The 288358-nt window shown below is 43.9% G+C and overlaps 1 protein-coding gene and 1 pseudogene across 2 annotated transcripts; both read left to right on the top strand.

The window, feature by feature from the left end:
* The first annotated feature begins 79743 nt into the window (after positions 1-79743).
* On the top strand, positions 79744-80024 carry LOC309825592 (HIG1 domain family member 1A, mitochondrial-like; annotated as a pseudogene). The gene has a single exon. The product of its transcript is annotated as an HIG1 domain family member 1A, mitochondrial-like (transcript).
* A 17117-nt stretch (positions 80025-97141) lies between these two features.
* Positions 97142-222445, top strand: NR5A2 (nuclear receptor subfamily 5 group A member 2; the record flags this gene model as incomplete). Its single annotated transcript, XM_082672035.1, is given in 9 exon segments — positions 97142-97205; positions 107993-108019; positions 108022-108129; positions 112174-112292; positions 113819-113960; positions 116443-117089; positions 170512-170631; positions 176357-176504; positions 222170-222445. Coding segments are annotated over 9 exon segments (1623 nt in total). The 3' UTR covers positions 222418-222445.
* Between the last annotated feature and the right edge of the window lie 65913 nt (positions 222446-288358).

Genomic DNA, 288358 nt, shown 5'->3' with positions numbered 1-288358 from the left:
TACACTGGATTTGACCATATGAAGTTCAATGGATACCAAAATGACGTCAGTTCAGGGCAGCAGTTAAAGCCGAAGTCAAGTTCACGTGCGTGAGAAATGAATTGAAGTTTATTTTACTTCAGAGATATTCATAGAAGGGAAAGGGAAAACTGAGTTGCAGCTGGACGAAGAGAGAGGGATTTTAGGAAGGAAAAACAAAACGAAACACTGCTAGGTTGAAAAAGGAATCAGAGAAGGAAGGAACAGCTCAAAACAGGATGGAAAAGAGATAAAGGAGGTCCTATAAGAAGTAAAAAGGAAAGGGGTGAAAAGCACATGTGGAAAGTTTATGCCTGAAAGAGAGCAGAAATGTTTCAGCTTCGGAGCAAGAGGAAAGGACGTGAGGGTCGATGTCACTACGGGTAATTTTGTACAGCAAGTGTCAGGAAATGTGAACCCTTTCGTGCCACCCCCAGGAGCAGCATCTGTTGGACTGATACACCCTGAAGACCTGCAGTCTTTCGCAATTCAGCTGGCCTTGACTGAGTGACGTACTGGACATTCTTCTGCCATGACCACCGGTGTCTGTGTGAGGCAGCTGGGGAAGGTCTCTTCTGCAGAACTTTTCTGTAAGTATAGAATTTCAGGTTCTGATCACAGTTTGACTCAACCAGGTTTTAGAGCATCTTAGTCAGGTATGGACATGGCATAGGGAATGGGGTACAGAGACCTCTTTTTAAAACATTATTCACACTAGAGCTTGTTAAGCGAGGTGTCCAAACATCCTGGTGCCCAGCAAATGGATTGCAGATGATACTGATCCCCGGCACACTCAGAGCAGCTAAACTGGCTTGGCTCCGAGCCAGTCATTTCCATCCGTAAACAGCCCCCTCTGAGGATGCTGCAGAGGGTTGAGGGACTGGGAGTAGAGTCTGTCACATCTCAGCAGTGGCTGCAGGGGACAAGCAAAATGAAGGCTATCCGGCGCTTTTGCTCCTCCACCCACTCTGCATGGCCAAAACAGCTCTACTGCCTGGATCTTGATTTTAGGAGCCAGCTCTCTCTATTATTTCAAAATAATAATAAAGCTATTTTACAGAATGTGCTTGCCTTCTTAGAACGGTCGCTTAGAACACATCAACACCAATGGACAGATGCATCCAACACACACGGTGATAAAGATTCAAGCTGCTCCCTTCCCGGCGCCTGCCGGAAACTACATCAGTCTCACCACCATCCTCCACCCTAAACCAATGGCTAGAACGTGCCTTAGGAATCCTTTACGTAAATGCTTCCAGTACCTCCAGGAGCCCCTTATTTCAGGGGTTGGATGGGGCTCGTGGCAGTCACTGGGCTTGCTAGCTTAAGTCTCTTGTCATCACGTATGTCACTTAGGTGACAAAAATCTGCCCATTTGTTACCAACCACTCTAACAATGCAAGTGCATTCTACAAAATGTCACTTTATTTTTATGGTGAAATATCTGATAGGAAAACATTTTACAGAAATCATATTATCATAAGAAGTCTCAGCATTAAATACATTTATAAGTGGAAGAGAAGGAAAATGTGTTGTTTCCAACAGAATTCAAGCGTCATAATTTTTTTTAATAATTGTAAAGAGTGGCTTAGAAATTTCATCATAGGGACCTCCCTGGTGGCGCAGTGGTTAAGACTCCACGCTCCCAATGCAGGGAGCCCAGGTTCGATTCCTGGTCAGGGAATTAGATCCCACATGCACGCCACAACTAAGAGTTTGCATGCCACAACTAAGGAGCCAGTGAGCCGCAACTGACCCAGTGCAACCAAATAAATAAATAAATTTTTTAAAAAATTGTTTATCATATAGTTGTGGGAAGAGAGTCTACTATCAAGGTTGACTAAATATCTTGAAGAGACTATTATTAAAAAGTCAGAAATTGCATAGAGCCATTTTAACTATAAATATTAACCTGATATTAAAAATTTATGATCAAGGGTACAAATGAACTTATTTACAAAACAGAAGTAGAGTCATGGATTTAGAAAACAAACTATGGTTACCAGGGGATAAGCAGGGGGAGGGATAAATTGGGAGATTGGGATTGACATATACACACTACTATATATAAAATAGATAACTAATAAGAACCTGCTGTATAGCACAGGGAACTCTACTCAATAGTCTATAACAGCCTATACAGGAAAAGAATCTAAAAGAAAGATACATGTATATGTATAACTTATTCACTTTGCTGTACACCTGAAAGTAACATAACAATGTAAATCAACTATACTACAATAAATTTTTTTTAATTTATGATCATGAATGTAAGTTTCTCATCGACATTTTTGAAAATATTTTATTTGGTGGCTTTATATGTAATAGTTCCCCTAATGCTTTGTAATTTCTTTTCTTCTCGTAATCATTTAACACAAAATATAATGAACCCCCCTCCCCCCCCATTTATTCCAGTGTGCAGTACAACAGTCACTTCTCTGTGTGTGCCGTGACAGCGAAAAAGGTTGACAGGCACCTGATTTACACTGATACCGACTGAACATAAGATTTGCAGAAAATGCACAAAGGAGGAGCTGTTGATAGAGCATGGTGTCTCCATCAGAGCATTCCAGAAAAAAGACACACTCCTCTCTCACAGCTACAGGGAAATGGAAGAGAATTCCTGAGGAGTTACAGAAGAAACTCGATTCTTAAATTCTTCCTCCACGGGCTTCCCTGGTGGCGCAGTGGTTGAGAGTTCGCCTGCCGATGCAGGGGACACGGGTTCGTACCCCGGTCCGGGAGGATCCCACATGCCGCGGAGCGGCTGGGCCCGTGAGCCATGGTCGCTGAGCCTGCGCGTCCGGAGCCTGTGCTCCGCAACGGGAGAGGCCACAACAGTGAGAGGCCCGCGTACGCAGGAAAAAAAAAAAAATTTCTTCCTCCTCCTAATTCCTTAATGGTGCATTCTCATGTAATTCTCTGTGGCCTTTCAAGTACTACCAGGAAACTGAATTAATGTAGTATCTGCTCATCTAAAACAGCATCAAATACGTGTCTCGGGAAGAATGAAAAAGAAACTGCACTACAGATACATGGGCTCTGAACCACCGCAAGGGTTACGATTTCCCAGAGGAGGTTCAGAATGGTCCAAAATGGAAAAGGTCCACAGAAAGAGGTTGGGCCATCTTGGAAGCAGCTTTACACAAAGGATGAGGGCGAGGCGGGCCAGAGCACACAGAGAAGAGCCTCCGATCTTGACCTGTATAATCTTTTGTGACTCCAAGATCAAGTAAATAAACAACAGGCAATAACAGGTTCGTTTGGGTCCATTTAAGCTGATCGCCTCAGTCCTCAGCCCCGTAGATGCCCCGACGCAGATGGGACCTGACCACAGGCGTCTGCCAGCCAGGCTGTGGGTAGGAGGGCACGTACAGGAAGCCGTCGCCTGATCGCCAAAGCTTTCTCCATGGATGCCTGTTTTAAAACTCCCAGAGCCTTTCTGTGAACGATTAAGGGCGAGCAGAGTTACCCAAGGCGGCTGTTAAATCCATTAGCATGTGCTTGGTCTAGCTCAGCTTCACGCGGGGCAGGGAGCTGAGGTTGCTGTCAGAGGTCATAGTCCATAGCAACACGGTCGCTCCATCCCAAGCCACAGGGAGAGGCGGAAGGCTCCTCCTACACCATCTCTTTGAAAATAAAGATTCATTACTGTCGTTTGTATCTGCAGCTCCGCCAGCTGATCAGGATGTGCTGTAATGAACCCGCCTCAGGCTATGAGCTGATGACCTGAGGGGGCTGAGGAATGATGGTCTCCATCCAAGTCTGGGGATTTCACACATCCTGAAGTGTGCTAGGAAGTTGGGAAATTGTTCATGATTTAGGCCAAGTTCCTCACTGTAGGCAAGCTAAGCTGGATCTCATGCTCGGAACTGTACCAGAGTTTGCTAATCTACATACTGCCAAACGCAGCATTTACTTGGGGAAAATACTGCTTAATCACGACTGGATCCCAACTGATTTCTAAGGCTCTACCAAAATGTATGCATCTTGGGCACCTCCATTCAAGTCTATTTTTCCTATTATCAGAAAAAAAGACAGTGATGGATAATAAGTAGTCTTACGGTAGTGGTCACTGTGTTGTGTATACAATTATTATGTTTTACACCTGAAACTTATATGTTATATACCAATTGTACCTCAATTTTTTGAAAAAAAGGAAAAAAAAGATAAAAAGCACTTCTGCTCTCTCTATAAAGACAATGATATCCTAAATATTCTTTAAGTAGGATTCTTCCAGTTTTCTCAAATCTTGGGGTCTCAAGTTGTATGCTAATCACTTCACAGGAATGGAACTCGCTTTGTACTAATGCTTTCTTTAATTTCAATTGTATGTTGTATAAAGTAAATGGCCTAAAAGATAGTAACCTATATCTATGTGGAAATTTTAAAAGTAAAAAAAAAAAAAAATCGATCAGTCATTTAGAAAACTGGCAAAGGAATGTTACTACTCATCCAGAGATTTCTAAATATTAATTTTTTACTTCTCATCTGGAATTTGGGTTTGGATAGACTTCTCTTAGTTGTTTTGAGTATTTCCTTTCATCAGGTAAATTATTATCATTGTTTAACCAGTTGCAACTTTGTTGCATGGGTCCCAGCAAGACTTGGGGGAAAGAATTTGAACACACTGGGATTTTTGTTATCCTTGGGAGGTGGGGACGGTTGTTTGCATTTCATTTTATTCCTTGAGAGTTTTTTTTTTAAAAACTCCTAAATTCCATCCTCTGATCTCTCTCTCTCCTGCGTCCTTTCCTTCTCCTTCTTTGTTTTCTCATCTTCGCTGTTCTTTTATACCCTAGCCAATAATTATAATAGCTGTCATATAGTAAATGCGTAATATGATACAACCACTTATGCAGAAAAGCCATTTATCTGAAGTGTTAACGTAAATGACGCCAACCAGAAAAGTTACATAATGGGATCAATGTCGTTAGTTTCTGAGTTTTCTGCATATAGAATTTGAACCCAGGGCACTTTTATTGCACTGCCTAAGCCATCTCTGCTTCTGCTTTTTTTCTATTTCTTGACCTCAACTCAGATCCAATACAACTCACTTCATATATATGTTCCTCTAAAAGAGTTTGCACAACTCACTGGAAGTTGGGAGGCTTGAAACTATGCTGTAGAAAGAGAAGAAAATCACTCCCGTCCTCCGCACCAGCCTTTACGTGGTGCCCTGTTAGACTCTTCAGTTTTTTTCAGGTTTTTGAATCATGCTGTGTTGCTAGTGCATCTAAACAGAATTTCTGTGCCCATATTTTCGGTTCACAAGGAACTTTTGCATATATCATCTAACAGGGGTCACTTTTGATGCCAAGAAAGAGAAATGTTGCTTACAAACTGAAATTTTGTAGTAAGATGTTTAATAAATACCTTAAGATTTTCTTCTATCTGGTAAGTCGCCAGATTTAGCAAATAAAAATACAAGACATTCACTTAAACTTGAACTTCCGACAAATAACCAATACTTAGTTTAGTACAAATATGTTCATGTAACATTTGGGACACACTAGACTAAAAATTATCTGTTTTTTACCTGAAATTCTAATGTAATTGGGCATTCTGTATTTTACCTGGCAACCTCATTGGTAAAGAATAACTTAAAAATTCTCTTCTAGCCATGCTTTTTTATTTAATTTTATTTTATATTTTTTATACAGCAGGTTCTTATTAGTCATCAATTTTATACACATCAGTGTATACATGTCAACCCCAATCTCCCAATTCATCCCACCACTACCACCCCCCACCCGCTTTCCCCCCTTGGTGTCCATACATTTGTTCTCTACATCTGTGTCTCTATTTCTGCCCTGCAAATCGGTTCATCTGTATCATTTTTCTAGGTTCCACATATATGCATTAATATACAGTATTTGCTTTTCTCTTTCTGACTTACTTCACTCTGTATGACAGTCTCTAGGTCCATCCACGTCTCTACAAATGACCCAATTTTGTTCCTTTTTACACTAGCCATGCTTTCTAACAAGTCATTTTTTGAGTAGAGAACAGTAGGAAGCCTCCCTTTTTAAAGGAAGTCTGGGTAAGTATGTATGGAGCAAGGACTCCCTCTGTATAATAATCCTGCCCCAAAGTGTCATTTTTGCACAGTTGAATTTTTGTTTAGTGTTTTTCTCAAAGCATCTTACACCTTTGAAAGTGTAATTTTAAAATAGGGAGAAAGAGGGCTTCCCTGGTGGCGCAGTGGTTGAGAGTCCGCCTGCCGATGCAGGGGACGCGGGTTCGTGCCCCAGTCCGGGAAGATCCCACATGCCGCGGAGCGGCTGGGCCCGTGAGCCATGGCCGCTGAGCCTGCGCGTCCGGAGCCTGTGCTCCGCAACGGGAGAGGCCACAACAGTGAGAGGCCCGCGTACCGCCAAAAAAAAAAAATAGGGAGAAAGACTCTTCTTGTCAGTTTCAGACTCAAACAACACAGAAATGCATATTCATAAAAGGATTAAGGCGGCAAAGAAAGTGATGGGCTTCAAGTATCATAAAGACAAAGACATCAGAACAAATGCGGAAGAAAAACTGCCTTTGCCAGACATCATTTTAATCAACCAGAATATGACGGACTCCACGGTATTCTGCTCTTTAAATACGATATACTAAGGTTTACTCTGTTCTTGGCAGCAGGGATAATATGTATGTGAGATAAGCTTAAAGACTGTAGAAGCTAGGTGATTCAGAATTTGCAACACTGTGTTTCAGGGCAGATAACTAGACAGGTCTTAAGAGGAAATCCAAAATGATATGGAGGTTGGAATACTCAACATAAAGGGTTGAGGGACTGGGCTGCACTGGAGGTGCAGCAGTTAAGAATCTGAATCTGCCTACCAACGCAGTGGACACAGGTTCGATCCCTGTCTGGGAAGATCCCACATGCCACGGAGCAACTAAGCCCGTGCACCACATCTACTGAGCCTGCGCTCTAGAGCCCGTGAGTCACAACTACTGAGCCCGTGTGCCACAACTCCTGAAGCCTGCGCACCTAGAGCCCGTGCTCCGCAACAGGAGAAGCCACCAGGCCCACGCACCGCAACGAAGAGTAGCCCCCACTCGCCACAACTAGAGAAAGCCTACATGCAGCAACAAAGACCCAATGCAGCCATAAATAAATAAATAAGTAATAAATTAATTTAGGAAAAGAAAAAGAGTTGAGGGACCACTAGCAGAGGCCGTGTTATTCATCCTGCAGAGCATCCCTGACATCTGTCTCCATGGAATCCTTCATCACTGATGTCAGAAAAACAGCTTTCACTGTGACGTAGTGCTGAGTTCACCCAGCTTGACACACCAGGGTTGGTCAGGGTCTCGTATTCAGATTAAAAGTTACTTTTGCTGAAATTATTATTCTAGAATTCTATAAGCAGAACTGACTTGGAGAAGGAAAAACTGAGGTCACATTCACCTCAGACCTAAACAGTGTTTAGAAAAGATAAGAGCAATGGCGTTCTCCCAAGGCATCCTTGGGAGAGCTCAGCCACCTCCAGGGTATAAACAGGGCAGCTTTCCTCCCCAGGGGACTTATAGAATGAGTGTCCTCATCAATCATGGCTGCAAGAGGCTGCAATTGCATTGTTTTGAAGCTGAAGGTCATCAGTATTCTTACCAAATTATCACAGTTGTGATTTGATTTTCCTAGAACGTGGTTATTTAGAAAGGTTATGCCATAATTGTTTCCATCTGTTTAGGACATGAAGCTCATGTCTGACCAACAGAAACCACCAAAGGTCAGGTCATTTATGAGAGATAAACCCAGAATAGGGGCAAAACTCACAATATTTAGGATTCAGATATCTTCTCTATGTAACCGTATGAGACAGAAGGGGCTCTTGTTATACCACGGTGGCTCCCAGAAATCTAAAATCTGTGGCTATTTCTGACGGACTTAATTATTTAAGTAACAGAGTGTAAAAAAATAAAAGCTCATCTTCTCCTTCCTCAACCGTCTCTCTTTTTTAATTCTTTGAGTTCCAATATGCCTGCTTCTGACCCACTAGGAGTAGATAAAGATCATCAAACCAACCAAAAAGTACTTAGCACTTACCTTGAACTTGACCACAGGATGGATGCAGTGAGGGAATAAAAAGGTAAACAAGGTATCATTCTTGACCTCTCAGAGCGTAAGTTTACATTCTCGTAAAGGGTTGGCCTACAAAACAGAAATAGTTATGGTATAAATGAGAATGTGGTAAGTGCCAAGGAGAGAAGGAAAGTGCTGTGAGAACACACAGAAGGAAAGTTTCATTTAGGTTTTCCAGAGAGATGGGTTCTGAGTCTTAGGAAGTGGGTAAGATCTCATTTGGCAGGTTTGGGGAAGAAACAAAAATTCTAAATGTTGGGTGTAGAATGGGTGAGGAACAGGAAGGATAATTCTGAGGACAGATTGTAAATAACAGATAGATTGCCCATCAGGAGGGAATTGTAGTCTGTGTTTTGTTTTGTGTTGCCATTCCCTTACCCAGTATCTGTTTCCAGTATCCATTTTCCTTTTTCTGGCAACAGCATCTGAGTTTTCCTTTAAGGAACCTCTCCTCCCCGTAATCAGTCACAGCCCTAGTCAGGCTAAGAGAGAATAGACTGGGAAGAGGGGTGTTCCAGGAGAGAGCCTCTAATGTCCTCCAGCATCTAATGACTGCATGGAAGAAGGCAACCCACAGCGGGGAGGGAGCAGACATGGCAGAAGATGGGGCAGCAGGATCAGGAGGGTTGGTACCATGGAGGCAAAAGCTAGGAAGTGTTTCTAGGCATGGAAGGTCAACAAGTCACCGTAGGTGAGAGCCCAAGTACATGGTAACTGAAAAATATTCGTTGGATTCGCTGACAGGATAATGTCATCGATAATGTAAGAGAAAAGAGGGAGAGGTGTTTCTACCCAGTGCTAAGGCTGGAAGCAGGGTCGAAGTGGGCTGGCAAGTAAGTAGGAGGTGAGGAAATGGAGACTGCAGGATGGACAATTCTTTCCAATCTTTAAGGGAATTAAGCTGTGAAAGAAAGATGACTGATCGGGCAGGGACCCGGAGGGACGTGGGGATTGGTTTGTTTTTACTTGGATGTACGTAGGCATGATTAAAAATGGATGGGAAGAATCTGATTGAGACAAAGGGTGAAGATGCCTGAGAAAGAAGAAATAATCAAAATCATCAACAGTGTGAGGTTTCTGAAGGTGGGAGGGGATGTGACGCCGAGCAGAGGTTGGCAAGTCCTTTGACAGGATAGGGACAAGAAACAGGTGCAGATGTAGAGAGAGCAATATGTTTGGTATCCAGAAAAAGAGGGCATTCTCCAGCGACGACACCTATTTGCTCTCTTCAGCAGGAGGGGCGAGAGGGGTGTGGGATCAGGGCCATGGTGGACAAGAGAGAAGAGGGGAAAATAAAGTTGGAGGAGAGGAATAAGCCGTGACAAGAGCCTCCAGAGGTTGATGTTTTAGTTTTTTTTAAGTCTTCATTGAATTTGTTACAATATTGCTTCTGTTCCATGTTTTAGCTTTTTGGCCTCGAGGCATGTGGGATCCCAGCTCCCTGACCAGGGATCAAATCCATGCCCCCCACATTGGAAGGCAAAGTCTCAACCACCGGACCGCCAGGGAAGTCCCCAGAGGTTGATTTTTTTGATACAAGTTTTTATCTGCACATTGACTTGGAATACCCGTCAAAGCAGCTGAATGGAAGAAACATATCTGGGGATACTTCAAAGTGTTTCTCTCACTCTTAAAAATAATAGCACGTGTGCTGCCAAAGCCAGCTGGACCCACCCTAGAACACAGGTAAAATGTAAAGTAAAGTGAAATGATGTTCTTAACCCTCTAGCTTTAGACAATGTTCAGAGATCTGGGTAAATACACTTTGAAATGACAAACTGAAAACGAGTTTCGAAGACAACTAGAGTCAAAATTGCCCATTGGTTCATATTCTCATGGTGTGAGATGGCTTCATTTTGATAAGTTATATGGACTGCAGCTACCAGCAACCACACCAAACATTCCAATTTAATCAGTATGGGTTAAGCAGATTGTTTAAATAAATAAAAGAATGGCTTTGTCTTTGGTGTTTGTTTATAAAAGACTTATTCCATCACAAATATTTTAAAGGTATCATAAACAACCGTCCACTAACAGAAATCCTAGCATGTACCTTGCAAAGCAATATCACTGATGTCTATTACCTGGCTGTGATTATCTGTTTACCCCAAACTCATCTAAGTGCCAAACCAGACTGCACACTTATAGCAGGTTTGGTTCTAAAAATAGGGGGAAACATTTTTTTAAAGCCAATGCATTCATGGTTTATAATTTTTAATTTCTCATTGTAAGCAGATTCACCACTGGGAATAAAGGTAATTGTTAGGTTATAGCATCATGGTATCCAGAGTAACATGGGAGATGGCCAAGATGTCTGCATGATGCTCTGGAAGGAGGTTCCTGGGATACAATTTTAAAGGAAGCTTTGTTGGGGACTTCCCTGGTGGTCCAGCGGCTAAGACTCCGCAGTCCCAATGCAGGGAGCCAGGGTTCGATCCCTGCTCAGGGAACTAGATCCTGCGTGCCACAACGAAGACCCAGAGCAGTCAAATAAATAAATAAATGTTTAAAAAACAAATAAATAAAGGAAGCTTTGTTAAATTGACATTCAGTAAAGACCAAGAAACGGCTCTATTCAAAGTGCCAGGCGCATACTAAACTTGCTACGTATCAATTTTTCACCAAATCAATCATTTTATCACTAGTTTTAAAAAAATCTGTCAGTGATTATGTGCTATATTTAAATGTTCTGACTTTTACTCCTCTCTCTTGTTGAGATTTTTTTTTTTTCCTTTGGCTGAGCCACACAACCTATGGGATCTTAGTTCCCCAACCAGGGGTGGAACTCGTGCCCCTTGCAGTGGAAGTGTGGAGTCTTTAACCACTGGACCACCAGGGAAGTCCCTTGTTTAGATTCTTTCATCTGTCTTCTCATTCGTGATTATCTTTTCATCATCTGTCAAAACCCAGTTTAAAATGCCATCTCCTTGGTGAAGCCTTCCCCAACTCCAATTAGAAAGTTAACCTCACCTGCTCCTCCAATGTTGTTATGTATATAGTTATGTACCTCCCTCTGCCACTAGACCTTTTTGTATCCCTAGCACTGCAATTGTAATCTCAATAAATGGAGGATTTTGAAAGTCACAAGGATATATGTAGGCACTAAAATAACTGTTACATCTCAAGCAGTTACTTTAACTCCACCCGAGTTACCCATCATGTCTCCTCAGTCACACCCAAAATGCAAGCCCTTCCAGACACACTTCCTCTTGTGGCCTCAAACAATTCTTTTTTTTTACGATTTAATTTTTTTTATTTATTTATTTTGGCTGCGTTGGGTCTTTGTTTCTGCACGTAGGCTTTCTCTAGTTGTGGCGAGCGGGGGCTACTCTTTGTTGCGGTGCGTGGGCTTCTCATTGTGGTGGCTTCTCTTGCTGTGGAGCACGGGCTCTAGGCACGCAGGCTTCAGTAGTTGTGGCACACGGGCTCAGTAGTTGTGGCACTGAGGCTCTAGAGCACAGGCTCAGTAGTTGTGGTGCACAGGCTTAGCTGCTGCGCGGCACATGGGATCTTCTGGGACCAGGGCTCAAACCCGTGTCCCCTGCATTGGCAGGCAGATTCTTAACCACTGTCCCACCAGGGAAGTCTCGGACTCAAACAATTCTGTATGTACAACTGTGTCCTCTCATATTTGTACCCGTGTTCCTCATGTTTCTCTCTCTCCCTCTCTCTCTTTCTCTCTCCAGAATTTATATCTCTACATCTGCAGGGAAGAGGTCAGTATTCTCTTAGCTGCTTCTTTCCACTCTCAGACTATCCTCTTGCCCTTTTATCCACAAAACCCTCTTCCCCTGAAGCTCGTGCTTCTCCCTCTCCTTACCAATTTCAATTACCCGTGTGGAGCCACCCCCCAAAAGTCATGGATGCCTTTGGCACCCAGTTCACGCTTTTCCTTTCATCTCTTACATGATTGCAGGTGACTTCAACAATTGTGCGGAAGCGTTAAAGAAACAGCAAAAATACTAGCTAACACTTCTGAGCACCTTCTACGAGCCAAGTACTGTGTAAGTGTGTTCCCGAATTATCTTGTAGAATCCTCCCACCAATCCCATAAGGTGTGCTACAATTAAGCCCACTTTACAGATGAAAGGATGGAGGCTTACACACTCCATCTGACGCTTGGCCAAGGTCACACAGCTAGTAGGTAGCAGAGCTGGGAGTGAAGCCCAGGCAGCCTGAGCACCAAGCTGCACGTTGAACTACCTCCTACACTGTCTCAAAATTAACCGAACAGCGTGGCCACACAGCTCCTGGGCTTCCCAACCATAGCGCTCTCTACATCCACGACAAGCTACTGCTCCAGACCCAGGAGTCTGTGGACACTGGGAACCGCTCCACACACGAAACCTTCATCTTCCAAATTGCAGGGCACGTTATCCTTCCACCACCCCCTCCCACTTGTTCCCCTCTCCCACGAGGGGCTCCAGTCCTTTTAACAACTCCCTCCTGGTGTTGAAAGTTTGGCTTCTGTGCACTGGTGCCAAATAGGATCTCAGAGACAGAGTTCTGGGTGAAGCAGAAAGGAATAGCTTTAGAGCTGTGCCGGGCAAAGCGAGACACAGCGGGCTCCTGCACCGAAAAACGATGTGTCCCAACCCAGGAGGATCTGATGAAGAGTTTTATAGCAGCGGTTCAAGGGTGGGGTTGCTCCGGACGCACAGGCTCAGCGGCCATGGCTCACGGGCCCAGCCACTCCGCGGCATGTGGGATCTTCCCGGACCGGGGCATGAACCCGTGTTCCCTGCATCGGCAGGCGGACTCTCAAGCACTGCGCCGCCAGGGAAGCCCTCAGATAATCTTCTTGATGAGCTTTTCTGGTTCCTGGCCTCAGGTGGTCTTTCTCTGGTAATCTTCCATTTATTGGGCTTTAATTCTATAAAGAGCTTGAAGACATTGTTATGTGTATCCCTTGAGGTGGAACCAGGGCCCAGCCCCAAGGCTGCACTATTGTTTTTTGGCTGCCCCTCCCTTGTTTTTGCATCCCCTCTCTTCCTTGATTAGTAATTGTCTGAATCTGCCCTTTGGAACTCAGGGAAGGTCATGGAGGCTGGAGTCTGTTCCCTACAAGAATTGGGGACAGAAAGGCTTACATCCCCAGAAGCCCCACAGCGTCGTGCTTGGTTTCACTACTGAATCTCCCTTACTTTTACTTTCTGAACCATTAGTAACCATGTAACCAGCACCTTCAACAAGCTAAGCCCCTGTCCTCCAGCCTTACCTGCTCCCGGAACTGCTAACCATTCATTTTAACCACTTGCCTTTCCCATCCCGCATCCAGGTCTCACTCCACCCCACCTCTCAGCAGCATCTGACTGGGATGCGGTCCCAGCACCGTACACTGCTTGGGCTCTCCTGGGTTTTCTTCTACTTCCTGCCCTCTCTTTCTAATAATCCTCATTTGGTTCTGCTGCCCGATCTTTTGATGTTGGTTTCTCAGGCTTTCTTCACTGGTTCTTTTACAAATTACAAACACAATAGAATTCTTCTGGGTGCCCCTCACTTACACTATTCTCTTGCTTCACTTCCCAGAGGTAGCCACCATTTTCACACTGGCGTTCACCACCCTCACGCTTATGTTTAGAATTCATGGCATTATTAACTATTTATGTACACATTTGGTAATTTTGCAGGTTTTTCAATTTTATGGTACCAGTGCTAAAAAGAAGTGAGCTGTCAAGTCTTGAAAACACATGGAGGAACTTGAAATGCATATGACTAAGTGAAAGAAGCCAGTCTGAAAAAGCTACACACTGCATGATTTCAGCTATATGACATCTGGAAAAGGCAAAATTACAGAGACAGTAAAAATATCAGTGGTTGCCAGGGATTGGGAGTGGGGAGGAGGTGAATAGGTGAAACACAGAGGAGTTTTAGGGCAGTGAAAACACTTTGTATGTTACTACAATGGTGGATCCCTGTCCTTGTACATTTGCCCAAACCCATGGAGTGTACAACACCAAGAGTGAGCACGAACGTCAGCTATGGACTTGGGGTGATGAGCATGTATCAGTGCACATGCATCACTTGTAACAAATGTACCCTCTGTGAGGGATGATGGTAATGGGGGAGGCTGTGCATGTGTGGGGAAGGGGGTATTAAAGACTTAAAAAATCTTTATAGTACAAATTATGCATGTCTCTCCACAACTTGTCCTTTTCATTCAGATTTTCAACATTATTTTTTAGAAGTCTAAAACAATTGATCTTTTCTCCTACTAGTGGATTTGGGCTGTTCCGCGCCTTTTGCAACTGCAAATAATGCTACAGTGAGCATGCCTTTCTTTTTGTGCACGTGAGAATTTCCCAAGGATTTTCAAACTGCTTGGACTCAGGACACCTTTATACTCTTAAAAAAATTACTGAGGAGGGGCTTCCCTGGTGGCGCAGTGGTTGAGAGTCCGCCTGCCGATGCAGGGGACACGGGTTCGTGCCCCGGTCCGGGAAGATCCCACATGCCGCGGAACGGCTGGGCCCGTGAGCCATGGCCGCTCAGCCTGCGCGTCCGGAGCCTGTGCTCTGCGACGGGAGAGGCCACAACAGTGAGAGGCCCGCGTACCACAAAAAAAGCTTACTGAGGACCCCAAAGAACTATTTTCTTAATGTGGATTATATTTATCAATATTTATCATATTAGAAATTGAGAGAGAAATGTTTTCAACACAAGAACTCACAAGCACACCAGCCATTAACCATCACAGCAATGACGATCGTACACACTATGTAGTCTCTGAACAACTCCACCATACTGGTGAGGGAATGAGAGTGAAAATAAATAACTCATAATAGTATTATGAAAAGCTTTGATCTTCCAGACTCTCCAAAGGGTCTCAGGGGCCACCAAGGGTCCCAGGCCATTTTGAGAGGTGCTGTTCTCCGGTACACAGGAGGTGAGGAGCTCTGTGTTTACATGATGCTGTCAAATTTCTCTCCAAAGAGGCTGTATCAGGTACACTCCCAGCATCTGGCAGTTCTGCTTTTTAATTTTGCCTAACTGATGGGTATGAGTGACCTCTCATCTTAATTTGCATTCCTCTGATTTTCAAGGAGATGGTTTATATATGTCTGTGTATAATATATTAGCTTATATATGTGTGTGTAATATATATACACACACACACATATATATATATATCCTTGCTGCCTTGCTAGAACTTGAAGGCCTCCAAACAGATTTTTTAATATTTAGTCGAGTTTTTCCAATGTGCTCAGCAGATTTTTTTTCTACAAGAATGTCTACTGTGGGAATCCCCAGTGGTCCACTGGTTAGGACTCCACACTTTCACTGCCAAGGGCCTGGGTTCCATCCCTGGTCAGGGAACTAAGATCCTGCAAGCCACCTAACACAGGCAAAAAAAAAGAAAAAAAAAGAATGTCTACTGTTACCACAAGCAGAAATTAGGTTGCATGTACCTTTTAATATTCATAATACTATTTAATATTCATATTTGAGTTTACAAAATATAAAATTAATCAACAGTTCTATCGTCCTGAACAATACAATGACTTAAAAACACTTTAATTTTAATCTCTCTTTTATTTTACCAGCTGTGTTTGTCCAGAATTTTAGTACTAACTTATTTTTATATTTCCCATATTAGTCATTGTTGTGTGTATATATCCATATATACAATATATGAATATATATTATATATACATATATTTATATGTGAATTATATATATAAAATTTCCCTAGTTTAAGGAAATTATATACATAATATAGTACATATAATATGATTATATTTTCACATTTTATATTTATGTTTATGTTTTATATATTATATAATTTTATAATATTATTTATTATATTATTGTTCATGTTTTATATATTATATATGTTACATACATAATATGTATAATTTCTCTAAACTGTTTTCTGGGTTATTTTCACAAAAATACCTTCCAGGTCACTAATCTTCTCTTCAGCTGTAGATTATTTGTCATTTCATCCATTCACTGAGTTTTCTATTCTGCAGACCATATTTTTTATTCCTAGAAGTTACTTTTTTCTTTTTCAATCTATCTGCTCTTTTCTCAGACTGTCTTATTTTTTTATATTTTCAGTAATTTATTTTGTGAGTTTAGTCATTTCAAAAATTCTTGTTTTGGCTTCTACCAGATTATTTCATTACTTAAAGTTCTGGGGAGTATAATCCTGACTTTTTGTGTCCACTGTCTTTTTCTTTTGATGACTCTTTTTTTGGAATTCCTATGAACTTTTTGAGGTGATGTAAATGTTCTATATCTTTATTGATTATTGACTATGGGGCTGTTATACATTTGTCAAAACTCATCAAAATGTTCACTTTCAAAGAATGAAATTTACAGTCTGTAAATCATACCTCAAAAGTAACTTAAGAATGTTTTAACCCCAAACCCATATTGGTAGAAACTATTATGTAAAAATTCCCACATGAGACTTTCTTTTTTAATCTCAAAACCAGAATGAGACCATTTAATTGTCTTCTTTCTATGCCAGAGGGTATCTTTTTCCTAATCCACCCTTTGAAGTGCATAAATCCATTCACGGGTCCCAGATGGGTTTGAGTCTTAATTCCTCACTTCGGTGGGGACAAAAGCTTCATCCCCTGATCCCACATGTATGTTACGACCCAATCTTCTAGGTTATTGGGAACCACAAAACCTCCACTTCACCCCAGCAGGCAGGCACCATCTCAGCTTATCCATTTACCATGCCAGTCATTTTCAGGGAGGTAACTTGGAGGGAGTGGGGCGGTTTTCCACCCCCTCCTCATGTCTGGCCCCTGGAAATGCCCATTACTTTCTTTTTTTTTAATTTATTTATTTTTATTGAAGTATAGTTGATTTACAATGTTGTATTAATTTCTTCTGTACAGCAAAGTGACTCAGTTATACACATATATACATTCTTTTTTTTTAATATTCTTTTCCATTAGGGTTTATCCCAGGAGATTGGATATAGCTCCCTGTACCACACACTAGGACCTTGTTGTTTATCCATTCTAAATGTAATAGTTTGTGTCTACTAAACCCAAACTCCCCATGCATCCATTACTTTCTGAGTGCAGCTCTGCTCTAATAAGCTTTGCTGCCTTGTATCTTACGTGTTTGTGTGTTTGCAGTGGGTGGGTTCTCGAGCTCCCGATCTGCCGTATTTCAGAACCATAAATGCTCTCCTTCCCTTTTCTATAAACCGTCAGGGGGTGGCATTTATTCCCATGGCTTCAGCTGCTGTCCCATGGCTGATTAACTCCCAAATCTCTATCTCTGGCATGGACATCTCATTTCGGTCCCAGAAATATGCTTCTAATGGACAAGCAGACATTCCCACCTGAATATCCCATAAAAATCTCAAACTCTGTATGTTCAGATTTATACCCACTCAACACTGCATTTATTTGTTCAATTGATGGTATCACCATCCCATCAGTTTTCCATGCCACACATCTGCCAGTCTTCCTTTACTTTTCCACTCCCTTATCCCCTGTCAACTCCACAATTCCATTCCTTAACGTTCCCCAAATGTCTCATCCTCTCCATTCCCACTGCCTTAATTCATGCCTTCCTGTATAGTCTCCCCCATACTATTTTTTACAGTTAACAATCCACCTTTTGGGGGAACTTCCTCGTAGTCCAGTGGTTAGGACTCTCACTGCCAAGGGCCTGGGTTCGATCCCTGGTCAGGGAACTGACCCCACATGCTGTATAGTGCAGCCAAAAAAACAAAACAAAAAAATCCACCTTTTTTCACTTTTACCAGAAAATGACAAATCTGAATGGCTCCCCCAAATCCCAAGTCATTCCCCAATGGCATCTATGTGGAAGTCCACACATGCTTCCTAATGTTTAATGTCGCCTCTTCTCGTGACCTAGAGATTCTAGGTCACGAGAGGAGAAATTCTTATTTTTTTCAGCCTCCACGCCTGTTAACTCCCTCACAATCTCTAGCCTTATCGAACTTCTTACTTCCCTAAACGCAAAGTGCTCTTTGCCGCTACCAAACCTTTGCACTTGAGACTCAAGCTGCCTACAATACCGTCCCCACCAGAGGTTTCCCGGCATCCTTCAAATATCCGTTCAAGAGGCATTTCCTCTCTGACACCTTTCCCAGCTCTACAGAACCCTGCGCCAGGCAGTCCGAGGGCCCCTCTGAACTCCCAGGGTACCATGATGCCACATGACACATCCCATGCTTTTGAAAAACTATTTAAATTTCTGTCTCCTCTACTATATATTGTGAACTCCTTGAGGGAAGGGGTACTGTGTAGCATTCATCTTATCCTAATGCCTAGTGTCGTTCCTGTCCCATCATAAACATTCTGCTGACTCATTGATAAAAACTGTCATACTTGCCATTTAATAAAGACTACATGGACCTCCCTGGTGGCGCAGTGGTTAAGAATCCGGCTGCCAATGCAGGGGACACGGGTTTGAGCCCTGCTCCGGGAGGATCCCACATGCCACGGAGCAACTAAGCCCGTGTGCCACAACTACCGAGCCTGAGCTCTAGAGGCCGTGCGCCACAACTACTGAGCCCACGTGCCACAACTACTGAGCCCACGTACCACAACTACTGAGCCCATGTGCCTAGAGCCCGAGCTCCGCAACAAGAGAAGCCACCACAATGAGAAGCCCGAGCACCGTAAGGATGAGTAGCCCCTGCTCGCCACAACTAGAGAAAGCCCACGTGCAGCAACGAAGACCCAACGCAGCCAAAATAAATAAATAAAATAAATTTATAAAAAAAAAAAGAAAGACTACATGATTTATCATCTTACATCATCCATCAAGCGTCAGAATAATTTTCCCTAGAACCCCACAGGCAAAATATGCATATTCTTTTCCTCTTAGTAAGCCCCAGATTATAGGCATCCTCAAATGTAGCTGTGACTACAGAGGCTGCCGCCTCCAGCTTCAGTCTGTTCTTCAGAATTCACAGGGATACGTGGACATTATCCTCTCTTGGAGCAAATGGTACTGCAGCTTGACCAGATTTAATGTCCATATAAAAATCAGAAATGCTACACATCGAGGCATGTAGAAACATTCGCCATCTCTCCTTCAAGCTCTGCCTGCCATCTGCATCCCACATCACCCCTGCTACCCCGCGTCTGACCACTTTCCGTCTAGAAACCTCATTCTCTGTGGAATACTTGAATCAGAACAAATTACAGCAATAATGAAAATGGTCCTCTGAATGCACGCACTGCACAACAAGCATACTTTGACCGGATTACTTAGCCGTGGCAGGCGGGGTCTGTTAATGTACTCTGCCTGGCTTCCCTGCAGACAGGCTTCAGAAAATGTAAGCCTGCAGTTAAAGCCATAGAAGGCCAAAGAAACCTGGACACATAAAGAGTCAAAGTCATCTCCTTGGGAATATGTTTTAAAACAATCCGCTAGCGGGAAGGAGAGATTTCAGAGGTTCATTTCAGAGCAGATGTCAAGCCGAACGCAGGGTCACTTTTGTAGTTTTTGTTCACTCGCTGGCTGTCTGCTGTCTCCATTTTCCACTGTAGTTTAGAAAAGCAGCCTGAGACGGCGTTCAGAGCGGAAAGTTGAGCTGGGTCTCGCGATGGTCAAGCTCGTCTTCTGTATAGCACGTCACTGAGATGGAAGGGATGGACCAGGGCTTTCCCTGGCTGTCTCTCCCTCAGTTATAAACTGTCTGAAGAGAAAATGGCATAAGAAATCTTAATTCATTATGGCGCTGCCAAAGCATAAAAGTAATCCCACGTGGTCTTTATCTAATCCTACCAAGACAGAAGGAAATATGGTAATAAACAGAACAATGTCTCAAGCCAGAAGGCATATTTCATGGTAGTTAATACGCTGGACATGACTCAAGACAGAGCTGGGCTTAAACATAGCTCTTCCATTCACAGCTGTAAGAACTGACCCTCTCAGAGCCTTGGGCCTCTGTCTATAAGAATGGACTGCAGTACACCTGAAACTAACACAACATTGTAAATTAACTATAACTCCAATATAAAATAAAAATTAAAAAAACAAAGAATGGAGCTTTTAAGTAAGCTCCAAAGAGACATATTCATCAGTGAATTAAAATTATCTTAGCATCTGTTCATTGGTAGTACAAGGTAACAGGTAGTATAGGAACAAGAGGATGGGTCTATTATTTCCTTCTTTGGTGAATAATGCAAAAAACTTTAAACATCTAAAGAGGTCTCCCAGGCACCATGCAACTTTTTCTCTGACTCATGACCTCACCTTCAGTGAACCCTGAGTGAATCTAGTCTATGACAGGATTTTTCAACCTATATGATAAGGATAATATATTTGAAATGCTGTTTGTAAACTTTGGCAACATTCCTCTGATCTTCGGACACAAGGTTCTACCAAATTATCATCAATGCTAAGCATGAAGAACATGAAAGAAAGCATTTCAGCTATCAAAGTAGAAGTCAGGAGCTCAAACCAAATTTAATTTAGGTCTGATTTGAAAACATTTTGGTGTTATGGTTCTGTGGGTTTAGGAAAAAAATACTCACAACCAGTTCTGGTTTAAACAGGTTGAGTAGGTTAAAACTGAAACATTTGTCCGTTGGTTTGTGGTTAACCGATTCATTTATTGTTTCAGAAATTGAAGTCGGTTAACCAGCCTCTGGTTTGGGCTCCTGGCTCGACTCAGTCCAAGGTTCTGGCAAATGTATACTCAGAAAAATGTACGATTCCTAAATTACCATGTGCTAAATATCCCGGCCTCCTCAAAAGCCACAAGTCTTCCACAAACCTCCCTTCCACTGGTAGGATAACAGAGAAATGTCCTAGCCAGAGGCTGCCCAGTATAACCCAGAGTAGCACAGAGGGCAGGCATCACGTAGTCTGAGAGCCGAGAGGACCCTATGGGTCCACTTTCAACAGAGGGTGATAACTGAACTAAAACATGCACCTTTCTTGAGCATCAGAAATCTCTACGTTGGCAGCTCTCAACAGTGATGTCTGTTGACATCGGTGTTGAGGACACAACAGTGAAGAGGACACAAAGGTGGCTTCTTTTAGTGATGCAACATGTGTCAATTAGTCATTTATAAATGACTGATTTTGTTTCAAGTGGATATGTTCATACACACACACATTCATACAGATACTGATTGTAGATAAGGACGCATTAACAAATTATTCTCAGTCATCTGCGTTCTGATGGGCGTTCTTGTCTAGGAGCAAAATGCATAGGCTACAGGGTCCATGTTTGGGAACGTGTCCTACATATGGGCATAAAGTGCTGTGTGTGACAGCAGGAAAATGTGACATGTGACGGCAGATACTTTGCTGGACACTCCCTTCTTCCTGTTCATGCCATAAGTTAAACTTGGAAATCAAGACAAGAAATGTGGACAAGGCTAAGGACTGAGGCGTGCCCCAGGCATCCCAGGTCTTGGAATCCCTGAAGCATGGGCGTGGCTATGAGAGCAGCTCAGCCCATTAAGCCAATCTGCCCTGAGAACAACCAGCTCTGACAAGAGCACGGTGCCTTGAAGTGACCGCTCACGAGTCTAGATTCTTAGCTTGATTCTGGCTTAAGAGAAAGACGGGACTGTTTTGTTTCCTCAGTCAGGTCCCTGTCTCTGTTCTCAGTTAGATTTCAAGTCCTCCCACGTCGAGAGCGGGCACAATACCAGGTGACCTCGGTTCATGCAAATTTGCAAGGAGCTCGAGCAGAAAATACTGAGAAAGGAACCTTCCCAGTATTCCAAATGGTGCAGCTGAGAGGGAATTTAGATATCTCCTCCTCTAGTGGTTTCTAAACTTAGCCGGCCACCAGAACGAGTTGCAGAGCTTTATTAAAAAGTAAAATAAAATAAATCTATTGAATAAGAATCACCAGTGCTGCAACCTGGAAATCTAGGATTTTAGGACGCGCCTCCTGAAATTCTGATGACCAGTAGGCTGTGGGCCCCACTGATCTAGCTCCACCCCCTTCCTCCATTCAGAAGGACGCAAATGCAGACAACCCCTCGGTTGTGGGAATCACAGCTAATACGTGTGGGGTGCCCACTGTGCACCAGACACCTTAACCTGCGTTATCTCCAGTCCTTACAACTCCTCCGAAATTCCCGCTGGGAGCAGACAACTTCCTACAGTCTCCTCTCTCTAGATGTTCGGCGCTGTTCTCCGGTAGTTAATCCTCCATGGACATTATGAAGTTTCCACATGTTGCCCCGGCAAGTCCTGCCATATAAGCCAAGAAGATAAAGCGATTAAGCTGCATTTCTCAGCAGCAGCAGGTTCTCAGGGACCTTAAGGGATACACGATACTGTCCTCAGGCTGGTGGCACGGCAGAGATGAACGAACTCGTAGGAAATGAATGTACTCATGATTCTCAAGCCAGTACGAATGACCCCATGCAAAGCCGCGTGCTCGGCCACCAGGGTTCCCAGAATTCAACGACCCTGTCTGACTCTCAGCCATTTCCACGAGGGGTCAACTCACAATCTGAATTGACGGGACCACCCAAAGCATTAAGACGCCTGGCTATAAGACTGGCTTTCATACACAAAATGGTTTGGCTCTTATAAAGAAAATGCACAACAAAACAAGTTTAGCTTCAAGCAATTTTGTTGCTGCTTTTTCCACCGCTGCTTGCTTCCAGAATTGTCAGCAAAAAAAACACTTTCACTTTAATCAGAATGCAGGTATGCAATACACATTTCACTTTTCAAATGGCTGTATGGCCTCCTCCAGAGAATTTACCTATTGAGCACAGTTTCCCAGAATGATAAAATGAAGTAAGTCAGCGTGCGAGCCCACCCCTGGCATCACTGCCACCGGCACGTGCCACTCGCCCTCCGCTCCTTTACATCATTTCTGAGCCCCAATCCAAGCCTCCCAAGGGAAACTTCTGGCAGCCTGGGGACATAGCTAATCCCCTTATACATGGTTGTCTTCTACATTGCCAGAAATTTGAATGGATTACAACAGAGCTATAAAAGTTAGCGCCTCCATAATAAGTGGCAACTACGCTTCTCTTGTGATTATTTAATCGCCTTCAGTCGATTTTATAAACCTCGTTACCCAGTGGACGAAACAGGAAGGAGATACAAAAGATTCTGTTGGAAACATGGCGCCAGTAGCCCTACTCAACATAGGGTTGCCACCAACCTTCAATGTGTAGAAAGCACAGCAAAGCAAAGCACAGTTAAAATGAGACATGCCTGTATTTACAGAAACATGGATACTTAGAGGACTTCAAAATCACTGGGTCTTAGCTCACTTTGATTCTCCAGGCCCATTCATGGACACCGTCGTGCTTGAGTTTCACGGCAATTATCAAAGGAAGCAGCCCTGGACGAGTGGAAGATGCCGACTTGAAGCAGAATGCTTAAGTTTGAGCCCAGGTTCTCACCGTACTTGCTACCTGATAAAAAGTTACAGTCGGCCCTCGGTATCCATGGGTTCCACATCCGCGGATTCAACCCACCTCACATGGAAGATATTCAGAAAAAAAATTCTGGAAAGTTCCCCAAAGCAAAACTTGAATTTGCCACCTGCAGGCAGCCATTTACATCTATTTACATAACAGTTACATTGTATTAGGTATTATAACTAATTGAGAGATGATGTAACGTATACAGGAGGATGTGTGTAGGTTACATGCAAAACTGTACCATCTTCACTGAGGGAGTTGATCGTCCACGGATTTGGGTATTCGCAGGAGTCCCAGAACCAATCTCCCCACAGATACCAAAAGATGACTGTATTTAATCTATCTGAACCTCAGCGTCATTACCTGTGAAATGGGGGTGGTGATAGCTACTTTCATTTACTGAAAAGACCAAATGACATGAATACCTAAAAACATCTAGCTCAGTATTCAATTTATACTTTCTGTCCATGCAAATCCCAGTGGGCTTTTTTTTTTTTTTTTTTTTTTTTGCGGTACACGGGCCTCTCACTGTTGTGGCCCCTCCCGTTGCGGAGCACAGGCTCCGGATGCGCAGGCTCAGCGGCCATGGCTCACGGGCCCAGCCGCTCCGCGGCATGTGGGATCTTCCCAGACCGGGGCACAGAACCTGCGTCCCCTACATCGGCAGGCGGACTCTCAATCACTGCGCCACCACGGAAGCGCCCAGTGGCCATTTTTTATCTTGACAAAATGATTCCAAAACATAACACATTTCCAGGAAGAGCCAGTAAAAAAGCTTTAAAGGTTAATAATAGGAGACTATCACGGTGGTACATTAATTACCTTAATGGTCTCAATTTCTCTATCCCTCCCTGCATGCAACTTCTTTGCAAGGTGCCTCTGCAGTTTCTTCCATCAAAAGGTAAAGTATACTTCCCTGCCCCTCAGGGCTGAGTTCAGTCATGTGACTTGTTTTGGCCAATGAGATGTTAGCAAACTTGCCGCAAACAGAGGTTTGAAAATGCTCTGTGTTCGCTTCCTGTCCCGCCCTCTGTCCCTCATGGTACAAATGCCTGGGCTGGCACGTGGAGGATAAAAGACGTGCAACCTGGTTGACTGCATCTCCCCAGGCCACGGCCAGCAAACCACCAGACGAAGAATGAGCCCAGCTAAAACCAGTTTAGCCTAGCCTAAATCAAGCTGCAGACTCATGAGCTAAATAAATGTTTACTGTTTTAAGCCGTACCTTCTCAAAGGGGTTTCCATGAGAAAATTACGTCCTATAGAAAAAATATTTGAGTGAAAATTTTCTCAATTCTCCCCCATGGAGCACAGTTAATTTGTTACATGTAATAAACGCCTTAGGGCATTAAGGCTTAACTGCTTGCTGACACCCTGTTAAAAAGGGCTATTTTAAGCCATTGGATTTTGGATTGTTGTTATACAGCATAATTGCAGCAATAGATAACCGTCACAACCATATATTAAATAAATCTATATATAAATATGTCAATATATATTTAAATGCTTTAGAAAGTCACCATTACTAAAATACAGTGGATCCTTGAACAACATGGGTTTGAACTGCACAGGTCCACTTATATCCAGATTTGCTTTCAATAGTAAACACTACAGGATATGCAAATTGCGGCTGGTTGAATCTGCAGAGGGGGTAGGCGCCCTAACTTCCTCATTGTTCAAAGGTCAACTCTAATGTGTCACCAAAATGACAGAGCAATAGGTCACCGAAATGACAGAGCAGCAGGGCAAAATTAAATCTCAAAAAAGTCTGAAATATACATAAAATAAAAAGTAAAAGTGGCATGATAAGTCTTTGGGGAAGAGGTGGTGCGTTCAATAAGGTCTGTCGGGAAAATTAGGTATTATACGGAGAACAGAAACTTCACTACCTGACATCTCGCCATCAAATACACTCCGTATGGTTAAAAATCTGATATTTTGGGGACTTCCCTGGTGGCACAGTGGTTAAGAATCCACCTGCCAATGCAGCGGACACGGGTTCGATCCCTGGTCCAGGAAGATCCCACATGCCACGGAGCAACTAAGCCCGTGTGCCACAACTACTGAGCCTGCGCTATAGAGCCCGTGAGCCACAAGTACTGAGCCCCCGTGCCACAACTACTGAAGCCTGTGCGCCTAGAGCCTGTGTTCCGCAACAAGAGAAACCACCACAACGAGAAGCCTGCGCACCGCAACGAAGAGTAGCCCCAGCTCTCCACAACTAGAGAAAGCCTGCGCGCAGCAGCGAAGACCCAACGCAGCCAACAATAAATAAATAAATAAAAGATTCTTAAAAAAAAAATTAATAATTTGTTAAAGAAAGAGCTATATCATAAAAAATAGATGAAAATTTATATCATCCTCTACTGAGAGAGTCCTATTTAAGCATGGTGCCAATAAAACCAAAGCAGAGAGACCGACAGAGCTAACGATATAAAATTGGTAAACATCAGTACATATTTAAAGTATTAACTTTAGCACAAAATGCTTATATTTTGATATGATGTTAAAAGGCAAACAGAAAATGGAATTTGGTCATAGGTATTACCTATATATGCTTTCAAGGCAAGTATTTATTGAGCTTCTTCTGTATGTCAGAACTGCATCTGGAGATAAAATAATAAGCAGAAACAGGCATAGCTCTTATCTTCATGGTACCTAAGGTCTAGCAATGGAGCCAGACTACAAGGAAGTAAAAAACGGGCAGCGGAGCATTCCAGTAAGAAGAAACCACAAGTGCAAAGGTCCTGTGGTGGGAGGGGCTTTGGTGTGTTTGAGAGACTGAAATAAGGTCACAGGGTCAGAAGCACAGGAAACTGGCTTCAAATGAACTAAAGAGAAAACCAGGGGCCACAAGTTGCAAAGTTTTACAAGCCGTGAGAAAGACTGGATCTTTCTCCTAAAAATAAAGTCACTGGAAGGGTTTTAATTAAGCAGGCGACATGATCAGATTTGCGTTTTGTGAAAACCTTCTGACTGTGGAAGAGATAAATGATTCAAGCGTTTCAAGTTAGTGAGTTACGAAGGAAAGACACATTAGGAGTCTGGTCTGGAGTGGGTGGTAGTGAGGACAGGTGGCTGGATTCAAAGATGCTTTAATGACTGAAACAAACAAACAAACAAACATAACACTGGAGTTAGGGAGGGAAGGAAAGATAATTGTTCCTTGTGCCAGAATATGGGGTAGGGGCACCCCTGTAGGGAAACCAGGTGGGGGAAGATTGTATCTTAAACATAGTAAGGCTGAATTGTCTGTGAGGCCTTCACTTAGAGGATTGCAGGCAGCCCTTCAGTTTGGAGCAGCGACATGAGGCAGCTAGAAAAGCAAACCTGGGTCTCGCCAGCATCTGACAGATGGCTGAACTGGAAGTGTGTGTTTGAAGCTGTGAAAAGGGCCCTCAGAAGAGAGCCCTTGAGTAAGATGAGTGGTCCCCAGGCAGAGCCTTTAAGAACCCAGGGACTGATGGCTGGGTAGAGTCTAGACTTGAGAAGGGATGGGCCAGGGTGGGAGGGACCAGCCTGGAGAGACCGAAGTCACCACAGCCAACAGCAGAGAGAACATTGGGAAGGAGTGGCAACCATGTCCAGCCCCATGGAGAAGCCAGCGGAAGGAGGGCCTTGAGTCGGTGACAAGGCAGGATCCCGGGCAAGAGCGACGAAGGAGCTCAGGGGTGAGGCTGCAAGAGCGGCTGGGAGGACGAGGCGAGATTATCGAGGATGTGTATAACCTGCCCCGGCTGCTCTGACCGCACTGCTCTGCCCGGAGTCTGCCATAGGTGCTATTTTTATAAATAAAATCCCCAAGGCTATGAATACTGTCAAATTCAGTACTCCAAGATGTCTTGTCAACAAGGAAAAATACGTATTAGTTTAAAATCTATGGGAGTACGTGTCACTCTCCTCATGAGAGTTTGTAAGAAATAAAAATTAAAAGTAAATTTTGTTATTGAGATATAGTTCATTTACAATGCTGTGTTAGTTTCAAGTGTACAGCAAAGTGATTCAGATATATGTATATATATTTATTCTTTTTCAGATTCTTTTCCATTATAAGTTATGATAAAATACTGAGTATAGTTCCCTGTGCTATACAGTAGGTCCTTGTTGTTTACCTCTTTTATATATAGTAGTGTGTTTATGTTAATCCCAAACTCCTAATTTATCTTTCCCTTCCCCCCGCCACCCTGCTTTCCCCTTTGGTAACCATAAGTTTGTTCTCTATGTCTGTGAGTCTATTTTTGTTTTGTAAATAAGTTCATTTGTACCATTTTTTTTAATTCCACAAATAAGTGATATCATATGATATTTGTCTTTCTCTGTCTGACCTACTTCACTTAGTATGACAATCTCTAGGTCCATCCATGTTGCTGTAAATGGCATTATTTCATTCTTTTTAATGGCTGAGTAGTATTCCATTGTATGTATGTACCATATCTTCTTTATTCATTCCTGTGTCGATGGACATCTAGGTTGCTTCCATGTCTTGGCTATTTTATTTAAAAGGACGTTTTATTTATTTATTTGTTTATTTATTTTTGGCTACTTTGGGTCTTTGTTGCTTTGTGCACGGGCTTTCTCTAGTTACATCAAGCGGGGGCTACTTTTTGTTGTGATGCGCGGGCTTCTCATTGCGGTGGCTTCTCTTGTTGCAGAGCATGACTCCAGTCATGTGGGCTTCAGTCGTTTTGGCTCACAGGCTCTAAAGTGCAGGCTCAGTAGTTGTGGCACACGGGCTCAGTAGTTGTGGCTCGCAGGCTCTAGAGCACATGCTCAGTAGCTGTGGTGCACGGGCTTAGTTGCTCCGCGGCGTGTGGGATCTTCCCGGACCAGGGCTCGAACCCGAGTGCCCTGCATTGGCAGGCGGATTCTTAACCACTGTGCCACCAGGGAAGTCCCCATGTCTTGGCTATTGAGGTAAATTTAAATAGCCAAATGAGATAAGCTACGTAAAGTTCTTAGTTCAGTGCCTGACACAAATATCCATCTTCTCTTTTCTCTTTTATATGAATGATACTAAAGTCTAAGACAATTGAAAATGTTTGTGTGATGTTGAGTGTTCTGCTCTATCAATATTAAAATCAATTAGATAAATTCTACTTATTTCACCTCTTTCATATCCCTTTAGTACTTATACTCTTCTATTATAATTAATTATAATTAAGTTAATAGAGATTTAATAATCAAATATTTTATGATATTATTTAATAGTTTTGGTTGTGGTGTTTTTTTTAAAAAGGCATTCAGGCCACAGTTTATGCAGATACACATATGATGACTGGGGAAATGGATGCAGAAAAATATTTAACCTGTTTAAGGTCAATAATAAAATCGAAAGAAGCAGCCAATAAGTTCTTTTCTTCCTGAAAATCTGCCTTAGCCTGAAAAGCAAGAGGCATCCACGTGCCACTTGGCATTAAGAATGCATTTCATCAGGGGCCTCTGGCACAAGAAGATTAAATGTTCCTGGTTTGCTCATTTACTGGACATAAACCAACACCACACTGCAGCAAAGGCTCCCTACGGAAGGAATCTATTGAATCCCTTCCAAAATGTCCTAAATAAGAAAGTACGATAGGTAGAATTAAAGCTGTCCTGAGCTAGGGCACATTTCTATTTCTGACAAGTATAGATTATTCAGTAATACCTCTCAGCGCACCAGTTAGGAGGGAAGTACGGAGAGCTCATAAAAGTAATGAAGCCTTTGTCGTATGTGAACTCCCTGCTGTTAAATCTCTTCTGCGAAGTAGGATGAGCCCACCAAGTCCGTGGGAGCACGGCTGGATCGTGGGCCACTGAAGTGAAAATACGTAAAGGCTTGTGGTCACCGTGGCTAAGATCACGGGTGTTCAAGCTCAGAAGTGGAGAGCTTTATCTAGCCTTCAACTTTAAGGAAAAGCGATGATGACATAAAGTCGGGCTCATTGTAGTTGTACATTTCAGCAGAATCTAGAGATAAAGACCATAGTTTGATAATATCCAAAGCTTGGATGTACCATGCGGTTTCCAACACTGAGCCACATCGTGTAAACTTTGCATTCTTCATCCAGCAACTGATAGCATCCCCCCCCACCCCCGTTTAAGGCCTGTTGGAGTTCACCCAGGGTCCCTGAAAAGCCATGATGAGGTTGAGGTCTATGGAAGGTGGTCTGTGGAGTGATGGGTCAGGGACCAAGCAGAAACCGGCACACAGCAACTGAGGACGGCTTAATCCACACAGGTGTGGGCGGAGTGCAGGGAAACTTCAGGACTATGCAGGACCCCAGGGGGTGGTGACACCCGGCACATCCCTCACCCCTGTGACAGAAGTGTCAAGGCAAGGGAGAGGTCACTGGAAACTTGGGATAGAAAAGGCTCTGCAGAAAAGAGCTTCCTCCAGGAGCTGGGACTTCAGAAGAGGGACATGGCCAACCTACAGCCACCTGCAGGAGGAGGAGGGAGGGGTCCCCAGCCTCCCTTCCCTCTGCTCTCCAGCAGATGGCATTGACTGAACCCCACCAACATCCGGGGGACATGGGGGCCCTTTGAAGTCGCCTTCAGGGGCACAGAGCAGGATGGAGTAGCAGGGAGAGCAGATAGAAAGGGGCCAATGAAAGATGCCCAGTATAAGTGGAAAGACAGAATTATTGTTTTAAATCATCTCTGGTGTCGCCTAAATCTTTATATCAGTAATTCCCAAGGTGACATATTTGCTCGGTTCCCCCTCCAGGAGGACGAGTATTTTTTTGGTTTGTTTTTGTTTTTGCTTTCTCATGTATCTATCTATCTATCTATCTTTATTTATTTATGGCCACGCCTCACAGCATGTGGGATCTTACTTCCCTGCGGTGGAAGCGTGGAGTCCTAACCACTGGACCACCAGGGAAGCCCCAAGGAGGACCAGTTTTAACACAAGAGTGAGTGAAGGACATCACTTTCCACTAGTCAATTTCCTTAAGCATTTCCAGGTCACATTATCTCCCACTTCCCCTCCGCCCAAAATCAAGCATTCTCACTTCAGTCCCCAGAAGAATATTTATTTTCATCCCACAAGGAACACCTATTGTCGATCGGTGACGTTTTTTTTTTTTAAAGAGAATAATCAGAGCTCTCAGTTTTTCCTTTTACACGTCAGGTGAGCAATGTACTTATTCTGAACGACGGCAGTTTTTTGGCTGCTTGAGAACCCTGGAAATATCGATCCGTTAAAAATATTCGGACGCTTGCATCTCCTGAATCTGCTTACCGCAGCCCTTCTTCCTGGTCTGTCAGGAGAGCTCCAGCAATTTTGTTATCATGATAAATTAGCCTCCCTGGTAGGTCACTGTTTTTTACCTAAAGTCACAATTTGCTCCTTCCTCTAGGTCACAACCTGATTTTTCAGGGTGACAGATTTATTGCTTGCTTTGTGCTCCAAAAAATAAATAGGCAACATTGCTCAAAATACCGTCCTGTCACAATAACTTTGGCTATTTCCCAACGGGAATGAGACCCAGAATTCATGCTCCCGTTTGCATGCGGTGGAGAGAAAGAGGCTGTTTCCACATTTCTGTGGCTCTGGGTTGAAAGGACAGTAGTTAGGTTTAAGCCAAGCTGCCAGTTTCAGCAACAGATAAGCAAGTATTTGTTGGCATGGTCTTGGGGGAGCTTTTCTTCTCTGGAAGAAGCTCAAAAAGCAAAGCAAACAGCTACTTGTGACCTCCAAAGCAAGCCTTTTTAGGAATGGCACATTTTCCTCAGCTCTTGTCCCCCATAAAATGTCCCTAAAACCTGAGAATGAAACTGTGATGTTTCCACGGTCAGGTCAGGTCACGAAGCAGAGCTCACACAATGGAATGTGGACCAAAGTGATGAGCAACGCTCCCAGGCCCGTACATCACTCACTCACGCTCCATCGTCCAGGCTTCCTCCCCCACCTGCCTTCTGGGTGTGCTGTCACTGCAGCCCCCCACCCAGCCCAGCTCTGGCACCCAGCACTGCTAAAGGCACTGCTTCTGCAGGAAGTCCCAGCCCCCTGCATACGGGGCTCTAATCTGGCTGGTGTCTGACCCAGCCTAGCACCCTTGGTTCTGATCTCCATCCACTAGCCCAAGTTCATCCTCTTCCCCCAGAGAACCCATCCTTTTCTTACAGTTCGGATCCCAGTTCAATGGCATCACAGGCAACTAGAAAAACCTTCCAGAGCCTTCTCTCTTCCTTGACTCATCCATCTGAAAAATTATCAAATGTCCCAAATGTGCCTCAGATGCATAAGGGGGTGGCACCTTCGTACAACGAAATACCGCACCGTGGTTAAAAAAAAACGTCAGGGAGTTCCCTGGTGGCGCAGTGGTTACGAATCCGCCTGCCAATGCAGGGGACATGGGTTCGAGCCCTGGTCCGGGAAGATCCCACATACCGCGGAGCAACTAAGCCCGTGCACCACGACTACTGAACCTGCGCTCTAGAGCCCGCGAGCCACAACCACTGAGCGCCTGTGCCACAACTACTGAAGCCCATGCGCCTAGAGCCCGTGCTCCCCAGCAAGAGAAGCCACCGCAATGAGAAGCCCACGCACCGCAATGAAGAGTATCCCCGACTCGCCACAGCTAGAGAAAGCCTGCGCACAGCAACAAAGACCCAATGCAGCCAAAAATAAATTAATTAATTAATTAATTAATTTTAAAAAAATAAGTCAATGATAAAATTTTAAAAATAAAGTCTAATATTAAATGAGTGAAATCTAGTTGCATGCTTCATTGTGGAGGACCCTCAACAACATGATATTGAAAGGGGAGAAGGCACAATGCATACATACTGTAGGATTCTGTTTATATAGAGCATGAAACAGGAAAGAGGAAGCCATACTTTGCTCTGTGGTGAATGGTATGCATAGAAGGCTGTGTGACAAAGCCAAATAGAGATGGCCATTACCCATATCTTTTCTCTTCCATGTTATTACTGGATTCTTAAAACTGGAACATCCCTCAATGGTTGACACCAGTGTCTACACAGGTGGGACCCTGAAAATTCTGTGGGTAGAATGCTGAAAATCCAGTCGAACTCTCTATGTGATGCCATAAAAACCAAAAACATCTGGAACAAAAATTAAAATCATTACTCTAGGGCTTCCCTGGTGGCGCAGTGGTTGAGAGTCCGCCTGCCAATGCAGGGGACGCGGGTTCGTGCCCCGGTCCGGGAGGATCCCACATGCCGCAGAGCGGCTGGGCCCGTGAGCCATGGCCGCTGAGCCTGCGCGTCCGGAGCCTGTGCTCCGCAACGGGAGAGGCCACACCAGTGAGAGGCTCACGTACCGCAAAAAAAAAAAAAAAAAAATCATGACTCTGAAAATGAATTAAATTAATGATAATAGACTAATTCACAGGATTCGCACTCCCCACCCTATTCTACAGCATGTTTTCTGTATCATCTTTCTAAGTATTTATTAAACTCCAACTCTGTGCCAGCCACTGCGCTAGCTCTGGGGACTTCCCTGGTGGTGCAGTGGTTAAGACTCCAAGCTCCCAGTGCAGGGGGCCCAGCTTTGACCCCTGGTCAGGGAACTAGATCCCACGTGCCACAACTAAGGAGCCCGCCAGGTGCAACTAAGACCCGGCACAACCAAATAAATAAATAAATAAAATTCAAATATGATTGAGACAAATTTACATTCACAGGGGATTTACTGCCTACTGGGAAGGGATGAGAAAGGGGCAAAAATATTTAAGAATCAGGAAATCAGGTAGCAAGTGCTGTAATAGAAATGTGGAAGCGTTCTATGGGAAAACAAGGAAAAACACCCAATCCTTCCTGGAAGCAGAGCTGGGAAGGCTTCACAGGTGAGGCTTTGTTTTGCTTTGTACTATTTCTTGTTTGGGGTTTCTTTTGGTGTTTTTTGTTTTGTTTTGGCTGTTGGAAGAAGTTCATCTGTAGGGAAAAGTGGAGAAAGACTCTTAGGAAGAAGAACTTGTGCAGAAGTGAGGAAGGAAAGCTTCACAGTGTATCAGGGAAGTAAAAATATGGGAGAATGAGATCAGAAGATGAAGGGGCTTGTACAACATGCCTTTTGATACTGCAGACCACAGATCACCTAAGTAGAGCGTGTCATATAAATAAAGCTTTAATGGTACCCAGCCCTGCCCGTTTGTTCCTTGTATTGTCTATGGCTATGATGCAGAGTTACATCAGAGTTACAACAGAGACCCTATGACCATCTAGAAAAAGTGGGCCAAGCTTTGCACCAGTGAGGAACAATATAATGGTTGTAGGAGGGGGTACAAAAGTGTGAGTTATATCCCACACAGGACACGTACACGCAGTGCTCAGGGCCAGGTATCAAAGCAGTGGGGCTGGAGGCTGAGTTACAATAGGATGGAGTTAGAATACTTCTCATAAGGGAGGAGAGACGAGAACAATCATTTAGTCCATTCATAAATGCTGCAGAGTAAGTAGCCCATAGTGTGAATAGACTCCAATTTACTTACCTTTTCTACTATTAATGGACATTTGGATTGTTTCCAAGCTTTTTCCTCTCTTTTACGACCACTGCTACTCTGAATCTTTCACTTTGAATCTCTTGGTCCACACGTAGAAGGATTAGTGACTCTGCAGTGAAGACTGGGAAGAATTGCCAGGTCACATGGTCTACACATGTTCAACTTCACGAGGTCACGCCAAACTGCCTCAAAACCAGGTAAGCATGGACGATGTGCACTTTTCCAGCCTCCGTACTGTCAGGGGGAAGAGTAGTGCAGAGGTTAAGATCATGGACTCTGGAACCAGTGCATATGGACCTTCAATCTGGCTCTGCCACTTCTCTGCTGTGTGACCTTTTGCAAAACTTACTGACTAACCACTCTGTGCCTTCATTTCCTCATTTGTTAAATGGAGATAATTATAGAACATACCTTATAGGGTTGTTGAGAGAATCAAAGAAGCTACTGTTTATAAAGCCTGTAAAACATTGCCTTCCTACACAAGTATTAGATAATTTTTTAGAAATTTCATTTAGTGGGACTAGAGCAGTATCTTCCTTGTGGCTCTCATTTCCCAAAATAACTATTCACGTCTTTTGCCGTTTTTCTACTCCATTTGTTAGTCTCTCTCCCGTCGATTCATTGAAATTCCCTGTATAGTATTCTAGCCTAATCATTTGTCATTTATCTGTGTTGTAAATATCTTTTCCTGGCTGTGGCCTGTCTTGTTCACTCTCTTTATGACATATAGAGTATAGATGTTAATCTATAAAGGAATTTTCAAAAAAGATCCCCCAGATACTGGAACGTCAAGGCCCTAATTACCGGAGTGAAGTTTTCCAAACAGACTGACCGCCAGCCTTCATAAGACAATTGCCAAACCTTCCCCTTTGGCTTTTGACTAAATCAAACTGGCCTAAACATCACACCAAACTCTTAAATCAAAGTAAATTTATGATTAATAATCACCCATAATAACACACTCAGGGATACACAGGAAAATAAAGCACGATTCTCACCTTCATCAGGTTTCACATCTAGTTCTGATGAAAGAGTAATAAGCACATAAAAAGATATGTCAGGGCTTCCCTGGTGGCGCAGTCGTTGAGAGTCCGCCTGCCGATGCAGGGGACACGGGTTCGTGCCCCGGTCCGGGAAGATCCCACGTGCCGCGGAGCGGCTGGGCCCGTGAGCCATGGCCGCTGAGCCTGCGCGTCCGGAGCCTGTGCTCCGCAACGGGAGAGGCCACAGCGGTGAGAGGCCCGCGTACAGGAAAAAAAAAAAAAGATATCTCAAGTTAGAAGGTAATAATATCATTTTCAGGTGGTACATGCACCACTGTACGGATCATCATAATTCATTCCTATGTTCAGGAAAGTCATTTCGTACGTCACACCAACAAAGAAACAAAAGGATGAAAAACTCATTTCCTGCCCTGTTGATGGGGACCCTTGAAACGTCATAGTTTACAATGTCCAAACCACAAAAGAACAGACTTGTTGAATTAGTGGTCCACGGCTGGGGACGTTGCTATAGGTTCCGTGTCTGAGAGGTCAGCCTGCAGCTAAACCCCTGCTGTCTCATCCTTCCCATTCATTTATGGTTCCAAACTTATCGTGCCTATTGGGCAACTCTTGGCCTTTACAAAACCTCATTATCTCATTTCTTGTGAACATGATGATTTCTTCATGAGAGTTACTTGGGCTGTTCAAGGATCTTCCCATACAAGTCTTCAGTGACAAATGAAGTATTTTTATTCTTCATTATTTTGTGATTCAAATATGGCCTCTGTGGACCCGAAATATTTAAAGTCTACAGTGTTCATTTCAATCATTCCAACCTTGGTCCTGAGTTCAAAATCAGTAATCAGAGCACAAGAAAAATGTTAAAACACAGTTTTCTCAGGACATTAAAAATATCATGTTTTAGTAGTGTGTATATGTCAATCCCAATCTCCCAACTTATCCCTTCCCCTCTCCTTACCTGCCCTGGTAATCATAAGTTTGTTTTCTATATCTGTGGCTCTATTTCTGTTTTGTAGAACTCTGCTCAATACTCTGTAATGACCTATACGGGAAAAGAATCTGAAAAAGAGTCTATATATGTATACCTATAACTGTGCTGTATGCTGCTGCACACCTGAAACTAACACAACATTGTAAATCAGCTATACTCCAATAAAAATTTTTTTAAATATCATACTTGAATCATCAAAACTTACTCCAGAGTTCTTATAGTAATTGATAGAAGCGCCAAAAGACCAGTTGGAAGAACAAGCATTTAAGTTCTGATTTATTGTTTCAATTAATATTTACATTAATAACAATAATAGCTAATATTAAACGAGGGTCTTTGTGCCCAGCCCTGAGCAAAACACTTTACAGCAATTATTTTCATTTATTTTAGCAGTCACCCTATATGCTAGATATTATTAGCATCCCTGTTTTACGGTATCTATATCTCAATCAGGACTTATCTATTCAAGTCAATAAACATTTCTCATGCACCTGTTATACATGAAGCAGTCCTAGACAGTTTGGAGGCTATAAAGATTGCAACACAAGCGATTATGCTACAAGATAGCACACAGCCGTGAGGAGTCGTAGGGGAAACACAACTGCTCTGATAACTCAGAGACAAGAGTGACCATATCTCCAGAGGAATCAGGAAAGATTTCATTGAGCAGATGTTAGCACATTATGGCTTTAAAACCAAGGAAGCCCCTCTCCTTCCTTCCCTCCCCACACAGACCACAAGGGCTCTGCCTTGGGCCTTTAGCAAAGACAACCTGGCAGTGGAATACGGTCCACAGCACTCCATGTGTACCCTGGCACAGGATTTCTAACCTCTATACGCCTGACCGTATGCTCTTGGTGACTCTGATTTTGTGTCTCTATTCTGCTTGTTGGTGGTGTCACCTGCCCGTGAATTGGTTCTTGGTCATGGCCCATTCTGACCTCAGCCTGTCCCACATTCACAGAAAGATCTGTTAGGCCCAACAGATCATGTCCATATAGATCTTTATGTAAGGAAATATACAAGGATTTAAAGGTATATCAGGAATTCCCTGGCGGTCCAGTGGTTAGGACTTGGCACTTCCACTGCCGAGGACGCAGGTTCAATCCCTGGTCAGGAAACTAAGATCCCTCAAGGTGTGAGGCATGCCAAAAAAAAATTAAAAATTACTAAATAAATTTTAAAAGTTATATCATTATACCCTTGAAACTAGGTAGAAAAAACTACAGATAGCAAAATACATTGGACTGTAGTAGTGACATGCAAGACATTCGGGGGAAATTTCTTGCACACATAATGACACCCATGACTCCAACCCACTCATATTTTTTCCATTTCCATTTTGTAGATGATCTGTAATAACATGCCATCAGAAAAATAAGTACTTCCACAGGAATCAGCAGAATTTTCCAAGGTCCCATCCAAACCACTCTGTACACATTCATAATCTGAATCACAGAATTCCTTTTCTTCTGTCAATCACTGCGTTTGTTTTCTTTTTGTGGCCATCAGAAGCTACCAGTGAGATAACCCAGAAAACATCAGGCACAGAGAGCTAATTGGAATGGACTTTCCCTGGCTTGCTTGAAGAAGCCTGCCTCGGGCAAGGAGTTTCAGAGGATGGAGTATGACTCAACCAGCCAGATATCGCCTCCTCTGGGTGTGATCGACTCACAGGGAAGTAATAAAACTACTGCTGATTCTCAGTGGCGGGTACCGGGGGTCTGTAATCATCCTCACTTGGGGAGACGTGTGGTCCAGTGGACAGATGGGTAAACTCAAAGCAGAAAGGGCTGAGACCCAGTCTGCCGTTATATCACCATAATCCTCAACAAAGTCAATCCTTTGCTTTCTTCTGCTGCAAAGGGGTGGGGAGGTCATGAAATCATCTTTGAGATTCTCCACAGTTTTAACATTGTCTGACTAGATTACTTTCCATTCTCCCACGATACGCATCAGGGGTAGAGGAAAGTGCTCTTAGAAGTGGCAGAAGTTAAATTTCAGGTCAAAATCATTATTAAAAATTAGAGTTTTTCTCTGTGCACCAAGATAAAGCACCACTTCCCAGTCTGACAGGGACAAATTGACTCTCTCCGTGATAAATACAAATCAAACTCATAAACATTTTCATAGTCACATGGAAAAGCCTTTGGGCCAACCCTGTTACTGTATCATTGAGCCATTCAGATACTTAGGAATAAAACGCACTTAGAAGGGACCAGATAAAGATGCCTCCTGCAAAGGCTGAGGAAGTGTTCCAGATTTAAGAGACATGACAACTAAAAAAAAAAAAGATGCCTCTTGCAAGACTGCTCACACCCCCCTTTCCTAAGGACTCCAGGCCGGGAGTCCGGGCGGCGCCTTCCCTGGCCGCCCTTCCCAACACCCCTCCCCCCAGGCCCCATCCTCTCTCTGCGCCATTTTCCTTTTTAGTACTTATCAACACCTAACGTAGGATGTATTCCATTCATTTAACTTATTCTCTGTCTCCTCTCCATGAAAGCAGAGTTTTGTCTGTTTCATTCACTGCTGAATTTGTAGCACCCAGAAGAGTACCCGCCCCATAATAGGCATTCAGCAAATACTGGTTGAATGCACAAATGAATATCATTTACTGTTACGATATGACAACTGTCATTTAAAAAAGGGATATGTCTCAGGCATATAACGAAAGTAAAGACAGCCCCTGGCTTCCGGATGCTTTCCATCTTCAGATTACAGCAAAGACCCACTGACCTCCCACTGAAAAAATGAAAGAAATGAACACATGGCCAACTATGACATAGAAGTCTATGACATAAATCAAGGGATGTGGCCTCAAGATGATAAGAGAATCAGATAAACGCATTATTCTAGAGTGTTTTCAGTCCAGGCTCAGATGACACACACAGTAAACACAGGTATCTTAAAGCCTTTTCTGCTGGAGAAGCGTCCATCTGCTTGCAGCCTGGGCTCTCCTTAAGTCCAAATCGTAATGAATCACCCCACAGCAAAGTATTACTTGGGTTCTGTCCTACAGTCCAGGAGAGAAGAAAACGAGAATCTCTTCTAAATTAGCCCCAAACAACAGCGCCGGATGCAAGCTGAAGGGGCCAGGCAGTGAGAGGCCCCCTCCAGAGCAGGATGGCCGCTCTGATGTCATGTACACCCCCCATGGCGCCACTGCCACCCCCAGCTCTCAGCTCCCAGGCAGCCTTCCTGGATCAAAATCACCGTCTTCTTTTTCCTCCCAAAGATCCAAACTACCTTGTCAGCTACTGATACACAGAGGTGTGTTGTTTGTTTGTTTGTTTGTTTGTTTTTCCCCTCTCCCCTTGCTCAGAAAATATTGGTTGATCACTTCTGGGAAGCTCAGACCTGGAAGCTCAACGACATTATTTACTATCCTGCAGCCCCCGTCCTCCCCACTACACACTCATTCATTTAACAAGTCTCCTTCACCCCTCTATCCCCAAACTAAGTTTTTGTTGCTTCCCTGGCAACAGCAACTCAGATGGCTCTCAAGTGGCCCCATTTTCCTGTTTACTGTCTGGAAGTCAGGCTTTCTGTCTCGTTGCCAATTTCCCGCCTCCATCCTCATCCTTTTGGTTGGCAGAATTCAGAGCCTTGCAGTTGTGGGACTGGGGATCCCACTTCCAGGCTGGTTGCCAGATGGGGGGCCCTCTCAGCTGCTAGACACTGACCACCTGTGTGCCATGTGGTCCTCTCCACGTCCAAGCCAGCAAGAGGGCCTCCAGTCCTTCTCAGGTGGCCTAGACGGACACGGCAACCCACCACAGTTACCCAAGCCAAGAATTTGGCCATCTTCCTTAATTCCGCCTTCCCCCTCAAGTCTATTCAAGTCTATCTCCATATATGTATCGAAGGTACCCACTTAGCCCCACCCCACTGTCACCATTCTGGTCCAAGCAGCCATCATCTGTCCCTTGATATTTCAACAGCATAACGACTCTCCTTGCCTCCCTACAATCCAGTCACCTTAGTGCATCCCGATGTTTCTTGCTACCATAGATCGGATCTGATATTTTTGGGGGGGGCCTCACCGCGCAGCATGTGGGATCTTAGTTCCCTGACCAGGGACTGAATTCGCGCCCCCTTCATTAGAAGCACAGAGTCTTAACCACTGGACAAGGAGGCAAGTCCCCTGATCTGATCTTTTTAATTGCCTTCCTAATTCTATCCTCAAGATAAAGACCAAATTCCCTAGCCTAGTTTACAAATGGCATTCTTAATCTAAGCCCCGTTGATCTCTCTGATTTCATCTCTTACTCTCAATGCAAAGTAGAAGAAAACCCAGAATCTCCCTCCTGAGGTTTCTTCTAATTACTCACAAAGTTTCTCGCTGCCTCTCGGCCTTTCAGAACTCCTTTTTGTTCACCCGACACGCTGTACACTCTGCCACCACCACCGAGCCGTTGCACACACAGTTTCATTTTCCTAGAACATTCTGTCCTGCCCATCAGCTTTCTTGGATATCACCTTAGAAACCATGTCTTTCAGAAATCTTCCCTGACTTCCCCAAATCTTCAGTTCCGCCATCCTGCTGTACTTACCTCCCCACGCCACTCACCACACTCTGGCATCATTGCCTATCTGTCTGTACCCCCATCCGATGATAATATGCCCTTTTAGGTGGGAACTGTACCTTGCTCTTTAGTGTATCTCTTGTAATAAGAAAGTGACTAGCAAATACGAGGCACAACGTTTTTTTTTAAATGAATGCATGACTGTTACCAATTGTCACAGGTTGGTTTCTGTGGAAAGTAAACAATAAAAGGTTAGAAGCCCAAGATATGTACTGGGGAGTAACACCTATGAAGCAAAGGAGGAAAAGCCAGGTGGGCAGAGGGAGATGTCAGGCTGAGATGCACACCTGACCATGTCTCTGCCAGCTCAGCAGGGAGTGTGGAGTAGTGATTGCTCATCCAAGGAGACTCACACTGGGCAGAGCAGCTGGACTTGAGGCCTTGCTTAGACATTGGTAGGGACCTCTCTAAGAAGAGGCTGACTTCAATTTGAAAGCTGAAGCCAATTCTGAAAAGCCACCAAGTGGAGCTGTCAGCTAACCACACCCACAGCAGCTGGGTAACAAACAAGTCCTTTCCTGAAGGGGGGTCCTTGTTCCCACACTAATAAAAGAATCCAAGGGTTGTGCCTCGGACTTTGGAAAAATATCAAAAGATGGGTTTCAAAAATAGCTTGTACGTTGATAACATCATTATACTAAGTAAATTTCTTCCAAAGTAACTATTTTTGAGGAAAGAGCATTATTTGAACGCATCAGTTCTGGCATATTTGGTTTTCAAAAATTTAGTGCTATTACTTTAGACTCACAACTCCTACACATACAGGATGTTGGTATTTGTTTTGTTTTTTTCCATTTCGTTAACATAGATTGGTGGAATATCTTGAATGGACTTTTTTGACCCAATATTTCTTTTTTAACAACTTGTATAGGAATAGTAAAATGGTAAAATTGTCATACTGTCATAGCATAGTACCATGCTAATAAAATCTAATTTGAACTCATGCAACCCAGACCCTGCAAAACATTGATTGTTTAGTGGTAGTTTGATAAACTGAGTAGAATATACAAATTCCGCTAGATATAATGAGAAGAAAATACTTGAATTCTTGCTTTTAGCATTTCATGTGTATATTCAACTTTCTAACTATAAATTATTAAATGAGGTTTAATAGAATCTAAAAACAAATTTTGCTAAATTTTCAGAAGCCACAGGTAATGGAAACCACCAGAGACTTTTCAGGAAAATATTCTATGTGAGCCAGGTTTTTTCATGAGACCTAGATTAGAAAATGCCATTTTAAACATCTTGTGTAGAAATACTATGACCATACATATGCAGTTTCACTAAACTTAATAAGATATGGAGAAAATAGTTCAAAGATTCCCAGAAGGTTTTTTCCCAAACATTAAACATTTTGTGCTCCCCTTCCCAAATCACCTTTGTAATTTGTTCAGCCATTTTTAGAAATTTTAAAATCTTGGTTTTTCTATGCACTGTACACCTACTCAAACCTTGCTTCTAAAAGGATAGCGTCCACATCTTCCCTCATAAGGGAAGGATTCTGTTGGTCACCTACAATGTTTGGAAGATAAAATTATCGGTGGGGGGATGGGCAAAGTTGATTCCACCCTACCAGCAGGTACTGAGCAGTAAGTGACACCAGGACATGAAGCTAGAATCTGGCCTCTAGTGTCTGCACCTTAGTGAAGAAGAAAAAGACACTTAACTAGTGAAGAGTGAGTCTGTTGTTACCAAAAGCATATCTGAAGTAAGAAGAGGTGATTTTAACAAAATGTTTATGTGTGAGGTAAGGACACATAACATGAGGTCGGCCCTCTTAATAGATGTTTATGGGTACAATCCAGTGCGTTGCCTACAGACACAGTGTTGTACTGGCCTTAAAACACAAAGGATATAAAACAGCTGCCTTCCCTGACAGGCAGGGTCAACACCCCTACTCAGCCTTGAAGCAGTTACAGAAGACGGCCCATCGCCCTTCTGCTTCCCATAAGAATATGGGAATAAAATCTCTGAGGGGAGAATGAAACAGGAGGGAAGGGGGCAGGACACAACCTTTGAAAGAATGACATAGCCCGAGGACATGACATAAACTGATTAGAGCCAAGTGGGTCCAAGATGGCGGACGAGTGGACTTCCACTAGGCCGTGAGCCTCAGGATACGCTCACTGTAACACATCAGCAAGTTGAATGACACGCCCACAGGTGCCATGACAGTTCCAAGGCGAACCAGAAGGATCAAAAAGTGGGCGGTGGCCCAATTCCTGGAAATCCCCGCCCCTTCCTGAAATAGCTGGAATGCTCCTCCCCCTCATTAGCCTATGAAATTACCCACCCCTATAAAAGCTGACAGCCCCAGACCCTGGTGCCTTTCTCACCTTCTAAGATGGCCCACTCTGTCTGTGGAGTGTGTTTCTCTCTAAGTAAATCCGCTTCTTACCTAGCAAAAAAATAAAATAAAAAAAAAACAGCTGCCTTTTGAAGGTGTGGTTGAAAAATGGCTACTATTATCATCACCATCCAAAAATGTCCCCCCCACCAAATGTCTGCTATGTTGCTATCAGCCCGTGATTATCTTGTGAGATTCTCTGGGTTGTTCACACCTTTAGGAGTCATATCACCTCTTTCAGAACCCTAAACTCTTACTGTGGATTAACACACTTCAAATAGTTCTTCACTTAATGGTTAACTTCTCAGAGCAGTGGGTCATGGATCAAGAGAATGCTCTTCACCCAATGACCATTTATTGAGAACCTACTGGGTGTCGGGCTCTCAAGAAAAACAATTATGTCAACTCTCTAGGAGTTCATCTTTTCCTCCAGTTTGCAGTTAAATACGTGTTTGTGTCATTACTTATTTGAAGTCTGGCTCCCACGTTACACTGTAAATTCTTGAGGAAATATAACACAGTGGCTAAGTTGCAAGACTACGAAATTACACTGTCTGCATCTAAATCCTGGCTCTACCGCTTCCTTGCTGTGTGAACTTGGGCAAGTCTCTCAACCTCTCTGCACCTTAGTTTCACTATCTGAAAAATATCTACCTCTTAGGGTTGTTGTGAGAATTAAATAAAATCTTTAAAACCCTTAGTATTTCTATGTGCCTGCCACACAGAAATGCTCAATAACTGTGAGATATTTTTAGGGCGGCAGCCATTTCTCCTTAGCTTACCAGTTTATCCCTTGTGCCTGACACCCGTAGGTGCTAATGAAACAAACTAGTTCATTTTGGTCACATAATGGGACATAGAGCAGGTGCTGAAAGCACAGCTGACTTCCTTAATTCATTCGTGAACATTTGAGTGCCTAATACGTGTCAGGCACTGGAAATACACCAACCAATAAAACAGTCAAATATCCCTGTTCTTGTGGATCCATTAATATAATGGAAGAAAGAGCAAAAACAGTGCACATGGAAATGCTATACTATGTTTGAAAGTGACAAGTGCTGGGGGACAAGACAGAAGAGGCTAAGGGGGATTGGGGAGTGCAGAGGATGGGGTTGCAGATTTCAATAGGGTGGTCGGGGTAAGCCTCCTTGAAAAGGTACCATCTGAGCAAAGACTTAAAGGAGGTGAAAGAGCCAGCCATGCAATTATTAGGCAGGGGCAAAGGGCCTGTGGGAGCAGCATATCCAACCAGAAGCAGCATATCCAACCAGAAAAGCACCAGGAGATGGGCAGCAGGTAAGGGTGGAATGGGAAGGGGCAGAGACCTTGTGGGGGCCTGGAGACCATCGTGAGGCTCTGGCTTTTACTGAGTCAAACAGGAGCCACTGTCAGACAGAAGGACATGATCCATCTGACACAGACACAGATGTAGATACTTACCTGGATATTTTAAGAATCAATCTGGACTTCCCTGGTGGCACAGTGGTTAAGAATCTGCTTGCCAGTGCAGGGGACACAGGTTCAAGCCCTGGTCCAGGAAGATCCCACATGCAGCGGAGCAACTAAGCCCCGTGTGCCACAACTACCGAGCCTGCGTTCTAGATCCCGTGAGCCACAGCTACTGAGCCCGCATGCTGCAACTACTGGAGCCCGCGCTCCACAACAAGAGAAGCCACCACGATAAGAAGCCCTCGCACCGCAAGAATAGTTCCCACTAGCTGCAACTAGGGAAAGCCCATGCACAGCAAGGAAGACCCAACACAGTCAAAACTTTAAAACTAAAATTAATTAATTAATTTTTAAAAAATCAATCTGGTTGTTTTCTTGAGAATAAATCGGATGAGGAAAAGAGACCAGTTAGGCAGCGGTCATAATAAACCAGATGAGAGAGGATGGCGGCTTGGACGAGAGACGGTAGTGAGTGATCGAATTCTGGATGAAGGCACGGTTATCAGGATCCCCTGACAGATTGATGTGTGTTATGAGAGAAAGTGGGAGTCAAGGACGTCACCAAAGTTTTCAACGTGAGCAAGAAAAGAGATGAGGTTGTCATGACCCAGCGGAAGCTGTGAGCTGTCAGAACGGGGGAGGGGGTAAGGGAGGGGGTAAGGGAGACCCAGAGCTCAGCTTGGGATCCGTGAAGTTGGAGCAATTAGACTTCCAAGTAGAGAAGCTGAGAAGGCATTTCGGAGTTCAGGGGAGAGTTCACCTGGGATTTATAAATGGGAAGGAAAGATGTATGATAAAAAAATAAAGGCACGAAAACGTTACAGGATAGGAGCCAAATGCCACCAGACTTCAGAATAAGCAGCTCTGTCCAGGAGAGGAGAGGCAAACGGTAGAATCTTGGAGAATGAGCAAGTTCCCTGTGAGGGAGGGAGACAGGAGATTCCCTGAGGAGAGCACAGCCAGGAGTCATGGGGAGGTTGGAGAGGGGTAGGGGGCAGGGGACAGCCAGAGGCTTCAGGGTCTGGAAGGTCAGACAAGGCGATGGGCAGGGGGCAGGGGAGAAGACAGGCAGGACTGTAGCCAGGTTAAAAGGGAAATGGAGAAACTAATAGCAATTTAAGACTCATGTTTCTGACTGTCTACTCTTTGCTTTATACATCCTTTCATTCTGGTTGTTTTATGATTATTGAAAATAATGCTAAGGGCTTCTGGTTTCTGGTTCTACCTGTAAGGGGCTTGGAAGTCAGCAGTCTACTGGGGGAAAAAAAGGTAAAAACCTGAACAGACTGAGAAATCAATGACTCTTCTTGGATCCGTAAGAGAGGGGAAGACAAAGGACAAACCCCAGAACTTAAGATCAGAGAGACAGGCAATTGGCTACAGGGAGTCAGAGCTTGGGGCGGTGGAGAGGGAGGAATGGCCATGGGAACCAGTGCTGGAGCAACCCCTGAGCTGAGATTGACAAATTGCTGATGGCTCAGTGCAGACGTCTCTGAGAGGTAAAAACTCCAGGGGACACAATATTGTAAGACTTTCCTCCAGGACTCAACCTGATTCCTACAGTAAATGTTGGAGAAAAATCCCCTCTGCTCCGGCAGGGGGAGGGGCACAGGAGCCATTTGAAATAGACCAGAGCTCTGCTCTTCTTAACCAGGCTGCCCTCAAGAGAAACTAGTTAACCAGAGGCTAACCTGCTGGGGGTTATCGGAGCCTAACTGACCCAGGGAAAGGAAATAACGAAATCCAGCCCGCTCTAACCAACTTGTTGCACCTAAAAGGGCCCGGGGGGGGGGGGGGGCGAGGAGAAGATACAGGAATTCTTTAAAATCAAAAAGAAAATAGACAATCTAAAAGAAAGATGTACAAATGAACAAGGCATCTCCTAGAAGAAGGAACCAATGGCAACTAGACATGGAAGAAGATATACAAGACTCATTAGTTTTCAGGAAAATGTAAATTAAGACCACACTGAAATTCCGTTTCACACCTTCCAGCTTGCAAAAAATTAAGAAGTCTGAAAATGTGTGATCTCTGATGTTACTATGTAATTGTTTGGGGACACCACAAACCATGTCCATATAAGACGATGAACTTAAATGATAAAAAGACTGAGCTCAGATAACAGGGCTGTGGAACACTTCCCCTCACCCACACCTCTCCCCACATTCCTAAAGGCTCATTTACAGCCGTTCCTTTAACCTCGTATATCAGACCAGTTATCAAGAAAAAATTACAAGGCATACCAAAAGGCACAAAACACAATTTGAAACTACACAGCAAGCATCATAACCAGATATTGCAGGGATGTTGGAATTATCAGACCAGGAATTTGAAACACTGTGATTGATATGCTAAGGGCGCTAATGGATAAAGTAGCCAGGCCGCAGGAGCAGATGGTCAGTGTTAGCAGAGAAATGGAAATCCTAAGAATCAAAAAAGAAACACTACTGATCCAAAACACTGCAACAGAATTGCAGAACGCCTTTGATGGACTTCTTAAAGGAGGCAGAACACAGCTGAGGGAAGAATCTCTGAGGTACAGGATACATCAATAGAAATATTTCAAAATCCAAAAAGCAAGGGAAACAGAGACTGAGGAAAAAAACGGAACAGAATATCCAACATCTATGGGACAGCTACAGAAAGTATAACATATGTGTATTGCGAATACCAGAAGGAGAGGAAAAAGAGAAAGGAACAGAAGAAATATTTGAAACAACAATAACTGAGAATCTCCCCCAGATCAGACACCAATGTCAGACACCAAACCACAGATTCAGGAAGCTCAGAAAACACCATGCGGGATAAATGCCCCAAAAAAACTACACTTCAACCTATCATTTTCAAATTACAGAATGATTAAAAAAAAAAAAAAAAAAGCCTGAAAGAAGCCAGAGGAAAAAACTTAACTACAGAGGAATTAACATAAAAATTACACCCAACTTCTCCTTAGAAACCCTGGAAGCAAGAGTGGAATGAAATATTTAAAGTGGTGAGAGAAAAACCCATCAACCTAGAATTCTGCGTCCTGTGAAGTTATCCTTCAAAAGGGAAGAATAAATAATGACTTTCTCAAACAAAAATTGAGAGAATTTGTTGCAAGTAGACCTGCCTTGCAAGAAATATTAAAAGAAGTTCTCAAGAAAGAAGGAAACTAACACAAGTCAGATCTACATGAAGAAAGGAAGACATTGAAGAAGGAATACGTGAAGGTAAAATGAAAACTTTTATTTTTCTTATTCTTCACTGATCTACCAGGTAACAGTTTGTTCAAAATAATACCAACAATGTGTTTGATTATGTATGCTTATGTATATATCATTATATTTATATATATTTATGCTTATGTAAGCTTATATATGTGAAATGATTGACAGCAATGATGAGAGGGAGGAATTAGGGTTACTTTGTTATTACAAGGTACTTGCACTACTGATACTGCTACAGCGTTATTTGAGAATGAACTTGGATTAGTTGTAAATATATATTGCAAACTCTAGCGCAACCACTAAACAAAGTAAAAAAGTATAACAGGTATGCTAAGAAAGGAGAGATAATGGAATCTTATAAAATGCTCAATTAAAACCACAAAAGGCAGAGACGGGGCAAAATGGTAAAGGGGGTTAAAGGTACAAACTTCCAGTAATAAAAATAAATAAATAAGTCATGAGGATCTAACGTGCAGCATGGTGACTATAGTTAACAATACCGTATTACGTATTTGAAAGTTGCTAAGAGAGCAAATCTTAAAAGTTCTCACAAGAGGGACTTCCCTGGTGGCACAGTGGTTAAGACTCTGCCTTCCAATGCAGGGGATGCGGGTTCGATCCCTGCTCGGGGAACTAAGATCCCACACACCAGGAGCAACTAAGCCCCCACTCCACAACTACTGAGCCTGCGTGCCTCTACTAGAGAGCCCGCATGCTGCAACCTAGACCCAACGCAGTCAAAAAGAAAAAGTTCTTAAAAGAAAAAAAGAAAATGTGTGGGAATTCCCTGGTGGTCCAGAGGTTAGGACTCTGCGCTTTCACTGTCGAGGGCCTGGGTTCAATCCCTGATCTGGGAACTAAGATCCCGGAAGCCACGTGGCATGGTCAAAATAAAATAAAATTAAAAACAAAAAAGTGTAACTATGTATGGTGATGGATATTAAGAAGACTTGAGGTGATCCTTTCACAATATGTACAAATATCAAATCATTATGTTGTATGCCTGAAACGAATATGACAGTGTGTGTCAACTATACCTCAATTTTTAAAAATAAATACTAAAATTAAATTAAAAACCATGAAAGGAAGAAAGAATGGGGAACAAAAGTAGGAACAAAGAACAGCAAATTGAAAACAGTAAGGAATATGGTAGATATTAATCCAACTATATTAATCATCACTTTGAATGTCAATTAAAAGATTGTCTGAGTGGATCAGAAAGCATGACCCAACTGTATACTGTCTACAAGAAACCCACTTTAAATCTAAAAACACATAGAAATTAAAATAATGCTAGAGACTGAGATTTCTCATGAAATCGAATATCCACAAGGACAAAACATTTCATCTGCTCCTGATGTGCTGAATTTTCACCCGTAATTTGAATATGAATAAAAATGAATATATTTCTTACCATCCAGCTCACTTTGGCCTTCAGTAGTAAAAGTAGAACAAAGGGTCCACAGTGGCCCTCCTCTAGGTGACTACATCAGGAACCTCTCCAGATTGTCACCCCTGAAGGAGAAAATCATATGAAGGAGTTGGGAAAAGATATCGTTTAGCTCCTTGTAGCTTTAATTTATTCATCTGACATCTGTTTTATTATTTTTTTAATTTTTAAAAATTTTATTTATTTATTTTTGGTCGCTGTTGGGTCTTCATTGCTGCACGCGGGCTTTCTCTAGTTGTGGCGAGCGGGGGCTACTCTTCGTGGCGGTGCGCGGGCTTCTCATCTTGGTGGCTTCTTTTGTTGCGGAGCACGGGCTCTAGGTGCACGGACTTCAGTAGTTGTGGCACGAGGGCTCAGTAGTTGTGGCCCCGTGGGCTCTAGAGCGCAGGCTCAGTAGTTGTGGCACACAGGCTTAGTTGCTCCGCAGCATGTGGGATTTTCCTGGACCAGGGCTCAAACCCATGTCCCCTGCATTGGCAGGCGGATTCTTAACCACTGTGCCACGAGGGAAGTCCCTGGTATCTATTTCACTGAGGGCCTTTTATGTGTCAGGCACTATTAAAGCTGCTGATACAAACATAAAGAAGAAAACAATACAAACCTCTGCCCTCGTGGGATGAGTTTCTTCTTCTCCGAGTCCGTGATTCTGCAGAACGACCCATCCAAAGGCAGAGCTAAAACCCTGAGCATTCCCAAGGGCGAGTCCTTGAGTTAAAAATAAGTGAGCTGGTAACAAGATTTCTCTGGCTTTTCCTTTGCTTGTTAGGTCTTTTTTTTTTTTTTTTTTTTTTTTTTTAATCCTTCAGTGGAGAATTTGAAACAAGTGGTCAACCTGATCGCCTTCTAGAGCATCAACAGGTGAGAAATCAAGGTGGAACATAATTCTCACAAAACTTCCCTCCCTAGGGAGCTCCCCGGAGGAAAGGGCCAGAGGTGAGTTTTCTAGTTAAAAGGAAAAAATGTTGCAACTACTGGAATCGATAAATGCCGGCCTCCACCATCTCCACTGCCACGTGTGTGGAAGCATCCTGGCAGCACGGGCAGTGTTGGTGCTAGCATGAGCATACTCAAGCAAAATCAAAATGTGCTCTTTAAGGCTGTCGGGCCTTTTCAAAGCGTCCCCCTCCCGCCTTCTCCTCTGTGAGATTGACGTGTATGCAGGGTAATGGAAGAGAGGTTCCAGCCCCTTCCATCTACAAAAACCACGGCTAAAATTATCTATACCGTCTCCTCCCCAGGTAATTGTAGATCACCTCTGCCCAGCTTCACACACAGAAGGTCGAGAAATGGGGGGAGACCCAGTAGATCACACAGCCAGCCTTTTTGGATCACAGACCGTGGGCACCTTGTGTTCCGTTTCCTGAAACCCCATCCCCAAGATGTTTACTTAGCTGGCTGCTTCACCCAGAAGCTTCTGACGCTCTTACTTCACGACAGAAGAGCCTTCCACAGCCACCCCTTCTAAAGCGGGGTCTACCCTCACCCTGCCATCCCCCCACCCCGGCCCCGCAGTGAGACGACAGTCCTCCTGATGCAGCTGCACTTGTCACTCTGGAATGATCTTGATTATTCGTTTTTTGCAATCTTCCTGGAATATAGGCTCCGTGAGGGCAAGCGGCAGGTCCATCTGGTCCTCCACTGCAGTGCCGGGGCCAGCACGGTGCCCAATGAAGATTTATTATCCAATGAGCAAAGGCTGGACCTGCATTGCCTGAGTGGCGGAAGTCTGAAGGTCATTTTTCCAATTGCTGCATTTCAATGGGTTAAATCCCTCATAAGCAAGTCAAAAGCAAAGACTGTGGCAATTAACCCGAGAGTTCAGGTGCAAAAACCCCACTTCGACTTCAAATCTCCATTTCAAGAGAAAGTGCGGGTTTCCAGTTCCTTCAGTTCTGGACTTGACTTTGTGTAAATCTGCCCACAAACGGCTCCTTTCTTTCTGCCAGTGGGCAAGGAGTTTTCCTCCTTCCTCAACAACAAGTTTCAAATGAGTGAAGCGCTAATGCGTTATGGATTTGTGGGCAGCAGGTTTGGGGTGTTGGTTTTGTTTTTTACTCTTTACTTAGGAAAGAATTGGAACGAAAATGGACTCGGCTGCTTCCCAGTTCTGAGACCCCGTCCCCTCTTCACCCCAATCCCCTCAGTCTTTTGAATAACAAGGGTTAACTAATAATAGGTAAAGTTTCTTCCACCTCTAATAATTACATATTTTTCTATAATTCTAAGATGTTTTTTGAGCAAGTGTCTATCTTTTTATTTCAATATTAGGGGAGAACGCATAGGGTTTTTTTTTAACCATTTCTTAAAAATGTTTCCCCCTCTGCTGAATTTTGTTCACCACAAAGTAAGGAAGATTTTTGTAAACAGGCTTTCCTGAAAGGATTTTATAATTATCATTTACACACTCAAAGGCTTCAATCAGATTAAAGAGGTAAATGTGTGATTAACAATGACCCCCATTTATTTGCCTTGCACTTACCGTGTGTTTCAAAGTATCTTACAGATACTTTCACACAATCCCCACCTCAACTTTAGGAAGCAGGTGATAATATAAATCATTTCTGTTTTACAGATGAAGAAACTGAGGCACAAAGAGGTTAACGATCCGGCTTCAAGTCACAAAGCTTGTACGTGCCCCGTGAGGATGTGAGCTAGGCACAAGGCTCCGGGGCTCACAAACTTATTCACCCTGGTATATCGCCTCCGAGTGCAAGACATTTTCAAACCTTGAAAGCAGAAAGAGGACACAAGCCTTAAAAAACAGGGGGGAAAAAAGATTTTTTTGTTGTTTTTTTTGGTGATTTTTTTTTTTTTTTTTTTTTTTTTGCCAAGCCGAAACGCTTGCGGTATCTTAGTTTCCCATCCAGGGATCGAACCCGGGGCCTCGGCTGTGAGAGCACGGAGTCCGGACCACCAGGGAATTCCCTCAAATGCTTTGATATGTGGAGACATCTACCTAAAAATGAAAACTGCTGTCTTTCAGAAAACAGCATACATATAACTAAAAATGCAAATAAAATCTGGGGGAAATATGTGTAACATTTATGGCAGACAAACTACTATCGTTTTTATATAGCGCTCTTTAAATAAGTAAAGGATCAATACCAGAAAAGAAAAATGGGCAAAGGATATGAATATACAATCCAAAAAGAACAAATACTAACTGCAGACAAAATTTGAAAGTACCTTCAAACTCTTGGCTCTCAATTTAAATGCAAATCAAAGCAACACAATAATTGTTTTGCCTATAAAATTTACTTTTTTACACTCATATTTTTAACAAGGTAGCTCTTGGAAATATAATAAATTGGCACAACCTTTCAAAACCTGAAATTTTTTTAATGAGTATCTGGAACAGTAAAAGTAATCATTCATAAATGTGGAGAAATATTGATAACTGTGAAAATCTTGATAACTTGAAACTCGGTGGCAGATATCCAGGGATTCATTGTATTAGAGTCGACTTCTGTGTTTGAATTTTTTCATATTAAAAACATTTTCAAGGAATATTTTTGTGTGTCTCTTTTTATCCACTGAAGTACAGTGGATATTCAATGTTGTGTTCGTTTCTGGTATACAGCAAAGCGATTCAGATATATATATTTTTTTTCAGATTCTTTTCCATTATAGGTTATTACAAGATATTGAATATAGTTCCCTGTGCTATACAGTAGGTCCTTGTTGTTTATCTATTTTACATATAGTAGTTTGTATCTGCTAATCCCAACAAGAAATTTTTTTAAATTTAAAAACACTTTTTTTTTTTTTTTTTTGCGTTACGCGGGCCTCTCACTGTTGTGGCCTCTCCCGTTGCGGAGCACAGGCTCCGGACGCGCAGGCTCAGCGGCCATGGCTCACGGGCGCAGCCGCTCCGAGGCATGTGGGATCTTCCCGGACCAAGCACTATATTTGGCTTGATTAAAAAAAGAAACAAGGCTTCCCTGGTAGCGCAGTGGTTGAGAGTCCGCCTGCCGATGCAGGGGACACAGGTTCGTGCCCGGTCCGGGAAAATCCCACATGCCTCGGAGCGGCTGCGCCCGTGAGCCATGGCCGCTGAGCCTGCGCGTCCGGAGCCTGTGCTCCGCAACGGGAGAGGCCACAACAGTGAGAGGCCCGCGTAACGCAAAAAAAAAAAAAAAAAAAAAAAAAAGGCTATAAAGGCCACCTCTTTATGCTTTGGGTGAACTAGAACAGAGCCATAAACCTGAACTGGTTTGATTCACAATGACTAATCCAGATTTATCTCCAAGCAAAGCTGCCCACCAAGAACCAAGCACAGTGATTCCACCTTCACTAGATAATTAAATAACCTACAGCTAACCAGGCCGGCGTTCCCCCAAACTCCACACCCAACTGTCTCTCCACGTTGCTGCACAGATATCTGGAATTGTACACGACAGATAAATTATTAGCACTGCGCTATATGTGCTCTAAACCAACTTGCCCTGCCACGCCTTATCAAAAGGCAGCTCCTGGTCCTTCTGGAAAACAAAGTGCTTTAAAAATATTTTTGCAGAAGCAAATGTATTTTCGACATAATCTCTCACGGAGTTCTATAGAGTGGAAACAATTATAGCATAAAAGGACGGAATTGAAAAAGACATGTTTGTGTAATGAGGATAAACTGTCTTGGTTGACATAAGGCTATTTTTTGCTTAAAAGCTGTTTTAGTGCTGTTGTAAGAACCCTGCCCCCCTTTTCTTTTTCAAGCCCATCCCTTAGAAGAAAAGAAAATACAGTCGGTGATCATTAGCCAGTTTTATTTTATTTACTAAGATAAGATTTACAGCTTTTGAGTATGACTAAGCTCTTGTGTACTATCCACAATTACCTTGTGACACACAATTTGGTGACCAAGCTTCTTTGTACATGCTGGACTCTCCCAAGACAGTGAAAATTCCTGGACACCACTTGCCCCAGTGACCTCAAAGAAATAGTCAAATCATAGCTCATTACTGATTAGAACAGTCACATAACAGAAGGTAAGGTGTGGAAAATCAGTTATCACAAGACAATAGAAAAGGGAAGATTATTTTTAAATGGTATTATGATAACTAGATAACTGTGTGGACAGGAAAAAGGAGGCAGACAATGACTTATATTAAGGCACAAAATCAAACTCCAAGATAGAGTACATTAAATCGTTTTTAAATCATTAAAAATTAGCAGAAAACCAGTTAGGTCTTTGGAAGAATGATCATATGTTCCTCATTTTTGACACAATGGAAGAAAATCTGAAAGAAAAGATAACTGGATCAAATAAAATATTTAAATTTCTATACAATAAAAAATTCAAGATCAGAGGAAAATTAGTATAAATGTCAAATAAGGAGTGTCATCAATATCTCATCTTAAGGTTTAAGAATAACAGAACCCCCAAAACAAAAAGACAAAAGATGGAAACAGCTAAGTCACACAAAAGAAAATGAAAATTATAAAGCAGTACATGTTAGTAGTTAAGGAAATAAAAATAAATACTAATAACAACAGTAAAAATAATTAACTTTTGCTATGTGCTGGGCACTGGGCTGTAGATGTTATATTATTTAAGCTTAGCAATAAACCTAAGAGTATACACTTCCCTTCCCATTTTACAGATAATAAAACTGAGGCTTGAAAATGTTATCCAGATCATATAACTAGTATCTGGGGACACAGAAACGTGAACAAGCAATTGCATACATTACAGATCTGCATACATTCAGGATATCTATTTACAACTGATTTTTTTGTATGTAGGCAGATGGTGGTGAAAACAGTCAGCTTATATGTTGATCAGTACAAACCTATGTAACTCTCGTGAGAGAAACGGCGACAGGCATCAAGCCGTAATGGCACTTGTCCCATTTGTACTGATAATCTCATTTCTTAGGAATTCATCCTAATAATTTAAAAGAAGAAAAAAAAAGATGATTTCATAAAGAGGTCTACTGCATATTAATTCAAAATAACAAATTATTGGAAACCACCATTCTCGGGAAGATAGAGATTATCAAGTAAATGTTGGCACAGATGCACGGTGGAGCACAGTGGACCATTAGACAACTTTTAAAAACATCTTTATAAATACAAAGTAGCAACATAGAACAGCATAGGAAAATGTTCCAATATAAGGTAACACCAAGATAAACAAGTGTTATTTTTAATCATTATGATTACAATGTTCTAAAATGTAAATAAAGATTGAAAGGAAATACAGAAAAGAAGGAAACGTCTATAGTATTTGAATGTTTTCTAAGCATCTCAAACTATAGCCAAGCTACACTTAGAATCTTTATCCAAATTTTGCAAAATTTAAAAAAAAAAAACTACATAAAAAATTCTAAAGTTTTCATAGAAACACAGGTAAGCATGATCTTATATCCTAGTCATCCTTCTTTTCTTGTTTCATTTGAGCCAATGCATTTAAAAACTAACTGGGAGGGCTTCCCTGGTGGCGCAGTGGTTGAGAGTCCGCCTGCCGATGCAGGGGACACGGGTTCGTGCCCCGGTCCGGGAAGATCCCACATGCCGCGGAGCGGCTGGGCCCGTGAGCCATGGCCGCTGAGCCTGCGCGTCCGGAGCCTGTGCTCCGCAACGGGAGAGGCCACAGCAGTGAGAGGCCCGCGTACCGCAAAAAAAATAAAAAACTAAGTGGGATAGAGTTAAAAGGTCCTACAAAATGCCTTAGATTTAGTGACAGCCAAGGTATCATCAAAGAGCTGGAACATTTTTCTTCCACTGCCCATTATGGGGCAATCTTGGTTTTCAACTTGCTGCAAGAGATGACAGACTGTGTCAGAGATCACATACTAGGTAGCGGGCCTCTGGAATCCACTGAAAATAAAAACGATAGCAACAGTATAAGCACCCCAATATTTTCAAACAGTCTCCAAAATGACACTGATGAATTTCTAGAACAATGACACTCAACAGTCCAATCACGGCCATCATATGTTAGATCTCCTGATACCGGAAGAACGAGTCTCATCTGATTTGAGCCCAGTTCTGATCTTTAACGTGAACATAATATATATATGTGATCCAATATACTGGTCCATAACATGCACCAGTGTCCACTTCCTGCTAACTTGATTCTGACCCCTTCTTCTGGTATCTTGTTCATCTTTGTCATCAGAATTTATCCATTCCTTTAATATAATATTTTGGCAATAATATTAAATGTGAAAGTGAATGCAGCACATTATTTGACTACTTCAGCTTGGTTCTCCCTCGAGAGTAAAGGCAGTGCAGTCCAGCTGAGCTCCCTGCAAAGGTGGTAGTGTTCCCCTCCCACATTGTCCATTATGGTAGGCATGAGCCACGAAGGGCTATGAAGCCCTTGAAATGTGGCGAGTGCAACTGAGGAAATAAATCTCATTTTAAGTGATTTAAATTTAAATCGCCAGTAACTGCTGTATTGGGCAATACAAGTTTAGAGAATCCTCTGCCATTGCTACACTGATCGCTTGTTATCTTTTCATACTTGAGCTTCTCATCTCTGGAACCAGAAAAGCCATCTTCAATATCAAATAAACACATATTAAAACAATTCCAGTTCCCACTTCAAAGACACAGCCAAAGTCCCAGGTTAAATGAATGGTATTCCACGTATACACTGGCTTCAGTTTCATCACAATTCAGTCGATTTGTTCATTCCAGTAGAAGCCTACTAATTTATAAGGTAGCATCACATTTAAAACTTAGATTAAATGCTTTGGAATGGGCCAGGGCAATATACAGACCTAATTTTAGTGTTAAATTAGTCCGGCCAACTTATGCATCTCTGCCACTCCATTGAAAGCCACCATCCTGCAGTACACTGCTGGCTGCATACCATGCTCAAACTGAGACAGTGGTTTGCACCAGACTGCATGGATTTGGATGTCCTCTGGAGAAACCCAATGCTCTGTAACAGCTATAATTTAGTCCTGCAGCACCATCATATCTTGCCCCAGTGGTAGCAAGAGTCTTCGAGTTGGCCCAGAATGTCGGAAACAGCTATTTGTCTCCAAATATCCCCTCTGTCTTCTCATTGTGAGTAAAATCTTCGTATTTAACTAGAAATTAACCACAGAAAAAGAAATGAGAAAAAAACGAGGACATGGAGACTAAAAAACATGCTACTAAAAAAAAAAAAAAAAGATCAACGATGAAATCAAAGAATTTAAAAATGTCTTGAGACAAATGACAATGAAAACACATCCATACGAAATCTATGGGATGCAGCAAAAGCACTTCTTAGTGCAAAGTTCATAGCAATACAGACATCCCTCAAAAAAGAAAAATCTCAAACAATCTAACCTACCACCTAAAAGAATCAGAAAAAGAAGAACAAACAAAACCTAAAGTCAGCAGAAATAATAAAGATCAGAGAGGAAATAAATAAAATAGAGATTAAAAGCTAGATATATGATCGTTACAATAAATAACTGTTTTGCCCAGCCACCTTTGCTGCCACATGGCTGTATATCTAAGATCTAGCCAGTGGGATACAAGCAGAAGTAGTGTGTACAAACCCCAGGATGCACCATGCTCTAATTCACTCTTAACTTTCTGCTGGGTGGAATGTGTCTGTATCATCAGTATCTTTGACTGTGTGGTGAAAGGCACATATTGAGAGAAACAAGAACCCTGGGTCCCTGATGTTCGTGGTGTGGCCATAGCAGGCGAAGATCACCCACATTTGTATGAGAGAAAAAGGAAGTGCTGCCTGGTTTGGCATAGGTGAGCCAAGTCCTAACTAGTACACTCATTACACTCGACGCAAAAAAATGTTGCATTTCTCAGAGTTTCTTTAGGACTATCGTCAATGTAGAAGCCATCTTTTTTACTATCAGAAGAAACTATATCAATACTTTGGTCCAGGATATCTGTAGTAATCAAAGCTGCATTGATAAAACTGGAAAGGCTGCTTCTGATTCCCTGAAGTTTCTCTGGAAGGCAGCAAAACAGACATCTCAGCAATGGATGTAAAGCGAAGGTATTTTCTGGCCCACAGCGTGGACATTCTCTGGGAACTCCAAGAAAGTTGAAGACTTTGTCCTGAGAGCAGCCTTTGATTTGTAAATATTCTGCAGGGCCAGGGCTCACCCAGGCATTTCCCCCGCCAGCCGGGGATGGTGGGAGGTGGGGGGGAACGGATGGCTGAGGGCTGGAAGCCTCCCTTTCAGGTTGGTACTTCCCCCACAAACTCCTCGGAGCTTCCCTCTTCCTACAGTTGACCCTTGAACAATACGGGTCTGAGCTGCGTCTGTCCACTTATATGTGTTTTTTTTTTCAATAGTAAACATCACAGTACACGATCGGCAGTTGGTTGAATCCGCGGATTTGGAATCGCGAATATGGAGAACACGCAGAAGGGAGGAACTGCGGAGAGCAGGGCCAACTGTCAATTATACATGGATCTTCCACTGCACAGAGGGCAGGCGCCACTGACGGCTGCTTTGTTCAAGGGTCAACTGTACTTCCATCCCTGCCTCCAGGGCAAAGAACCAATGACCCCTGGAGCTTGAGGAGCACGTGGGAGAGAAGAGGCTGAACACACCTGGAATTTCAATCCGAGTTTGTTTGCCATCTCCTCCCCTGGGCTTTAAGCTCCATGACGGAAGGGCTAAGTCTGGGTTCTTTACTGAAGCATCTTCATGTTTACAACAGTGTCTGCCCATGGTAGGAACTCTTAAATGCTTTTTGAAATTTTACTCATTTCCTCATGAATGTTAACTCATTAATGAATGAGGTATGCTCCTGGGATCATGTGTTATAACCTTTTTTCTTTTATGATATTATAATATTCTTCTTACAGGATTAAAATTGGAGGCTTGGGGAGGGATAAAGTGGGAGATTGGGATTAACATATTCTAACTATCAATACCATATATATAACAGGTAACCAACAAGGACCTACTGTATAGTGCAGGGAACTCCACTCAATACTCTGTAATAATCTAAATGGGAATACATTGTTAATCAACTATACTCCAATATGAAATAAAGTTTTTTTTTTTTAAATTGGAGGCTGGGATTCACTTGCATAATATTTTTCCAGATAAAGCCAATATCATGAGGGAGAGATGACATTTTTATCCCACAAGCATTTGAGTGGTTATTACATACTAGGAACTGAACTGCCTACATGGGAGGACACAGGGATAAATAAGACAAAGTCCTTGCCCCCCAACATCTTGTCTTATAGTTCAGAAAAGAAAAAGACATATACACACAGAACCACCACAAGGCAGCAAGTGACAAGTACCGTGAAAGAGGTCAGAGGACTCACTCCTCGCTGGGGGAGCTCAGCGTCTTCTGTGGACATTCCATACCCAGTGACCCCTCGTTTCTGATTAACTGCTTGCTGACTTGCCTCAGTCGCATACCGAACTAGGAAAATGCCTAGAAAATCAGAGTTTACGTTTTCATCTACCACAGTATCTCCAGAACCACTGTACCCATTCAGAATAAGGGACTCAATAAATATTTGTGAAATAACTAAATGAAGGAACTGAAGGGCCACAAGACCCTTTATCGAGGCTCCTTGCTCTCCCTTCTTCAGGTGAAGCCCTGGTTACTCCTCAGGATGAAGACCCAATGGGACCATGAAAACCGGTTCAAATCTGAAAACTCCACAATGGACGCAAACTCCAGTTTGACAAGAACTAATAAAGCAAGATTGTAAGGACTGTTTGTGAAAGGACAGCTCAGAAACAGTTAAATGGCAAGAAAATATGCCCTGAGGTCCCGCTGTGACAGCCAGGAGTTCCATGCAAAGCTGGGGGGCTCTGGCCTGTGGGGGTGACCATTCCTGGCTTTGCAGCCAAAGTGGCCGCATCTCCAGGACAGCAGAGGCCAGCAGAGTCCCTCCACAGAAGGGTGAGATCACCGCACTTGATTTCACTTGACATATATGTCATTATTTGCTGTGTTTAGACTAAAGCAGGAAGAAGAGAGAAGTGAAAACAGCACCTCCACTGGTTCGCTGTTAGGTATGTCGAAAATAGGCATCTTAAGAAACCAATTGTACGTGATATGTGATTAATTAAGATTAATAAGAGTAAAGTGACAATCTTCATATTCCATATGGGTTGGTGCTCTTATTTCAAACTTCTAGATCTCATTCCTTTTCTCAAAATTCACCAAAGGGAGAGAGAATGATTAAGTGAAACAGTAAGAGAAGAGGATTAACATGTCATGGTCCCTTCTTGAGCGGCTCTCTGTGATGTACAAATTCACAGATCACATCTTGACAAGAACTGCTTGACATAATCTTTAAGATCCTTTAGAGGCGAAGGCAAGATGGTGGTGTGGGAAGACGCAGAGTTAGCGTCTCCCAGTAACTAGGGCGGCTGCCGGCCGCTGGTGGGCGACCCTGACGCCCAAGGAGACGGGAGGAACCCCTGCTGAGCTCCCAGGCCGATCCCCTGCCCTCCAAACCCCGCTCCAGGCCACGTAGGTCCTTGGGGGCATAGGAGGGAGGCCGGGAAGATCAGGAGAGGCAGGTGGGAGGGGCCCTCCCAGACCCCAAACCAGAGGAGCAGGAAAGGAGAGGAGGGGTTTGCCCCGCCCATTCGAGCCCAGGAAGCCTGCCGAGCTCCCGGGTGAGGTCCCCTGCCCTCTGAGACCAGGGGTGGAGGACACGCCTGGGCCCCTTCTGTTCCTTGAGCCTAAGCCCCACCCCCCAGGCCCCCAGGGCCTTTTCCAGCCCTGTGGGTTCTGAGCATTGGCCCCGCCCACCACCCAAACCTCGCCCTTGCTTAGGCCCCACCCTCCACAGCTAAGGCCTTTCCCACCCCCCTTTTTATTTTTCTTTTCCCTCCACCTCTTTTTTACTACTGTGGTACTGAGGTACCTTCCGGTTGTGGATTCATCTATAATTTATTTTTATATTCTTCCTCACATATCTGTTGGTTTCCTAGTCTAATTTTATTTTTTACTTTGTTATTGCTCTTATTTATTTATTTAGCCAAGTGGCTTGCAGGATCTTGGTTCACAAGCCCAGGGTTGGGCCGAAGCTCCTGCGGTGGGAGCTCCAAGTCCAAACCACTGGACTAACAGAGAACCTCAGACCCCAGGGAATATTCACGGGAGTGAGGTCTCACCAAGTTCCTCATCTCAGCACCAAGACCCAGCTGTACACAACAGCCTACAAACTCCAGTGTTGGGAGCCTCAGGCCAAACAACCAGTAAGACAGGAACGCAATCCCACTCATAAAAAAAAAAAAAGAGACAGCAAAAATATATGTCACAGTTGAAGGAGCAAGGTAAAAACCTACAAGACAAAATAAATGAAAAGGAAGGAGGCAATCTACCTAAAAAAGAATTCAGAGTCATGACAGTAAAGATGATCCAGAATCCCAGAAACAGAATGGAGGCATGGATTGAGAAAATACAAGGAATGTTTAACAAAGATCTAGAAGAACTAAAGAACAAACAGATGAAAAACACAATAACAGAAACGAAAAATACACTAGAAGGAATCAATAGCAGAATAACTGAGGCAGAAGAACGAATAATTGAGCTGGAAGATGGAATGGTGGAAGTAACTGCCAAGGAGCAGAATAAAGGCAAAAGAATGAAAAGAATTGAAGACAGTCTCAGAGACCTGTGGGACAACACTAAACACACCAACATTCAAATTAAAGGTTCCCAGAAGAAGAAGAGAAAAAGAAAGGGTCTGAGAAAATATTTGAAGAGGTTATAGTTGAAAACTTCCCTAACATGGGAAAGGAAATAGTCACCCAAGTCCAGGAAGCACAGAAGAGTCCCAGGCAGGATAAACCCTAGGAGAAACACGCCAAGACACATATTAATAAAACTAACAAAAATTAAATTCGAAGAAAAAGTATTAAAAGCAGCAAGGGAAAAACAAAAAATAGCATACAGAGGAATCCTCATAAGGTTATCAGCTGATCTTTCAGCGAAAATTCTGCAGGCCAGAAGGGAGTGGCAGGATATGCTTAAAGTGATGAAAGCGAAGAACGTACAGCCAAGAGGACTCTACCCAGCAAGGCTCTCATTCAGATTCAGTGGAGAAGTCAAAAGCTTTTCAGACAAGCAAAAGCTAAGAGAATTCGGCACCAGCAAACCAGCTTTACAACAAATGCTAAAGGAACTTCTCTAAGCGGGAAACACAAGACAAGAAAGAGACCCACAGAAACAAACCCAAAACAATTAAGAAAATGGTAATAGGAACATACATATCGGTAATAACCTTGAATGTAAATGGATTAAATGCCCCAACCAAAAGACACAGACTGGCTGAATGGATACAAAACAAACCCGTGGGGCTCACGCCAAGGAGTACTTCCCAGAACTTCTGCTGCCCGTGTCCTTGTCCCCACGGTGAAACAGAGCCACCTCCCGCCTCTGCAGGAGTCCCTCCAACACCGGCAGCCCCTCACGGGATGAGTGATTTTGAAGAACCAAGAAAGGAGGAGAATTTTCTTTCTTAGAATTCTCCTTCTGAACCTTCATCAGTGGGAACATTTCCTTACGAGGCATATGAATATGGTGGAAAGACAATCGATGTTCCCGGAGGAATTTAAAGTTGGGAACAGAATTCAGTTTCCTTTGCCAGCTTAGCCATTTGTCTATGCCTGAATTTCCAAATATCATGAAAAGTCAGATACTTGCTCAGAGGGATTCGATGATTTTTCAGACTCCTTAAATACAATTATCAGGGGAAAGAAACATACATCTGTGCAAGAAATATGGTGGATGAAAAAAACATGCAGGTGGCTAGGTCTACCTTAGCGTTGTTTAGCTCCAGGAACGTGTAGATTGGGTAAGCCCAAGCAGAAATAAATTATTACATAGGAGGTTTGTGGCTCCCATAATTCTCTTTCTGCCCTTTTCCCTCCGTCTGAAATTATTTAGGACCTCATTCTTCAAAGTATATATACTCCATGCTCCATTCTCTCAACATTGATCAGTTAGAGCTAATCTGATAAATTAAATTTATTGCTCTTTTATTTATTCTTCACTCAAAAAGTTATTGGATTTGTCGAAGAATGTGAGAAAGCTATGTAGTATTCTTCCCACTTAGATATAAATAACAAGCTGCCGTAAATATCAACAGATGTAAACTCGTATTAGGGTTGGTTTGTGGAGGTGTTTTCTGCTCTCCCAGAACTTGAATTTAAGATTAGCTAGAAAAGGTTGTAGTGCCTTGTTTGATGATTAATAATTGATTATCAGCTGCTTCCTTTTATCGAAAAGTACCATGTTTCAGATACTATGCAAAGCATTCTGGAGGCTTTATCCTATCTTTTTCTTTTCACAAATCCCCCAACGAGGAAGCTATTTTATCACAGTTTTACAGGTGTGGAACTGAACCTAAGAAAGTTTTGGTTACCAGATGAGACATTTCCAGCTTGAAGTATACTCAACAATGAGGAAGTTCAGGGATTTTAACCCGTGCTCAGTCATTTCTGTCCATATTACTCGTTCTTCTCATAATACGCAAAAGGAAAGAAACATTTAATGGACATCTTCTGTTTATCGAGTGCCACGAGAATCACGCTCTCTGTGTTATTTTAATTTTCACAACCATCTTTGGAGATAGTGTTAATATTTCTGCTTTACAAATGGAAACGTTGAGATTCGCAGTCATGAAGTCATTTGTCTCATATAAAAGAGCCAGTGAGGTGTGATGCCAATAGTTGAACCAAGAGGTAGGTGGATTCGAGGAAACAAGAGCAGAGAGAGAAATCAGTCACAATCTCGTAGGTGTTGAGGGGGTGCTTGGCCCTTGGTGGAGGTGGTAGGCAGAGCCTGTGCATTTCCCTCTGTTGTAAGAGAGAATTCCTCTCCACTTCTACTCTCCAGTGAGATGAAACATTCAACCATCAAGCAGGTTGGCACGTCCCCTTTCCCGGTGAGCTGTGAAAGCTTGTTTGCCCCCTTTCTCACCCCAATTCTTTATGCATTTGGAGGTACTCTGAGTCAAGGCTGACTCAGGAACCATCTATCCTTACAGACGCTTCACGGGGAGTGGGAGGAATGTGTAAGAAACAGACAGGGACCTGCCATCGTGGAAGGTTGGGTCCATCTCAAGAAAGAGCCCACCTTCGCATGGACTTCAAAAGGTGGTGTGGATGGACTTCCCTGGGGGGCACAGTGGTTAAGAATCTGCCCGCCAATGCAGGGGACACGGGTTCGAGCCCTGGTCCAGGAAGATCCCGTGCGCTGTGGAACAACTAAACCCCATGCACCACAACTACTGAGCCTGCGCTATACAGCCCATGAGCCATAACTACTGAAGCCCATGTACCACAACTACTGAAGCCCGTGTGCCTAGAGCCCATGCTCCGCAACAAGAGAAGCCACCGCAGTGAGAAGCCCACGCACCGCACCGAAGAGTAGTCCCTGCTCGCCACAACTAGAGAAAGCCCTCACGCAGCAATGAAGACCTAACTCAGCCAAAAATAAATAAATTAATTAATTATTTTAAAAAAAGAAAACCCATATATATGCTGTCTACAAGAGACCGACTTAAGGGCACATACAGACTGAAAGTGAGGGGATGGAAAAAGATATTCCATGCAAATGGAAATCAAAAGAAAGCTGGAGTAGTAATACTCATATCAGATAAAATCAACTTTAAAATAAAGACTGTTACAAGAGATAAGGAGGGACACTACATAATGATCAAAGGATCAATCCAAGAAGAAGACATAACAATTATAAATTTATGCACCCAACATAGGAGCACCTCAATACATAAGGCAAATGCTAATAACCATGAAAGGAGAAATCGACAGTAACACAATAATAGTAGGGGACTTTAACACCCCACTTTCACCAATGGACAGATCATCCAAACAGAAAATAAATAAGGAAACACAAGCTTTAAATGACACAATAGACCAGCTAGATCTAATTGATATTTATAGAATATTCCACCCAAAAGTGGCAGAATACACTTCCTTCTCAAGTGCACATGGAACATTCTCCAGGATAGATCACACCTTGGGTCACAAATCGAGCCTTGAAAAATTTAAGAAAATTGAAATCATATCAAACATCTTTTCTGACGACAAAGTTCTGAGATTGAAAATCAATTACAGGAAGAAAAACTGTAAAAAATACAAATACATGGGTGCTATAAACTGTGCACTACTAAATAACCAAGAGATCACTGAAGAAATCAAAGAAGAAATTAAAAAACACATAGAAACAAATGACAATGAAAACAGGATGACCCAAAACCTATGGGACACAACAAAAGCAGTTCTCAGAGGAAAGTTTATAGCAATACAGTCTCACCTCAAGAAACAAGAAGAATCTCAAGTAAACAATCTAACCCTACATTTAAAACAACTACAGAAAGAAGAACAAAGAAAACCCAAAGTCAGTAGAACGAAAGAAACTAACACGGTATTGTGAAGCAATTATAGTCCAATAAAGATCTATTATTAAAAAAAAATCCTTTAGTAATGACAGTAACAGCTACCACTGGCAAGAATTCTGATAAAAATCCCTGTGTTGGGGGCTTTCAAAGCACATTTCTTCATCCATCTTAAATTCTGTGGTATGGGTGTTATCCCCATTTTACAGATGAGGAAACTGGACTTCAAGCGTGTCAAGAAATTTGCCCAAGGTCAGACAGCAAGGGACTGAGGATTTAAACCCGAATCAGTGTGACTCAAACCCCACGCTCTTTTCCTCAGCATGACCTCATAAAGAGAAAGGTACATATACGGGTAGGAACTCACATCCATGCAGCTGCTGGAGTGGATCTGTAAAGACAGCAAGAACAATGTCCACTCTGCTTACCATTTGCATCTGTTCCAGAAGATCTGGGTTCTGTCTCCTAACCCTGGGCCCGGGGAGTCCCAGTCCCCCTGCCCTCTGCCCCTCCTTCCCTCCTTGCCCTCCCATCCTCCACGGGAGCGTTTCTTCCTGAATAAATGCAAGCTCCTCTATGCAAGAGGGATCGTACCTAGTTCATCTTCGTACCCTGGCAGCACTGAACACAGAGATAAGCCTGCCGCATTGGTAGAGACTGCTCCACCCTCTGTGTGTCTCAAAAGAAGAATCAGACATAAACAGAAGCCTTTGAGCCCAAGGATATGATCACGCACATCCTTACTTCCCATTCTAGTTTTCATACCAATGCCGACTGTTTCCAGGGCCTGAAGACAGCTAACGTTTATTGAGCACCCACTGTGTGCACCACTTTGCTAAGTAATATTCATCATCCGAGACCATCATCACCACAACTCCGTGACGTGAGTACTATTACTGACCCCAGTTCACAAATAAAGGCACAGGGGCTAAAGGAAGCTTACGTGGTGGAGCTGCTATTCAAATTCAGGCTCCAGAGCTCACACTGTCCATCACTATGTCAGACAGTGTAGGCTGGTCTCTCCCGTGGTTCCCACCTATTTACCTCCAAACTAACATCCAAGCCGCAACTCGAGGTTTAGAGGCTGTTTAACACCAGACTCACATCTCATCTTGGCCATTATTGCTTCACGTCCTTTCCCACCCTCCGCTCGACTCTGATTTCCTTAAGTACAGGACGCAGCTCTCTCCCTCATTACCCACAGGGATAAACACACAGTAGGCGCCCCGCAGAATGCATGTGGGTCAACAAGTAACGCCACGCTAAGGCAGGCAGTGGACAGAGTGAAAAACAAAATCAGAAACGGAGGCTTAGAGCCAGACATGCCTGGGAGTAACTCTGGTTCTTACTAGTTGAGTAACTTGGGGAATTTAGTGACCTGCCTTAGACTCAATGTCTTCATTTGCAAATGATGTAGATGCATGCCTCCTTCGGGTTATGGTAAGTATTCAATTATCAAATGAGGAAATCGTCTTCAATACTTATCCTAGTGTCTGCCACCCAACAGGGCTCACGGATACAGCTCATACAGATTCCTAAAGCCTATTCGTAATCGTCAGGACAGGACAGGTCAGGCTGCAGTAACAAACATGGCTGTCATCTTGGCGAGTTCTTCCTTTCTCACGTGCTCCAAGTCTCTGCAGGGACCACGGTCTCAGACGCAGCGGGGCGGCCATCCATGCTGGGGAAAGCTCCGTCATCCTTACTGTCGGGGAGACACAGCTCTTGGGCAAAAAGAGCTCTGGAGAGTCTCACACCGACAACTGCATGTTTTGTCCCAGGAGTATCACATAATTGTCTCTTCTGCCCACATTTTATTGGCCAAAGAAATTCACAGATACGGCCACGCCCAACTTCAAGGAGGTGAGTACCACAGTGGACAGGAGGGTAATTCACGGTGAAAGAATTAAGATGGGATGTTCTGTCACCACAGAGGGAGCCCAAACACGCTAAACTGACCACTCTTTGCAACTTTGGGGGAGAAAAGGGCGCTGAGAGGCGGGGAGGGTTTGGGTCTGGTCCCAGCTCAGGTGCGAGCTAGGTGCAGGCACCATGGGTCACTCCATCATCTGTGCTTTGCTCCCTTACACACAAAAATAGATAGAGCCCAGCTTCAGTGTTTTGTGCAGAGTCAATGGGTATGACACTAAGTGAAAATTTAGAGCAGACTGTCTTCAGCACCTCAGGGTGGACTTTTACTTACAGAAGCAGGAAACAAAAATGAAATGAAAAGAAGGGGGAAGATCCAGAAACCTGATTCAGTTGGCAAGTTCTCTGGTTGTGATCTGATGAGGCTGAACAGAAGCTGTCATGAGGAGGAGTGTGCCCTGGCGGCTTTCTCCAACTTCGCTGCAGGCACGGTTCCCAGACCCTGAACTTCCATGCACACGTCAATGGGTGTATGTTTCCTGCTTAATCATGCAGCTTTCTGTCTTCCCTGCCAGCTCTGCTGCGGGTGTGGGATCCAGTCTCCTCCTGTGTGTATTTACTGCCCTCCTCCAAGCAGCAGGAACTTTGCTGCTGATGATAAAATATACCTTCTACAAAGATTGATTTCCTCTCTCCACTGGCTTCATGTGTCTTTAGGCCGACCCTGGGGGGATACGTCATAGACAAAGACTCTACCTTAGAGAAAATTCTAAGGAAATAGAGGGCAGGCCAAGTCTCATCTGCACAGTCAGCCTCCTCTGTCACCCCATCCTCACCCCAGTACTGTTCTTCTCAGCTCAGGTCCTGGAGCCAGGCCACCTGATTGCTAACCATGTCAGTCACTGGCTGTGTGACCTTAGGCAAGTTGCTCAGCATCTCTGAGCTCCAGTTTCTTCATATATAAAATATGGTCATAACGGAACTTACTTCATAAGGATGTTGCGATGTCGTGAGGATTAATTAACACTTTTGAATATCATATGATGATGATCAAGAAACGTCTAGTCTCACAATTATCAATAATGATGATAATAATAACAGTATTATAAAGCGCACATTGACTCAGTTTCCCATCCCAGTGCCTTGTACCCACTGAAAACCTGCCCATAGCATTGCCTATACACTAAAATCATAATGGGTTGGTGTGTTGTACCCTTGACTTTTATATAGGTCCTCGTGGGAATTGTTTGTTCATTTCACAGCAGGCTGGGAACTTCAGACACTGTGGCACTTGTACTTATGAACAAATACATTTTCAGCATCCAATGACTTAAAGGTATTTTTTGGTTACTTTGATACTAACCAGGTAATAAAGAGCTCTACTTCAGTAATACATCAATTAATACCAGCAGAGAAGCGCTTCAAAACCTAAAACGATGTTTTATCTAATGAAAATGAGATCAATTCAAATTCCAGCAATCTGTATGCAAGGCCTTATGCCTTTGAGAGGCTGCAAAGAATTATAGGTGCCAGTTCTTTTCCTTGGGAAATTCACAAATGGCATAGTCTTTCTTAAGGAATACAAATTTAAGTGTACACGAATAAATAACAACGCAATAAAGTTGGAGAGAAAAAAGATTAAATAACAATACAAAATACCGACAGGAAAAACCTGCCACATTATGTAATTAATTGCTAAATGAGAGAATAGACAATAAATTTGTCAAAGCATTGATGAAGCAGATTAAGTAATTTAATCAGAAGCAGCCTGTACGTTTGTGAATCAGAGAATTGACGCTCAAGTAGTTACTCAGGGGACTTCCCTGGTGGCGCAGTGGTTAAGAATTCGCCTGCCAATACAGGGGACACAGGTCCAAGCCCCGGTCCGGGAAGATCCCACATGCCACGGAGCAACAAAGCCCGTGCACCACAACTGCTGAGCCTGTGCTCTAGAGCCTGCGAGCCCGCTCACCACAACTACTGAGGCTGTGTGCCACAACTACTGAAGCCCGCTCGCCTAGAGCCCGTGCACCGCAACGAAGAGTAACCCCTGCTCGCCGCAACTAGGCAAAGCCTGCATGCAGCAACGAAGACCCAACGCAGCCAAAAATAAATAAATAAATGAAAAATAAATAAATAAAGTAGTTACTTGGGAACTGCCTGATGACTCAGGCAGTGAACTCAGGATTGGAACCACGAGGCTGGCTTTTGCTGATTCCTGCACTGTGCTGAACCCATCACCTGGCCTCGCTGTGTTTCTGTTTCTTGATCTGAAAATTGGGGCCAGCGGGTTAAAGCAGCCCAGAGATAGATTCTGAAAAATAATTAATCTACCAGAAGGACAGGAAAAGGCTTTTCTAATGTTATGGGGGAAAAAAAAATCCTACACTATGGCATAAATTCAACAGGTCCAAAGCAGCATGGCCAAATTACACCCCATTTAAAAAGCAAAAATGTAGAAACTATGGAAGACCCCAAATGGGCTCCTATGTAACTGATGGTATTTCATAAGCCATCCAAATAAGGTCAGTTTCCCCACTCCGAAGGGATGGTCTTTTTATTTTACATGAAACATCAGGCACTACTGGATTGTATAGTTTTCTGGAAGCTACCCTTTCTTTGGATTGCTGTTCGATTAAAAATAGAAAATTCATAGAGATAATTATGAACCTAAAGGGACAGGATTTCAGTGTTTCCTATCACTTGAGAAAACAATGTATTCTTTGTAGCCTGTAAGTTTCCCAAGGCTCACCAGGAAAGGCCCTGAAAATAGATAACTAACATCAAATTGTACCTTAATGGACACTAAGTATTGGCATAGACAGCGAGGTTTAACTCAATGAATACAAGATATTGCCACAATTCAATTTTACTCACAGGCAGACCAACTTCACAAAGTCTTATGATTTTCAGGGACACTGAATTGTCAGCTAAACAGTGTTATCTGACATGGTAGGTCAAGGCAAGTTATCTGCCCCATCTAGGGGAATCCTAACCAACTCCCCAGGTCCTTAATAACCTGCTTCAACCTGAGTCCTTTTCTTTTTTCCTCTAAGCAACCAGTGGAAACCCATATAATTCTCATCTTATAAAAGAATTCATTTAAAGGTGGTTTGAAAGTTAATGGTTAAACCCATTGTTTGTGGTTCCCTGAATATAGGTCACAATAGTAACAAGCCTTTAGACAGAAGGTACATAAAGAGGTAGCAAGCAGTTCAGGACCTTATTACAACACGTCTATCAAACCCAGAGGAACAAACAATGTGTCCGATTGATTTAAAAAAAAAAAAGTCTGGCAGACAGCTCTCACTGTGCCTTTAGCCCCAAGGCTTGCCCCCAATTAAAACCAGAAGTTGAAGAAAAAGCCTTCCTGACTCAACTGCCCAGGACCCACACTCCCTTAAGTGCAAAAACTCTCAGTTCCATTCAAGATTCTCATCTTTGCTCTCACAGGCTCAGCTGCTGGTGACCCAGAAATGTCTACCCATCGACAATTGTCCCAAGGATGGAGAGATCTCTGGAGAACAGGACCCACCCACCCTAACCCCAACCACAAACAACAGAAAAGCTCCTTTTCACTTTGATCATTTCTGTTCCAATCAGCCTCTTGTCTTGTTATGGGAAGGGCCAAATACTAACACCGCAAACGAAGAGTGTGCAAGAACGGCCCCTTCAGAATAATTTAGGAAGAGGAATATAATTTCTTTTTTTAAAATATTTATTTATTTGGCTGCGCCAGGTCTTAGTTGCGGCACGTGGGCTCCTTAGTTGTGGCATGCGAACTCTTAGTTGCAGCATGCATGTGGGATCTAGTTCCCTGACCAGGGATTGGACCCGGAGTCTTATCGAGCTCAGAGTCTTATCCACTGCACCACCAGGGAAGTCCCAAGGCATATAATTTCTGAGCAGTAAGTTTTATTTCTCAAACTAAGACCACATCTCAAGTCTCCCAATACCAGTTACTGGGACCCTCTGAAGCCCATAGGTAATATGGTGGCAGCTCTTATCACAATATATTTTTGTCTCCCATGTGACCATGAACTGTCCCCTTGCTCTTCTTATCCCCAGCACTCCAGCCAGCAGGTGTCATTCAAAAGGTGCCCGGTAATGTGTGTTTGGTGAAGAGCTCTGCAGGCTACACTGGTGTAAACTCAGCTGGTCGGGGATTGCCGATTAAAGGTACAAAGCATGTAACTGATTGAAAAAGAATATTTAGATTCAAACAGATAAAGGAAATGCAGTTGGAAATGGTGGAAGATTAATTAAAAGACCATATGGATCTATTCTAACACTCACATTTAAGATTTACAAAACCCAGGCAACTGAATAAGAAAAATTGGATGTGGGCATTGTATAAACTTTTATAAATATTTTCCAATGTCCATACGGTACAAAAGAGGTCTGCATTTATGATTATTTATAAGAAGAATTATCTTACTATACTTTCAAAGCCAAGAGAATCAGAAACCAGAGATCTCAGAGTACTTAAATGCTATACTTAGATATAGTACTTATATTTTATTTTTCTCACTGACCAGGTGAAAAAGGAATTAACTAGTTTAGCAAAATACCAAAGCAAACTCCCTTCCCCCACCCCCAAAACAAAAGCAAACAAGTAGACTCTCTTCAAATGCTGTAAGTTCCTTGAGGGCAAGGTTAACGTCTTAGGCGTCTACTGTATTTTCCATAAAAACGACCAACAGGCTAGAGGATGCTTGACAACACTTTGATAAGAGAAGCTGAGTCATCAGTCTTCTCTATTTGAAAATATAAGTCATATCCACTTCTATAACCACATACCACTGTCTAAGTGTTTGTAGTTCCCTTAAATATGAAAAGTAAGTAAATGAAAGAGGATTTAATCTTTTTTAAAGTGCAGAGACTTTTACTGTGGTGCTTTTTGGAGGTGATAAGCTGTAAGAATGGCTGGTCAGGGCGATGTTGTCATGGTTGCTTCCAGGGCATCTTGGTGTTGGTCTGTTCACCACACTTCACACAATGGCTGGCAAAGAGCAGGTACCCAGTAGACGTCCATTCCTACCAAAGAGGAAACGCCTAAAGAGCGGCAGCTTGGTCATTAGTTCTTATAAATGGAAAACTTTTCTTTTGAAGATTTCAAACTCTCTTTTGCTTACTATTGGCACTAAAGCAAGGCTACCAAACTCTGTCAAAAAAACAAAACAAAAAAAAACACAAAAAACCCTCCTAACTTGAGAAAACAGGGCTAGAAAATGATGAGCAGTGTGAAACCTAGGAGAAAAGAACCCAGAAACATTTGCAAGAGGAGAATGCAGGGTGCTTCCTCTATTATGTCAAAAATATGAGAGAGAATGGTTGAGAGATAGAAGAAATGGAGGAGTTTTTTGTCCTGGATTATTCTTTCAAACTTTCATTTTAAAATAAATCAGAAATAATCATTTATGAGCAAATTTAATTATGCCTAATACATTTGTCCATTTCTAAAAATAACAAAACGTCTTTGACCTTAAGATTCTAAATATATTTACATACTACTATGCCATTTATTGAAAATACTAGGCTTTTTTCTCTATCTATCCCCAAAGTGCTTATTCCCCAGTAGCTTAAACATTCTAGATATTTGATCTCTTTCTCTCCTTTGACTAATCAGGTCCAAATCAAGATACTGTAAAGATTGAAACACAGGCAGCTGGGCTGAGCTTTAACTTCTGGAAGGGCAGCTGTAGCTCGGCCACGTCTCAGGGAGAAAATGGGCCTTGCTGTTGGCTGGTCCCAGATGAAAAAGACTCACTTGCTTCCTGAGGAGAAGCACAGGTACAGTGGTCTTCTCTTGTTCGCGGTCTCTTAGTTCCCCAACCAGGGATCGAACCCCAGCCTTGGGCAGTGAAAACGTGGAGTCCTAACCATGGGCCCCCAGGGAATTCCCTGTGGTTTCTTTCAAAGGTACAAAAAGAAAAAGGGGGAATCTTAAACCCGGCGTCACCGAATGGAATGCCCACCCAGCCTCATGATAAAATGATTTGGGGACTCTGGGATTCTGAAGTTATCCTTAACAAACCAGAGAGGTCTCGCCTGCTATTCAGAAGTACCTTGAGCAAGATTCAAGTCAGGGGTACAAAAATGATGCTTCTATGAAGAGAGAAGTTGAATCGTTTCAATGTATTGCTGGTACAGAGGAATTTGGGGTTAACGTTCTGGCATCACAGGTGTGACGGCAGTTGTTTGCTCTTTGAAAGGAGTTAGGAGAGGACCTACATTTGCTGGCTTTCAGATGTGAAACAAGGGAAGAGAATAATGTTTTTAACGTTAAGCCAGTGTAAAAATGCAGCAGAATCAAGGTCAGGCTTCTCAGGGAGGCCATCCACCTGTGGGTAGTATCATCCAGGACCAGTGGGGGGGCTGAGCGGGGCCAGGCCCTCCCGACCCCCGTGGGTCACCACTTACACAACCGCAGCCCCGCCATTGATTTGTTGCTCTGGTTTTCACAACGCAAGCACTCAGGCCCGAGTTATTCTATCTCATTAAGGGAAGGTAATACTATTGGTGCTTTCCTCGTGGTACAATGGGAGATGAAGTGAATGGAGTAGAAGTGTTAAGATCTTGGCGATCTAAAGATTGGCAATCTTTCAGGCTCTCTAGATCACAATTCAGAAGAAAGTATAATGTATATATATATATATATATACACACACACACATATATGTGTATAAATATATATGTATACATATATGTGTGTAACTGTGTACATGTATATGTGTAGATATGTGAGAGTGTGTGTGTGTGTGTGTGTGTGTGTGTGTGTGTATGCCAAATCAAAAATCATCCCAAGTGACATCAGGTGAGGTTTACGTTCCGTAATTTAAAATAGAAACGCAATGATAAAAATTAAACACCATATCATATGATATCATTTATATGTGGAATCTAAAAAAAATGATACAAAGAAACTTATTTACAAAACAGAAACAGACAGACAGACATAGAAAACAAACTTATGATTACCAAAGGGGATATTGGGGGTCGGGGGAGGGATAGTGGTGGATAGAGGGATAAATTAGGAGTTTGGGATTAACAGATACACACTACTATATACAAAATAGATAAACAACAAAGACCTACTGTACAGCACAGGGAACTCTACTCAATATCTTGTAATAACCTATAATGGAAAAGAATCTGGAAAAGTATATATATATATATATACACACATATATATATAAAACTGAATCACTTTTCTGTACACTTGAAACTAACACTTGTAAACTAAACTTGTAAATTAACTGTACTTCAATTTAAAAAAATAAAATAAAATGGAATTAAACAGTAGCTAGCTTTTAAAGTGATAAGATTTTAAAATTCCAAGATAGTACTTTGTGTTTTTGATACACACACACACACACACACACACACACATACAAGTGTGTGTCTCTAGCTACAGAGTTATATTTTAAGCTAAGCTAAGAAGAATAAAATATTTAATATAGATTGTAGATTATACGAGCTGTTAAGAAAAATTCCCTGAAGTTATAAAGTATAACTTTTATGCTGAACGTAGAAAAGTTCCATAAAGGGCTCTGGAATCATTTCTATCAGCCCTTCCAGGAGTCTGAGACAGATTTATAATTGTAACCCGTTTGTACAGATGAGATAACTAAAGTTGAATAAAAGAAAAAACATCATCACAGAAAATTCAAACTTAAGCTCTTGAAATCCCACTCTCCAGTGTTTGGATATAACAAAAGAGAATTTGTTTTCAGATTCCCAATTTTATGGCAAATTCAATTAAGTGTCTTTAGATGTTTAGATCAGCATTCATAAATGTTTTTGAACACTGTTTTTTTTAAGAAGCTGCATTTAAAGCATGTTTGAAAGTATCTAATAAAATATTTAGAAGGTGTTAACACAATAGCAGTTCACATAGAACTTCAAAAGTTATCAACACAATAGGTCTTTTGTATCTCTTAGTGACTTTAGGACTGAGGCAGATCCTTGCAGTAAATCAGAATTGTCCAGCCACCTTCCAGGGCAATGACAGTCATCAACTGAGGCTTAAGACGACGTACAAGGTACCGTGGATTCCTAAATTGGGCCAACTTTTGCTCATGCTTTTACCGATATCAAATAAGATAAAGCCAGGAATACCTAATTCGTTATCAAATTGTTTGGAAACCCACTCTTCAAAAAAAGAAAAAGAAATTTAATCCCCTAACTCATTTCACACATGCAAGTATTTCTTTATTTTCTGCCTTTTGCCTTTCACTTTTAAATGTGGGCGAACCTCACACACTTTCACTGAACAAATAATGAATGGATGGATACTTTCTATAGAAAATGTGACACCAGCACGTGTAGATGGGAAATAGACATGTAGGCCAGGGTACATGAGGATGCCATCTGTGCTTTGCCAATCTCACCAAGTTCTCACAAGCTGAGGCCAGGTCAGCAAAATCAGTGACACCCCTCTTCCCCCCAGCAACGCAAAAAGAAAAGGAACATCTGAGTACACACTGCCCCACTTCACCAGACTGCTCTCCGTATTCCATTTACGCCATAGCAACTTTGATATCAAAAGAAGGTCTAGAAAGCAGCTTTGACCACAATGACAATTCCCAGAACTTTTCCCAAGCAGACATCAAGGGGGTTTCTTTCATACGTAGGTTTAAGATGAATAAATGATGATTGGAATCAATTCCAATCAATATTTAATAATTTTCTTGGACTTCCCTGGTGGCGCAGTGGTTAAGAATCCACCAGCCAATGAAGGGGTCACGGGTTCGAGCCCTGGTCCGAGAAGATCCCACATGCTGTGGAGCAACTAAGCCCACGAGCCACAACTACTGAAGCCCGCGTGCCTAGAGCCTGTGCTCCGCAACAAGAGAAGCCACTGCGATGAGAAGCCCGCGCACTGCAACAAAGAGTAGCCCCCGCTCCCCGCAACTAGAGAAAGCCCACGTGCAGCAATAAAGACCCAGAGCAGCCAAAAATAAAAACATAAATAAATAAAGTTATTAAAAATATATTTAATAATTTTCTAGCTCTAGTCAAAAATGTTCACCTTGGAAGATCTACGTGGTTTGCAAACAATGGGGAAGAAGTAGTAACCAACATTTGTTGTTACTGTGTGTCAGACTTTTGGTGTAATTAACCCATTTAATCCGCACAACAATCTTAGGACATAGGTACAATGACGATCCTTCTTGTACCGATGAAGAAATTGAGGCACTGAGGGGTTAACTTGCCCAAGGTCATCTGGCACAGCTGAGTGTATATCAATGCCATTGGCCTTGGGAGCCGAGTACCAGCTCCAGCACTTTACTGCCTCTGGACGGGGCACACACACACACACACACACACACACACACACACACACACACTTTGTTAACTCCAAAGGAGCACCCTCTTCCCCATTTGGTACTAGGAATGTACCTTCTTTGTGGACACACAGGGGACATTGTGACCTAAAAACACTCCAAACCCAAGTAAGGAACAAAACTGTGACGATCCTACAGGTCCAAAGTCTGCTGCTCTCTTATTCTGGCTCAGTGTTTCCCCAACAAAGCCCAGGACAGGTCTGGGAGGATCTCGTAAGTTCTCAGTACTGCCTATTAATTTGATTTTAATAATACTGAAGGATGGATGATGGAACTTAAAAAAAAAATCAGCCCAACTGCTGGAACTTTGTGTAGCTGCTTGGAATCCAGCCAGCCAGTCTAGATCATGACCATGGCGTGGACAGAGTAACCTGGGGGCAAGGAAGTAGGATGTGACTGCAGGATCACTTTCATTGTTGCTCAGATTTTTAAAAACTATTGCCCAGTGGTCAGATTTGTGGCTCTCAATCTTAAGGGAGTTTAGAGAGGTACTCTGTGTGACTGAGTGAGGGACTGAGGAAAGAAGAGAGTTGAGACAGATGGAACATGGGAGAAGAGAAGAGGAGAAAGTGTCTACACCGCAGACCTGATGCCCGACACTGCAAACGTCTAAATGCATCAATTGGAAAGCAGATATCAATACTGCAGAAAGAGTTTCCATCTTATGAAAGGAACACAGATTTGCACTGAACAGCAAGTACTCTATTTTTATTTTGCTAAATTTGATTTATGTCTAAATGTTTTAAAAACAAACCTATCATATAAAGCAAGGTAGGTCTATATTCAATGACATTTGCAGAAGTTTGATCTGCATTATTTCCAGAGTTTTTGGACTAGCTGCCACAAGTCCCATGCTCTGGCTCAGTTTTATTGCTAGATCATTTAGATATTAAGATTGACCTTTTCTTTTTCTTTTTTTAAATAAATTTATTTATTTATTTATCTATCTATCTATCTATTTATTTATTTATGGCCGCACTGGGGCTTTGTTGCTGCGTGCAAGCTTCCTCTAGTTGAGGCGAGCCGGGGCTACTCTTCGTTGTGGTGCGTGGGCTTCTCATTGCGTTGGCTTCTCTTGTTGCGGAGCATGGGCTCTAGGCACGCGGGCTTCAGTAGTTGTGGCACACGGGCTAAGTAGTTGTGGCTCGCGGGCTCTAGAGCGCAGGCTAAGTAATTGTGGCGCATGGGCCCAGTTGCTCGGCGCATGTGGGATCTTCCCGAACCAGGGCCCGAACCCGTGTCCCCTGCATTGGCAGGCAGATTCCCAACCACTGCGCCACCAGGGAAGTCCAAGATTGACCTTTTCTAATTAAACATCTTTACAATACAAGAATAAAAACCCTAGGTATGGGTTTTAAAGGTGTTCTAGGAAAATGGTGACTTAAGCATTCAAATATAATCAACATTGCCTCTAAGGCTATTTCTTATCACACACACACACACACACACACACACACACACACACACATATTGGCTTGGCCAAAAAGTTCGTTTGGGTTTTTCCATAAGATGTTACAGAAAACCTCAAACGAACTTTTTGGCCAGCCCAATATAATGTCTGATTTCTAGCTCTATATTTATTAGAGGTGTTAACCAAAGTCTCTCTGGATTTTCAATTTAAACTTAGGAGATGTTGTGAGATGCGAAACAATCATTAAAAAAAGAAAAAAAAGACAGAAAACAAAACAACAAATAAAGCACTAGTGAGGAAACAAATGGTCAAGGCATGTTTTAATATTCTCCTGTATTGAGGTTAAATGAAATCCCTGATACGACAAAAACTTATCCAAGTGGCATCAGTGGCAGGTTCAAGCCTCCTAAAGAGACAGTGGGTGTAGTGGCTCAGTGCAAAAACCACGGGATCACAGTTCCTCTCATTTACAATCTCTTCAACCTTGTGCAAATCACACAAGCTCACCGTGGGTCCGTCTTGGTCTTTAGAATGGGAACGATTGTGGCTCTTACCTCGCAGGGCTGTTGAACAAATAATTGATATAAAGTGTATGTACCGGTGTCTGGACATAGTAATTAGTACTCGAATGTTTGCTATAATTAGTGAGATAGAAGATAGGACAGGAATACTCAAGTGAGATCATTTCTATAAAAGCACCACGTACATTTTGGTCTACTCTCTGCCAGCCTCCCGGTGGATGTTTCAATGAGCCCAATTTTATTTTTGTTCTGCACAGTAGCTGTACATCCTGATAATGACTGCCCAAGTCAGTGAATTGATGGCAAATTCTACAGCTCTGTATCACCAACATAAAAATCCCAGGGGAAACAGGAAACGTCCAAGCTTCTATATGGCCTGAAGCTCATCGTTGGTTCTCAAGGCTCGTACCTCTTGGACATCTGATCTTAATTCAGTGGGGTAGGAAATGGTGGTGTGTCAGTTAGTGTGACCTACTCGGTAACCCGCGTCTCTGCTCCATGGGCACGTCTCCCACCTCCTTTCCGAGTCACAGTGTTAAATCCCCACCCCCCCGCCGCCCCACAGACTGTTCCATTCTCCCTTTGCAAACTGTGTCTTGCCTATGTATGTGAAATTAATGGCGGCTAGGGTGCACAGGTGCTCAAGAAGGTAGGAAGAGAACAAAACTTCAGGGACAGGGCTGACAGTATGCATTGCTTACCCTGTCCATTCTCTCCTGCTTCCTTGTCAACAGAACCTTCATTTCTCCCCACTGGAAAAGTGACCCCATTGTGAGCTCAGCTCAAGGCTAAGTCCTGAATATTCTCATGGCCACGCCACCAGGGATGGATTTAGGGATGGGCTTGTGACCAGGATCTCACCCACAACATGGAGGGGAATCTGCTGGCATGTTACTGGGAGGATTTCTTTCCTGATGGAAAGCTAGAAAACAGGACACCCTCATCTCATGCACTGGATCTTGTTTTTTTGTCCAGTGTGATTCCCGGGATGGCTGCGCCCCCCCTGGCAACAATGAAGCTACCAGAGGAGAGGGCATCATGTTGGCAACGGTGGAGACAGAGAGAACCGGGGCCCTGGTTACATCACCGAGCCATGAGTGACCCAGCCCTGGAGTGGCCCCATCGCTGACTCTCTTATGATGGGAGAGAGACGATATTTTCCTTATTCTTGAAGCAGTTCAGGCTGGGCTTTCTATTACTTGCAGCTTCACTAAACCAAGGGGAAAGCAATGCCTTTTTAAAATAATCTAGAGAGAAGCCGATTGGAGCCTGCGACATCTTGTCATTGTCTGAAGATGCTTCAATCACTATGTCAAGTGACACAGATGATTCTCTTTCTTCATATGATGAAGATCAGGGATCTAAACTTATCCGAAAAGCTAGAGAGGCACCATTTGTCCCCATTGCAATGGCAGGTTTTGCGGCAATCGTTGCATATGGATTATATAAATTGAAGAGCAGGGGCAATACTAAATGTCTGTTCACCTGATCCACATGCGCGTGGCAGCCCAAGGCTTTGCTGTGGGAGCGACGGCTCTTGGTATGGGCTATTCCATGTATTGAGAATTCTGGGCAAAACCTAAACCTTAGAAGAGGAGAGTCTGTCTTGGTCTTGGTGGTGGTGCTTGCTTTAGTTAGACATCTCATATTGAGATGTCTTGGTCTTGGTGGTGGTGCTTGCTTTAGTTAGACATCTCATATTGAGGTTATATGTTTATGTTGAAAACAAATTCTGTGGGTCGGACAATAACATGGTAATTGGAATATTGGCTCCCTTTCTTGCAGGCTTGATTTGCCTGGTGACTAGTTCACTAGCTAGGTCATTCAGGGGAGTCAGATGAACACAAAAACATGTCACTTTTAAATGCACTTGATAGTCTTACAATGTCCACCTTCTTAAACTCTTCTGATAAAATTAGTTGTAAAGATGACAACATGCTCGCAGTTGCTGCAGAATGTCATATGCTTTTGATGTAATGGAGGAGTCCTATCTACCCCACTTAATTTAACTCTTTCTGACTGCCTTGTGGACTGAGTACTGTTTTTAAGGGCTGGCTGGCTCTTGAAGAACGCTTTCAGAGCAGTGCACGGAATACAACATTATAAACCTCCCGGCAACTATGTGTGTGTTTTTAAACCAAACCTAAAGAGCTGGTAACAGCTGCTTTGAAGTAGTATCTGTTTCAGAATCACAGCTGTAAACAGGAGAATAACTTAACTGTGGATCCCCGTTTAGATCTTTTGTAGTTGCAGAATTATAGTTTGCTGCTGTTATATTAGAATAATTTTTAAATGGCATTTTGAAATAGAAGTGTGTGTTTTAAGTGCTAATGCAAAGGTAAATGAAAAATACTTTTTAAAAATAAAAAACTAAACTAAACTAAAATAACCTAGAGATAGACCTGGAGAAAGAGAGTGAGAAGGGGAGGGATTGGGGGAGAGATATGAGTTGCTTAATGATGGATCCAGGATATATTTTCATCTATTGTTTTAATTGTAAGAATGGCCTATTCTTTTACTTACATAAAAGATGATTTTTAACATCCCTTCAATAAACTTTGTATGAAAAATATTTGGTGGGGGAGGGATAAACTGGGAGATTGGGATTGAGATATACACACTACTATATATATATAAATAAAACAGATGACCAACAAGGACCTACTGCATAGTACAGAGAACTCTACTCAATACTCTGTAATGACCTATATGGGAAAAGAATCTAAAAAAGAGTGGATATATGTATATGTATAACTGGTTCACTTTGTTGTACACCTGAAACTAACACAACATTGTAAAGCAACCATACTCCAATAAAAATTATTTTTAAAAAATACTTGGGGCCGTACAGACTACAGAAGTGTGGCCTTTATCCATGGTGCAGGCCAAAATCACTTTAAAATATTTGTCAAATGCCTCAAGTTTATAAGACAGTCAAATTGGAAGTAAAACCTGGCATCCATCCCACATTACGAAGTATGGAACTTAGTCATTATTATGAAAAGAAAATCAACGTTAATTGTTCAAATCATTCGCTCTCGTTGACACCCCAAATCTCAGTGATTAGCGTCAGGCAACCCAAACCAACCATGGTAACCCGTTCCTGAAACTAAATTTGGGAGAATGTAAAAGTGTCTTTATTTCTGATGAACTAAATGAAAAGGGGAACACATTCCTCAAATTTTCCTCCAGTTCAGTAGCCTCTTTGCAAGAATCTAAACGCCAATCATATCAGAAATGGGAGCACTGCAAGCTCTGATAAGCCCCTAAAAATTGTATGTCCAACTCAGAATTCAGAACTAAGAGATGCAGAATCAGGGCCAGGAGGAACGCGTAGTTATTTCTGGTTCTGCTGCAATTACCCTATCAAAACGGACTGAAATGCAGCTAGAAAGCCTGGTGCCCTCAGACTGAAAGCTCTGGTCCTTTTTTATTTTAAGCGATTTTTTCATTTCTGGCATCTTAGCTGTGGCTTTCTTGAAGCTCACATATTTGGGATTTTAAAAAATATATTCTGAAGTGTTTTAGCCCTTAGCTTCTCAAGCGTTGAAGGTTTCCAGGTTCATATCCCTGTTCAAAACTAAAATCGGTTCTGGTTTTGCTATTCATGTCTCCCTGTCTGTTGAACCAACGTTGTGCTACCCCTCCACCACTGAGTACAGAAAAATACTGCCTCCTGTCCTGGGTCTACTCGTTGTACTCAATTTTCTTGTCTTTTCATTGATGACTCATAACCCAGGCAGGGCAAGCGGCACGGCTACGGATGCAGAGGGACATGACCACAGTGTACCTTCCACTTGGTCCTCTGAGACCAGGCTCTTTCTGCCATCTCTCGGGGGACATCCTGACCTTCGTTTGGTTTCCTACTACAAGCCTCTGTCTCTTCACAGATCACCGGGGAGCGCCATAAGAATGTCAACGACCATATGCCAAACTATTAACGGAAAAGAATACTGAGAGCCAGGCTGGCTGTGTAATTTACCATGGTGACTGATGGGACACACTTGACCTTACTGGAGAAGCACTGAAGCCAGGTCTGGTCCGAGCTCCGTCAAGGATTGGGGAAAGCAGAGCGATGAATACCCAGGCTCTGGGGCCAGACAGACCTGCGAATCGCACCTCCATTCCTTAGCTGGTTGACCCTGGGCAAATAATTTAGCTTCACAAATCCCCAGTTTCCTCATTCTTTTTTCTTTCATTGAAGTATTTACAATGTGGTGTTAGCGTCAAGTGCACAGCACAGTGATTCAGATATATCTATATGTTCTTTTTTACATCCTTTTTCCTCATAGATTATTACAAGATACTGAGTATAGTTCCCTGTGCTGTACAGTAGGTCCTTGTTGGTTATCTATTTTATATATAGTAGTGTGTATATGTCAATCCCAAACTCCTAATTTATCCCTCTCTCCCATTTCCCCTTTGGTAACCATAAGTTTGTCTTCTATGTCTGTGAGTCTATTTCTGTTTTGTAAATAAGTTCATTTGTATCTTTTTTTTTAGATTCCACATTTAAGTGATACCACATGATATTTGTCTTTCTCTTTCTGACTCACTTCACTCAGTATGACAACTAGTTGCATCCAGGTTGCTGCAAATGGCATTATTTCATTCTTTGTTATGGTTGAGTAATATTCCATTGTATATCTGTACCACATTCGCTGTATCCGTTCATCTGCTGATGGACATTTGGGCAGTTTTCTCATTCATTTTTAATTTGTTTTTTGCTGTGCCACGCAGCTTATAGATCTTAGCTCCCCGACCAGGGACTGAACCCAGGCCCTCGGCAGTGAAAGCACAGAGTCCTAACCACTGGACCACTAGGGAATTCCCAGTTCCCTCATTCTGAAAATAGTTCTGGGAGATATTTCCCTCGTGGAGGAATTAAAATCATTTACTTAATACAGGGTGCTTTTTAAAAAATTATTTATTTACTTTGGCTGTGCCAGGTTTTAATTGTGGCGGGCAGGATCTTTAGTTGCGGCATGCAGACTTCTTAGTGCAGCGTGCAGGCGGGATCTAGTTCCCTGACCAGGGATCGAACATGGGCCCTCTGCATTGGGAGTGCAGAGTCTTACCCACTGGACCACCAGGGAAGTCCCCAGTGTGCTTGAAATGAGTCAGTGAGACAACCTGTACTACAACTTAGCCCCGTGCCTGCCACACAGCAGGGACCCAAAAGTTAGCAGTTAATTGTGTACTGTAGCCAACCCTGCACCCTGCTAGCCAGAGTTTCCTCACTCTGATTGTTTCCCCAAGTGATCAGCCCCAGTTCACACTACCAAGACCCTCACCATATCTTCACACTATCTTCCCTTTTTTCACCTTCTCCATTTCCCTAACATTTAATCCCACTTCCCATGATCATTTTTTAATTAATTAATTTATTTATTATTTTGGGGGGGCTGCGTTGGGTCTTTGTTGCTGTGTGTGGACTTTCTCTAGTTGCGGCGAGCGGGGGCTACTCTTCATTGAGGTGCGCGGGCTTCTCATTGCAGTGGCTTCTCGTTGTGGAGCACAGGCTCTAGGCGCATTGGCTCAGCAGTTGTGGCATGCAAGCTCAGTAGTTGTGGCTCGCGGGCTCTAGTGCGCAGACTCAGTAGCTGTGGCGCATTGGCTTAGTTGCTCCGCAGCATGTGGGATCTTCCTGGACCAGGGCTTGAACCCATGTCTCCTGCATTGGCAGGCAGATTCTTAACCACTGCACCACCAGGGAAGTCCCCCATGATCATTTTTCTTTAGTTTTTTTCTTTCCTGTTCTCTCAAACAACCTTCATCTTAGATCTTCTTTCTCAATACTCTTCCTTCCCCAGACATTCACTGAGTGCCCACAGCGTATAATCCTTGTGTCGGGAGGTGGGGACAGACAAAAAAAGGACTCACCTCTTCACAAACAAAAGAGAAAATAAGCCATCACAGTACAGAGACATAAGTCCTATATATAAGATATAATATAGATAATAACATAGCATACAATATATAATAGAATATACGCTGGGCACCATCTGAACATTTTATGGAGACTTGAAAACACCCAGGGAAAGTGGACTATGGGTCTGTGGGGTGTCAGGTATCACATTAACCACTTGGAACATTTTGTTTAATATTCACACAGTGGTCTGAGGGAGGCACTGTCATCTTCAGTCTAGAAGAGAAGAAATTTTCATATGCTGCTTCTGACAGCTTCCAAAGAGAGAGCTTTTAAAAAAGAAAAAAGAAAATAAAACAAAAACAAACAAATGAAAAAACAAAGAGTGTTTATCGAGTACTTTCTTTGTGCCAGCCTCACTTACAAGGAAATGCATTTTAAGTCATTTTACTCTTTTTTTTTAAATATTTATTTGGTTGTGCCAGGCTCCTCAGTTGTGGCAGGCAGGCTCCTTAGTTGTGGCATGTGGACTCTTAGTTGTGGCATGCGGACTCTTAGTTGCAGCATGCATGCAGGATCTAGTTCCCTGGCCAGGGATCAAACCTGGGCCACCTGCATTGCAAACGCAGAGTCTTAACCACTGCGCCACCAGGGAAGTCCCCATTTTGCTCTTTATAACAACCCTATACTATTACTATTTCCATTTTACTGAGGCACAAAAAGATTAAGCTGTCCATGGTCACACAGCTAATAAGTGACAAGGTCAATGTTATTTAAATCAGGAAAATTAATGAATGAACACTGAATGTCCAACAAGAGAACAATAAATTACAAAAGAGCAATCTAAAGGAACCACAGCCAGAAATTAAAAATCATGATTTAGAAAAAATATAATGGGATGGAAAAATATTGATCATATAACGCAGATGTTTAAAAGGACAGAATATAGGGACTTCCCTGGTGGTCCAGTGGTTAAGACTCCATGCTCTTAATGCAGGGGGCACGTGTTCGATCCTTGGTTGGGGAACTAAGATCCCACATGCTGGAAAAAATAAATAAATAAAATGAAAGAAACGTTGTAATATCTATTAAGCAAGGGTTGTTATAAATAATTTTTTAAAGGGCAGAACATAAAACAATATATACAATATGATACCAAATTTGTCTGTGTTTAAATCCTTAAATACATAGGAAAAGATTAGAAGAAAATATTTCAGAGCTTTAAGAGCTCAGGATGTCAGGATTACAGGTGATTTGTATATCTTCCCTTTATACTTGACTGCATTTTCTAAGTTGCTTTAATCTCTTTATTTTATTTGTATACATATCTACATGTACACAGATTTTTACCTAAACGCATAAATGTGATCACACGCCTCTATCATCTTTTCTTCTCTTTTGCTTGGTTCTCCCACGCATACAATTACCTTGCTTTGCCCATGCAGCCATAAATACTTCACAGGAATCCCTCCAAGCCATCCAGTGAAGGCTCTGCTTAGCTTTTTTTTTTTTTCAATGGCTGCATTGTAGCCAGTGAAGTGGAGATAGTATCATTTATTCAGCCATCGCCAATGGTTGGCAGTTCTCTCTGTTTGCATGTTTCCAGGCTCCAAGGACATATGTTAAACTCAGGCCAGGCTTTGCTCCTGTGGAATGGGGTTAGGGCCCCGAGCACTCCACATCTCACGCTTCCATGGCTGGTGTGAACTGCTTCCTCTCAGGAGCCCCCTTGTCACTCGGCTCACTCTGGATCCTCAAGGATCCTCCAGCCCCACTTCCTCCCCACTTCCTCCAGGATGCTTGCTGTTCATCTCTCCCAAGATGGATTAGGGACACCTGCGTACCCCCAGCACCCTAAGCTCTGATAATGAACTCTCCTCTTTTCTCTCTTCCACCAAATCGAACCTCGTGAGTTTGACTCTTTATCCCCAGCACCATTATAGCCTCTTGTACATTTTAGCTGATGAAGCAGATGGATGGATAAATGAACAGACGAAGAGATGAGTGAACAGAGAGAGGCATGAAACACTGTGATGTTTTCAGACTTGACAAGTAGTTCTTATAGGTAGAGTACAGAATGAATGAGAAAGTGGGGGAGAAGATAGATCAGAGAAGTTAAAAAAAAAAAAGGTCAGATCCTAAAGGGTCTTGTGTAATAAACTTAAACAGTATGAACTTTTTATCCTAAAGAGTATGGCAGGGCTTCCTTGGTGGTGCAGTGGTTAAGAATCCGCCTGCCAGTGCAGGGGACAAAGGTTCGAGCCCTGGTCCGGGAAGATCCCACATGCCGCGGAGCAACTAAGCCCCTGTGCCATAACTATTGAGCCTGCGCTCTAAAGCTCGCAAGCCACAAATACTGAAGCCCGCACGCTTAGAGCCCGTGCTCTGCAACAAGAGAAGCCACCGCAATGAGAAGCCTGCACACCTCAACGATGAGTAGCCCCCCGCCCCCGGCTGCAACTAGAGAAAGCCCGCACGCAGCAACGAAGACCCAACACAGCCAAAAATAAATACATTTATATAGATAAAAAAAGAGTAAACCACTGAAGTGCAAAAAAAAAAGTGCAAACCACTGAAGAATTTTAAGCAGCAGAATCATTATTCAATTTTTTAAAACTCGTTAAGCAGGAGTGTGTGAAAAGCCTAGAAAAGCCAAAGCAAGACAAGGAACCCTCGGGAGGTGACAGAAAGGATCAAAGGGAGAAATGATGAGGGGCCTGTATGTATCAGTCATCAGGCTACCCCTGCCCCGCCAGTTCTCCTCTAACCTTCCCACCATCTCAGGAGTCGTGGTTCATGCTGCACCCACACTGAGAAAACAGAGTTAAAGGGAACACAGCATTCACCAAGGGTCACCATGTTAATCAAAGATGTGCCCAGACCAGACCTCAAGTCCCTCTGCCTCAAAGCCCGTGAGCTGTCCAGTGTGGATGTCGGAAGCCAAGGCGATGACAGAACCAGAGGACGGGATGCCATGGAGGGATGTTATTGAAACAGAATGAACTAAGCTGGCAACTGAATAGACACAGCAAGTAAATCAGAGGGAGATTTTTAGAATGGTACCCAAATTTCCGATTTAGCAATTTGGTGGTGTCATTCATCCAAAAAAAAAAAATGGCATTTGAAATGAAAGATAATGAGTTCCATTTGGGACACGATGAATTGGATCTGCACTTATGATTTGTTGATATGTATATATATTTACATCATTTAAGGACATCACGCATTACCAGTTCTATGTTTAAAGGTCTTTGCATTTCCCTAGTGTAAATCTTCCCAGCCGTCAATACTAATATGGTCAGCTGACGTTTATTGAACAACTGTGCCAGGCATATATATCATTTAATTCATAATAATTAGTTTTAGGATTAAATGATAGAGCATATGTGAGGCACTTAACAGAGTGCCTGGCATATAGTATGTGCTCAGTAAATGGAGAAATGATACACGAGGCTATAGAGGTAAAGAGAGGTCGAAAAAGTAGTCAAAAATCACATATCTAGTAACAACTGTTCTAAATATCATATCTATTCTAATAGTAATATTATATAATTAATATGAATAAAGCTTTAAGATCATAATAAAGGCCAAAAATGTCACTAAATTTAAAAACAGCACATTTAAATTTGGGTGGTAATGGAAGTTAGTGAAAGAGAGAATAGATAATTGAAATCTCACAACAATTTCAATTTTTGTATTTACCTGTAATATCAACTCTTTTTTCTCTTAATTATTAGCGTAAAATAGAAAACTTGGATGGTTTGTGGCTTTCTGGGACATGTAAAAGAACTGGAAAAATCTAAAATACATTAGTATCCAAATAAATTATGCTTGAGGGTATAACTTGCTATTTTCATGGAAATAAAAATAACAGGTAGAAAGTATGCCTACCTCTTTGAAACTCATTTTTGTTTTTCTCAGTTTCATGTAGTATAAGATGACCTTTCTAAGTATCTTCAGTTTTTTTTCAATTAGTCCTTTCTTTTTTGGTTTTATCTTTCCTTCCCCAAAATGTAATGTGCATTTATGCCATTATTTTATTACAGTCAGTAGATTGATGATTGATGTTTTGACTAATCACAGATTGCTGTGTAGAGAAACTGTTTAAGGAATAGATATTTTTAAATTCTACTTTATCATTTTTGATTAAACATTTTTTTTTCACAAAGGATTGAGAGGGCAAAAAAAACAATAAAACGATGTCTATTAGAATAACTGAAACATAATCAAGATTGAGTTATATGTCCCCATATAAGATTTAACCATATAAAATATTCCATTCTAGAGGAACACTTATTACTTGAAAAAGTGTTTTATTCATGTGGTCTACGAGATAATGTCAGGTAATACATAACCTTCAGTTGCATGAATTAAGCACGTCTGAGATATATTTTGTGGCTCCATGATTTTTAGAAAAGAATTACTATGTAACTCCTAGGGAAATCACTTTGGATGCTCTACAGATCTCTCTTTTAAAAACAGTTTAGATAATTTAGTTATTTGCCTAAATGTTTTAAAAGGCCTTAAATGGAAACAAAATGGCACTGAGTTTATTTCATTTACTCTAAATAAAGATATGAACCGTAAGTCAAATCACAGATTGTGATAAACGTGGGGAACTCAACACAAGCCTACAGAAGAATAAAGTCTTAAATATTTCAATTGCTGAAAGATTGACTAAGGCTCTGTTTAATTATTAGTGCTATAAAAAGTGAGTAATATTTACCTGGCCATAATAGTACTGTGTAAAAGTAACTTATCTTTCCTGCCAGGTGCCACATTTCTCACAGCTATTAAAAAGAATGAAAAGAAATCTTTACATAGTCATTATTTTTCCAGATCTGCCACCCCATCATCTTATATAATTTGGGGCTTGGGGGTTGTTAAAGAAGCTGATTATTTATTTATTCAGTGCCAGTGCTAGCCCAGGTCTTCAATGAAATCAGTAACAAATGGCATTGTTAGTAAAGGGTATCAGCAAAAACGCCCCAGTAAGCCATGGTTTGGCAAAAACTAACTGGTTCTTCTTCTAAGTCCTCTGTAAACTCCCCAATATCTGCTGCAATCAGTCCATTTGAATGATGAGTCATTTCGGGTGCTTTTTCTTAATAAGTCCAAGTATAAACATACCCACAGGGTCTTTCTGGTATATGCTTATGCACGGTGCTGACCAGAAATCCGACTTCACAAGAATATCCATTCCTAAGAGATATGTCATAACGCCTTGGAAGAGTGTATTCAGGAAGTTTAGAGTGACTGTAATTCATTAACTGAACTTCAACATCCTCACGCAGTACGGGCTCAGATGACATTACCGAACGCTTTCTGGATTTTGGCAAAGATGCCTAGGAGTCATTAGTTATCTGTCAATCATTTACAAATCCTTTCTGAAATCAGTTAGCAAATAATGTTTTATCATTATAAACACGTATCCTTGTACATGTGAGTCACTGTAAGTGTGCTCTGTGGTGGTATCTGAGTTCGGTGGGGTAATGAAGGTGATTAAATGCCCACATTCACCAAAAGGAAGTGGTTAGACTGCCTTGATTGGGAAAAATAATTACTAAAAATTGAGGTTGTAATTTCTTTTGTGCTTTTCCCCCAACCCGGTTGGAACCTAAATTGTTCATTAACCATCTGTGGGGCTGAGTTCCGAGCACCTGTTATTCATATCACATGTGAATGTTATTCCAGCCTTTCTTTCACAAAAATATGTTCATTTCTCACAAAGTACTGAGTATCTATTTCTATTCAATTAGCCCCCTAGATAAGCTTCAAAAGACCAAAGTAACTCATTAATGCAACGTTTCCTCCACATGCCAGTAAGTTCTACAGGAACGTGAATAAGAGTGACAAATAGCAAATAGTATGTTTTAAAGGTTCTGGTGGGAGTTATTAGGAACCCAGTAATGCTATCATCCTTTAACATTTTTTGTATATTTTGTAAGTAATTCTGTCTAATCAAACGCATGTAACGAAGAATGAAATCCAATCTTTTTTATTGTTCCACGTTTTATTAGCCATACACAAAAAAGGAAGAGAAAGCAAAGCACTACATAATACTATTAAACTATAAATCATGGGAGGTCTTCTACAGGGTGTCAAGTAGTATGTGACTAAACTAAGAACTGGTGTCAAAAACAAAATACAAACGAAGAAACTTGCATATGTTTTCCAAAATTCCATTATAGAAGATGAGTCTCTCACCCAAGAAACCAAGTCACACGGTCCATACTGGTTTTTAATGACATCAAAATATGTATGTATTGGGCACTTTCTATATATGAGCTCATTTACTTCTCACAACAAACACTATCGGATTCCATAATTTTTGTCATTTTTACTTGAAGACTCTAATGCTCAAAGAGGTCAAGCATTGCTTTGCCCCTGAGTAGGGAACAAAGCGAGTATGGCAATTGTGAATTTTCTGACCCCAAATCCCAGATGCTTAACTACTACCTTCATGGCGACCATGATCTTATAATGTGCTCTCCTGCTCAGATAGGCTGCATTCACCAACCACAACTGCATGGTTTTTCAGGTAAAGACAATTAGGTGAACAGCCAGCGTGTTGGGAGGATCTGATGGGCAAGACTATTTGATGGGTTGAATAATATGTAAAGCCTTAACAAATGTGTGTCCGACACTCAGGCACGTGTGAAAGAAGACCTACATCTTCCAAAGCAGTTACAGGTGTAAAATATGCCTGCAAAAATATATGCTCCTTCTGGGTTTCTATCTGAAAATTAGAGAAGAAATCATTGGTTTCAATAAGAATCATATTTTGAAATCCATGATATATTTAAAAGAAAAAAAAGTAATCTAAGTAAATAATACCTAATGTATTCATGCAAAGTAGAGTGTACACAAGAGCTTAAAGCTCAGAGAAAACAACGGCATGTTTATCAAATGCCACCTCTGGACCACAGGCATGGCCACTGCCAATTCTCACCCTGATTTCCAGGAGTCACCCAGGCCCCACGCCACCCAAACCAGACACAGAGGAGAGTGTACGTCCAGCAGGGCTGGGAGCCAGCAACACAGCTAAAATGCGGCAGAGAGAGAGGAGGTGAGAGGTCTTCCTTTATTCTCATTTCTCTTCTAACTGGTCTTCCCATATAGCACTTTTATCTTTCCGATGCAGTATTCCAACCATATCTTTCTGATGCAGTATTCCAACATTTCAACCAAAATAACATGAAGCAAGAGGAGAAATGAAAACATAACAGTAATCAGAGTAAACAACAAAGAAAAAAAGGGGGGATAATGAATTCTATAATGTCTCTTCAGACAATGACTGCTTAATCTATTACAGTATATGACGTGTGAAATTATGTTACAACCAACGTCCACATATTCAGTTATAAATGATCCGTACACATACATACGCACCCCATTTACTTGGTTTAAAAAAAGCATCCACACTACTATACATAAAATAAATAATCAACAAGAACCTACCGTATAGCACAGGGAACTCTACTCAATATTCTTGTAATAACTTATATGGGGAAAGAACCTGAAAAAGAATAGATGTAGGTATATGTATAACTGAATCACTTTGCTGTACACCTGAAACTAACACAACATTGTAAATCGACTATAATATAAAATAAAAATTAAGTTAAAATAAGAAGCATCAATGTTAATATTGTTTAAAAGCACATAAAGGTTTGAAAATAATTGATACATGGGCTTTAGTCACTGATTGAGAAAGATTCTCTTCCAGAAACCTAAAAGAATAAAATAAAATTTCAATTTTAACATGAAAATTAGCTAGTGTCATAAATTTATATTCCAACTTACCCAGTATCCCTATCCAAGCAAAATTTTCAGAAAAGGTCACTTTGTTTTTATCAACTGCACAGCAGTGTAGTGTACTGATCCCTTCCTAACTAAGGCCCAAGTCTGTGAGTGTTAGCTAGCAGTACTAGGTGTCCATCTGATCCTGCAAAGAATTTTTCCATTTATAAAACTTTAAAACTTGGACTTTAGCCTTATTAACATTTTGATTTAAACAACTGATCTAATTAGGTTATAATGTGTTCAAGTCTGTTCTCTATGTCTGTGAGTCTGTTTCTGTCATAGATAAGTTTGTTTGCATCATGTTTTAGATTCCACATATAAATGATATCATATAGTATTTGTCTTTGTCTGACTTACTTCACTTAGTATGATCAACTCTAGGTCCATCCATGTTGCTGCAAATGGCGTTATTTCATTCTTTTTTATGGCTAAGGACTATTTCATTATATATATGTACCACATCTTTTTTTTTTTTTTTACAAGATGTTGGGGGTAGGAGTTTATTAATTAATTAATTAATTAATTTATGGCTGTGTTGGGTCTTCGTTTCTGTGCGAGGACTTTCTCTAGTTGTGGCAAGCGGAAGCCACTCTTCATCGCGGTGCGCGGGCCTCTTACTATCGCGGCCTCTCTTATTGCGGAGCACAGGCTCCAGACGCGCAGGCTCAGTAGTTGTGGCTCACGGACCTAGTTGCTCCACGGCATGTGGGATCCTCCCAGACCAGGGCTCGAACCCGTGTCCCCTGCATTAGCAGGCAGATTCTCAACCACTGCGCCACCAGGGAAGCCCCACCGCATCTTCTTTATCCATTCATCTGTCGATGAGCATTTAGGTTGCTTCCATGTCCTGGCTATTGTGAAGAGTGCTGCTATGAACTCTGGGGTGCGTGCATCTTTTTGAATTATAGTTTCTTCCGGATACATGCCCAGGAGTGGGATTGCTGGATCACATGGTGTTGAGTTTCCTAACTTTACTCCCCTAAAGGAGCAACCCTGAGGTGTAGAGAATTATATTTTGAAATAATCTTGACATTTATCTCAAAGACAAGAAAAGTCATAAAAACAACCTGAATCTCAGGTCCCTACGGTGAGCATCCAGCTCTTCCAAGTTCCAAAAATCTTTCCACAACCTGTTCGGAACAGGCAGCCCTGGTTAGGATGCGGAGGTTGAGGAGACCAGGAAAAGTTTCTGTTCACAGAAGAAATCCCAATGTGCTTTCTTTTCAAACTTTTGGGGGGGGAATATGGCTCATAATATTTAACAGAAGAAGATATTATCTATTTTAATTCCATTCAGATCTCTTCCATACCCCCAATTTCATGAAAATGCAATTAGGACGCAGCTTGCAGGATCCTAATTCCCCGACCAGGGATTGAACCCTCGTGCTCGGCAGTGAAAGCGCGAAGTCCCAACCACTGGACCACCAAGGAAGTCCCAACAGACCATTTTGTTTTATAAAAAATTCCAAACATTGTATTCTCTGACCAGAACAATCGTATATTCCATATATGAGTTGGCTGGTAAAAAATTATTAACACACTACTCTTATAGAAAGGATGGACAACAAGGTCCTACTGTAGAGCACAGGGAACTATATTCAATGCCCTGGGATAAATCATAATGGAAAAGAATATAAGAAAGAACATATATACATATATATGTACACATGTAACCGAGTCACTTTGCTGTACAGCAGAAATTAACACGACATTGTACATCAACTCTACTTCAATTTTAAAAAACCATGTTACTCTTGAAGAACGTGGCAGCTTTTTTAATGAAATGTTATTTTTACATTTTGAGAATGGCTGACAGACTATGGTTATTTAGACATAGGTATTTTGGAGACATTTCTTGAATACGAAGTAAACCTATTACTTCAAGGAAAAAAGTGATAGTACTTTTTTCACTGATAAAACTCAGACTTTCGGGCTTCCCTGGTGGTGCAGTGGTTGAGAGTCCGCCTGCTGATGCAGGGGACACGCGTTCATGCCCCGGTCCGGGAAGATCCCACGTGCCGCGGAGCGGCTGGGCCCGTGAGCCATGGCCGCTGAGCCTGCGCGTCCGGAGCCTGTGCTCCGCAACGGGAGAGGCCACAACAGTGAGAGGCCCGCGTAACGCAAAAATAACAAAAAACAAACAAACAAAAAGCTCAGACTTTCAAGTGAACATTTGGATTTTAGAAAATCTGTATATTCCACTGAGAGTTGAACAGCTTCCTAGTATTTAAAGACTTCTGATGAGATCAGTGGTGATATTAGTGAGTATAAGTTTTGATATTTGTACACATTTGGAACATTTGCCAAATTTGATGAACATATATTTTTCCAAATCACCAGTGTAAGATGTAATAAAATCATGCACAGGAGAAGGTGCATTTGAAGTGTAAAAAAGGTCAATGAATTTTAGTGCAATAGAGGACAAAATGTTCACAGATTTGGTTAAAGATTCCACATTTCAACTACGAAGAAGATATCACTTGCGGAATTTGGGTGTAGAATCAAAGAAAAAGATCCATAATTATCTGAAAAAGCTTGTAATACTGCTCTTTTCTTCTGCCTTCATATTCTGAAGACCATGTTTTTATTATTATTATTTTATAATTTTATTTATGTTTGGCTTCTCATTGCGGTGGCTTCTCTTGTTGCAGAGCACGGGCTCTAGAGCACAGGCTCGGTAGTTGTGACACACGGGCTCAGTAGTTGTGGCTCACGGGCTCTAGAATGCAGGCTCAGTAGTTGTGGTGCACGGGCTTAGTTTCTTCACGGCATGTGGGATCTTCCCGGACCAGGGCTCAAACCCGTGTCCCCTGCATTGGCAGGTGGATTCTTAACCACTGCGCCACCAGGGAAGTCCCATGTTTTTTATATACTTCAGCCAAAACAACATATCACTAAAGACTGAATGCAGAAGGAGATGTGAGAATCCAGCTTTCTATCAAGCTAGACATTAAAAAGACTTCTGAAAATGTCACTTTTTATGGATTATTTTGTTTTGGAAAACAGCTATTTTCAATTTTCAATGTGTTATTTATATTAATATACTTTAATAACTACAAATTAATATATTTATAAATAATACTTTAGAATGGATATATATATATAAAACTGATTCATTTTGCTGTACACATGAAACTAACACAACATTGTAAATCAACTATACTCCAATAAAAATTTTTAAAATAATAATTTTTTTACTTTCTCAATTTTAATGTCGAATAAAATAAATACTAATAGATATAATTCACATAAGCAAAAAGCTTTTAGAGCCTTATAATTTTTAAGAGAATAGCTGCTTTTCAGGGTCATAGGTCCTCTAATATCTACCTATGTACATTTCTGGTATTATGCCACATTATTGCTTGACTGTTTAAAGAACTAACAACAAAGAACCGACATGGATGATTATAATTACCCAATCCTTGTTAGTTCGAAATATACATTCACTTGCCCAGCTATATACTTCACTCCCCAGCCTCCCTTGCAGCTAAGTGTGGGTATGTGTCAAATTTCTGCCTAGTGAGCTGTAAGCAAAGTGTTTACATGGCACTTTCAGGAAATGTCCTAGAAAAGGAATATGTGTTTTCTCCCTTCCTCTGTACTGCTTCCTGGTAGTGATGGCTGCCCTCTAGCAGTCATTTTGGAACATGAGGACAAGAGACAGAGGAGAGTAAAACGGAAAGAACCAGGTCCTGGACAACCTTGTAGGGCCACTGTACCATCACTACCTGTGAATTTCTTTTACAAGAGATAAGTAAATGTCTTATTTAAACCACTGGCATTCTGCTTTTTCTATTATACACAGTCAAACCTAATCCAAAAAAATTAAAATTTTGATGGGAAAAAATGCTATACATAAACATTCTGGGTTTTCCAAATAGGATCTCAGGCCAATAAAAAATTAAAAAAAAAAAGTTTGCTCCATTAGCAAAATCAAAACATACAAGAAAATAACTAACTGTTGTTCCACAACATAGGAAAAGACATACATTGCTCTAAGAATCCAGACTTTATTACTTTAAAGAACAACAGGGATATTTCACAAGAGCCTAAAACTACCCTTGGTCATTTGAGTAATAGTTCTTTCATGGTCAGGAGTAATCCAGATTTTTTCCATGGATTCAAGGAAAGAATGATAATTTTTAAATTATGGAAAACATATTACACATTCATCATTTTGCCAGCATCAACCTCAAAGTATAAGTTTTACTTTATTGGGGTAAAGAGATAGGCTGCCCTTTTAATCAACTGACCAATGTACAAACAAGCTAAGGTTAACTCCTCAGCTAATGAACAGGCATGATAAAAAAGCTGGTTGACAAAACATGAATAAATAAATGAGCACAAGCTCGGTAATGCTACTAGTGCTTCAAAGTGTCAATCATATCCCTAGTCATCACTTAAAGAATGAATGTCTGCCAACGTTATCATCTAAAATATATTTACAGAGGTCAGAAGAGCTACGTCTGTCCTCCTCTATGCAAAGAGGTGATGACATCAAGGGGGTATGTCACAAGCCTAAGTTTAGTTAGTGGATTTAAGCTGGTTTGGAGTTTTATCCACTAAGTATGATCTTCTGACCCCTCAGTTTTACAACTTTCCACTCTCTGAGCTGCACTGCCCCTCTCCATTTCTGAGTTAATCATTTGTTTGCCATTATCTGCCGAAAGTTCTTATCTCTTTTGCTGTCACTTTATAACAGGGTCCTCTTATCAACCTGCATAGAGTCATGTGATTAGTCCAAGCCTATCGAAAGTTTCCATTCCTCTGATTAGAAACCATCATGAAACTGGATACATTGTTTACAGCAGGTCACTAATGCTGGAAAAAGTACAGAGTCCAGGGAAATACTTGCTTGTAACTTTCTGGATTCTTGGATTTTTTTTGTTTTTTGCTTTTTCTTAACTTTCACTAAGGGTTACTGTAGTCTGATGTGTCCTCCCCAAGGCTACAAAATTTGACAAGCTGCACTTTTTCTTATGCTCAATGATTTCTGCTTTAAGCCAAAGGACTGCCTATAATTTCATTAACAATGTCTTCTAATTCGGATACTGGGGATTTACAAGAATCTCTAAAGCACGGACTTACACCTATTGGTAAGTAGGAGTTGCTCTTTTTATCATCTATTTATTATCCTGCTACTACACTAATACATGTAATTTACTCTCATTGATGGATTTACTATTAGAAGTCACTGCTTTTCCAATTGTGTTTATTAAAAGCACATAAGTCCACATATATATCACACATATATCTTTCTTGAAGTTCAAAAAAGGCAAACGAATACTTCAAGTATTCATTATATCCTCTGTTTTTGCACGTCATCCTATTAGCCTAAAACGGCCAGAAAACAAAATGTACAATATCTCACCTTCATCCCTAATATTTTCTGATAATTTTAAATGAGAAATAATAAACTAAGATTTGAACACCTTGAAACAAGTTAGCCATATGGAGTCACCATTGATCAAACTTCAACAAGTGCTTTCGCGTGTCTGTGGAGTTTCAAGCCACATCACAGTATGTCTCATTCATTGCAGATATCATAGAAAACTTCTGTTTTTTGAGCCAAAAATAAAAACAAGCAAAAAAATACCGTCATTAGTTAAGGATTAGAAGTTAAGGGTGAGTGTTTTGCAAAATAATGAGCATGTCTTCTTTTCATAAACAGAATAAGTAAACAAAGTTTATTTTCATTTTTAAAAAATAATGGCGAGTCACAAACGTTAACGTTACAGCAAGAATACCTTTAATTAATCCTGAAAGTAAAGGACTAAAGGGAAGTAATTCCCAGGGGTCTGTAATTATTAGTCTGTTGGAAATCCTGCCCTTCTTCCTTCCCACTAGTTTTTGAAGGACCTAAGCCCTTTCTTGTAGCCCTTTCTTAGACTTTCGAACCGGAATTTCCCTGTAATTCGCAGAGGCCTGTCATCGGCGCTGACTTCCAGCGCCGCTGGAACAAGAAGGAAAATCAAGGCTTCGGCTTTTCCTCTCTCTCCCTTGATAACCAGCTGACTCCACCGAACGCAGTGATTGCTTTTTTTATGGGCCAACTACACCCTAAAGTATATCAGTTGAGGAAATGGTTACCAAAAAAAAAATGTTCTGTACTTACGAAAAAGAAAACACCGGGAAGGCAGGCAGAGTGCAACAGAGAAGCAATTGCTCTGTTGATAAAAAGAAAATACGGGCACAGAAGGAGCTGGAAGAGAACACAGAGCGATTTCAAATCTTTGCCCGGGGCGCAGCCGCCTGGGCGCATGGGCGAAGGGTCCCTACAGGCAGCGGCCGCGCTGGGCCACCGCGCTGCTGGCGTCGGCGGCGCGCGGCGAGGGCGCGCTCGGGCCGGGGATGCGGGGGCGCGCGGGGAGAGGCGCGCTCGGGCCGTGGAGGCGGGGGCGCGCGGCGAGGGCGCGCTCGGAGACTCACCCGCCGCCGATGCGAATTCAGGGCGAGGGCATTCCCGAGACCACACACGAGGACCCCCACGGCGCGGCGCAGACCCGGGGTGAAGGAGTGCGGGGGAGACGGTGGAGAAGCCACTTTCGCGTTGCCTCGGCTACAGCGGAAGAAGCGCATTTTTCATCCGACGCGCCGGGTCCGTCCCGGGCGTGAAGCTGGACCACCTTTAAGTTTGGGGTCCGCCGGGTCCGGAACGCCGGCAGCCGGCTGGGCGTCCGTCTAGCCCCGGAGGGATCGCTAGAGGCTGAGCCTCAAGAAGGCCCCGAAGGAGAAGCGCAGGGCCTCCGCGAGCCCGCCCCCGACACCCGAAACCTGTGCGGGCACTTCCGGGCGCCAGATCCTAGGGTGACAAAATAACAGTGAATTTTCCGGTTAAAAAACCCCTCTTTCCGGATCTCATTCGCAGCCACCGCCCCCTCCCGGCCCAGGCACACTCTCTCCCCCGTCCCCGGCTATTGCAGCCCCACGGTTGGTTGTGAGGTGTCCCTATTTTGAACATCTTGGTTACCCGGAGGCGGCTGCTGGCACTGAGGGTCCGTCTGTTCCACAACGTAGCCTCCCGGGGGTGCTGGGGGCCATTCCCGGGGTTCTTGGCTATACCATCACCCGGAGGGACAGTGGAGCCATCAGGTCCTCCAGTGGGTCCCTGAAAGCCAGTTGCCTCTTGGATGGGGGTCTGACCGCCCCGGGCAGGCCCAGTGAGGAGAACCCACGGGTGCAGCTCAGAGGGTCTGAGGTCCCGGTGGCTTTGATGGCAAGTTGCATGTTGGGATGGAGTGGGGAGAGGTTCCCAAAACTAAGCCCAGTGTACGTACAGCTCAGTCAGGGTTTGAATTCTACATCAGCTCATTTGTGTTTTTCTGGGAAACGTGCCTCTGTTTATCTAAAAAGCTGTCTCTATGGGTCCTAGAGACATGGCATGACATTTTTCTTTTATGCACACCGGTGGTTCCATGAAAATTGCATATAGACGTCCGTGCTCATATAGAAAAGTGAAAATAAGATGCCATTGTTCCTTCTGCCTACCTGCAAGATAATCTGTGCGGTGTAAGAGCAGGAGACTTGGGTTACAACCAGATCGTTCCCCTAAAGTTAACTAGCTCTGGGATGCTGTCCAGATTCTCGGTTTCTGGCTTAGGCTTTTTTCTTTCTCACAAATGGGGTGATTTTACTGAATGATACGCAGTACTACTTTGAGAGAGACAATAAAGTCCCTGTCTATGTCAGCAAAAGAGCCAAACCTGTGTGGTAGGAAACATGTCATGTCACGAGTATTTATTGACCCTCTTGCAATGTGCTCAACGTTATGTTTGATTTGTATTAAATTTATGTCATTCTTCGAATTAAGTGCATTTTTGAAGAATATTATACAGTCCATATAATGTTGCATCCTGACCACAGGAGGTTCTGTCTGTGTGGTTAGCGGTACGTAATACACAGTGCAAATGCTGTCTTGAGACTGTGATATAAACGTTGCTATCTGGTCCGCTTAGCACTTTCGGAGTCTGATTTGATTCCAGTGATAACCTCCAGGAAGCTCTGTGCCCTTAAGATCTCTGGAAGTCAACGTCACACAGTGGAAAGTGAGAAAGCCTGTTACGTCACCATAACCTCTAGCCAGCTTTATTTGCAGTGCTGTTTAGAACACCAGTTACCCAAGCCCACGGTCTGATTCTTGCTGCTGGGCTTATGCACCCAGTTCCCTCCAGGAAGCTGAGCCTCGGAGCCTTGTCTCCTTCCGGGGTCCTGCCTACTTCCGAAACAATGCATCTCAGATTCTCTTTGCTGGCCTGGATCCTCAATTGTGATGGGACTTAAAGAATTTCTTTAATGCCTCTTTTAATAAACCAAGAGAGGTGTATGGATGAAGCCAGAACAGAGGCTTGGGAATGCTTTTTTTCTTTACTTGACCCCTCCACGCAGACACAATGTCTAGGGTTATCTTGGATTCAGCCTTGAACTTGAGCTGAGCTAGAGAGGGAGGGGCTCTGGGACAGTCTCCCACCAGTTTTCCAACCTCCCCAAACACCTCCAGGGATGCCTTATGCAGGGCAAGAGTCAGATGTCTTACTCCCCAAGTCCAGAACCTACCTCAGGATAAAGCTACTTATTTGAGGGTATGTCTTCATTCTTCACCCTGCTGGAACAACTTCTCTGAGAAACCCACTCGGCTTCAAGGAACTTCAGGAGTTTGGGGGGGCCATTGTGTCTGGGAAGGGCCTGGGGAAGAGCTGAAATGTGACGGGTGTATGAGAGATTGAGCCTGGGGAAACAGGTGGACTGAAATTGACCAGACCGATCAATAAAGGCTGCCTGTGTGCTTTTGTGTGGCTGACAAGTAAGAAAAGATACATTTTACTTTTAAACCTCAAATAAGCTGAATGTCTGCGGGTAATGTGGTTGAGTCCTGAGGACTGTGTCAAACACTGCAAGATGGTGGCGTTGGCAAGAACCTCCCACTGGAAGGATCCATTTTTAATGGTCCTTAGAATGGCAAGCGATTCCCTTCCTAGTTGTTTTCCTTACAGAGGATGGTTTGGGGGAAAATAGGGAGAAAGAGAAAAAGATAAAAGAACTGATATGAATAACAGTGCGGTGGGCTGCTCTTCTGACACGATCACCTGTGTATAAAGTTTATTTTGTTTAAAAAAAAGTTTTCTTTGTTAGCCTTACTTTACTGAAGAAAAAAATGGACTCAGAAAGGTCAAGTGATTTACCCAAGGTCACTCAGTTTGTCAGAGAGTGGGGCTGTAAATGGAAATCATGGATGTGACTCTGAAATCCATGCTTTTTCCTCGAGGTAGTATCTTTTTGCTCTTGTTGATATAAAGCAATTATGATTACAAACAATGTTTGTCTACTCAGACTTTCTTCCGAAAGGCATTTTGGACTTAAGTAAGACATTTGTCAAATGCTCTTTATCTCCCTCTTCAATCCGCAGTGGAAACCCCGAAGAATTTGGAAGGGTGGGCTGGGGCGTGGCGTATGGGTGGGGTGGAACTATCTGGAGCCCTGAGAGCTGAGCAGAGATGGGGGGCGGGGGGTGGTGGGGGCAGGGAGGCACTTCTGGTCTCTGACTCTGGAATTTCCTGAAAGGATCTCTGGAGTTTGACGTTGAGCTTGCAGTTCTGTGGCTTCTGGTAGCAACTCGCGAGGCTCCTGAGTGGATGAAAAGGAAATTGAGAGGAAATTCACAGCATCCACTTGTTATAGAGTCAGTGATATGAGGACGGCAGGGAAATCACCCCAAATGAGTGCGTTTAGAGAGGACTTTTTACTCCTAAGAAACGAGCAAAGGTCTCCTGGGGGGAGGGCATAGGGAAAGAGATAGTTTAAGCACCTCCTCCCCCGCCCTTTTTAAGCACTTTTGACAAAGCCGGGTGTGTCTCCTGCAGGGAGATGCTGGTCCCACGCCCGGCGCTAACGTTTTCCACAGTTAATGCTGCTGAGCCTTGGCTCTGGACGTCCGTAGCCTCAGGGCCCCAAAGCTCCGCCGTCTCCAGCGGTGTCTATAGGATTGGAAAGAAAACTGCTCGGAACCCGCCACCAGGTCCCCGAAGCGAGGCCCCACAGTGTCCAGACGAGAAACCCTGGGGGAAAGCGAAAGAATTCTTCCCCAAGGCTCGGCGCACGCTGGCCACCCTCTCTTAACCACGAAAGTTGTCTGCAAGTCGGAAAAGGAGCCGACACCCTCCGAAAAGCGCGATCCGCGGCATCTCGGGGCCCCTAACACTCTCCCTACGCCCGCGCGGCAAGTCCCAGGGGGACGAGACCACCCCGAGTGCCGCCTTTCCAAACCCACTCTTTCTCTATTGTCCAAGAGGGACCTGAATTGCTCGACGGCCGCAGTTCTGCGGGTCCGGCACTCTTGGATCTTAAGAACCAGAACACCCTGCGCGGGGGCTTCCCTAAGGCCGGAGGCTCCCGATGTCCAACCCCGCGCGGCCACAGCCGGGGCCCCATTCGGAAGCTAAGCGGCACGTCGTTCTTTCCCTCATGAAGCTTCCAGTCTGGCCAGATTCAATGGGATGTCAGCCTAGCATCACCTAGTGCTCAGATCTGAGTTCCCGGTCCAGGTTGAGGCGCGGGAGGGACCATGGGGGGTGGAGTCGCCGTGTGAGAGTTCAGCAGGTTTCACCCAGCGCTTGGGGGCCTGCAGGCGCCAGCGTCGTCCTCGAGGACGTCGCTCAGTGTTCTGGTTTGTCCCGAGAATGGACAGGGATGGTTCCGAGAGTGGACTCTCCAGTGTTGAGCTGGAGCTGACTCACATCTCCATTTCAATTACAGAGAGGAAGAGCTAGATTAGATTGGACCACCTACCCAAGGTTATTTCCCAGCCGGCTCCTTTCTCCAGACCGGATCTCCCCATTCACCTCGAAGGGCACCGGCTCGACCAAGGTGGGACGCGCCTAGACCCCTGGGCAGGGGCAACCCGCCCCAAAGAAAATTAAGTCTAAAAACTTCTACTGGGAAGCCTTATTACCGAGAGCTGTAGATTCCCACAATACAGGCCAAAGTCTCCAAAAACCTCACCTGTCCTTCAGGGAAAGGATGCGAGTTTGTTTGGAGAGGGTGGAGGAGTCTTGATTACCCAGATAAATGCGGCACCTTGCGTTTTCCTCGCTGGTAAAGAGGGGGCCCTGATATACTAAGATACTCCCATAGTGACTGTGAGTCAGTCACCATTGGCTGGCCACCCCCTACCAGGCAGTCTTTCTAGGGGTAGAAGATCTAGCTAGACTGGCCGCAGTTTTTCCTCCTGGACTACAGGCTGTTTACTCGGGCAGCAGAAAGGGATTTTTTTTTTTTTTTAACATGACAAGACTTCTCACCTATTCCAGTTTATTCTCTGAAAGCTTCGGCCAATTCGATGCTCTTTGTTAATTTATATGTCTGCACTAAAATTTAACCTCTCTTTAAAAAAATAAAAAAGTGCTTCGAACGCGGGGGTGGAGCGCCTAGAAGCGGGGGGGTGGGTAGCCCAGCACCACCCCCCTTCCCGGCTCCAGCTCAGCAGCGGAACTCTGGAGTTCTAGCTGAACTTAATTTTCAGAGGAAAGCAAAAGTGGCTTCTGATGGGCTTTTCGAGTGGGAGGGGCGGAGAACTTAGGCAGAACCCGAGCTTCAGTAGACTGATAAACTTGTTTCTCTTTCCCCTCGGGCTATCCCGGCCTGGTTGTGGAGACTTTCGGAGGGGAAAAGAAAAAAAAAAAATCTAGGTTTCTTCTGCGGCTAAAGAGTAGGCACGTGCTACGAGAAAAGTATTCTGGTTTCTCGAAAGCACCAAAAAGTAGGAATGGAGGAGGTGTTAGACATTGTTTCCAAGGATGTAGATTTGCAAGTTTCGTGCGGGGTTGGGCGGGTCGTGCTGGGTCGTGGCAGGCTTCTCCCCCCCAGGCGGGCGGGAGACGTAGGTCTTCCACGCTGTTCTTCCGGGGACACGTGTCTGCCGAGCCCAGGAAACTTGAACCAGTCCTGAAAATCATGACCTCTTACGCCTTTGCAGACTGCACGCGGGAAGCGCGCGGGGCCGCCCGACACTTCTCAGGTCAGGTCAGGGGCAGGCTGTGCCCGACGCGCGCTCGGGAACGCGGCGCGGAGCCACGGGAAGGCGGCGGCGGGAGAGCAAGGCAGTCGCATCCTCGCGGGCGGGGAGCGCGAGACCCCCCTCCGCTCCTGCCCGCGGGTGGACGGGGCGCACGGCCCCGTGGCGCTGAGTCTGGATAAAATATGCCGGGACTGCGCTTCTCGGGCTCATCAAGGCTGCGGGAGCCTCCCCGAGGCATCATCCTTTGTAATTGCAACCGTCAATCAACGCTCGAAGACACAGTCAGAACCGGGAAGGACGAGCCTGGAGACCAGCCCCGTAGGAAAGGAGGTGGAGGCGCGGGGGAAGCGGGGGGAAAGGGGAGCGAAGTTTGCCAGGAGTTGGCAGGGGAGCGGGGGAGCGAGTTCAGAACGCGCGGGGCGGCTAAAGCCGGAGCGGTCTCGCCCGGCCTCGCGTCCCCACCGGTTGGTTAAATGCCTCGCAGCCGGGGTGGATTCCTAAGTGCGCTCCCACTAAGAGGCAGTCGGTGAGACTTCCCCGGAGGAGGGTGGGAGGCGTCGGCCCGCCTGCCGGGGCTTTATCATTCCAAGGCAGTGGGTGTATCTCTCCGAGAACGCAGACCACCGCGAGCCGAGACGTTTAGACCGCACAGGCCCAGTCCCCCATCCTCATCTCAGGTGCCTCCCCTCCTGGCGTCCGCTTCGCCCTCCCGCCTCGCGCGGAGGCCTCTGCCACCTGGAACCATCCCCAGGTAACCGAGCCGGCACCGCGGGCGGGCTCGGGCACCTCCTCCCCCAGCGCTCCTTACGCCAGGGTGCTCTGGGAGAAGCCCAGGCCCATCCCAGGTCACGGGGCAAACGGGTCTTGGGCTCCAGTGGGGACCCCCAGCCCAGCGGAATTGAAGGGGCAAAGGACCAGAGTAAGTGCTAGGGGGGAGGATGGGGGAAGGGTGCACTTGGAGGGCGGGAAGGAGCGCGAGGTCGGAAGCCCCCCCTGCCCCCCTTGCCTCTGCGTCTGCTCCCCTAAACCCCAAGCAGAGCGCCCGGGGTAAAGGTGACTGTACTCTCGGGTCTCTCCCGCGGGAGATTTCCCGCCCTGTCCACCGAAGACGGGGTTTCGACGTCTCCCGAGGGGACCTGGAAAGGTCTGGGGCCCTCGGGAGCTCCTCCGTTTCTGGAGCTGGAGGCCCGGAGCACTGGGGCCTCGGGGTTCCTTTGGTTCTCAGAAAGGGAAGTTTTCTCTCGGCTTGAGACCTCCTGCGCTTTCGGTGCCCGTTGGGCTCGCAGCTGACTAAGCAGAGCCGTCAGCCTGGACTAGAGCTTCAACTGTGGATTCTCTTAAAACCTTGACCCCAGCCCCTATTCTCCCGCCATCGCCGCGTGCTTTTGTGAGGAGACAAATGGATACCAGCTGGCCCTTTGTCACCGTCACTCCAGGTCTCTGGGGGTGTGATGGGAGGGCAGGCTGGCCTAGTCGGAAGAGGTGTCAGGTGTGGCCTAAACAGGCCCCTTCTGGGGCTGAGGCTGGGCCCTGAACACGATCACAAAGTTTGCCTCCAGCCAGGTCAGGCTCAGCCCCAAGTCCCCGGCAAAGATTCAGGCCACACTGCAAGTCCCTGGTGCTGTCAGACCCTCTGTCTACTTCTTTCAGCTCTCCTAACCTCGTCCTCCCGTCCCAGCAACCAGAGGGCCTTCCCTCCCACAGAGCTCCAGCCTGGTGTTGGGAAGGCGTTGCAAAAGTACCCCCATACGCTGTTTGGCTGTTGTGGGATGAGGGTGCTCTTAAATTAAGGCTGTGTAATAAACTGATGCTCGAAGTTCACCTGCATCTATAAGGAAAGTGCAGCGAGCACTGATTTGAGCCCTGAGACTTTATCCCCTTTCTGAATTTAATTCACAGTGATACTTCAAATAACTATAGGAAATCCTGCAAATGGACGGACTGTCACCAAAATCTGAGCATCTTAAGGGTCACTAGTTTTGGCAACTTCAGCCCGCTCCCCTCTACAAACTAATGGGCAGCCCTCCCACCAAGTTTAAACATTTTCATGAAACCTGCAGATGCTACTAAAACTGAGATTTAAATAACTTAAATTCTGCATACTGCATGTTAAACAGCAAAAATGACAAATCAGTTTCGAGAGGCAACTATCTGAATCGCCAGGCGCGGGGAGGCGATGAACGACCCATTTCGTGTAAAAGTGTAGATTATGCGTGGCAGTGATGGGAGGATTTTTCAAGTCATCAAATACTGGACTGGCCAGTTTGACTGTGTGATCTCTATACCATTCAAGTAGAATAAATTCAGAGCCTTTGAGATTCAAATTCACCCCCTTGTGGATGGACTCTGATCTTTACCCGGTCTCACAGCAGACACTGAATATGAGGCATTTCACATGCAGTCAGGAGGCTGGAAAAAAAAATGTTTTCATCTTGTTGGGATGAGATCTGAAAACTTTGAAGATGGGGCTGGGCGGGTGGAGGAATAGCTTGCCTAACAGATGGTTCTTTAAAACTTTTTTAAAGTGCGGGGCCTCTGGGATGTGGATCGTCCCACCCAAGAGGCAGCAAAATGAAAAAGAAAGCCCAGGCTGCGCTTTGCATTCTATATGGAAACCCAGTTCACCAAAATTTAGGAAGTCTGCCGCCAAGATAATCTTGGGCTCGGGGAGGCGGGGTGGTGTTTAGAAGCGAGAGGAGGAACTGGGTAAGAATGGGGAAACGGGGATAGCCGTTCAGATTCCCGGCGACACGGCTGCCCCCTCGGTAAGCAGGTGAACCGTGACGCTCCGCCACTCCCGGGGGCCCGCGGACTGAGTGCCGAGGGGAACGAGGCCGGGAGACCCTCGAGAGCAGGCCAGCTCTTCTTTTCATTTCTGGGTTGTTTAAATGTGTTTAACTCCTCCTGCAGCCCCTCACCCGGCGCACACGGGGGGCGCCCCCTCACCCCCAACTCCCACTCGCGTCCCTCTGGCTTCCCCTCTGCGCGCGGACATCTCCGCCCGAGCTTCTCCTTGGCCGCCGCGCTCAGACAGAGGTCGCCTCTCACCCGCTGTTAAGACCCGCCGCGTGCGCATCCCCCGCCCCGGGCCTGGGTGGGGTAGGAGGGGGCGAGGCGGGGTGAAGAGGTTGGGGCAGGCGAGGGGACTGGAGCCTGCGCCTCGTCCTCATTGGCTGGCGCCTGGTGTCCGACCCTAGTCCGGAGCCCGCGTCCCCATTCACTGTCATCACCCCTCATCCCCTCTTGCCCCTACCCAGCCCTACTCGCCTCCCTTCTCCTCCTCTTCCTCCCCTTGTCCTTCCCAGCCTCGCCTCCCCGGGCTGGAGAGGAGTAGACGAAGCGACAGAGGGAGGCTGGAACTTCCTAACTCCAAGCCTGACAGCGAGCGGGAGGGAAGCAGAGACGGGGAAGGGGCGGAGAGGAGAGGAAAGGCGAGGAGGGAGAGGAGAGTGAGGCCAGAGAAAGCGCGCGCGAGAGACCCTGCGGATCCGGAGCGCTGGGCGGCGGAGGGCGGGGTGCGGGTTGCCAGAGCCGAGCCGTCCGGGAGCAGCGGCACCGCCGCGGCGGCAGCAGGTCGGCCGCCGCCTCCGCTGCGCGCCCGGAGTTCGGCCGTACGCGCGTTCGCGCCCCGGGCAGCTGCGCCCTTGCCGAGCCGGACCGGGGCGCCCGGACGCGGTCTAAGCCTGCAGTCCGGTGCCTCCTCCTCGCGGTTCCGGGGCGGCTCGGGAGCCGCGAGCCTGGACGGGGCTCGGGGGTCCTGACGGCAGCCCCGGAAGCGGCAGAGGCGCGCTCCTGACGGCGGGCGAGGAAGCAGCCACCCGGTCGCCCCCTCCTTCTTCCCGGTGGAGTTGAAGCTGTGCTGCCGGCGTCCAGGTGCTGGGCTTCCGGACCGGCACGGACCCTCTACCCCGCCCGCGGCCGCCTTGTCATGCTGCCCAAAGTGGAGACGGAAGCTCTGGGACTGGCTCGGTCGCATGGGGAACAGGGGCAGATGCCGGAAAACATGCAAGGTAAGGAGGCGCTCGCGGCGCTTGGCTCCCGCGGCTCCAGCGCCCCGGGCTCGGCCCGCGGGCTGCAGCCGCCTGCCCCGCGCGGGCGCTTGTGTGGCCGCCGAGCGCTGGTCGCCGCGGGGCTGCGGGGCTGCGCGCGGGCGTCGGGCCCCTTCCCCAGGGGCAGGCATAAAAGTTTATGGCTCTTGAACAATGCGGGGCGGGGATTTTCCAAGCAATGCCTAATTGGCCACTTCTAATTAAGAAAAGAGAGGCTTCGAGCTCTGGCTACAAGAGCGGGTCAGCTTCAGGCCAAAGATCTTATTATTCTAAAGATCATTCTAAGGAACGGAATGTCTCGCGGGAAACCCGAGCAGGTTCCCAGTCGTTGGAATCGGCGGGAACTTGAACCAGTGCTCTTCAGCGGTGGAAGAACACTGCCTGGGAAAGTCAACTGCAGGGAGAGATGGAGCCTCGGGGAGAGCGGGCTTAGCGGTGTTAGGACGCACGGGCGCCCCACAGCCCAGGCGCACCCAGGGAGCCGGCTCGTATTTGAACAACTTCATAAAACTGTAGGCAGAACTGGAGAGAACCAGTTATTCCCAGCCCGTCCTCTGGTCGGGCGCTGCGGAGTGAGTGTTGGGCGGGGGCGGCGGTTTAGCCTCAAGCTCTTCTGTCTGAGACCTGGGAAACTGGAAGTCCTTTTTCATTTCCCAGCTTTTGATTGCTAATAACAACAGCAAAAAAAAAAAAAAGCAAGCAAATCCCGTAGGCTGTATTTTCGCCGCATTCCAAAATAAGCGACTCTAGATCTGGCCGTATTGAGCCCTTCAGAAGTTTATCGCAGTTGCTCGGGGCCGGGGAGGGAACAATGCTAGGAAAAGTCACCGGTGCCCTTCCATCCTCGCCCCTGCCAGCGCGCAGGATGTGCGGGCCGGCGGGCCTGTGATCCCGGAACGCTTCCTGCCATCCCCTTGAACGAACTTGAAAGGGCCGGGGAGGCGTTGAGAGCAGAGTTCAGGGCTGGTGCACGCGGCTGTGCGGGAGAGGCGGCGCTGGGCCCGGAGCCTGAGGTCGCCCCGCTGCTTTGAGAAGACGGGGCGGCGGGAAGGCGTGCGTCCTGCTGGTGGGGTCGGATACCAGTCGCGGATCCTGGGGTCTCGCTCAGCCTCCAGGGAGGGCCGTGGACGTCCCCTGGGCCCAAGGCCCTAGAGTCCAACTTGTAGGTTGGCTGCCGAGGGGACCCGGTTGGCCCAAAGAGGCTTTCCCTCTGGCACCTGGGATTCCGCGAAGGGGGGTCGGGGGAAGCGGCGCCGGGGAGCTGCCTCCGAGACCCTCCGCCGCCAGCTGCCGCGAAGGACTATCCTTTGGGCGTCTTTGGGGCCGGCGAGATTTTTGGGTCAAGGGGAAGTTTCTGCTTCTCCTTACCGCGCGCGTTTCTGGGTGCCTCGGGAAAAGCAGCGGAGGGAGAAGCTGGAACAGGAAGCCAGGGAGGCAAGAATCTGGGTTTGGGGGCAGGTGGGAGGGAGATGCCATTGCAATATTTTCTTTGTAGAATTCGAGAGGGGCGTTCTCGACCCGACCTACTGCCCCAGAGCAGAAAGCTGGCTTTCCCTGGTGCCTAGGGCTCCGGGAAGCCTCCGGCCGCTGGCTCAGCCCCGGGGTCGAAAGCGGGTGGGCAGCGCCCGGGCGAGGCTTCCTCCATCCAGGCCACGCGGCCTGCCGCCGGAGGGGAGCCCCGGCGGACAGGCACCCCAGGACCGGGCTCGCTTTGGTCTCGGCCGGGGACGCACCGCCGTCCGACCCGCGGGGCGGGGGGCCGGGGGGCAGAAAGAGGACCCGCTACCGGGTCCCGGGACAGTTCGGGGAACTTGTCCGCGTGCTTCTGAGGCCTTCGCTGTCCAAGGCCCCACCGCTCCCTCTACTTTCTCAAGACCGGGACTTATTTGCTCGGATGCACTCCGTGCTCCAAACGCTCTCTTGGGTTAACAGCACCTGGGCGCCTCTGAAAGGTGCCCCGGTCTCGCACCGCACCGTCGGTCTCCCCACACGGCCTCTGCCTTTGAATTTTACAAGAGGGTCCCACCCCCAGCCCCGGTCTTTTGGGTGTCGGATCCCCGAGGCACGCACCGGGTCCCCTGGAAACGGTTGCCTCTCCGAGCCTCTCAGAGGCGAAGTTAAAGTTTACTTTGTTGGGGAAAGGGGGAGGGAGAAGAGAACACACTTGGTAAAGCACACCTTTTTCCGTCCCTAAAACGTGCCTCAAGACAATAGTCACGAGCTTTAGGAGGGATGGGGCTATTAACAAACTTCTGGAACTCTCAGCCTCGGCCAAACCCCCAGGTTCCCCAAACGCGAGCGCGGCCCTCTCAGGGCACCGCCGGGAGGACTGCGTTCTGCTTCTCTTTATTTCTGTTTCTCGGAGCCCACACGTCTGCCTCGACTGGAACATCTCTTCCCGGGACAGCCCCCCCGCCCCCACCCGCCCAAACTCCGGCTAACTCACCTAGGTTTATGCCCCAGCCCAGGGCTCTGAGTCCCTGGGAGAGAGCCGGCCCCACTCTGCTGGTCGCGGCTCAGCCGAGAAGCGCTGCAGGGACCCTCACCCCGACGGCCCTTTCCGGAGGCCCCTAGGATCCGTAAAGAAAATAGAACTTTATTTTAAAGAGAAAAAAAAAATCAGTAATCATTGGCAAGGAGGCCACTATGGTGATAGAGCGGCCGAGTACTTTGGGGGTGGGCTGGGGGGCTATTTCTCCCTTTCCTATTTGGTAAACAAATCAGAGGAAGCTTCTGCCCGGCCCTCGGTTCCCCATCCACCCCCTCCCGCCCCGCCCCGCCCCCTGCAAATGCCACTGATTAACTTAAAACAAACTTGACTGGGGCGTTTGTGCGCCTGTGTGTAACCGAAAGTTGAGCAAGGGGCGAGAGGCGAATGCGCCCGGGGTTTCACCGGAGGTGCCGGAGGCTGCGGGCAGCGGCCGGGCGGCGCGGACCTGCCCTCGCCATCCGTCCCCTGCGGCGCGCGCTGCGAGGCTCGATCGGCGAGGACCGAGTCTCCGGGAGGGACCGGATCAGGTATTATCTGGGGTCTCCTGGCCACTGCCTCCGCTATGCAGTTTATCCATCTTGAAGCTGTGAAGACGCCTTCGCGGTGCTGCGTCGGAAGGAAGGCCGGTTACCCGATCCCTGCAGGGAGCCGCTCAGAGCCGCGGCCTGATTTCTGTTTAACAGGGCGAACTCGAGGTGTTTATATTTTGCGGTGATGATCGGAAACATGTGAAGTTCATTAAATGACTTCAGTACTTTGCGAGGAAACCAAACCCTCGTGTGTATCTTTTCCGTTCCTTCTTTTTCTTCTTCTTTCTTCTTCTTCTTTTTTTTTTGGTCCGGGCGTCCTGCCTTTTGCCTTTTTATTTTTACAGGAGATTTTTGAAAAGTGTGGAGGGGAAAGCCCTATCACTACGTAACTGAATGTTTGGATTAATCTAACAGATCTGAACGCTGGGAGCAGCAGGCTGTGGTTAAAATGGGGCTGCTGAGAAGGTTTCTGGGGCATCCGTTCCCCCGCCAACTGTTTGCATATTGGTGTTGCTTTCCCTAAACACCCTTATAGTTCGGTGGACTTTAAGCAAACTCATTCCAGTGGGAGGATAATGCCGTGTGCTCCTTTCTCTCCCTTAGGCAAAGGTGACATTTTGGAACTTAACCTCAAGGAGGTTTAAAAGAAATTCGAAGTTGTTACTTTATGCAATTCGTGTTTCTATTCTGATCTGTTGCTTTGCAGAGTTAGGGGGACTCGTGTTCAACAGTGGTCAGCTTAAGAATTTTTAACGCAAGATATTAGAATTATTTTTAAATTAAAATAATGCAAAGCGCATGCCAAAATATGTTTTACTTCCACTGTATGAAAATAGCTCTCTGCAGTACATCTGGGTAAAACATTTTTATTTTCTATTTTACCTGGTGATGTTTGCCCACCAGTCACCAAAATGGTTTTTATTGCAGGATTAAAACCTACCTAGTAAATTAATTGGATGTGTGCATGCATTTCTCTTGTTTCAGTGTCTCAGTTTAAAATGGTGAATTACTCCTATGATGAAGATCTTGAGGAACTCTGTCCCGTTTGTGGAGATAAAGTGTCTGGGTACCATTATGGGCTCCTCACCTGTGAAAGCTGCAAGGTTTGCCTTCTACGTTGCTTTCTGAGAAATATAATGCTCAAACCCAAAATAAACCATTGGATTACTTCTTAAAGCTAACTATAGGCTGTCTTTTTTGGACCCAATTAAAAATGAGAGAGGGAATGAGTGAGTCTTAGTGAGATGATTCTTAGCAATATGTGTCCAATTTAATTCAAAAGGCAAAGAGATTTATGCTGTTTAGAAAACTTTGCCAGTCTCATGGCTTTAAAATAGTTTATGGTAGGAAGGTGATAGAGCTGTAGAAAGACTTCTATTTCTAACGGTCCAAAGTATTGATTTTGCTTGACTTATATATATTTAAAGCATCGTTGTTCTTGAGAGCGAACATGACAAAGTATTTCCCCAATACATTTTAACTTCAGGGTGTTCTGTGCTACACATCCAAACATTTTTTACCCACAGACATATAAAAGTCTAAATTCCCAACTGCATGATTTCATCCTGATTTATTCCAAAAATAACCTTTAAGACTTTTTTGAAATCTATATCATAAAGAATTAGAAACCAGATCTTAAGTTTATAATAAGAGTAGTTTTCATAAATATATTATATGACCTATTTAAATGCAAGAAATTTTAATATGTAAGATGTACTGTATTATTACTAACGATGTCAACTGTACGTTAAGGATTTATCTCAGACCTTTTTTATATATTCCCAGTAAATTTGATACCCCCTATTTTTCAACATTTTTAAAAGTAGAAAACTCAGTACAATTACTTAAACCACTGCCAAGAAAATCCCTTCTTTCCTTATAACAAAGTAAGATGGTTTCACTTTGTGGCTAGTAGGACAAACAGAATATACCATCCAAGCTGTTATTATGTTACAAAGCTACAAATTTTATTTTTGATTAATTCTTGTGAGTGAAATATAAGGAAGGCATACACTCTGCTAAAATTCAGCTCTCTGCTATATATGCTTTTTTCCCTCATGAGTTTCACCTTTGTCTTTACACAGTTCCCCAACTTGAATGTATTCCCATGGAATTATGAACATTTTCCCATTTTATTCTCTAAATCCTTTTGCTTTTAACTATCTAGTGCTGACATTTGTAAAAAATCTGAGCTGTTTTGCTATTCCATTTTTCCATTGCTATTATACAGTAGTTTGCCACTGAAATTGTATCAGGCTACTTAAAAACAATGCCACTCTCTCTATAAGTGCCTTATCTGGAATATGAGGGTTAATAGGAAAACAGATTTTCTTCAAAAAATCACTGGTTCATATGTATGTATTTTTCCCTGAATGTTGAGATAAGATGGTGTGGAGCTAAAGGTCCCCAAGATTTGATGCGATTCTTGAAATACAACTTGGATGCCAGGAAAGTCTCTACCATAGCCTGGTTTGGGAGGGTTGATCTTGTTCAAATGTAAAACAAACCACAGAACCACATAAGGGCTCAAACGGTGCAATGAAAAGATTTACTGGTGATTTCCTTAAAATGAAACAATGGAAGAGACGGGTGTTAGCTTAATAATATGTCTCACTATTTTCTCTTATAGGGCTTTTTTAAGCGAACAGTCCAAAATAATAAAAGGTACACGTGTATAGAAAACCAGAACTGCCAAATTGACAAGACACAGAGAAAGCGCTGTCCTTACTGTCGATTTCAAAAATGTCTAAGTGTTGGAATGAAGCTAGAAGGTAAGTTTTTTCTAAAGACCACTGCCTGTTAAAACTCTCCAAGGACATAGGATTTAAAACAACATTGTACTTATAACATGGTAACAGTATTTTCCTAGTCTTTTAACACTATTGACAATAAGATCTTTTGATGTTTTGTCAGCAGAATGGTCCGAGTCTCATTTAAATGCTGGTGAAATTTACTAGGAAAAAAACTTCCAATACCAGAGTGTCGCCTTCTCACCTCTTTTCTTAGTTAGAGGAGCAGATGCATTTCATAGGTTAGATGAAAGGTCAGGTTAGATGAAAGCAAGACTAACATGATTCAGCTGAGAACAGGTAAAAATAATTTGCCAAAATATTTTTTAAAATCCTTTAAGTTTTCAAATCAGGATGCCCCAGTAAAAAAGTTTGATTTTAATCTTTTTAAACAGGTATGCTTGTCATAATTGTTACTATTAGTTTCATGATTCTTGAACAAGAGTTAAAGCCTTTAATTATAAAAAGATTTTCTCATGTAGAGTATCATTTTTGATTGTGTGGGAAAGCACGTTTCTTTTTTCTTTTTAAGATGATGACTGAGTCTGCAAAGTAAAAAAAATTTTTTTGAGAAGCAGGAAACATGAAAAATAATGAACCGTTACATCGGTAGCATTGGTTTGACGAAAACAAGAGAATGGTTCCTCAAAAGCCATGTTAAAGTTTATGTTGAAAAAGTAGAACCTGCACTTACGATGTACAGGTTGGCAGGAAGTAATGTTTAATATGTGACTTCTGTAAATAATTTGTAGTTCATGAACTATTACGGTGTGTTGCTGTTTTGCAGCCTCTGACCTACTGACTTCCCAGAGATTAAATATATTGTAAATAAAGTAATAAGAAGCGATACAGATCCCTGAGGTGTGCCAGATACAGGAGTGCATTTTATTTGATCAATGAGGCACAGACTAGCCGTGTTTGGGGCTTTTCTGTTGTGGCACTCAGACTTGATGGCAGTACTCAAAAATTTTCAGATAAGTCTGCTGAATTGCTGATAGCAATAGAAGTAGCCACTTGGGTTATCAGGGGGACTGTTAAGTCAGTGTTGCTTTTAAGAGGAGGCTGAGAAAAAGAAGTAACTGATTCTTGTTAATTTCTTCATTACCAAGCCCTGTATTATTTTCCAAACAGCAAAACAATGTGCTAGATGCTTACTATAGTATGAGACTCAGAAGATAAAATGTTAAACATTAAATGTTGTGATTGCATATGGTGTCATTTGATTGCTTTTTTTTTAACAAAGGGAAAAGGTTACATTTCTTTACCTTAAAAAGTGTGTTTTCTTAACAGTAAGTCACTTGCAATGCATGCTCCTGCTTTGTTCACAGTGATATGAAACAATTAAACATTCAATAAATTATCATCCAGTTGAAAAACTCTTTATCATCTTGTGCAGTGTTCTGGATACCTAGCATTCACAATAAATTTTTAATGCTACACTAATCCTAAGATAAAAAGCTCAAAAACTTAACCTCCAGCAATTTCAACATGTCACAAGCTGTCAGAGGTTGCTGGGTCCTATCTAATTGCCACTGGCCACCATGAGCTAGGAGAGTCCCGGTAAGTAAATTACTAGACGTGGCCCCAGACGCCACATAGCATCGTGACGGTGGACCGTTTTGACAGCTTCTGAAATGAACTTGCTTTAATTATGTCCAATTCTGCTTAAATGGAAAACAATAACCGGTGGCTACCTGATGGGTGCCCGTCAAGTCCAGGTGAGGATGATTTTCCAAGAAGAGCATGTACCTAACACTTTTGCAGCAAATTAACCAAAAGACTTTGAGAGAGGAAGATGTTCTAAGGAAAAGTAGTCACAATTTAATCCAGAAGTGGCTCCTTTGATTTTTTTTTTTCCCTTTTAGCAGATTGGGTTTCCATAAAGAGAATCACAGCGTCACTGGCATGATAGGACCTGAGCCTCTTCTTTAGCAACATGAAGCATCTCCTGTGTGTAGCAAAAATTAGGAAATCTCTGCAGTCACCAAAGGGTTAATATGTCCCTACATATCTGAAATTTTTTATTATTATTATTTTTTTTTTGCGGTACGTGGGCCTCTCACTGTTGTGGCCTCTCCCATTGCAGAGCACGGGCTCCGGATGCGCAGGCTCAGCGGCCATGGCTCACGGGCCCAGCCGCTCCGCGGCATGTGGGATCTTCCCGGACGGGGACACGAACCCATGTCCCCTGCATCGGCAGGCGGACTCTCAACCACTGCGCCACCGGGGAAGCCCCCCGAAATATTTTTTTGATGACAAACACACTTGGAGGAAAGAATTCACAAATAAAGAGGACATGGCTTTTTTTTGGAATCTTGGTGGGCTATTGTAGTGAAAACAACCACACACAGACCACTTCCGGTCCATTTTCAGCCTTTCTGACTATCTGGAGATCTGGAGAATGCTAATAATTTACATCTTATTTTTACCCTTACTTTCTTTTTTTCTTCCCCCACCCCAACAGCGGTAAGGGCGGACCGCATGCGTGGAGGGAGGAATAAGTTTGGGCCCATGTACAAGAGGGACAGGGCCCTGAAGCAGCAGAAAAAAGCCCTCATCCGAGCCAATGGACTTAAGCTAGAAGCCATGTCTCAGGTGATCCAAGCCATGCCCTCCGAGCTGAGCATCTCCTCTGCAATTCAGAACATCCATTCTGTCTCCAAAGGCCTACCTCTGAACCACGCTGCCTTGCCTCCTACAGACTACGACCGCAGTCCCTTTGTAACGTCCCCCATCAGCATGACGATGCCACCTCCCGGCAGCCTGCAAGGGTACCAGCCCTACAGCCACTTTCCCAGCCGGGCCATCAAGTCTGAGTACCCAGACCCCTACACCAGCTCCCCGGAGTCCATCATGGGCTACTCCTACATGGACGGTTACCAGAGCAGCTCCCCCGCCAGCATGCCCCACCTGATCCTGGAACTGCTGAAGAGTGAGCCCGCTGAGCCCCAGGTCCAGGCCAAGATCATGGCCTATTTGCAGCAGGAGCAGGCGAACCGCAGCAAACACGAGAGGCTGAGTACGTTCGGGCTCATGTGCAAGATGGCAGATCAGACCCTCTTCTCCATCGTGGAGTGGGCCCGGAGTAGCGTCTTCTTCCGGGAGCTCAAGGTACGTGCCAGCCCGCGGAGCTTAGAGCGCCCCTTCTGGGAGACCCGGCTCTGTCCCTGCTTAATAGGGTCTTGGTGCGGAAAACACGCCCTCCTTACTTTTCTTCTTTGTAAGATGATGTTTTCGACCTTGACTTCAGAAGTATTTGCAACTTAACTTTATGGGGCTTTTCTTCTCTGTAGCTCTTCATCTGGGGGCATGGCATTTCATGTCAAATAGGGGAAAGTTGGTTGGTTTGTTTTTTCTGAGGAGGAGAATGTCTCTACTTACTCCCTTTAACCTCAGATGGTTTATGGCTAAAGAACTGAAGCCAGTGTGAAACAGAACCTAGTAAGCTTTTAAAAGATGACCAAGTAAAGAGCTCTGTTATAATGGTGCCAAGTTAGAAGGAAACAAGGCCAACATTTAGTTGTGTTTAGACGCTAAAGAATGCAAGTGGTACCACTGGTTAGTAGTTAGCAAGTAGGTATTTACTACCTGTTTACCTTGACATTAGGTTGGTAGAGCCTTTGTTTTCGGAGCAGATTCCAATAGGATGTTTACTGCTGTCGGCTGGGGAAAGGGCCCATGGCAAGTGCTAGCCTGCCTGGCTGGGCCTTGCTACTCATAATCAATGTCTGTCGTTGATTTTAATGGATTGGTACATTGTAAACACAGCCCTTGTTTGTCTAAGGATCTCTGTTTAACTACATAATTATTTTATTTCCTGAAACTGAAGACCGAATTAATATGGGAAAGTTATAGGGAAGTTTGGGATCTGAGAGTACCAAACTGTGTTTGGTGGTCAGTGATTTCGTTCTCTGCGTTGAAAACAAAACTGAATCCTGGGTTTGATTTCTAGTCTGTCACAAAATCAATTTCTTCCTCTTCCTGTGGCTGCTTCAGACACCTAGGACTTTGGGAGGAGATTTAAAAATCTCTGAGAGAAGGACAGTACGAAGCAGACTTTTAATTTAAAGGTTTCTGTTTAAAGTTGTGTGTGCGCGGATGGGCTGGGGAATGTGGAAGCCACGTGCAAATGGAAAACGGCGCTTTCCGTGGCCGTCTTCACCTGGCACTGTGATCTGCAACAAAAAAATTAATCTGAGTGGACCCGAGTAAGTTACTAGGCTACCCCCAGCCTGCTGTTAGGATGCTGACCGGTCCAGCCCTACCCTCTAGGCCTCCATGCCGCGCGTACAGACAGCTAATGGTGGGGATCACTCGGGGGGGGGGGGCAAGCAGAATGCACTGTTAGCTGTCAGGCCAAACCCTCTGAGTGTGGAACCACCCTGGGATAGTCAGGGCGTTGTTTATCATTAAAAACCAAACCAAACCAAAGCTTCCTGGTGCTCTTAGGTTCACGACTTTGTCCCTTAAGAGAACAGGTAAGAAATTGGAAAATGAAAATGAAAATGATAATTTTACATACAGCCGAAATGTTAGGAAATGTACAAGTGGGGAAAGCACAGCCTTCCAGGTCAGAGGAAACCAGTTTGCGTTAGATCTTTGCTACTTAGTAACTGTCTTTGTGGGCAGGTCCTCAATCTCTGAGCCTTAGTTTTCTTGTAGGTAAAGTTGTAGGTGTGGTGTTTGGCGGGTGATGGAGGGTATGATGGGAATAGCAATACGTGTATTGAGGTTTTTAGAGTAATAAATGAGACTATATGGGCAAAGCCTCTAGTCCTGGGAACCCAGCCTATATTATATACTCAATAAATCGGTGCTATTTTAAAATTGCTCTTATTGTTTTATGACAAGTGTGTGGAGGTATTACTCTTATATTCAGGAAAAAAACGTGCACTTGTACTCTGATTAGTTTGACATTGGAAAACAATATTACCACATGTGTGGCAGAAAGTAAAATTGTATAATAGTCATTAACTGCTACCAGTTGAGGACCTCAAATTTGTCGGGCGGTTAGTTGGTGTAAGATGGATGCAAAGGAGAATAAGACAAAATATTTGCTCTCAGAGATTTTATGATAAAAGACAATTTCATAAATATCTATTCAAAAGAAAAGACTGTTGAAGTTTGTTTCACAAAAGCGTGGGGAAAGAAATCATGTGTATTAGTTACATGTGAAAAAAGAAAGGAAGGTTATCAAGTGAATATAGAGCCCCCCAGGTAGGACTTTAAGAGTGCTAGGAAAAAACTCTCCAAATTTCTCTTTTCTTTTCCCTGTAATTAAATTGTATGAGATTCCTTTCTAGGGCATGAGAGTTCATATTTGGCTAAAATGTAAACACTTTTGAGAACGGGACATATTAAAGCAATATCAGTCATTTATACTGTTGTTTAAGGCATTTATCAGTCTTTCATGAGAATATGCTTTAAAGAGGGAACAGATATAAACGCTGGGGGTGACACCTGTAAGGGGTGGGAGGTGCTCCCAGGAGAAAAAGACAAACGGGACCCACTTCACCGTTTGCCTTGGGCTTACACTGATTCTGTTTAAGTATTTTCCAGAGAAAGAGAAGTCGAATTTCAGAATAACTTAGGGGTCATTTAAATATGGAGCTGTGAGGTGACCATTTGCTTCAGAAGAATTCCTTTTCCTTTGTTTATAAATTTACTTTGTGGAAACCAGACCAAGGCGTTTGAAGCCAGCATGGAGACGTGTGTTGCCGTGTGTTTCTCCAGGGCAGAGGGTTTCAAACTTCTGAACTAAGACCTGCAGTAAGAAATATATTCTACCCTGAAACCTGGTGTACCAAACACATCACACACACACACACAACGCACACACGCGTACAACTGAGCCAGAGTTCCACTAGACAGTACATGATTTTGTCCATGCCATGCACTCTGATATTTTCTGTTCTGTTCTGCTTTAGTCTAATTTATTTCATGCTTTTAAAAAATTTCTGGTCATGACCCACTAAATTGATTTCACGACCCACTAATGAGGCATGACCAGCAGTCCAAGAAACGCTGCTCCTGGAAAGGTGTCATGGACCTTCTGCTGGGCGTTGTCTACCTGCCACCACTAAGAATGACTCCGACAAGACCTCTCCCTCCCGGCCTGGCCTCCAAGACATCCCCGAAACCTGCAGCCCGGTCCCTGCCTACCTTCCTGCAAAACTTGTGATTTTTTTTTTTTTTTTTAACTTGTGATTTTAAAATATCGTGTGGGAAGATGAATGCTCCCCTTCACACATTTGTCTTTTTCTTGTTAACTTCACTGCAAATTACCCATCAAGCGATACACTTATAGGGCAGATCAGATTGCTTATACCTCTACAACCCCAAGATGAAAAGGCACATATTTGCTCCCGGAGAGTAATAGGATAATAAGGCAATTTTGCAAATGACCCCTTGCACACTCTCCCAGGACAAGTTAGACTCTCTCCGTGCATAAGAAGAGGGAATACAGATTCCATTTGTTTACTATTTAAGGGATCAGAAGGGCCAGAGGAAATTTGGTGGGTTGTTTTGTTTTTCTACTTAGTTACAAGGTGCAAAAAGAGATATTCTGGTTCCCATTCAAAATATTGGAACGGGAAAGAGGAAAGTATAACTCCCAAACACGTATCTTGAGACATAGCACATGAACAGCAAAAAAAGAAAAAAAAAAAGCAATATACTCATAGAAAGCGTGCAATCTCAGAGCTGGATGACAAGCAGGGAAACAGATAGAGCATACATGTAAGTGAGCGGTTTCGTTTTTCTCTATACCTGTAAGGAAGGAACAATCCTGGTCTCTATCCATAATCATGGCATGGAAAAGCTGAAATTAACACCCTGAAACTAGTAGATTTCCAAACAGCACTTGTGTGTCCAGTGATACTCCTTGCCTAGAAACCACAGATTTTCCAGATCTGGAAGAGACGGTGGGGGTCGTTTGATTCTCCCCCCTCCATTTACATACAAAGAAGCCGAGGCAGGGGGCCTGTGGCTTGTACCAGATTATACAGCTACCGAAGGGCAGAACTGGGACTGGTAGATTCAGCTTCCAAGAAGCTGTGCTTCTCCGCAGTCCTGCCCCCCACCCCGCAATGCACACACACAAAGAAGCCGTGTAACCTTTGACTCCAGAAATACACGCCTTTGCAAGTGAAGCTAAAGCAAATCTCCACGTTATCAGAAGTCCATCACTACCACCCAATTACTAAATCACTAAATAATCAGGGAGATAGATTTTCTCTGAGCCCAGACGACCCCCTGGGAGTGAGTGAGTCACTTTAGAAAGCTACTATAATTCTCGCAGGCCACTGGGGCATCATTCAGTGAAGTGCATCTACCAGCTGGCACTTCTGAGCCCTGGAGGAGTGTCCAAAGCTCTCCGAGTGCCTTTCCCTCTGCTCACAGCCCTTCTTGGGGGAGAATCGGGTGCGGCAACCACGTGCAGTTCTGCTCAGCAGGAAAATGGCTAAAGGAAGTTATGTCCCGGGTCCTGCTTGATGCTGGGTGTAACAGCAAGAGCTCCTTTTTATGTATGTTTGCAAAAATAGGAAAGAAGAGAATGTAGGATTGCAACCAGTTGATAGATGGGCCACGAATTACTGAAGTATGACGATATTTTGGGGGTAGTATCATACATTCGCTGTACCTTCAAATCCTTTTTTCTTTTTTTTGGCTGCGTTGGGTCTTCATTGCTGCACGCGGGCTTTCTCTAGTTGAGGTGAGCGGGGGCCGCTCTTCGTTGCGGAGCGCGGGCTTCTCATTGCGATGGCTTCTCTTGTTGCGGAGCACGGGCTCTAGGTGCGCGGGCTTCAGTAGTTGTGGCACGCGGGCTCTAGAGCGCAGCCTCAGTAGTTGTGGCACGCGGGCTCTAGAGCGCAGCCTCAGTAGTTGTGGCTCACGGGCTTAATTGCTCCGTGGCATGTGGGATCTTCCTGGACCAGGGATCGAACCCGTGTCCCCTGTATTGGCAGGCGGATTCTTAACCACTGCGTCACCAGGGAAGTCCCTCCCTTCAAATCTTTAAACCCCATCTGTCTTACAGTGGCCTATACTTTTGACTTTTCCTTGTGTTTTTGGAAATTAAGAGCGAATTCCAGAATCCCCCCTTCCCCCCCCCCGCCCCGCCATATCATAGAAAGCACTGTCTTTGTGAGTCAAGAAGATTGTGCTTTTTTCTTTCCGTTATTTTTCTCTCATCTGCGTCTTGAGTATCTCATAAACACAAGAGCAGTGAGAAAATAATTCCCACTTTGTTGAACAACTAATGAATCTGGAGGATCTATTTGATCTTCTAATGAGACCAGATGTCTTCAGAGGATTCTGGGAATGGGTATAGAAGAACTTCCCCTCCGTGAATGATTCTGATACATGGAGGAGTAAAAAAAAAAAATTCTAAATTAATCCTGAGTGAAACACATAACTAGTGTTCCTGTGGAAAATAGGGCTCAGAGGCTCAGGGAGTTGGTGCCAAAGCAATTCAGCCGAGCCGAAGCCAGTTTTCTCGAAAGTGAGGAGACTGGGGGTGGGAGCAAGTCTTTTCTCTCTGCTCTGGTGCGGAAGCTTTTTGAGCAGAGTTTTATTTATTTATTTTTAACACCCTAGATCACTTTTCCCAAGCCTTAGTTCACTTCTCCCAACCCATGTAGGTCTGCGGTTTGAGATTTCGCTGGATTTGCCCCAATTTTTTTTTTTCTTTTTATTGGAGTACAGTTGCTTTACAATGTTGTGTTAGTTTCTGCTGTGCAACGAAGTGAATCAGCTCTATGTAAACCTATATCCCTTCCCTCTTGGACCTCGCCCCCTCCCCCCCGCCCCGCCCCGTCCCACCCATGTAGGTCATCACAGAGCACTGAGCTGAACTCCCTGTTCTATATAGCAGGTTCCCGCTAGCTATCTAGTTTACACATGGTAGTGTATTTATGTCAATCCTAATCTCCCAATTCGTCCCACCCTCCCCTTCCCCCCGCCCCGTGTCCACATGTCCCTTCTCTACATCTGCATCTCTATTCCTGCCGTGCAAATAGGTTCATCTGTACCATTTTTCTAGATTCCACATATATGTGTTAATATACAATATTTGTTTTTCTCTTTCTGACTTACTTCACTCTGACAGACTCTAGGTCCATCCACATCCCTACAAATGACCCAATTTCATTCCTTTTTATGGATTTGCCCCAATTTTAAGCCATGTTTAATGGACTTGCTTAACCCTTCTTGTGTGTGTGTGAGTGTGTGTGTGTGTGTGTGTGTGTGTGTGTGTGAGTGTGTGTGTGTGTGTGTTGGGGGCAGTGCGTGCATCATGTTTTCCCACATTCACCCGCCGTCCTGCTCCCCTTTGATTCCCCCTGAGCTTTGGGGTTCAGGGTCACATACCCAGAGTTATAGTTTGTCACTTTACTTACCTGTGTTTTCATTTCTTTGGATGCAAAGTAGTTCCTCCTGGAAGCAAATGATGAGCATTGAAGTGATTTCCCATCAAGAGGGGAGAAGTGTTTCTATCTGAAGGCAAATTAAAATATCTATGACCATTCAACCTACTCATCAAAAAGAGATCAGAAGAAAAGAAACGGACCCTTCGTAGGTTTACAAGGAAATGAGAAAACTGGCTTTTCTTCCACTGGGGCTGGGAAGTTTTCTTCTGCCTTTGAAGTTGGAGGGAACATTCCATGTTCTGATTCCATGACTCGGGGCTCTTCAGGCATCAGACGTCTGCCTCTGTGATGCCCTCCAGGCAGACCTGGCACAGAAGCCTCTGGGCTGGTTGATGGTGCTGAGGATGAATGTATATGATTGTAGCCTCCCTTGCTTGTACAGGCATGGGTCTTACGGCACCCATGTCGGTTACTGATGGAGAAATCCATTCTTAAGACTTTAAAGTCTTCTTGGTCACTGTCCCATCAATACCTGTTTGTGCTGTAGGTGTTGTTCTTTGGTGGAAATGGCCCCCTGACTGCGGAGACGTGGCTTCTCCACCTTCTGTGTTCCTTTTTAAAGTATTACATTTGCTTTATTTAGAGAGGATGCATCTGCAAACTGCAGACTCGGTTTAGACTCTTAACTTCTCGAAGCTTGGTTTCAGCGTAGCCAGGCGCTAGTCGTTTCCTCCCTGGGAGGCCAGGAGATTTGGTTGAAGCAATGACGATGGCTTCATACCGGGTTTGCTTGTTCACACGCCCGATATGCTTCCTGTTCCTTTTGATCTTTGACTGTGTTGGGTCTTCGTTGCCGCACGCGGGCTTTCTCTAATTGCGGCGAGCGGGGGCTACTCTTCGTTGCGGTGCACGGGCTTCTCATTGCGGTGGCTTCTCTTGTTGCAGAGCATGGGCTCTAGGTGTGCAGGCTTCAGTAGTTGTGGCACGCGGGCTCAGTAGTTGTGGCTCGCGGGCTCTAGAGTGCAGGCTCAGTAGCTGTAGCGGACGGCCTTAGTTGCTCTGCGGCATGTGGGATCTTCACAGACCAGGGCTTGAACCTGTGTCCCCTGCACTGGCAGGTGGATTCTTAACCACTGCGCCACCAGGGAAGCCCCCTGTTAATCTATTTGTTATCTACCAGCATCGTGGGGAGCATGGGAATAGCCAGCCGTACCCAAGGAACCCGTGTTTAACTGGCTGGGCCATTGTCAGGCATCTGAAATGAACAATGAGGGTAGGAAGAAAATGGGCATCTTCCTTGCTCTGCTCAAGGTCAGGTGGTGAAGGGAAGAGAGGTCCCTTTTACTGGGTGCTCACTCTTTGCCTGCTCTAGGACTGGGTGCCTCTGGCCCTTTTCTGGTCCACTCCTTAGGGCAGCTCCGGGAAATGAGGACAGGACAAGGTCTCCTTTGGTCTTGGAGAGGGAGAGGGAAAGCCCTGGACCACTGCTGTCACATAACGTGGTCCTTCCAGAGGACACGTCCATCCCTCCCTTACGGGCCCAAAGAGACACGGAGTTAATTGATTAATAAAAGTTTGTTAACTAGGTTTTTATTTTTTAATTTTTTAAAATTTATTTTATTCAAGTATAGTTGATTTACAATGTGTTAATTTCTGCTGTACAGCAAAGTGACTCAGTTATATATATTCACTTCCATATTCTTTTCCATTATGGTTTATCACAGGATATTGACTATAGTTCCCTGTGCTATACAGTAGGACCTTGTTGTTTATCCATTCTATATATAATAGTTTGCATCTGCTAATCCCAAACTCCAAATCCACCCTTCCCCCAAACCCCCTCCCCCTTGGCAACCACAAGTCTGTTCTCTATGTCTGTGAGTCTGTTTCTGTTTCATAGATAAGTTCATTTGTGTCATATTTTAGATTCCACAGATAAGTGATATCATATGGCATTTGTCTTTCTCTGTCTGATTTACTCCACTTAGTATGATAATCTCTAGGTCCATCCATGTTGCTGCAAAGGTATTATTTCATTCTTTTTTATGACTGAGTAGTATTCCACCATATATACACATATACATATGTGTGTGTGTGTATATATATATATTACATACATACACATACATACACACCACGTCTTCTTTATCCATTCATCTGTTGATGGACATTTAGGTTGTTTCCATGTCTCGGCTATTGTAAACATTGCTGCTATGAACACTGGGGTGCGTACATCCTTTTGAATTAGAGTTTTGTTTGAATATATGCCTGGGAGTGGGATTGTAGGAAACTCTATTTTTAGTTCCTTAAGGAACCTCCATACTGTTCTCCATAGTGACTGTATCAATTTACATTCCCACCAACAGTGCAGGAGGGTTCCCTTTTCTCCACACCCTCTCCAGCATTTATCATTGTAGGCTTTTTAGTGATGGCCATTCTGACCGGTGTTAGGTGTTACCTCACTGTACTTTTGCTAACTTGATTTTTTTTTTCTTTAAATTAAGGTTTTCCAATTTATTATTAGCTCACCCATTAATCTTACGGTCAATCTCTATTCTGCACAGAAAATCATTTAAAATTACATATTAGAATAAATGCTTCTAAAGACCTAATTTTTTTATTACACCTTTATTGGAGTATAATTGCTTTACAATGGTGTGTTAGTTTCTGCTTTATAACAAAGTGAATCAGTTATACATATACATACCTTCCCGTATCTCTTCCCTCTTGCGTCTCCCTCCCTCCCACCCTCCCTATCCCACCCCTCTAGGTGGTCACAAAGCACCGAGCTGATCTCCCTGTGCTATGCGGCTGCTTCCCACTAGCTATCTACCTTACGTTTGGTAGTGTATATATGTCCATGCCTCTCTCTCGCTTTGTCACAGCTCACCCTTCCCCCTCCCCATATCCTCAAGTCCGTTCTCCAGTAGGTCAGTGTCTTTATTCCTGTCTTACCCCTAGGTTCTTCATGACATTTTTTTTTCTTAAATTCCATATATATGTGTTAGCATACGGTATTTGCCACCTCCTAGAGAAGTGGAAATAAAAACAAAAATAAACAAATGGGACCTAATGAAACGTCAAAGCTTTTGCACAGCAAAGGAAACCATAAGCAAGACCAAAAGACAACCCTCAGAATGGGAGAAAATATTTGCAAATGAAGCAACTGACAAAGGATTAATCTCCAAAATTTATAAGTCCCTCATGCAGCTCAATTAAAAAAAAAAAGCTAACTTGGTTTTTAAACAACCAAGTTTTTTAGTCAAATAATCTGTTAGTACCAGCAAAATTAACCGAGGCACTTGAATCGGTTGGGGGATGGGTGGGGATCTGGAATGAGAAAGATGGAGAAAGAGACAAAGACGTGGGGAAAAAACACCTCAGCAGGTAACCTGCCCCGGAGGTTGGAGCTCCATTAATAGGCGAGGGTTTAGGGAAGACTCAAGGTTAACAGAAAATACTTCCATTTTTCCTCGACTGCAGAGTTTGGATAATAGGTGAGAATAATACCCGCCATTTATTGTTTTTACTGTGAGTCAGACCGTTGTTAAGTGCTTTACCAGTACTGTATCTCACTTAATACTAATTAATCCCTGGGCAACGGGCATGTTTGCTCCCAGTGTACAGAGTAGGCTACCAAGACCTAAAGATTTTCACCGATTTGCCCCAAGTCCCATGGCTAATAAGTGGTAACAATGTCATCGAAACAAAAAATGTATATGGCGGTCTTTTGTAAACTATGCCCATCTCAGTACCGCTTTACAATAGGTCTTAAAGGACCTCTATGACTCTTAAACTACAGAGAGCAGTTTCTTAAATTGGCCCAAGAACATGTAAATTCTTTCTTTCTTTTTTTAATTGGAGGGCCACCTTGTAGGGCTGGAATCCGGAACCGTTTGCATTGGAGAAGATGAGTTTGCCATTGGTGGCAGACTCTGGAGCTTCTAAACCTTCATCTGTAAAAGGGGCCGTAACTGGGGGGGCCGCAGAACCAGGCCATTGGGTGCAGCAGGGGTGTGGTCTTCTCGACTTGGGGACACTGGGCAGGCTGTCCCCGCCGCCCCACCGCCAGTGCCCAGCACCGCTTCCTACCGCGTGATCAGTAGAGGCAGGTGCATCAGTCTGTCTGCTTAGAAGCAGGTACACACTTGTTTGCTGAGAACAACGAGGGTCCCTGCTCACTCCAAGACCTGCGTCTGCCCAGCAGGGCACACGAACTGCTCACAGATCTTACAGAAAGTCCGAGACGTTCATTCCTCAGTGTGGGGGAGGGAGAGCTCCCTGAGTCCCTGAGCCCCAGGACCCTGTCTGCCCACGGTGTCTGCTGTTATACAGAGTCAGGTTGTGGGTGACAAAGCCGAAAACATGACTCGTGTGTGACACTCCTTAACACAATTTGAAGGACTTTGCCCTCTGAACCTGTGAGGTAAAACAGGTCTTCCTATTTTCCAGGGTAAGTGAAGGATGACTGTACTCCTACTTATTCTTCGACGACTTGGGAAGTCGATCACACAAGTCTTTGAGGGCTCCACATCCATTTGCAGAATGGCTGCATGGAAATTGGGCATTTGTGCTATTGTTCACGTTAAAGACATTAATGTCTAACCCAAGAATATCACCCACACTCGAGAACAGAGACGTACACGGCATCACCTCTGCCAGCAGCTGGGTCTTTCTTAAATGACTGATGCTTAAAACCTAATTCTCTCTGCACTTGTGCCTTTTCCGTGCACCAGGCGAAGCTCAGGCCGCCTGTTCATGGGTCCCCAGCCAGCTTCTCTGGAGACCATCGGACCTTCTGTATCATTTTCCTGATTTTCTCCATTTTCCTTCACCTCCATCTCTCCTTTTCAATCTGCCCAGACTCCCTTTCTCTTCTCACTCACATGGCTTCTCCTCCTTCCCTCGGGATGCCTCAGCTTCCTAGAGGCACCTGCAGGCATTGCTTTGTACAGCATCGTGGTCCCTGGGACCCCTGTCCTCGGCTGCATCTGCGTTTTCCCTGCAGGTGGAATGTGGTGGACCAGGAGAGCACCCGAGCCCCGTAGGTCTGAGGATGGGAAACAGTTGAGTACACAGACCCTAGGAGTGGGCTGCACTCAAGGACGTTCCACGTAGATGGAACGTCTATGTGGCCCTGTCTCTGGGTGAGGGGACCCCACGCAGCGGGGTCTTCTGTTGGGGGTACCCTGTAACGCCCGTGCAAAGACAGCTTCGAAATTCTCCTTGTTTCTCAGCAGCAGTGCGTGGCAAGGCCCCGCTACCTATGTACGTTGTGTAGCGACATCTCCACACAGTCCCACAAAGGTGCCAAGGCGTCCCTCCCTTTGAACTTCCTCCCTGGAAATCATTTTCAAATGCCATGTTTCCAACCTCCCAGGACCAAGTGTGTGAGTTCTTCACGTACAGCGTCCTCTGAAGGGCCAGCCAAACACTTGGAGGTGAAATTGCACAGATCTGAAGTGTGCAGGACCTCTGGGCCGTGCTGCTGTTCATTTCTCTCCAGAAACTGAAAGAACACCACGTTAGCTCGAATATTTAGAAGTGTCACCAGGATTACACAACATTTGGGATTAACTTTACAACCAACCTTGATCCGACTTCTAATTCCGTAAGAATGCTTTTTCTTTACATGACAAGTGGACTCATTGGCCAATAGGTCTAAAGTCTGTCTTTTATTGCACAATAAGAGCGTTGCAAAGGCAGAAGGTAACCCCAGGTGGGTGCCTCTTGTCTTTCATTTGGGGAGCGCGGAGATAGCTGGCCTTTCATCCAGTGGCTCACAGAGTTGAGTTTTGAAGTCTACGGCGGGACCACCTCCGGTGAATTGACTGTCACATTTCTAAGTACCCTGTTTACAGAATACTTTACCTGTGAGAGCAGGATAATTATTTCATTTAAATTAAAAACATATTTTTTAGGGGGGGGGTGAAACACAGAAGGTACCAGATCCGTGTTGAATGGATACACCCAAGGTGTGGAGGAGGACGGGTTGGGAGGGATGGGGGTAAGGCAGCAGAGATAACATTCTGTCTTCACTTTGAAGCGACGTCAAATTGCTAATTGGTAATTGGAAGATTCTCAGGATTTCAATGTCTTCTTAAGCAGTGTTCCTGACGTGATTGATACAGACACACTCACATTCATTTGGTAAAAAATAATTCCACTCACATATAGGTTTTGGGTCCCACGTGGTTCCCCCGGGCAGATCTTGTGTGTATATATCACAGAGTTTTGAGTACATATCCTGTTTTCAGATGTGTTCCCTGAAATGTTGGCTCATTCTAAGACCTGTTTTATTTTGACCACTGTATCTTGCCTCGTCTAACATCACCACAAATCCTCCTTTACCACACACATCCCAGCAGCATGGTTGTGCTTTTTGGATCTGTAGTCGTGATGGATAAGAGGCTTGGCTTATTGCCTAATTAAAAAAAAAAAGAAACCTACTAAATATTACATTTCCCCTTGTAAAATAATGACATAGATTAGTGTTTGTGCAGAAGTGTTGGCAACAGAATTCTTCAAAAGTTTTCCTTCGAGTGATGAAAGCTGTTATATTATTTTGACTAGCTAATCAAATATAATTGGGGAGCTTGAAGTACCTTACATTTTCCTTGTACAGTTATCAAAGCAGGAAATGTAACTCGTGGAGCTGATGAAAGGCATCTCTCTTCAATTATGAACCTTACAGAGGGAAGAAAGAACAGTTCTGTTGCTAAAAACTGAGAGCTTGAAATGCCCCTTAATGTTAATTGCTGTATTAGCTAGTTAACACATTATTATACATTTTAATTGATTCTTGCTCCAGTTTTGGAGAAAAAAAAAACTCTGGATCTGTGCGGCAAGTAAATTAAGGAGGGAAGATGCTTGGGGACAGTAGTATTACTGTTTATATTAGGTTTAAATCATGCCAGATATTTGCAGTACAAACGGTAGCCCTCACTTTTGTGGGGTCTAACTTGCTTTAAAAGCATTAATAGTTTGCACTCATGTATTGGGGTTTGTGGTTATGAATGTTTTCAAAGGAGTTTTATTTGACCATTGAGAATTCCTTTTATGGTTTTATCAATGACATGTCACAATCTTGAAAACATAACTTCATTCCAGTCATGTATTCGGATGGGTCCAGCTGAGGGTTGGCTTTTGAAAAGAATCAAAACATATTACACCTGCATTTCACTCACCAGGATGTAGCATTTTTTTTTCTTTAGGGTTGAATCCCACTCTCAAGCTACCTGTAAAACACTTCTGGCATAAATGATGAGTTGTGACCTAGGATCAGGACAGATTTCAGCTTTTATTCATTTATGAATTCACTTGTTCACCCCCTCGTTCATCAAATCTGTAATGAGTTCCTACTGTGTGTCGGTCCCCTTGCTACATTATGGCAGACGAGACAAGTGGGCCTGGCCGGACACAAGTTACATCCTCCTGGGCACTTTTCTCAATTAAAGTCAATGCAGCACCAAACACCACAGCCAACCCTGACTCTGAGAGCTTGTGCAGCTGACTGTGCTTCCACTGATGTGTGAAATGTACTGGAACTGGAAAAGACGATTGACTTCTCATAGACAGCAAGCCGACCTCTGAGAAACATGGCAGTAGTCCAATAATGACGAAAACTGAGAGATTGAGGTGTGTCCAGAAAGTAGGGTAAGCTCTTGGGGGGCGCCTACCCAGCCTGGGGCAGGGGAGGGAGAAGTCTTGGAGGATGAGTGGGAGATGCCAACCAGATGAGCAGCTGGAAGTGAGGGGAGTCAGGGAGGCGTCCCCAGCAGAGAACGGCTGGTGCAAAAACGTAAGGCCTGTGCACTGTACTTTGGGGACCAGTGCATAATTCCTGCGGTGGGAAGGTGAGCATGTACATGGGAGGTGGCTGGACAGGGGACCAAGGTCACTCACGTGGGCTCTTAAGTAAGGATTTTATTCAAGGCAAAGGGAAGCTACCATGGGAAGTTGAGAAGGGGTGACCCAGAGGGATTGGAAATGTACCACAGGGACTGTTGGACATATATGCCTACTGTTTCCTTTTTTGTTTTGTTTATTTATTTATTTTTGGCTGCGCTGGGTCTTCGTTGCTGCGCATGGGCTTTCTCTAGTTGTGGTGCACAGGCTTTTCACTGTGGTGTCTTCTCTTCTTGCGGAGCACCGGCTCTAGGTGCGCGGGCTTCAGTAGTTGTGGCACACGGGCTCAGTAGTTGTGGCTCGCGGGCTCTAGAGCGCAGGCTCAGTAGGTGTGACGCTCGGGCTTAGTTGCTCCGCGGCATGTGGGATCTTCTGGGACCAGGGATCAAACCCATGTCCCCTGCATTGGCAGGCGGATTCTTAACCACTGCGCCACCAGGGAAGCCCTGTTTCCTTTTTTGAGTTCAGCTTTGGTGTGGTTTTCCCTCGTTTCCCAGCATTTAGCTGAAATACATTCCAATGATTTCTTTTTGTGTATCACTTAAAACCTTGTTGTTGTTGTAAAGAAGGCATATAGTTGATCTCTTTTCTGTATAGTTTATTTCTGCTATTCTTTCCAATAGACCTTTTCCTTCTAGGTGAATTCCAGTTAATTGGTGACATGGATATATTTGAGGTCTTGGTCTTTGTTTCATGTTTAATTTAAACAGATGTGACATTTGAAAATTTCTTCAGTATAACTTGTGTTTTGACCAGAAGGGTTTTTCTTTCTAACCTTACACTTATCTATTGCTGTTTATTTCATAGTCATGGATTTAGTGGCACCAAATCAGTTTATATTCGCGTTATTGGGGGGAGGGTGCTATCTAGCCCGGGGGATCTAGAGCTATCACATACCAGCTTTTCAAATTATTTGTTCGAATCATTCGTTCATTTATTCATTCAATACATGTTAATTAAATACCCACTAAGTGCCAAGCCCTCCTCTAAACCAGAGGATGCTGTTGTGAACAAGACCAGCTGGGTACCGTTTTTATGGACACTCGCTTTGTAGTGGGAGGGAAGCAGATGATAAACTGACAAGAAAGATCCTGTGAACAGTTAGAATAAATGAGTGAGGAGTGTAGATAGGAAGAGAGGGAGCAGTTAGAGGGCTGCAGAGAAGACAGACGTGAAGGGTGGACGCTTGAACTGAAACCTAAACAGCAGGAAAGAACCAGCCTTGCTAAATCTAGAGATGTAGCCGTCCAGGCACAGGAACAGCAAGTGCAAAAGCCCTGAGGTGGAAACCAGCTTGGTATTTTCGAGAAACATGAGGAAGGCCAAAGTGCGTAAGTCAAAGAGTTGGCAACGTGCAGCCCACGTAGGGCTTGGATTTTCTCCTGTTTGGGATAGGAACTCTTAGGATTTTAGGCAATGGAGTGTCTTCATCGAATTTCATTATAGGAAATGTTGCTCTGGCTGTAGGTGGGAAATGGGTCAGGAGGAAGCAAGAAAGGGCGTAGGAGATTCAGCAGCCCAGCGGCTTAGACAGGGCATGACGGTGGGAATGGGGAGAAGTGGATGGACTCAGGACACAGGTTGAGGTAAAGCCGACACAATTTTGCTCAAAGGGGCTTTGGGAGAAAAAGATGAGACAAGCACAACTTGGGTTTTTGGCTTGAGCCGTTGAGAGCCGTTTGTTGAGAAGGAAGGGGAACCAGCATCTCTGGGAGCAGGGGCTGCCAACTTCCTAAAATGCTCCTGGGACAGATAGACGCAGAGGCCAGGGCTGGTCCTTAGATGCCTGCTTTGGGAACCACGGATTATTCTGGAGAACACAACTAAACCACCCCGTGCAGATAAGAGTCCAAGCTCTTCTTAGAGGCCAGGATTCTCCACACTCGCCTGCAGTCTACTTCAGAGTTTAGCAGCAGTCCGTATGCTCTTTGATTTGCAACTTAAACCCTTCCTTCTGCAGAAGTGTCACCCCCTCTGTCATAAAGTCAAGACAGGAGGGTACCCTTGGCTTGATTCTAACCTGTTACTGAGTTACAGCTTGTTGAGTTGCAGCTCCGTGAAAACCTACAGATATTGTCATTAAGGGATTCAAGCTGATTTCAGTAATCAAGACACAGGAGTCTGGTTAAGACTGGACCCCTCTGCCGACACAAACTGACCAGGATGCAAATTCAATCAGAGTGGCACCTCAGGGAAATTAGTGGCTGAGGACGTTCACTGCTTGATCCCACGTGACTTTCCCCTTCCAAGAACGTAAACCAGATTTGGACCATCGAACCTCTAAAAGGATTTTTCTTACTTCAATATGGATTCTCTAGAATTTGACCCCAAAGTTTGAGTCACCACCTTGACATGGACCCAGTTTGTTTTCCTCCACAGTCCTTTTTATGAGGAGAAAATTGCTAGTTATTTTAAACATTCTTTCTAAACTTTATCTCCAATCCTTTCATTATCTTTGTTGCTTTTCTAACAGCTTTCACTTTCTTTTCTGTAGTAGAAATCAGAGATAATCTAAGCTATAGTCTTTCCAAAGCTTCTCTCACCCCAGCGCAGAGCAGTGGTTGGTGTTTGGACAAATCCAGGGATTTTCCTACAAAATTATAGATGGGCATGAATATGCCAGACATACCAGAATCAATAACCCTGCCAGCAGCAATGAGTGTTTTATCAACTCCGAAAGGACTTTGTTTCCCACTGTTGAGCACCTTACTTAATTTACTTCTAGGCACTGAAAAAACCCTGATACTATTTTGTCCAGTATCTTTGCAGTTGAAACACCTTCTTACCCACTCACTTATTAGCCCAAGTCAGTGGTCACTTGCAACACAGACTGACCTCAGCTTTGTGGACCCTGAAACTTAAACAATTTAGGAAGCACTCGATGAAAACAAAAACAAAAATATCTTCTCTTTTGCACATTTTACAAACTTTAGTCCTTGTGCATAGAATTGCTTGGATTCCCTCAAGAGCCTGGAGAGCGCTCATACATGGGAAGGTTCCTGAAGCTTAAGCTCATTCGTTTCAGGTGTAAGTGCCTCTGATTTGCTGTCTGCTAAGGAATTTCTTGCATAGGTTATCACTGGGGCTAGGAGGAAGGTGGGGATAAAGAATCTGCATGGTGGTCCAATAGGATTTAAGTGTAGACCACCCAGATTGAATAACACAGATATGAAGCCCAGACACCTTCACCGAGTTTTCTTTCTAAAAATAATTCCTCATTGGTCATGGGACAAGAGATAGTCCTGCCTGTAGACTGAAGACATAACTACAGCATCGTTAGATGCTCTCTGGGTGGTCCACCTTCTCCTCGCCTCGGCTCACTGACTGGCCGCTGTGACACCTCATCCTATCCGACCCCACTCTCCTTGCCCTAAGAAATGTCTCATACACATATCCAACCAGTTTATGCAGAAAGTGCTGTTAAGTTCTATTTCAGTTTTGATGAAGGATTCATAGAGAATTCAGACTCTCCGATAACAGTAGTACTTCGTGTACATGCAGATGCCACAGTGATCTCATGAGAAACGTTAGGGGTTTCCCATGGTGCGATGAAAGAGGATATAAAGGTTGGGGGCTCCTCAGATTGGAAAATTTCAGTTTTTTCCTTCCTCTTAGAATCACATTGTAAACTATTACCTGATCATACATTTCCTGTTTGATTTTATTTACCCAGTCTTGACTTACACATCTGAGTAAAAAGACCAGAACTCTGAAGGGATTCGTTAGAAAGAACATTGGAAAATAGAGTCTCTGTCTGGGTCTCAGTACTGTGCATGCATCCACGAGTGGTTACCTCTAAGCTGGACTTGTCGGCTTTCAAATGGGACCTTGCAGAATGTTTTGATGAAGAGTTTAGTCTCGAGAGCTCAACATTCAAAATAAAGTTTAAAGGTTTTGAGAGGTTTTTAAAAAGTGAATTTTACTCGCTTCTAGTATGGCTAAAAACATGAACTGAATTTCTCAAGTGTTTTTCATTTGTGAGGTGGTATGACTATATAAAGTGTGCAGAAGAACTTAAGTTTCTTGCCCAAACAAAAATAAATAAATGAGGTGGTAGATGTGTTAATTAACTAGATGGGGGGAATCCTTTCAAAATGTAGCAGGGAGGGATAAACTGGGACATTGGGACTGACATACACACACTACTATATATAAAATAGGTAACTAATAAGGACCTACTGTATAGCACAGGGAACTCTACTCGATACTCTGTAGTGACTTATATGGGAAAAGAATCTAAAAAAGAGTGGATGTGTGTATATGTATAACTGATTCACTTTGCTGTACAGCAGAAATTAACACAGCATTGTAAATCAACTATACTCAATAAAATTTTTTTTAAAAGTAGATGTATAATCAAATCATCACAATGTACACTTTAAATATCTTACAATTTCATATGTCAACTAAATACATCAATAAAACTGAAATAAATTCATTTATTTATTGTACAGGGGACCAAAGGAGTATGTATTCGTTGAATGGACGGGTAACAGGGTCCCTTTGTGCATTAACTATGGACTTTTGAGGAGTAGTTAAGGTAGAGAAGAAAGACAGTCTAGCAAATTCTGTGAGCCAAGTCATATTTTGGAGCGTCTTGTGGTTTTTATTTCTAAATAAACTGCAAGTCAAGAATCTCCTTTAAATAAAATAGTCAGAGGTTTCATGGACTGTTCCTGCATAATAACGTTTAATAGAAAATCTCTTCTAAAAATGGAATGTATCAATGAATCTGGATTAGAGCTGATTCAGGTTGCTGACTCTTCGTGGGAGCATACCCTACCTCGTGACGTATAAACATGAGTCGTGGCAACGGTCATTAATTGAGAGAATTCTGGAAGAATTTGTAGGGCAGAGGAGAAACGCGTTGACATCCTTTGGAACAAAAGAGTGAAAATGAATTTATTTTTGAAAATTTTTATTGGAGTATAGTTCATTTACAATGTTGTGTTAGTTTATGCTGTACATCAAAGGGAATCAGTTATACATATACCTATATCCATTCTTTTTAAGATTCTTTTCCCATATAAGCCATTACAGAGTATTGAGTAGAGTCCCCTGTGCTATACAGTAGGTCCTTATTAAAAGGAATTTATCTTTTGAAATGAGAACAGACTACCCACTTTTCCAGATTCCTGTCCTTTTATGAGATTTTTTTTTTTGAGCCATTTTATTCTTTGGTTAGGAATTATTTACCCAGATGACTACCTAGTGAGAAATTAGAGACCAGTCACATTATATATAGAGCCATTTAGATTAACGTTCTTTGATTTCTAAATCAAATGTGCCACACAGAACACGCTTTTACAGTGTTATATCCACAAAATAGTGGCTACATCACGGTGCTTATATCCACAAAATAGTATTTCACATGCTTTTGCAGTAGGTTTTTCCACAGCTTTGAGCCCTGACCCGCTTCACTTCAGGAGGAAGGAAAAACCCCACTAAATCAATGATTAGCTTAGATCTGAAAACACTTTGCTGCAAAGGTGTAATATCTTTACAAAGGTTTCTGAGGTAAGGAGTATTTGTTTAGCTTTAACTTTATCAAAATAGAACACTAGGTAAAAACACATTGAAAGGGCACTTGAAACAGCAGAGCTGCCCCAAATCTATTCCGTTCCATTTGAGGGTCGGGCAAATCCAGTTGTTAAATTATCTCACGTTGAGAATTGGTTAAATAAATGTTTATTAATTGCTCCCACTTTTCCTGACTCTTAGTTCAATCAGTTTTAGAGCAGAGAAGTAAAATATATATATATATTAAAAGAGAGCTTATCCTCTACTTAACTGCTGATTATTTCTCTAAATAGACTATCTTCTTTTTTTCTTGTAATTTTTTTTTTTTTTTTTTTTTTTTTTTTGCTGTACGGGGGCCTCTCACTGCTACGTCCTCTCCCGTTGCGGAGCACAGGCTCCGGACGCGCAGGCTCAGCGGCCATGGCTCACGGGCCCAGCCGCTCCGCGGCATGTGGGATCTTCCTGGACCGGGGCACGAACCCGTGTCCCCTGCCTCGGCAGGCGGACTCTCAACCACTGCGCCACCAGGGAAGCCCTTTCTTGTAATACTAGTTCACTTATTTATTGTATGCAAGATTCATTAAATTCTATAGTGCTTTACAGTTTTCAGAAGCTTCACACACGTGATTTCATATAATCGCAGAATAACCCTCTTCACCCCTATATTGCCCCACCCCCCATCAAACTGGTAACCACTAGTTTGTTCTCTGTATCTGTGAGTCTGCTTCTTTTTTGTTTTATTCACTAGTTTGTCATATTTTTCAGACTCCATATATAAGTGATATCATACAGTGTTTGTTTATTTTTCTCTGACTTATCTCACTTAGTGTAATGCCCTCCAAGTCCATCCACGTTGCCGCAAATGGCAAAATTTCATTCTTTTTTATGGCTGAGCAATATTCCATTGTATATGTGTACCACATCTTCTTTATCCATTATCTGTTGATGAGCACTTAGGTTGTTTTTGTGCCTTGGCTGTTGTAAATAATGCTGCTATGAACATTGGGGTGCATGTATCTTTTCAGATTAGTTGGGTTTTTTTTTCGGATGTATATCCAGGAGTGGAAATTCTGGGTCATATGGTAGTTCTATATTTAGTTTTTGAGAAATAGACTATTTTCAATTTAAAAAAATACACTTGTCTCCATTCTAGTGGATTTAAAGCTGTGATGCAAAGCAGAGCTGATATTCAGGAAGACCGCAGGGGCCGGTACACCTGGGTTACTCAGCATCTCACTCCTCCCAGACAGAGCCAATCATAATATTTAGCAGATATTTTTTTCTGCAGGTCTTAAAAGTTGATCAATTTAAAAACGGATGTACACAGGCTATCTTGCATTTGATTTTGTGATTAAAACAGTCTGTGTTGTGTTATGAAGGAATCCAGGGACGTGGGACGCTGCTTCAGGTTGACAGAATGTGCTTGTCTCTTGTCTGATATGAGGGAGAAATTGATTTCTCTTTGCTATGACTGTCTTCACAAGGAAATACTTGTAAACAGATAGGCTCTAACTCATCCAAAATCAAGGTAATAGATGGGAAAAGAATTTGAAAAAGAATAGATACATGTATGTGTATAACTGAATCACTTTGCTGTACACCTAAAACTAACACAACATTGTTAATCGAACTATGCTCCAATATAAAATAAAATTAAAAAAAAATCAAGGTAAAGAAACAGCAGAAGTAAATCTCGCAAAATTGATCTTCCTGATTTTAGATACTTCTTATACCAGAATACCCATTAGCTACAAAGGGAATCCCTAGGTGGGACCATTTACAGAGACTGTATTCGAGCAAGCAGTTTGGGGGGCAAGGGCAGGGAGAAAATGAGGCTTTTTTGTGGGGGCTGTGTTGGGTCTTCCTTGCTGCGCGCAGGCTTTCTCTAGCTGTGGTTAGCGGGGGCTACTCTTCGTTGCGCTGTGCGGGCTTCTCACTGCAGTGGCTTCTCTTGTTGCAGAGCATGGGCTCTAGGCGCGCAGGCTTCAGTTAGTTGTAGCGCATGGGCTCAGTAGTTGTGGCTCGCGGGCTCTAGAGCACAGGGTCAGTAGTTGTGGCGCACGGGCTTAGCTGCCCCGCGGCATGTGGGATCTTCCCGGACCAGGGTTCGAACCCGTGTCCCCTGCATTGGCAGGTGGATTCTTAACCACTGTGCCACCAGGGAAGTCCCAAGGCATTTTTTAATATTATATTTTTAACCATATTATATAGCCGTCAGATATGTTTTTAAATGATAGTCTGTTGATTAACAAACTCCTTGTGGGTTAGTTATAATAGCAACTTTGCTTCAATATCAAAAGACAAAATTTGAGTGACTTGAGGATACATGTGCTGCCACCTAAAGTGAGATTCTTTTAATCAAAACATCTAAAGGTCAAATAATAATAATTCATATAAAATTTGGAAAGAACACACAGTTGTATACCCCTCCCACACCCCACCATTGAAATCTGTTTTTAGTTAATAGGAAATGGGAGTAAAATATTTTATTGAGTCTAAATATAGACTTTCATATATTAAAAGAAATGCTATTTACAGGTGATTTGTTACTAAATAAAATCTTGGAGGGACACTTTTAATTACCAGAATGGTAAGGTAACAATAAACACGGGAAATATAAATGAATAAAGTGTTCACAGACTCACACTGCTATAAATAACCCCCCAAGTCTGCTACTATTATTAGCACGGATGAACAAAAGAAGAATCCAGAAATAGAAAGGGGAAGAGCTTCTCCGAGAGCCTTGTATTCCACGGCATAGGAAATATTTCTAGCGAGCTCAAGAATTTAGGGGGTTAATTGATTTTTAAAGAGGACATTTCCATGCTATCTGTTTGCCAAGGAAATTCTTTTCACTGGCATGTTTGTAAAGTTGGCCGGCTAATATTTCCTCTGGGTGACAAAAGGTGTGATGAAGAATTTTATCTTGACCTCCTTACTAAAATCGGCACTGAGGGCTTGCCTTTTTGTTAACTTCTTTGGTTATTATCAGATTATATCTCTAGAGGATTAGTCGATGTGGCTGAAGTTGGAAGGGGCAGTGGACAGCCCTGGACCGAGAGTCAGGTCTCAGCATCACCTGAGCCACCAGTGAGCTCTGGGTCAAAGCACTTACAGATGTGTCCCTGTGCCAGTTTCCTGATTGACGCATGTAGCAAACATGTATTGAGCCGCCAGGCCCAACGCTAAGCAGTGGGGTTACAAGGTAAATAAAAGTACCTGGTTCTGGGCTTCCCTGGTGGCACAGTGGTTGAGAGTCCACCTGCTGATGCAGGGGACGCGGGTTCGTGCCCCGGTCCGGGAAGATCCCACATGCCGCGGAGTGGCTGGGCCCGTGAGCCATAGCCGCGGAGCCTGTGCTCTGCAACGGGAGAGGCCACAACAGTGAGAGGCCCACGTACCGCAACAACAACAACAACAAAAAAGTACCTGGTTCCTGCTCACAGGCCATTTGTGGCTGGGAGGGCAGACCTGGAGTTTACAAAGAATGTATCATAGAGATGATCCCTATGCAAGAACACAGGGCAGAACTGTACTCTATCTAAGGAAAGGGCACCCAGGAAAACTTTGTAGAAATGGGGCCATCTGAATCAACTCCATCTTGAAGGATGCCTCATTATAAAAAGGGATGAAAATGGCTGTGCTTGGTTATCTTACAAGGCTCTGGTGAGGATCCAATGGCATGATAAAGGTGAGTTGAAAAACATAAAAGACAATATAAACATAGGCTACTACTGTCCCATATGACACATAAAACATTTCTATTTTATCTTATTTTTTATAACAAAGGATTCACATGCATGAATAGTATTATACATTGTCTGCTACGTTTTTTTTTTTTTGTAACTAGTGATGAGTGCAATTATTTGAGAACTGATTATAAAACTGTAGTTAAGTGACAGAAAAACAGATGTCTAGTACTTTGTTTTTGTTCAGTATGACCCAGAATCAAAAGAAGAAAAGATAACTTCCGCAAATACAGCTATATTTTTCCATATGTGGTAATGATAGGAATTATTTTTAAAACGGTTATATTTGTGGTGATTTTCAGGATATGAAGTTTTGACTTTGAGGTATTTAGTATTAGTAGATTATTATTTTTAAACATAAATTACTTATGCACAAACTGTGTGTTTTCTGGTGAAAAAGGTTATCTTTCTTAGGCAAATGAAGTATGAGATTTATCTCTCTCCAGTAGAAATTTATTATTTTCTTATCCTCAGTTGGATAGCTGCCTCTGTGATTTAGTGATTTATTCAACAAGTATTTTTTGAGTGCCTATTATGTGCAGTGTCAGACAGGGCAAACAGTATCTTACAGAATACGTTCCAACACGTCTTTTTAGAGGGAAACATTTTTTTAAATTAATTTTTTACTGGAGTAGAGTTGATTTACAATGTTGTGTTACTTTCTGCTGAACAGCAAAGTGAATCAGTTATACACATACATATATGCACTCTTTTGTAGATAGAATGAAACATTTTAAAAAATACATGGAATTCAGGCATTGATTGCATTTCCCCTCAGCACCTCCATGCATATAAGTGAATCAGTGTTTGACCCCGAAAAAACAGGGAAGCCTCTTTGCTTCAGCAATATGCAAATTAATTTGGAGTATGCAAATAATTTGAGCAGACAATGAGTTACCATTTAGAATTACCATTGTGAATCACTTTTACTCCCGTTATGGTTTTTGTTTAAAAGTAGACGTGAAACAGAGAAAAGGTGTAAAACAGAGGAGAAATCTCTCCTGTGCCCTTGCACGGCTATTGATAGGTTAGCATAAACCATCGCTGGTACAGCCAGGTTCAAGTTCAAAGGCACAAGCCCCACGTCTGCATCCTGTGTCCCCCCCTCCCTGTGTTCTATGCACACTGGCTTTTCTCCCGGAAGCTTTTCGCCTTCCTTCTTCTAACAGCTTGGACTGAGGTGAGGATTCTCTAGTCAGGAGCCTTTATGAGCCCTGTGTTGCCAGGTTTCTAAAAAGTGTAAGCATGGTAGTTTGAATTTAGGAAAAAAAAATACCAAAGTGTATATAAAAGCTCTTCTGGTTTCATTTGATTTTTTTGTTAAGAAACAATGGTGTTTATTTACCATGTTCGCCTTAGAATTTCTTTGGTTTCTCGGTTCTCTCAATTTTTTCCAAGAAACTAAACTCAATCACAACCTTAGCAGACAAAACGGTTTGCAGTTGAGGGTGGGTGAGGAAGTTATATGAAGATTGAGTGGGAACGTCAACCCAAGGACATAATAGACAAGAAACCATGTTTTTCCTCCCTTTTCTTCAGAAGTAGTCTTCCGCATGGTTTAATGTGCTAACATAACCCCGGTTCCAATATTTCAAAAGATACAGAACTTCCCAGCACGATGATAAAGTTTTCCTGTGTTCCAATAATAAAACCTCAACGTACCAGTGACTTCCAGTTCCTCTGTGGTAACTTGTGAACACCAACCAGGTCCTGAGTCCTCAGCCTGCAGTATCAGTGTAGGAGTCGGAAACAGATGTTCACGGGACAATGCCATTTGTTGTCACTGTCGATACTATGTGGCAACTTTCCCAAACGAAATTGTTTGTGGATGGAAAAGAATGTAAGCAGTGATTCATGCCCAGGAATTCTTTTTTCTTTTCTTTTCTTTTTTTTTTTTTTTTTGGCTGCAGGCTAACCATATTTTTATTTGTTTTAAAATCATAGACCATTACTGGATTAAAAAATTTAGGATAGCTTATTATTAGCAGATCTTTTCCATTTTGGGGGTCCAGCATTTCCTTTTAAAAAGAGCGACTATTTTAGGTGGTTTACTGGAAGTATTCAATGCCTTCCTTTAGTCTGAGGATTCAGGTAACGGAATGGCATGCCTTGCTTTGTACTTTTGTTCATAATTTGGAAGCAGAGAGAATTCAAAATAAACATTAAGTAGAAACATATTTATTGGTAATAGGTAGCATTACATGATCTTTGTAATTTGAAATTTTCATGAATATTCCAAAGGCGCATCCATGCTTACCGTAAGAGACAATGGATTTATCTGTGCAAATTAAATATTAATTTATAGAGAAGCTTAAACTGTGCTTACAATGAAATAGGTACAACAAAGCTACTTAAAACTTAGGCCCACCCTGTCCTACGACACACACACACACACACACACACACACACACACATACACACACACACACACCCCATCTATTTCAGGAAGGAAACCTAACAAGAATTCAAGGCATCGTATCCATCATTCTACTGCCGTTTTTGTCAAAACAAACTCTAATCCGCAAAGGAAAGTCTTTTAATGTTTATTCATAACAGCAGATGCCTAAGGCCATAATTATAAAATGTTCTATGCTTTTTAAAATACATAGGTATCATAATTAGGCTTCTGTATCACAGAGAAATTATTTTAAGGGACATGAAACAAAATCTGATTTTTATTTTTTGTTTTGTTTTTTTTGCGGTACGCGGGCCTCTCACTGTTGTGGCCTCTCCTGTTGCGGAGCACAGGCTCCGGACGCGCAGGCTCAGCGGCCATGGCTCACGGGCTCAGCCGCTCCACGGCATGTGGGATCTTCCCGGACCGGGGCACGAACCCGCGTCCCCTGCATCGGCATGTGGACTCTCAACCACTGCGCCACCAGGAAAGCCCCCAAATCTGACTTTTAAACAACAGTCAATGGAAAGATTGGGATCACGTGTAAGGGAGGAGTCCTAGGTTAGGAAGCAAGAGTCCGGAGGTCTCATTTCACTAACTAGGATTTTATTATAAAATCGTGGCCACGTGGCTGCCTTCGTCAGCCTATTATGTCGCATCTGCAAGTCGACAGGTCAGGCTGAGTGACCTTTAGGGGCCTTTCAAGTTCTCACAGTTCTGGATTCTACTTTGGTGGTAAAAACTTCGGGGCTTCGAATTCTAGTTTCTGTCAATCACTGTTCACCTTCTTTGGATCCCAAACACCTTTGAGTATCTGATGAAAGCTATTATGACTCTTCCCAGAAAAATGCATAAACAGGAGTTCGCATGCTGTGCTGGGGCTTCACAGACCCCCTGGAGCCCAGGGGCAGCCCCTGGTTAAGAACCCTGTGGCTGGGTAGCTTCGTGTTTCTGTGACTATTAAGGCAGGCATTTAAAAATGGCTCAAGACTTCAGCAGCAGAACTTTCTAATTATTTCTTTAAGTTAATTATTTTTATTTTCTAACGTTTCCACATGGTAGACATTTGACATTGGTGTCAACCTGCTTGAAGAATGGAAAGTCACGTTACTTGGCCAACTGAAGACCAATATGTATGACACTGGGAAGAGATCCTGTGTGTACACAGCTAGAGGAGGGGGTGAAAAGGGTGTCACACCTCCCAGCTGAGGCCTCGCTTTAGAGCAGGAAATGAATGAACCGAGTTCTGCTTGCAGCTCCCAATCAGTGGATCAAGAATGTTGTTGTTGTTTTTAATGTATGAAAAATTCAAAATTAAATGCTCCTACCAAAGAGACAAGGGGCCTAGGGAGGACTGTTTCCAGCCTTGTTCATTTTCTGTACCCAACACAGAATATTCAAATGCACAAAGTGACTGGAGAAAATCATAATTCAAGTGATAAATACTAAGTAGGAATTAATTCTAATTCAGTTTTAAGAATATCTAAACTGCTGGGCTTCCCTGGTGGTACAGTGGTTGAGAGTCCGCCTGCCGATGCAGGGGACGCGGGTTCGTGCCCCGGTCCGGGAAGATCCCACATGCCGCAGAGCGGCTGGGCCCGTGAGCCATGGCCGCTGGGCCTGCGCGTCCGGAGCCTGTGCTCCGCAACGGGAGAGGCCACAGTGGTGAGAGGCCCGCGTACCGCAAAAAAAAAAAAAAAAAAAAAAAAAAAAAAAAGAATATCTAAACTGCTTATTTCCTTCCAGCAAACATCTCTGTGTTTTTAAGCCACCTAAGGGTAATTCGACATTTTCCTAAATTCTAATGTCATTTGGAGAAAGGTTTGGACTTTTTTGGCTTTTTAATTTATTTTTTGTCATGCTGCGTGGCTTGTGGGATCTTAGTTCCCAGGCCAGGGATTGAACCCATGCTCTCAGCAGTAAAAGATTGGAGTCCTAACCACCGGACTGCCAGGGAATTCCCTGCACTTTCAAAAGTACTTTCACGTAGGTGATCTCATTTGATACTATCTTTTTTTTTTTTACACATGATACATACGTAACTAAACGTGTACGATTCCTTTTAATGAGTAGTGTGAGCCTCAGAAAATTTACTAACCCATTTCTTTCCTCCAGCAAATTTATAATTTTCAGTAAAACTTTGTGTTTACCATCATAACTATAGCTTTTAAGTTAAGTGGACACATTCTTCGTGCGTGCACTTTTATCTTTTTCGAATTCTATTACCTTCTCTGTCTTAAGGTCAATTTGATAGATTCATGTTGCCTACTTCTGGCATTCACAGCAAGTCAAAGGCACTGTCCAGAAAACAGAAATCGAATCCTGATGTTACAGGAGAGCCCCGATACCACTTGACAGAAATGATTTCAACGAGCGCGCCCCGGCCTTACTTTTCCTGTTTCACTGGAACAAATGGGATCGGTATTAGGGACATCCTTGGGTACCAGAAAACCCTCTCACTCTGTGGGAGCGGAGTTCCTTAGAGCGCTCGAATCCCATCTTTGATCTCCGGCGATATTTTTCTCTGTTATGTCACAGAGGTCACCTGGCTCATGTGTGACAAGCTGCCTGCATAAGTCACAGTGCCAGTGGCAGAGATTTGTAACCGTGCCCCTGGTCCATTGCCTTTGAATTATTTCACAGGCCTGCTGCTTTACATTTACACTCTGTCGGAAGATGAACAGGGGAAGGGAGTAATATCAAGGGCAGGGTCTCATCCTGAAGGACAAGGGGAAACAGGTGGAAGGTTAATGGCCTTGGAGCGATTCCACAAGCCGCTCAGGCTTGATATATGGGCCTCGGGCCTAAAACGGGCATTGGCTTTCAAAGATATATTATTTCATTTGGGGAGAGACATTCTGGAGTTCCTGCATTTGTCTGCTGATAGATGACCCCCTGTCCACAATTGGTTATGGCGTGTGAGTTTTCCTTGGGTCTGCTCCCATACATAAAAATTTTGCTGAGCTCTCCAACCTCTCCCGGGCCTGAGGAACAAGAATGGGACGTGTGCAAGCCGCCTACCAGGCTGCGGCTGGATTTCTGTTGCTATTTTAGTAGTTCCTTTTGAGCCATGAGGCGAGTGGGGGATGAAAGAGACTTCTGTTCATTCATACAGTACTTGATAAGGGCGGCCTTGCCCAAAAAAATGAGGGTGGAAGGGATGGTGGGTATCGGACGTGTGTGTGGGTCGTGTAAGGTGGACCCAGGGGGCTATTCGGTCATTAGAGTTTCAAAAGTTGCTCGCATGAAAAGACAGATGCCGCCAAACAGCTTTGGACTTTCAGTTTTGCACTCCCCCTAAGCTTTGAATAAAGGGCTTAGTCTGTTTTATTATTGTGCTCAGAAAGTTTGAAGTGATTTGGGGAAGGGAGAGAACAAGACCTTTGCAGAAAGATGCTTGACACACAGACCGATGACGGATTTGCCTAACGAGAGCCACTGGTCGACGCCACCAAAAAATATGTCTAATGGCTCCAATGGTACAAGTGAATGGAACTGGATATCAGATTAATGGAACGAGTGTCTTGCATGAACCTTGTGTGGCCTCTTAGAAGGTGTACTCCAGATTCTAAAGCTGCAAAAGGGACTTATCTCTGCCTCCGAGTGTTCATAGATTTAATGATCACCAAAATATTAGGAATTCTAATATGCCTTAACTTAGAAGTCTCCTGAACTTAATTATTAACTCTGGCTGGGGTTGTGTGTACATATAAAATCTTTGACTCTATAATTCCTGATGACTGTTACACTAGCCTCGTCAGAGAGAGAATGCTTATTTTTATGGCAAGCATTCAGGAGAAATGAGTTCTGTAAACTCACTATCTAAACCCAAGGTGAGTTTTCTTCCCACTTCTTTTGTGTCCCCACTGCCCTTGTGTTTGCTGAATACTCACACCACTGTATGAAGTGTTAAAGTTCTGTTTGTGGACATTTTTATTACACTGAATAGCTTTGTCAAAGGCAAATTCATTATCATCCTAGATACACGGGGATTTATAAGAAGTTAATACTGGGCAAACCGTCTGATAATATATAAGTACCAGTAGGAATTTAATTTTTGAGTGAGAGACACAGCTGTGCCACAATTTATAAATAATTCACATATACTTTACAAGGTACCCTTGTCCCAATCCTTATTCAGGCAACATCAAACCCAGCCCTCAGTAGAAAGATGCAGTGTCTGACCACTGGCCCTGCTAATAATAGGCTTATAGAGATGTTCGTTTCTTTTCCTCTGGAATATTGCAAAAGCGCAGGTTAGACCAGACTGGGGGACCTGTTTAGTACCTGCAGGAGGAAGATGGCCTGAATTTTTTAAAGGAAAAGCTTCAGAGTCACTAAGTAAAGAGACAGTTGGATGGTGAGTGGAATCTGCTTTTCCACTTGTTGCGTGGATAGATGAGGCCCCCAGTCGGGGAACACGGTAGATAAAAGAATCCCAGCAGAAGGGCATCTCCCAAACCACATCAGGATGCTTTTCAGTCACAGAATATAATGTGGTTTTAGACTTTTTTTGCTTGTGACCTAAACGCCTCATTTTCACGTTGGGAGAGTTACCAACTTTATTTCTGCCCTATTCACCCTTCCTCCGCAGTATTTCCCCATCAGTAGACCATCATCCTGTGGGTGATGTCCGTGCCTAAAGCAATGATCAAGTCGCAGGCTCTCACATAATGGGGGCTCACTCTGAATTAGTGAGGAGCCCCAGTCTTCTGCATCTGTCAGGTCTCCCGCTCAGATGGACTCTTCCAGAAGGGAAGCCAGAGGAAGCCAAACACTTGCAGTCTCTTAATTGCTCATTTGCAGTTGGACAAAATGCTAACCACAGAAAGGCTTCAAAGCCAATGGAATCTGCATTGAAAACAGGATCTCAATACCCATAGTTGCTTATTGTTGCAAAATTAGAATAACAAATGTTCCCAGCATGAAGCCAACATAAACTTGCTAGAGTATTACTCAGCCTGAGACAGATTCAACTTTTTCTTTTTTTCCACAGCAATAGAAGACGCACACTTTGCCCTCTGTTTGTTATTCTATACTGTTCATTTTAATGATATATTTAAGTCTCCATCACACTTTGTATTTTTACGTATAATTACCCGTATTAAAAAAAACACTCATTAGTGTTCTGTTCCACTGACTTAATTATGCCCTTAATTAAATCTTGACTAACTGGGGGTCACTGCGGTGTCAGTGGGATTTGTCACTGTTTGTCAGCAGGTGTCTGGTTGCCTCTATTTCTGGTTTTCCTCCGGTTTGAATCTGTTTAAGAGCTTGCTTTTTTCCTCAATGCCACAGAGAGAGAGTTCTCACTGGAGGGAAGGAACAGTATATATTTGACAGGCAACTGCTCCCCGAAAGCTTGTTTGTAGGAGGACATTTTTGTTATCGTTAGTCTAAGGATATCTCTGAATTAGGGGAAAGATGCTGAAAAAAGACTTGGATATCACAGATGCACTTTTCTAAAGATCAGCATGTTTACATTCTAGAAATCATAATCATATTCATGTATACAATTCTGGAATTTCCTTGAAGAACAAAAAATGATTTTTTGTGGTCGTTATGAGACCATCACATGAGATGTCTTGCACCAGGGTACTTTGTATTAGTTAATTATTTGACTGACATTTGTCATTGTAAAAATATAAAGCTAATGACAAAATCAGGAATCAAACTGAAACAAAAAAATGTCTTTTATGTGTCTAATGTTCACATAAAAGTCAACTCATTATTTGGAAGGACTTTTAATAATTAGACTGCTTATACCTTCACATTTCATATTAGAATGTTTTAGACTCCTGATTTTAGTACATTACTTAAGGGAGATATAATTCCCATGTTTATGTCTATAATAGGCACCTAATGTTGATCTGAGTAATTGATTAGTCCAGTCAGGTTTTTATAATTAGTTGTCAGCTTTTCAACAAAGAACCCCAAAACACTTGCTGTGAATCTCCAAAGCTTTTACATTTATTAATCAGTTTTTCATCTAAAAATGTATGCAAGCTACCTGAAAAGAATTTATATTTTTTTCTGGAATTAGGATGGCCCATCTAACATAAGCTCTAAGAAACTAAACTCAGACCAAATGTCTCTGAGTTTTTCAGTCTAGAAATTCTTTTCTTTTTTTTTTAAGATTTATTTATTATTTATTTAGTTTATTTTATTTATTTTTGGCTGCGTCGGCTCTTAGTTTCGGCGTGCGGGTTTTCTCTCTCTAGTTGAGGTGCACGAGCTCCATACTTGTGGCACGCGAGCTCCATACTTGCGGCGCACAGGCTTAGTTGCCCCGCAGCATGTGAGATCTTAGTTCCCCGATCAACCAGGGATCGAACCCGCGTCCCTCACATTGGAAGGCGGATTCTTTACCACTGAACCACCGGGGAAGTCCCCAGTCTAGAAATTCTGATTTTTCATATAGCATTTTTTTCATTTAAAGGTAAAAAGTCACAATTTTTCTACCAGTTAAGATCTTTTTCAGAACTTAGATTTCTAATGGTAACTTTAAACAAGACAATGGGTTACAGATATCAGACTATCAACAACATAAAACAGTATTGTCACCTTATTGTCATTATATTTTGATGTTCCATAAACCATTTAGATTTACCTACTAATAGGGTAGGGCAGAGTAAGAAGGAATTTTTAAAGAAACGTGTACCGTAGTTCAACTCACTGTATTTCTGAAATAAAATCAATTCATTTCATCCTAAGGCATTAATTCCAGCTGCCTCTTCTTGAGTAACAAATATTCTCTTTGTTATCCAAATTATTCTCAATGCAAATCTTATTTGAGGTTTCCTTTAAATTTTCTTATCAACTTTAAAAGTAATTTAAATATGTGAGCATACATGATTTTTAAATCAATTCAAATGGTGAGATGATAGCAATTTTTATAGATTCTATGGATTCCTGTACAGCCTCTTTTTTTTGGCGGTATGCGGGCCTCTCACTGTTGCAGCCTCTCCCATTGCGGAGCACAGGCTCCGGACGCGCAGGCCCAGCGGCCATGGCTCACGGGCCCAGCCACTCCGCGGCATGTGGGATCTTCCCGGACCGGAGCACGAACCCATGTCCCCTACATCGGGCAGGCGGACTCTCAACCACTGCGCCACCAGGGAAGCCCCCAAAGTTTATTTTAATAGTTAGTGTTCCTTTCTGAAGCTCAGAGTCAAGGTAAAAAGGAACAGTAATGGTTAAGGAGAATAATTTTTTTGTCATAAATTAAAGGTAACTTTTTTAGGTGAACTAATCAGAGAAGGTGGAAATCATACAAATAAACAATGATTTTAAAGCCTGATGGAATCTCTAGAAAGTTTTTTTCCATGTGACAGCTAAATGATACCCATTTGTAGACTTTCATTTGTAACCTCCACAGAGCTGCCATTATTCTTAGAGAGTAATGAGTTACACAGTTTCATTAAAAATGCATTAATCCTTTTGGAGTGCCTTCTCTAATTCATCGATTTGATAATATAAGCACAGTAAACATTTTTGGCATCACAAAATGCAGTACTAAAGTGTACTATACCCATAAGTACAAAATGTAACAGGAAAGCGAACATACTTACCAAAAGAGAATCATGTTTTCTAGCTACAAAATAAAGCTGGGTTGGACAGTGCTAAAATCTAATACTGAAACCGAGCAGGAACCTTTGGTGCCCTCCTGGGTACAAAAGCCCCTCTGCGTCCCCCGTTTCACGTTTGCAGAAAAAGGCTGTAGCCTCCTGGGCCTTTCCTGAGTTCCAAAGAGCAGACTCAAGCAGTTACTGATTAGGGAAGTCAGGAGATGCAGAAACAAAGCAAAAGCAGTCAGGAAACAAAATAGTTGAGCAATGAAACAGAGTATGATTAAAATTCCCCAAACATCACCCCATTACCTCAGCACCAACCAATCAGAAGAAAGATGCACACCCTGCAGCCCTCACCCTAAATGTTACCTTTAAAAATTGTTCCTTGGGCTTCCCTGGTGGCGCAGTGGTTGAGAGTCCGCCTGCCGATGCAGGGGATACGGGTTCGTGCTCTGGTCCGGGAAGATCCCACATGCCGTGGAGCGGCTGGGCCCGTGAGCCATGGCCGCTGAGCCTGCGCGTCCGGAGCCTGTGCCCCGCAACGGGAGAGGCCACAACAGTGGGAGGCCCACACACCACAAAAAAAAATAAAAATAAAAAATAAATAAATAAAAATTGTTCCCTGAAAGCCATTCAGGAGTTCTTCAGGTCTTCTGAGCACGAGATGCCCGTTTTCTTTACTTGGCATCTTGCAGTAAACGCTGTACTTTCCTTTACCACAACCTGGTGTCAGTAGATTGGTTTTGCTGCATGGTGGGCAAGCGGACCCAAGTTCGGTTTGGTAACAATGTATTAAGAATTCTGTCGTCGGGTCATATTGTAAGCAGTTTTGTACCAGGTCAAATGACTTGAAAGTCACGGGCAGCAGAAACATCCGGGCTCTGCCCCAAGGAGGTTCCAGCATGAGTTACCCTGGATCTGCACCTCTTGAGAATGGAGAGGGTAGTGGTCAGAGCTGGACGTGTCCCCTCTCCCAGTCTTGGGTCTCCCTATGTTGTGTAAGAGTCAGGCTCCCCTCTGCAGAACACAAGGTTACTTCTTTCACAGGCATAATGGAGGATTACAGGACTTCACACAGATCAAGTTCCTGGTAGTCTATGATCAGGAAATGTCAATTTCTTCTTTCCTTAATTGATGCTTGACAGTCTGGTGCTGTATTTGATACAAGTACCTGGGCTTGGTGCAGGGCGCTGGGTAACTTGTTACTTCCCTCTGATCACAGCAGAGGCCTCCTGATGCGGAGATTACATGGGCTTTGGAGTCAGACTTGCCTCAGATCCTAGCTCTGCCGCTTTCTGGTCATATGCTCTTAGGAAACGGACTTAACTTTAGTGTCCTTGTCTATATAATGGGGATCATGTACTACTGACGTGGTATTTTTAAATTAAATAAAATAATATTTGCAGAGCGCGCCGTGCGAGATGAAATTGTCTCCATCTTCAAAGAGGAGGGCTCGTGTGTGTAAAACATCAACACCACTGCTGCTTGGGGGCTGGGGGGAGGGGCTAGAACACTGTTCCCCAACAAGAATTACATTTCTGAAATTCTAGAATAGAGAGATACCTGGTAAAGACCAACACAGTTTATTGTTCAAACCAGCAGATGTTTTTATTTGTATGCATTTGGTATCTGCTGTGTATTGAGCAGAATTTTACGAGACAATTCTCTTAAGTCTGTATCGCTCTCTCCCGTTTCTCTTGGGTCTGATGGAAGACCTGCTCAGTCCCTCGTCCCCACTGAAGGATGGAGGGAGGGGAGGATGGCTGTGAGACCATCAGTTTATCGAACTCCGTGGTCAGGAGACAAATGCTGGTGCACTCAGGCTGAAGGGAAGGAAAAGAACTACAAGAGTCCAATATGATTCACTCACTGTTGCTAAGTGACTTTGTGCTTCCTTTTATTAGTATGTCAGACAGGCTTATTTATGCCAAATAATTATGTCTGTTATTAATGGAAGGGTATGAAGGTAGGGAGAGAATGAGTTCCGGAAACTTCTTTAGAAATTAAAAAAAAAAACAACCCTCAGATAATTGCATTACGATATGATGAGTGCAATAATAGAGATCCCCCGAGGAGAGGTAAATCTCAACACACGGGAGTCCCTTTTTTTCTCTACAACCCTGACCTGGGTTAAAACTGGGACAAAGGGGTTTCCCTGGTGGGGCAGTGGTTGAGAGTCCGCCTGCCGATGCAGGGGATGTGGGTTCGTGCCCCGGTCCGGGAAGATCCCACATGCCGCGGAGCGGCTGGGCCCGTGAGCCATGGCCGCTGAGCCTGCGCGTCCGGAGCCTGTGCTCCGCAACGGGAGGGGCCACAACAGTGAGAGGCCCGCGTAATGCGAAAAAAAAAAAAAAACCCAAAAAACAAAACTGGGACAAAGAAGCAAAGGGCAGGCAAATTGTAGTTTCTGAAGAAGCTGAGGGCTTTGTTCAGGTGATTTCTTTTAGCTCTGACCTACCTGCCATGTTTTAGCCACAGGTATACTCCACAAATGCACACGCCCGCCCATCAACACACACACACACACACACACACACACACACACACTCTCTCTCTCTCTCTCTCTCTCTCTCTCTTTCTCAAAACCTCTCCTCCAGAAAGGCTCACATGTGTGCTTTCAGCTCCATGTCCCCTCTTCCTGTCTTGAAGTCTGAGGGTCCCTTCTCTTCTCACTTTCCCACTGTTCTCTTCATCCCACTTTCCGAGAGCACATCTTCTGTCAGCTTTTTCATTCCATGTCAGCTCTGCTCAGTCTTCCGCCCCCACTGGGTCCCCTCAGTCCACAGGGATGTGCAAGTCTCCACTCCTAAAAAAAACAAAGCCCACCTCCCTGATCCGGCCTCCTGTCTGTCTGTCATCATCCTGCCTTTTCCCATCACGGTACCTGCGCCCTTGGCTCTGCTGCCGGTGTTTCCACAGCCGGGAGGTCTAGAGCTGGACCAGCACGGGGGCTGTACCCACACTTCTCAGTGGAGACGGCTCACGAATCTCAAGACATTCCCGGTAACCTTAACCACATCTTCTCCGGCCTCGTCTCCTCTCCGTTTTGCATCCCTGAGGTTCCAGGGCACCAACTCTTGATTATTCCCTCCCTGGCTCCCCTCCCTCTACCCAGCCCCCAAACAATATTTTCCTCTAAGATCCGTTATTGGTTCCTTCCCTTCTCACACTACACGTTCTGCCCGTAAACCTTCTCTTCCAGACTCCACAGGAGCGTGGGCACTGCTTGCAGAACACAGTTGCTCAGTCACCAATGTCACCGCTCAGAGGTCTCCTTTAGTCGCCCCCAATTTTTCCTTCCCTGACTCTCAGAGAGCACATTCCTTCCAGCGGTTATCCTGGGTTTTCTGATTTCATCACACTGCTCTCAGCTGTGAGCTGCATGTGCAGAAAAAGTTAACAACCACTCAGCAGGCATGTCAGCATCTCCACCTTTCCATCTCCCTCCCCGGTCTAGACACACCCAAGTGTTTCCCACCTTTGCAGCCTTCCCACTGCTATGCTTGGCTCGCAATGAGACCCCTTCACAGCATTTATCAGACGTGGCTGAGCTAAACCCCAATTCCAGGAACCTTCCTCAGTGGCTTGACCTGGAATTAATTTCCCTCCTCCCTATATGACTATAGTATTTTGCTTGTTATTTTTTAGCTAATATGTCCATATATTCCACCACCAACACCACCACCAAACTCGAAGCCATTGATGTGACAAGTGTAAATGTACCCACGGAACTCTCTGGAATTGGGGCTGTCTGACAAAATCTGGGACATGTGTTGATCATCTTACCCTCTTTCCTCCGGTGGTATTTACTTATGTCTATCTCTCCAATTCGTCCCCACCCCTTCTTTGTCACTGTGGAGGATCCTCCCACAAACCCTAGCAGGGTTTTGAACTCACTGCACAGAATTGTTAACTTGTCAGAAATTCACCCATGTTAATATGAAAATGATTGATACTGATTTAAAGCAGCGGTCTCAGACTTTTCGATTGCAAGACCCTTTGCACTCTTGAAAATGACTGAGGACCCCAAGACCTTTAGTTCATGTGAGTTTTAACTCTCACTATTAACGTCTTAGGAGTTAAAACTGAGAAATGGTTAAAGCACAGGAATTCACCAGCACACGTTCCATCTGCCACAAGAGTGATGTCATTTCATCCTGGGGCCTCTGCACGTCCTGAGAGGCAGAGGGTCAAAGGGCAAATAGCATCTGAGCACACATGGGAAGACAGTTTTCACCTCTTGGACCCTCTGACCGCGCTTGTAAGACCAGTGGTTTAAATATCGCTCCTGTGGGTATTCACTCTCTCATAGGGATTAAAGCTTGATGCCAGCTATGCAGTTCCCAAACCAGAATTTTCACACCAGCAAGTCAGTGGAGACACCCAGGGGAACAAAGCCCTTCTGGCTGTCAGCGGTCGAGAAGTCGCTCTCCAGGGCCAGGGCAGGGATGCCAGCAAGGCCGGGGCAACCATGGGGGCAGACGGATGTTTGTGGAGGTCACTGACAAACAGGCACCAGCGTGCACGCACTCACTCACTCACCCGGTGCCGCCTGCGCCTTGACTGGGAGTGGCCGGTAAAGGGACAGCTGGGTACCATGGCCCTCATCGTTCTGAGGTCAAGATCCTCCGGGTTCGCGCAGCAGCTACAGTTTCTGTCTGGTCAGCCCCGGGGACAGGGAACGAAGTTACTGGAGGGACCACGTCCCAACAAAAGCCTGGAGTTGTTGCTTTGGTTTTTGTTTGGGTTGAACTCTTGGCTGGTAGTAACCGTTGAGCTGAGGGTGACGGACTGAGGCAGACTTTTGTGGAAGCACAGGGGTGGCCTCTAGACAGGGCAAATATTATTTATTGAGCCCAAGCCTTGCCCAAATTCCAGGCATGCGCTAGCTCAGTGAACTCTCCTCCCAAATTCAGGGTGTCAGTGTTAATTAGAATTTGATGGGAGCTGGGGCAGGAGGATAAATCAGGAGCTGGGATTAAATACACACACTACTATACATAAAATAGATAACCAACAAGGACCTGCTGTACAGCACAGGGAACTCTACTCGACATTCTGTGATAACCTACATGAGAAAAGAATCTGAAAAAGAATAGATACATGCATATGTATAACTGAAACACTAACACAACATTATAAATCAACTATAATCCAGTAAAATAAAATCAAAAAAGAATTTGATGGAAGCTGGACTAAAGTAAGGCTCAAGGAGTGAAGTCCTTTACCCAATGTCACCCTCCTCTGGCAGCCATGGGTGGAGTCTGGCTTTGCATCTGGCCTGTCCGATTCCCAGGCTCTCACCCTTTACCATCTCTGTGTATTTTCTCGTGCCATATTCCTGGGCCCAAAACGATGGTGTGCGAGTGTATGTGTGAGGCCGTGTGTGCACACACATGCACATGTGGAGGGGAGATACCCATCTTTTTGCTGGAATTTTCTAGAACTTTTTATTCAAGGGGTGGTGATTCCATCAGTGCCGGCCTCACTGGTCAGCTTGTTAGATGTGCAGGACCCCAGTCCCAGAAGCTGCTGCATCAGAACATGCATTTTAACAAGGTCCCAGTTAACTGAAGGTGCCTTGAAGTTTGAGAAGCACAGGGGGTGAGCACGGCTACATCTCCTGAGCTCTTAAGGGAGGATGAAGTGAAGTTGTCATGAGGCTTCCTGCTTAGAGAGACATCCAGCACCTTTAGCTTTAAAAGAAGAAGAAGAAAAGGGTGCTTCTTAAGAGAATATGCTGTAAAGCAGGCACTTATGCTATCTTGCCCATAATTTCAGACAGACCGTACAAATTCTTCAAGACCTAGTCTGTAGAGAAGATGCACTGTCATTTCTCATAGTCATCTTTGAGGTCTGCCTGCAGTGTGCAAGCAAGCAAAGACGGAAGGGCCGCACTGGAGAATGTGGTTTGTGGTGGAGTCTAATTTGTGCCACTGGGCAAAGGTCACGGAGACGAGCTTGTTAAAGTGCTCAGTCCGGGACGAGATCCATCTCCATACGTCATCGTATCGATCTGAGCTCATGGGCGCTCCCCTCCTTGCACGGATGGGCTCACGTGTGGATGGAGGTCTCTGCGAGCTGAAGATTCCAGCAGGGTTGCCACCCAGGGCAAAAGGTGGCTGTTTTAACACCCTCGTTTAGGTCCTCCTTTCGGTTCATCAGTTACTCAGAAAAAAAAGATTTTAAAACACATAGGTTGCTTTTCTACTCTGAGGAGTATTGTTTTTCTTCTGTAGTTTCTATAAATCATGTCTGTTCGACGTAGGGATTAAATGTATTTGAATATAGGCAGATGGCTTGCTTTCAAGTATAACATGGATGTTACCAAAACACAGCTCATTTCTTTCTTTCTTTTTTTTTAATTTTAATTTTTTTTAACGTCTTTTTTTTTAATGTTAATTTTTTTAACATCTTTACTGGTGGCACATATATACAATGGAATATTACTCAGCCACAGCTCATTTCTTAATTAAACGATACCTGCTCGGTGTGGTCTTTAGGGCCCAGGAGTCACTCCCGTGTTCCTTTTTTGTCAAAAGTCCCTGCCATTCCTGTATAGTCATCCTTTAATTGCCGGAGCACTGAGGAAGCAGTGTCTGGGTGAATCCAGCTCGTAAAACATTTACGTGACCTTTGTGTACTTCTTCCTGGAAGTAATGGGCCATGGGAATTCTAGAGGTGAGGTGGAAACAAGCCAACATTTCCCATCAGAAAAAAAAAAAAAAAAAGTGTAGATTCCAGATTCAAGCTGGACAGGGGCACACTCAGAGCCCTTCTAACTCTCAGGCATAGTTTCCAAGGGCTCTTGGGCAAACCGCAGCCCCCAGCCCTCCTTATTTCCATCCCATGTGGTGACAGACCCTTTGAGAAGTGTTTCCTGCTAAGCCTTGACCCCTCCCAGCCCCAGCACAGTGCCGTGCACGGTAGTGAGCGATCTCTTTAGAGACGCCATAGGCTCCTCCTAGACTCCATTTTTGCAACCTGGAATTAACACCTCATTCTCCGAATGGGGATTTCTGACATTGGCATCTGTAAAATACCACTTTGAAGTTATTTTTCCCATTGAAAGTAGTTTTCACAGGAAAAGTTGCCTGTCTAGACCTTTGTAAGATTCCACATCTTAGGCTCTACCTCTTAGGTCCCCCCGTCCGCCACCTTTCTGAAGGCAGGAGGTCACAGTAAGGGACAATCTGCTGTGTCTGAGCTCCTTTTCCAGAGGCTGCTGGAGAAGCAGCAGCGAGTAGTTGAGAGCACGTTGACTTGGGCCCCAGGGAACTGGGACGGGACACGGCTGCACCATTCAGCTCAACTTGCGGCCTGGCTAGGTCCTGCATTGGTGGATTTTTTTAGGCCCTCTAGCCTAGGAGTGAGTTATGATTATTTGGTATCTTCTAGGGTCTGAATCACAGTCAAGAAAGATTTTTAAACTATTTTTTGGGGGGCAGGGAAAAGTCCTAATTGGTCATAAAGAAATAATAGGAAAAGTACTGCATGTTGGACCTGAAAGGCCTTTTCTTTCTAACTCGTGTGCAATGGCCAACATCATTAAGACAGGACATGTGACAGACTAATTCTAAAGACTTGTGCTCCTGTTGCTGCATTTTTATTGCAACGATCAGAACCCCGCTCACACCACAATGCTGCTTTCTTAACACGCAAATGCAATCACGTGCTAATTGTATGATCAGCTGTGTGACAGCAGAAGTATTGCGTGATTGATGGGTAGTCATAACTCATCTCTAGGCCTGTATCCGTCCACACAATCTAGAAACTGTTGATCAGTCCAATTTAAAAAATTAATCGACTTCATGAGTTGGCTGAACTACCTTCCTGGTGGATGTGAATTGACCAGCCTACACCAAAAATAAAGCCAGCCAGGTCACTCTGCAGACACAGACTGTCATGGAATACTCAGGAATGTGGGATGTGTGAACAAGGATGTGCCTCTAAAACCAGAACCACACGGCTCTTCTTTCTCTGAGGAATGCTTTCCCTCGAAGAACCAGGTTGCATGCAGAAAATGTCAATAATTCGTTCCTATTAATAGTATGCCCACTTTCTGTGTGATCCATACTTAGAATAAAATGCAAGCAAAATTAATCACTTAAACTGAGTATTACTTCTATTGTGTGAAACCCAGAGGCAGTGGAAAAGGACACAGTTCTCTCATTCCCTCTTCTTTCTTGAAGATGCTTAACCTGCCCCCGGCTTAGAGGGGTTCCTTCAATCCCAAGGGTAGTTCTCCCATTTTACAATGAGAATAATTGGGAGAATGGAATTCAATGTCTGCCTTTCACTTCTCAGCCGTCTTTGCAGGAACTTCTGTGTATCAGGGTAGCTCTGCTATGCATAATTCTCTTAGATCTTGATTTGCTATAATATATAATATAGATAATAATACAATGATCTTTCATCATTATAGTCAGATATAAACCCTGTAGTTGTGCAGTTTACTTAGAGTGAATAAAGGAAACACGACCTAGAAGTACCGGAAGGCATAAAGGGATTGACTTGGGACTGATCTATAGGATACTGGCCTCATGGGGAAGATTTCAATGGGGCAAGGCAGCAGCAGAGCCCACACGGTTCTCTCTGAACCTGGAATAGAAAGAGCATGAAACAAGTAACGGGCAATGTATTGTAAGGCCCAGCCTCGTCACACAGCTGCAAAGAGCTAGGGCTGGTGTCGATAAAAACCTAGCTCGTGTGATTTTGATTCCAGATATCGCTACCTTGCAGCTTTGTAGGATGTTTTCTTTCCCCTTTTAACTGGCCAGAACTGAGGAACTAAAACATGATTTGAAATGAGTGCCGATGCAATATTGGAAAATAGTGTTTCCACGTTGCTGACATGGTTCATGTTTCACTCTGGGCCCTGTAGTGGGGTTGAGGAGTCCTGTGTCCCAGCGGTCCCCAACCTTTTTGGCAACAGGGACCGGATTCGTGGAGGACAGTTTTTCCACAGACGGGGGCTGGGGGATGCTTCAGGTGGTGATGCAAGTGAAGGGGAGCGGCAGATGAAGCTTTGCTCACTCATCCATCACTCACCTGCTGGGCGGCCCAGTTCCTAATGGGGGTTGGGGACCCCTGCTGTATCCCTCCCTGCTGAGCTCTACGAAAGGGTGCCGGCAACCAGGAGTTATGTGACAACTCAGTTTGCCTCTGGGTCTTCTGGGACCAGGGCCAGTCCAGGCAGGGGCTACCTGGCCCTTCAGCGATGACCCAAGGGGCACTAGGAAACCAGGTGCATGGCTATGGAGGTACAGGGCCGAGAGGTTTGAGGGAGGTGACCCCAGATGCTGCTCCAGGGACACAGCTGGGGAAAGGTGGTCCCCACAGATGGCTGGCCAGGTGCCACTCTTTCTGTCATGACCGAATGGACACATCCTATGAGGTTATATGTGGGCTCTTAGGAAAAAGGCCCCAGGATCAAATTAAGTTAATATTTGCCTAAGTATCTTGAGAGAAAAATGTAGTCAGTAATATCAAATCATAATTTGTGAGTTTTCAAAAATAGGAAGAGAGGATACTCCTTTTTCTTTTTCTTTTCTCTAGGCCCTTTTTCCATCTTGATTCTAAGTTTACCCAGAAGAACGTTATGCCCATTTCAGTTGGGGCACAAAACAGATCCCCTTGGGATTAAGTAAATGCCAGGTCTTAGCTCACCCTCCATTCAAGTTACCTTCATAATCTTTCCCCCAAAATAGGAAAGAGCATCTATCTAGATTTTATGTCCAGTTAAAAAAGTCCAAGCTTCTATCGTTGGGTAACCATATTTGTTGTATATTTCCAAAGGACTTTATTTCTCAAGTCAACCTTCTTCACATTTGAAATAGAGATATTAAATTACCATTAATATATTTCCTTGCAGGAAATAAATTGAGGCAATGTTACCTTTTGTTTTTGTTTTTGTTTTGCGGTACGCGGGCCTCTCACTGTTGTGGCCTCTCCCGTTGCGGAGCACAGGCTCCGGACGCGCAGGCTCAGCGGCCATGGCTCACGGGCCCAGCCGCTCCGCGGCATGTGGGATCTTCCCGGACCGGGGCACGAACCCACGTCCCCTGCATCGGCAGGCGGACTCTCAACCACCGTGCCACCAGGGAAGCCCAACGTCACCTTTTAAAAAAAATTTTAGAGAGAAAGATTGTTCTTTATTCCTGTATGAAAAAGGCTTAGTGACAGAGCTCTGGGCTAGGATTCAGAACACCTGGATTCCCACCCCATTTCTGGCCCCCGACTAACCTGCTCTACACCACAGCCCACCTGACCGGAATGTCCTCCTCTGTAAAATGAAGTCTTTGAACTAAAGGTGGTTACTGGGTCCTTTCAGCACCGACCAAGCAGACATTAATTAGGCAAAGCGAAAATGGTTTGGTTTACCTAGAAATAATCATCCTGCACTTTCGACTCCTGGAGTTTTCTCTTTAGTTGCCACCACTTCTGTGAACATATTTCTGGGCACCTCTGAAGGCACAGGTTCATGTATCCTCAGCACTGCGACCTGAAGGGGGAAGTTGAATCCTGTGACGGGAGCATGTCCTCCTGTGTCACTGGGGAACCGGGTGGAGGGATTCTCCCAGGAGCCTTTGTACCCAGAGAATTCCCATCACTGAACAGTCCTGAGGGGCCTCTCCTTTGCCTCTGCCCTAATGTGGGTTGTAGTTTTGGTGAGTGATATTTAGGCCACTTGGGTTCTTTCCTCCTTTCTTTGGCCAAAAGCCTGATTGAAGCAGCCAGCCAAAAAGGACCCAAGGACATTTTAGCCTCTTGAAAACTTTTTTTTTTTTTCTTCTGGCTTTGAAATGCAGTCTACCAAGGAGATAGCTGCATTCAGACCTTAAGGGAGTCACAGCTCATGCATCTTCCTTTCTTCTCCATCTGGTGTCCCAAGGGCTCCAGCCGTGGGTCCATTTCATGGCATGTAGGGCTGCCAAAACCTTCCCTAATTTATGCCTTAATCACTGTTGTCCAGACAATAAGCTGTTGCATACCTGGAATTCTGTGGCTGGTGTCATTATTGTCTTTAAGGCAGTGTCTGGAAAATGAAGATTATAATCTTAACCTCGCTACCCTATTCCGAAAACGACAGTCATATTCACAGATGCTTTCTGGACATTCCAACCAGGCTTAAAGGGCTTTGTCCTCATGGCTGGAAGATCCGCCTGGTCAGACATGTGAGGAACATTGCCTTAATTATACAGAGGAGATTTCTAAACTAGAGGACAGGAAACAGGCAGTGGTCATAAATGGAACAATACCTACTAGGAGAAAGCACTGGAAAATATTTCACATTAATCTGCCCTAAACTATTTATTTTCTTGTTCGGCAACCTTTGCCATCACCTGAAATCTCTTTCCTCTGTACTTCATTCAGCACCTCTTATATTTGGCCTTTCTTTGTTTATTTAGATTCAGGTTTCCTTACCATTAATAGGGTGTCTGCTATGTACCAGCCACCCAGCTGGGCACACTTGTGTTTATCCCGGTTAACAAAAACAATGGCTTGGGAGAGCAGCTGAGGTTTAAGGAGTTTGAACTCTTTGCCTAAAGTTACATGGTGAGGCTGTCGAGGTAGAAACCCAGGTTTCTGAGCTGTAAAGCCCGTATGTTTCCTTTGTAGTGTCTAATGGTCCTGAACTAGGCTATACATGAAGGGGCCTAAAATGTATACCTTTTCTCCATTTCTGGAGTGTCTCAGCTTATCTTTGGAAAACAGACCATCAGAAAATTGTGTTCTAGGACCAGATTATCTTGGCTTCTCTTAACACTGTGATCAGCTTTACAGGAGCGTTTGCTGCGAAGCTCAGTGTTGGCTATGGAGGGGGTGTCGTCAGGGCCTGGTTTATGTGCCATCTAGAACCCTCCTGTGAAAACACACGTGAAGTTTCTCTCGGGGTCCAGTACTAGGAGAAGCTGCTTCGAACGGCATGTGTCCACAAATCGTGTTAGCAGTGGTGCTCTGGTGACGAGGACCCAAACTGTGGCCCTTTGCCAGCCACTGGAGCAGCCCATATCGAGCTTGTTTTGGGAACCGATGCTATTCTTGGCTTCGACTTATTTTCCTATCTCTATTTTCCCTTTATCTCCATTTTCTCATTTCTGTCATTTCATCTTTTATTATTCGTACGTACATACTGCTCCAAAAAAATTTTAGGGCTGTTGCATTTTATTTTATTATTATTTTTAAATTTAATTTTTATTTTATATTGGGGTATAGTTGATTTACAATGTTGTGTTAGTTTCAGGTGTAGAGCAGAGTGATTCAGTTATACATGTCTATATCTATATTCTTTTTCAGATTCTTTTCCCATTTAGGTTATTACAGACTGTTGAGTAGAGTTCCTTGTGCTATACACAAAATATTTAAAATTTGTATGGAAACACAAAGACCCCAAATAGCCAAAGCAATCTTGAGAAAGAAAAATGGAGCTGGAGGAATCAGGCTCCCTGGCTTCAGACTATACTACAAAGCTACAGTAATCAAAACAGTACGGTACTCACACAAAAGCAGGCACATAGATCAATGGAACAGGATAGAAACCCAGAAATAAACCCATGTACTTATGGTTGATTAATCTTCGACAAAGGAGGCAAGAATATACAATGGAGAAAAGACAGTCTCTTCAATAATGGGTGCTGGGAAAACTGGACAACTGTGTAAAAGAATGAACATGATTTGACATTGAAACAGCAGAATGTGATCTGTTCCTTAGACCACAAGGAAGAATGGTCTCTTTACCTCTTAGCGCTCAACTTAGTCAGATCACGTAAATTCTATGTGGCCGGACATAGAAACCTGAACAGAAGACACTACCAGTACTACTGGGTGCAAACTCTTAATTGACCCCACAAGTACGATGAACATACTGTTAATTTATAATTAATTCATATTTCACTAAGAAGCTGTTTGAAATGTGGATAAGCGGAAGGGGAAAATCCGGGCAAAAGTTATCCTTCACTTTGACAAATTCTGAGAATGTAGCTACAATTCTGTTTGACAGAAATTGGTTAAATTACATCATGTTGTGTGGTGATGACATAGATCTCAATAGTGATATCTCACGTTTACATACACTATGCAGTCTTCTTCTTCCAGACCTCAAAGGTGTCTCTCACTGATGGAATAGCTTCACATGTATGTAAATGAAAAACGTTGCCATTGAATATCTGGCATTAGCCCATCTTTAAATAAAAGAAAGTTGAATTCAGCATCCCTGGGAAATAAGGCGTACCAGGCAACTGAATGTTCTGGATAAACATTCTTTCGTCTTCAAAAGAAATTTAGTGATTGTTGATGGAAAGCCTCCAACACAAATCACATGATTCCCTCGCTTCCTAACCGAGGATTTTTTTTTTTTTTTTTTTTTGCGGTACACAGGCCTCTCACCATTGTGGCCTCTCCCGTCGCGGAGCACAGGCTCCAGACGCATAGACTCAGAGGCCATGGCTCACGGGCCCAGCCGCTCCACGGCATGTGGGATCTTCCCAGACCGGGGCACGAACCCGTGTCCCCTGCACCGGCAGGCGGACTCTCAACCACTGTGCCACCAGGGAAGCCCCCGGAGGATGTTTTGAGCCTGTTCTACTGACTCATCATGGTCCAGGGCACCTGCTCTTGGACCCTGGCTTCAGGGTGGTCCCCTTAGGGCTCCCTGAGGTCTCGTGCCCCTGACACCTCTGCTACCCCTGGATTGAGATGTTCAAGAAGTAGATTGAGGGCTGGTCTGTTTTATCTTCTATCTCCTTCCTCAGCTGACAGCTCCCGTGTTCACTTCCCAACCACTTTACCCCTGATGGTGTGGAGGTGGCCCATGTCCCCGGAGGTCGAGGCTGTCAGCTGTAGGGCAGCCACTCGACCCCCTCAGTTCCTGGATGATGGGCCAGTGGGCACACTGATCGGTGTCTGACCCCCACACACTGGTCAGGGAGGTTTGCTTTGGGAGAGGTCTTCGGAGCGAAATCTAGGGAATGTGGATGAGGTTTGTGTCCAGAGGAGTAGCCTGACCGAAATAGATCGTTCTAGTGACGGTGTATGTGATGAATTACAACTAGATGGAGAAGACCGTGGACTCACGGGGTCCTAATTTCCATGGACTCTTGGTCGTGACCTAGATGGGAGGGAGTTGGTGGGAGTGGAAACACAGCGCAGGTACCCTGCAGTTAGACCTCTCTGCCTCCTGCTTCCCTCACCTGGAAGAGAGTGTCGATCCCAGAGGGAGAAAAAAATCCTTTGTTGGTCCACTGGAGAAACAGAGAAGGGGTGAGAAGAGCTGAGTCCCTGGCTAAGTGTTGCCAGGCAGGTCTTTGTACTCTGGAACCCACAGCCCGCAATTAACAAATAAATACACAGGAATCACTTCAGTTGTCTCTGAGCGGGGAAGAACTGCTCATAAATCTGTTGGGTTTTGCAACAATTGACAGGGGAGTGAGGCTGTTATTTCCCTTGTACAGTATTGTTCCTAGTGCTTGTTTAATCATTGTTAGTGTGAAATCATTTTTTCTTGGACTTTGTAGCAGTTTATTACAGAGGTTGCAGATAATCATCAGTGTTGTTTATAAAGCCAGTAAAGGAGTCAAGCAGTTGTGTGTCTGTCGATGCTGATTCGTCTGGGTTTTGATTTTTCTCTCCCTGCTTCTGACTGTACCTTTATAAATGTCATCATTGTCACAAAAGAAAGTATAAGGAAGTGGAGGTCCACCTGCAAGGATTTGTTTCCTTTTGTCCAGAAAATAATAGCTGGATGTTATTTGTAATGGTTCTGAAGAATCTTCACGTTTTTTTAAAATACTTTGTTCCAAGCATTGTTTTCACAGGAGCTACTGAGAAAAAAAAAAGTTTATTAAGTGGTTCTACGACATTAAGACCTGCTTAAACGTACCCTTCTCAGAAGCTTCTGTGACCCCCTGGAAGTCTCCCCAAGAAACGAACCAGGGTAAAGTGACCCCCAGCTTCTAGTGCACATGGGGTTTTTATAATGGATGTACACTCCTGTCTCCTCTCCTTGGAGTGTGCCTTTCTCTTACTTTATTTTATTTTTATTTATTTATTTTTTTGCGGTACGCGGGCCTCTCACTGTTGTGGCCTCCACCGTTTCGGAGCACAGGCTCCGGACGCGCAGGCTCAACGGCCATGGCTCACGGACCCAGCCGCTCCGCGGCACGTGGGATCCTCCCGGACCGGGGCACGAACCGGCGTCCCCTGCATCAGCAGGCGGACTGTCAACCACTGCGCCACCAGGGAAGCCCGGAGTGTGCCTTTCTTAAAGGCAGGGATTGTGTCCTGGCCACCTCTGTTTTCCCCCAACTTTCTAGCACAAGGCCTGGCACACACCAGATTTAATGATCCGAAATTAGGAATGGATTCGTGTCCACTTTAAATTACCAACCCATGTCAGTTGAATGTTTTGCTAAACATATCTTTCTTAAAGCTTAACCACAGTGATTCACGATGTCGATTTTCAAATAAATGCCCCTGCAAGAGGGAAAGTGGAATAACCGTTCAGTGGCCAGACTGTGCAGAGGTAAATTTGAGGGGGCCACAAAAAGGGTCTGATAAGTTCAACCTGGGCTTGAGAAAGATCTGCACATTTTTCTTCTTCTAATTGTTTGCCAAATTCACTCCTCTTACGAGAAAGCACAGCTTTCTAATGATTAACGTCCGGGGTTGTGGGAAGGTGTGTTCGCAACAATATGAGGCCTGTGTTCCCTCACACGCTCATCTGTAATACCAGCGTGAGTCTTTTCTGATGAGTGACTAGGGTTCTGAGATAAGCCCTTCTTTTTATTACAGCTGATAACGCAGGATTGTACGAGGGGGTATTACCAACTAGTGAGAGGTTTTGATATGTCATGGAGATTACACTCCCTCAGTCCCCTGTCTGGGCTCCCCAAATGCCACCTGAAGTTGTTTGTTGACAGCATTCATCCCCGGAAATTTACTCAAAAGTAGTAGATTATTTTTCTCCTCTTCTCCCCACCCCCTCCACCATATCACCTATAACACTCCTTCCTAAAGAGAAATTATCTTCAGAATTGCCAACGTCTCTTATCTGGAGATAAGGAACAAGTCGGTCATCATATTTGCCTTGTCCTTTCATTCATAGAGCTGCATAAAAACTATGTCACCCAAAGCCCCGTGAAACTGCATACTCTCCCATTTCAAGATAACATAAAATATCACATAATCAATTATGGAAATATTGAAATGGAATGTCAGCCTGGAAAACCTCCTCAGAGAGCCTTAAAACAAGGAATCAATTACCCGAGAGGGGTGTTAAAATTACAATCAGTCGAGAAGTCTTTACCGAGGGCCAGCGGTGGGTCCAGACCTGCCGGCCTGTGTGGGGAGGGTCACCCATGTGTTCATCACCGGGTGAAGACGACCCTTCCCTCCACGAGCCCTGAAGGAGTCACTTTTGCTGTTGTTGTCCATGTACCAGAGACACCGGCCAAAAGCAGACACTTGCAGGAGTGATGGCACCACGGTCAGTCATGTGTTCCTTCATTTATTTCACAAGCTGGGGCTGCACTGGACGCCCCCCCGCCCCGGGAGCTGCGGCTTCCAGGCTGCCCTGGCCTCATGGAGTGAGATAGATAAACAAGCACTTAACAGTACTCGGTGGAAACAGAAGAAATGATGACATGAACGGCACAAAATACAAAACCAAAAATGAAGGGCTAGTTATGGGAAACAGACATGCTCAATTTCATCTATTCCTGCAACTTCGGAAGCAGCAGAGGACCCAGGAAATACAGATTTTCAAAGCCAGTCCATCTTCACACACACACACACACACACACACACACACACACACACACACACAGGAATAAGGTCTGAAAATGATACACTCCACTCTTTTTCTGAGCGTGACACACAAATGTATCCTTATTTGGAAGTGTATCCTGATCACAAAAGAAAAGAAGGCCAGGGAGAGTGAGGTTTCTTATCTTACAACTTGAACAGGCTTTGATGCTGGCAAACTGTTGCCATAAGTATTCCTCTCGTGTTATATACCAAGGACAAGGACCACCACATGCACATGAGGAGGAAAAGCCCCTCAGTGTGATGGCTCCAGGAGACAAGCTGCTTTTAATGGTCACCCCACCTTTTCTCCTGTCATACACGGCCAGAAGATCATCTCTTAGCTTTTTCATGTTTCCACCTGCAAGATGGGAATCATAAATCTTCCTGCCGTGTAAATAGGTTCTTAAGCTGGAGTCGCGTGCAGACGTCTTGAAACACGCTTCGAGGTTATTCCCCAATTCTTGGCAACCTTTGGGTATGATAACTGTTTCCGGGGAAACGATCTCAAGGTGTACTATTTTCAGCTTCCCTGGAAAGAGCGCTAAATTAACAACTAAAGCTTCGCATCACAGAAGAAAATGCAGGGGAACTGAATTGCCGCCGTGGACTGATAAACTTGAAATAAGACGCTGATAGGGTATGAGCTGCAATGAAGTGTAGTAATCCCAGTAGAACCAAGTGCAGTTGGTTCTGAAGTTGCCCCGAGCATCTGAGAGGGACGGTCCCTGAAAACTGCTGGGCGTGAGGACACTGATGTTGTTCGGACATGTAGCTGCAGCTTCTAGTGTGAGCTGTGTGCAGAGAGCAGCAAGGTGGGTCTCCTTCAGCTGCTGCCACAGCCCGACGTGGACACACAACACTGGAGCTTTTCCTCTGAAGAAGGATGAGCTAGCTCCCTCTGTCACCAACCCACTCACCTGTGTTGGTGAGCGTTCTCCCCTAGGAGAGTAATTTCCACAAGGTACGGACTGCTTCTACCTTGTTCACCATTATACCCCAGACCCAGCACTTAGACTCAACATTAAATGGCTCTGAACATCTATTCACTTAATGAGTGAAATTCTTTTGGTCAGAACAAATCCTTTCTGACGGAGATGTTTGGGGATGTCTTTTCCTGATCACAGAGCCTGACTGTAGCTTCAATCTCTGCAGTTACCTTTTTTCCTTCTCAACAGGATCAATATGGTCTTCCAACTGGGAGCCTTGTGTTTGGCATTGTTTCTTCATTAGTGTATTGTTTCACACTTTATTCATTCCATCCTCAAGACAAAAACTATCTCTTGTATTTTTAGGTGGGAAGATGAGGCTTAGAGAACTAAATGGCTTGGCCAAGCTCTCAGAGCTGGAAAGTGCACAACTGTACCTCGAACCCTTGCTTTAGTCTAAGTTCAGTACTGTCTTGTTTTCTAGACTCATGGAAATAGTCATCCCTAAGCTCCTATCACTGGTAATATATGAGTGGAAACTTCCTAAGAATCACCCAACCGTCCAGAATCTCATTAAATATCTGCTTAAAGATGAATTTGTTATAAGTGGGTTAAGTTAATTCAGTTTAGAAAATTCTAACACCTCTTTTTCTTTTTTTAAAAAATATGGGTATAGTTGATTTACAACATTGTGTTAGTTTCAGGTATACAGCAAAGTAATTCAGTTATATATATATATTTTTTTCAGATTACTTTCCATTATAGGTTATTACAAGATACTGAATATTGATTGTTCCCTGTGTTATTACAGTAAATCCTTGTTGCCTGTCTATTTTATTTAGTGTATATTTGTTAGTCCCGTACTCCTAATTTATCCCCACAACTCTCTGCTTCCCTTTTGGTAACCATAAGTTTGTTTCTTATGTCTGTGAGTCTGTCACCTCTCCATGTAATTTGGAGACATCCTAGAGCTTGAGAGAGAGAAAGAGAATCCTCTAGGTGTACCAGTTAATAGGTCTCTGAGACCATATTTTCTCATAATGTAAATTGAAGAAAATGATGCTGGTTCTGCTAACTCCACAGGCAGGTTCTCTGAATTAAATCTAAAACAATATGCAAAACTCTTCAAAACTGTTACCTGACATCTAAATGTCAGGTGTTGTTGGTATCAATGTGTGATGTATTGGGTCACGCCAAGATCTTTGGCTGGTACGTATTACGAAATGAAAAGAAACTGTCAGAAATAGCCATGGAAATGGACCAATATGCCCTCCACGTTTGACCGTGGATACGTGGCCTGTACCTGAAATGGGTATGTTACTGTCATTAAAGAATGCGGTCCCCTGGCGGGGGGGGGGGGGCGACACCATGTGGATAAAATACTCACCGTGATGCAGCCCTCTTCATTTTACTCCCCACTGCCATCCTGTAAGGGGGGTACTGTGCTCGGCCCATTTTTCAGATGTGGAAACTGAAGTGTAGGGGGTTTGTGGGAAAATTGTCGAAATCATAAAGCAAGTGCAGGTGGACATCGAGACCAAGCGTGGTGATTGTTCTAGTCCAAGTCTAACACAGCTTGGACTTTGGGTGAACACTGATGACAAACAACGGCCGTGTGCCTCTAAATTCAAGTCATTTGGGCTGTCCTGCCGATTGCCTCTCGTATAAATCCTCACAGTTGCTAATATCCATATCCTATTTCAGCTTGGGCTCAATGTATTAACCTCTACACAAGCCTGGGCTATTTGGGGTCATTCTTTTTATTTTTGGGGGGCCTCTCACTGCTGTGGCCTCTCCCGTTGCGGAAGCACAGGCTCCGGACGCGCAGGCCCAGCGGCCATGGCTCACGGGCCCAGCTGCTCCGCGGCACGTGGGATCCTCCCGGACTGGGGCACGAACCCGCGTCCCCTGCATCGGTAGGCGGACTCCCAACCACTGCGCCACCAGGGAAACTCTATTTGGGGTCATTCTAATGGGGTCCACTGAGGACCGTCTGAGGCGCCTGGACCTCCCACAAGCAAATGCTAATAGATCTAATGATAGACCCATCTAATAGAGTACCTTTTCCTAGCAGCTCATTGATTATAAATATTTAGTTGAAGTATTTATATGTGGCCTAAAAAGTATTTGTCCAAATGAAAAGAATGATTTTCAGGAGGAAGGATGGAAATTCTGAGCATCTGTGCTTTGGTGGTCCTTCCTTGCTTATAGTGGGTTCCCAGGTAAAAAATCATGCAAAAAAAAAAAAAATACTGAGTTACAGTGTCATTTTTTTCTATTTCTTTTACAGGTTGATGACCAAATGAAGCTGCTTCAGAACTGCTGGAGTGAGCTCTTAATTCTCGACCACATTTACCGACAAGTGGTTCACGGAAAGGAAGGCTCCATCTTTCTGGTTACTGGGCAACAGGTGAGTGTAGACACCAAAAAAAAAAAGTGTCTTTTTATTAAGCACGTTCAAGATGGCAGGAATTTAAGTAGGTCAGGAGCACTTTTGTGCTTTGAAAGGGACATTGGCTGCAAATAATTTAGAAAAGCTGACTTGGTGTGCTCCGTTCCTGCTTGGGTGATTACGGTGAAACTTGTAAAAGCTGGCGTGATCACAGCCTGCCGCTTCCAGGCTTCTGGGATTGAAAGTTGTGCTTTGAAGGGTCAGAACAATTGCTAAATCAAAATTAATGGTTAGTACCTAGGGTTTTTTCCTCAAGCTTCTGCATGAATCTGCCACACTTGTTTGTCTGCCTTTTAAAAAAAAACCTCAGAAATGGTGGAATCCTCGCTATTTTGGAATCATGTTGGTGGAAGAGACCGATTCATAGATCAATCATCTAAATATTTGGCCTAATGGCAAGCAAGTGAGAAGGGAAGGGAGTGTTAGTGTTAGTTAGTAAGAACCAGTCATTATTGAAAAGGAAGGTGGAAAGAGGAAATGACAGCGAGGTCCTGTGCTCCTTTCTGAATAGGTATTTGTTCAGTCAACAAATATTTACTGAACATCCTACAGGGTCCAGCCATTACGGAGCTTAACACTGTCACAGGAGAAACTGACAATAATCAATAATCCTAATAAATGTTAGAGGTCAAAGTGCTATTGAATTTTTTTTAAAAAGGAACTGTTGTGTAAAGGAGAATCAACGTACATCTGTGGTTGTGTTGCTGAGTGACCCTTGGGTTGCAGTGTTAATAGGACTGGTTGGTTGAGCCTTATTGAGAAGGTGAGATTTGAGCAAAGGTTTGAAGGAAGAGAGACGTTTGACCTTCTGGGCACCTGGGGGAAGAGAAAGTCTACTTAATGGGCCTAATTCCAACTTTACAGGATTTTGGCCTGTCCCTCCCATTTCTTTTTTTTTTTTGCGGTACGCGGGCCTCTCACCGCTGTGGCCTCTCCCGTTGCGGAGCACAGGCTCCGGACGCGCAGGCTCAGTGGCCATGGCTCACGGGCCCAGCCGCTCTGCGGCATCGGGGATCTTCCCGGACCGGGGCACGAACCCGCGTCCCCTGCATCGGCAGGCGGACTCTCAACCACTGCGCCACCAGGGAAGCCCTGTCCCTCCCATTTCTTAGCCCCCGTTTTATAACTGGTGTGTTATTAAAATGGATGCAAGGAAGGCAGAGATCTGTTTACTCCATTGGGCTGTTCCAGGCATGCGTTGAACGGTGCTTCGGGACTCGGGACTCGGGCACTGTGATCTTCTACATCGGCCATAAATGTTTATGTGCTGTGAAACCCCAGCAGTGCATATCTGAAAATGAAAGGCTGTCTCCACATCATTTGCTGAATTATAAATAAACCACATGTTCCCAAGCAAATTCAAGGAAAGCATTCTTTCGGAGTTTTTGCGGATTGGATCGGTCTCATCACTGTCTGGTCTGTGCTTTCTGCACTATTCATGAGAGAGGCTTTCCAGAATCAAGTCTCAGTGGGCTTACTTCCTGATCTCGGGAATTTTTGTTGAGTCTTTTCATCCCGTGGCTCAGGTCTTTGGGAGAAGTGTACCCATTTTCAGAGTTTGAATCACGGGTCTGACTCCCAACCCCCTCCCTCCGAAACCCGACTGGGAGCTGCATTAGAAGAACAAGACTCAGCCCACAAATTAATTTGATTTCATCCTCTGAGTTCCAGAAATCAAATGGGTTTGTGTCATTATTTCACAGAGCACTTCCGTTCCTGCTCTTTCGAGATGCTCCTTATTCCGTGTTTCATTTTGCCTTAAGTGCTGCCCCTGGGTAAAAGGTAATTACCATGTAAAAAGTAGAGAAAGTGCATTTCTTTCTCTGGTTTTCCAAACCAAGAACAGTCAAGGAGTAGATGGCATTTCTGGTCCTTACTATCAATTATTGCGACTTTGCGTTTTGCCAACACCACGGAATTTCTTACTTAACCCTTAAGTTAGCTATGTTAGTTCTGTCTTTCAGTCTGGCTTCTGTAAGTGTACATTAAATAACCTCGTTGAGCCAAAAGGAAGTCATGATTATCAGTGACGTTAAGCACTGCCAAATCAATTCCAAATATTGAGCATTTTATCACTATGACGAGAATTCGTTTCTATCCAGTATTTTAAAAATACACGCACACAAAACATATGGCTGTATGTGTACATATAAAACAACAGTGGAGGATGTTGGTGTGCAATCACGATTCAGTATTTGCATATTGTAGCTAATTAACAGCCGCTGTAAGATTTTCCTAAGGGAAAGGACTCCTGGCACCTTATTCATTACCTTCTATTATTGTGTATCGTATTAAAAAGACAGGCATCTTACAACATACAAGTCATCAAAAATTGCAGCTATTAGAACTAAAAGCAATTTAGCTACAACTGTTGCTACCTTCATGATGAGCGAAATTTATCCGAAGGGGATATCTGCTTATAGTATTTCTTCAATATCTCTGTTGAATTGAGTGGCACAAAGATTCCACGTAAGAGAGCAATAAATTAATTTTACTAAGTACATGAAAGACAAGGCCAGCTGCTCCTGAAATGAGGGCAAACTCCGCATTCAACAATGAAAATATAATTATGTTTGTAATAAAATGTCAGGAAGTTGCCGATCTGGGCGCTGTTTCAGGAATAGATCACTGCCCCTCCTTCAGAGCCACGCAATTTGATAAATTATCCTTGAAAGAAATGTCATCAGAGCCCCCATTTCATAAGCATGTTTGGGCTTTCAAATTAGCGTGTAAATAAATGTATAGCAATGAAGTTGTTGGCGTCACAATTGATTTCCTGAAGTCCTCCTCACTAAGTACAGAATCCTGTGAAACCATTTCAGTCCCTTTCCATTAGAGCGTGTTATTTTCCAAGTATGCAGTTCTAATAGTTGAACTTATTTCGTACCTGTTCAAGTTACACACATAGCAAATTTTAATTAACCCATATTTTTTAAAAAATTAATAATTTAGAGTCCTTTCAGTTACAATGTACTACATTTGCAACTGTGAAGGTCTAGTATTTGAACTTACTGCCTACCTGTTAGAACCACAGACATAGCAAAATTGAATGAACCCCATGTTAATAATAAAAAATCAATTAATACCAACATATTTCTGGCTTATTTTAGTAGTACACCTTCCTGGTTTAGGGATCCACTAGTGATTTTTATGAAAATGTGTTACGTACATGGACTTACCTGGCGGTCCAGTGGTTAGGACTCCACGCTTCCACGACAGGGGGTGCAGGTTTGATCCCTGGTCCGGGAACTGAGATCCCGCGTGCCACACGCTGCAGCCAAAAAAAAAAAAAAAAAAAAAAAAAAATGTTATGTACATTCTAAGCTACACCAACGATGCTCTCAGCAATTGATTCCAAGCTTAAGTTGGCAGTGTTGTCCCAACTACTCTCATTTCTTGATAACAATGGAAGTGGGTGTCACCTTACTGTTATCCATCTCAAGTGCCTCACTGAGAGATGGGGGCATGAAAGATGGACCCTTCTTGTGACTACCCAAGGCTCTTGCTTCGTCAGTGGCTTCACCGGCCCACACCCTCTCCTGTCTTGTCCCAGGTTTCCTCTACCTCTGGCCCTGTCTGCCATTCCCAATTCTACCCCAGTTGCCCCTATAGGATTTATATTACTATCATGTGGAGTAGTTAGACCGTGTACGGTTTCTAAGGGACTCAGAGCTCAGCCACCTCTGTTAAGTAAGAAGAACATCCTTGGAGTAGAAAGTTCTCCTGTAAGAGAGCTGGTACAGTGATGGTTGGGACATCCCTGGGAGTGCCAGGCAGGTGACCCTCACGTGGTCCGTGACATCCTCTGCTTCCGGCTCATGGTTCAGGCTGCCTGTGTGCTGGCCCTTCCTTTCACACAATCTGCAACAGAAACCACAGGCGCACTTAGGACAGTTGATGTTTGAATTTAGTGGGGAGATGCGGGCACCTGGACCAGGCGAGTAGGACAGTGCGGTGGTGATGCGGGGGCCTCCCCAGGACACGTACAGACTGGAGCTTTTTCACGTGCAGTTGATGCTCTATAAACTGATTGACACCTCTGGGGGGGCCGTCTTTCCACTGACTCATAATTTTTCTCACTCTCAAAAAAATGTTTCTGTACACTCAGTATTCTCAAGTTAAAGCTGAAAATTCAACTCATCATATTTACACAATAAAAAAAAAATCCATCCTTCCTTGTTTTTAATTGCAAATTCTCCTCAAGGGACTCATTCTCCTGCTTAGGAGGCAGCCCTGTGCCTTCTCCTAGAGAAGCAAGTGCAGTCAATTATGGTAATGAAATGTCAATAAATATAAAAATTTAATACAGTCTGCTCCGGGTGAGTGGCAGATGAGGGCTCGCCTCCCAGACAAATTTGCTGCCGCTGCAAATATTAAATGCACCTAAAAGAGTATCTGGTTGCCTGAGAGCTCGCCAGTAAAAGAAAAAAAAAAAAAAAAAAAGGATGGGAGCGTCAGGTACCAACTGGGCTTTCCCATTATGCTGTAATTGCAGCCGCAGAGCCAGTTCTGCCATTGATAGCCACCCCTACATTTTAACTTATTATTGTAAATTGAACTTTCAGTGTCCCCGTGAATAATCTGAGACGGATGCATGGCAGCCCCTTTTTTTGTTTGTTTGTTTCAATGAAGAGGGAAATACACCCTTTTTGTTGTCTGAATCAAGAAATTATTCTTCTCATAAATAAGATCACTGCTGTCATTAGAGAGAAATGTATTGACAATCATAGGCAAGTAGCTAGTCTTTGTAGCTTTTGAGGAAACAGCAAATCAAAGAGTGATCTAAATGTGATTCTCTCATCCTCCGTAAGCATGCAGTCTTGAGCATCATCCTCCGTAAGCATGCAGTCTTGAGCATCATCCTCCGTAAGCATGCAGTCTTGAGCATCATCCTCCGTAAGCATGCAGTCTTGAGCATCATCCTCCGTAAGCATGCAGTCTTGAGCATCATCCTCCGTAAGCATGCAGTCTTGAGCATCATCCTCCGTAAGCATGCAGTCTTGAGCATCATCCTCCGTAAGCATGCAGTCTTGAGCATCATCCTCCGTAAGCATGCAGTCTTGAGCATCATCCTCCGTAAGCATGCAGTCTTGAGCATCATCCTCCGTAAGCATGCAGTCTTGAGCATCATCCTCCGTAAGCATGCAGTCTTGAGCAGTGATTACTTTAAAATGAAGTCTCTTAATAAACATTAAGAAACATATCTCTGCCTTCACTTGCCTCGTTAATCAACTTCATGTGCCTATAGAATGCCACCCTGGATTCACTTCTTATGGACAGTATATTTTTCTCTAAACTTACTCATGAGCTAACAATTTTCATCTTAGGTGATGACGCCACTTCGCAGTAGGAAAAAAGATAAAGGTATCTGCGTGTACCATTGAGGCAGTCAAGACCTGCTTCCTACAAGGCTTATCAAAATGATTAGATGGATCAGGATGGTTATGATACAGTTTATAATAATAGAATGTGTCTCAAACTGTTTTCGTGGGGAAAGTCCCCTGTGTTATGACTCTATACTGCAACCTGATTTTACCCACAGTGCTTAAAAGTCTCAAGGGAAATATACATGTATACATATTTTTAATATATGTGTATAGACATATATCCATTTTAACGTAAATAATAAATAAATATAGAATTTCCGGTTCTGAAAACCCCCTAAACTGATCCTGTGTTGCAGGTGGACTATTCCATCATAGCCTCACAAGCGGGGGCCACACTCAACAACCTCATGAGTCACGCACAGGAGCTGGTGGCAAAGCTTCGTTCTCTACAGTTTGACCAACGAGAGTTCGTGTGTCTGAAATTCTTGGTGCTCTTTAGTTTAGGTAAGGAATCCTTTCCTCATAAAAATGACTAAATGATACTGACCTTCAAGTGTCTTGAGGTCCATCCGTGTTTTTGTTCTTGCAAGATAATGACCTTCTTTTCTAATCGTGAAATCTTCCAGCTCAGTTATGTTTTCCTGTGTGTGTTCCTGGCCGAGTCGTAGCCCTGTAGTGGGTGGTGTGGTGTACGGGGAAGGAGTTGTGACTGGAGTCCTGAGTGTTCTTCCCTGATGGGTATGATGAGTGGGTGACGCCACGACAGAGGGTGAGGAAAGACGCAAGGTGTCACATTTTGGCCACCTTTCTGCTGTTGGTCGTTTCTCTGCACCCTTTGTTTCAGCGTGCAAGCTACTGCTGTTTTTGTTCTTGTAAAATATGGTTGCTCATTAAAAACCTGTTTCCTAAATCTCTATCAGGATTAACTAGAGAATGTTTATAACCAGGTGCACCACTCTGCAAGCATAAAAGATGACGGTTGTCAGGGGGAAAGGATGCTTCTTTAGGAAAGCTTTGGAGAAGAAAGATAACTAAGCAAGACAGATTAGCTAAATCAAGGCTCCCAGTGAGTCAGTTGAGAAAAATCACCACTGCTTGGAATAAAAAAAGGATTAAGGAGATGGATTTTTGTCGACTTCAAAGGAACAGAGTTTTCTGCCTGTCCCATACTTGATTTCTGTATTTTGTTGGCTTAATAAAGCCAACTTAAATAAACTTTTTGCCAAGTCCGTTTATTACTTATTGGCAGACAGCTGAGGGGGGCAACTCCCCCTGAATGAAAAAAATGCAGAAATCAGATTTACCAACATATGTTTTTTCTTTAGTCTTCAGTTATAAGATAGTTGTGAATTCATATCCTTAGAAATAAAACAATAAAACATACTGCAAAGTAAAACAGATGTGTCTACACTCCAAATTTGGTACTTTCATTTTAAAATGCCTCTTGACAGCACTGCACAACTGTTGCTAATAAAGGGATAGTTTGAAGTAATAGGACCAGAGTTAATTTTTCACATGTAGTCAACATTTAAAAGGAAAGGAACATTTTCATATTTTGGAAAATGTGATAAATATAGCAAAAAGAAATGTTACTGAAAATTTAAAAAGACAACAGAATTTCATAGATGTAGTGTTCAAAGGTTTACCATGCCAGCACTGGGTCCTGTATGGTTTCTGTATTAACCACAAGAAATAGGAAAGTTCTATTTAACTAAGTCTACGTGTTTTACTCAAGAACAGTTTTTTAAAAAATCAAGAGGAAGATAGCATAGGCCTGCTTGCTGTCATCTCACAAATTATTCTGGTTTATGGCAAGATCTTCGTCTTTTCAACTCGTACGTTTGATCAGTAATTAAATGAAAAGTGTGGTAATGTGTGTGTAAGAAATCTTACAGCGTCTTGTTGATAAAATATTTAAAGAGATTCACCTCACTTCAGTGGTATTTTAAATTAGTTGAAGAACTGCATGACGTTGGAAGATGTAGCGATTAACCATCAGCCGTGTTTAGCTTTCATCCCTTTTATCGTTCCTTCATTATTTTTCAAAATTATTATATCTCTGCCAAACACTAGGGATGGGTAGTCAGGATGGGGTTGGGGTGTTCCTGAAGTGCTCTGAGCACTCGAACCTCACAGATCATCTTCCTGAACAGTTGGGTCGTGTGTTTACCAGAACCTCAACCACACAGAACTCTCTGGTTTAATAAGGGTGTTAACTGTTTCAGGATCCTGGGCACCAGGGAATAACGAGTTGAATGTCCCTTAAAACTATGTCTGTTTGTTGTTTAAGGAGGAAAGGACAGCATGGCTTTCCGATCGATCAGAGGTAAATCAGGTTTGGCCAAGAGTTTATTTTTTATTATTATTTTTTCGCGGTACGCGGGCCTCTCACTGTTGCGGCCTCTACCGTTGCGGAGCACAGGCTCGGGACGCGCAGGCCCAGCGGCCATGGCTCACGGGCCCAGCCGCTCCGCAGCATGTGGGATCTTCCCGGACCGGGGCACGAACCCGTGTCCCCTGCATCGGCAGGCGGACTCTCAACCACTTCGCCACCAGGGAAGCCCAAAGAGTTTATTTTTAAAGAAGCAAGAATAAAGTAACTGGCAGTAAAGTTCAGGTAGTTTCCAATTTGTGAATGGAAAGCTTTTCTCCCCCATAGAAACAATGAATAATCAATCTTTGGGGGACAAGGACTTCATTGAGGGATGTGGATAATTAACCTTTGGGTACCCAGGCCAGCCTCCAAAAGCCTGTTTTACCTGTGATGGGAGTGAAATCATACCAGGACCTCCCTCGAGAGCTGAGCCTGTGCCCCTGAGTCTGAAACCTGCTGTGTTCTGATCCCAGCCCAGCCTTGAGCCTCTGGGATCCTGGAGGAAAACGAGGCTTCTGTGGACTGATCCAAGGCCAGGGGCTGTGTGGGGAGAGACCGTGTGCTCTTGGTGAAAGGTGAAGCAGGGTTTCCTGATGGACGTGGTGAGACAGTAGGTGTGAGTGCGTGCAGGTACAGTCTCCTAAGCCTCATGGATGCCTGGGGCAAAAGCACGGAGGCAAGAGGTCAAGATGAGTTCAAGGTCTCGGGACTCTTGGGAGACCAGTATGGCTTGAGGGAAACGGCAGATGTGCTGGAGAGGCAGGTGACAGACACTCCGCAGTTACTGAGCACTTCCTGTGAACAGCCACCGAGATACGGCTGTGACCAAAACTGGGTACCACGGTCTTCATCCTGCAAAAAATCTAGCCAGACGGCAGGATTCTTTAAAGGGGGATGAAGTGCGTCGCTGAAGTTGATTTGCCTTCCTGGTAGTCGTGTGGGAAAGGGACTAGAAACTGTGTTCCGAGTGGCTTTAACGCCCTTGGAGACAGGAGTGAGATGGGGTGTGGACACGTTACAGGGTGCAGACCGTGGGATGTGATGGGGTTCGGAGGAAACAGCTGGGATGCGTCTCAGGGTCCTGGGTGCTTCAACCAGAACAGGAAACTCTATAGGAACGGCAGCTGATTAGTTGAGGTCCAACCACCTTCCTTCCAAAATTCATCCTTCACTGAAGCTGGGTCCTGATTTCATGAAAAGCTTAATGACAGGACTAAAGTAAAAAGTACAGTTGACCAAAATTCTTCCACTCTGCTGCCTGATTTTTTTCCTCCTCAAATAGTATCCGTGAGCAGACATCAATTGGGTAAGCTGGTTGAAAAAAAAGGGAAAAAAGTGAAAAATGCCCATCTCCCAGGATATTCCTCTGTGTGTGATATAGCAGACTCTGGAGGCCCAGTCTTTGTTGGTTGGAATGTTTTCTTAAAATCCTATTACTCCCCCCTCCCCCTGACCCTTCTTCTCACCTAACTGTGAGATACTTTGCATCCGTGGAGATAATTCTAAGTTGGCCAGTTAATATTGATGACCCAAGAGAGGCCAAAATAAAATTTTTGTTTATTTATTGGTTTGTACTCCCACCTTTTAAAAAGGAATCAAAGTGACTGATGAACTATGCTGTCACCAACCAGGGCAGAAATAAATCTCATAGAGGAAGAGGTGTGTGGGTGATCCCCAAATACTGTCAATATTGCATGCATTCCAAAGACCAGTAGAATTCCCATTCACTGTATCTCCTGAAAACAAATGCAGAGCTGGGAAGCAGTCACCTGGTCTTTAACTGCAGCTTCCTGAATGATGTCATTCCATGGTCAAGCCCATCAGGAATACGCGTGTGGCCTAAGTGCTCAGGGCAGCAAGTGACCAGAATGTGCCGGCTAAGAGGTTACTCCGGCTTGGGATTTTCTCAGCCTTGAGGCTCCGTGGCTAGACGCTGCCGGACTCTTGTTCGATCCCAGGTGGCAGGAGAAAGTAGAGGCCTATTGCATCCTGTTTCCCCTGATGAGTGCCCTTGACTCGTGGTGAGTTATTCTCTTCTCTGGTCAGCCAGTATTTCTGAAAGCACTTTTTCATACTCAGCTGAGTTAAAGAGATTGTTGATTCTCTTTGAGAGGATTTCCCCAGCGTAAAACGTAGATTGGGGTTAGAAATTGTCCTTTATGTTTCTCTACATCCCAGATTTCTAGCACATTGCTCAGTACACCGGAGGGACGTAGGAAATGTTGCTGATAAAATAGAGGCATCAGTAGAGTTACTTAGTTTTTTTTTTTTTTTTTTTTTGCCGTACGCGGACCTCTCACTGCTGTGGCCTCTCCCGTCGTGGAGCACAGGCTCCGGACGCGCAGGCTCAGCGGCCATGGCTCACGGGCCCAGCCGCTCCGCGGCATGTGGGATCTTCCCGGACCGGGGCACGAACCCGCGTCCCCTGCATCGGCAGGCGGACTCTCAACCACTGCGCCACCAGGGAAGCCCTTAGTTTTTTTTTTAAGCAGATACTTTATTTAATGTTTATTTTATATTGGAATATAGTTAGTTGATTTCCAGGGTTGTGTTAGTTTCAGGTGTACAGCGGAGTGATTCGGTTAGATTTACTTAGTTTTAAACTCAAAGCAAAGCCTTTACCAAAGTAGCTGTGATCTGTAATGGGAAGTGGTTAAACTGCAAAGTCCTATCCAAGTGCAGATTAGTTTCGGAGACTAGTTTTTCCAAAGAACTCTCTAACAGCTGTTTTCTTTTTTTTTTAATTGAAGTATAGTTGGTTGACAGTGTTTCAGGTATACAGCAAAGTGATTCAGTTTCGTGTGTGTGTGTGTGTGTATGTATTCTTTTTTAGATTTTTGTCCATTATAGGTTATTACAAGATATTGAGTATAGTTCCCTGTGCTATACAGTAGGTCCTTCCTGGTTACCTATTTTATATATAGTAGTGCTTATATGTTAATCCCAAACTCCTAATTTATCCCTCCCCACCCCTTTCCCCGTTGTTAGCCATAAGTTTGTTTTCTCTGTCCGTGAGTCTTTTTCTGTTTTTTAAGTAAGTTCATTTGTATCATTTTTTTTTAGATTCCACATATAAGTGATATCATATGATATTTGTCTTTCTCTGTCTGATTTAACTTCACTTAGTAGGATAATCTCTAGGTCCATCCATGTTGCAAAATTACATTATTTCTATTACCAGTTTGCATTCTGCTCCTGGCCTACCCTCTGACACATAGTAGGTTTTTAAGAAGTATTTATTGCATTCATAAGTGAAAGAAAGCTTTTCCTTCCAACTTCTAGGTTAAAAAAAAAAAGTAATGGGAACTGGAAAAATTAGTTTAAAAGAATGCACAAAATTTGAAGAAAGGGAGATTAGAAAATAGATCCTATAAAACGTATTAGACAATTTGACATCTTTTAATTTTAGAAAATAAGGATATGTGTTCACATTGTGAAGGGAATTCTTATAAGGAAAGTAGAGACTAAACAGAATCTTCCCCTTTGGGAATAAAATAATTAATGGAATTAAGGACCGATGATCGGTATTTAGATTCTGTTGGAATTGTGACACTCAGCAGGTCAGATATCAAAGTGAGCTGCAGAAGGAGGGAGCAGGAAGGCTTTTCTTCTGTAGTGTTAATAATAAAATACTTCAAGCGGGTAAATCATTTACTCTCTCCCTTCCATTTTGCATTTGAAATAAAAAAACTAGGTGATTTACCCCCAACATTTTAGGCTCAGAGCCAGGTCTGGAACTAACAACCCCAAATTCCAGTCCGTGTTTTCTCTGCTACAGCACACTGTCCTCTTCAGGGACATATGAGCTCATCAATCAATATTTTTAAAAAGCTCCCTACATCCTAAGGCAGCATCTATACAGACAGAATGATGTAGGGAATTGGGACCATCATCTGAGGAATATGGACCAAAAAGAAAACCAGCCTCTGCTGGGTAAAAGCAGGGAACTGCTTTACATGAATTTCCAATTTTTACTGAATATACTAAATAATTGTGAAGCTTTTTACTTCCCTTGGTTTCTAAATTTGAGTTGTTTGCATGTGTGTGTTTGTATGTCTGTATGAACTCTGGGTTCAGGATTTCAGCAAGCTTGTTGAAAGCATTTGCCTTAGAGTCTTGGTACCTCCCTCTCGGAGGGTCCCTCCTTGTGATTTTGTTGTCGCCTCTTAGGTTCGTCGTTTTCTTTGGACCACTCACTATGCGTTAGGAAAGCGGCATGACCATAAGCTTTCATTACTTGTATGTCTACTTTCTATCTATTTGAACTCTGATGTTCAAAGGAGAAAATTAGCCAAAGTAAATAACTTCACGGTCATTGTCTGCTTCCCCTTTTGGTGGTCTTCGGCATTAAAAACCCTAAGATAGAAAAAAGAGGAACCATAGGTGTCTGGGAGGTTCAGGGCATGCAGCTCCTTGGTGGGGAGGGGAAGAATTAGTAAATTCTATCTTCAGGTACAACCTTCCGCTTTGCTAAAGGGTCCACCCTGACTCTTGCAATATGATGTTGACATTGTTAATAGTAAATAAAAGTGCACCGTGTTTTCTAGCTGGAGAATGTGGATGGTAAGTTCGTAGTCTTTGGGGTTAAGGAAATGTATTTTCAGTCATTGGTTTTCCAAAGGGCTTAGTTTTTGATAGGATAGGTATTTTTTTCTTGTTTGAATTTTGTCCAGTAATTCTTCTGCTTGGGGCTTTAAATATAGGTCTATCTTTGTTTTCTTTTCCTACATATGTCATTTCTCCTCCTGGCTTTCAAGGTCAGAACGTGGCCAAGACGCATTAAAAGAGCTCCCCACAGAGCAGAAGGCCAAGCAAAATGCCAGTAGGGAGGTGACCCGCATGTAGTCAGGGCCTCTGTGCAGAGCTTAGAATTTCTGTCACATAAGGGAACTCTCATCACTGTCAGGACCAGATTACTTATACCTGTAGATTTCAGTTGAAACGTGAAGGCTTTCTAACGGGCCAAGAATTGCAGAGCAGCTATTGCCCTCACATCTCATTAACCAGAGGCCACAGGGCTTGCAGGAATAGCAAACATTCCGTCCTTAAGTACGCACACAAAAGGCTCCTGTGTTACCGGCCTGGAGACCATAGCAGTTCAATCCTGGCCCCCTTAAGGGCGGACTCGGTTCTTTTGCTGCTGGATGAGAAAGGCCACCTTGAAGCTACCAGCACAGATGGCGCGTGCTCTCCTATAATAAGAGAAGACATCACCCACCTTGCACACCCGCTTCCTCCCTTGCCCCTGGGTGTTTGCAGCCCTGAGGAGGGCGGCAGAGGAGGGTGTAACCTCTTTGCTAAACTGCATTCCAATTGCCAATCCCAGTCCAGAGGTCAGCACAGCATCAGTGTAAGTCCCCGCCTCCTGGGGGGAGGAAGCAGTTTTCTCAGTCTCCCCTGACGATTGGCGAGTTGTGGGGTTGTCTGGTTGTTCTGCCCTGGCTGTGCCCGGGCGTCCCGCCCTCCCCTAGCCGCCCTCCCCTAGCTGGGCATCCCTGGCAGGGGTGCACACGTGGACACAGTAGAGACACCGTGCTCCGTCCCCCGGCACCTCTAGACTAGCCTGGAAATAGCGACGAGCGCTTTTGGAGAAGGGAGTGCCAGGGGTTACGGAAGAGGCTGCTGGTTTTGCCCACCTCTCCAGAAGAGGTCCAGCAACTTGCTGGGTCTGAGGGTTTTTTTGCCATCGAACTGTGTGCCCCTGTTGAGTTGGAAGGGGTGGTGGACGGGGGCAGTGGGGGGAAGAAAACACAAATCTAAGAAAACAGGAGCAAAGGGAAACTGGAATGCCCCTTTGCTTTTTTGCAATGTTAAATCCAGTTCATGAAAGAGGTTTCCAAATCCAACAGACAGATTGGATCACAGTGATTAAACACTATGTTTGCAGTGTCTAAAGCAAAATGAACTGATCACTTTGTCAATCAGAAAAGTGTATGGACCGCTGTGGAGCAAATCCACGGCCAAGCCAGGACGCGTTTGAGGGCCCATTCCCATCCTCAGCTCACAGCCTCCCTCCAGAAGCGCTGGAAAAGCTTCTGAGGCTGGAACGCTAGCAAACATTTGTATTTGTGCATCACCATGTATATCTGAATACTGTATTAATTCCATTCTGAAACAAGCACAACCGTCCGCGTGTCATAAAACGCTGCTTACAAAGTATCTGCATAAAAGATGAAAACAGCAAAAACCAACCTTCCCGTGATGTGGTAATTGTCCTTCCTGAGGCTGGTCACAAGATTTGCTCTATTGTAGCCTTTCTATACTTCACCGTGCAAACCCTCACACGTGCACGCACACACGCACACACGCTGTCACCAACTGGCCTGCAAAGTCTAGTGATGGATACATTCCCCTCACATCTTTACCCAGGTGCATTGGTTAAATTGTTCCTCATGAAACAGATAAGCGAAAGAGAGCTCCCTGGGTTCTTCTTAGAATTAGCATTCAATCTCGGTTTTTCCCTTTCCGTATATGATACTCTAATTTAGAAAACCACTCACTAGACACTTGTCAAATAACCACACTGATCTCCATATTAATGCCTGGCTGATATATATGTAGCAGAGGGTAATGCTGGCAGATAAGCATTTCCTAAAATTTATGTAATCATTTGAAATTCAGAAAGGATTGATTAGCATTCAAGGGATACCGCCGTTCAATATTTACACCATAGAGATTTCACAGAAGCAAATAATGGCACATAAAGTTAATGCTTGTCTTAATTAAATGCAGTGTAATAGGTGTTGTGTGGATTTTTTTTTTTCTTTCAGTGAGCAAAGCAGTTTAGCAATGACCAGATATCATTCATTTTGGAGTTCTAAGTTTGAAGTGAATCGATACGTATTTACAGCCATGGAAGAAGTGATTATCATTTGTTATCTGCTGGCACAAGAATATAATTGCCCAAATAGCATTTATTTAGGCATATTTCTGAATAGCTTATACCTGAAGATATTTATTATTTTTCAGTTGTTCATACTAATATCGTCATTTTGCTAACTACTGCTATTTAGTGAGATGATTTTTCAGAGCTGTATTGGCCTAGAAAACTGGGAATAACCTACGAGGAGAGTGAATGAGAATGCTAAATGTACTACCTGATGTTTTTCCTGCCTCAGTACTGCCAGCTGCTCTGTTAAAATCCCAGAATAAAGTGGCTGTCTTAGGGACTTCTCTAGTGGTCCAGTGGTTAAGACTCTGCCCTTCTGATGCAGGGGGCGCAGGTTCAATCCCTGGTCAGGGAACTAAGATCCCACATGCCACGCGGCCAAAAGCAAAAAGTAAAGCGGGGGCTGCCCTGGTGGTGCAGTGGTTGAGAGTCCACCTGCCGATGCAGGGGACGCGGGTTCGTGCCCTGGTCCGGGAAGATCCCACATGCCGCGGGGCAACTGGGCCCGTGAGCCATGGCCGCTGGGCCTGCGCGTCCGGAGCCTGTGCTCCGCAACGGGAGAGGCCACAGCAGTGAGAGGCCCGCGTACCGCAAAAAGAAAAAAGAAAAAAGAATAATAATAACGTAAAGCGGCTGTCCTAGCCTTGACTCAGAAGAGGTTAGCTGGTTAACGTGGTCAGTTCAGGTCCTGCATACGAGTTAGCTCCGGACCCCCCAGGCCTCAGGGTCATTCTAGAATGGAGCCAATCCGTGACTCACGGCCAAGTCATTCGTATGCCTTCTTTCTAGTTGACTGATAAAATCCAGTCTTGAGTTCTGGGTAATATTTGGTTAAGACAGACCAATTCAAGCCAGGAACCAAGAGCAAATATAAAAGATAAAGGCCTTTCATTGCTTTGAAGCATTCAATGACAAAACATACTGAGTGCCTACTATATGCAAAACCATTGCACTCGGTGGTATCTGAGCGGGCAGCACAGTCTTTCCAAAGAGAAGGAAGCGCCCCACGTGGTACAGAACTTCACCCGGACGCTGCAGACACCCTTCCAGAAAAGGCACATGCAGGACTGCACTGCCTGATGCACTGGTCGTGGCTGCCCAGCCACCCCCTTCCCTCCTTCCTTCCTTCCTTCCTTCCCTCCCTCCCTCCTTCCCTCCTTCCTTCCCTCCTTCCTTCCTTCCTTCCTTCCTTCCCTTTTTCTCCCTCCCTCTGAATCACTGCATATGCCACACACATGCCCGTCTCACCAGTCCTGTCTTGTCAATGAAAAGGCCTTTCTCAACCTTCCCATGGCCCGAATCTGACCTCCATCAGAGGCAGGAGGAATTGGGAAGCCGGCTGGGGGGCCCCCTCCGGGACTGCTCCCACACACCCCACACCCTGAGCTACCTGGACTTTTCACAGAAACTTCGGCCCAAGCCCTGAAAAGAACCCGCACTGTTTCCAAGTCCAACCACTTCTCCCTCCTGGATGAGGAAATTGAGCTGAACAGAGGTCAAGTGACTCGTGCGTAGTCCCACAGGGTCAAGGTCTGAACTGAAAGTTTTGGACTCCACACACAGGAAAAGAGCACAGCCGTGGATTTCAATACTGACTGAATTACCGCTGTTGCATTATTTCAAAATTAGATCAAGATATTTCTTGGCCAAATTTCTTCACTAAATCTAAAAATGTCAGCATTGTGTTGCACACAAGTAATTTCTCAGGAAAGCAAGGAATGCTCGTTGCCTTTTATTACATTCTGGGGGGCTCTGCAGCGCATGCCAGGTCCTGGGTGTCCCGGCTTTGGAAGAAGGCACCCGGCACATTCATCACACTTAGATTCCCCCAGCTTTGCCCCGGGGTCGGGGGCCGTGGGGTGGGGGGTGGGGGAGCCATCCATAAAGGCAGGAGTGTGGCCAGAGTGGCAACACTGACCTCAAATTGGACAGTTCTGCCTAGTCCCTAGAGGGGAATGAGCACATTCAAGGTGTCTGTAGTTTTGTCCTGTCTCCGTGACATATAAGCACCGATAGCACACCTGAAATAACCCTTTCTCTCTACTCTTTGTCCTAAGAGAAAATAGCGATTATATTAGTATCACTATCATCTCTGCAGGATTTTTTTTAAGGTACAGATTTTTTTTTCTCATTTTAAATTTTTTTTAAATTGTGGTAAAATAGACGTAACATGAAACCTACCATTTGAACCATTTTTGAGTGTTCGGTTCAGCGGCATGAAGTACATTCGCGTTGTTTTGTAACCATCACCGCCGTCCGTCTCTAGAATATCTTTCATTTCCTAAATTGAAACTCTGTTCCCATTGAACCAAGGGTCCTCAACCCCTGGGCTGAGGACCAAACCTCTTAGGAACCGGGCCACACACACAGCAGGAGGTGAGCGGCCGCGAGCGAGTGAAGCTTAACCTGCCCTTCCCATCGCTCACATTACCGCCTGGACCACCAACTACCCACCCCGCCGCATCCGTGGAGAAATTGTCTTCCACGAAACCCGTCCCTGGTGCCAAAAAGGTCGGGGACCGCCGCATTAAACAACTCCCCCTCCCTCTTCCCTCCAATGCTTGCTACTACCGTGTAGAACTTTTTTATTTAGAAAGTACTATTTACATATAACATAACAAGTTAGAGGCATTTTAGAACGTGGCTAGGTTCAGAGACTGTGGCTGACGTACCCAAGGCCACACAGCTCAGAGTCTGAGAGCCTATGACCCCAGCTAGGTTTTCTAATCCCAGACCTGTTGTTCTCCATCTACACCCACTGGGAAGGAAGTCTTAGGATTTGGGTCCTGACGTTGGAAGAGGGGAAGGGGGAGGCGTTCATAACCAGTTTATTACTGCCAAGGTGGGAAAGGCTGCAGGCTTGAATCCAGATACCTAGGCACCTTAGCTCTCCTGTTTCCCCATCGGTAAAATCGAAATAGTAACGTTCTCCCTAAAAGCACTATTGTGGGGGTTAAATGCAGTCATTATTATGAACTTAGCACAACACCTGGCCCATGGTACCAATCATTATTATCCAAAGCCTCTCTATTGACATTCAGCAAAAGTCATATAAGTGAAGGCCCCTTATTGGGAAATTCCTCTTCCCCGAATATAACCTCTGGTGTACAGATTCTATGAAAAAGATCTTCCGTGTGACAGCGGAAACTGCTCTCTTAATTCAGCACCGAGACATAGTTTGAAATCTTTGATCTGCTAACCCAAGGCACCATTATCACCTTTGATATTTTGAAATATGTCAGAGGAAGCGAGCTGAAGCCAGTTCCTTTTGGTTCACCTACCGTACATCCCAAATCAGACCAAAGTCACACAGTAAACAGCCGGTCCCCTTTGTAGGCTGCTGGGGCCCCGGTAATGATGACATTGTAGCAATGTGGAATAGCTGGGTTGCCACCTGCTCCCTGGAGAATGTTTTCCCCAGGAAATTCTTCAGTGTTTCCCTCCCATTTTCTAGAATTATCAGTGTTCTGTAGTTAACTTTACCTAAAAAGGTTGTAAATTCTTCTTTCAAACTTATTAACACTTAATCTCTAATTCTAATGGCTAAATAGAAATCACAGCTTCCAGTATACAAAATGGAAGATTTCACTTTGAGAAAGAAAGCTATTTCTTTTGGAATGAAAATCCTGGGTAACTTCTTCCTTCCAAGGGAAGTGTTGAAATTTGAGAACTAAAACCTTTGAGAGAAATTAACTTTGTTCTTTAATGACCATATTTTAAAATAATAGGATGCTTTATTAATAACAATTACTAATAGTGATTCTAATATTATCAGATACCCCCCCACCCCGAGTATTGCTGGCTTCGAACTCAAGACACTCAGTGGAGTGGGAAAAATGAAAACATGAACTTGCGCATGTTTTAAAATATTTTTGGTTCAGAGTCCTGGGTTCTCCCACCTGGAAGCAGGATGGGTTGGGGCAGGGGTGGGGGGGAGCCCCAGCTGATGGCTGCAGCATCCCTCACGATGTGAGTCCCCCTGGAGCTTCTGCTCCCTCGACTGTAAAACACGGACATCAGGGGGTGTCGGGTATTTGTGTGTGGGTCACCCTTCACATCTCGGATCAAAATCACCTTCTCTGCCAAGTCTTCTTTCTCTCACTTCACGGACAGATCCACAGTTCTTCCTCTGAATTCCTGTTGCTTCTTTCAGAAATCTCCACCTACCACAGTATGTTGTCATTGTGTTGTATGCCGCGCATAGAACGCCAGGCCTCTTTTCCTTCTGCGTTTCTAGCACTTAGCCTGGAAAATATACTTCATGTTAGAAAAAATACTCACTTAGCGAGCGTGCTCAGTGATTAAGTGTGGAAACCGTAAGGCACTATACCGATGTCATTTAGGATAGTGATAACCCTGTCTAAATAGACCAGTCGGGAATCTGGAGGATATCTGATCCTTCCACATCTTTCTTGCGACAAAAAGGGTGGAGTACCCGCCCTACCATCTTCGTGGCTAGCAAGCCCTCTCCCCAACAACCCGCTCAAGACTGCCACGTGGGGTTTCACCCAGGGCTGCTTTCTACTGACCAGTTTTAGGAATGGGATGGCGAGTTTTCTCAATGCAAAGTCAGAAGCACTGCTGAAATTTCAGGGCACTTAGGGTACATGCTGACTTGCTGATTCTACGCAGACTTTTCTTTCTGATATGAAGAAGCATCTGGTGTCCAAATCCCTATCCTCCAAATCTTTAAGGTAAACAGAATCTTATAATTTATCAGATATTCTAAGCCTGGATCATAACAGATTCTCCCTTTCCTACCATGGCTAGCTTCAGAGTCAAAGGACTGAGCTGAGTAGCGTGGGAGAGTAGGAAATAGAGATGAAAAGACGAATGTGTGCAGGTTTTAAAGTATTTTAAGAATAACCGAAATTAAAGTCTTCATCATAAAAATCTTTAGTACATTCCTCATACTCATAGTCAGGATAGAGTTTTAGTAATTATCCATCTCTTTTAAAATTAAAAAAAAAAAGTTGTCGTTATTGCTTGCCGCAAGAAATTACAGGGCAGATTGGATAGCCACATGTTCTGGCATTTGTCCAGAAGAGCCCATATCAAAAAGGATTGGTGGCATGAATACTGTAACAGTATCGTTTCTATTTATAACTTCAAGAAACTTCCTCACTCAAGGGGGTAGCTGCAGAAACTTATCTTTCAAAAGAATTGAGGCTTTCAGGATGAAGAAACATCTTCATTTTCCCTTTTCACTCCATGTTGTTTCCCAGATTCCTATTTTGATTCTTGCAGATCAGGAGTCCTTAATAAATCCAGAGCCTGGATCATCATTTTCACTGGGCCGTAGATTTCGTTATTTAATGTACCACAATCTATTGATTCATTCTCCAGGTGGTGGCTATTTCTTACAAACCACGCTAAGGGAACAGTTTTCTACATGTCTTCCTGGACGTATACGGCTGGGAATCCTTTTCAGTTCTAGAAACTGCCACATTGTTCCTCAGAACGTCTGGACCAAATTGCATTCCCAGCCACAGAAACTGAGAGTTCCCATTTCTCCACGTCATCAACACTATGATTGAATTTCTGTCGTTCTGATTACAAGTGAGATTAGGAATCTTTTTACATGTCTCTCTGAAGGTACCTGTTCGTGTCCTTTGCCTATTGGGATGTATGCCTTTCCTTACTGATTTGAAGGGCACTCTTAGATATAGATGTAGATATAGATATAGATACATACACAAATGCATAGATACATAGATAAGTTTGGCTTTTCCTTTCACTCTTTTAATGTATCTTTTCTTTCACAGAAGTAGCCACGTTCATTCATATTTTCCTACAAGGTTTTTGCTTTTTGTAGCTTCTTTTAAGAAATCCTTCCCTACCTCTGAGGTCATAAAATTCTTTCTCCTTTAGCATTTTTCCAAATATATTAAGACCTTGATTTTCACATTTAGATCTTTGAATACACCCAGAATTAATTTTTGCGTATAGTATGAGGTAGGGATCTAGTTTTTCTTTTATTTTGTCTTCTTTTCTTTACTGGGACTCAGGACTGCCACGTGGGGTTTCAGGTTTGTTCTTCTCATTCTAGCTTCTTGAGTTGAATATTCTGTGAATCTGTTTTCAGCCGTGCCTTTCAGTTATTCTGCATGAGTGCACTCAGTGTTAGAAAGTTGCTGCTTGACATGGCCATAGCTGAATCTGCAGCAGGTCTGATGGGGCAAGCTTTTCTGGGACATGCAGACCTGCCTCAGCGGTGACTCTGCCGACCTCTAGGGGGCGCAGTTCTCACCATTGTCTATGTCAGTGTGTCCCTTAGGGTGGTGCACAACCTGGACAATCCTATGAGCTATAAGTGTTTCATGATCTCCATTCTGATCTGTTTTTTTTAATCCGTGATTTATTTAATAGTGGGTTTTGAAATTTCCAAAGAAAGGGGTACATTTTGACTAGCTTTTCATTTTTGGATTCTAACTGATTGCGTGATGAGGTTATGCATGTTGTTGTTGATTCACTGAAATATGTTAGGACGTCCTTTATAATTTGATATTAGTTAATTTATCTAAATGTGGCACAGGTACTAAAAAAAAATACAGGTCCGTTAGGTGCCAAGTTCTATTTGTTTATATTATTCTTGTTACCTTTGTTGTATCTTCTTGGTGGGTTATTTCTTATATTACAGTATGTTCCTCGTTTTTTTAATGCTTTCGTCTTAAAATCAGCTTTGTCTGATGTTGAGTGTTTTATTAGCTTTTACAAATTAATCTTGACATATTCTTCCCCATCTCTTTACTGTCGACTGTTCCGTTGATTTGGTAGGATTTCTTGTGTTACTGGGGTTTAGGTGGCTAACTTGTAAGCAGCATGTTGTAAGACTTTGATGTTTTGTTTCCATCCAGTCTGTCATCTCTTTTGAAATTTAATTTTGAGAACATTATAGCTTTACGGGATGCTGCATTCCACATACCCTACATCTGCTTTACCCAATGCCAGTATCTTGCATAACTACACTCAGTGTAGAAACCAGGAAATGACATTGGTGCAGACCAAGTAGAGCTTATTCAGTTATTCAGTTCGCTTATTCCACCAGCTAAACACCCGTTTGTGTGTGGTCCCTGCAATTGTATCACATGTGCAGATTGATATAACCGCTAGCACAATCGTGATACAGGAGTTCGATCTGTTTACTGGTAAACCATCCTAGTCTTTGTAGGCATGAAAATGTTTCAGATTTTGCCTCATTTGAATAGTTTAGTTGGATATAAAACTTTAGGTTGGCAAGATCTCTCAACCCTGGAGAAGGCTATTGGAGGTCTGCTGCCTTTTCTCCCTGGGAACTTTTAAGGTTTTCTCTTTATTGCTGACATCTTACACTTACACCCCAAGATGTCTAAGTACAGTTGACCCTTGAACAACGTGGGATTGAACCACGTGGGTTTACATACACGTGGATTTGTTTCCATAAATACATACAGTACTGCATGATACACAGCTGGTTGGACCTGTGGATGCAGAACTGTGGATGTGGAGGGCCAATTATGGGACTTGAGCATCTGTGGATTTTGGTATCCGTGGCGGAGGGTGGGGCGCATGGAACCAATCCCTGTAGATACCGAGGAGCGACTTGTACAGTATCCAGCTAGAGGATACTGGATGAAAGAAAATTATTCTCTTTTCACATGTTACTTCTTTGTAAATCTCTCTGTTAACTCCTATTACTCTATCTTTTATGTCTCTCTCTCTTTTTTAAAAAACTTATTTATTTTATTTATTTATTTATCTTGGTTGTGTTGGGTCTTCGTTGCCGCACGCGGGCTTTCTCTAGTTGCGGCGTGCAGGGGCTACTCTTCGTTGTGGTACGCGGGCTTCTCGTTGCGGTGGTTTCTCTTGTTGCGGAGCACGGCCTGTAAGCGTGCAGGCTTCAGGAGTTGTGGCACATGGGCTCAGTAGTTGTGGCTCACAGGCTCTAGAGCACAGGCTCAGTAGTTGTGGCACACGGGCTTAATTGCTCTGCAGCATGTGGGATCTTCCCAGACCAGGGATCAAATCCGTGTCCCCTGCATTGGCAGGCGGATTCTTAACCACTGTGCCACCAGGGAAGTCCCTATGTCTCTCTTTTTCATGCCTTTTCCCCCCACTGTCTCAATGTGCTGCTTTTTTGCATTAATAACATTTCATTATCTCTTCAACCATATCTAGTCTAGCAAGTATCCCATCAATTAATTTTTATTTGAATAATTATTTTTGATTTTAAAGATTTCTAAAGAATTTTTCGTATGTGTCTACTAGTGTTTAATTTTTGCCAGTTGGTTTCATATTTTTTTAATGAATAGTATCCCTTTATTTACCTCTTGAACACTCTATGCAAACTAATTTTAAAACTCTCATCCAGATCTTCCACAGAAACGGTTCTTCCTGGAGTGAATTGATGTTTTCATTGTTGTTGTTGGCTTCATCCTTAGCGATATGTGTCTTCTTGGTTTTTCACGGTATGATTTGCAGACTGGTCTCGAGTGAGAGTTTTGGTGGTTATTGTTTCTGCCTCTTTCTCTTCTCTGGCTCTTGGTCTCTATCCCACTTTGTGCTGGTCTTTACTCGGCATTTCCCCATTTCCTTCCATCTAGAGTTTCAAGAGCCCGAGTTTGGAGCCAGGTTTTACAACGGTGATCGGGCCTCTGTACTGTGGCAACACTGAAGGCGGGTCAGATCCAGGCACAGAGACAGGGGATGAGCTGCCTCAGTTCACCCAGGGATAGGTTTTCCCCGCTACCTTTCCTAGTCCCACAGCTTTCCAGAATACGCCGCTCAGGCAGTAAAGCAGGAATAGTTAGTTTCTCTTCTTTCTCTGTCTCTCTTTTTTGGAGTCCCTCACCTGGCCCCATGCCACACCCTGACCTCTGGGCCTGACCACAGCACTTCAGCCCTCACCACCCTCCAGAAGCTGGACTCCAGCTACCGTTTTCAGCCTTGGCCACTGCCCTGCATTTCTGTCCTGTTGCTGACAGAGATATTGGTATTGTGTTTGAGCCTAGCTGTGTCGTTTTTCTCTCCCTGAATATTTTTCTGTTGTTGATGAGTTTGAAGCAGGAAGGGTGCGTCCAAATGTGAACTCGCGGGCACTCTGAACTGAAGTCCAGCAGGTCCCTTCTCTTTCCAAAGATCCCGGCATCCTTCGATCCCTACACCGCTACCGCCACGCACACACACAGAATAACACGTCCAGCCGGGATTGCGTAGTAAAGCCCTGTGGAGTGGGACTCCAGTCTGCCTTTCCCAGTTTACGTCCCACTCTTTTCTATTCCCTCCTCACGTGTTTCCCAGCAAACCAGACAATTGGATGTTCCTAGACCCTGTGGGGCATCTTACTATCTTGTTCTGCTCAACTTCTTGAAATACCATTTATAGGTCCCCTCAGTCTTTCAAGCTCAGACAAACCCTCTCCTCCCTCACTGAGAGACAGACTTTCCCAACCCTCCTCTTTGGGAAAAAATGTCTGTCTCCTACTAATCAATGTGTTTTTCAGTCTCTACTGTAGCATTTGCAGTAATCTGAAATAGCATTATAAAACATGGTACCCAGGCTCAATGACTTAAAATAGTCTTATACTGTCCGACCATACATAGATAAATTATATATACGTATAACTGAATCACTTTGCTGTGCAGCGGAAATGAACACAACACTGTAAATCAACTCTACTTCAATAAAATTTTTTTAAAAATAGTCTTACACTGAAGATGGTAATTCAAGTAATATTTATTAAGAAACTCCTATGTGCCATGAGCTACCCAAGACGTTGGTATGTCATGTAATGCTTTCAACAATTATGATCTAGTGTGAAACATGCTCATTCTACAGACAGGAAAACTGAGCTTGAGTACGTTCCGTAGGATCAGCGAGCACGTGGTGAGGAAGGTACCGTCCAGCCCGGCTCACCCCAGGCCCACGCCCCACGCCCCACTCTGTTTCACACGTGTCCATACCCGGGACTCGTGTAATTGCTGTTTGTTTGTAATCGCTGTTGTTCAGACGTGAGCCCCTTGGGCCACTGTCTGTGGACTCCTTGTGTCAGCATCGCAGGGTCCTTATGAAAAGCACGGGTTTCTCAGACCTACTAAACAGGAAACCCCAAGGACAGGGCCTGGGAGTGTGCATGTAACCCCCTCAAGCAGTCTAGGCCTTAACAGTAATTGCTGAATTTTGTTGCTCATTAGAACCACTTCGGGCATAGGTTAGTATGCCCAGAACTACCGGATCAGAACTTCCAGAGTGATGTCAGTGTCTTAACAACTTCTCAGGCAAGTCTGAAGCAGATGGTCCACTAACCCTGGTCTGAAAAATATTAACCTAGGCAATGTCTTAAACTGGTGGCCCATTAGTAAAATTTGGACCTTTTTTTTTTTTAAGAAGATGATCCAACTTTTTAAGTAAGAGAACCAACATAAAATGTGGCTGTCAGGTTCCTTCTGAAAAATTAGAAGGTCTGACCACACCAGGTCCTCACCTCGCAGGTTCTTGGGTGCCTTGATGCCACAAGTGAAGAAAGAGACCCTAAGAAGGGCCTGAGCATCAAAGAAGAATTCACGTACTAGAAGAATGCTGTTTACCATACAGATGGAGATCTGAGATTTCAAAATAAATAAATATTTGGGACAAATATACTGGATAAATGATTGTAAACTTTACTAAATATTACCAAATATGACTGTCTTCTTCAAAAATGGACATATATAGAGTTATACACCTATAACCTCTCACTGTGATAAAAAACAAAATAAAACTGGAGACTTGCCTGGCGGTCCAGTTTAAGACTCCACACTGCCACTGCAGGGGGCACAGGTTCGATCCCTGGTCCAGGAACTAAGATCCCACGTGCCGCACAATGCGGCCAAAACAAAAAGATTGGAAAAGCGAAATAAAACTACAGATAAAATTAAAATTATAAGATGACCAAATATTAAAGACTACGAAATCCAAATACAAGATTTCTAAATATTAATAAGGTTGCTATGTATTGACAGTATGTCTTGAGTTGCTAATTTAGTCGAGGAACTGCATCTACGAGGTCTGCAGTGTTATGTGGAGAATTCTTTGAGGGGAATGTGAGCCGTCTACAGCCCTCCACATATAGATACGGAAAAAGCGTAGGTTTGCGTTCTGTCTCCCTCAGTGGATCCCGTTGCTGTGGATTGCTTAGCCGAGGCTACCGTAGGAAATCTTCTGTGGAGGAAGACACAGGACAGTGGGGTTTGCTTGTTTGTGTTAACACAATACAGCCGTGATTTTAACAGCCTGTGGGAATGGCCATCTGTAGGCACCACGGAAACCTTCTGTCATCCTTTATCTCTGGGTACTGGAGCACATCTAAGGCAACTTATGATACAGTTAAGATCTAATTTTCTACTAATAAAAATATCTTAAATATTAAATAACATCAAATGAGAATGATTTATTAAAGAACTGTCCTGTGCCTGTTGTCAGGAGAAGCACGCAGCAATGCCCATCCTGTCCATCTCTGAGAATCATGGCTCCCAGAACACCCAAACCACCCCAGGAATTTTCAGTACTTCTAAGCCTCCATTTAGAAATTGTACATTTACCTACAAGAAGATCGCCGAGGCTAAATAACACAACATTTCTTTCGTTTTTACTTAATGATAGCGAGTCAGTATACCAAGAGTTATCTCATGCTGAGTAGGGTGTCTGACTGGCAGTATTATGTTTTTCATCGGTTATAAAAAGTAGACGTTTGGTAATTATTAGTTAATAACCACATGTTCGTAAAAAAAAAAACTTTAGAAAATGGGGAGAGAAAACAGTACAATACAGTGAAAAAAGTGAGAAAACACTGATACAGAAGGGAAGAGGTCTGAATCAAAAATAAGATACGTACACACCTGAAACTAACACGTTGTAAATCAACTATACTTCAATAAAAAAGTAAAATTTTAAAAAAGCAAAAAATAAGATATACATAGACTAAGTCTGAGCAAAAAACAAGTTTTGAAATAAAAACCTCCCTGATAAGCTTCAAATGTATTAAAATTACCATTTCTACATGAGTGATTTTCTCTTTCCTTTTATGCATTTCATTAGCTGAACAAATTATCTATAAAAATAAAATAAAAATGGATCTCCAGGCACAAGGAAAGGTGAAGGGGACCCTGTGGGCATGTTCTGGCCTCATAAGGGTGGAGATGATTCCTTCATCGTTTTGTGTCCAGCTCTTGGTTCAATCCTTGGTACACAGCACGCTGGTAGACAGGGTCTATTTGTTCGTACTTCTTAGAGCTGTAAATTCACACCCTGTATTCAAAAGGGTGACCACGACCGATGACAGTGGGTTTGGGTAACTGGTGTGCGACCAAGGCTGCTTCCCACCCTGCGTGGCAACGGCTACACCCCGCTCTAGGGATTACACTTCCGGTGCTGAGGCCAAGAGCCTCCTTGCTTCTGATCCTGATCTGTCAGGTCAGTCCATCAGCCACTGAGTCACTGCTGTTTCCCAGCCACCTCAGCTGTGTTTTCACATCCACCCGTATCCCCCTCAACACACTGCGAGCGCACTCGAGGGGATAAGATTAGGGAGGAGGGGCCTTTCTAGCAGGGAGGGGCTTGTGGGCAGAGGGCCCTGGCACCTGAGGCTGACTGTAGCAAGGACGTGGTGCAAACTCAGAAAGCCCCATGTGCCAGCCATGTGTGTGCATCACAGAGCTGGGAGCACACGCACCATGAGCTCCTCACCTGTAGGGAGCCCGTCCCGCGGTGCTTTACATCCCAAGGGTGCATAGTGCAGCGCCGACCGTGCAGGAGATGGTCCCCGTCTGTGTGACTTAGCTTCTGCTTCCACCTGTCGACTCCTGTCCGTCCCCTAGGGCCCATCTTCTTCCAAGATCCTTGCTTGACTCCCCACGACATTTTCCTACTGACTTCCACATAGTAATTGCAATGATCTGTTTGTACTAAGGTTTGCACCACTTGCTGAAGTCCCCAGTCTTGGCAAATAATAGGTGTTCAAGCAGCCTGGAATGGGTGGAGGGATGGATGGAGGGATGGAAGGATGAATGGATGGAAGGCAAATAGTAGGTGTTCAAGCAGCCTGGAATGGGTGGAGGGATGGAAGGATGAATGGATGGAAGGCAAATAGTAGGTGTTCAAGCAGCCTGGAATGGGTGGAGGGATGGAAGGATGAATGGATGGAAGGCAAATAGTAGGTGTTCAAGCAGCCTGGAATGGGTGGAGGGATGGATGGAGGGATGGAAGGATGAATGGATGGCTGGATGGAGGGATGAAACATTCATTGATTAAAAACATGTCAAGCAATTTGAAGCAGGACTCTCTCATACGCTTTCTTTCTTTCTATCCCAATTCATTCTATCCCCAGAAAGACACATAAAAGGGGACCAAAATCAAATGCAAAAGCTAAGAACCTAACCCGTATTTTGTCATCCTTGGTACATACTTAGTGGGGCTAATGTGAAAGTGTGCTACTCGTTCAAAGAATTAATAAGTAAACCAGTTTATCCATCACTAGCTTGTTTTTATAGCATCAATCTGATGGAGAGGCAAAAACAATCCTGGATGTTAGTGTCATTTATATTTCATGCCTCTGCGTTTATAGCAGTAAGTCGGCACCACTTAAAAATATGGCTCCCGGGCTTCCCTGGAGGTGCAGTGGTTGGGAGTCCGCCTGCCGATGCAGGGGACACGGATTCGTGCCCCGGTCCGGGAAGATCCCACATGCCGCGGAGCGGCTGGGCCCGTGAGCCATGGCCGCTGAGCCTGCGCTCCGGAGCCTGTGCTCTGCAACAGGAGAGGCCACAACAGTGAGAGGCCCGCGTACGGCAAAAAAATATATATATATATGGCTCCTTGTTAAATCATTAATAATGTAATGTGGAGAGCTTCAAACAGTGCTCAGAGATCCAGTAATTAATGGACTAATTACAAGATGCTCGTAAAATGGCTTAAACAGGAAGAGTACAGAATAGGTGTAATTGTTGTAGAGTTAACTCTGTGTATTTAAATGTGGGATAATGTTCAGTGAAGCTGGTGGGAGGTTGGAGACAAAGAGGAAAGAAAAGTCGTAAGATAGCACGTTAATATAGGGGTCTTAGTAATTAAGATTTTTTTAAGGTTCGATAAAGACAGAATGCAGGCATTGTTGATGCCCCAAACGTTTTTTGAGCATGATTCTAATGACATAAGAGCATCACCATGAGTCACAGGATACCATGTACCTTTTTGTGGTTTTAAATTTTTATTAATTAATTAATTTATTTTTGGCTGCGTTATGTCTTCGTTGTTGTGCCCACGGACTTTCTCTAGTTGGCAGTGTGTGGACTTTTCTTTGCAGTGGCCTCTCATTGTGGAGCACAGCCTCTAGGTGTGCGGGCTTCACTAGTTGTGGCATGCGGGCTTCAGTAGTTGTGGCACGTGGGCTCAGTAGTTGTGGCTCGCAGGCTCAGTAGTCGTGGCTCACAAGCTTAGTTGCTCCGTGGCATGTGGGATCTTCCTGGACCAGGGCTCGAACTCGTGTCTCCTGCATTGGCAGGTGGATTCTTAGCCACTGCACCACCAAGGAAGTCCCATGTACCTTTTGAAGGCAGAAACTGCCACAGTTTAGGTCCTTTCAGCTTAGGCACCTTTTCTGACCCAATAACTAAAATACTCTTATTACCAGTGCCCAGCTCTCACACTGTTGGGTGTTAAGAAGATAGTGGTACTTAGTGATTTTCTCTCTGTCGTTTGCTGCCCTCAGAAATGACCTACTCTCTTAGCTTTCTTAGGGTCTCTGACATTTCAGCTCTTTTCCACCTAGAGAAGTTCCTTTAGCATTTGTTGTAAAGCTGGTTTGGTGGTGCTGAATTCTCTTAGCTTTTGCTTGTCTGTAAAGCTTTTGATTTCTCTGTCGAATCTGAATGAGAGCCTTGCTGGGTAGAGTAATCTTGGCTGTAGGTTTTTCCCTTTCCTCACTTAAAATACATTGTGCCATTCCCTTCTGGCCTATATAGAGAGTTTCTGCTGAAAAATCAGCTGATAACCTTATGGGGATTCCCTTGTATGTTATTTGTTGCTTTTCCCTTGTTGCTTTTAATATTTTTTCTTTGTCTTTAATTTTTGTTTGTTTGATTAATATGTGTCTCAGCGTGTTCCTCCTTGGGTTTCTGCTGTATGGGACTCTCTGCGCTTCCTGGACTTGAGTGAGTGTTTCCTTTCCCATGTTAGGGAAGTTTTCAACTATAATCTCTTCAAATATTTTATCAGACCCTTCCTCTCTCTCTTCTCCTTCTGGGACCCCTATAATGCAAATGTTGGTGCGTTTAATGGTGTCCCAAAGGTTATGACATTTCAGCTCTAGAAAGAGGAGGGGGGAAAGGAAAATGGTCCTCCTGACGGCGCACCACCCAGCTGAAGTGACCCCCACTCACTCGCCCTGCAGAGGAAGAAGGGCCTCTTGAGAAGATGAAACACGGCCTGGTGTCGTTTAGCACCTTCCTGTGCAGTTAGTCTGTTAGAACGTATTGGGCGATTATAGGACGGTCTTTTTCAGGAAAGCCATGGGTTTCGAGTTAGCAGGAACAATCTATCAATTCCTAAGATTATGCCGTGATTTACTGTCAGAGCATCATGTACTCTCTGATTTTCTGCCTCCCGTGAAACATTGTGCTTTCCTTTTCTATTGATGTATCAACTATAATAGTTACAAGCAGCTACAGAAAAATCAATAGCGAGCTTTCATTACCGTGTACATCAAGCGAAGAGCCGCGGCGAGACCCAGCGTACCAGCCGCGGAAGGTGCGCCCACGTGACCCGTTTCTTCCAGGCTGAATGGAAAATGGTGGGATTCGGCACATCCGTTGTAGGGAATTTTAGAAATGCTGCTGTATTTGAAACAGAAGAGTAGAGAGAGCCCGGGAAAGCCACTCAGAAGGCACGGAGAGCTTAAGCATCTTTCAAAACAAAAGCGGGCTGTTGCCCAGATGGACATAAAGATGCTGCTCCTGTGGGTTCTGTTTTGCAACTGTCCCCTTCAGGTCCTCTGGGCAGCGGGAGGACGTTCCAGGTTACTGTGTCCCCAGACTGACTCTCTGAGCAGGAAGTGAGCACTGCTGAGGTGAAAGGTACAAGAGTTACACATCCACCTGGCCGAGGACGATGCAAACCGTGTCCCTGTAAAGTGATATCGCCAGAGTCTAATCAGCTCGGGAAGCCCGACAGACACGTGGATGAGTTGAACTCTCTTACAGAGCACACTGGGGAGTGGGGGGAGACTTGGGACTTCAGAGCAACAAGTACCTTTATTTGCCTTGAGAACATCTTGGCTACCAGTCCATGCCTGGGAGACGGGCAAAGCCTCAGCTCTTCTCTAGCATTTCGGCATCAATTTGGGTAAAAGAAAGAGGAGATCTACAAAGCAGTTCCTAAGAAGTCTCACATCTGAGCTGTGTGCAATCATAAGTCCTACTAAATTCCCAAACTCAAAATATATGTACAATGAAATGTGCACACACACACAGACACACACACATTCACTACTTTCCGATAATAATGATCTATACGGTAAGTCCCCTGCACACGAACCTTCAAGTTGTGAGCTTTCAAAGGTGAGAACGTGTGTTCGCATGTCCAGTCACGTAAGTTAGTTCACGTGTCTGGCGTACATTGTCACGTGCGTGCATCCTCTACAAGTGGTTGTGCTTTTGTGTACTTTACTGTACAGTACTGTATAGAGTGCAGTAGTACGGTATCTTTATTCCAAGCCTAGAATGTCCAGAAGCAAACGTAAAAGCAGCAGTATATAGCCAGCTGTGTTAGTTGGGAACCTAAGCTAACTTTGTTGGACTTACAGACAAATCGGACTTCCGAACGTGCTCTCAGAACAGAACTTGTTTGTATGTGGAGGACTTGCCGTATAATGGTTTTTCGTATTTCACTACTATGCTCCAACTCCAAACCCCCATTATAAAAATTATCTTTAGAGATAATATATTTATCGAGAAGGTAGAAACTTGCACCTGGATAATTTTTTCATTTGTATAAGAGTCTTAAGGAACTACAAAAATATCTTTTGGAAGTGTCACTCAACATTAAACAAACAACAAGCAAAAACCTTGAGCAGGAGATCAACCTCCCCAAAGGAGCATTTAAGGATGAATCTGAACAAGTGGTTTGACTTCTCTGGGTTTGTTTGTTTGGGAGTGGGGGGCAGGGAAGGGAGGGAGGAATATCTCAATGATGAAGTTTTCAAATATTCCATTTTCTTTCATATTATTCCCAACTTCTGGGTTTTTTGGTTTTTTTTTTTTCCTTCTGTGTTTATATGCTACCAGATTTTGTGTGAGAATGTTTTAATTTTCCCTTTGAAATTCTGACAACAGAACGGACAGGCTCTCCCCTTCTGCACGATGGCCTCAGAGATAGATGCTCCTTTCCCTGGCTAGTCGGGTGGCTGTGACATCCACGAAGTTACCCTTTTTATTTGCCAATGTCCCCAACAATTAAACCTGTACAGATAATTCATACACGGCCAATCTCTATTTATATTATTGCTCTCATTTATTTCTTTTGCTATTTTCTTGGTTTTGCGTGTTAGTTATGTGCAGTATGTTTGTTAACCTGCTTTAGAGGTGGTTGTCCTGACTGTAATTGGAGATCTCAGTCAAATGGAATATCATGTGGACGGTTTTCAACCAGGCATCATTACAAAACCCTGTGAACTTAGCTAACACTTTTCTCCATGTCACATCCGTGCTCTGTTTTAATAATTCCGTCGTCTGGTGGCCAAAATGCACTCTTCCCACGTACTGTATTTCGCGTAGTTAAAAAGAACCCTTTCCATGACACGCTGAATGAACCCTAACACCAAACATGCTGGGGCTGCCCCTGAGCTGCTGGCGGCCGCAGACAGAAGGCATAGGCCCTGGCAGGAAACCCCGGAGCAGGATATTGGGCCTGGGAGGGGCTTCCCAGCCCAGCTTCCTCAGCCCTGTAGGGTCAGATTAATGGGGAAATCCAGAACGACAGCAGATTAGCCATCAACTCATCTGGCTCCCCGCCAGAGACGTTGCTGGTCCGACATCCACATGTGCGGTGGGTGTTGAATTTTTTTAAAATAGGTGCAGTGAAAGAGAATACATTTTAAGCAAGAATTGAGAATGCAGTAAAAATGAGGTGATAATGTATGAGAAAATAAACAAGGTGAGGACGAGAGAGGAGGGAAAGAAAAAGGAGGGAAGGGAGGGAGGGAGGATGGATCAGTTAGTAGTAGAAAACCAAATATACACTAAAGCAGAGGGACGATTATACTTATTTCATTCCCTAATCATATACGATTTGAATTTTCTTCCTAATCAAGAAAAAATAAAGGAAGTTCATATATCAAAAAAAGTACTCTGGGGGCTTCCCTGGGGGTGCAGTGGTTGAGAGTCCGCCTGCCGATGCAGGGGACACGGGTTCGTGACCTGGTCCGGGAAGATCCCACATGCCGCGGAGCGGCTGGGCCCGTGAGCCATGGCCGCTGAGCCTGCGCGTCCGGAGCCTGTGCTCCGCAACGGGAGAGGCCACAACAGTGAGAGGCCCGCGTACCGCAAAAGAAAAAAGTTCTCTGGAATTGCACTGGCATAAATATTATCCTGTGATCCAGTTGAATTCTTAAATTGGTGCATCCTTTATGCAAATTGGTTAAGAAAAATAATTTGGATATTTTTATATGTTTCACAAGTATTTTTTCCATTTGCACCCCATTACGAGGTCTTCCCATCACAGGGGTCCCCATCTGCCCTGCTTCTTCCAGCTCCTCAGTGTAGGACCCTTGCAATCTGTCTCAGCGTCCAGAAGCCAAACATGTGAGCGTGGTCAGGAGTGCTTGTGCAGGAATGTTCTAGGACCGGCCTCACAGATGGTGTGATTTCCTGAGCTAGACTCCCCCCTCGCCAGTGGCCGTCCTCACACTTGACATATTTGGGAAGGGACAGGCTTGTCCCAAGGCAGAGGCCACGCACCTCTCTTCACCGCCTCTAGTCCATCCACAGGGGAGATACCTGCTGACCTTTCATTGGTTCAACTGATCGCAATGGTCACAGGCCCCATGAGTGTCCACAGAACAATGAGTGACACTCAAGAGACAAAGGGAACCCTCTCCTGGTGGTCCCACAGCAACCCACCACTCGGAAGTGATCATAAAGGGATTATGGGAACCCCAACCAAACGTTCTGGAAGCGTCTTACCAGAGACAGTGATGGACCTGTGCTCAGGAAGCTGCCTTGTTTTTTCACTGATGCCTGGTTTCTGTTGACTCCAGTCTCACATCTCCACTCTTCTGGCATCTGCCTGAGCGGCTGGAAAGCTCTTTCAGAAGTTTCAAAAGATTTCATTTCACTGACACATCAGTTCTGCACTTCCAGCCTCCCAGGGGGACCCCCTTTGTAGACGGGGCTTTAGCAATATCCATGCTGCAACTCTGGGACCAACATTCAACCGTACTTCAGGAGGGTGGAAGGAACTTTTTCTCCCTCACCTCCACTCCCACCAAAGACCTTGTCTCCCGGTAACGAATGCAGGGCATGATTAAAGGCACGGAGGGCAAAACTGGAAAATCCAATGGACCCGGATTCTAATCCAGTTCCCAGTTCTGCCACCAGCCAGCACCAAAGTGGAAAAATAAGAACAACAACAATAGCGTCAACCTACTGGGTTGTCTTAGCTTTAAGTGAGATAATGGGAGCATAGATAGAGACCTCAGAAATGTTTCTTGGTGATATTATTAGTTAATAGGCCATTCACCATAAATATACAAGGTCCATACCTTACAAGCTGAAAATGCTCAGATGGCTCTTACAGGATAATATGTATTTCCATTCATCCAACTGATTTCCTTTCCACCATGACTTTTGTTTTAATCGGAGAAATAAGAACTGTTCTTGATTAGATGATGAGGGATTTGTTTTCTTTGAAATAGTGACGGTAAACAGTTGGTCTGGTCACCTCATACAATCTAAGTTGTATATCTTTTTAAAAAGAGACATCTCTATCCACAGATGTCATATTCATAGAGTTTAAAATAAAGCTCAGAAAAAGATTTTGCTTTTTTCACTATTACACAATAGACTGGGAGAAAGACAGCATCTCAAGAATCTTTTGTTTGTTTGTTTGTTTTGAGATGTGTTTAATGCTTTGAAGAAGTGTTTCTTTAAAGTTTAGGAAAGGGAAGCTTCCTTATTTCTTCACAACCAAAGAATAACCACAGCACAGTTCACTCTTGGAAGAATCTCACCGGTTCTGGAGTCATTGTTGCCTTTGGTCACAGTCAGATCAGCCCCCAGATTGCTGTTTGTGATCTAATGTCACTCTGGAATTTTAAAAATTATCCCCGATTTTCTCTGTTAATGAAGGCTGAAGGACAACAGATAATCGGGAGATTATCCAAAAATCAAATCTTAAACAGCTATTTCAATCCTCTGCTTCACAAGATGAGAGCTGTTATGAATACCAGCTGTACCTCGGAGGCGCTGAGTGGTGTGGAGCTGCCCTTGAACTCGATGTGGGTCCAGTCACTGGGCCCCCACGAGGCACAGGGGAAGAGTATCTGGTGTTTTGTCTCATGTACTGAATACTTAAGGAAATGTCCATGAGACACGGCAGACACCACGCAGGGCTCCTCCTTGGGGCCACGGGAGCGACGCCCTGACTGTGGGAATTAGCACAGTGAGCAGGTCGGCAGCTCAGCATCTCCACCGCTGAACCTGACCCTTACCAGAGCCGCTCTGGGGGATGCCTCGGGTCAGGAAGAACCTTCTCTGCGCTGGAGATACTTCTCACCAAGGAAATATCACTGGATGAAATGACTAAAGATACTCTACGGCCTGGGCACCGTCCTGCCTCGTGGGAATGACTGTTAAAATACATTTAAAAGATGAGGAAACTGAGGCTTGGAACCTGTTCCTCGTTCCAAGGTCAGCTGGCCAGTGAGAGGTTCAGAGATTTAAAATCACCTCTTTTCCCTTTTCCCAGCGGGGGAAACGCAAGGATCAATAATTACCCTAAATAGTCAAGCGTGGCCATAATACAGCCCCAAGAGCGCCAACCTCTGCCGACTCTTAAGTTCATGATACCTGGGTGTGGAAAGGTAGGGTCACCACCTATTCATCGTTCCCTTGCTCTGCAGGCTTAGAACTGAGCACAATATTTTCCAGAACAAATATGATCAAATATAAGGTATTGTATTATCAGCGCTATCCCTGTCTTAGCAAAACCCACAGACACATCGAGGCAGGCAGGTGGGGTGTGGAGAGCTTCCTTTGCAAAATGTTTCAAGCTCTTAAAAGTTCTGTCTCATCTTTCCTGTTACTTTCTCTGCCACATCGTTACACAAATACAAAACAAATCGGTGATGGAGTTTCTGTCTTTCACCTACAAATATATATCCCTAAGCAGTTGGATGAATTATTCACTTATGTCCAAAAAATTGACAAGTATTTGGCTTCAATGATCTTGTTAGGTAATCAGTTTCCCTTCCCCCTTAGTTCTCACCCCAAAGACCTCTCTTTTCTTTTTACAGTCAAATGATGCAAAGTAAGTCTTGATTTTTTTTCCCCCTTCGTTCAACCTCTGATCTTATTGAGTGGAATTTTAATAAGCTGAGGAAAATGATGGAACGATAAGTAACAAGTGTATCAAGCTCTTAAAGAGTAGTTTTATTTTAACACTACAAACTAAAAGAAGAAGCCAAACAAAAAAACCTTGGATGTTTAGAACAGACGTATACAAATAACAGCTCTCGTATGGGCCTGAAGTTGCAAGCATTTTCCTGATTGTGATGTTACTTTTTAGTACAAGTGGAAACAGAACGTGCGATGTATAAGAAACCGCACTAATTCAACTTGGCAACAGAAAGCCGAATTCACATGTAATTAAAGAAATGCAATTTTAGTGATCTCACCCCAATGCTTTTTCCAAAATAATAGAGTTAATCACAGTGGGGTACAATGAAAAGAAGATTGGGAACATCAGATGCAGCATTAAAAACTTCCCAATTCATATGGGAAGATATGTTTATGTATGACTGATTCACTTTGTTATAAAGCAGAAACTAACACACCATTGTAAAGCAATTATACCCCAATAAAGATGTTAAAAAAAAAAAAACAAAAAACTTCCCAATTCTGACAGGTTTTCCACCCAATCCTATCATTCATCCATGGTGTGTCTTTCTCAGAAGGCTGGTGCCAGGAGTGTTGGGGGAGGAGAGATAAAATAGATGAAAAGGCTTTGATAAAAGTTCAAAGAACTAAACACATGTTTCATTCTCAGAAATTGTAAGACACGCTAAGCCTATATTTCATAAAATCCCTTACAAAAGGCCTTTAACAGTTAAAAAATGGATTTTAAAATAGATGACACATAAACAGTACTTTTAATTCCTTGAATTTATGATTCTGCTGCTGGTTTCAGATAGAGTTGATTTCCCCGGAGTTAGATATTCACACTGTGACTCAGAAAGGCATTCTTTAAACTTCGGATCAAAAATAAAACGCAACTTGCATAGAGCTCAAGTAGCTGGGTGTTAATTCGTGCACCAACCACAGACAGTGCTGGAGTTTCCCATAGTCTATTTCTTGCCGTTTGGGAGGCCAAATTCCTTAACTTGTTACACATTCTTGTATCGACTTAACTGTAATATGTTTCCTTCTTTTAAAATAACCAAGACTTACTGTTTCAAATGATGCGTGTGTTACATTCACGTCTTGGTTTCTGTTGAAATGAGTGGGATGAGAAGTGGTGCACCGGGTGTTGTGTTTGATTCTTTCATATCTAATCACAGCTGCCACTGGGCGGGGGAAGTAAGAGAGCCAAGTCACAGCAGTGATATCCCCGGGGCCCTATCACCCAGGGAATCGGGTCGGGAGCACAGCTGGATGGTGGAGACACATCTATGTCTTTCTGGCACCAGACAGTCCTACCGTCTGGTGGCCTTGGTACCAGAGAAGATTCCTTGAGGTTCCTGCCCAATCTGCTACAGGCCCTGAGGTCTGAGTAATACAAGCGATACAGTATAAACTGGTTATTTGGGGGAGATTGTCGAATGCCTTTTTTTTTTTGACATTTCCACCCGCTCTTTAGTTGGAAGGAAACTTCTCCCTCTTCTCCCCCGCTCCCCCGGACCCTCGGCCCTTCTCATCCCTGGCCCTTTCCATCCCTCGCCACCTCCCAGGCCTGGAAGACAGAGAAAACGGGCTGGAACCAGCCTTGTGTGTAGAACAAGCCGCCCCTGGCAATGCAGTTGCGCTGCTGCCTGTGGACTAACAAGAGCCCTTTAAAGAAAAGGATTTCTGGGCTTCCCTGGTTGCGCAGTGGTTGAGAGTCCGCCTGCTGATGCAGGGGACGCGGGTTCGTGCCCCGGTCCGGGAAGATCCCACATGCCGCGGCGCGGCTGGGCCCGTGAGCCATGGCCGCTGAGCCTGCGCGTCCGGAGCCTGTGCTCCGCAATGGGAGAGGCCACAACAGTGACAGGCCCGCGTACTGCAGGGAAAAAAAAAAAAAAAGGATTTCTTTCAAATGCTGAATTATGAAGGAGTGTTGATTGTATGGGTAGAAATAGCTAGAAGAGTACATCTTCTGTCTTCCGGACTATGGCTCTAACGTGGAAAAATGTTTGAAGTCCACTGTGTATTGCAAATACAATACCTCGTTTACTAAATGTACATTTATATTCTCAAATGTTACCCTTTCTTTTTTCTCTTAGAAATAATCTCTCCCAGAGTCCGTAGGAAAGTTGTACAACACGAACCAAAGCTGAGTACGTCGGACTGAGTTGGACTGTTTGTCACTCACTCTGCCACAGAATAATATTTTAACTGGCTCAGCTAATATGGGATCCAAGTTCGTAAAAGTTGGAAATCAATCATTGAATGCAAATACGGTCTTCATCCCAAAGACGATAAGAATGCCTTTAAGCTAATATTTTTAACAAGAACGGTTGGACAGCCTCTCTTGTAAATTTTATCATACCTGAGGCAGTTTTCCTCATTCGATTAGCTGGAAAGCTGAATTTATCCTGAGGCAAACCAGACATGGAGGCCAGGCTAAATTCAACAACTGGAGCTTAAGTTTGGCTTAATATATCCCCACTTGCATCTGCCTGTTTAATTCTCTTTCATATGATAACGTTGGTTTATTCATAGGCCTGACTTGCCTACGAACAAACTGAAACCCATACCTTATTCGAAGAGAATAAGATGGCTTGGCCAAGACGGCAGACTTTTCCTGAGTGGAAATCAAAAATGCAAACGTACGATTCAAAAACTGTTTTAGAACGTGACGACGAGAGTGTGGTGCGGAGCTTTTCTCTGAAGAAGGACAGCTTTTTATGCATGTGGACATTGCCTATTCGGAGGGGACAGATGGTCTTTATAACAAGATAAGGACCCAGGCTCCCAAGGCCGGCCGGCCAGGGCAGCTGCAACTCGAAATGCTACCTATTTTATCAAAACATTGTATGTATTTGCCCTTCATATTAAGTCTGTTTGACAGACAGCTTTATTTGAAATTTAGGGGGAAACCGGGAAATTGTCTCATCCTGTGCCCCTTTAAATTCTGTTCCCTGGTTCAAAATATTCCATCAATTCCCAGCCAGAGACCTTTTTTTTTTTTCCCTTTCATTCTCCATGCATTTTTATGTGGCTTTCAGTATCAAGTGGCATGTAGAGGTTGATAAAACTCACAATCTGTTTCGATTCTTGATCTTAAAACCCCTGTAGGATAGCCTGCCTTCCTCATTTGTATCCCTCGGAATTCTGCAAAACAAATTGCAAATGTATAGAGAGAAGGAAAATAATGAATGTCGTATGTCAGCGGCTGGTCCCTGACGTAGCACACAGCCCCCAGACAGACTTTTCTCAACATCTTCAGATTACCTACCACTTCACAACATCAAACAAACCAGATGGTCTTCCTTCTCCTACACATTGAACTCAGTTTCTTCAATTTTGTATCGAATTGTGAAAGTATTTTGAGTCAAAAATTCCTCATTGTTTAGAGAGGAATGATAGAAAATGTGTTCTACTGTTATAGCTGAAATTGGTTATGAATGTAACCAAGTGAGGAACTCTGAAACTGCCTAAGGGTCTAGTAGCTGGGACTTGGGCTCGTGCAAGGTGTTCAGTCCTTCCTAGGGAGTTACTCTGCATATGGTTCATATTCATGGGACCTAAATTCAAAGTAGCAAGTTTCCTAGGATCTATATTGGGCATCTGGGCTTCCACGAGGATGCTGTCTAGGAGGAGAGGCAGGTAACAGGGACTGTAGGTTCAGGAAGGCCTTCCAGACACAAACAAGGCGAAGATGGTTGTGTGTAAATTAATGTGAAAATGTATTCTCGTTTAACAAGCGTGAAGGGGGTTCGACTTGGTCCAGGCACCGTGCTAGGCCTGGGGAGGGGTGACCGTTCCCAAGGTCGAGATCCCTGTCTTCACAGTTGACAGGTAATCAGGTGACATCCAGCGCCCCCTGTGATGGGCAAACGGAGATGGGCTTGGGGGAGGCTTCCTGGAGGCCGGAATGTCGGTGCCAAGGCTGGGGGACATTGGTCTGAAAATCGGTGCAGGAAAGTTAGGAGCTGGGACAGGCTCCCAGAAACCAGGGAATGGAGCGTGTGGTGTTACACAGCCAGGTTTGTGATGCCCGCTAGCCATTCAGGCAGGGTGTCCAGGAAGTGGTTGGATCTGCAGAACTGCAGCCTTGAGCCTGGGGCCTTGAGTGCGCGGGGAGGGGGGACGGCGCAGCGGAGGAAATAAACGTTCTACACGCAGAAGGTGCAAAGGAGGCAAGAAACGCCGGCTGCCTTGGCGCTGCGGGCAAAGCACCCAGCCAGGATCCCCACTGAGACAGTGTCCTTAGAAAGCACAGCACAGGGTGGAGTTGGTGCTTTTTGTTTACGATTATGAAACAGTTCTGCAGGAAACAAAGTCTGCCGTGAATTTGATATGGAAGCATAACGGCATGTCAAAGGCCCCCAGAAAAAAGAAGAAGAAAAAGGAAAGAAAGATTTTGGTTTAGGGCCAAGCAGTATTTAACCAAGAAGTGTGTTCTTTCATTCATCCCTCACATATTTAGTGAGGGTTTTCTCTGTGCTGTGCACTGGCCTAGATGCTGGGGCTCAGCTGCAAATTAGACCAAGTCCCGACCTTCACAGCTTTCCTTCTTCATTTTTATTTATTTATTTGGCTGCGTCGGATTTTAGTTGCAGCACGCGGGATCTTCGTTGAGGCACGAGGGCCCTTCGCTGCAGCGCACGGGCTTCTCTCTAGTTGCGGCGCGTGGGTTTTCTCTTCTCTAGTTGTGGCGGGCAGGCTCCAGGGCAAGTGGGCTCTGTAGTTGTGGCATGCGGGCTCTAGTTGAGACACACGAGCTCAGTAGTTGTGGCTCGTGTGCTCAGTAGTTGTGGCACGTGGGCTTAGTTACCCCGCAGCATGTGGGATCTTAGTTCCCTGACCAGGGATCGAACCTGCGTCCCCTGCATTGCAAGGTGGACTGTTCTTTCCCACTGGACCACCAGAGAAGTCCCACAGCTTTCCTTCTTGTGAGGATGGCAGGCAAGTATAACAATTAGACAAATAACCGTATACTGTAAAGTCAGTCAAGCATCAGTAAGAACGTACAGTTTAGGGATGTGAGGGAAGAGGAAACACAAAATGAATAGAGGTCACTCTACAGCATCAGGAATTGGTCCATGGAAGGAATACACAGGTAACCTGGAGGGTGTCGGTGGCCATCTGGTTCTGCAGAGCAGTGGATTCTCAGGTGTCTGTTACATTATGTTTAATAACCTACACGTACAGTACATTATTCAATGTTTAATTGAACATAAAATTTCTTTTTTTTTTAATCGAAGTATAGTCGATCTACGATGTGTTAGTTTCTGCTGTACAGCAAAGCGACACAGTTATATGTATATACACATTCTTTTTCATACTCTTGTCCATTATGGTTTATCCCAGGACACTGACTGTAGTTCCCTGTGCTATGGTAGGACCTTGTTGTTTATCCATCCTGTATATAATAGCTTACAATGTGCTGACCCCAACCTCCCGCTCCACCCCTCCCCCAACCCCCTCCCCCCTGGCAACCACCAGTCTGTTCTCTACAGAACATAAAATTTCTCGCCTTCGCCGCTTTTAAGGATACAGTTCAGAGGTATTAAGTCCATTGACGTTGTTGTCCAACCAATCTCCCAAACTCTTTCCATTTTGCAAAACTGAAACTCTGTACCCATTAAACTACCCCCATTTCCCGCTCCCCCCAGGCCCTGGCAGGCGCCCTTCTGCTTCTGTCTCCATGAATTTGACTGCTCTGGGTACCTTAGATAAGTGAAATCATACAGTGTGTGTCTTGTTGTGACTGGCGTATTTCACCTGGCATAATGTCCTAAAGGTTCATCCACGACGTCAGCCTTGTTGTCCACGTTGTATCAGAACGTCCCTCCTTCTCAAGGCTGCTCACTATTCCATTGTATGTAGCGACCACATTTTGTTTATCTCTTTACCCAGTAATGGGCACTTGGGTGGCTTCCACCTTTTGGCTACCGTGAACTGTGTGTCTGTGAACAGACACAGGGCACGCATAGGTCTTGCACACGTGGCATATATTTTTAAGGCAGAGTCAGGAGCCAGAGTGATCAGATAGTGGGGCAGCGCTGTTTTAGACATGGTTCTCCACAGAGGCTTCTCCAAGGGGCTGATGTGTGAGCGGAGTTTCGGGTGACGTGAGGGAGAGAGCCCCACACGATCGGGAAGAACCATCCCGAATGCAGGAACAGCAAGTGTGAGGTCCTGAGGCAGAAACAAGCAAGAGGACTGCTGTGTCCGGAGAGGAGCCCGGCAGAGATGTGGTCTCAGGGTTAGACTGGGGCAAGGATGTCCGACTTATCCTGAGAAGGACATGTCTGTAAACTCACGGAACAGTGTTTTGTTCGACGCATTTAAGTGACGCCGTTTGTATCCAATCTATAATCTGTAGACTTCCGGAAAGGGTGCCTGACCCGTGTCAGCACCCAGAGGCAGCTTTGCAACTTCTGCAAGCTTCGTCCTCAAGTCCATGCAAGAGCTACACCCATCCTTGTAAAGGGGGGCGCTGCTAGGACGTAAATGAATTCAGGTACCATTTACCTGTGGCACGGTGTGTCAAATCATGGCTGCATACTAAACAGTTTGAAATAATTTGTAATTCAGGCCAAAAACCATCTTGAAGAATTGAAGTCCTATCCGGACTGTTGAGTGAAAACGCAGGTGATGGGGTGGGTGCAGGGCGATGCTTGTCCCTACTTGTTTGTTGGCGACACCAATCCAGCACCTTCCTTCCAAAATTTGGGCTCATAATCACGCAGTTGTAGACTCAGAGCTGGGTGACAAGAGATCGTCAAGTCCAGCCCTTGCCCTTCACAGGCCAGGAAACTTGAGGCCCCAAAGAGTGACATGCTCGTGATCTCACAGTTGGAGACAGAATCAGGACTAGAAATCACGACATTTGATTAGTGAGGAATGTTCTTCTCCTTTGGGAGAAAAACCACTGCCCCTTGGGGGTGACATATTATGAACGCAAAACTGACAAAAGGGCAGGCCCACTGCGGGTGACATTCTTTATGCAATGGTATTTCCTGAGCCTGTACTTTTCAGCAACCATGTGAGGCACTGCATTAGTAGCCTTTTGTCCAGAGTGTCATATGTGTTTGGGGAAATTGGGCTTCAAAATTAAGAAAACATGGTGGAATATCTTTAACTGAAACTTAAGCCTTGGCCATGTTTTCCTGAATACTGTTTGTGATTGAGGATAGGATAAACTTGCAAGTAATCCCTCTACCTTCCATTAATTTTGGAAAACTGCAACATCAGAGATTCTGTTTTGTCCATGCAACTTTATGGCAGGAAAACGATCACATTGCTGTGTAGAAAGGTTACCTTCCAGGTGTGTATTGGAAGCAAACAAAATCTCCAAATTTTATCAGTAAAATTATAAGAAACATAAGGCCCCGTGAGTATACAATGCTTGTACACTTTTTAAAGTTTATTCATATTTAAGGTATCATTTTACTCTTCAGCGATCCTAAGAATTATTTCCCCATTTTGCAGATGGAAAAACTGGCTCAGAGGGGACTGAGCGACTTGCTTGAAACTAGATTAGACCACCATTCCTGTCAAAAATCAAGTGGCTTTCAGACTTTTTAAATTGATGAAACCCTCTTTTCTAAATATAAAGCAGGTTAGAATGGAGAAAGTTACTTCGTAGTCCCAGCACCTCCACAGCCCCGGTGGCAAGGGCTGGGCTCGGGCGTGCCCAGAAAAGGCCCCCTGGAGGGCGCCTATGACGCTGGACTCTACTCAGTGTCAGCTGTGACTATTTTTAACCATGATCTGTGGCATTAAGACGATTACGGTGTGTAATACGTCAATGTAAGTGTCAGGAGTATGTTATTTCATTCAAATTCTCTGAAAATTTCATTCAGGGATTATGAGACCCTTTAGAAACTGAACTATCGGACCAACCAGCACACCCCTTTCTCCAACCCCCGCAGGTGGCAGGAACTTGTGGGCTGTGACGTGGGGAGAAAGCTCTGGGACTGAGATGTCCCGAGCCCTTCGGGGCTCAGGTCCCACCTCTGTGATCTCGTGGGGCAGAGCCCAGGGGTTTCGAGGGAGACACCAATTCCAGCTCAGGACATGTGTGACTCACTGAACCCCTCTGAGCCTGTTTCTTTCCCTGGAAAATGAGAATCATACCTTCCCTGTAAGATTCTAACAGTATTAAATGAGATACGTAAAAAGAATCCTGTGCACGTTGACAAGCACTTGCTAAATGTCAGCCGCTCCCCCATTCTTTGGGTGTGTCCTTACCTTAGAGATCATGGAAAAGCTGTTTAATCTCTCTGAGTCTAAATGTCATAACACCTGTAATGCCTTCTCAAGAAAGAATCCTTGGTGAGTTGGCTGTGTCCAGAATCCCACCACTGACCCCTTCTCTGTCCACACGATCCCACCGACTCCGGGGGTTTCATCCATCACCTGTCCGCTGACGGCTCCCAGATCTGGACACCAGGCCTGCCTGTCTGCTGCGTCTAGACCTGTATCTCCAGCCGTCTCCCCTACCTCCCTAGGGAATGTCCCACATGCTCCTTAAACTCAACCACGGCTGCCCCTCCAATCTGCTCCAACTCCTGCTGGAGGGATGGCCACCACCTGCCTGGTGTCATCCAGGACCTTTGCTCGCGATTAATCCAGGGCCAGCAAGCTCTGTTGAGTCACCCATCTTGCTGCCTTTCGAGTCCATCCCCACCCCCATGGCCACCGCGCTTGTCACCTGTATTCCTGCGAGAGCCTCTCCACACACCTGCTCTTTCTGACTCAGAGAGCTGACCGCATCCTTCCTTCTTAAGATGTTGCAATGCCTCTGCACGGCTTCCAGAACAAAATGCAGACTCTCGCCCTTCACAGTCCTAAACCTTAGGGTCCATCCTTACTTCACACCCTGCTCTCCTCCATGGAAGGTAAGCCGCTTTGCGGGGCTCCAAGGACCCCGTTTCCTGTCACAGAGGCTTGGTGTGGGGGTCGCCGTCTCCTGCCACCTTTTCCTCCCCGTGTTGCTCAGCTCACCCGTTTCTCAAAACCTCTCAGGTGTCACTTCCCCCAAGAACCCTTCTTGCCCCCAGGCTCTGGGTTAGGTGCCCATCCTGTGTGTGTCAAGGGCACCCACTTCTTGTCTCTGAAGCACTGGACACAGAGATTGTGTCTTTTATTCCTCTATCTTCCACACCTGGCACAGGGCTCTTTGAATGAATGAATGAACGAATGAATGAATGAATTCATAGACGGTGTATACATAAGGTATGAAAGAATAAGTGAAGCAGAGTAGCATGTTTTGTAACTTAGGAAGCACCAACCAGTTGGAAGGGCTTCTTTCTACATACAGAAATAATACGTATGCTGTATGTCCACATTTTTACACACAGTTCCTGTCAAAGAGTTGCATTTTCTTGTTAGTAATTTATATATGAAGACATTGAATTGTATGTTCTGGTCGCTAAAAACAGCTCTTGGCTCATAATCATACACGTGTGCACACATGTACACACACACACATTTATGTAAAGGACTTACCAGTAATTAATTTAAAATCTTGAGTTTAAGTTTTACTGGAAGCAGAGTAGAATCTAATCTCAGGCATCTGCACTAAAAGTGTCCTGTCTGCCCATCTCCGACCCCTAAAGAGCCCTCACTATTAAGCGAACTTGGTTCATATGAAAAGAGCCAGCATGTTGCTATCCGGAAGTTCCTACAAACTTATTTATACAGGGCTTCCCTGGTGGCGCAGTGGTTGAGAGTCCGCGTGCCGATGCAGGGGACACGGGTTCGTGCCCCGGTCCGGGAAGATCCCACATGCCGCGGAGCGGCTGGGACCGTGAGCCATGGCTGCTGAGCCTGCGCGTCCAGAGCCTGTGCTCCGCAACGGGAGAGGCCACAAGAGTGAGAGGCCCGCGTACTGCAAAAAAAAAAAAAAAAGAAAAATGATTTATACAAATTATTTAAATATAGCCCTTTAAAAATAATTTTAAAATGAATTCCTTATAGAAAATTCATTTCCTTTCTTCTTTGCTGTCCTATCAAAGGAAAGGGTCTTCTGAGGACAAATTGTGAGCCAGTTTACAGATGTCACCCCTCCAAAAGCCCCAGGGGAAAGAAGTGTCCTCCGGGTGCAGAATGGTACCTCTTTTCCCCACTTTTGTATCTTTGAAAGGACAGGATGAGATTTTTTTCCCCACATGTGGAAAGTGAACAAAGATAATTATATTATTGGGCCATTTGAGTCTCCCGGCCCCCCAGCCTCCTTGCTCAGCAAAGGACCAATCTCTGAAAAGAGTGTGCTGACCGGGAGGATTTACAGCCTGTGCCGCATGGCAGGTACCAGGGAGATAGAAATCAGTATCTTCATCTTCAGAAAGAGCCTGAATGCCACGTAATGACTGAAAAGCCAGCTGTAATATATTCAAGAAGACCTAAGGGTTTACTTTCCACTAAGGATGGAAAAAAAATCTGAGTACCCCACTGTGAGCTTATCATAATGCTGCCTCACATAAAAAGTTGGTAATTAGTCCCTGAGTGAATAAAGTAGAATGGATGATAAGAGATTGATACTTAGAGGAGAAGCTCAAAATGATTTTGCCAGTCATCAAAATTTAAAGGCGCTGGAGAAAGGGTTGGATGCCTCTGTCTGTTTACGTACTGTTTCCAACTCAGAATCTGTAATGATAGGGTTCATTAACTTGCGTTTCTAAATTGTATTAAGATGACGTTTACATAAACGTCAAAGAAAAACGCAGTGTGCCGAACGCGGGAGACTTTGGGATGAAGCACCACAGAAGAACTGGGTGGAAATAGTTCATTCACGAATTTCCTGTGTTATGGACTCCTGGTAGGGATGAGCTAAGACTCCCAAGCGTGCCAGCACCCATTCATTAGAGGAGGGCTTGGTTGGTAGGGGAGCACCCCAGAAGAAATGGTGAAGGTTTTCAATGTATTTTATGTTTAGTTTTTCAGGAAAGGGCATTGAGTAGCATCAAAAGGAATTCTATGAGCATTGTGGGAGCACATTTAAATTTCTGGACTCTTCCTAAAAAGTACATACAAGTGAGCTACGTGAAAGAGAAAATTCCAAGGCTTCCGAGAGGTGGTGGCATCTGTGTTTTGGAACTTCTCCATTGGCTTTTTTTTTTTTTTTTAATTCACAATTTTTTTGGTTGTTGTTTGTTTTTGTTTTGTTTTTGCGTTACGCGGGCCTCTCACTGTTGTGGCCTCTCCCGTTGCGGAGCACAGGCTCCGGACGCGCAGGCTCAGCGGCCATGGCTCACGGGCCCAGCCGCTCCGCGGCATGTGGGATCTTCCCGGACCGGGGCATGAACCCGTGTCCCCTGCATCGGCAGGCGGACTCTCAACCACTGCGCCACCAGGGAAGCCCTTAATTCACAATTTTTAAAGGTTATATTCCATTTATAGTTATTATAAGATATTGGCTATATTCCTTCTGTTGTACGATGTATCCTTGTAGCTTATTTATTTTGTACGTAGGAGTTTGTACCTCTTAATTCCCAGCCCCGATCCTGCCCCTCCCCCTTCCCTCTCCCCACTAGTAAACCACTAGTTTGTTCTCTGTATCTGTGAGTCTGTTTCTTTTTTGTTATATTAATATTCACTAGTTTGTTGTAGTTTTTAGATTCCACATATAAGTGATATCATTACAGTATTTGTCTTTCTCTGCCTGACATGTTTCACTTAGCATAATACCCTTCACGTCCATCCACGTTGTTGCAAATAGCAGAATTTTATTCTTTTTTATGGCTGAGTAATATTCCATTGTATATATGTACCACATTTTCTTTATCCATTCATCTATTGATGGGCGCTTAGGTTGCTTCCATATTTTGGCCATTGTAAATAATGTGCTATGAACATTGAGGTGTATGTATCTTTTCAAATTATTGTTTTCACTTTTTTCAGCTATATACCCAGGAGTGGAATTTCTGGGTCATGCAGTATAGTTCTAGTTTTAGTTTTTTGAGAAATCTCCATCCTGTTTTCCACAGTGGCCACACCAATTTACATTCCCCGTAGTGGAAAAACCAAGGTCTGCCTGTCAGACCGAAAATGAAAGACACTCAGGAACCCAGGGGCTCACAAAAGAATTCACCACAGGATTCTTTGAACAGAACACACTATTACATTTAAAATATTTCAGGGAGAGGTCTATTGTATAAATCACTTTTTGAAAGCTGCTCTCAAATTAGAAAAAGAGAGGAGATAGACTTATAAGATACGTAACAGCTGTAAGATACATAACAGCTAATGTAATAGGTCATTTTATAACCAATCAACCTTGGACAAATACACCACTAATATAAAGCAAACATTAATTGGAGAAATCCCTGGGGAAGCCTTGACTAAAACATATAATATATAACATGTCACCCGAAGATGCTGGCAGTGTACATAGGGAAATGGACGATTAATAAAGGAGGGCAAGATGCAGTGAGAGAGACAGGAGCTGAAAGAGATAAGCCAGAGCAATGATCCAGGAACTTCTTGGTCGGTGAATGAGAGTAATTCAATCAAAATCTTTTTCTTTCTTTCCTTCCTTTTTCTGGGGGCCCGTGCCATGTGGCTTCTGGGATCTTAGCCCCCGACCAGGGATTGAACCCACGCCCCCTACCGTGGAAGGGCGGAGTCTTAACCACTGCACCACCGGGGAAATCCCTCTTTCTTTCTTTTTTGGACCCTGTAGCTTACATATCAGAATCATTGCCACTAAATTACAAATTGCCTTTACAGACATGGAAAACAAAATAGACATTCAGTTAGTAAGTGCCTTTGGGGCAGCTAGCAGCATAACTTTTTTTGTGTTTAATGGTAAACACATTAAAAACAGTCTTTTCTTTCAGAAGGAAAATTGCATGTATTTTTAAACTTTGGGGGGAAAGGTGGCGGTTTGGACCAGTATTCACAGAAATTATCCAGCAAATGCTGATCTGAAGATTTTAATGATTATATGTACTAATAGTAAGTGAATAAACCAGAACTTGTGATCCATCCTTTGTTTTATGTTTGTTAGCAGTTGTCTGTTTTTGTTTTTGTTTTTCTTAACAGAATCCCATAGTTTATCACAGAAGGTTGAACCTCATTCTCAAAAAATACATTTATCAAAAAAAGAAGGTCTCAAAAACAACTTTCTGAAAAGACTATTATTCGTTTATCTTGCATTTCATTCCGTGCAAATTCCTCCCCTATAAACTTCTGTGACTATTGCTAGCTTTTCTTGCTGTGAGACTATCTTTCATTGTAGCATAAAATAGTGTGCTCCGTTTCGATTGTTTTCCTATGACTGTGTTAAAATCACTGTAACAACGGAAGTTGCTTGTTTGGGGTTTTTTTTTTTTTTCCAACTTCTTAATGGTAAATAAAAGAGAAAACAATTTTTCCTTACGTTTCATGTTTAAGTTTAAATGTTTTCTTTAGGTTGAGTGGAGGGTAAAGGGAAACAACGCTAAGAAGTTGGTCAGAATTCAGATGAACTGTTTTTGCATTACCCGTTCTCTGCTGGGAAGCTTTAGGAAGGACTGATGTCTGTAAGCAGAGGGTGAGCGTCTGAAAGTATAAGAGCATGGCATTTTTCCGTCATCTGGCCAGGTATAGCGTAGTCAAGGTACTTCCAGTTTACATTTTGTAATTTTGAACCAAATATAACTAATATTTCTAAGTATTTGAAATAACTTAAAATAACTTTTAAGACATTTTAGATGAGATAGATGGAAACTGCTTTATTAACTGTCAAGTACCACCTGGGTACACTGTCCAGTGGGTAACAATTTAAATGTCAGTTTCAATGCCACGGGAAGGCGTGAGCTCGTAGCGTAGCATTTGTCTGTTTGTACATCTCATTAATAAATAATCAGATATTTCTGATTCTCCCGTCGTACTTTGACATAGATGTGATCCCGAATGCTCACACTATGTCGGTCCTAATTCCCCACTGTTTTTAATTTGGGCCAGAGATTTGGAGACGGAAAGGGGGAAGCATGTGTCATGCAAAGTTACGGCTCAAAATGTAAACACTGAAATCATCCTGGACACATTTCAACAGCAAATGTAAGGCAGCCTATTGTAACAGCATTTAGAGATACCAAAGTGGACCCGCACATACACACAGGCTAAGGTTAACAACACAGAGAGCCGAAAATATTGGATAAGAGTTATTTTGGGAACTCTTAACTGAGTTTAGCACACTTAACCTTTTAGTCATAGTATTATGTGGTTTTCTATAGAATCGTTCTTATTTATTTTTCTCCAGTTAGAAAATAAAGCGGGGGGAGGGGTGGATGCATCTGTGTACCTTCTTAGCATGGATGTCTGTAAACACACACACATCCATGCCTTTCTTCCAGAGGCTTCTATATACACATTGTGTAAAAGTTGTACAGTTAACATAAATGAACTCCACAAGAGAAATTCCACCACCACCGTTTTCCCTTGCTCACTGTCTGTGTGTGTGTCGGTCTGTCTTTTGACTCTGTTTCCCCCTATCCAGCATTTATGAGGACCTATAAGGCAGAGCATCTCCAGGAGTTAGGCTGGGTGGATTGCCTGCGTCCGTCTCCTCTGTGTGAGCGACTCATGTCCAGAAGGAAAAAAAAAAGTGAAGTGTCAGACTTTAGAAACCACATTCAGGTTAGAGGGTGCCGGCCATCCTGGCTTGAATTCTGCCTAAAGGACAAGGCTTTCATTTGATAAAGATCATTAGTCAGCGAGACATATATTTTAGAGAGTTCCCAGCAGCGACTGTTCCTCTGGCAGTCACTGGAGTGTACAGATGGTTCATTAGCATAGGCTAGACAAGTCAAAGGCTTTCAGAATCATTTAGAAAATGTCAAACAGAAACAAGAACCCTGTCACTTTTTATTAGAATTAACTACATCATACCCTGGACACAGATTTCACCTTGGGTCAGAAAAATTAATACAGAATTCTATGAATTGTGTCATATACTGGGTTAAGATAGGTCTTCCTAGAGGGACTCATTTGCTGGCAATATATTATGATCTCTCTGCTTTAGGAATCCTTAAACCTTTCCTTTTGTGAGATATGAAAAGAATTGACCTTGCTCAGAATCCATTGGTGTCTAATTGATTTGGAGGTGTAGGCAGAATTTCAACAAGACATTCTTCTAAAGCTCTTTTGTGACCGTTTTCCCGGGAAGCTTGGTGAGTGGGGCTGACTGAATATCGAGCATTGTAGCAAGTCTGCTTTATGTCAGGAGGAAAATACCTCCTTTAACTGAACACGCTGCTGGGGTGAACAGGAATTAAAACATCATCGAATTATTGTGGGGTTTTTTGTTTTTTTTTTTTAAATCCAGATGTCAAAAACCTGGAGAACTTCCAGCTGGTCGAAGGTGTCCAGGAGCAAGTTAACGCTGCCCTGCTGGACTATACGATGTGCAACTACCCGCAGCAAACAGAGAAATTCGGGCAGCTGCTACTCCGACTACCTGAGATCCGGGCCATGAGCGTGCAGGCCGAGGAATACCTCTACTACAAGCACCTGAACGGGGACGTCCCCTACAACAACCTGCTGATTGAAATGTTGCATGCAAAACGGGCTTAGTTACAGCCCCTAGGAGCGCGGCTTCCAAAACACAGATTGGTGGGGGGAAAGAAGAACAGGAAGAAAGGGAAAAAAATAAAATAAAATACTCTGAATGGCTCCAAGCAACACGAATGAAACACTTGGTTTAAAGATATTGAATTTAATAAAGCATAATAAATACTTCATAGCCAATAAGTGATGGATCAGGGTATTTGTACTGCAGACTGTGAACCAAAGGCGTCACATCCCCAAAGAATTCCGCATAAAAGACGTTGGAACGGAGTGAATTGGACTCACGGGTGGATCCCAACACAACATCAGGATGAAAATGGACAGAACCGTTCTTGTATAGTGAAACTGATCTCCGCTGTGAAGGAATCTAGGAACCGATCTGTGTTAGCCATTAGGCTTTTGCAGCGGGGGATTTGAGCTTCCAGAATTCCTCCGTGGTAAAGCGGAACTGAAACCGTTCTCAAGAGTTCGTCAGCTGCACCGATCATAGCCCCTTCCCTCTTCCTTTCCAGGACGCAGCACCTTCTGTCCCGTGATCAAGGAATCTGTACTAAGGACTAGCGCTCAGCCACACCCACTAGTAGCTCCACCAAATGATGAAAAGCCTAATCTTCAATGTCTGTGTCTTAGACCTGCAAACAGCTAATAAGAACAGTCTATGAATATGTTAGCTTGCCATTTTGACTATGTTCTGGTTTGTTTTGTCATGTGTTCATGTTAAAAAAAAGAAAAAAAGCAGGCAGTATCCCTCTTCTGATCTTACCTAAAGCATTAATTAATATTAAGGGCAACGAGTACAAACTTCGAAAGCTTTAGCTCTCGCATTGTAGGATTTCATAAAAATTTCCAGCAGAAAGGCTTGTTAGACTACATCAGCCTTTTTAACCATCCAGGTTTGTAGCTCATTAAAAAATACACCATGAAATGTATTTTGCTGGGATGTCAAGTAGTCACAGTTCTAACTAGTTTAAAACAAAACGGAAGCATGTTAAGCCACGCGAAATAAAGGAAGGGATGCGCAGATAAATTGACTCGTTGCAATCGATCATCCCCTAAGCGCAGATAGGAAACGGTGATCTTTACGTATGGCCTGGAAAGATAGTAAAGTGATTCAGATCTTCCCCAAAAGGGAAGGGAAGAGAGTGATACTGACCTTTCTAAGTCTAAAAGTCTGCTGTTGAACAAATTGGAGGACAGAGAATTGCGAAACAAACTCTCCAAACGATGCTGTCAGTATTATTCACAGGCGATGCCACAGATCCAGTAGTCTTGCCTTACTTCACAATTCTCAAAGGTAGCTGTGCAGATGTGGATCAACATTTGTTTAAAATAAAGTATTAATACTTTAAAGTCAAATAAAATAGAGTGTTTACATTCTTTAGGTCCTCTAGGGGGAGGGGGGAACGTGTGATATGACAAAAGAGCTAAAGCAGTAATTACCTTAATGTTATTTTTCTGATTGGTAATTATTTTTAACAGTACTTAGTTATTATATGTCGTGAGACACTAAAATCAAAAACGGGAATCTCATTTAGACTTTAATTTTTTTTTGAGATTATCGGCGGCACAATCACTTGTAGAAACTGTAAAAAAAAAATGAACGTTATCTCCTAGTCCCTTAATTTTTTCATAAATGTTTCTGGCTTTTGAATAGTTTATTTATATTGTATATCATAGTTTCAACTGTAGACAATTATGATGCTAATTTATTGTTCCTTGGTTTCGCCTTTGTCTGAGATAGCCAAGACTGAAGAAACCAAATATATGTGTTCATTGTAGCATGTCAAGTTAGCGGAACATAGTTCAGAGACAGAGAGGGGACTTGATGAATTAAAATCATTCACTTGATTAAATGTCTGTAAATCTTCATAATTCTTACTGTAGTTTATTTAATATCTATTGTAAATTATGTGACTTGTAACCTCCTCTGTTTTCAAGTAAATTTAACAAGGGTGGAGTCTTACCTGGTTTTTCTTTCCAAGTGTTGTAAGTTGTATACCAAAGATATTAGTTATCACTTCCGTGTGTACAAAGAGGATTATTTTATTATTTTTATTAATCACCTCTAATACGCGTCCATGCGAAGGGTACCCATCAGCTAAGCCGGGCGTCCACAGCCCCGCGTGCAAAGCTCGGTCACCCGTGTCATCTCCGTGGCTCAGAGGACAATGGGAAAATAGAGTCCATACCCAAAGCAGTAAATAAAACAGCGGCATCTTTGCTCTCCCCAGTTAAAAACCAGGTTGGAGGGGAAGAGTGTCAACAGTTAATGAAATGGTTCCATCAATGGGTACGGAACATGGGTGGAAGCAATTTCGAGATTTGGGGCATGGTTATTCGGAGGGTCCTTAACATTGCAAAAAAAATTGTAAAAAACAAATACATTGATGCCAAAAGTCCAGGTTTTAGAATGCCAGCCGCTTGGCGTCCGTGGCCCATGCGAAGCGCGCGAGCGGATTTTCTCTAGTGTTCATCGTTAAGTGGCTTACAACCAGACATTGACTTAGCAACTGCTTCATCAACTACAGGATTTATTAGTAAAAGCAGGCTCAAATATGAAGGTTTGGGGCTTGGCCTGGTTTATTATCGTTAGTCTATGTTTATAAACAGAAAGTCTGTCATGTCTGAATATTTGTCTTACAGATCTTCTGCTGCTCCCTTGGATCTGAACCCATGCAATGTTTAGAGTGTGAAGTTGGTTCCTTGTTGACATTACTTACTGTATCAGTGAAATCAAATTGTCCTGTTGGTTCTTGCCAGGAATTTCTCAACAAAATGGAATTTTTTTTTCAGTATTTCAATAAATGTTGATATGCCCAGCCTGATCATTTTTAGAAGTTTTTATGGTGTCCTCATTCTGTTGGGTTCTAAAGCTTCTACGTAACTGAGATCCTCGACTAGGAATGGAGTCCAAAGAATTCCACACGAAGAGATACTTTTCCTTCTCTAGATGCTTTCTCAGGTGGTCCACTGTCCTTAGTTGGATACTTGAAGCATTGAACTCAATCTGTGCATCACCTCTCCATACATGAAACAAAGCAATTTGTATCATTAACTGTTACAATTGTTGGCAGAAATCTCTTACGATATCTGTCTTTGTAGAGCTCACTGTGCCCTAGTCACGTGGCCAGGTGTTTCGTTAACTCACTTAATCCTCAGATCAGCTCCACGAGGTATCATCCAGCTCTTACAGCTTCTTGTTCAAAGTGATACACTAGTCAGTGGGAAGTGTGGCTCTAAGACCCACGGCCTTAAACGTGACAATATGCTGTCGCGAAACGAGGGGTTTGCTTCAAAAGGAAAGGAAAATCAGGCATCAGGTACTAAGTTATTGATATTTGATATCAGTGTTATCAATGATATTATTGATAAAAGCCTTTAAATTTTTTTGGAGTTTAACCCTAAAATTTAACATCTTTTTGTTCTAGACATTAGCCTTCTCTATTTATTTATTTAGCTATTTATTTATTTATGGCCACACGTTATGTGAGATCCCCCTGCCAAGACCAGCAGTAGGTGTCATGCCTTTGCCAGGCAGACACTGATTCTTCTTATGGTCCCAACAAAGGATACCGAGGAATCAGATCCAAAATGCCATACCTAGAGTCTAGTAGATTGCAGAGTTAAGATTTTTAGTCAACTAAATAGTGGCCCACAAAACACATCTCCCTTGTCAACCTCTTACTAGGAAGAACTTTAAAAAAAAAATTCTTGCTGACATATGAAAAAATATGTATATATTCATACTTAGTTGGAAACTAACTTCACATATAGAAACGTGTACAGTTTGATAAACTTTTACATATGTATACACCCAGGTAATCATCACACAGGTCAAGGAAGACATAGAACATAATTTTTTTTAATGTTTTTATAAGTGGTTATATACATTTGTTAAAAAATTGGTGGAGGGGGAGTCTTTCTGAAGCCCAGCCCGACAGCCAGCAGAGGTGATTCTGAAGAGCAGACACCTCACTCACATAACTTGGAATTTCTAACTCTCACAAAGTTGTTGAATCCATCAGCATGAAGCAGCCCCTGAGGGGGGGAAGAAAAAAAAAAAAAAGGTTCTCGCTGATGTGCATTTGATTGTTATATTCGATATTCACAGAAACTTTGAAGAGGTTTGTACCTTTAACTAAGTTTGACGTTCGGTTTGAAGCCATCTCTGATGTATATTTTTATGAGAACCATGTGGAGAGTTTGTTCTCCATAACACAGGTCAAAATGCTACGACACTCAGTGATCTTGACATTTCCCTGGAATAATAAAGACCAATTTTCCTTAAGGCTGAACAGGAAGTGTATGGTTTAGTCACTCAAAATAAATATTCCTGCAGTACTTTAACTGTTTCACATAGGCATTTGTTTTATGTTAAGTGAGGAATTAATAATTCAGTGACTGAGATCAGGCTGTGATGGTGGTTTTGTTTGTAGAAAAGCTTAGAACTAGTCTGTGAAACGTCGCATATTTAATTGTTGCTAGGAAAGAGGGGAAGAGGCAGAAGGGGTGTAATTAGACTAATCGCTGAGTATCCCTGATGTGAGTTTGACACTAAACGGTCAAGAAGCCAGTAGACTGGTGATTGCTGGGCCCTTCACGCTCCCCTCCTGAGCTGAGGCCAGAATGGGGCGGACCCTGGGTGCCCCAAGAGGTCTTGTGGACCCCAGCCCAGCCTCCCTGGGACACTGGGCTGAGACTGTCCCCAGGACCACGTCTCTGAGACAAAGCCAAGGGGAGACAGGAGGCATCCTTCCAAGGGTGACTTTTTGAAAAATTCTATTCATTCATTCAAAACTGCTTCTCCAGCATCTGCCATAGAGTAGAGGCAACTTGTGGTGGTGGAGGTGCTGGTTCCCCACATACACCTCCTCTGTGGGCCACAATGCCCTGAGGTCAGATGAGGTGACCCAGGAAGGTTGCTTTCCCAGCCCTTCCTCAGAGCGCGCCCTGCCAGCTGACAACAGAGAGCAAATGAAAGAGGTTGCACTGGGGGCTTCCCTGGTGGCGCAGTGGTTAAGAATCCACCTGCCAATGCAGAGGACACGGGTTAGAGCCCTGGTCCGGGAAGATCCCACATGCAGCGGAGCAACGAAGCCCATGCACCACAACTACTGAGCCCACGTGCCACAGCTACTGAAGCCCGCGTGCCTAGAGCCCCTGCTCTGCAACAAGAGAAGCCACCGCAATGAGAAGCCCGTGCACTGCAACGAAGAGTAGCCCCCACTCGCTACAACTAGAGAAAGCCCGCGCGCAGCAACGAAGACCCAACGCAGCCAAAAATAAATAAATTTATTAAAAAAAAAAAGAGAAAAGGAAAGAGGTTGCACTGGAGAAACCCACGCCATCCACAGCAACGTCTTAACTGAAAGAAAAACAGTTTGCTTACTAATCCAGTATTTCTCACCTGAAAAATACTGAGCGTCTACTACATTCCAGGAAATGATCTCATTGAGGAAATGCATCCAAAGAACACATATTAGAAATGATTCAAGAAAATAACAGCATCTCTCTTTAAGCATTTATTATGTGCTAGGCATTGTGAGCTACATACTGTGACAGACTTGGTAGTTGTCTCCCCAAAATCCATCCTTCCTGGTTTCCTGGACACATGGCTCCCCAGTGAAAGACTACATTTCCCAGCTTTCTTTGCAGCTGGTGTGATCATGTGCCAAAGATGCGCCAATGGTGGTGGAACGTGGGCGGAAACGATCATCCCACTTCTCACCCTTTTCCAGCGTCAGAGACTTGCCACTTTCCTTGGACTTTGGCTCTTACCTCCTTCCCTGCCTGGACCCAAGGTGTGGACTCAGGTGAGAGAGAAATTAACTGCTCTTATTTAGGCCACTGTATTTTGGAGTCTCTTTGTTTCAAAAGCTTAGCATTTCCCGTAATATACAAAAATGATACTATTGAATCCTCGAGCCAACCCCATCTTACGACAAGGAGACTGACATTTACCGAAGTTAAGTAACTTGCCCGGGTCTTATAGTCAGTAAGTAGTAGGGCAGGGTTCACATGATTCTGTTTGATTCTAAACCCCGTGCTTTGAACCCCCTGCAGGCACAGACCGGGCATCCTGCAGGACCTGTGTTCATTACTGAGCCTTTTCTTCAGGACTCAAAAGAAGCAACGGTGACAGACAGTTTTTTAAATAGTGGCACCCAAAACACAAAAACATTCTTTGTCCCAACAAGCGTGGGAGTGATCGGTTATAACCACTGGCGTCTAAAACAGGTGTCGATTGCCCGGGACCTCGGCGACATCCACAACATACAAATTCTTTGAGTCTTACATACACAAGAATCGGGGGCTGTAAACCTTTATTTGTACACCTTCTCGACAGGAAGTATCACCATCATCACCACCCAAATGTTGGTCCTGACCGTGTTGTAACTTTAAGAGCTCCCCTAATTTTCTCATACTTCAGTCCGACTAGTAGTTTCCCTATTTATTTAATCACAAAGTCATTCAAGAAACATCGTATCTGCATTCACTCTTCATAACATCCTATCTACGAATCCAAGGCAATAATGTTTACGAAGAAAAGACATTTTGTGCCTGTCATTTCGGCTCACCTACCTTTGCCATCGACCCACTTACTAAAGTACTCACTACGTAAAAAAAAGAAAAGAAAAAGATCTTGTCCCAAGGATTTTCCCCAGAAATAAATTAAGACTGTCAAAAGCTCTCTGCCACTGAGGTGGAGCGGCTTCTATAAATAAGCGTGGAAACACGTGTCGCGCTGCCCCTGGTGTGGCCGTAGCAGTTTTTACTTCCCCTCTGTTCCTGCCGTGTGGCCTTGTGTTATTCCAGTGTCAAATGTTCCTACAACTATTGTGTGGCCTGGATTGCGGCCAAGTTCCCGGGGCGATGCCCAGCCGGTGCTCACCCAGCCTCCTACCTCCCTTAAAGGAGAAGAAAGTGTGCAAGTACCCAGGGGAGGCCTCACATCTCCTACACCCACCCACGCACCCACTCCCAGTGTCACTGATGAGAAAAGGACGAGGACGGAGAACCATAATTGTGCCCTGCGCCATTCTGAGCCGTCATTTAATCAGATCATCTCCTTTGATTCTCACAAGCCTCGGAGGTGGGCATTATTTATCCCTGTCGCATCACAGATGAGGAAACCGCGGCTGAATCACTGCGGTTTCCTAAGGTTGCCCAGCCGCTGGGTGGCAAGGCCGGGACGCTAACCCACCTCCATTTCCCCACGGAGCCGTGTGTTTCACTCGGATCAGTACAGAAACTGCAAAACAACACAGGAAGAGGTGGATGCTACGCTCCGCAGCTGCTTTTCTTGTTTCATCATCATGCTGCCTGACTGTTTGGGACGAACCCTCCCTTTGCCCAGCTTCAGTTGAGATCTATATACATCTCAAGAAAAGGCAAGAACACACACCCCGGTCATGTGATAATCTCACATCTGTAAAAACCACTGTGGCATAACAAAGCCCAAAAGTAACAGCACTGCCTCCGCGGTTTCAGCTTTTGAGAAAAAGCTCATTTTCTCTTTGTTCACTTTTGCTTTGTTTTGTTTTAATGTAAAGGAACTCAAACGAGGAGCTGGGTTGTTTTCAACCCTAAAATGCAGCCACCTTCTCCAGCTACATTGGTGCCTAGAATGTTACTGGCCAAAGAGAAGCTGGTGGAAGGTGCAATATTTAGATGTGGGTGCTGTCCACAAAGGCGTGAAGGGCTGAAACTCGGGTGAGTACTGAGGAACAAGAAGTAGGAACCAGGTGCCAAGGGAGAGTCACAGACATGAGAGCCCAGAAGGACAGAAGGACGAGTTCAGAACGTAGAGGGATGAAAGGGGGGTGGGGGGCAGACGGGATGTGGCCGCCCCCCTGCAAAAGACAAAGCCTGTAATCTGGGATCAGCCAGGTAACAATGAGAAGTGTCATTGTTCTCCTGATATTAAAACTGTCACTGTATGACCTCATTCTGTGAAAAACTGTGGCCAAATAAGGAATGACATCAAATGATCTTACCCATGTGTAATTATTTTAGCTCCGCTGAAGCACCCTCAGAACTTCCTGCGTTTATTTTCATGCAGGGCAGTAAGAGCTTCCATGGCACTGAGCGTCCAAAGCAGGGGGTTTCCATCCAGCTCTGATTTACGACCCACAGAGGTGCCAAGTTCCTGTTTTTCAAGCTCTGCGGGAAACTTTCCCAAATACAATCTGATGTGCAACAGAGCCACCTAGCAGATTTGGGGACGGGAGGGGACTGCGGGGGACCTCGGGGCCACGAGTGTTTTTATATTGTGAACACAATTCGTGATCATTAGGAGGAATAGGGAAACCCGAAGCCTGCTTGTTTTGTAATCCATTGGTGAAACACTTGTCGCTAATCATCTATGTTTGCTTCCGAGCCCTCCGAGCCGAATGAAAGCCTGGGACCTCCCTTCTGTCTCTCAGGAGGGCAGGAATGGAAAGTCGCTCCTGTCACCCCCTCGGTGCCTACAAGGGGGTCCCGGCTCCCTTCAGCCCCTGGTTAGAAGTGTCGATGGCAGTGGCTTTGCAAACATGGGGCTGCACACCTGCCACTTGTGTATCTGGGGACACCCCAGAGAAAGCGTCAGGCTCCCAGAGATGGAGGGAAGTGGGGGGAAGGGTAGCGGGGAAGGGGTTCATCTCCCTGCCTGCCACACCTTCCCGCTGTGTCACCAACTACCTTTAAATCGGGTAACTGTGCTCCCCACACAGGCTAAGACCTTGTCCCCAGCTCGCTGGACCTTGCTCTACATCTTGTGTGGGCAATTTCGGTCCCGTACTTTTCTTGATCAGAGGAATGTGAATAGGCTGTTTACCCATCTGTGGTCAGGAGCTCAAGACAGCGGTGGTCCCGGTCCAGGTCCAGATGCCCAAAGGCGACGACCTGTCCTTCCCTTCCTCCCTCCCTACTTCCTTTCTGACGAATTGCCTGCAAAATACAACCTCCCAGCCCAAAAGACGCATGTCCCAGTTGGGTACTGTGCCATCACATGGGGCTAAAGAATTAAAAAGGAATTAAAGTCTGCTGAACGCACCCTGTGTCTTCCACCAGGAAGCTGTGAGTGGTCAGACCCTCTGCCAGGGACCCATTCCTGTTCCCAGCCTGAGCTGCTCGCAACTCCACACCTACCCAGAATAGGTGCTTGATAAATGCTTCTTGGATTGAATCGAATATTTAATGGCTTTTCTGGGAATTTAACATATATTTGAAAACACAGATAATTTGAAAAGCAGTGTGAACAGATCTTTCACCTTGAAAGATCCTGATTTGTATGAAAATCTGCCTCTTCACCTTTCTTATAACTGCTTTCAAAGAGAACCTAATAATCTAAAATTGTACTTTCACCGATAATTTCTATGTCAATAGATTCTTTTTATTTTTTCTTGAAGTTTTTTCTTTTTAAAAAATATTTATTTATTTATTTATTTATGGCTGTGTTGGGTCTTCGTTTCTGTGCGAGGGCTTTCTCTAGTTGCGGCGAGCGGGGGCCACTCTTCATCGCGGTGCGCGGGCCTCTCACTATCGCGGCCTCTCTTGTTGCGGAGCACAGGCTCCAGACGCGCAGGCTCAGTAGTTGTGGCTCACGGGCCTAGTTGCTCCACAGCATGTGAGATCTTCCCGGACCAGGGCTTGAACCCGTATCCCCTGCATTGGCAGGCAGATTCTTAACCACTGCGCCACCAGGGAAGCCCTATGTCAATAGATTCTTGATTATCTAGGATAGAGGAGATATGACTTAGAAAATAATTCTTAAAGCCATTATGGTCCAAACATGAAAACCTGCTTGACTTTTCATTGTCAGTTGACTCACCATGAATGTTCATATTGTTTGAAAGTTAAAGCAATCCGTACCTTTAGCACCTAAGATACAGATGCTCTGAGCTTCATCAGTCCTTGCAGTATCATAGACAACAGAGTTCTTACTTAGATGAATGTTTTGTTTGGCCACTCTTTGATCTGAAAATCCAAGTGAGAAAGACCTTATTTCTTCAAATCTAAGATCAATTCATTTCATGTCAGTTGTGAGATAATGCCATGATTGTACACACCACTGAAAAGGAAACATGCTTCTGGCATTGTAAGACATACCCTGACTTGGAATACGTTTCGTTGGGAAAACGTAGGTCTTAGAAGTGATGATATAAAGTCTTCCTTGGCCACACATTCCTCACCGTCAAGTTCCAGAGCCCCAAATCCTCGAGCCACGGAAGGGCCACGCCTCAAGCATTGTACCTCTGACTAGTTACATCCAATATAAAATGGCCGCTGGGCTTGTCTTAGGGTTTATGTATGTATATATGTTTCCTTATTCAGAAGATATTCCTTTATGCCTAATATACGCGTTAGACACCGTTCCTGCCCGCCAGGACTCACAGTCTAGAAATATATGACTTTGGGGCTTCCCTGGTGGCGCAGTGGTTGAGAGTCCGCCTGCCGATGCAGGGGACACAGGTTCATGCCCCGGTCCGGGAAGATCCCATGCCACGGAGCGGCTGGGCCCGTGGGCCATGGCCGCTGAGCCTGCGCGTCCGGAGCCTGTGCTCCGCAACGGGAGAGGCCACAGCAGTGAGAGGCCCGCGTACCGCAAAAAATCAATCAATCAATCAATAATTATTTTAAGGGAAGGGAAATTGGGAGGGAAGGGGAATAAATAAAGAGGATGTAACCCTAATAGAGAATAAACAGTAGTGATTATTTAAGAACTTCCTGCTCTGTCTCCTCCGTGGCTGCTAACTGTGGCGTTCCGAGAATTACGCCAACACAGATGAGGAAAGAAATCTCTAATCCGACAGTACGGCAGCTCACTAGCAAGTCTGGGGTTCAGTCCGTTGTAGGTGACATCTTATTAACGACAGTGGACTTGAGCCGTGGCCCCCATAATCCTTACCAGGGACGCCCTCAGAGCCTGCCCTTCATACTGCATTCAGCCCTCCAGTCACCCGATACCGATGAAGCAATTGCTCTGTGCCAGGCTCTTCTGGGCACTAGGGTGACACAGGGGACAACAGGACACACATTCTACTGATGGAGTTTGAACTATAGTGGGAAGAGACAAAAGTACGCAGGGTCATAAACCTGTACATATCGGGCGATGGTGACAGTTGCCAAGATGAAATCAAACCGCATCAGGAGATGGAAAGGGGCAGCAGGGGGCAGGAGACACGGGCTGGGAAGGGCTCTGCCGCCTTGGACAGAAGGAACAAGCCGTCTGGACCGGTTTCCAGGGCGGGAAGGGTGTCCTGCCCTGAGGCGGGAGCATCGCAGGCATGTGTGGAGGGGTGGCGCACAAGGGAGCTGGGAAGCCAGAGGGGAGAAAGCCCGAGAGGGTGCAGGGTGCAGGGCTGGGCGAGGACGCAGGGTCCGCCAGGGGGAGGCAGGAGGGGAAGCCCCCGGAGGCGGTGGGCGGAGGGGCGCGATCCGGCACTGGGTGGAGACCAGGGGCTGGGTGGTGGGAGAGAAGGGGGGGGACAGTTGGGGGCTGCTGCGATAACGAGGGTTCTAGGATAAGGGAGACAGAGGGATATGTAGGGCGCAGCGGGCGGTCTGGGCACCTTCCAAAGGTGATGCCTGCAGGGTCTGCTGATGGGTTGGCTGTGGACGTTCACAGAAAAGGAGGCAAGGAAGTTAACCCATTCCCTGTAATGGACAACTGACATTTCCTCAGCCCTATATGAAATGTGGACAAATGCCTCTCTAGAAAAATCGAATGTGAACTTGGTCACATGTAATCCAAGCCATGGTGGGTTGTCACACAGATGCAACTTCAAGACAAATTGGCCCCTCTTCCAGCCAGAGGGCCGCCCAAAACCCCTCCTAGGAAGAAACGCATAGCTTGTTAGCTACACTTCACTCATCCGTGGGGTCCTTTTGACAAGCAGAAATTTCCTAAATGGGAAACTAATCTGAAAAAGAATAGATAGATGTGTATGTGTAACTGAATCACTTCGCTGTACACCTGAAACTAACACATTGTACATCAACTATACTCCAATATAAAATAAAAATTCTAAAAGAAATTTAAAAATATGGGAGGGAGACGCAGGAGGGAGGAGATACGGGGATATGTGTATATGCATAGCTGATTCACTTTGTTATGAAGCAGAAACTAACACACCATTGTAAAGCAATTATACTCCAGTAAAGATGTTAAAGAAAAAGAAATGAAAAAAGAAATTTCCTGTATCTGCAATAACATCAAAGGTAAATGAAATTTTATTTTGTATTAAAAATCACTCCTGAAATTAGCATACTAGGGTTTTAGGAAAAAGTTTTTTTTACAAATTAGCTTAGAATAATCCAATTGTATTTCAAAAAAGGGTTTAAAAATCTGAATTACAGAATTATTTTTAAAGAAACGCGATCGCTTTACTTTCAGCTATCGCAAGCAGTGTGAAGGGTCACACAATCACCTGGAGATCTTATGAAAATGCAGATTTTGATTAGTGGTTCTGGGGAGGGGCTGACACTCTGCATTTCTAACAAGTTCCCAGGTGACCCTGGTCCTTGGACCACAGTTCAAGGAGCAAAGACCTACAAGCTAAGAAACTAGGCTAAGAGTAAACTGACTAGGAGATGGCCTTTTGTAGAACCAGTTTAGGAAACAGGTACAAAGCGCTTATTCAAGAAATATTTACTGAGTGCCCTCTAAGGGCCAGGAAGTGTATTAGATGCTGGGGTTCAGAGGTGGAAGCCGGTCCCTGGTGTGAGGGCTCGCTCAGTCTGATGAGGGAGAAACCACCTGAATAAGCAGTGACAGCTGCCCTGGGTGCCCCGATGGCCAGGCTCTGTGGAGGCCAGAGGAAGAGTGAATGGGGCAGGACAAGGGGGTGATGAGACCCGTGAGTGGTCACCTGAAACACAGATAAGGAAGAGGACACAGCGGGGAGCGACGTTGCTGGTGGAGACCCCCTGGTACAGCCCTGGTAGCTCCTAAGTCCCTGTGTACTTGCAAGTTGTTCGGCGTGATGGGACTCGAGTGCCCAGGGGAGGGAGACAGGGAGGATGGAGGGCAGGCCAAGGAACCAGAAGGGCTGAAGAGTGTTCGCGGAGACTGTGCGGGGAGACTCGGCTCCGCATCTTGAAGAGACCATGGGATGCGGGGGAGGACGGGGCACGTGCTCTGAGCATCACTGACACCCAGGCAGCTTCTTTCTATTGGGACATGGAATGCACACATTTTTAATCCGTTTATGTGTACTTGATATCGTGAGTAGTATACACAGTAAAGGCGATGGGATATAATTAACACAGCAATGATCTGCAAGATAGTCATAATAAAATAAATAAAATAGAATAAAAAAAGTTTATTCTAAAGAAGGATAAACACTTTAATCTGCTCGCTAAGGCTGAGGGTAAAATTCAAAATAATCTAAGAGTCACAACTTCCAAATGGATAAATTAAAACCAGAGTGACGTCAACCACCAGCTTCTTCTCCTGCCTTCGTTCTGCTCTGTGGCTACCCTGCGTGTGAGTGAGTGCGGCCACGGCCACGGCCACGGCCACGCCGGGTTTGCCATCAGCGCTGAGCTCTGAACAGCAGCTCTGAACAACTGTGCCCCATGAAACCGCATTAGCGCCTTGGTTATAACTTGGATTCCTGTGAAATTTCAGCCTGATGCACGTATGTATAGGAGGGTGAATAATTCTGATTTCCAAGACTGAGATCTGTCTCCCACACAGGAAGAGAAAGAGAGACAAATCCCACCTCATAAACAGAGGAAAGAAGCCAGGTAAGCTGTGGATACCCTGAGGCAATTTGTCTGCAGCATCAAAGCAGCCTCAGGACAAGGAGGCCGGAGGCTTCTTCAGAAACCACAGTGTGGTCCTCCCGTCAAAAAGCCTGGCCACACTGGGGTTTAACCCAGCAGGGTGAGACTCACACAAGGAGAGAGAGTCTAACTAAACATCATGCTGATTAAGAAATCAGACATGAGCAGATCAATGATAAGCAATTTTTACTGGGAAAGACCCAGCAGGGTCCCACATGTACCGTTTTCCCTGGTGTTGAGGCCACATTAAAATTCCAAATTGCATTTACAGTCTATGCAAATGAGGAGAATAAGAATAAAAGTAGCCACACTTACAGCAATAACAACAGCTCTCCTCGGGAATTAATTTTATCCGTTGACTAGATCCGCTTCTTATAACCATCTGGAAAAATCCAGGCAGGAGTTATTCTCCACCCGTTTTACAGAGCGGAAAACTGAAGGCACAGATCGCTCCGGGGGAGTGCTTTTCTATGTCTTCTCCATGGCTCCGTGACACTTGTGACAGGGCAAATGGCCACTCTTTCCAAGCAAGTTGGTGCTTGCAAAGTATACACATATTCTTTTCTTTCCATTTATTATTTATTTATGCGTTTTGGCTGCGCCGGGTCTTAGTTGCGGCACACGGAATCTTCATTGCGGCATGTGGGATCTTTAGTTGCGGCGTGCGGACTCTTAGTTGCGGCCTGTGGGATCTAGCTCCCCGACCAGGGATGGAACCCGGGCCCCCTGCATTGGGAGCACAGAGTCTCACCCACTGGACCACCAGGTAAGTCCAAACATATTCATTCCACCAAAAATATGGGCAGATTTTACTCCTGTTTTCCCACAGGTGGAAGCTCCTGCTCTCACACCCCCGAAAGACGCGTCCTTTCCGAGTCAGAGCATAGCTGGCAATAGTTAATAAACAACTTAGAAAGCCACTGGAAGACACAGCCATCTGCTCCAGGAAATAAGTAACGCGGAGTTACAAGAGTGCAGCCTAACGGCGCGACCAGCAAGGTGGGCGTGGCGGAGGCGGGGACAGGGCATCACGTGACCGCCCCCCCATCTCCGACGTGCTGCTTCCCTACCTCCAGAGGAGGCTCCCCAAAGGCGGACCGGATCCCAGAGGAGCCAGGCTGGCTCCGGGCTCACCCGCAGGGGTGAAGATGGAGCGGAGCTGGTCACACTTGTCCCTGCAGAGCCGCGGGAGCCTCTGGTACAGCCCCTTTCATCCTGGCGGCTCCACCGATCTCACACCTGCCACCAGGCCTTCTGGAGTAGCCAGTCCATACCCAGCCCCCTCCCCGAGTCTTCAAACACAGCAGGTACTTCCCTCCCCCCACGGGTCTGCGTTGCAACCTCGAGGTGCCATGACCCACTCCTCCCACATCCCCAGTCCCTGTGAGGGTAGTTTTATGTGTCAGCCTGCCTTGGCCACACAGCCCAGTCACTGAGTCAAACACTGATCTAGGTGTTGCTGGGAAGTTATTTTGTAGATGGGGTTCATGCTACAAGCATTGGTTTTAGGTAAAGAGAAAATGTTCAGTAAATGTGGGTGGGCTTCATCCCATCAGTTGAAAGGCCCTAAAAGAGCAAAAACTGAGGTTTCTCAGAAAAAGAAGAAATTCTGCCTCAAGGCTCTAACATCAACTCCTGCCTGAGATGCCAGCCTGCCCTACTAACTTCAGGCTTGCTGGCTCCCTTAAAATAAATGTATTGATGTGTGTGTGTGTGTGTGTGTGCGCGTGCACGCATATGTGGTTGTGTGTGTGTGTGTGTGGTTCCCACACTTCCAGGCACACCCGTGTTGGCAGAAAGGATGGACGTCCCCCTGCCCCTCCACTTCATAGCTCATCTGTGCTTCTGTCAAACCATAAATGACCCATCCTCCAGCTCGGCCCCACGCCCCTTGCAGGGGGGCTGCCGTCCCCCACTGACAGCCCAGCCACTCCCGTCCTTCACTGAAGAGACTCTGGTCCCGGGGTTGCCAGTTTCTGCATCCCCGCCCACAGCACCACTCACACCCATGCACACATTTTTCTCACCTGTCCCGGCCCTAATCTCAAATGTTCACTTGACTGTCTTCCTCAGCATCTCACATCCAGTCCATGCGAATCCGATGGCTTCGATCTTCCCTCTACGCTCAGTTCTGCAAGGGTCCCAGGTTCAACGTGTGGCTCATCCGTCCGTTGAGTTACATGAGCCCAAACGCAGTAGCTTCTATGCCTCCCTCTTCTTTGTCTCCTTATTTCTTAAATATCCCTCAAATACACCTCTGTCTTCATCTCATCACCACCCTAGCTCAGACCACCCCTAACTCTCATTTAGGTTATTGGAGTAGCCTCCTGAACCGGCCCCCTTGTTACCATGGTGCCAGAATAATCTTTTCAGATGCAGATTTGATCATCCTCTCTGAGTAAAATCTTTGCACAGGGACGTCCTTGGTGGCGCAGTGGTTAAGAATCCACCTGCCAATGCAGGGGACACGGGTTCGATCCCTGGTCCGGGAAGATCCCATATGCGGCGGAGCAACGAAGCCCACGTGCCGCAACTACTGAAGTCCGTGCGCCAAGAGCCCACGAGCCACAACTACTGAGCCCGTGCACCACAACTACTGAAGCCCACGTGCCTAGAGCCCATGTTCTGCAGCAAGAGAAGCCACCACAATGAGAAGCCCACACACCCCAAAAAAGAGGGGCCCCCACTCGCAGCAACTAGAGAAAGCCCACATGCAGCGATGAAGACCCAACACAGCCAATAATAAATAAATAAATTTATTTTTAAAAAATCGTTGCACAGATAAAGATTTGAGGATTAAGTAAACAAACACACAAAACCCTTCCTTGAACGTGTAGCACTGCCTCCCCTCCCAGTTCATTTCACATTATGTGCCCCTTCTGCCCCTCTGCCCCAAGCACCCCTCCTACTCATTCTACAGCTCAGTGAGGTCAGACCCTCTGGGAAGCAGGGACCGAGATGGAAACAAAAGTGCAGGAGATTTGCCAAGGAAACTCCTGTGAAGGATAAAGGGAGAAGGGGCAGGGAGCCTTCAGAGTAAAAGAAAGTTCTGACACTTGTGAAAAGACAGAGGAAGAAAGGGTTGGACAAGAAGATCCTCAAACCAAAAAGGGAAAAGTGAACCCTCCTACGCTGTGGGTGGGAATGTAAACTGGTTCAGACACTATAGAGAACAGTATGCAGGTTCCTTAAAAAACTAAAAATAGAATTACCATATGATCCAGCAATCCCATTCCTGGGCATATATCCAGACAAAACTATAATTCAAAAAGATACACGCACCCCAATGTTCATAGTAGCACTGTTCACAATAGCCAAGACATGGAAGCAACCTAAATGTCCATCAACAGATGAATGGGTAAAGAAGATGTGGTACATATAGACAATGGAATATTACTCAGCCATAAAAAAGAATGAAATAATGCCATTTGCAGCAACATGGATGGACCTAGAGATTGTCATACTGAGTGAAGCAAGCCGGAAAGAGAAAGACAAATATCATATGATCTCACTTAAATGTGGGATCTAAACTGTGACACAAATGAACCTATCTACGAAACAGACTTGCAGACATAGAGAACAGACTTGTGGTTGTCAAGGAGGTGGGGGAGGGGCAGGAGAGGGATGGATTGGGAGTTTGGAGTTAGCAGATGCAAACTTTTAGAGAATGGATAAATAACAAGGTCCTACTGTATAGCACAGGGAACTACATTCAATATCCTGTAATAAACCATAATGGAAAAGAATATGAAAAAGAATGTATATATGTATAACTGAATCACTTTACTGTACAGCAGAAACTAACACAACATTGTAAAATAACTATACTTCAATTTAAAAAAAAAAAAAAAAGAAGAAGAGCCTTATACCCCAGTGTAGCTCTGAGGACGTCGTGGCCATCTGGGGTGAAAGCAACCCTGGGTGTACGTGACGCTGCGTCCGAAGGGCCAGCGGCTGGAGGCTGTGTGCTGACCACCCACCCTCCTCTCGGCAGCCTTTCTCTCGAAGCGAGAGCCGTGGGGCACACCTCCAGGATGGCCACGAGATCTCAGCTCAAACAGGGCATTTTTCCGCAAAAACCTTTTCCCTATATTTACTGTCGATTCCTTAGATTTTAGAGATTACCAGAGCAAGATATAGAAACATTTCAAAGGCTCTTGACATATGTCACTAACATTCTCAATCCCTGAGAAAAGACGAAATCACTTTTGCTACACTGTGTTTTATAAGATATGCAAGCATACCGATACATTTTATAATATTTTGAAGAATAAAGTTAAAAGGAATGGTAGGGGGAAGCTTTGGACTTAGCAAGTTGAGAAAAAGGAAATTCGATTACATTCCCTTTTCTAAATATTCTACAAAATCTCAGTTTTATTATAAAAAGATGAGAGCGATAAATATGTGTGTTTGCTGCTAAACAGTTAGAACTCTTACGCTTTCCATTCAATTTTCCTTATAAATAACAAACCCCAAGCTAAAGATTGAGGTTGGATCAGGCTATGGTTTAGAATACACCCCTCCCCCCATTTTTTTTTAACAACACTTATTTTATGTTTCCTGAGAAGGTGAAGAGACACATATAATACAGTCCTGCCCTTGGGGAACCATATCCCAGCCAGAGAAAAAGACGTGTAAATAGTTAACCATCTACCACACCACAGTGTGCTTTATGATAAAGAGAACAGAGAGCTAATGGGACACAGATGAGAGAGGCAGTTTTTGAGCCAACATGCAGAGAGCGAGGGAACGAGGAAGCAGAATAATTCACAGAAGTGACGTACACACTGGTCTTTGGAGAACGAAGATGGACTGGCCAAGAAGAAGGCGTTACCAACAGAGAAATGGGTACATGTTAAAGTGTGGAAGTCCCAAGTGTGGGCAGTGGCAGAGGACTGCAAAGGTAACTAAGGACAGGGCGTGCAAGGGTTTGCTCCGGTAAGCTGAGGAATTTGCTTTCACCTCTATAAACAGGGCAGGTGTTGAAAGGTTTTTACGTAGGTAAGTGTCATATTCGGAGCGTTTTAGAAAGACCATGCCGGTGGCAGCGTGGAGGAGGGGCTGACTGGGATGAGGCCAGTGAAGCTGTTGGGATAGTCAAGAGGATGGAGTTGAATCAGAGAGTAGTGGCGATGAGGAAATTAGAAATGGACAGAATCAAGCAAGCTTTGGGATCTAAGCCTGGGTCTTAGGAAGCGGTAGAAGGTCTAAGTCTGGTCTCTAGACTCATGGCTCCAACCTGAGCTGGACTGCACACAGCCACCATCCCTGAGAACAAGGCCTTGAGAATCATCTCTCCAAGATCCCATGGAACCACTTTACAGCCTGGCATCTGCTCATTCAGATTCAAAGGGCTTCAAAGAGTTAACATAATCTTCTGGCTTGGCACCAATACATTCTCAAATCTCACATGGTTCCCTGAGCCTCGGGTTCAGAGTATGAAACCTTTTTAATGACTTGGGTAAGATTCACACCATCTCTATAAACAGCTGAGGTGTGTTACAGTAGGAGGAGGAAGAGGTGGACCTGAACATCCCCACATGTGGACCACCCGGCTCTCAAAGCAGACAGAGTGACTCTTCTAACTCCCTTTTTGGTGAAAACACGCCATTTCCTTCTCAGTTAGATACACGCTTGGGACACAGCCACTCCACTATTTTCAAGAAGATCAAAATTAATCAACCAAGAAAAGGATCTCAGAATGAAATGATGATCCAGCATTTATGGTCCAGAACCATGTGTGGATGCAGAGCTCAGGGAAGCATGACCAACGCTCACTAGGGGCAAGCGGACTGTGTGGACGGCACTGACCCTCTGCAAGAGGCAGCCTCTTAGGGAGCTCAACACAAATGGAAGATGCAGACTAAAGGTTTTAATAGGGTGCCCACCTTTGGCTTCCAGAAGCTTCTTATGAGTAACTGAGAGTCGTGTGCTGTTTCAACATACACTCACATCTCTGATGGCCCAACAGACGCCCCCCACCTTGGGTGTCTCACTGATTCCCCAGAGTCAACATCTAATCATCTTACTCCTGGGTTAGCTCTTCCTTCAGCCTCCCCAGGACTGTTTATGGCCCATCACTTGTAGCCCTCATCCATCTTTGATTTTTCCCTTCCCCGCCACACACACGAGTCAGATGCCCAGTTACTCTATTAATTCTTCCTCTTCTGTGGAGCTCTTCGTTTCTCTGCCTGCTGTCCCCACCTCATTTTTGTCCCTGGTTCCTCTCACCTGGAGTACAGTCCTCTAACAAGCTCTTAACTCTCTAATCTCGTCGTATTCCTCTCCATCCAGTTTCTGATTCCTAAATTAACCTTTCTAAAGCAAAGCTTTAGAAAATTCAAAAATAGTTTAACGGTTTCACCTTTTCTACCAAATAAACTCCCGACTCTTTAGTCTGATAGTCTAATGTGTTACCAATCTGGCTCTAAACTTCCCCTCAGCCCAAACACCACCTCAAATCGCACATCTACTCTTGAATCACACCCTACAATCCTTTCTGGAGCCATGGTCCTGTTAAAGCTTTCCTCTGCCTAAGATACCTCTGCCCTCTCCACCCATCAAAATCTGTGACCTACTTCCTTAAGATAACATTGACTAAAAAAACAAAATCAACAAGTGAAAACAATACATTAGTACCCCCCAATAAACATGCTTATTCTTCTCTCTTTCTCCATCCATCTACCCACCAGTCTACCTAGAAAAAGGAAATTAGGTTTTAGAAGATATACACCAAGTTGCTACCTTGTAAATCAACTATGCCTCAATTAAAAAAAGAAGATATACACCGAGTTGCTAAAAGGACATCTCTCTTGGTAGCACAACCCTGGGTGGGTTTTTTTTTCCTTCTTTCTTTCTTTTTATTATTGAATTCTCTACTTTTTCTGCAGAGAGCATGTATTATTTTTATAAGAAATAAATACTGTTTTATACCAATAATTAGAATTTAGAATTTTTTAAATGCCTATCCATCTTCAAGGCTCTTCTCACATGTAACCTCTTTAACTCTCTTGATGATGAAAGGTGTGTACAAACTCCCCTTCTTTCAACTTCCTGTGAAAGTTGAAAGTAGCTTCACACACACACACACACACACACACGTGCACACAGACACACACGCATGCACACAGACAGAGTCATGTGGTCAAGAGCATAAGTTTTGAAATCAGAAACACAATATGCAAAATCACTGTTGACTGTCCTGTTTGATCCGTCCCTGACCGTTCCCACCAGTGCGCACCATGCTGATTGGGGCTGCACAGAGCCATCCACTGGTCAGTCCCAGCCTGGCTGATCTCACCATCTCCACTTTGCAACACACAGCAGCACACTGATTTTTTTTACTTTACCATGCTGCACTTTTTTTTTTTTGAATTTTATTTTATTTATTTTTTTATACAACAGGTTCTTTTTAGTTATCTATTTTATACATATTAGTGTATACATGTCAATCCCAACCTCCCAATTCATCCCACCACGCCCACCCCACCCCCAGCTTTCCCCCCTTGGTGTCCATACGTTTGTTCTCCACATCTGTGTCTCTATTTCTGCCCTGCAAACCGGTTCATCGGTACCATTTTTCTAGATTCCACATATACATGTTAATACACGATATTTGTTTTTCTCTTTCTGACTTCCTTCACTCTGTATGACAGTCTCTAGGCCCAACCATGTCTCTACAAATAACCCAATTTCATTCCTTTTTATGGCTGAGTAGTATTCCATTATATGTATGTACCACATCTTCCTTATCCATTCATCTGTCGATCGGCATTTAGGTTGCTTCCATGTCCTGGCTACTGTAAACAGTGCTGCAGTGAGCATTGGGGTGCATGTGTCTTTTTGAATTATGTTTTTCTCTGGGTATATGCCCAGTAGTGGGATTGCTGGGTCATATGGTAGTTCTATTTTTAGTTTTTTAAAGAACCTCCATACTGTTCTCCATAGTGGCTGTATCAATTTACATTCCCACCGAGAGAGCAAGAGGGTTCCCTTTTCTCCACACTCTCTCCAGCATTTTGTTGTTTGTAGATTTTCTGATGATGCCCATTCTAACTGGTGTGAGGTGATACCTCACTGCAGTTTTGATGTGCATTTCTCTAATAATTAGTGATGTTGAGCAGCTTTTCATGTGCCTCTTGGCCATCTGCATGTCTTCTTTGGAGAAATGTCTCTTTAGGTCTTCTGCCCATTTATTAACTGGGTTCGTTTTTTTTTTTAAATATTGAGATGCATGAGCTGTTTATATGTTTTTGGAGATTAACCCTTTGTCCGTTGATTCGTTTGCAAATATTTTCTCCCATTATGAGGGTTGTCTTTTCATCTTGTTTATAGTTTCCTTTGCTGTGCAAAAGCTTTTAAGTTTCATTAGGTACCATTTGTTTATTTTTGGTTTTGTTTCCATTACTCTAGGAGATGCGGCAAAAAAGATCTTGCTCTGATTTACGTGAAAGAGTGTTCTTCCTATGTTTTCCTCTGAGAGTTTTATAGTGCCTGGTCTTACATTTAGGTCTTTAAGCCATTTTGAGTTTATTTTTGTGTATGGTGTTAGGGAGTGTTCTAATTTCATTCTTTTACATGTAGCTGTCCAGTTTTCCCAGCACCACTTATTGAAGAGACTATCTTTTCTCCATTGTATATCCTTGCCTCATTTGTCATAGATTAGTTGACTATAGGTGTGTGGGTTTATCTCTGGGCTTTGTATCCTGTTCCATTGATCTATATTTCTGTTTTTGTGCCAGTACCATATTGTTGTGATTACTGTAGCTCTGCAGTATAGTCTGAAGTCAGGGAGACTGATTCCACCAGCTCCTTTTTATTTCTCTCAAGATTGCTTTGGCTATTTGAGGTCTTTTGTGTCTTCATACAAATTTAAAGATTTTTTGTTCTAGTTCTGTAAAAAATGCCATTGGTAATTTGATAGGGATTGCATTGCATCTGTAGATTGCTTTGGGTAGAATAGTCATTTTCACAATATTGATCCTTCCAATCCAAGAACATGGTATATCTCTCCATCTGTTTGTGTCATCTTTGATTTCTTTCATCAGTGTCTTATAGTTTTCTGAGTACAGGTCTTTTACTTCCTTAGGTAAGTTTATTCCTAGATATTTTCTTCTTTTTGTTGCTATGGTGAATTGGAGTTTTTCCTTAATATCTCTTTCAGATTTTTTGTCGTTAGTGTATAAGAATGCAAGAGATTTCTGTGTGTTAATTTTGTATCATGTAAATTACCAAAATCATTGATGAGCTCTAGTAGTTTTCCAGTGGCATCTTTAGGATTATCTATGTATAGTATCTTGTCATCAGCAAATAGTGACAGTTTTACTTCTTTTCCAATTTGTATTCCTTTTATTTCTTTTTCTTCTCTGATTGCCATGGCTAGGACTTCCAAAACTATATTGAATAATAGTGGTGAGAATGGACATCCTTGTCTTGTTCCTGATCTTACAGGAAATGCTTTCAGTTTTTCACCATTGAGAATGATGTTTGCTGTGGGTTTGTCATATATGGCTTTTATTATGTTGAGGTAGGTTCCCTCTATGCCCACTTTCTGGAGAGTTTTTATCATAAATTGGTGTTGAAATTTGGCAAAAGCTTTTTCTGCATCAACTGAGATGATCATATGGGTTTATTTATTTATTTTTATTGATTTATTTTTGCGGTACATGGGCCTCTCACTGTTGTGGCCTCTTCTGTTATGGAGCACAGGCTCTGGACACGCAGGCTCAGCAGCCATGGCTCATGGGCCCAGCCGCCCCACGGCATGTGGGATCTTCCCAGACCGGGGCACGAACCCGTGTCCCCTGCATCGGCAGGCAGACTCTCAACCACTGTGCCACCAGGGAAGCCCGATCATATGGTTTTTATTCTTCAGTTTGTTAATATGGTGTATCACATTGATTGATTTGCATATATTGAAGAATGCTTGCATCCCTAGGATAAATCCCACTTGATCATGGTGTGTGATCCTTTTAATGTGTTGTTGGATTCTGTTTACTCGTATTTTGTTGAGGATTTTTGCATCTATATTCATTGGTGATATTGGTCTGTAATTTTCTTTTTTTGTAGTATCTTTGTCTGGTTTTGGTATCAGGGTGATGGTGGCCTCGTAGAATGAGTTTGGGAGTGTTCCTTCCTCTGCAATTTTTGGGAAGAGTTTGAGAAGAAGGGGTGTCAGCTCTTCTCTAAATGTTTGATAGAATTCACCTGTGAAAGGACTTCCCTGGTGGTGCAGTGGTTAAGAATCTGCCTGCCAATGCAGGGGACACAGGTTCAATCCCTGGTCTGGGATCTGAGCCAAAAATAAATAATTAATTAATTAATTTTTAAAAAAGGAATTTACCTGTGAAGCCATCTGGTCCTAGACTTTTGTTTGTTGGAAGATTTTTAATCACAGTTTCAATTTCATTACTTGTGATTGGTCTGTTCATATTTTCTGTTTCTTCCTAGTTCAGCCTTGGAAGGTTATACCATTCTAAGAATTTGTCCATTTCTTCCAGGTTGTCCATTTTATTGGAATAGAGTTGTTTGTAGTAATCTCTTATGATGCTTTGTATTTCTGCGGTGTCCGTTGTAACTTCTCCTTTTTCATTTCTAATTTTATTGATTTGAGCTCTCTCCCTCTTTTTCTTGATGAATCTGGCTAAAGGTTTATCAATTTTGTTTATCTTCTTAAAGAGCCAGCTTTTTTTTTATTGATCTTTGCTGTTGTTTTCTTTGTCTCTATTTCATTTATTTCTGCTCTGATCTTTATGATTTCTTTCCTTCTACTGACTTTGGGTTTTGTTTATTCTTCTTTCTCTAGTTCCTTTAGGTGTAAGGTTAGATTGTTTATTTGAGATTTTTCTTGTTTCTTGAGGTAGGATTGTATTGCTATAAACTTCCCTCTTAGAACTGCTTTGCTGCATCCCATAGGTTTTGGATCATCCTGGTTTCATTGTCATTTGTCTCTAGGTATTTTTTGATTTCCTCTTAGATTTCTTCAGTGATCTCTTGGTTATTTAGTAGGGTACTGTTTAGCCTCGATATGTTTGTGTTTTTTACGTTTTTTCCCTGGAATTTATTTCTAATCTCATAGCGTAGTGGTCAGAAAAGATGCTTGTATGATTTCAACTTTCTTCAATTTACCAAGCCTTGATTTGTGACCAAAGATATGATCTCTCCTGGAGACTGTTCCGTGTGCACTTGAGAAGAAAGTATAATCTGCTGTTTTTGGATGGAATGTCCTATAAATATCAATTAAATCTATCTGGTCTATTGTGTCATTTAAAGCTTGTGTTTCCTTATTAATTTTCTGTCTGGATGATCTGTCTTTTGGTGTAAGTGAGGTGTTAAAGTTCCCCACTATTTTTGTGTTACTGTCAATTTCCTCTCTTATAGCTGTTAGCATTTGCCTTATGTATTGAGATGCTCCTGTGTTGGGTGCATATATATTTATAATTGTTATGTCTTCTTCTTGGATTGATCCCTTGATTATTATGTAGTGTCCTTCCTTGTCTCTTGTAACATACTTTATTTTAAAGTGATTTTATCTGATATGAGTATTGCTACTCTAGCTTTCTTTTGATTTCCATTTGCATGGAATATCTTTTTCCATCCCCTCACTTTCATTCTGTATGTGTCCCTAAGTCTGAAGTAGGTCTCTTGTAGACAGCATATATATGGGTCTTCTTTTTGTATCCATTCAGTAAACCTCTGTCTTTTGGTTGGAGCATCTAATCCATTCATGTTTAAGGTAATTATCGATATGTATGTTCCTATTACCATTTTCTTAATTGTTTTGGGTTTGTTTTGGTAGGTCCTTTTCTTCTCTTGTGTTTCCCACCGAGAGAAGTTCCTTTAGCATCTGTTGTAGAGCTGGCTTGGTCGTGCTGAGTTCTCTTAGCTTTTGCTTGTCGGTAAACCTTTTGATTTCTCCATTGAATCTGAATGAGATCCTTGCCAGGTAAAGTAATCTTGGTTGCAGGTTCTTCCCTTTCATTACTTTAAATATATAGCACCACTCCCTTCTGGCTTGTAGTGTTTCTGCTGAGAAATCAGCTATTAACCTTATGGGAGTTCCCTTGTATGCTATTTGTCATTTTTCCCTTGTTGCTTTTAATAATTTTTCTTTGTCTTTAATTCTTGTCTCTTTGATTACTATGTGTCTCGGTGTGTTTCTCCTTGGGTTTATCCTGCCTCACACTCTCTGTGCTTCCTGGACTTGGGTGGCTATTTCCTTTCCCATGTTAGGGAAATTTTCGAATATAATCTCTTCAAATATTTTCTCGAGTCTTTCTCTCTCTCTTCTCCTTCTGGGACCCCTATAATGCAAATGTTGATGCATTTAATGTTTTCCAAGAGGTCTCTTAGGCTGTCTTCATTTCTTTTCATTCTTTTTTCTTTATTCTTTTCCGCAGCAGTGAATTCCACCATTCTGTCTTCCAGGTCACTTATCCATTCTTCTGCCTCAGTTATTCTGTTATTGATTCTTTCTGGTGCATTTTTCATTTCAGTTATTGTATTGTTCATCTCTGTTTGTCCTTTAATTTTTCTAAGTGTTTATTCTTTAATTCTTCTAGATCTTTGTTAAACATTTCTTGCAACTTCTTGATCTTTGCCTCCATTCTTTTTCTGAGGTCCTGGGTCATCTTCACTATCATTATTCTGAATTCTTTTTCTGGAAGGTTTCCTATCTCCACTTCATTTAGCTGTTTTTCTGGGGTTTTATCTTGTTCCTTCATCTGGTATGTAGTCCTCTGCCTTTTCATTTTGTCTGTCTTTCTGTGAATGTGGTTTTCGTTCCACAGGCTACAGGATTATAGTTCTTCTTGCTTCTGCTATCTGCCCTCTGGTGGATGAGGCTATCTAAGAGGCCTGTGCAAGTTTCCTGATGGGAGGGACTGGTGGTGGGTAGAGCTGGGTGTTGCTCTGGTGGGCGGAGCTCAGTAAAACTTTAACCTACTTGTCTTCTGATGGGTGGGGCTGGGTTCCCTCCCTGCTGGTTGTTTGGCCTGAGGCAACCCAGCAACTACAGGCCCTTTAGTGGGGCTAATGGCGGACTCCAGGAGGGCTCACACCAAGAAGTACTTCCCAGAACTTCTGCTGCCGGTGTCTTTTTCCCCCTGATGAGCCACAACCACCCCCTGCCTCTGCAGGAGACCCTCCAACACTAGCAGGTAGGTCTGGCTCAGTCTCCTATGGGGTCACTGCTCCTCCCCCCGGGTCTTGATGTGCACACTACTTTGTGTGTGCCCTCCAAGAGTGTAGTCTCTGTTTCCCCCAATCCTGCCAAAGTCCTGCAATCAAATCCTGCTAGCCTTCAAAGTCTGATTCTATGGGAATTCCTCCTCCTGTTGCCGGACCCCCAGGTTGGGAAGCCTGACGTGGGGCTCAGAACCTTCACTCCAGTGGGTGGACTTCTGTGGTATAAGTGTTCTCCAGTCTGTGAGTCACCCACCCAGTGGTTATGGGATTTGATTTTATTGTGATTGCGCCCCTCCTTGTGGCTTCTCCATTGTCTTTGGATGTGGGGTAACTTTTTTGGTGAGTTCCAGTGTCTTCCTGTCAATGACTGTTCAGCTGTTAGTTGTGATTCTGGTGCTTTCTCAAGAGGGAGGGAGCGCACGTCCTTCTACTCTGCCATCTTGAACCAATCTCTGTCAATGGTGCACTTTTTAAATGGGTAATTATTGATCAAAAAATATTTTTAGGGCTTCCCTGATGGTGCAGTGGTTAAGAATCCGCTGGCCAATGCAGGGGACACGGGTTCAAGCCCTGGTCCGGGAAGATCCCACATGCCGCAGAGCAACTAAGCCCGTGCACCCCAACTACTGAGCCCACGTGCCACAACTACTGAAGTCCATGCACCTACAGCCCATGCTGCACAACAAGAGAAGCCACCACAATGAGAAGTCTGTGCACCACAAAGAAGAGTAGCCCCCGCTCGCTGCAACTAGAGAAAGCCAGAGCACAACAATGGAGACACAATGCAGCCAATTAATTAATTTTAAAAAATCTTTTTAGAACAAACTTTTGTGTACACTTCCAGTTAAATAGTGATAGTCTTCTGCTGTACTTCCATCTTTAATGATGGAAAAAAAGGCTTGTCGAAGTGAGAGGAGCACACATCCATTAGCCCCTTTTAGGCTCCCCCGACCTCCTACCTAAACAGCTCTTCTATCTTGACTTACCTGACAGTAAATAATTCCCCTCTGAATCTACCACTGTTCATTATCTGAGGTTCAGAGCTTCTGATATTTGTGGGTATCTCCATTGTCTTCAGTCAGTGTTAGGTTTCAATTGTCAGTATTCCCATAAGCCTGGCCACTGGGTGTTGGGTTTTGTTGGGGGGGCGGACAGCTAAGAGGAACATTTCTACAATCTTTTCTTAAGTACTTCCTTAGGTGGAAGCATCCTTCATTACTGCCGTTCCCAGGCCAGCTCTTTCGTCTCTGCTGCTCTGTCCAGAAAGAATCCTAGGAGAGGGCTGCTGTCCCCTTGCCTCATCCAACCCTGCTTCTGCTTTTTCATTAGAAATCCGTTCCCTTGAATATGTATACAAAATATCTGACTTTTGCCATGACTTTCACAGAAAGTCAGCTTCTGAAAGCAAGAACATTTTTATTAGTATTAATACACTAGTTCCCAATTGCATTTAGCTGAAACCAAGGGTACAATTCCATTGATTTAAACACAATTTCTTAAGAAGGTACTTGGAGAGAAGGTCAGTAAAACAGGGCTGGGAGAATTTCCCTGTACCCATTATGCCTCTCTTGGCCCACACAGAAGTCAAGAACTTTCAAGTATCAGGACAGAATGTTCAGCGTTCCAATAACTAGCTGACCAGAACCTGGAAATGAAAAGGGGAAAAAAATAAAACAACTCACTCAGAAAACAGAAATAGTGCCTTTAGACCCCTCAGCCCCTCAGCACAGGTCCCCAGCTGAGCTGCAGTTGAGCTGTACACATTTGGCTGGAAAAGAAAAAAATCTGAGATCACATATTAAGCATTTTCAATTAATTACGGTATTTAAAATCCAAATATACACTTTTTCTTCCATATTTGAACCTCACTTTTATTTTGCTTTCTAATGTGGATTACTTGGTAACATGCAACTTAAGCATTACATGGCCAATTATTTTTGTTTTGTTCAATTATTTTCCTCAAAATCTTATGTTTTTTCTATCAATTGGAAAATTATATCAATAACTTTATAACATACTTATGAGTTCTTTAATTTTTTAAAAAGATCTTAGTTTAAGAAAAGAAGACCTAGATGTATCTAAATGATAAAAAGTCTTCCCTTAGTAGGGGGAAAAAAACAAGGTGATATAGTGGAAACAGTGAAGTCTAGCATCTATGTACTTAGGGTGTCTTGGATTAAAGTCTGTGACAGGTCAATTCTCATTTTTAAATTCCCCTAATGATAAACTCAGATTTTAGTAATTATCTAAGGGTCCCCTAAGGAATGTAAGGAAGATAAAATTCCAATTTCAAGACTGAAATTAAATGAGGATAATTTCATGAGGAATTCGGGGTAGCTCTATGAAGATGAGAATATAATATGGAGTTTTAGACTTTTTTTTTTCCTGTAGCGATTTCATTATATTAAACAATCCGTGAAAACCGTAAGTAATGGCAGGAGTGAGACTATTGATTTTTCTCACTTGATTTGTCCTGCATTGGTGTTGACCGAGCATTAGAAGCTCTCTCTCCCTGAGCTACAGCCCCTGACATGCAGGGCGTTTTACTGCTACGCTCAGGGGAGTTTAACACGCAGACATCCAGCCTGCAGGACCGCTGGACTGTGATAAAATACACCATTACGTGAAACACTGGATGGGGAAGCTGGCTCATTGGTTTGTGGTAATAGTCAAAAGAAACTCTTTGGGATGCTCATAGATTAAAATGAGTGGTTTAAATGTCCAAGATAGACATCTCGTTGTCATCAACAGCAGAATAAAAGACCCAGGTAACATCTCAGACAGCGCATGTTGTGATTCTGACCCAGTCTTAGATCTTAGACAATTGTTTGCTTCCCTAGACCTCAGTTTGTTTATCTGGAAATGAAAATGGATCATGGCATCAGCTCAAGAGTTTCTTCAGCTCTAACATCCTGGGATTCAATGGGTGATAAATCTACACATATCATATTCCACAACCAGGAAGAAATGAATTCTCAAGGGGAAAACAGAAGTAATGCAACCGTTAACGTCTTAATGAGGGTAGGAAGAACAGAATTTAAGTTCACAGAAGTTAAATAGAGAACGGCTAAACATATTAAAAGATGCTCAACTTCATTTCTAATTTTAAGTTGCAAATAAAAACAAGGATATACCCTTTTTGCCGGTCAGATTAACTAAAATGAAACATTTAGATCCCCAGTGGTGACTGGGTGTCGGGAAACACACTCTCAAGTGCTCTGGGTATGAATGGAAATTGATGCAGACTTCTCGGAGGTCAACTTATTAACATCTACGCAAAGTTAAAACGCATATAGCCTTTGAACAAGTTCACTTCTAGGGAATTAGCTTACAGATATACTTGGAAAAGTACACTATGTGTACAGCAATGATCATGACGGAATTGTGTGAAATACAACCATGAATAGAACATGAACGTCCATGAATAGGAAAATGGTTAAGTAAATTACAGTGCCTCCATTTAACGGGATATTATGCAGCTACTAAATGAAACTTTGTGCGCCAACAGGAAAAGATGCTGCGAATATCACTAAGTGAAAAAGCAAGTTGGAGAGCAATATACATAATATGAAACAATTTGTTAATAAAAAACATAAAAGGATAGATAGATGGTAGATACTTGCATATATGGAGACGTTTTCCAGACCTCTACCATTTTGGTCACCTTAGGGACTGGGGGCTGGTGGTTAGAGAATTTTATAATAACTTTCTATTTGAATTTTTTTACTGTGACTGTTTACGTTTATATATATAAAGAACTACTTAAAACAAGAAACAGCCTTAGGAAATAGTAGGGAAAGAATGTCACAGAACAGCAGTGTGTAGCCTGATGCCGGGGGATGTAGTGCCAGGGGGCCAGTCTGATGGGGGAGCAGATGCCCGGGGGTTGTTGTCTGATGGGGGGGCAGGGGTGTGCTCAGGGGCCAGTCAGGACATCAGCTGTAGGTGCGGAGATGACAGGCTCCTCGGCCGCGAGCACACTGGCACACACCTGTTCTCTTCACCTGTCCGGCATCCCTTTCCCCTTCTCTTTGTAACGAGACCTATTTTCCTTCTGGACACCAGGCTCCTTCCACCCTCCATCGAATGTTTCTGGTTGGGGAGCTGGACTTTCACCTACAGTTCCAAGGGTAAGCCTTGACTCTGGCCTGGCCACAGCACCACAGAACGGTCACGATCGCTTCAAGGACGGACACTGACCCCACACGGCCCGTGAGAGCACCCTCATCCTCGTCCTGGAGCTCCTGGACAGAGGTGCCCTCTGTCCCTCTGCGCTCAGAGCGACTGGAACTAACTGTAACTGCAGTGGCCGTTGCGGACACCACCTGTGTAGAAATTTGCCTGAAAATCAAACACAACAGAGGAAAGCAGAACTTCTGTGATGAGAGTCAGCTCCCTGTGAACCCAGAGCTCGTGGACAAGGCAGGCAGAAGCCTTTTCCATTGCTTTTCTGTTCTCTTAGGCTTGGCCTGAGTTGATAAAGTCTCATTCTTTCTTGAGCTGCTTTGAGTTGGGCTCCTGTGAGTTTCAACCAAGAGCCCCAACAAGCATACGCACCTTAGGACTTCCTCCAGCAGCTGGCAGGGCCATACTCTGCCTTTTCAAGCCCTCGCCCGGCACGGTGGACCCCCAAGCAGCAGCATGTAGAAATATTTTTTGTCCCTCTGCCTACGATTTCCTATCCCCCCACCCCAGCCCTAGACAGGAGGAGAAGCTCAGAGGAAATTCTGCTGCGTGAGGTGTTGGCTCTAGTTTTCAGGATTCCAGCAGTGCCTCTGTGTAAGCCATAAGTAGGATTTTGTGTCCATATTTTCTTACATTTTGGGTCTTTTCAGGGGTTAAGACTATGAGATAGAAGAGTTTGAACCACAGATTCCTAAGCCCCAACCCTTGACTATGCAGCCGTGTTTGCAAAATCTAAACGATCAAGTTCAGCCCTCACCAGCTGAGCCACGCGAAACCCTCCTGAAATCTGTTTCTCTCATGCTTGGGGTTTTTTTTACATTTATAAATCACAATAATGGCGTGAGCGTTCTAAGGATGGAAGAAGTCTTCTAATTGGTCAGTCCCATTTATTATTTTTTTTCTCATACTTCTCTCGTTCTTGATTTCTATCTAGATGGATAACGAATTCATAAAAAACTTTCTCAACCTTGAGTTTTAGAAATTGAAACATGAAAATGACATATCGTATACAGACAGCTGATTCACTTCATTGTACAGCAGAAACTAACACAACATTGTAAAGCAATTATACTCCAATTAAAAAAATAAACATAAAATTCACTTTTACAATTTACCTAAAAAAAAAAAAAAAGGAAATAACATATCCTCTCAAGGTTCCATTTGTTTTCCTAGTTCTAATAGCTGTTCAATATCTTCTTTTAGACACACGACGAATTTGGGGCCAGGCATACGAATTCTGGCTCAACGCCCACTGACCAGCCTCTTCCGGTCCAGGAACCTGCTGTACGTGACATGGAAATTCTCCCACTGCATCAGAAGCAACACGTTCACTACCTATCATTCAAGGTAAATTTCACACGCAGGTGTAAACACAGCTATCCCAGAAACATGACCACGAGGGAAACTTCACAGACCCCTGGAAAACGTTCCCAGTTCCGTCCTTCCGGGCACAGCTCTCCTTAATGGCCAGGAGCTCAGGACACACTGCTCACCGTGCTGACTCATCAAGATCAGGGCCACCTTGCTGCCCCCTCACGCCGCACCTGCGCTATCTCCCACACTCCTCCAGCCAGCTGTAACTCTTGGGAGATTTGGGGGCCCTGCCAGGGGCCGGCTCCGTGGTCCCCTGCCGCACCTACCGCAGACTCAGAGCCACCCGACGAGGCCTGCAGCAGAGAGGGTCAGTCTCCACGAGGCCCCCTGCAAGCTCGGATCAAAGGAACTGGCGAAGAGGCATCTGGTAGTCCCGACCCCTCCTCCTGCCACTCTGCGCGCAGGGTGAGCGACCGGCTGTGACCCCGTGGCAGCCACAGCTTGTAGCAGCGCCCCTGACTGCGTCTGGCTGTCAAGACACGCAGGGCTCCTGGGGACCCCGGAGGCTGCCGGCTTCGTGTTTCACTGTTAGACTTTTTGGTCTCAATAAACTCAAAGGCAGGTACAAAATTGAGAGAATTGGAAGGTCCTAGAAGAAAAATACCACTGGCATGTTTTACTCAGCTGTTCTTATGACTCCATGACATTTAAGCAAGGCCTCTCCTGGTCCTGGTGACAGCCCCAGGGGTTCTGGTCCTATATGACTAATAATAGCTGGAAAAAACCATTGTGACCCGGGGGTAATGATGAAACGCTGGCCTGCGAGGAAGAGCTGTTGACAATTCATCTTTTTTTTCAATCTGCTAATCCCAAATGTATCCCTCCCTTCCTTGCCCCTTTGGTAACCATAAGTTTGTTTTCTACGTCTGTGAGTCTATTTCTGTTTTGTAAATAAATTCATTCGCATTATTTTTTAGATTCCACATATAAGTGCTATCATACAGTATTGGTCTTTCTCTGACTTACTTCACTTAGTATGATCATCTCTAGGTCTGACCATGTTGCTGCAAATGGCATCATTTCATTCTTTTTTATGGCTGAGGAACATTCCATTTCTGTATATGTACCACAGCTTCTTTACCCATAGCAATGCATCTTGATTCTGTTTCGGGTGATTAAAATGCTCCTTAGTTCAGAGGTCTGCTTTTCCCGATTTCCTACCTACACGTACTGTCTTGACTCCGCCTCCCTGATCCCTCTGCCGTCAGTTCTGTCCTCCGTCCACCCTGTCCCACTTGCACCTGTACAATCACACTCACCTGAAAACATGGGGCTTGGGACCAGGCAGCCCAGGACTCAATCGTGTTATTCTCCTCCAAAGAATGCGTGTGCTTAGCATGATGGGCAGAGGTGGTGAGAGCACAAAAGAACTATATGTTCATAGTATTTAAATGATTCCTCATTGGCTACAGGAAAAAAAAGAATCTGGAAGCTGCTTAGCCATCCGCTACCTGGGATCCTCCTATAGTACTCACGAAATCGCCCCTTCTAGGCAAACAGGCTCAGTGACGGCCCCCTTGCACTGCAGCTCTTACTATTCCAGCCCCCTGGAAACTTCCATTCTTTTTAGTAATATCCCTATTAGGTTGAAGGTATCTTGAATGCAGAAATCATTTTGTATTTACCTAGTCTGATGTGAGATAAAATATAAGCATATAGAATAATAGGCGATTAACAACTTCTTGAATTGATTGGTTACTCCTCTTTCGCCTTGAAAGACAGAGTTCAAATCCCATCGCTTCCATAAAGCCTCCCGGCCCTTCTGCCCTGCAGGTTCCCTTCCTCCTTTATTCCTCAGCCATAAAAGAGAATGAAATGATGCCATTTGCAGCAACATGGATGGATCTAGAGATTATCATACTAAGTGAAGTAAGTCAGACAGAGAAAGACAAACACCATATGATATCGCTTATATGTGGAATCTAAAAAGATGATACAAATGAACTTATTTACGAAACAGAAATAGACTCACAGACTTTGAAAACAAACTTATGTTTACAGGAGGGGAGGGATAAATTTGGAGTTTGGGATTAACATATACACACTACTATATATAAAATAATCAAGAAGGACCTACTGTATAGCACAGAGAACTCAATACTCTGTAATAACCTATATGGGAAAAGAATCTGAAAAAGAATAGATATATGTGTATGTATAACTGAGTCACTATGCTGTACGCCTGAAACTAACACAACACTGTAAACCAACTATACCCCAATATAAAATAAAAATTAAATTAAAAAAAAACTACCCTAGTATCTATTTTCTATACAGTTCACTTAGCAACCAACCAAGAGATACAATTCTTTTGCTATTTTTCATGAGTTAATGCTTTATCTCCTCAGGCACCATGAAATGTCTTCCCTACTACAATCTCTGAAGTCCTAAATAGGTCTTTCAATAAACACAAATAATACTTATCTATTTAATTTGCCAATGTGAATTCTAATTGTGTATGTTAATTATAGACAATTAATATTCATTATTAATTAAAGCCAGATAAGTTTTTTTAAAGCATACTAAAATATTGTAACCCTGCATTGTTTTGGTTTTTTTGTTTGTTTGTTTGTTTGTTTGTTTGTTTTTTGCGGTACGCAGGCCTCTCACTCTTGCGGCCTCTCCCGTTGTGGAGCACAGGCTCCGGACGCGCAGGCTCAGCGGCCATGGCTCACGGGCCCAGCCGCTCCGCGGTATGTGGGATCTTCCCGGACCGGGGCACGAACCCGTGTCCCCTGCATCGGCAGGCGGACTCTCAACCACTGCGCCACCAGGGAAGCCCCCTGCATTGTTTTATAATAAAGTCAAACTCTCGACATTTTCTAACAGTAGTGAATGACACATAAAACATGCCCATTTAGTACTAAATTTGGAAATTGAAGTATAACTCCTATAAACGTAATTTTAAAGGACACGGCTTCTGATTTGAGTTGCCGTTTAACTCCCCAAAATTCGCACTTGGAAGACACTCAACAAATCGGTTTATTTAACTTAATAAAGGGCATTTAGGTCCTTGATTTGAGGGCTATCTAAACGCTTCGTGCCTCTCATACCTTCTACCATGTTGTCCTAAATTCCCTCATTCTCTGTCATCTCTTGAGAAGCCCTCTAACTGCAAATAACACACTAAATGAATAACATCTTAATGTGAGTTAATTTATCCAAAATTAAATAGTCCATTGCTTTCCAAGACCCCAAGAAAATAAGGCAAGAAACAGATGAGTTGTAAAAAAGGAAGAAAGTTCCAGAAACTTCCCTTTTTTCCCCAGGCTCTGAGCTCTTTGTCTGACAAGAGATAGTTATAATAAATTGTAAGACACAATTCCTCCCCATTGTAAAGTGAAAGGATTACTGGACGCTAATTAGTTTTCCATCATCTAGACCAGCAGTCCCCAACCTTTTTGGCACCAGGGGCCAGTTTCTTGGAAGACAATTTTTCCACGGACAGAGGATGGGGGTGGGGGGCATGGTTCAGGCAGTAATGTGAGCAATGGGGAGCGATGGGGAGGGCAGGTGAAGCTTTGCTGCCTCACCACCACTCACCTCCCGCCGTGCGGCCCAGTTCCTAACAGGCCGCGGACCAGTACCGGTCCGCAGCCCAGGGTTTGGGGACCCCTGATCAAGGCTGATCAGGACACCACTCTACAACCACACTCTTTTTCCCATTCTCGTTTTTCCAAAACATGCTTTCAACCAGGGGTGAACCTAGGTTTGGGGGACCTGAAGCGAATACAATTTCGGGGAACTTGCTTACGAAAAATATGTAAAAGTACAAATACAAATGTCTGTGATCATTATGAATACGAAACACCCGCATGTTCTCCAACATCAGCCAACACGAGGAAGTGTGAAAGGGGTTGTGATTATAATTTCTCACTTTTTCAAGTGTTGCACGAATGTCAGTGTGATCCCACACGACCATGTACGCACCTGCACTGTCATGTAGACTCGACCCAATCCTAATCCAGCTCCGCCTTCCAGTTCCTGCGGAAAGGGCCATCTCTTATTGCACGTGGAAATGTCAGCTGTCTCTCTCAGGCCAGCCCTGTCCCTTGTTACGGACTCTTTTTCCTTTAGCTCTGCGACAGCTCGTTTTTGAATCTTCTCGTGCACTGTAGTTGTCTCCACCGTCAGTCAGTCAATCAATCGACACATCGTCTTTAGTTTTAGTCATTGTTAGTGAGCCGCCCCGTGCGCCCGGCTCTGTCTTAAGCCCTGGGACACAGGCAAGAACACGAGAGACCAGGTCTAGGCTTTTGCCACTAGGGTTTCCAGGAGGAAGACAAGAAACAGATCAATAAACAATCAATTATCAGGGAGTCATAAGACAGGCATGGCAGGGAAGGGCGGGAAAGAGTGCCCAGGTGATCTGCCACAGCCTCTCTGAGAAGGTGGCGTCTAAGCTGAGACCTTAGACGTAGCCATTCCAAGCTGGTCAAAGTCAGCAATCCGTGTGAAAGCCCTCAGGCAGCAGCGAGCCCGTTCGAGGAGCGGGGGGAAGGCCAGCACAGCCCCACCAAGGGTCGGGGCTTTGGGGACCAGGGTAAGGAGTTGGATTCTACTCTAAGTGCAGTGCAGAGCCTCGAAGGGAATGAAGTGAAATGGCTACATGGTGGGATTTGCAGTTTTAAATAACGTCTCTGGCTGCCGTGTGAAGGATGGATTTGTCGCCGGAGCAGGAGTGGAAGCCTGGAATCCGGGGAAGAGGATGATCGGTAGACATAAGGGTCAAAGTCGAGCTTCTGGTCCCCAGCTGAGCCGCCCCCCAGGGGCCCCCTCCCTCAACCACAGGTCAGGCCTTTGTCAGGACCCTGAGGAGCTAAGACAGCTGCCAGAGGCCTGTAACACTGCCTAAGCTTGCCCAGACCTGCTCCTTCCAATGCCTCCTCTTGATATCGTATACCCAGGAGGCGGAGAGGGAGGAAAGTGGGGAGTAAGATGAGAAGACCACTCGTTCTCCATTTTCCCTTTTAAGAGAGGAACACATCAGTCCCCTAAGCTGGGGGCACGAAATCAGAAGGAGCCCGTCCCCCCGGCTCTAGAGACAGACAGACACGGGCTCCAGTCCCAGCTCTGTCACTCCCGAGCACTTCCCCTCACTTCCCTGCTAGGAAGCTCGGGTTCCTGATCTCTGGAATCAGGTGCGTAACGTCCAATGGCGTCTCAGCAGGGGTGACTTGAGATAATGGCTGGTGCTGGGCAAAGCAGAGGCGTGTTCCTCCCCAACCTCGTGACAATTTGGCCCTGGGCACAGGTTCTAACGGGGTCAGAGCAGCCGTCTCCCTGCCCGTCACCTGCTGCACAGACCCACCCTTCCCGGGCTAGCCTTTGATGCCCAGCCAATCTCACAGAGCTGACTTGTGGGCGAGACATCTCTGAGAAGTTCAATTGTATTTCGGTCCAGAATCGTTTGCCATTCTCCTGTCCCTAACACACAGGTCCCTGTGTGTTGACCTAACCAGTTGGTGGTGCTTCGAGTCATACATCATGGGGCCAATGGCGCCTTAACCACGAATTACATTAATATATCATCAAAGCCACGGCATTGTTATGATGTATGGCTTTAATACATCATTGCAGTGCCGGGCTGCTAATGATATATTACTCAAAACCATAGCAACAGCTAGAAAGATCAAGATAAGTTTTGTATTTTTAAAACTTATTCTCAATAAATACGATTGTTTTTTCAGTTTCCACAATAAAATACGTGTTCCAAGGATATAGGAGGATGCAAGTTCACCTGATAAGTATCAAGATGTTTTCTTGGTTGTCTTTCTTTCACTGTTTACTCTATACCCTGCTCCTAAGTTCACTTCTAAATACCAGATGCAAGTCTCAGAAAAATAATATCACTGCTGAGGGTACGCTTCTCTAAGTTTTCCAGGGATCTTCAGTTCAGTGTCACAACTGCACGTCTGTAGAGCAGTCGTTTCACTAATGGAAGTTCAAGCATCTTCTACCCAACTTTCCGAAGGATCCTAGGCTATGTCGGGGCGGAAGTGCCCTTCGGTCAACTTATGGGCAAGTCTGCTTTATACAACGCGACGTGGGAAACGCCTGCATCTCTTCTTCCTCCCCTCATCGTTGTCACCTGAGTGTGGGCACTCAGGATACACCTGAGTGTAGGCTCTCCCTAGAGATTTCCAACATGTCAGAGGGATTTAAATCTGAATCTCAAATCTTCCACCCGGCAGCCCGGAGCCGTTGCTATTTTTAGCACAACGAGAATTGGCAAAGAAGTGAGAATCGTGTAATTGCACCCATTGCGGTAATAACTCCATGGCTAACAGGGAAATCTTTTAATCCAGAGCCTCGCTGCACATCTCAGCTGTGTGACACGAGTTCCGGTCCCTTGGGAATGGTCTCAAGAGCAAACAGGCACTTAGCATGTGCACATACATACAAGCACACACGTGCACGCTCACATATACACACCACACACACACACACACACACACACAAAGAGGGAGAATGAGACATTAGGGCCAGAAGCTGACCCCAAAGCAGGCTTGCTTAAGAAGACGCTGATATTCTGATAGCCACAGGCCCTTGGATCGACTTTTCAAATTCAATTCTTGAGAAACTTCAGAATCGGTGTCATTTAGAGAGGGGTCACCCAGCCCTGCGCAGAGGCGGGAGTCTATTTCTGAAATTTCTCAAGTAGACTTTTATACTCTCTGCACTTGGCGTGTTGTGAGATTCAGAAGCATCCCATAGCATCCCGATCTCTGGGTGTGGGTGTCTCGCCCTTTTCCCAGGGGGGCAGGAGTCTTTCACCCCAGATGTCTCTGAACCCCTCTCGGGGCAGGAAAGCCTGTTCGCATTCCAAATGCCTGACATGGGAATTGAAGTCTCTCCCCTCCTCTCTCTTCATCTGGGCTGGAGGCTGCAGGGGAACCAGCTGCGTGAGGACGGATGAGGGAGAAATGATGATTCAGCACCTACGCTTCCTGCCAGGACCTCAGTGATCAGTTTAGTCTCAATCAGCAGATAGAGAAAGAAAACGTCCGGAGCAGAGACAGGAAGATTCACACCAGAAAAGGGAAGAGTGGCAAAGATCCTCGACTCAGAAATGGGAGATTTGTGATGGGCTTGGGCTGAAGAAAGAAGCTCCCGGATGTTTTTGTGCTTTGCTCTTGAAGGCAACCAGAGAAAGGGAGCCTAGAAGCTTACAAACCACAATTAGCCACAGAGCTACGAGGGGCCTCAGAGACTGGAGTCCAGACCCTGGTTTTACAAACGAGGCACACGAAATGCCAAGGGTGCCTGCGATTCCTAGACCATTGTTGTTTCCAGCATGACAAACTTTTTGTCTTATTTCTTTTTCTTTGCTGGTTATTTATTTTAAATATAGCAGTGTGTACATGTCAATCCCATCCTGGACCATTTTTGGAGGCATTCATTCATTATTACATTCTAGGCGGCTCAAATAGGAGTGGAAGCTTTTCTCTGCCCAGAATGACCATCCTCCCCAACTTCTGCACTTGGCCTGAGTCCCACTCCCCCTTTAAAAGCCAAGCTCAAGTCCCGTCTCCTCCAGGAAGCCTTCCTGACTTCCCGCAGACTTTGGTGATTCCCCCCAAGGCTGACTATTTTTACCCAGTGGTGCTTTGTATTATCTCTCGCCCTTTCTAAGATACGCCCAGTAAGTTCAAGTTCAGAAAGAGCGCCCTTCGAGGACCGACAGACTTGCTGTGGGTGGGGTTGGGAGTGGTGGGAAGGGGAGGGCCAGAGAAATAGGCACCTCTCTCAGAGCAGCTGTCTAACGCAGGGTGCTAATAAAGGCGGGAAACAGACAGTGTGATACGATCTCTTGTAAAGACCGAAGATATTCCTAATGCCTTTCTGTATATTTGCCTTCGTCCTGCCTCATGGATAACCTGACTATGTGAGTTATTTGCAAAGAGGAAGGAAGTTCTGTTGCGAGTCCCTTAATCAGGGTGCAAAGTAAAACGTTTGTGCCCTTTTCACCATTATGCAGTAATCACTTCTTTCTAAGGTTTTAAGCTGGATTGCCACAGTGTCATTTTTATGGACAGTTAAATATATGATGATATAGTTATATGGGGGAGAGAGATATATGCAATCTGCAGTTTTCTACCCTGAAGAATAGTTTGGAACATACACACGTGTAAACACTACAAAGTATTGGGTAATTTTTGTCTAGATTCTTCGAAGAAAATTAGAAAGTTATGGCTATCTCAGGATTCTTATTAAGAAACAGATATTATTATGTGGTTTCCTGAGGATTCTTGTCCTTTTTTTTTTTTGGCCATGCCACACCGTTTGTGGGATCTTAGTTTCCTGACCAGGCATCGAACCTGCACCCTCGGCAGTGAAAGCAGGGAGTCCTAACCCCTGGACCGCCAGGGAATTCCCAGGAGTCTCGTCTTTAATTGCTTCAAGTAAACAAAAGTTGCTTACACTCATCCAAATAAAACGTTTTCTAATTCTTCTAATTTTTCCCGCAAACCAGCCAGAGAGCTCTTGGGAATCAACTGAATTTTCAAGATAAGAGAAAGGCACATTCGCTGCACAGTATCCATCTTTCACATTTGTAAAACGTGTCCTTATGAGATGACACCTTGGAAAAGGATCTGCCAGCTACTCAATTAAAATATGCTTTATATTAATAGAAGACTAAATACCATGGTTTATCACGTAGATACAGAGTACAGAGTAGCGGTTACTAGAGGGGAATGGGGGAACGGGCGGGGGTGGGAGGGTGCAACGGGTAGAGGGGACCGACTGTATGGTGATGGATGGAAGCTAAAGTTTGGGTGGTGAGCATGTTGTAGGGTAAACAGAAGTGGACCTATAATGTTTTACACATGAAACATATAACACTATAAACACATGTTAGTTCAATAAAAAAATAAATTAAAAATAAACAAATACATATATCTCATGGTTTACCAATCCAGCAAGACAGCCCAGTGAATTGGTTTCACTAAATCTAATTCCATGAGCCACACCGAGTGCATCCCCTTCTTCCTCTAGAGTATTCAAACGCACTCCACCGTTCAGCAAGAAAAACACAAAGCGGAGCTTCCCGTCAGGATCAGGATGTAACATTTCTGCTTCACGGACAATGAACAGACTCCTTTCCTTCTTCACTTTCCAGCGATCGTGTGTGTTGGGCAGATACACACAGCACTTCCGCAATCTCCCCATCAGGCCCACGTGACACCCTCCTGAGGCCAAACACTTCTCCCCAGGAAAAAAACGTGGCCAGGCATTATACGTTTCCCCAGTAACTCTAGGCTCTTCTGACCTTCCTTCCTGCTGGTGTTACATCCTTTGTTACCAAGATAACTTGTTTATAAAAGTGCTTGTATCATTTACGGAAAACAAGTGACACATGTTCTACCTGGGGCGTGCTGCAAAAGTAAAGGCCAGAATCAAGCGAGAAACCAAAGGCTCTCATTTCTGAATCTGAGGTTCCATAACAAGGAGAATTTGAACTCACAAGACTGTCATTTGGACACAAGAACTTCCCCGGGGTAAAGGTTTCGCTCTGCAAGCTATAGATACTTTACAGTTCTTTCCTTCTTATGAATTTCACCTTTCATAATAGTATTCTCTTGTTTCTGAAGTTTAAATATGCATGTGTGCATTTGGGTATAGGCGCATAATATGACAGATATTAATCAGACTTTCTGTAGCGGTCGTTTCACGATATATACAAATAGGGAATCATTATGTCCGCCTGAAACGAATAGGATGTTATATGTCAACTATACCTCAATTTTTAAATTTTTTTTAAAGTTTTAATTTCATTGGTGATTTAAGATGTCGTGTTACTTTCAGCTGTACAGCAAGGTGATTCAGTTATACATATACATATATTCACTCTTTTTTAGATTCTTTTCTCTTATAGGCTATCAGAGAATATTGATACCTCAAGTTTTAAAAATGCATTCGTGCGTTGCTCTATCGTGCACAGTTTGCACATCTTGGGAACACTGCCCCCCTCACTGTTTGCTGTGTTCACACCGCACTGCCGTCCCCAAACAAGCTTGTTCTCCTGTGACCCCTGACCCTCACTTAGGTAAGTCCCTGCACGTGGAATCCTCCTTCCATCCCTTCCCCCGCCAAACACTGCTTGTACCCAAGTCTCACATCAGGCTTCCCTTCCCCCAGGAAGACTCCCTTTCCCAGGACAGATGCTTTTCTCCATGTCATCACAGAGGTTTATCACACAGCGTGGCACACATCCGACACATCTGTATCCTCAAGCATCCTCCCGAGACTGAGGTTCCTGGGGACAGGACTCCACCTGTCTCATCACTGTGCACCGACAGCGCCTAATCGGGCTTGACCCTGGTGGATGTACTCACGGCATCTTTGGAGAAAGGGTCGGTGAACGTGACCTCTAACTGCCTAAACTAACTGTTTGGGGGCTGTACAAAGAGCAGCGAGGCTACGTTTCTGCACAAAAAGCAGAGTGTGGGTTGAACCCAGCTCTCTCTCACCAGCTGCCCTGTCTCTCTTCCTTGAACGGGCTCTGCTCTTTCCTCTCTAAAATTCCATCCTCCAGATCTTCATGTGGTGGATGCTGTCTTCACACCATCTCCTCAGAGACGCCTCCCGTGGACGTTGGGTCTAAATGAGCCACCTAGCCCCTGATATCCTTTCGCCTGCTAGAGTTCTCTGCACAATCCTCTTCCTACCCTGATATTGCATTTCTGTATTTGCGTATCTTGTCACTCTACCACCATCAGAGTGTAAGCCCGTGAGGGTGGAGCCCTCGTCTGCCTGATTCACAGCCACATCCCTGAGCCTGAAACTTCACTGCACATAGCAGATGACGAATGAGCGAATGAGTGATTAAAAGATTTAAAAGTTCTTCCACCTAAGTCGAAAATTATCATAAAATATTCAGAAAATGCTTCTAAATCAGCTAGAAAAACCACTAGATTTACATACTGATTATTGATAGTAAAGCCATCATTTTGTGTTTGTATCCGAGTCACCTGGTGTGAACACAGGCAAGACACTCGGAAAGGAGGGAGTCGGTGACCCTCAGTGCCTGTGAGCAGCTGACCTGGTGGAAGGGGCGCCCTCCTCGGGGAAAGGCTCTCTTTCCCGTATGTAAAGGCCGGAAAGCCTGCCCAGGTTGGTGTGAAGGAATCTCAGGTACCCGGAGGCCCAATGCCTAGAATAGGCGAAGCTCTTGACAAGAAGAGCTACAGAGAAGAAGTTGAGTTCTTTGAAGACCCATAGGGATTTGAGTCTTACCAGGATGTCTCAAATCAACCAACAGGTTCAGATATTGGCACCCCTAGGCATTTCCTAGATGTTACAAGGCATAGACCCAAGATCTGGATAAATGTGCTTCCCACTAGGGAGACGTGAGGGATCCCAGGAGCATCTCTAGGTTCCAAGACCTGGAGCAGCCCCAGAGATTCATGGGTGTGAAACCCCAGCTCTCAGGACAATCTGTAGTCAAACTACAAAACACATTCCTTTTGGAGCTCAAGGGCCAACAGCCTCTTTCCTCCAGGAGCATCCAATACCCTCGAGACCTTCAAGGCACAGGAAAATTCAGTCACACGGAGCCCCAGAACTAGGAATGGCCCAGTTAGCCATCCCCAACTGAGATGAGCAATACTGCACAGGCTAAGCTGGCTTTGAATCCAGGCTGCCCCACTTATTTACTGTGTAACCTTGGGCAAGTTCCTTAACCTCTCTGAGCTACCATTTTCCATCTGTTATAAGATAATGGAATAATGCTCTCTCAGGGTTATTGGCAGGGCTAAATGAGCTAGGGCATATAAACCACTTAGCAAAGAGGAAAGGTTCAATCATTTTGGGCTATGGTAATTATTATTGTCATTAATAAACAAAAGCGGTTGTTATAGAGAAGCAATCGTTGCAGAGTAGAGGATTGTGACTCAGAATTTTGAGTTATGTGCCTCCATTTACAAAAGAGCCACCAAAGAATAGTTGAACATGCAAAGCTCAGATTGCTACCTGCTGGTTCTTTGTCATATGTACCCTTTTAAAGAAACCCCTTTGGAATTGGGGGGATATAAGCTAATATGGCCTGGTATTAACAACATGTCTCTGCTTCTCTAAAAGGAATTATATTGTATATCCGCAGGATAAGACTCACCACTCTGGGGCTATAATTAGTCCACGTCTGTTAAATAGCAGTTGCACAACTTCCTAGTAATTTACTGGAATCCTAAATTATAAGGCTGCTTTTTGAAAACGTTTTTGCCTGCATCATCTTAACCTCCCAGTCTCAATCAGGCTCGGGTCTCTTAAACCAGAACGCGAACTAGCTGCTCTTTGCCTAGCAGAGAAATTCTAAAAGCATCCATTTAACTCTGTCCTAAATTTCACCAACAAGGGAGAGAGAAAGTTTATGTGTCCACTGAGAAAGTAGTACAGCGAAGGGAGCCTAACAAGTCGATCTTTCCCGTATCTCCACAGAAACACAGTTGTAAGAAATATCATTCGTGTGCGCGTGTGATATTTCGTGATGTTAAATCGATCATCAACAGATTGATTAGGTAGAATGTGCTGTGTTGGGGAGGAAAATTTAAATCGATGACAGACATTATCCAAAGGTCTTTAAAGAGATGATCACTTTTTAATAATAAGAAAGAAGGAATGCACGGATTGCTATCATTTCTAATGCAACTGCAAGAAAACAGACTCTAAAAATCTTTAAGTAAGATACATTATGAATGTGAAAAGCAGAGCCCTATTTAGGAAGAGAGAGTATCTTATGTCAAAATGAAATAAATTTGCATCCGTTTAGAAAATTTAAAGTAAATCAATACAACATAAATTACAGGTACTGGAAATAGTGCAGCTGGTTTTAAAGGAAGAGAATTGACACTAGCCTTTATTATGGTATTAGACAACATATAACCAGAAAGCAAAACCTGGAAATTAAGTCGGATGCAAAGCATACTGATCGTCCTATGTAATCGGTACCCCTAGCATGTACCTGATCAATGTATGTGACATTCAGAGTAAGTGACTGATGGGTAACAGGTGTACTAAGTCATCAGCGATCAGGCCTGAGCTTTGCTCTTGAGGGTCAGCCACGCCACTGCACTGGAACAAGTTTCATTTCCATTTTCTCATTCAATTACATCTTGTTCCGTTCCTCACTAAAATTTATAGCAAACTTTGCAAAGCTTTTGACCTGTAGCATCTTATTAAACTTTTATGAAAAATCAATGGAGTTCCATCCTACGGAGGCACTGTTCCTCATGCCGTTGTCAGGGGTGAGTGAAGCCTATTTACCCCCAAATCTGTTGAGAGAGATTGGAACTGCAAGAAGTTTTCATCTCACAGGCCAGGGCGCCATAAATAGGAAACACTCATATTTTTCTAAAATACGGCATTTCAAGAAATGCCACCTTGTGAAAATGAGTCTGAAAAGGTAAGCGGAAGAGTACGTCTTTAATCATTTGTCTCTTTTGTTGTTTTTCTCATCTCATCGCTCTTCCCCGGAATAATGCATCCGTCTCTGGGCCACAGAGGACCCGGGGAGCCGACGAGCCCTCAGAGCTTTGCCGAGAAGGGAAAGAAGCCGTGCTGGGCGGGGGGCGGGACGCAGTGGTGAGGCGCCCAGAACCCCACCACCTGCCCTGTGGGGCTTTCCTCGGGTTCACGTTTTTAAAGAACTGTCAGATTGTCTGTCACCACTTCACCAAGCAGCACCGCAATCCCTCCTCTTCCTCTGCTGACTCCCCAAAGGTTTTGACCCCCCAAACCTGTAGCAGAACACGTTCCAGACACTGTCAAGAGGCAAATTCTAGCCCAAGTCAAGAACTGGGGAAGGAACCAGCGTCAGCGGGCAGGCTTGTCACCCCGCCCCGATGCACTGTATAGAACGTACCACGCGGAGTGCTTGGCTAGGCGCTCTCCCCGGAGCCCTGGATCTGTCCGTCCAGCCACCTACAGGACACCTCCCCTCGGCTGCCGTCTGGGTGCCTCGTAGGGGACACACCCGACCCTCCTGGACAAGCCGGATCCCACGGTCCTCATGTCCTACAGCTATCTCACCACCGGTCACCCGGTCACTCGGATCAGAAACCTGACAACCAACCTAGAATCACCTTACCTCCTAAATACGCCTTGAATCTGTACCTTTGCCCCCTACCCACCCCTCAATCCCAACTTTGTCTTTACATCCAACACGGTAGCCCTCCAATCTCTCTCCTAGACTCTCACAAGTAGCTTCCCAACTGTGCTCTCGTTCTCCCGTCTAGGCCACATAAATCCATGATAAACTCTGACTCCTAATGACCTCCCCCGGCTTCCGGTCCTGAGCACACGCTCCCTGCCCTGAAGCCCTTCTGGGTCTCCATCAGTCACCTCCAGCATGAGGTCCAGACACTCCGTGATGGGGGCCCGACCTCCCCCTCAGCCCCGGGCTTGGCCGCCATTTCCTGAGCACCCCATATGTGCAAGGCCACAGGGTTTTGGGTTTGTCAGAGCTATGGGTTCACAGGCCCCTTAAAAAATGCATCTCTCTTGAAGCCTAGGACCCAGTGACTTGAGTTTGGTTTGTGGAGATTGAAAATTTAACAAATCACAAGAGAGTGTGAAACCCATACTCCATCCTTCTTTGGCCAGTGGTTTCTCTCAAGTCTTCTGAGTGAGAAACGTCTGCAGTGAAAAAAAGCAGCTAGTGACCACCTAGAGAGGTGGGATAGGGAGGGTGGGAGGGAGACGCAAGAGGGAGGAGATATGGGGACATATGTATATGTATAGCTGACTCACTTTGTTATAAAGCAGAAACTAACACACCATTGTCAGGCAATTATACTCCAATAAAGATGTTAAAAAAAAAAGTCCACCCACAGGACTTCCCTGGAGGCCCAGTGGTTAAGACTCTGGGCTTCCACTGCAGGGGGCACGGGTTCGATCCCTGGTTGGGGAACTAAGATCCTACAGGCCACGCACCGTGGCCAAAAAGTTTTTTAAACTTTATGAGAAAAAAAAAGAAAAATGTGTTTCAAAACAACCCAAGACCCTTCTTTCTCTTCACCTTCCTGAGGTCTGGCTTTCCCCAGGATTTCGTCCCAGACCTGCTTTGTTCTCCTTCAGTTCCTTCGGGAAGTTCATGTGCTCCTCAGGGAGAGTGAGCCTGCTTGGTTCTCCACCGTGGGCCTTCTGCTGGCAGAATACTGATTCCCACTCAAATCCCCATCTCCCGCCTGTCTAGACCACTGACCCCACCTGTGCCCAGACTGTTCAGGTGGGCGGACCGAGAGCTCTGGGAAAGCTTCTGTACCTCGTTCTTCCAAGAGACACACTTCAGACCCGACATCTCCTCTTTGGGACGTTGTCAAATGTGTCCGTGAATGAGGCTGGTGGAGCCAATGGAGCCCTTGGCCACCAGGGCACAGTAGCCCCAGGCAGAGAAATAAGGCTACAGCCCCAGATGAAACAAGCCTGACCGCCAGCCTACCTCTGGGCTCTTTCATTCTTCTGAGCTAAAAATCTCATTTTTGAGTCAGTTTGAGTTGGATTTCTGCAGTTCCTTGCAGCCCAAAGTATTCTGACTGAGGCACGTGGCTTTCATCAACACCCATAAGCTCAGATGGACATCTCCGGCAAGCACCTTCTTCCTGAGCTCCTGCCCAGATGTCTGGATGCTAACTGGCTCACCTCCAGCACTTCACAGGTGACAGAACCCACTGCCCCCCACCATTCCATTCTCTCTCTCCCTTGATTAATACCACTATCCACCCAAATACCCCAGCTAGAATCCTGGGGACCCCCGACCCCTCCCCCCTCTTCCAGTAGGTCCTTCCCCTACCCCCACCCTGTCCAGTGGATCACCAGATCCTGTTGCTTTACCTTCTAAATCCCCCATAATTTATACCTCTTTCTCCCCACCTCCACGCCTTAGTTCATCATTTATCCCCTGGATTAATACAAAAGGGTAGTTAGTTACCTGGCCCCAGGGCCTCATCAGCCACTCCAGAGTTAGGACGATAACAACAGCATGTACTGAGCACAAGTGCTAAGAACTATTAAAGCATTTCACATGTATCACCTCATTCGATCCTCAGAATACCGTCTTGAGTCAGGTGAGTTCCCAGAGAGAGGCATTTAAAGTGACAAGGATGTTGTGGGGGGATAAATTAGGAACTTGGGACTAACAGATACACACTACTATATATAAAACAGATAAACAACAAGGACCTACAGTACAGCACAGGGAACTATAGTCAATATCTTGTAATAACCTATAATGGAAAAGAATCTGAAAAAGAATAGATAGATATGGATAAGTGAATCACTTTGCTGTACACTTGAAACATTGTAAATCAACTATACTTCAAAAAAGCAATACAATAAAGCAAATACAATCTGCAATAATGAACACATTTGCAATAGATGCTAAATATCATTAAATTATTACATAATTTAGACAGTAAATATGGTCTATTTTTGCTTCTTTCCAATAGAATACATTTGATTACATTTTTTTTTATACAGCAGGTTCTTATTAGTCATCAATTTTATACACATCAGTCAATACATGTCAATCCCAATCTCCCAATTCATCCCACCACCACCACCTCCCTCACGGTTTTCCCCCCTTGGTGTCCATACATTTGTTCTCTACATCTGTGTCTCAATTTCTGCCCTGCAAACTGGTTCATCTGTACCATTGTTCTAGGTTCCACATATATGCATTAATATACGATATTTGTTTTTCTCCTTCTGACTAACTTCACTCTGTATGACAGTCTCTAGATCCATCCACGTCTCAACAAATGATCCAATTTTGTTCCTTTTATGGCTGAGTAATATTCCATTGTATATATGTACAACATCTTCTTTATCCATTCATCTGTCGATGGGCATTTAGGTTGCCTCCATGACCTGGCTATTGTAAATAATGCTGCAATGAACATTGGGGTGCATGTGTCTTTTTGAATTGTGGTTTTCTCTGGGTACATACCCAGTAGTGGGATTGCAAGGTCATATGGTAATTCTATTTTTAGTTTTTTAGGGAACTTCCATACTGTTCTCCATAGTGGCTGTATCCATTTACATTCCCACCAACAGTGCAAGAGGGTTCCCTTTTCTCTACACCCTCTCCAGCATTTGTTGTTTGTAGATTTTCTGATGATGCCCATTCTAACTGGTGAGGTGATACCTCATTGTAGTTTTGATTTGCATTTCTCTAATAATTAGTGACGTTGAGCAGCTTTTCATGTGCTTCTTGGCCTTCTGTATGTCTTCTTTGGAGAAATGTCTATTTCGGTCTTCTGCCCATTTTTGGATTGGGTTATTTGTTTTTTTAATATTGAGCTGCATGAGCTGTTTATATATTTTGGAGATTAATCCTTTGTCCGTTGATTCATTTGCAAATATTTTCTCCCATTCTGAGTGTTGTCTTTTCATCTTCTTTATGGTTTCCTTTGCTGTGCAAAAGCTTTTAAATTTCATTAGGTCCCATTTGTTTATTTTTGTTTTTATTTCCATTCCTCTGGGAGGTGGATCAAAAAAGATCTTGCTGTGATTTATGTCAAAGAGTCTTCTTCCTATGTTTTCCTCTAAGAGTTTTATAGTGCCTGGTCTTACATTTAGGTCTCTAATACATTTTGAGTTTATTTTTGTGTATGGTGTTAGGGAGTGTTCTGATTTCATTCTTTTACATGTAGCTGTCCAGTTTTCCCAGCACGACTTATTGAAGAAACTGTCTTTTCTCCATTGCATATCCTTGCCTCCTTTGCAATAGATTAGTTGACCATAGGTGTGTGGGTTTACCTCTGCGATTTCTATCTTGTTCCATTGATCTATGTTTCTGTTTTTGTGCCAATACCATATTGTCTTGATTACTGTAGCTTTGTAGTATAGTCTGAAATTAAAATTAAAACTTAAAAAAATTAAGTGACAGGGATGGGATTTGAACCCACCTAGTACAGCCCTTAACCATCAAACTGTCCTTTCTTATCATGTCACTTGATCACCTAAAATCATCCAGGGCCTCCCATTTTGCCTAAAGAGCCTTCACGTCAAAGCCCCTGGGTGGACCCTGAACCCTCCTCGCCCACATGCGTTGTGGTTAGTTCCTGAAGTTGCCCTCTAACCTGCACGCTTTCTACAGTCCGTTCCCTCCACCGGGAACTTTTATTCCATCATGAGCACGTTCAGATGACTAACTCCTATTCCGACTCAGCCCAGGTTCGCTTTCTCCCCAACACCCCAAGGTATTAAAAGCCAGCCCCTATATCTTGCTTTTCACACTGTAAGCTGAATGTTGGTTGTCTCCCCTACTAAACACTAGGCTCTCTGGACGGTGACCTACTCCACCGTGTCAACAGCGAATGACATAGAGGAGATCTAAATAAATATCTGTGGACTGAATGAATTCATTATACTTGCAGCTGTCCAAAGGACAGGAGTGCCTTGTATTAGAAACAAGATTAGGAGGCCTGGCCATTCTTAAGAATTGACCTGTGAATACTAAAATTATTTTACAGCTTCAAACACATTACTAAGTTACTAAAACTCTGTTGAAACTGTGTGCACTGAACCAATCTTGCACTGAACAAATCTTATAGCAATCTTTATAACAAGCAATTGAAGAAAGATAACATATAATAATAAAAGAAACAGTATACTCCTGCCTTCAGGCAAAAGGTATTAGAAGTCAAGATTTTTTTCAAGAAAAAAGTCAACAAACATCTTGGCAGTGAAATGGGAAAGTCAAATTTAGTCAAGATGATATCATGGAAAGAACTTGACCCAGTAGGCTAGTCCACTAAAACTATTCAACTCATCTTGATGTAGTCTCTGGAGGGAATATAATTTTTCTCTGATTTTAACCTTGATTACCATGGGGAAAAGCTTTAAACGGGATGCTCTTTTGGTGATAGATAAAACGTGTGCTGATGCATCATCGAACGTGAGCGCAATTCTCCAAGGATGTAAGTGTTTAGTCATTGTATGGCCAACGGAATATCATGGCCTATTTCTATGAAGCTATGTTTATAAATATGGCTGATTGTGGAGTACTTGCTGAGATGCTGAAATTTTGCTGCCTTTTAATCAATTAGCCATATAACACAGCAATAAGACAGTTCATGAACATTTTCTTTAAGGAAAAAAAACAAGGGAACGTAGGTAAGCAATATCGGCCAGTACTCTAAATATAAACAGTTCCAAGCCGTTGATAATAGGAAACCATGGTACAATAAGGACATTTGGGAAAAGACTGTGTGCATCTAAAGATGAGGGGGAAGTAATTTGAGAAAGTAGCCAAATCATACTATGTTAGAACAAGAAGACTCCTTACAGATCACAAGACCTTCGTTATTAACTACATTCCCAAAGCCCAGTAAAATCAACAACCAAGTGCAATAATATTCCAGCTACAAGCTTTTCAATCCCGTAGAATCTTATATCTAGACCTGGATATATTTCAGACTTAATCAGATAAATAATTGCTGTACTTTTAATTCTTTGCAAAGCCACTAAGTCTTTGGTATTTCTTTTGAAATTATACTGGGATAAAATCCCTTGACTTTTTACTGCATGTTTACTGGTATCACACCTTATATCAGATATGTTATCAGGAAACCTAGTGTCAGATTAATCCAATCTTTCCAACTTTAATCTTGTGCTTTTTTATAAATCAGAGTGCAATGTGTTGAAACATTTTCCCATCAATTACTACAAAGCAAAAATATTCCTCTTAGTGTAATAATTAAGGCAGAAGCTACAAATAAATATTGCAAATGTTATAGAATCAAAGCAACAATCTTCAATCGGAAGGTTCATTTTATCAGCTTTTCGATAAAAGCCTATCACCATTTACTTTACACATTTTATACTTTCATCTCCCAAATACTTGAGTGACATTTGATGCCCAGGACACCTATGGCCAACTTATAGGGGTAGGTGAACAGGGGAAAACTGGAAACTGGGACAGCATTTAAGTTTTTGTTTAAAAATAGGAACTTTTTAAAAAGTCAATAAAATTTTTAAAAGAATGTAACGTTCATAAAAATGATTTCATGAAATTCAAAAATGTTTGAAAGGATGGTATATTTTAGGAGAAATAAGGAAATGAAAATAAGGCTTCCTTTCTGTTGAGATAAAATTAAGAAATAAGGTCATCAGATGATTTTGGGTGGGGGGAAACATAGACATCTCAAGTGTGTAACTTCTCACTACATAAGAGTAAACTTGGACTGTATGTGAATTCAAATTTTTTTTAAAAAGCATACCACACCATCTAATAAATACAAGAGAGTACAGCACAGATCTGGGTTTAAAGAAACAAATTTTTAGTTGATATTGATTACAGGGGTGCTGAGAAGTTTCGTCATGCACCCAAAATACCCCTCCTACCAAGTTAACTGAAGCCTAAAATTTCAAATTTTTATTTTCTTAGCTTAGAATTTTATCTTATTTTAAAGTACAAATAGCCCTAGAAAAGGTCGACTACTCAGCAAACTGTCATTTATACTTGAGTGTAAACTAGGTTGTCATAATCTCTCCAAGTGTTGCTAAGAGACAGGCAAAAATGGTGGAGAACCTGGATACAGATAGGTAGACGGAGGCAGATAGAATGAGGACCACACAGGGTGAACTTCAGCTCACTCGATATTTGGCTGGAGCTAAAGAGATTTCTAAATTTTGACCACGTTAGTCAAGACAAATAAAAGAACTTCTTCCAATAACTAGACAGGCTTTGACTGTTGTTCATGTCAGGTTATAGATCCAAAGGCTTGGAAGGGAATCAACTTGACCTCCATCTTCGCTGTTTCCTAAACTCCCTGATCAGGTTTGTTTTGCAAAGGTCACTTTTATTACTCTGGGTAATAGTTATAAGTTAACATTATGCATTTTGCATGAGCTAAGTCAAACAGAAATTAACGAAATTCCGATGGCTTACTTCAATGATAAATAACGAGCCACTTTAAGGAAGCGATCTCCTGGGGTGTGTGGAAAAGCCTGCCCCACTGAAGCAGGCTCCTGGGTGTGGAAAACAGGAAACGGAGCAGCCCACGGTTGGAAGGACAGGCAGCTCAGCGTGGGTCACCCAAAGTGGGCACAAGCCCGTGCTCTGGCTTTGTTACATTTTCTTTTTTTTTCTTTTTTGTGCCATCCATATTTTTTTTAAAAAATCCAATCACTCTGAGACATCTATGAAAATACCACACACACCAAGAGCCAATAAGATGATCTCCCTAATCCAAATTATAAAGGTGCATATCGTGTCCGCTGCTCCCACGCTGCCTTCCTGAAATATCATTTGACAAAATTATCATCAGCGAAAAATTTCAAACTCTTAAAAGCCTGTAGGGAGGGTCTCCGTGTTTCTGCTTTAGTAGCATGACATACAGGAAATATACTGTTCTAGATTAAATTTTTATGGACAATACCTTTTTCTTTCATCTTAAACCTGGGAGCTTAAAGCTTTCAATTTCATGTGATAATGTAAAGAAGGTCTATAACCTATAAAAATATAGGAGATCAAAACCTATTCCTTATCAAATCTATTGAAATGATCTGATTCTCCAGGACAATTGTGAAGATGAGAATGTTCCCAAGCAATAGAGGGGAGCTGTCTTTACTGTCTCCCTAACAGCCTCACATCAATCTTGCTTTGAGGACGTTACATACCATCAGTAAAATTCAGTTCTCTATCACGTCACATGACATTGTTCCATACCCATCTTGACCTTAACTTAAATGTTGTTTCTGGAGAAAATGGGCCAACAAATCATATTTTCTTAAACATTTTACTTTAATCATTTATGAGCTCACCCATCTTGAAAAATACATCAGAAAACTTGAAACATGGTAACTTAGAAATAATACAACAAATAATGCCTTTTTTTTTTTAATGTTTATTTATTTGGCTGTGCTGGGTCTTAGTTGCGGCACGCAGGATCTTCGTTGCAGCTTGCGGGATCCTTAGTTGCGGCGTTCAGGATCTAGTTCCCTGACCAGGGATCGAACCCGGGCCCCCTGCATTGGGAGCGTGGAGTCTTAACCGCTGGACCACCAGGGAAGTCCAAATGTCTATTTTTTAAATGCATAAAATTTAAGCCAATATGATACAAATTGGTTTAAATTATCTATTTATATAGAAAATAATTATTCAAATTATTCTGTTGAGGGTCTTTCTGTTCTTGTAATAGTTTGAATTTCAGGGCAAATTAATATACAGTATGCTTTTCGTATTTACTCATTTTTCAAGTATGTTACAATGAGAGGAATTGGTACTGATTAAAAATCTGAGTACGGGGACAGTTTTTCCAGATTCTTCTTTAACGAGGAACTAGCTGGACATCTTCCCCAACGGTATTGCTATGAACAGCACAGTACAACACATCCTGAACAGCATCGGCAGCGCATCTGGAATTTGTAAGGGAGGTGCTATGAGGAGGTCGAGGGAAGCAGACAGAAGAATGTAGGTCTGTCCCTCATGCAGACAGGGCCTGATAGCAGAGCGTCTCGGAGGAAGAGGACAGAACCCTTTACAGCGTAGACATCCCCAGCGAGTGGCTGAGGAGACCCCTGTCTGCAGAGGCAGATAGCGGGGGCTCCGTCCGTCTACCCCTGACGCCCACCCACTGTAGCCGAGGGTCCGCCGTGCGTTCATCGGGTCCAGGGCCGAGGCTGCAATCCACGGGCAATAAAACAGAATTAGGGGGAGTTCCCTGGTGGCCTAATGGTTAGGACTCGGGGCTTTCACTGCCACAGTCCCGGCTCAATCCCTGGTCGGGGAACTGAAATCTCGCAAACCTCGCAGCGCAGCCAAAAAACAACAACAGAATTGGGGCCAAGCCACTCAGGACGTCTGCAGCGGAAGGTCTAGTTACCATTATTCCATCTCCTACGTTACTGTCCCATTCCCCTCCGCTAGAGTGCAGGGACGCCAGCAACAGGACTGTGTAAAAGGCCGGTCCTGGCTGCGGACAGGGCTAAGCACCTCGGTGGTGACACAACATAAACTTCACTGCATGACATCCTGGAAGTTGATGTAAACAGCTTTTAATAGCAGTGAACATTTGTCGGCTTTGTTTAGACCATCTGGATGTTCCATTGTGTTCGGCTGAACGCCGACTGCCTCTGGGTGACAGTTGATGTATGTTAAGTACAAGCAAAGTGCCTCGCCCGCTCTGGGACCCTGAGAGAGAACTTTCAGGGTTTTGTGGACTATTCTGTCAGCTCGCAGCCGAGTCGCCTGCATCCTTCATGGCTCCGTGCCAAAGTCCTCCGGCCCTTTTTTTTTTATCAAAGGAGAGGTTTGCTTTTACTGTTTAAAAGGTTAGGAAAACGATGCCAAAGTTCTTCCAGGCAGCTTGGAGAGCTCAGGCTGACGGGAACGATTTTCAATATGGAGGAAAGAATAAAGAGACCCTAGAAGGATGCGGGCTCTGCTTGTCTCACATGCAGTACGTCTGAGGAACAAGCCATTACAGCGCCACCAAGGAAACCTCGCCGATAAACACAAAACCGCTGATGATCCAAAGAGGAGAGGTCGTCCCTTCAAAGCACAGCCTGTTCCGCCTGCACAAGCCAGCACGGGATGTGCAACTGTGCGCACGTAGGTGCCCCTTCTAACCCGAAGCGGCTTCTCCTCTTGGCCCTGAAACTGCACAAGTGAGAAACGCCACGACAAAAAGAGCGGGGGAACTAAGCTCGCGACCGAGCATAAAATTTACACAAGCACAGCTGGAGAGCCGCAGAGCAAAGGAAGGGCTTAGAAGTCTTCCCTACTCACTCCCCAGCCTGCTGGCCTTATTGGAACATCTGTGAGATGCTCACATGCCCTTCTGTCGCGCCCACTGCTGGCGCTGCCGCCTGTGTGAAACTGGGGGATGTGGGCCCCGGAGCCGGGAGTGCTCGAGATTAAAACACTGCTCTGTTTTTTTTGTTTTTGTTTTTTTTCTTTTTACTATGTCAGTTTAAAAACGGTTTAATAAGTGGAATTTCATTTTACTGTACAAGACGGAGAAACTAGATGATGGATATGTAATGACTTGATCTCAGATTGTTCACCTGGGAAACATGCTGATACCCCCCTGTGTTTGGAGCATTGCCAAATCTCGATGGACAGTAGACATAAGGGGCAGAACTTCTATGCGTAAGTGAATTCTATGATTTATGTAACCCTGGATACATGATTCAGACAACACGTGGTTCTTACAAGGACCACAATTGCTGTGTTGCCCTTATTTATCTTGGGGGGCATGCTACAAGTCCGGAGAAGCCTGCAGGAAAAGAAGAAATGGTGAGAACCAGATAGACTAATCTGTGAAATGGGTATAATGCACCATCATACAGTTCTTCTGAGGATTAAAGAGACAGTGCATGTAAAGATGTCATGTACAATACAATGTAATGTATTCCAACAAAAGGCTGAAAAATTACCATTATTATTAGAAAATCGGTACTGAAAATTTGATTATGTAAAGTTGTTACATGGGCAAATAAGGACCCACAAATACCGTTTTTTAAAAATACATTAATAAACAGGTAAAGAAGTTATTTTTTTGAGAGAGAGCTCTATGTTCTTTGGAATAATTTATATCAAACATTCTAAGTTACACTATGGATTAACTATATACCAAGAGCAAAATAAACCTTCCAACGGCCTTCTAAAAATTGCCCTTGTCTCCTAATTCTTTTCACGATTACAAATTAAACAAAGAAACCCTACACAGTAGTTCAGAAGAAAGGAGCACAGAGAAATGTGTTACAACCGTTAAAGAAAATTTATACGTACATTACTGTGTACCTTGAGAGTACCACTCTGAGAATCATTTTCGAAGGGCCTAGAACAGTGGCTGGCACAGGATAGAAGCACAAGTATTCACTGAATAAATGAGATAACTCTTAATGATCCCAGATACATAACGCTACAATGCAGTCATCGACTGTCAGCAAACATCAAATGTGATTGCCACAGCAGATGAGTTTCTAATGTAACAACATACAACAAAAACTGACAAAAGAGTTAGGATTTTTGGAAACAGCGTGGCTTCTTTTCATCAGAACCTAACTGATTTTGAAAGGATGGTGAAGTAGATGTTGACTAAACAATTGTTAATTTTTTTTAATTCACAGTTTTAATTTCCCATTGAATCTTACATTATAGATTACAGATTTCAAAGTGCTTTCACACTCATTATCTCATTAGGAATGACCTGTCTCGAAATTAGCACAACATTGTAAATCAACGATACTTCAATAAAATAAAAAATAATAAAAATTTAGGGCTTCCCTGGTGGCGCAGTGGTTGAGAGTCCGCCTGCCGATGCAGGGGATACGAGTTCGTGCCCTGGTCCGGGAAGATACCACATGCCGCGGAGCGGCTGGGTCCGTGAGCCATGGCCGCTGAGCCTGCGCATCCGGAGCCTGTGCTCCGCAACGGGAGAGGCCACAACAGTGAGAGGCCCGCATACCACAAAATAATAATAATAATAATAATAATAATTTTAAAAGAATGACCTGTCTTTATGCCCTTCTTTCTGAAACAAAACACAGCTTAAAGTATGCTGTTTAAAGAATAACTATAGTTGAATTATTAGAATCTTGTTTGATTTTCCATTCACTTCTACCTCTCTCAAATTAAATCACACCCAAAATAATATGTGTTATGCAAAGGGATTGGACAAATGGCTTCTGTGACAAATCGTGTCACCCAAAGATGGCCTCAGTATCTCTCATTCCACAAGCTCTTCTGAAACCTGACCTTGATACTCCCCTCTCCTCGAAGCTGAGTAGACCTTTATGCCTGCTTCAACCAAGAGTATGGCAGAAGTGATGCTGGGACTTCTGAGGCTAGAGTTTTTACATGTCGTGTACTTTGCCTTGTTCTCTTGGGACACTCGGTCTTGGAACCTGGCCATCAAGCTGGAAGGTAACCCTCGGGGCGGCCCACCTGGGGAGGCTCCCGGCCCACAGACCTGGCTGAGTTCCTAGCTGGCAACCAGCACCAATTTGCCGTCCATCTGAATGAGCCGCCTTGAAGGTGGAGCCTCAGCCCCTGGTCCAGCAGATGAACCAGCCTTAACTGAAAACACATGAGCAAAATAGATGGTTTCTTTGTTTGAGATGACTACGTTTTTATGCAGAATACAAGCAAGCATTCGAACACTCGAATTCTAAGATCCTGCCAAAACTATTCTATGTTTTTTATTTATAATATTTTGCTTACGTGGTTGATAGAGTACAATGACTATTTATGGGACTTAGAAATAGTGAGTTAGATTTTAGTACTAAACAGACTATACTGAAGCTTTTATCTGAACTTCCTACAAAACACAAGTAACAGTGTAGGCTTCCCTTATGCTTTCCAGAAGCTGCTCATGACAGAGGCTGTGAAACTACAACATAGCTTCAAATTATTAGAACTTATAAATATTATTGGCAGCTGAATAAACTGAGCCAGAAGTATATTTTTAAAACTTATAGGGCTTCCCTGGTGGCGCAGTGGTCGAGAGTCCGCCTGCCGATGCAGGGGACACGGGTTCGTGCCCCGGTCCGGGAAGATCCCACATGCCGCGGAGCGGCTGGGCCCGTGAGCCATGGCCGCTGAGCCTGCGCGTCCGGAGCCTGTGCTCCGCAACGGTAGAGGCCGCAACAGTGAGAGGCCCGCGTAACGCAAAAAAAAAAAAAAAATTATAAAACCTTTCTTTAAGGTATAAAGCTTGCTTGTTGATCAAATGAAGGAATGTAAATGGAAAAACACTTCGTAAACTATAAAATATTTTACTAAGAGAAGTTGAGATTTAAAAATTAAAAACTTATCATTTCGAAGCCTGTTAGCTCCAGTTAGATATACATGATCAAAACATTGTAAATTATACATTTATAAATTCATTAATCCTTTTTAAAATTCCAGACTAATGAAAAATTGTGCATTTTTAAACAGCTACTTTGGCAACAGGGGATTGGATTAGATGACCTCTCAAAGTTCTTTTCAGGGCCCTTGAATCTTAGAAATGCAAACTGCCTTGCTATCCACAGACACCAGATCACAGAGGATTTTAAATCTAATTTCATGTACTTAAATTCTGTGTGTTCTGCAAAACTGAAGTTCATCTCAATGCCTGTATTAACGAAGTAATCATTAAATCAAGTTTCGTAACAAATATCACGAATGTAAAGATCATTCGTTTCTCAAAAACATGAATATTATTTTCCTCTGATTTTATAAATCATCACTGAGTATTTTTAATTTTTAAAATGCAACACTCTTACAACAGCTACAGAGAAAGTGGGATTATAACTCAACAGAATGTAGTCTTCAAAAGAGCGTGGTCCTAAATAATCACATTTCATGCAGGTCCCCAAAACAAGTAGTAAAATATTTCTTAGAATCCTGTTGAAGATACTTTACTGAGGGGATTTTGAATGTGTTAAGTGGAATCAAATTAATATTCATGACTTATCTGCATAAGCACTGGAAGAGCCTTATTTGATTCCTCAGTTATCTGTATAAATATGTGTTTAAATATTTGCTACCTCGGAAACAAAACCAGCGACTCATTAGATGTTGGGAAAATTAAAGCAAAACCTGAAAAGTAAATTTTGATCCAACGTAGCGGTAGGAGTGAGCCAATGATTCCCAAGCATCTATACGATGAAATGTAATGTCCCCCAGTTTTTTAAAAAGTGAAGATGCTAATTCTGCTGATGAAGATATTGTTTCCCCCCTCTTGTGCCCTATTCATTATGCAAGGCTGCAGAATAGAAAGTGTGGCGGTGTGATCCGGCCGATCTAATGATCTCCCACACCTGCTCATCTGGTACCATTTTAATTAACACTCCAAGGAGGTTTGTCAAGAGTAATCAAAAACATTGTCGCTTATAAAGCTGTGGCAAGAAATCAATAGTTTTCATCAGAAAAGGTAAGGTCTGGCATAACTGAACCATTTAATTGCTTCATTCCAATAAACAACAACTGCACATTTTAATGACTTGATTCGGGAGATCAATATCGAGCCGCAGATCGCATTAAACAGCAACACGTGGTGGGGTATTCGCAGCCCTTTCCCTTCCGAAAGCCGCATTCCTCTTTTTTATTTCATCCCCGAGTGGCAGTGGGTGGCTGCACCCATGCGGGGCTGTGATTTATATCTGAGGGGTGACCTCTAGGGCCGTAAGACTGGGACGGGTGACTAGTTCTCAATGGTAAGCTACTGGCACTTGACAAAGTGCCTGAAGCAGAATGAATTTATTTCTCTTTTCCTCAGTCGTCAACAGGCTCTGCCCTGACCCCTGCTCTGACTCCTATAACAAGATCTCCTGTCGCCGCCGGAAAAATTTACTGTCGTGTCTCCTCTCATTGAGCCCGAGTGAGGACTGCTGTCACCTTCAGTGAACTGAGTCCGCAGGAGATTTAACTGAACACCAGTTCTCGTTTAAAAGCTAAGGAAGCACATTTCCTATAAAGCAGGCGGCGTTCAAAGGCATCTGTTTGCCAACGGCATGATTTTCTAAAACGTGAAAACTTTCTTCGGGCTACATTTAAGGCAAAGCAACACTGGGGCCCCCAAACTCACTGATTCGTGTGGTACCGTGAACGCAAAGCTCTCGTGAAAACTACAGACCTTAAGAACTCTCTGTTCATCATCAGTTGTCATAAGAAGACGAACGTCCCCACGGCATTTACGTCCTTTTGAAGGTTGCTCGAAAACAGAAATTCTTAGCCGTGGAAAAATATTGTATGTGATGTGCATACACGGAACCCTGTCAAATTCCGCTGCCATAAATACGCAGATATGCAACAGGAAATAAAGACATCAGGTTAAGCATTTTAAGCAGTCTGATGTGCTCTTGCATCTTTCTTCATGGCGATATTTTTAAATCCATTGTCAAAAAAGACTTTTCAACAGTGACTTCAAAAACACCCAGATATTAAGTCTCAGCCTATTGAAACATTCACTACTGAAACACAGACATGAAGCATAAACCCACATTTATAAAATGCACACGATCTTAATAATCTGCTTAAAATAATTAAGCAATCAAAATGAACATTTGCAAAGGCTCGTGTCAACAAGGCAATTAAAAGACTGACGTTTGGTGGTTTCTTCCATCTCACGAAAGCCTTACACCAAATTTCCACTCCCTCTTTAATTTTCAATTCTTCCACCCTCCCTGCTTCACAGCTCCTGGCTATTGGCTTTTACAATCTGTCCCCAGGGAGTGAGGAGTTATTACCCCTGTCGATGGAAGAGAAAGGGATGTTATTCCCTTGTCACCCTCTGCGGCTCCAGCAGATTCCGAGCGCTGATGGATAGCCTTCATTGGAGAAAGGCGCCTGAGAAGTTGTTAGTCCTCCGGCCTGTCAGATCCATCTACCCGTGCCACTGGCATTACTTACTGGAGTCAGAGTGACACTTGGTGTCCCCAGAGTCGACCAAAAAACTCCAGGAGCAAACACTGCACGGGCCATTCTGCTGCCCTGAGGTAAACGCCATGACAGATGTCCAAGGATGCTACACCCTTGCGTCTTTGGCATGATGGCAAATGCAAAAGTTGCTCGGCAAAATCCTTCAGAATTGCACCAAGTTTATTTTTTTAAGATTTCTTCCTTTTAATTAATTAAGTTATTTATTTATTGGCTGCTTTGGGTCTTCGTTGCTGGGCGCGGGCTTTTTCTACTTGCGGCGAGCGGGGGCTACACTTCGTCGCGATGGCTTCTCTTGTTGCAGAGCATGGGCTCTAGGCATCCGAGCTTCAGTAGTTGCAGCACGTGGGCTCAGTAGTTGTGGCTCATGGGCTCTAGAACGCAGGCTCAGTAGTTGTGGCACACGGGCTTAGTCGCTCCGCGGCATGTGGGATCTTCCAGACCAGGGATCGAACCCATGTCCCCTGCACTGGCAGGCAGATTCCTATCCACTGTGCCACCAGGCAAGTTCCACGCACCAAGTTTATTTTTTAAGGCACTGAGTATAAAGGAAACATTGTGACAACTTATGAGAACGCTGAGGGAAGCTAATACAAAGCATTTGGGCATGCTGCCGCCCTTGTCAGACTGTTTTCCATCATTTGATTTTTCTTGTTACTGTGATTTCATCATTCCATCATGACAGTTAGGAGACTGGAAATCTCTACTTAATTTGTAACTTTCAGGCCCACATTTCTGTCTTTTTCTCTCGGATTTAAAATATGAATAACTGCTTCCGTCAATTGTAAAAAAGTCATTATGTACAAAATGATTTCTTAAATTTTATTATGACAAATGTAATATTTTACAGGGCAAGAAAATAAATATTAATTTCTAGAATTCAGCCGTGAGTTTCCCATCCCAAGAAATGTCTTGGCAGGCTCTAAGCTGTGAGAATTTTCTTAACCAAGGTACAGGGAACGTTTTGTTCTTTCTGTCTCTGGTTTGCCCCACACCTGTCCTTCTACCTGCTGTGTTTACCCCAAGATGAGCGATCAGTGGGGCCTCAGCAGTCACCACACAAGGCACCTGAAGACCTGCCCCGTGAGTCAGGAGGCCTCGTCCAGGCGAGATCAATGTCAGAGGCGCTGGCCTGTGTACTGGACTCCAAGATTGTTTGGTCACAAGACTTACCAGGAGCCTGAACCCTGTATAAGTTCACACCAACTGTGCTCTTTTTTTTTTTTTTTAACAAATTTATTTATTTATTTATTTTTGGCTGTGTTGGGTCTTCGTGGCTGTGGGCAGAGTTCTCTAGTTGTGGCGAGCGGGCTTCTCATGGCAGCGGCTCCTCTTGTTGCGGAGTACAGGCTCTAGGCCCACGGGCTTCAGTAGTTGTGGCTCGTGGGCTCTAGAGCGCAGGCTTGTGGGATCTTCCTGGACCAGGGCTCAAACCCGTGTCCCCTCCATTGGCAGGCGGATTCTTAACCACTGCGCCACCAGGGAAGTCCCACCAGCTGTGCTCTTATTCACAAGCACCTCAACGTGACCCTCACAAGTACCAATTAAAGGAGTGATATTACAAAGCTTTTTTAACTCCGGAGCCGATATTACACGCCCAGAGGAATTCCATTTGCATATAATTTGTGCTTACTTCACATCAGCGTTTATAAAAATGTCTTGAGCCTCTTTTCCTTTTCAACAAAGAGAGGCTTTTTACACCCAGAATTTTGAGATTTCCCCAAAGAGGTCTGATCAATCTCAGACCCAAGTATGGAAACTGCCCTAAATACAAACTCTCCTAAATATCAAGGAACGTGGAGATTTAAATTCACCAACGAAATTTCTCCTGGGAGAAAAGTGAGCTTGACATCCCTTGTTACCTGCATTGTGAAATGTGTTTCTTAGTTTATTATATGTTTGTCTCCCACTCATGTCACAGATTCAGCAAAAAAAATTCCCCATTGTGTAAAGACAGTGTCTGACTCAAACTGGACGGTCCGGTAGAATCAAGTTCAGGACCTGGTCAAAGTGTCAGACCGATTTCCGCCCCATTGCCAGGAGGTAATTCTGTCCCACCATTGATAGAGAGACGTACAAATAAATGTCATTTCATCCATGGTACCACCTTGAGTTCCAGAGTAGCACTGCCCAGCAGAAACGCACCAGCCACATACAAAACTTACATCTTCTTGTAGCCACGTTAAAAAAGGTAAAGAGAAATGCATGAAATTGTACTCAAATATTTTAGTTAATTCAAAATACTATTGTTTCAACATGTGATTTACAGAAAAAATTACTTTATTTATTTATTTATTTATTTTGCGGTACGCGGGCCTCTCACTGCTGTGGCCTCTCCCGTTGCAGAGCACAGGCTCTGGACGCGCAGGCTCAGAGGCCATGGCTCACGGGCCCAGCCGCTCCGCGGCATGTGGGATCTTCCCGGGCCGGGACACGAACCTGTGTCCCCTGCATCGGCAGGCGGACCCACAACCACTGCGCCACCAGGGAAGCCCTACAGTACAGTATTATTAACTATAGTCACCATCTGTACATTACATCCCCAAGATTTATTTACATTATAACTGGAAGTTTGTACCTCATGTTTTAATAGTAAACTATTTTAATAGTAAAACTATATTTCTGATAAAAAAAACACCTTATATATTAGGTACAGTCCCATTTTTCATCTTAGAAAGGTTTGTATTAAAGGTATTACATTAAATGGTATTTGTATCTCCAAACTACAATCAAATAATTCTATTTGGGGCTTCCCTGGAGGCGCAGTGGTTGAGAGTCCGCCTGCCGATGCAGGGGACACGGGTTCGTGCCCCAGTCCGGGAGGATCCCACGTACCGCGGAGCGGCTGGGCCCGTGAGCCATGGCCGCTGAGCCTGCGCATCCGGAGCCTGTGCTCCGCAACGGGAGAGGCCACAACAGTGAGAGGTCCGAGTACCGCAAAAAAAAAAAAATAATAATAATAATAATTCTATTTGAAAATTCAGTATTTAAAATACTCAGCATAGACAGAACACTCACGTAAATCACAGCAATCTTTTTTGGGTCTGTCTCCTAAGGCAAAAGAAATAAACCAAAAATAAACAAATGGGACCTAATTAAACTTAAAGACTTTTGCACAGTAAAGAAAACCATCAACCAAATGAAAAGACGTCCTACTGAATGGGAGAAAATATTTGCAAATGCTATGACGGACAAGGGGTTAATATCCAATACAGTTCACACAACTCAACAGCAAAAAAGCAAACAACCCAATTAAAAAACGGGCAGAGACCTGAATAGACATTTTTCCAAAGAAGGCATACAGATGGCCAACAGGTACATGAAAAAATACTCAATATCAATAACCATCAGAGAAATACAAAGCAAAACCGCAATGAGATGTCACCTCACACCTGTCAGAATGGCCATCATTAAAAGTCTACAAATAACAAACATTGGATAAGGTGTGAAGAAAGGGAACCCTCGTACGCTGTTGGTGGGGATGTAAACTGGTGCAGCCACTGTGGAAAACAGTATGGAGGTTCCTCAAAAAACTCAAAATCGAGCCATCGTATGATCCAGCAATTCAATTCCTAGGTTATTATCTGAAGAAAACAAAAACACTAACTTGAAAAGATTCGTGCATCCCAGGGTTCATAGAGCATTACTTACAATAGCCAAGACATGGAAGCAACCCAAGTGCCCAACACCACATGAACAGACTAAGAAGATGTAGTGTCTGGGTACAATGGAATACTACTCAGCCATGAAAAAGAACGAGGTCCTGCCATTTACAACAACACGGATAGACATAGAGGGTGTTGTGCTTAATGAAGTAAGTCATCCAGAGAAGGACAAATACTATATGTTATCGCTTAATTGTGGAACCTAAAAAATAAAACAAACGAATGCATATAACAAAACAGATGTAGAGAACAAACTAGTGGTGACCAGTGGGGAGAGGGAAGCGGGGAGGGGCAAATAGGGGTTAGGGGTTAAGAGATACAAACTACCATGTAAAAAATAAATAAGCAAGAAGGATGTATGGTACAGCACAGGGAAATATAGTCACTA

The sequence above is a fragment of the Grampus griseus genome (genome assembly GCF_964374135.1).
Source record: "Grampus griseus genome assembly, chromosome: 1".
NCBI lineage: Eukaryota > Metazoa > Chordata > Mammalia > Artiodactyla > Delphinidae > Grampus > Grampus griseus.
The sequence above is the reverse complement of the archived record's forward strand: the minus strand, read 5'-3'. Positions and strand labels throughout refer to the sequence as shown.